Source organism: Homarus americanus, unplaced genomic scaffold (assembly GCF_018991925.1).
Source record: "Homarus americanus isolate GMGI-L3 unplaced genomic scaffold, GMGI_Hamer_2.0 scaffold32583, whole genome shotgun sequence".
In the NCBI taxonomy this organism is placed as follows: Eukaryota; Metazoa; Arthropoda; class Malacostraca; order Decapoda; family Nephropidae; genus Homarus; species Homarus americanus.
This window is the reverse complement of record NW_024713129.1, coordinates 21,255,478-21,516,180: the sequence shown is the minus strand read 5'-3', so window position 1 is coordinate 21,516,180 and position 260,703 is coordinate 21,255,478. Positions and strand designations below refer to the sequence as shown.

At 38.5% G+C, this 260,703-nt stretch overlaps 7 protein-coding genes and 1 long non-coding RNA gene across 14 annotated transcripts; 5 read left to right on the top strand and 3 right to left on the bottom strand.

Annotated features, from left to right (window-relative positions):
- Positions 1-10,456: 10,456 nt before the first annotated feature.
- Positions 10,457-23,733, bottom strand: LOC121869310 (transcription factor A, mitochondrial-like). The gene is made up of 6 exons (XM_042370567.1): positions 23,499-23,733; positions 21,404-21,549; positions 18,978-19,080; positions 17,249-17,456; positions 15,003-15,127; positions 10,457-10,654 (listed from the first exon to the last, which is right to left on the bottom strand). Exons 1-6 carry the CDS (start codon positions 23,573-23,575, stop codon positions 10,462-10,464), a joined length of 852 nt encoding a protein of 283 aa, XP_042226501.1. The 5' UTR covers positions 23,576-23,733; the 3' UTR covers positions 10,457-10,461.
- A 523-nt stretch (positions 23,734-24,256) lies between these two features.
- Positions 24,257-38,184, top strand: LOC121869290 (T-cell activation inhibitor, mitochondrial-like). 2 transcript variants are annotated; one of them, XM_042370546.1, is made up of 5 exons: positions 24,257-24,386; positions 33,057-33,321; positions 36,884-36,998; positions 37,318-37,537; positions 38,027-38,184. In XM_042370546.1, the coding sequence occupies exons 1-4, from the start codon at positions 24,345-24,347 to the stop codon at positions 37,331-37,333; spliced, it is 438 nt and encodes a 145-aa protein (XP_042226480.1). In that variant the 5' UTR covers positions 24,257-24,344; the 3' UTR covers positions 37,334-37,537; positions 38,027-38,184. The 2 variants fall into 2 exon arrangements, with proteins under 2 accessions (XP_042226480.1, XP_042226472.1); XM_042370538.1 differs by having other exon boundaries at positions 36,773-36,998.
- Positions 26,676-30,481, bottom strand: LOC121869305. Its single transcript, XR_006089522.1, has 3 exons — positions 29,073-30,481; positions 27,605-27,891; positions 26,676-27,285 (listed from the first exon to the last, which is right to left on the bottom strand). It is a non-coding gene; the product is annotated as an uncharacterized LOC121869305 (long non-coding RNA).
- A 12,004-nt stretch (positions 38,185-50,188) lies between the features above and the next one.
- On the bottom strand, positions 50,189-97,148 carry LOC121869279 (integrator complex subunit 4-like). Its single transcript, XM_042370528.1, has 13 exons — positions 96,998-97,148; positions 88,772-88,924; positions 85,761-85,889; positions 81,382-81,558; positions 77,105-77,239; positions 76,577-76,690; positions 74,773-74,991; positions 72,348-72,522; positions 70,445-70,578; positions 61,649-61,843; positions 58,300-58,446; positions 55,883-56,005; positions 50,189-51,635 (listed from the first exon to the last, which is right to left on the bottom strand). Exons 1-13 carry the CDS (start codon positions 97,049-97,051, stop codon positions 50,538-50,540), a joined length of 2,853 nt encoding a protein of 950 aa, XP_042226462.1. The 5' UTR covers positions 97,052-97,148; the 3' UTR covers positions 50,189-50,537.
- A 206-nt stretch (positions 97,149-97,354) lies between these two features.
- Positions 97,355-114,736, top strand: LOC121869253 (putative mediator of RNA polymerase II transcription subunit 12). Of its 4 annotated transcripts, none has more exons than XR_006089520.1 (6): positions 97,355-97,505; positions 108,393-108,644; positions 111,421-111,529; positions 111,655-112,094; positions 112,726-112,891; positions 114,058-114,196. XR_006089520.1 is itself a non-coding variant. In XM_042370510.1 (6 exons), exons 3-6 carry the CDS (start codon positions 108,412-108,414, stop codon positions 114,404-114,406), a joined length of 1,131 nt encoding a protein of 376 aa, XP_042226444.1. In that variant the 5' UTR covers positions 97,383-97,505; positions 105,512-105,554; positions 108,393-108,411; the 3' UTR covers positions 114,407-114,736. The 4 variants fall into 4 exon arrangements, 3 of the variants coding, with proteins under 3 accessions (XP_042226438.1, XP_042226444.1, XP_042226450.1); XM_042370510.1 differs by lacking the exon at positions 112,726-112,891 and adding an exon at positions 105,512-105,554 and having other exon boundaries at positions 97,383-97,505; positions 114,058-114,736; XM_042370516.1 differs by lacking the exon at positions 112,726-112,891 and adding an exon at positions 105,512-105,566 and having other exon boundaries at positions 97,383-97,505; positions 114,058-114,736.
- Positions 114,737-126,670: 11,934 nt separating this feature from the next.
- Positions 126,671-144,687, top strand: LOC121870425. Its single transcript, XM_042372260.1, has 8 exons — positions 126,671-126,843; positions 128,343-128,470; positions 131,644-131,748; positions 132,522-132,658; positions 136,039-136,178; positions 139,255-139,392; positions 143,269-143,375; positions 144,596-144,687. Exons 1-8 carry the CDS (start codon positions 126,671-126,673, stop codon positions 144,685-144,687), a joined length of 1,020 nt encoding a protein of 339 aa, XP_042228194.1.
- A 4,122-nt stretch (positions 144,688-148,809) lies between these two features.
- LOC121869233 lies at positions 148,810-208,138 on the top strand. Of its 3 annotated transcripts, none has more exons than XM_042370491.1 (20): positions 148,810-150,316; positions 151,018-151,166; positions 151,817-152,069; positions 153,634-153,736; positions 155,128-155,237; positions 156,680-156,786; positions 157,237-157,423; positions 161,308-161,457; positions 165,416-165,436; positions 170,416-170,513; positions 172,073-172,390; positions 176,155-176,368; positions 177,437-177,553; positions 179,294-179,356; positions 181,577-181,716; positions 192,092-192,258; positions 195,758-195,889; positions 197,051-199,026; positions 204,648-204,779; positions 206,357-208,138. In XM_042370491.1, the coding sequence occupies exons 1-20, from the start codon at positions 150,148-150,150 to the stop codon at positions 206,515-206,517; spliced, it is 4,767 nt and encodes a 1,588-aa protein (XP_042226425.1). In that variant the 5' UTR covers positions 148,810-150,147; the 3' UTR covers positions 206,518-208,138. The 3 variants fall into 3 exon arrangements, with proteins under 3 accessions (XP_042226425.1, XP_042226410.1, XP_042226418.1); XM_042370476.1 differs by having other exon boundaries at positions 157,237-157,528; XM_042370484.1 differs by lacking the exon at positions 165,416-165,436 and having other exon boundaries at positions 157,237-157,528.
- A 14,484-nt stretch (positions 208,139-222,622) lies between these two features.
- On the top strand, positions 222,623-247,058 carry LOC121870413 (putative uncharacterized protein DDB_G0294196). The gene is made up of 2 exons (XM_042372258.1): positions 222,623-222,894; positions 246,032-247,058. The coding sequence occupies exon 2, from the start codon at positions 246,528-246,530 to the stop codon at positions 247,056-247,058; it is 531 nt and encodes a 176-aa protein (XP_042228192.1). The 5' UTR covers positions 222,623-222,894; positions 246,032-246,527.
- Positions 247,059-260,703: the final 13,645 nt, after the last annotated feature.

Genomic DNA, 260,703 nt, shown 5'->3' with positions numbered 1-260,703 from the left:
TGCACCATGCTCCGATACTTCCGCACGTTTTCCCACGTGTTGCTTAGGTAACGTGCGAGCTTTTTTAATATTTTGCTGCCGTCGTACAAGGTTGTTCCCTTGCTTGCTGCTGTTTTTTCATACAATTTGTGTTCTGCCGTATTGTACATTACTGTGCCAGGACAAAAGCAGCAATACAGTGTTAAGACGTAATAAGTGGTTAGTTACGTATACTGTTCATACATTCAGCAAAATGGACAGTGTATGCCTACTGTAGTGAACCTGGGTTCGATCCCTGGGCAGGGTGAAACTATGGGCACGTTTCTTTACACCATTTGCCTCTGTCTACCCAGCAGTAATTGGGGACCTGGATGTTAATTGATTTGTGGATCGTGTTCCGGGGTAATGGTTAGCCAGTGCTGTTGGCGAGTTGTCTAGTCTTCTCGGATTGTTCCTTGACACTGGGTCATGGAACTCGTTAACTTAGAGCGTGGTTGTTGTGTTGGTGACAGCTTCTACACCTTAAACAAATACACTCCTAGGTGGCCCTAGGACCTGCCATACTCGATCTCAAGGGGCATCCATTATTATTACTGTATGCAAGTGACAGTAATACCTGCTAAAATAGATGGTACAGGACAAAGGCAGGCCATTCTGTATCATCATAACACCATTTGGCTTTCCTGCATCACAAGTGCAAGTTGACAGCATCTGGTGGTGAGTACTGTACAGTTGTCCCTCGGTTAACGAACGCCTCGGTTAACGAAATTTCGGTTAACGAATTACCTCCCATAAGATCTTCAATTCGGTTAACAAACAAAAATTCGATTAACGAAATTCAAACGAAAATCACGTTTTGTTGTGAGCAATAGCTGGTCAACTGATGACCCAGTCTGCCAATTCAGTAATCTGTTCTGTTTAAATTCATTTCCAATTGAGTAAATATAATTTAAGTTGAGCTTTTTAATATTTGTTAATGTTTTATGTTATAATTATTGTATTAGTAATTTTAATATTAAATATTGATAATATATGCAGTACTGTAGAGGGAACTAACATACCAGTTTGGTGTTGTGAGAAATCAGCAGAGGGGGTACAGTACTCGGCCAATTCTATGTTTAAATTCATTTCCATTTTAGTAAATATAATTTAAGTTGAGCTTTTTAATATTTTTGAATGTTTTATATTAAAATCATTAGTCATTTTAACATTTATTTAACATATTGACAATACATGTATTATCTGGACATTATATGAATCATATCCCTGTACCCTCTCACTCTCAGTCTGCCTTGTTTAATGAAAGAGAGCAGCCGTTTTGTTGGTGTCTTGAATAATTTTGCATTTTTCATTGAAATTATTGGTCATTCTGAATTTTAGTTAACATATTGATAATATGTAGCGTATTGCAGTGTTGATTTAAAGAAAATAATCTTGAATTACACCTAGTGAACTTAAAATTTTATGGGTGAAATGATGGCATCAAGCATGGGTCCCCTGAAAGGTGATTTCTCCTCCATCCCCACTTCCTTCTCTTCTCCCTTCTCCTCCACCCCCACTTCTAATTCCCATCACCATCATCAACCAGGAGCTTTCTACATGCACACCTCAAAGTAAGTGTACTTTACTGCATTTGTTTTTACTTTGTATGTATTTTTCTGTGAGCTGGAACCAATTACCCAATATCCCATTGAAACAATGGTTTCGGTTAACGAACAACCTTCTGGAACGAATTGTGTTCGTTAACCTGTAAGAGTGCACAACACAAGCTGCCACCCTTTAAGGGCTTGGCACTCTTACAACAACTTACGTTGATACTCTGACCTGGTAGCGTGATGTGAGAGGAAGGCCCATGGGTACATGTAATTATAGTATCGAGTATTAGGGAAAGAACAACGGTGAATACTATAGGTGAATCATAGACCCACATACAAATACATTGCTCATTAAACACAAAAATGGTTACAGAAAAGACGTTATATGCATCCAAAAAGGAACTCCTGGTACCATGCCCTCAGGCTCAATTTACTTGCACCACTACCGAGTGTACACACACCATAACACACATAAACTCTTACAGCACCGTAGCACATTAAAACCAGTGGCACTTGCCAGTACAACACTCCATACCCCAGGGGCAATACTCCAGCGGCCGCCATGGGAGTCTCATCACCAAGTGACACCTTCCAACAAACTCCGATAATTCCGGTGGAATAACACCACCACACCAACAGCCCCACCGAGTCATGTACTGTACTCATCCACCAATGATGGGGCTGGCAGTTGTTTGTGGGGCTTGACGATCCGGGTTCACCACGTGGGCATAGCGTTAGGGGAATACTGGCCAGCTATGGGGCCCATAGGTGGTAGTGGAGCTTCTGACGGGCGAGGTTCATGGGGATAACCGATTCTACTGGACCTCAGACATCTCCCCAGACTAGTGGATGCGTCATCCACGCTACGGACACGGCCTATGCTGAAATAGGGACCTGTGGGTGAGGAGCGAGACGGCTTTCTGGTTTGAAAAACGAACCGCCGCCTTCCACCCATGCTAAAGTCACGGATTCCACCTACTTAACCATTTTACTGAATTACGTTGCTGTACACCCTGACGTTTGAAACTGAGACTACGAACTTGGTTTCATTCCCTACTATTATCTTTACAAACAATGCTCTGACTGAGCTATCAAAAGCAAGAATTAAATTGATCACAAAAGGTTGGATGGCAATCCCGTCCCAACACGCAGCGCCTTGCCACAAACCCGAGGAGCAGATTTAAAAGTTCCCTTCAGGAATATTAACTAATTCCTTAGTTAACCTCCCTACCACAATTTCACTATGATTATCAGTCTCTGATATTTATAGGTGAAAAAAAGGTTTACAGGGTCTCGGTAGCAGAAAGAGTTTACAACTTCGGTCAACAAACACACGACAACTCGATGACGTCATCAAAGAAACAGAGAACGGAGGACATTTCCACTGGGAGACTCAGAAGGTTTTGTGGACGTGTAAGCGTAATATGAATCATTAGGTTTCAACAGGCTAGCCGTCATTACGATCATGACAAACCGAGGGACCACTGTACAGTACAGGGGATCCCCGACTTACAAAGGATTGACTTACGATTGCCTCTGATAAGAACGAGGTCCAATATGGTTAATCATTTAAAGAATCCGACATACTGTAAGTACAACTGGTTCTTAGTTTTTACGTACGAGTACTAGTTTGCTTGGCATAGACGGGAGGCGGTGCATGGGGAGTGATAAGTCGCACCCAGCCACTCTCCTTGAGGGAGCTTCAGTACTCTTTACCCTCACTGCCTTATGTGCATGATCAAGCGCAAACTGTTGTTTTTTGCTTATTAACTCATTTTTTGGCCCTCATCATGGCTCATACCTGATGCAAGGGATAGTAGTGCATCCAAGAAAAGGAAAACAATTACAATGGAAGTGAAAGTTATTAAACGTTCTGAAAAAGGTGAAACACACTCAGTGATTGGTAAAGCATTGAGTTTCAGTCGGTCAACAATCGGAACAATTTTGAAAGACAGACAATTCTTGAACATGTTGAAGAATCTACACCATGCACTCAACTGTGATAAAAAACCCAAAGAAGTGGATTATTAATTGAAATGGAAAGATTGTATGTGTTATGGGTGGAAGATCAAAATCAACAGCATCTGCCTCTCAGTCTAGCCTTGATGCAGGAAAAAGTGAGAAGCTTGCACACTGACTTGAAGGCTAAACATGGTAGTGAAAGTGATGGGGAAGATTTGTTGCTAGTAGGGGCTGGTTTAACTGGTTCAAAGCAAGGGCAAACTTACATAACATTAAAGAGCAAGGTGAAGCAGCTAGTGCAGATGAAGTTGCAGCAAGTGAATTTCCTGCTGCTTTAGCTAAAATAATTGAAGAAGGGGGTTATTGTGCTGAACTAGTCTTTAATATTGATGAGACTGGTTTATTTTGGAAATGTGTGCCCAAACACATGTACCTTTCAAAACATGAAAAAATAGCACCAGGGCATAAAGCTGCCAAGGAGAAGCTGACCCTACTGCTGAGGACTACAAAGTAAAACCTTTGATAGTCTACCAGTCAGAAAATCCTAGAGCTTTGAAGGCAGCACTTAGAGTTATCTGGAAATCTAATAAGAAGGCTTGGGTGACATTGACCCTTTTTGGAGACTGGTACCTTAATTATTTTTTGTTTGAAGTGTTGTGATACTGTATTTCAAAGTCAATGCCTTTTAAAATTCTGTTGGTTCTTGACATTGCACCTGGCCATCCTGCATTTTTAGATGATGGTTCATCCAAACATTAAGGTTGTGTGTACCTATCTTCAAACATAACATTTGTTTTACAACCGATGGACCTGGGAGTTATTGCTTCATTTGAAGCATATTACCAGAGAAGGACATTTGCTCATGGTATCAGGGCAACAGAACGAAAAGGAATTTTGGAAGTCGTACAACATTTTTAATGCGAAAAACATTGCAGATTCATGGGCTGAGGTAAAAGAAACCAACATGAATGGAGTTTGGAAAAAACTCTGCTCACAGTTTGTCCACGATTTCAGGAGTTTTAAAAATGTTGGGAAAGTGACACAGACCTTGGGAACCAAATCCAACTTGATATTCAAGAGGATGATGTCACACAGTTGCTTGAATCTCATGCTGAAAAATTAAGCAATGAGGACCTGATTGAACTGGAGAAGTACATTTTGTCAGAGGATGTAGAGAAAGTTGAAACTCCAGAACCAAAGAGATTCATTACAAAAGACATGGCAGAAGGTTTGATGCTTATTGGAGATTTATGAGGAAAAGAAGAAAGTTTCGGTTCAACAAACCCTTGAAGTTTTTTAAGAAAGTCAAAAGGGCAGCCAAATCCAGTCCCATCAACCTCTGCAGCATCTACAGAACCAGTCCCATCAACCTCTGCAGCATCTACAGAACCAGTCCCATCAACCTCTGCAGCATCTACAGAACCAGTCCCAGTCAACCTCTGCAGCATCTACAGAACCAGTCCCATCAACCTCTGCAGCATCTACAGAACCAGTCCCATCAACCTCTGCAGCATCTACAGAACCAGTCCCATCAACCTCTGCAGCATCTACAGAACCAGTCCCATCAAATCTACAGAACCAGTCCCATCAACCTCTGCAGCATCTACAGAACCAGTCCCATCAACTGCATCCTAGAACCAGTCCCATCAATCTACAGAACCAGTCCCATCAACTTCTGCAGCATCTACAGAACCATTCCCGTCAACCTGCAGCATCTGCAGCAGAATCTACAGAACCAGCATCCCATCCATCAACCTCTGCAGCATCTACAGAACCAATCCCATCATCCTCTGCAGCATCGAGATAACCAGTCCCATCAACCTCTGCAACATCTACAGAACCAATCCCATCAACCTCTGCAGCATCTACAGAACCAGTCCCACCAACCTCTGCAACATCTACAGAACCAATCCCATAAACCTCTACAGCATATACAGAACCAGTCCCATCAACCTCTGCAGCATCTACAGAACCAGTCTCATCAACCTCTGCAGCATCTACGGAAAAAGTCCCATGAACCTGTGCAGCATCTACAGACCTAGTCCCATTAACCTCTGCAGCATCTACAGAACCAGTTCCATCAAACTCTGCAGCATCTACAGAACCAGTTCCATCAACCTCTGCCGCATCTACAGAACCAGTCTCATCAACCTCTGCAGCATCTACAGAACCAGTCCCATGAACCTGTGCAGCATCTACAGACCCAGTCCCATTAAACTCTGCAGCATCTACAGACCCAGTTCCATCAACCTCTGCACCATCTACAGAACCAGTTCCATCAACCTCTGCAGCACATGCAGCTTCTACAGGGCAGTCCCATCAACTTCATCATCTACAGAACCAGTCCCATCAACTTCTGCAGCATCACAGAATCAGTCCATCAACTTCTGCAGCATCTGCACAGAACCAGTCCCATCAACCTCTGTGGCATCTACAGAACCAGTCCCTGGCCTCTGCAGCATCTGCAGAACCAGTCCACCAGCTTGCTCTGCAGCATCTGCAGAACCAGTCCATCAACTGCTGCAGCATCCTGCAGAACCAGTCCTGCAACACTCTTGCTTAGCATCTACAGAACCAGTCCCATCAGCCTCTGCAGCATCTACAGAACCCAGTCCCATCCAACTTCTGCAGCATCTACGAACCAGTCCCATCAACTTCTGCAGCATCTACAGAACCAATTCCCATCAATCTCTTCAGCATCTACAGAACCAGTCCCACCAACCTCTGCAGCATCTACAGGATCAGTCCCATCAACCTCTTCAGCATCTACAGAACCAGTCCCATCAACCTCTGCAGCTTCTACAAAACCAGTCCCATCAACCTCTTCAGCATCTACAGAACCAGTACCATCAACCTCTGCAGCATCTACAGAACCAGTCCCATCAACCTCTGCAGCATTTACAGAACCAGTCCCATCAACCTCTGCAGCATCTACAGAACCAGTCCCATCAACCTCTGCAGCATCTACAGAACCAGTCCCATCAACCTCTGCAGCATCTACAGAACCAGTCCCATCAACCTCTGCAGCATCTACAGAACCAGTCCCATCAACCTCTGCAGCATCTACAGAACCAGTCCCATCAACCTCTGCAGCATCTCCAGAACCAGCCCCATCAACCTCTGCAGCATCAACAGAGCAACTCCCAGTAACTCCAGAACTAGTTCGTTCTACCTCACCAGATTCTCCAGAACCAATCCTGTTAACATCTACATCAACATTACCATCTTCAGTTTCATCCCAATAAAACCTGTCACTCCTACAACTGCCTATCTCTACATGCAAGCCAGTCCCAGGTTTCCTTATAAGTGTTAAACTTTAATTTTTACTTTTCTTTACCTTATTTTGTCATTCAATTTCTAATTTTTCTCTTAAATTAAGTGATTCGAGATGTATAAAAGGAATTGGGCTATGATATAGTGCACATAAGGTATGTGTTCTGACTTGCGTACATTTCCAACTTAAGAACGTCCTCAGGAACGGAACCCGTTCATGACCCAGGGACCCCCCTGTAGTATACTTTATTTACAATATACAGTGGTCCCTTGGTTAACGAACACAATTCGTTCCAGAAGGTTGCTCGTTAACCGAAAATTTTGTTAATCGAAACCATTGTTTCAATGGGATTTTGGGTAATTGGTTCCAGCTCACCGAAAATTACACACAAACTAAAAATAAATGCAGTAAAGTACGCTTACTTTGAGGTGTGCATGTAGAAGGCTCCTGGTTGATGATGGTGATGATGGGAATTAGAATGGGGGTGGAGGAGAAGGGAGAAGAGAAGGCAGTGGGGTGGAAGAGAAATCACCCCATGCTTCATGCCTCCATTTCACCCATAAAATTTTAAGTTCACTAGGTGTAATTCAAGATTATTTTCTTGAAATCAACACTGCACTGCACTATATATTGTCAATATGTAAAATAAATTTCAGAATGACCAATAATTGTACTGTAAAAACGTAAAAATAGTTTATGTTCAAGAGAGCCTCAAGCAAGATGTTTCCTCCACTGAGCAGATACACAAACTGACGCCATTCTGGGTGAGTCAAGTGGCTGTTTGGCGCGCTAAAAACTAGTTCCCTGTACTTCAATTATGTTAAATAATTGTTAAAATGACTAAAAATTTTAATACTGTATAAGACTTGGAATATTATTGAATAGTACAACCTTTTTGATATTTACTCAAATGGTAACTAATTTAAGCCCTAAAACCGATTACTGTATTGGCGGACTAATACTACAGCTTGTGAGCAGGCGAAAGCAGGTGAAAACATGTTGGGAAAAAATTTGTAACCGAATTTTTTTCGTTAACCGAATTGAATATTCTTATGGAAGGTAATTCGTTAACCGAAATTTCATTAACCGAGGCGTTCGTTAACCGAGGGATCACTGTATTGTATGTGTACAGTGGTGTTTGCGTAAATAAGTAGTACAGCTTTGTGTCTGTCTGTGCGAGATGCGTAGTTACTCTCAGAAAACTTTTCCCAGCACCCAGAAACATTCTGGGGATATGCGATAGTGTCTGTCCCTGTGAGATGTGTAGTTTAGACTCTCGGAAAACTTACTCCAGTACCCAGAAAAATTCCGGGGATGAGAATTTCGTCTCATACTTGGAAATCTCTCATTCCCAGATGAGCTCTGCTCCAATTATTCCGGCTCACGGGGATATCACTACAGCATGTGCATTACATCTAGAAACAAGAAATTAATATTATGCATTTCACTAGTGTAAAAATCATTACAAAATGTAATACAGTGTACAGTAGAGTTTGTCTCGTTACCAGAGTATTATAATAGCCTTGTGGTACAGGTTGTACCTCTTTAGTCCGGCATTCTGTGGTCCGGAAACTCCCGTGGTCCGGAACGATTTTAGTTTGTCCAGTAGGTAGATAGGCAGCTTTTTTTTTTTTTTTACTTATTTGAATTATTATTATTATTATTACAGGAGTATTAAATTTTTGCCCCTCAGGCCCCAATGTGGGTCAGTGACCTATACCCGGGTGGGCTAATCCCCGTAAAAAAACAACAACAAAACCGCGAGAAATTAAGGTTTGTTTACATCCGGCAGTTCGGCTGCTCTCTCTCTCTCTGCTTGTCTATACAGAGTACAACATTTAACCCTTCAATATATGAGCAGTAAATAAGTGTTGCTTTCATATTCTTATGTAGAGTAATGACGATATGTTTTCACATGTGCTCACTTACATACACGCAGTCTCACTTTTTTTTTACCATTAATGGTTAGCTACTTATATTGTTCCATTTATTAACATTAAATAACATTACAGGTACTTCAAACAACCATATTAATTTCTTTTACATTAATTTTACTACAGCTACAATCAGGGTCTTATTTTCTTCAGTTTTGTATGTAGAACCAATCAGTCACTGGTTTTGTAAGCTTTAACATAAACAATGCCAGCAGCCGTCTCGTCTTGTGTGTTTTAATATTCCACGTATTATTAATAAATTGTATTGTTAATTTCGCACACACAAACATTAATTTAATAAAAAAAAAATCAGAAACATTAATTAAAATATATATGAACAGTAAATAAGTGTTGCTTTCATATTCTTATGTAAAGTAATGACGATATGTTTTCACGTGTGCGCACTTACATACGCGATCTCTCTTTTTTCTTTAACTTTATCGTTAGCTTCTTCTATTGTTCCATTTATTAACATTAAATAACCATATTAATTTTACTACAGCTACAACCAAGGTCTTATTTTCTTCAGTTTTATATGTAGAACCAGTCAGTCACTGGTTTTGTAATCAACGAAAACAATGTTGTGTCATTTCCTCGTGTGTTTTAATATTCTACGTATTATTAATGAATTGTATTGCTCATTTTGCACACATAAACATTAATTCAATAAAAAAGACATTCAGTAATAAACAGTAATGAATATTTTGTACATAAGAGAAATGATGCTGTTTGCACGATTATGCACGTCGTCTGCATGTTGGCGGGCTGTTCAAACCTGTCGAAATTCAAGTTTCTGCCGTCAAAATTTTTATTTATTTTTTTTGGTGTGTTCTCCAATAAAATACGTTGAATTAAAAACTCGCGAATTTTGAGTAGCTACTATACGACAATTAACCCTTCAATATGTCTTCAAAGAGACCATGATGCACAGAAAGTGGTGCTAGTGCTTCTAAGCATAAGCACAAGTCACTATCTATCCAGGAAAAGGGTGAATTTCCATGGTCCGGCACCGGTCAGGTCCCGAAGTTGCCGGACTGGAGAGGTACAACCTGTACTTGTTTTAGTAAATAAAAGTAATGTCCTGCTTTGGTGCAGTGTAGCCAGGCAAAAGCAATCCTGATTCTTATCATTTTAATACTTAATGAGTTACTCCACCCCCATGAGATTATGTTAAGTCAACTGTAGGGCGAGTGGACATTGAAGACCCAATGCTTCACTCTATCCAGGAATTGAATCCAAGACCATCTGTGAGTAATGCAAATACTGTACTCTATCACTGAGTCATGGAGTTGACAGTAACCATATGTGTGAGGTAATAGGAACAAATCTGCCAATGCTGTAACCTAGCTTCCTTGTTGCTTCCAACCTGGCTTGGGCTTGCCCTACCTTGTGTATGTAATGTTTCACTGTTAATTGTATCATGCATGATGGCATTCCTTTGCTTGAAATCCATCACTTGTCTTCAATAAAGGCATTCCACTATTTGACATCAGTCTTGTGTCATGGATAGCATCCCTCAGTTTATCATCAATCAGGTATCTTTTTAAGACACGAGAAATTGTGTTTCCAACTTTTGGTTTTGCAATTCTTGCAAATGTTGACTTTGTTTGAAATTTACTCTCCTGTGTTTCCAATAAAACTATTAATATTATATTAATGATCAAGAAGCTGGTTATAAGAATACGCAGTATGCTTAAAAGAAAATGTCCAAGATAATTCAAGTACGTTTTATTATAACTATGCGTCGAAATCTTTTATTTGTATCACTGGAGACAGCTGCCTTGGCTGGTTTGGGGGCCGTGGGCTTCACCTGCACCTCGGTACTGCCATTATTCGGGGTTGTAGAAGCCTTTAGCTGAACCCACTGCTGGTGATTGTGTATCAGATCTTCTCTGCCAATTAATCTCATGCTGAAATGTAAATAATATTTAGTGAACTACTGTACCTCAAATGGTACAAAATATACTAGCAAAGACCCTGACCTTTAATTTTGTTGTCCCTAAAGTCAACAAGCTTCTCTTTATCCTTAAGGGAAACTTCCTCATAGACTCTGTTGAGAGAACAATGTACTGTATAGAACAAAACTAATCCTACATGGACAGAAAAATACTTTGATAACATTATGTGTTCCATAAAGCAGAAGTATAATAAAATTTTGCAGAAGTCTTTAACTATATAAGATTTCATTGTGATAATGCTTTAATTGGAGAATGTGAACGAAGATACAATTCTTAAAAACACATTTGAAGACTCTAAAAGCATAGAGACCTACTATATTCCAATAATCTGATGTAGCAAGGATATTTTAATGTCTGGAACAAAGAGTAAATAAGTTTTCCTTGCAGAAAAATTTATGTTTATAGTCTAGCACATTGTACACAGGTGCTATAAGAGGTGCTACATGAGGTGTTACATGAGGTACTTCATGAAGTGTTACATGAAGTGGTATAAGAGGTGTTTACATGAGGTACTGTACTTCATGAAGTGGTACTACAGAGGTGCTATAAGAGGTACTGTATAAGGTGTTACATGGGCTAAGTCAAGTTGTTAGATCACAATAGTGTGCATCACTACACATCATCCCCAAGTTTTCTTTTGTAAATCTCCATTAAATATGTTGCAAAATGATAGTAAGAGTGCAGGACTATGAAAGAAGAAAACTACTGCCACTCTCCCATGTGAACTCAATATCACTACCTCAACTGTACACATGACTGTGAAGGACAGGGGTCGTATAAAAGAACACGTGTAAGGTTCGATGCCTTTACAATCTACTGTGATAATGAAGTACGTAGTAACCATGTGTTACGTATTTGTGAGATGATTTTTTTTCTTTCTTCCTCATCTAGCAATTAAGTCCATCTTCCAAAACCAAAACTCCACCTTCTCATGAGCAAATCAGCACCAGGATTTTAGGTAAATGGATTTACTGTACTGTACAGTGGTCCCTCGGTTAACGAACACAATTCGTTCCAGAGGGTCGTTCATTAACCGAAAATTTCGTTAACCAAATCCATTGTTTCAATGGGATATTAGGTAATTGGTTCCAACTCACCGAAAAGTACATACAAAGTAAAAAAAAAAAAAAAAAAAAAAAAATGCAGTAAGGTACACTTACTTTGAGGTGTGTATGTAGAAGGTTCCTGGTTGATGATGATGATGGGAATTAGAAGTGGGGGTGGAGGAGAAGGGAGAAGAGAAGGAAGTGGGGATGGAGGAGAAATCACCTTTCAGTGGACCCATGCTTGATGCCGTCATTTCACCCATAAAATTTTAAGTTCACTAGGTGTAATTCAAGATTATTTTATTTAAATCAACACTGCACTGCGCTATATATTAGCAATATGTTAACTAAATTTCAGAGATGACCAATAATTTCAGTGAAAACTGCAAAATATTCAAGACACCAACAAAATACATGTTCACTCCACTGTCAACAAAGCCCAACTGACGCCTGTTGGCGGAGTCAAGCGTCTGATGGGCGCACAAAAAACTAGTTCCCTGTACTGCATATATTATCAATATGTTAAATAAATGTTAAAATAACTAATAATTTTAATATAAAAAAATGTAAAATATTAAAGTGCACAACTTTCTTGATATTTACTCCACTGGAAACGAATGTAAACATAGAACACATTACTGAATGGCAGACTAGCCCATCAGCTGATGCTCACAACAAAACGTGATGTTCGTAAGGATTTCGTTAATCAAAGTTTTGTTCGTTAACCGAATTGAAGATCCTTATGGGAGATAATTCGTTAACCGAGGGACCACTGTACTATATGTACCTTTGTGTACAGTACTTATCTTTCTTTCCTCCACTTCAGCTGATACTTTTTAATTAAAAAAAAAAGTATTACCTTGAATGTATCGTAATTGTACATGCAGTACTGTACAGTGCACTAGGCATACAGTACTACATGTGTTCAATGATGACAGTACTGTTCTTATGGCAAGGTCACTTTTGGTTTACGGTTAATTCAGCTTAAAGAGCCTCCAGGAATAGATCCCATCCATAACCACATGTATAAAAAAGTGTGAAAAATAAACAGATACATCAGCAATGTATAATGAATGAATTACAAACACTACCCAGTAAATCACACTATTTTGCACTCGGAATCTTCTGGGATAAAATGCTACACATTGCCAGTCTTACCGCATCTCATGGGACATGCGATATGGTAATGAAGGAGAGAGAAGCGAGAGTGATAAGGACTAGTGGCCAGTTATGTAGTAAGAATATGAGGGTCAGTGTGTGTGTACTGCAGTGAGCAGACTAAGTTGTCTATTACTTTGTCTGGAGATAACTTCTAGCTATTTTCAAGCAACTGTGCATCAGTGACCTAACTCAAACATACTGTGATAGTCTGTGGAAACAACAGAGTTCAGTGTACGGTGATAACTCACCCCTAATCGCCTGCCATTGTACTCACGCATGTTATACCAACAGACCCGTCACAAGTGAGTGTTGAACAATTGTATTCAGAATTAAGTCAACTTGGAAGGTTAATCATGTGATTGTTATTATCACATGTGTGTGATAATACAATTGATAGTGGGACATGTATTTCCAAGTACAGTAGGTTCTCAAATTTCGTGAGTTTTTAATTCGACGTTTTGTATTTGAACACAAAAAAACACTACACAATTTCAAATTTCGATGGCGGAAACTCGAATTTTGACGGGTTTGAGTGTGCAAAATGAACAATGCAATTCAGTAATAATACGTAGAATATTAAAACACATGAGGAGACGAGACGGCATTGTTTTCGTTAATGTTTACAAAACCAGTGACTGACTGGTTCTAATATAAAAAAAAGGAAAATAAGACCCTGGTTGTAGCTGTAGTAAAATTAACGTAATAAACTTAATATGGTTGCTTTAAGTAATGTTATTTAATGTTAATAAATGGAAAAATATAAGTAGCTAACCATTGATGATAAAGAATAAAAAGTGAGATCAAGTACGTACGTTCGCACGCACATGTGAAAACATATCGTCATCACTCTTCATAAGAATATGAAAGCAACTCTTATTTTCTGTTCATATATGTTTTAATTAATGTTTCTGGATTTAAAAAAATTCTACTCACCAGTGGTGGTAAAGTTGTAAACATTAGGACAGAGACCATGTTGTGTGTGTGTTTTTACTCGGATGACGAAGTTGCCAAGTCATCAGGTTCAACTCTAGCTGAAGCTGTAGAACATAAAAACTTTTTCTGTGTTGTTTTTAGTTTTTAATTAACTTTATCTGTGTTATTTTCATTGGTTTATTAGGATGTTGCTTTATTACATGTAGTAATTCGCCAAAAAAGTAGGGTAAATAAAGCAAAATTTAGCCAAACATTGAAAGTACCAGACTCAAATTAATTTTCTCCATAGGAAGTTCTATTTCAATTCGGACGATTTGAATTTTGCGAGGTATTTACAGTCTAAATAGGTATCCAAATATGAGAGCCTACCGTACAGTATAGTCTGGATTTACGCGGTTTTTGTTTACGCGTTTGATCATTTACGCGGTGCCTTGCCAGAATGAAATGTTTTAATTACGCGGTAAATTTCATCATTTACGCGGGAAGCGGTGCAGGCAGGATGCGCACAAGGTCGCCCAGTCATCAAAACATTACCAAGTTCTTCATCCGCCACCCACCACAGCCTGCCCAAGTCAGTGATAGTGAGGATATGGACTTTGAGGGGTTTGACAAAGAGGCCTTGCAAGCCTCTGTGGTGGATAGTGATACAATTGATACAAGTGATACAGGCGAGGGCCAATACTCTGCCCTCTGCCTCGGAACCAATCCCCCATCCCCGTGTGCCCAGCCATCTTTTCTACTAACGTAAGTGTTAAAAAACCTAATATTATTCATATTTCTCTTAAATATTAATTGTGTGTGCATACCATCATAAATTAAGATGTTATTTTGACTACAACGTATGTATTGTGTCGGAAAAAGTGGAGTTTGGGAGTCGACCCAGTCTCTATTTCAATTAATCCCATATGTTATGTTATTTCATTAACGCGTTTCTCGTTTTACGCGGACCTCCACGGGTTCAATTGACCGCGTAAATGCAGACTATACTGTACTGTATGACCGAATAAACATTGTCGTGTACTACTGGATGGATCTCATTACCCCACACTCTCACCCTGGTCTGGCCGTTAGCGGCTACAGCCCGGTTTTTTATTATAGGTTATCACTCACCAGAGGAATACATTAAGTGTGATATAAAATGTAAAAAAAATGGTACTCACTTCTTCTCCCACTTTGAGAGTTCACTTTGATACTGGTCTTCAAGAACCTTTGCTTGCTTATGATACATGTTCTTTTCCTTATCTGGCAGTGTATTCCATTTGGTGGATGCTGCAAACATGAAGTCCTGAAAGACAAATTCTAACTACTAATTTATTATGCACATAGTATTAATTGCACTAAATACTGTACAAGGAACTGTTATTAGCTATCCCAACCTCCAATGGGCTGATAATATTAAGAAGTTTGGAGGTGTACAATTCTAACCTAACCGCATGATCTAACCATTTGTATGGAAAGGGAATGCAGAAATATCATTTACCTTTTAATATTTTTTTTTTCACATAGACTACTATCATCTAATAATTTTTTCTAAACATTTTCTAAGCAATCAATTTTGTGCATACAAAGTATGGGGTCTGGGATATTGATTTTGAAACAGTTTATTTGGCCAGAAAAATACAGATACAGAGAGGAATATCAATATTGACATGGCTGAGCCAATTGAGTCTGTGAGCTTACTTAACTTGATAACTGCGACAGACATTCTCAAATGATAAGTGGAGGAGTGCGACATATATTCTGGAATTCAAAGCGTATCGAATGCAGCATGAAAAATTCATATCTTGTGGGGTCAAGTATGGGACAAGTGTGTACAGTGAAAGACAAAAGTCTGGTTCCAGTTTTGTCCAATTATTATTACATACATCTAGCAAAACATAATGACAGCCTTCCCACAACTACATCATGGCAGTTGAAAAGTCTGAATCCAAAGAAGCCTCATATGTGTTGTTGGGCCAATAAATGTTTGACTAATGCCATGCAATTTTACAAGCCCATATCATTGACCCTTGAGTTTCGTATCTAACTATCGTAGATGATGGAATATGGGAACATATTCTGTCAGCCCACGATGACATAGTCATTTCAACATACACGCATGACCACAAAACACCAAGAATATCATAGTATGGAGAGAGCAAGCAGGCTGCACCAAGGATATGAGAGAAGCTATAATCTCTCTGTATAGAAGAGGACAGCCACCAGAGATTATAGCAGAGAGAGTCAGTGTATGTGTTAGGCTCAAAGAATGAATTCACTCAATGAGTGGGAAAAAAAATTAACACAACGCCTTGTGGAACCAAAAAATAACCAAAAGTTAAATTTTGCTATAAGTTAAGTTAGATTAGGTTTGTTTAGGTTAAGTTAGGTTTGGTTAGATTAGTCTAGGTTAAGCTAGATTATGTCAGGTTAAGTTCAATTAGGTTTGGTTAGTTTAGATTAGATTATGGTAGATTAGGTTTGGTTATGTTAAGCTAGGTTTGAGGAATTTCAAGACTGTCAAAAATGCATTGTGGCTCTTGAGAAAACCCACAACACAAAATTTCGCTTTCTGGTTATTTTGAAGATGTCCAGAACACAGTGGGCATTTTTTTGCTCAGTGAGTGAATTCATTCTTTGAGCCTAACATACAGTATGCATCAAGTAGCGCAATAAAACAATGATCTATCCTCAGTTTCAGTGGTCTCCACATTCATGTGTTATTTGATAAGTAATTATTTCCATCTATGATGCAACTACAGTGGGCTAATGAAATTTTTAACTACCCGGTATAATGTCAAGAACTTTGGGTCGGTATTTGAACCAGTATTTGAATAAACGAATAATATTTTGTGACCTGAAGTGACATTTAATTATTTAACTTTGATGTTTTGTTGCATTTTCTATTACTGTACCATAACTATGACACATTAAACACTTGACAATATTTCATTAGCAAGACATGCATGCAATATACAAGATGACATGAGCACAGTAACATACCCGGTATTTTAAATTTAAGAACAACGAACCTGAAAGACAGGGTTACATTGGATTACAAGTATGTTACAGAGGGAGAAAAGGGGGGAGCTTGTATAGAATATAAACAAAGAAGCAACTGGCAACTCATTTCAGGGCTCTCAGACCTATCAACTGTTTGTATGATACCAGGGACCACGCGCTCAAATGTTCGCTGTTCACCAGATGATTAAGTCAAATTCAAGGATCACAATTTTCTCTTTCACTGTACAGGCTATTTATGACAGGGAAGGGTAATGAAAGAATGGAATGGCAAAGATTGTGGACAGTTCACTTGTCTAAAGAGAATGGTGATAAGAATGAATGTGGAAGACTTGATAACCAAACATAAACTACAAGGTCTCAAAGGAAGACTACAGGCAATACATGAGAAAATAAAATACTGTACCCTTAACTTGGTGTTTCCTTGGTCTAATGTCCTCAAGTACATCGTGAAGGCATTGCCGGGAGACTTGGGTTTTTCAACGGAACAATTTTTCTTTTTTTTTCGAGACACCAGCTGTGAATAAACCTTTTTCTTCAATTGGTGCTGCTTTTTGAGGTACTTCATGCATTCAATGTGTTCGGGGCCAACGGTTTCCAAATAATTTCTATACCTGAGAGAAAACGTTATACAGTACTGTACCGTATATATATATATATATATATATATATATATATATATATATATATATATATATATATATATATATATATATATATATATATATATATATATATATATATATATATATATATATATATAAATATATATATATATATATATAGTCTCGATTTACGCGGATTTCCTTTACACGTTTGGTCATTTACGCGGCACCTGGGCAGACCGGCAATTATTAGTTACGCGGTACATTCCATCATTTACGCAGGAAGCGGCGCGGGCAGGGTGCGCGCTAGGTCACCCAGTCAACAAAACATTACCGAGTTCTTCACCCGCCACCCACCACAGCCAGCCCAAGTCAGTGATAGTGAGGATATGGACTTTGAGGGGTTTGACAAAGAGGCCCTGCAAGCCTCTGTGGTGGATAGTGATACAGGTGAGGGCCAATAATTGCCCTCTGCCTTGGAACCAACCCCCCATCCCCGTGTGCCCAGCCATCTCTTCTACTAACGTAAGTGTTAAAAAACCTAATATTATTGTAACCGCCGTCCGGGCAGTTAAAGGTTGAATGAGACTCCTTACGTTGTACACGAACATTACAATTTGGTCAAACCTGTTAAATGCAATTCATTTAGTATTTCAAATAAGTCATACATAGGCACTCCTACAAAAATGTTTAATCCAATATATATTTACATAACAATCATGGCTATGTAATTAGTCTAAGCTTAACATTTACAATGAGTACTCAATTTGCCATATTTCTATATTGTCACACTGATAAATGATGCAATGGACACAGACTACCTGTGTACACAATAAGTACAAGTTAAACTTACGTGTTTAAAGTCTAGAGAGAAGCCAGGGTAGGTGTTGACTCTAAGATATGGGAAGCTATACTGAAATGCCCACCCTACAGCCTGGCCCCCTGGCTGGTCAGCTATGGCTGAGTCAGGTGATTATAATTATACATAAACAAACTCCCTTCACACGCTCCAACCTCCTTCTGGGCCTCTCATCTCCACCATCTCAACACTCTATATACTGTATACGGGCAGGCACACCCAATAAACATGACATGACTTACCGCCTAACATAATGTTTGTTTATGTGTCATCCTACTCATTACTGCTTGCGGTAACAATTATTGATATTTCTCTTAAATATTAATTGTGTGTGTATACCATCATAAAATTAAGATGTTATTTTTACTACAACGTAAGTATTGTGTCGGAAAAAGGGTAGTCTGGGGGTCGGCCCAGTCTCTTTTTCAATTAATCCCATATGTTCTGTTATTTCGTTTACGCGTTTCTCTTTTTACGCGGACCTCCATGGGTTTAATTGACTGCGTAAACCGAGACTATACTGTATTTATATACTGTACTGCACTTAAAAATAAATACCCAGTGAATGGTTTCAGGTAATTATTTTATTTCACATAATTTTTAGAGAGAAATTAAATGAATTCCACATGTACAAAATAATGTACTGTACTGTACACAGTACATAGACTTACCTGACCTGATAAGCCATCTTTTGCCTCTCATACTCCAGCACCCATTTGTTCTTTTCATCAAAACTGAGTTCCGACCACATGTGTCCAAGTTTCATGAGTATTTCTGTAAATCACAAATAATTTTCAAGAGAAAACTTTCAAATTTAAAATCATATACAGTAATACCCCGCTTTACGCGTTCTTTTTTTACTCGTTTCTACAGTTACGCGGTACCCTGCCAGAACCGGAATTCCCACTTTACGCGGTGCATCTACTCATATACGCTGGTGAAGTATAATTTTTTTATGTAGCTCATAAAATTCATACAAATTACCCGGCCAGAATATAATTTACATTGCTGGAATTCTTACAATATGATGATCATTTTGAATATAAACATCATAGATTTTGCATTAGACATACAAATTTTAGATCTAATGTAAGAATTTTGTTTACTCAGAACAAATATGTTATCTTTTGTGCAAAATATATGATGTGTATATTCAAAATATTCCTGGTCTTGCAAGGAATCCAGCAATGCCAATTATATTATCCTAACTTTAGTCTGACGTATTATTTATTACTAAAAATGTAAATACTGTATACTGTTTTAATCCAAACATTTCTCTGGTAGGGAGGGAGGGACCCAGCGAGCGTGGGAAGAGGGGGGGAGCCAGAGGTGGGGTATTTTGATTGACAGATAGTGTCTGGGTGAAGTATAATTATTTTTATTTTCTGAAGATATTTGTTTTAGCTCATAAAATTCATACAAATTACCCGGCCAGAATACAATTTCCATTGCTGGAATTCTTACAATTTGATGATCATTTTGAATATAAACATCATAGATTTTGCATTAGACATACAAATTTTAGATCTAATGTAAGAATTTTGTTTACTCAGAGCAAATATGTTATCTTTTGTGCAAAATATATGACGTGTAGATTAAAAATATTCCTGGTCTTGCAAGGAATCCAGCAATGTCAATTATATTATCCTAACTTTAGTTTGAGGTATTATTTATTACTATACCTTAAAATCTAGTGTTTTCACCCAAACATTTCTCAGAGACGGAGGAGCCAGCGAGCGTGGGAAAAGGAGGAGGGGGGAGTTGAGTCCATTATTTGAATGGACATTAACCTGGCGACTGTATTTCTCTTAAATATTAATTGTGTGTGCGTACCATCCTAAAATTAAGATGTTATTTTTACTAGAACATAGGTATTGTGTCGGAAAAAGTGGAGTTTGGAAGTCGGCCCAGTCTCTATTTCAATTAATCCCATATGTTCTGTTATTCCATTTACGCGTTTCTCGTTTTACACGGACCTCTGTGGGTTCAATTGACCGCGTAAATCGGGGTGTTACTGTACTATAGGTACAGCACTATACATTACAATTCCTAAAATCCAGACCCCACAAACCCTTGCTGAATTAGCCTGGATTGGATAGGTGTAAAGTGTACATGAAACTAATATATACAGCTCCTCCCCGACTTACGACCTACTTACGACTTACAAAGAGATTTGTACAGTTGAAGGAGTATTTTCCTATCTTTGTATATTCTCACTGCTGCCCCCACTTGTTGTACCGCCTTCAGTGAATGATCTATCACAACGTCTAGATCTTTTGCCTTATCGACAGTATCCAGGAAAGAGTTATTAACAGATTAGTTGTGATTAGGGTTTTTGTATAATACATGTAGGGTCTTGCATTTCGTAAAGTTAACTGCTATCATCGTCTTCATGCTATCGTAATCTTATGATGATTAGCATTTGGCACCATGAATTTAAAACCGATTGCCAAAAATCATACTGAGAATGGAAAGTTGCTGATTGGTAGACACTAAGTAAAACACAATGTTCCTGAAGCCCCAATCAACTTGCTATCATCATCTTGGAATTATTTTTACTGTACTGTACGTCATCATCCTCCTTCCCCTTCCCCCACCTCCTGTCCCCAGTGATTCCTCACCCACACCTAAAATGACACAGCCTGGCTCACCACCTATGTATGACGTTACCACCCACTTTGCACTCACTTCATACACTCTTAACTCGATGTACTGTACTGTATGTATGTTGTGTTGTCAAAGTAAGACAAACAATTGAGACCCTGCAATTGTGTGTAAATGAGGCATAAAGTCAGATCAGCAACCTGGGACTTGGTTGCAATTTTTGTGATACCATATGGCAGCAGGATCTACCATTAGACAACACATTATGCTTCCAATATCTTCCCAGGCGGTAGTACCTCCCTGTTTTATTTCACACAAAGCCTGTGGTTGTAGTAGCATTTTACAAATTCCAGCTAATAAACACGAGGCTACATATATATCTCAACAGTCCATACACACAGTGGTATTCCTATCTCTCTGACAAAACAAACTGATAGAACCTTGGTGGTTTGTTAAATATACTTTGCCCCCATTGTTTGTGTGTATATCATACCAGGATATGACAGTTTAGGGAATCTTGTTTGGATGTCTTGTTTATGGCTCATCATAAAGCTCCAGAAAGGTCTCTTGGGCCCTTTAGGGGGTTCAGGAATACCCAGCTGCTCAGCGACCGTCCTCTTGCAGGAAACCAACAGCATGCTGCAAAAAGAGCAATAGATATTGTCTTACTATCAAAAAGTACAGGCAAACAGAAATATAGGTACTGTACCTACTTTTATGATACAAGGTTAACAGTAAACACGTGCATATACAGAATGGTATATACCTTCCTGTTACCTATAAGTTAGGTTAGCATTAAGATGTTTGATCATCATTAAAAAAAAAATCAAAGTTACAGTTCCAACGTTGGAACAAAAGACATCACATTCAGGACCAATTTCCTAAGGTGAAGTATACAACATAACATGCCTAATAAGAATTAGACAAGAGGAAACTGTAATCGATTACAGTTTTTGAAGTAATCAGCTCGATTACATCCTTATTTTTGGCAGAGTAATTATAATTGTAATCAATTACATTCAAAATGTAATTGTAATCACACTTACTTTCACGATTACAATCGTAAGTACATACAGGTTGACAACCCTTTATCTGAAATCCAAAAGTTTTTTGAGGCTTTTTTTTTTTTTTTTACAGTGATTAGCCCATCCGGGCATAGATCACTGACCCACAGCAGGGCCTGGGGGGGGGAATGTAATAGTAATAGTAATAATAATTATAATAATATTAATTATTCATAGTAAATACAATTTTTAATAAAAATACACCAAAATAAAATAATAATAATAATAATAAAATTTATAATAACAACAATAATACTGTAATAATAAAATAATAATAATAAAGAAATACAAGAATGAAAAAAGATCAAAAGCGAGAAACACGACCTAGACCTATGAATTATTACTGTATTATTATTATTATTATTATTATTATTATAATTTTTATTATATTTTCGCCCCCCAAGCCCTGATGTGGGTCAGTGATCTGGGTCTGGGTGGGCTAATACAAAAAAAAAAAAAAAAAAACCCTAACCATTCTGAAAACCGAAAATTCCAAAATCCGACATGCCTCTGGTCCCAAGGATTTCGGATAAGGGATTGTCAACCTGTATTGGTACTTCATTTCCTTTTTTTACAACAGTGAGTTCATGATTTTCAATACTGTCATCTAAAATCGGTCCTTTATGACTCGGCAAACATTCACCATCCGTAATATTCTAGCAGCAAGTAACAAAATATCAAGTCAGTAAGATTTAAACATTCTTTTACTTTTACTTTTTACTTTTGTCCTCTTCGCCACTGATCGGCTTGTTAGCCGCTTGGGCGATTGGTCACGTCTCTGATTACTTTTCCTTTTCATTTATCTTCTTCACCAAAAGATCAGCTCGCTAGCCGCCCGGGCGATTGGTCACGTCTCTGTCACGCACTGTTGGCAAATACTGGGCATGCACCGGCTCCTGAATGTACCTGAACCCACTCCAGTGTTGGTCAAGTCTTGTCTTGAAAGAGCTCACACTCGGTGCCGTCACAACACTCTCTGGTAGATTGTTCCAAGAGTTTACAACCCTCACTCTGAAAAAGTTTGCCCTCTCGGTTTTCTGGACTTGTGCAGGAATGCCAACATGGTTTTATGCCAGGGTGCTCCTGCTTAGCACAATTGCTCAAGGTATTTGATATTTGGACCCTACTCAGTCGAGCGTTCTTACTTGGAGCTGGCGGATGCTCGCCCCACAAGGGGTCAAGCTTAAGATTGAAGACGCAGCAAAGTTGTTTCGTAGATGTTCCACCGCGGCATCTCTGATAATACTCTCAAGTACTTTACATACTATGCTGGTCAAGCTCACCGGTCTATAGTCTATAGTTGTTCGTGGAGTGACCACAGAACAGGATCTTCAGTGGCTTGGCAAGCTCGTTACACAGCTCTCTCTGCTCTGTTACCAAACATCACAGGTTTCCCGGTCCCTGGTTTTCTCCTATACTAACACTTGATAGAGCACCCAAACGGCTAGTTTGCTGATAAGTGGCGAAAATTATTAATACAAAAATAACTATAATAATAACATAGAGTAAGGTAATGATACTCGCCACGGTGTGTTGTACAGTGTCTTCAACAGTCCTCCAGTTAAAGAAAGCTGAGGCCACAGTATACGTGTCAGTATCATCGTTTGATACCCTCACAACTATTGCTGCATCTTGTGGCATATAATGTCTCGATCAACACATACAAACACTTATGGAGGGACAACAATAAGACCTACAGGTACAGTCTCAACGGTAAATACACTTGGCACACGGTATAAGACACGAACTGTGTTAAGAGTTTACTACGGACAATATTAACCATTTATATTGCAAGCCAAATGAGTCAATAAGCCTATCCTAAAACTTTAAAATACTATATAATTATATTATTGAGTACAAATTTAACTTAAGTTAACGTTTTATATCTTAAATTACACATATAAATAGTTTAGCGCTTTTTTCGTGGAATATAATTAACATTAAGTATCTTATCTGGTGATGTGTGGTGTTCGACTTATCTTAAAAACAAAAAATATATTCAGAACATAAAGAAGCTTATTTAGTATGATATAAACTATCAAATGTCTAAAATATACATAAATTTACATTTAAAATTGTAAAATTGTTATTGTCTCTTTTACCAATAGTCATATTAATGATTGTGTATAAAAAAAGCTGGAGTCAGCGTCATAACAAAGCTTTGGAACAGTCAGCTGTAGCAGGTGTAAACACTGCAGCTGCCGGTGTGTACAGTGGCGCCTGGGTCAAACACTCTCCCAGCCACCTGATCCTCACTGGTGGAATGTGCGTGTATATTTTTCTAATTTAAATAAAATATTTGAGAAATTTAAATTAAATATCTGAAAAGATTAGAGATGTCACTTTGGAAACAGCGGGCAGCATACCTTCATGCTAACTATAATGAAGACCAATTACTGTTTACTTATACAGGTACTGCAGCGGCCCCATATTATGGAGCCCGCAAGGGTTTATTAAAAAATAAATAATTGGGAATCTCTAGTCAGAGTGAAAATAATGAAAATATGTAATAGCTTGACACACTTTTAGAGAGAGAGAGGAACCCTGTGATGTACAGGACGTGTATATTTGCCGTAGGCAATTGAGGAATGCAATTTTTGGGTCGAAAATTGGTATCCCACAAACAACTGTTTCAAAAAATTGGAAAAAGTGATTTTTCTCAAAATATCATTATGGTTTGTTGTTGAAATGCTGAATCAGGATCTGCTGTGGAAAATTTGATAATTAATTGCCCTAATTGTCCCTGGAGTATGAAGTTTTGATAACTCTAAGTTACTAGAGGAACACTTATTTTTCAGAATTCTAACTTTTTGGCCACAGATCCTTCATCTGTGCATCGCGAAATGTCCATACTGCCCATATTATGAAACAACATATTCCCTCTCCGACGAAGATTCTTTTCGAAGGGATTGTTCTTTCAAGTGATATTTTCAAATGCTCGAACCTCTTCCACTTCGTGCGGGATGAGTTTTTAGGTCTGATAATACTCTCCACTTCGCTGATGAATTATGGTCGTCTTTTCGCTGTTGCATTATTAGTTGTCTTACTGTGTGTTTGTTTACCTTCGTTGGCACTAAAATTAGGAGTATTCTGTGCTCTCATCATGGACTTTTGTTCCTCCAAACCACCTTTTGGCAAGTCCTATATCGCAAAGAGAACGTGATTTATTAGTCCATTTGATTGGAGAGGAGAAGAGTTTACAAAATAAAAGTACTTGTGAAAAGCCTGTTGCTTTAAAGAAGCAACCATGGTTGCGAATAGCAACATGTTTCAGTGCTGAGGGATATAGGCATCGGCGATCAGAAGAACAATTAAAGAAGATTTGCGAGCACATTAAAATAAAGTAAAAATTTTAATATATTTTGTTGCGAAGTAGGTTACATTAAAGAGGGTGCAGATGACTACTGTCTCTGAGACAACTAACTTAATTCAGTTATATGGGAGGTAGAGACTTCTAATTTAGTTCCCTGCTCACAAATTACATAATATACCAAATTATATTTGTTTCAGTATTTTCGTCTCATTTTATGATTTTAAGTTTAGGTTATGTTGGGTTATGGTTAGGTTAGGTTGAAATTATGTTTTTCTGGTGGTTTTCGAGGTAAATTTGCATAAGTGCACCACGCTGTTAGAAAGTAAAAAATATATTTTTCTAGTGTATTTGTGTGTTTAGACCGAATATGACCTTCATTTCCGGTGGAACTTGGCCTTTTTTTATCGATTTTTTTTTTTCGTGGGACTTTTCCGAAAAAAAAAATAATGGCGAAGCGAATAAAAAATACACCAAAAAACACTAGAAAAACAAACACAAAACCTAACCTAACCGACTCTCACCATATGATGGAATCACCTATTTCTTACCTTATTGCCGTCTCTTCTTTGTCTTTGGGATAAGGGACGAGTTTGGACAATGCTACATATGTTGGTTTTTGCGATATTTACATTCAGTCTTGCACTTACGACACTTTACTAAGGTTGGGAGAACACCATGCAATCGAAAAAATGCTACATTATTTTTTTTCGGAAACGTCCCATGAAAAAAAAAACTAAAAAAAAAACTGCCAATTTCTGCCGGAAATGAAGGTAATATTCGGTCTAAACACACAAATACACTAGAAAAATATATTTTTTACTTTCTAACAGTGTGGTGCACTTATGCAAATTTACCGTTTTTGGTGTATTTTTATTTTATTTATTTTTTCAAATACTCCCGTGGTTGGATGACTGAAACTATAATTTAACCTTTTTAGTTGCACTAAGTGAATAGTGCAAGAGAAAATTGTGAAACAAGTAAATTTAATAGTACAGTATTGCTCAAAGCCCACTCACACAAAGAAACTTGTGGTGGAAGTAGCTTTACTAAATGTGGCTCTTATTTCATAAACATTGTTGAGGATATTCAGTCGAATTTCATGTGAGTCTTAGTAACAACAAATTCTTTTGTATTGTATAATGTGAAACTTATTTTTATGTTGTACTGTATTAATATTTATTACCACCCAATTGGTTACGAATTTTTTGTTCTGTATAGCATTAATTGAATGAATATATAGGTTAGTTATAGACTTTGTAATGTCAAATTTCCTGTTTTATTTTTTATAAATTTACTATACTGTATTACATATTTACATTGTTGCAGACTCCTGATTATAATTATTGTTTGAGTTAAGAAAAGTGTGATATGTAAAAAATAAATACATTTTACAGAGAAATATTTTTGTTATCTTAAAATATAAAAAATGCCATCATTTTTGACAAGTATGAATTTTAAATATATGCTTGTTGAATGTTTATTGAAAATGTGATTGTTTTACAATTATTTCAAATTACTGTACATATGTGACATAATAAAATAAATAACTGTGTATAAATATACAGTATATACAGGTACCTCTGTATACAGTATTTCCTTATGGACCATAACATCAATATATAAAATATAGGTCAGTTTAAAAGACAACACATTAAAAAAATCAACTCCTGTCTTTATATCATGAGTGTAACTACAAGTACAGTATTACAAACAGCCCAAACCTGGTACTGTAGCTCTATACAGTACCTATGGATCCATTGACTCCCAGCATTCTTGCAATATTGTAAAAGGCCTGTACTGTTTTGTGCAAATCATTGCCAGCAGGAAATTTTATAAACTGTTCACTAAGGCTGGCTATTGCTCTCGAAACCCTTGGAAGATACAGACTGACACAGGCTTGAGACACATCATAACAGTCTCCAAATGATAGTTGGCGGCTTCCAGTCACCATGCAAAGTATTGCTAATAGGACATGTAGGTTTGGAGGAACAGCACAACCTGTAAAGAAATCATCGAATGATAAATGAAGTAATGACAAACTCATCAGGCCCACATTCTCCTAATTTCTAAACTATAGTATCCCAATCTTCCTCTTTCAATGGCTTAACCCATATGGAAAAGTGGAAGGCCGAGGTGTGTAAGAAGAAGCAAGTAGCAACATGAAATAATGTAAGCATTGATTATATCATCGTAATAATAACGTAGCTTTATTACAGTATTATTTAATTTGACCTGGATAGGCCATGGTTTAAACCATACACATTCGGTAGAAATAACCTGTACTGTAATATGGTACTTTAAGGAAGGCTTTGTTTACCTCTTATAATTGGCAACAGGAGGCAGATCCTGACTTTCTTTGATGATTATGCGAACCAATTCCTTTCTGAGCCTAAACTGGTCAACAAATTCATCATCGCTAATTGCTGTGAATGGGTTCATGCGGTCAGCTACAATTCTTCGGAGTCGTCTTCTGTGCCGTCGTCTGTGGTCTTCCTCCAACCTTGCCTGTGCCTCTTGTCTATATTGGTCTCCCAAGTTATTCCAAAATTCTAGACCCAATCTTGCCGATTCATTTTTCTAAAAGTTTTCTCTGGCCAATTCAACCTGTGAGTTACAAACACCGGGGAAATAAAAATTTTCACGTTTCCAATGTAATTTAAAAAAAAATAATGTACAGTAATGCATAAAATAATAGGAAATGGCTTTTAAGTGCTGATATGCCCTTATTATATTGTCATGGGATAAAAATTGTGGTTTTCTGAGAAAACAAATTTATAAACGCAGCAATTTCAATATGTTTTTTAGTGAGACGATCGTATCTATGGCAAATACAGCTCCTCCCCGACTTACGACCTAATTGACTTACGACCACCCGCACTTACGACCTGCCTCAGTCGTACTAAAATTTTGTCAAATTACGTATTTTCGAGTCCCAACTTCAGTACACAGACAAAATTTTCATTTGTAATTCACTTTAAAATAGCTGGCAAGCTTAAAAGTGAGAGTTTTGTGGTGCTGGGAAGAAAAAGAGACATCCATTTTAGATTTTGTATGTATTATTTAAGCATTTTCGACTTACGACCTGGATTTGGGTCCCTGACCCCGTCGTAAGTCGGGGAGGAGCTGTATTTTAAAAAGTTTTATTTATAAGTTAAAGTTAATTTAACCTAACCTAACACATGCCATAGGCGAACTTAATATTACTGAGACGGGGAAGCTGCTGTGAAGTCCTCTATATTAGCCAAATTACTGTATCATATATGCTTAAGTCACATTATCATTAAATAATGAAACTCCATCTCCCAGTGAACTTCTTTTATTATGCACCTAATTCAGCCAAATGGAAATTTACCAAAACGAAATACTGTACTGTAATTGGTGATGAAAATTTAGAGCCTGCGGTATTTCACATATTATATCATGAACCACTGTTTCAAAGGTGTTTTTGTATGTAATGTTACCATCCTTGTAACAATGCCCTTACATTGAAATTTGCCTCTACCCGGTACCCATTTTAATATTTTTAGGCAAGAACGTCACTAGTTTATATTTTCCAGATAGAAACTCGCTTATAAAACTGCTAAAAAGTTGCATTAAGTAACTTAAATGTACTTACTTTATTAACATATGCAGCATAAAGTTTGGAAACGATTTTCCCCCAGTGAAATTTGCCTCTATCCATTTTAATATTTCTAGGCAAGAATGTCTCCAGTTTATATTTTACAGACAGAAACTCACTTATGAAACTGCTAAAAAGTTTAATAAATTACCGTAAATGTTCTTACCTGATTAGTACTAGCGTTAGTAAGATGAGATGACTCCCGCAGCTTGCATTTGGCAATAACGGAAAGTTATGTACTATTAGTTCGTTTTCATGCCACCACACTCATTCGTGCGCTGCAGTAAAAGGTTCTTCGCATTTAAAAATACAGCTTTTGACATGAAATTCTTCAAGGGAAGATGTTCATTAATACGGGCGTTATTGTTTAACTCGTGTTTCCAATAAAGAGGTGTAGACAGTAGACAACACATGCTGATGCTTATCATACTCCAAGTACCTAGAGTTGCTGAGTAACAAGTGTTTGTAATACAAGTGCTCAGCTGTTGAAATATTAATATTAATTCATGAATTTAAAAAAGTACTGTACTGAACAAATAATGATTTAATTTGCAATTTTTCGTCTGATCATTGGTAAACATAATGTAGTAGATGTTGAATAACTATAACAGGCAACTGTGGTACTGGAGGCCGAGCGAGAAGTTTGTTTACTGTTACAGCTGACTTATGTGGAAATTTTACTGAATAAATATCTACCTGTTAATCTAATAATATATGAGAAAAGACCTGCAAGTTTGGGTAAAATTGCAGTTTTAGCCCCAACTACTGTTCTGCCATAAATTTGTGTTTTTCCCATGGTATTTGGTCTGATTCGTACAAATTCGACTTTCATTTCCATTGCAAATGAGTGGTTACTGAGTTATCAGTAAAATGCTCTTAACTGAGTTGGGGCTGAAACTACAATAACACCTAAGTTTTAGTGCTGGAAATGTGACAGATGTGTTAAGTAAAAGCATCACTTTAGATGTTAAAATGCAAGTGTTAAGGTGGGTCAAAGCAGGAGCTATGACCAGCATTAACCCTTTAAGGAGTAGTGTTGCACCTAGGTATTGTGTTCAGCTGAGAGAAACTTCTGCCACTCTAGAAGCTAACAAAGTGTTGAAGGTCATTAGTTATTTTTCAAACGTAATTTTATTAAAGTGTTTATTTGACCGGGATTCCTGGTCAAATAACCATCGGCTATTTGACCGGGACCCACAGGGATTGTGTATGATTTCATTATGATTTTAATGAGATTCTTGTCAGGATGCAGGCGGGGGGCTCTGGACCCCCTTTTCATCACAAAATTACAATACTTTTTCTTGAATGCAGTATTGTACTCAGGCATTTTTGTATAGTAAAAAGTAATTGCTATTGACATCAGAAATATCTCCTAGTATCAAATACACATGGCTTCAAAATGCAACCCAGCTGGGTGGGCTTGCCGCACTCGCCATGTTCCCCCATCCGCAGCTGGATCCGCCCCTGAGTTGGCTGTGGGTATTACACTGTGGGGTACGGGATATTGGTTCACACTCAGGATGGGATGGAGAAAGGAAACTCACAATGTGCTCCCTGTATACATATTATATTGGATGTACAATGCAGCTTGGTGGCTGGTGCTGGGAGGAGGCAGCGTGGTTAAAAGCGTGAGTAGGGAGAGCTGGTTGGTGAGGGTGCTCAGAGGAGGACCAGCTTGTGGGTCGTCATGCTCGCCAGTGGGAGCGAGGGCCGCCAGGCAGGAGCGGTGGAGGTGGTGTTACTTGAGGACTGGCTGTAGGTAGAAAGAGAGGTAGGTAACCACGAGGTCAGGTCTTATATAGCGGGGGTAGGCGTGGCTTAATAGTTGACCTCAGTCATATAAGGCGGCGCTGGTTGCTGACGTAGACCACGAGGCATACACTGGGGAATTCGTGGGGTCGGCTAGCCAACGACAAACAGCTTTTATAGGGGAGGAATCCACTACAATACTTCCCCTTCCCTCCAGGCTGTGTAGGAGTCTTGTTGTCTGCAGAGTTGCATGGCACATGTGAGAGGCAGAACGGGCGGTGCATGCCACATGTTAGACATGACGGCGAGGGCGTGTATAAGCCGGCTGCTAGTGGAGACAACCTTGTCTAGATACACGAGATCTGTGGGAGGAGAGAGGGAGAAGGAGGGTTGTGGAGGCGATGAATTTTTTTGCTTCCCTTGCGGCAGGTACAGAGTCCTCAGATGCGCCTGTTGGGGTGTGTGGGTCTGGGTCAGGAGCAGGGGCTGCATCAGGAAGAGGGTCTATGACAGCAGCAGGGTGCAGGACAGTAGCAGGGAGTACCTGAGGGAAAAAAAAAAAGGGTGTGTGGGGCCGCACTCAGGCGCATGGGCTGCGTCGGGAGCAGGGGCTGCCAGGCAGGAGCGGAGGAGGGTCCGCGTCAGGAGGAGGGTCCAGGACAGTGGCAGTGGTACTGCTGGGCCGGGGGCGGCGTCTGAGGCAGGACGGGTGTGCTGGGGTCGATAGGAAGTGGTGCTTGGGGCAGGAAGAGGAGCTGGTGTCTGCTTAGAGAAGCAGTGCTGCTCTAGGGTGTCTAACCTGCGGTGTAGAGACAGTAGCTGTAGAGCCGATGAGAGCTGCCTCTGTGGGGATAAGCCAGTCTTCCATGTTGCTTGAAGACTGGGAGAGTGATCGGTTTCTCCTCCATCCTGTGTGAGTGCGAATCTCCGGGGTCACCATTTGTGGGGTACGGGATATTGGTTCACGTTCAGGATGGGATGGAGAAAGGAAACTCACAATGTGCTCTCTGTATACATATTATATTGGATGTACAATGCAGCTTGGTGGCTGGTGCTGGGAGGAGGCAGCGTGGTTACAAGCGTGAGTAGGGAGAGCTGGTTGGTGAGGGTGCTCAGAGGAGGACCAGCTTGTGGGGCATCATGCTCGCCAGCGGGAGCGAGGGCCGCCAGGCAGGAGCGGTGGAGGTGGTGTTACTTGAGAACTGGCTGTAGGTAGAAAGAGAGGTAGGTCACCACGAGGTCAGGTCTTATATAGCGGGGGTAGGAGTAGCTTAATAGTTGACCTCAGTCATGTAAGGCGGCGCTGGTTGCTGACCTAGACCACGAGGCATACACTGGGGAATTCGAGGGTCGGCTAGCCAGCGACAAACAGCGTTTGTAGGGGAGGAATCCACTACAACACCATTATGTAAATGTTGAATGCCTTATCACTGTCTTCCTTAATCATTTTATGATACTCCGAGGTGTCCCACTTCTCTCCTGGACATATATAATGTAGGTTAGGTTAAGTTAGTTTAGGTCAGACCAACAGTTTCTGAGGTTTACACCTGATACCTAAACAGTATTATAACGTTTAAATGTTCAGGTGTCGGTTTTCTTAACAAATTGATTAGAATTTAATCTGATTTCATCTTCCTTGTACTGTATCCTTAATTTTGCATGTACAGTATTATTTCTATATGATAATTTTTGTAATAGTTTGAAATTGTCAATACAGTACTATATAAAATAATATGTAGAATTTTCTATGACCAGAAGGACTTAGATTTTATTTAAATCCCGGTCAAACAACCAGTGGTTATTCAGCCGGATACCGTCAAATATCTCCTGCCTAATTTTATAGTAAAGAAGAATTGATGTCATTGAGCATTAAATGTCACCTTATTGTTATTGTAAGATCATTCTTGCAACCTTTAGAAACTCGTACTGTTTTCCTGCACATATTTATTTATTTTTACTGAAGAATGCAGCAAGCCATTGTATTTTACAATATACTGTACCACACCCCATACGTATATACAGTACTTTATCTTCTTCGTCACTGATCGGCTCGTTAGCCTCTTTGGCAGTCGATCACATCTCTGTTATGCACTGTTGGCAAGTACTGGGCATGTACCAGCTCGAGAATGTATCTGTACCTGCGTCAGTGTTGGTCAATTCTGGTCTTGAATGAGATCACACTTGTGGCCTCATACCATCATACTATCATACTGTATATTCTGCATTTGGTGTGACAAAATATGTTCAAAAAACAGTAAATGATTTCTAAAGACATTTGCTTGATGAATTGGTTTTGTATAATGAGGTTTTCAGTACAGTATTGTGTTGTATAATGATTATACTGTACAGTGAAGGAAGAATTGCTGTTACAGTACTCTATACCAGTATGAATTTATTTCAGGCATATCATAACTTCCAGAGCTCGAGACAACTCCTCTATGAGGTTAAGAATTCTTGCTGGAACTTATCTTCTGCTCAAGTGACAACAGCATTGCGGCCATTCTACTTCCTCGTCCACCCAGATCTCTTTGGTCAACACCCAAGAGCTCAACATGTTAATGATGCTTTCCTTACGTTGCTGAACAGTCACCTTGATTCTCTCATCAATCATGAGAAACCAAGGCCTCTTAGTCTACAGTTCTATATAAAAAATAAGAAAATGCAAGGTAGGAAAGTTTTCAAACGCTTAACTTTTATTCTTGACAGTATGGATAAGATTTTTAAACTTTGGACAGCTTATGGTGTGTCTTCCTCTATTGTCCTTGTAAGAGGTTCCTTCAGTCATTACTAATGATCTCTGTGGCATCTGTTATGCTGTTGGTGAATCTCTTACAAACTGTTGGGGGTTCTTTAATCTTTCTAAATTAAAGTGACTTAGTAATATATGTATTCTCTATCACAGTAATTTTTATATCTTGGACACATATAATTTTCTGATATCATAATGTGGTGCTTCACAAGGGACATAACAATGGGTCTTCTTGGGTGCCTTCATGAGACTGTTGGTTCAGGTTGTTGGTAGTTTTTTTCCGTCTTTTCCACAGTATGAAAGTAGGCAAGTGGCACAGTGCTATCAACATTCTCATTAATTTTAATAATATTTTAGAATCACTAAGGGAAGCCTTTAAGTGTCTTGACTGTATTGTTCACTGTCTGCCTCACATTTAACTCACAATAACCTGCCTTCTCAGTACAGTTAACCCTCACTTTACGCTGTTAATGTAACCCGGAGGGTCCCGCGTGAAGTGAGAAACGCGTAAAGTGAATAACATAACATATGGGATTAATTGAAATGGAGTCCGGGCCGATCCCCAAACTCCACTTTTTGACGACACACAACTATGTTGTAGTAAAAATTTTATCTTAACTTTATGATCGTATGAAAAAACAAGTAATATAGAAGAGGTTAGGTTAGGAAAAATAAAGGTTAACATAGGAAAAATAAAAGTTAGGTTAGAAAAACTAAAAGTTAGGTGGAACACTTACGGTAGTAGAAGAGATGGGTCGGCATACGGGGATGGAGGCTGGTTCCGAGGCAGAGGGCAGATTACTGGCCCTCAGGTGAATCACCATTACTAGGTGAATCACCATCACTGTCACTTACAGTTGTCAGGGCTTCCCTGACAAATCCCTCAAAGTCATCTTCACTGTCACTATCACTGGCTTGGGCTGGCTGTGGTGGGTTGCGGGCGAAGAACTCGGTTATGCTTTTTTGACGGCTGGTGTTTATGTTGTCGTGATACACCGTGATGTACGGCTCCATAGCCTGCACCAGCCGGGTATGGAAGACTTCATAGCGGTCATCGTCATTGTCGCGGGAAAGGAAGGACTTCATTTTCTCTGCACACTCCATGGCACCCTTAATATCACTATGAGTTAAACTGTGTTCTTCGGAGAATGACGCACCTTCTTCCTCCTCTTCACTGACGTGATCTTCTTCCAACATCTCGTCGGCAGTCACTTCAGGATCTCTGATCACCTCCAGGATGTCGTCGTTGGTGGTCTCGGAGAAGCCTGGAACTGTAACAGTCTGCGCAGCTTCTCTGGCAAGGTCCACTGCTACTGCAACATTCTGAACCTCACCAGTCACAGATTGACTCCTCCTCTCACCTGGTATTCCATGCAACACATGTCTCCATGCGTGACGAATTGTAGCAATAGACAGCTGATCCCATGACTCCACCAAGAAGTCCACAGCTTTCTTGATGTTAAATACTCTCCAGAATTGTTTGAAGAGTATTTTTTGCTGTTCCAACTGTTGATCCTCATCTTCTTCGCTCTTGCTATCGGTGGTGGTGTCACTCAGGTTACGCAACTCTTCCCTGGTGTTGGTGTAGTCGTTCAGGAGCTGGAATTTTTTTGTTGAGAATGCAGCTTTTACATTACAGATTAACTCTTGGTCCATGGGCTGTAATATAGACGTAGTGTTGGGAGGAAGGAAGACCACTTTTACGTTGGGGTGACGATCTAACAGTAGGGGCGAGTGTCCTGGTGCGTTGTCCAGCAGCAACAAAATATTGAATGGCACATTCTGTCGCTCACAGAATTTCTTTACATCGGGAACAAAACAGTCATCAAACCAGGAGAGGGACAGTGTAGAGAACATCCACGCCTTACGTGCGGTCAGCCAGTGGACATTTAGCTTGGTCATGTCCATGGTTTTGTAGGCGTGCGGCTTGCGTGCTGTGTGGATCACCGATAACTTGAGCTTACAGGTACCGGAGGCATTGGTGGTAAACAGGACGGTGATGCGTTCCTTCTGCATCTTCCGGCCCCGAATCCTGCTGGCATTCTTTACAACGAAGGACTTGGAAGGTAGCTTTTTCCAGAAAAGACCAGATTCGTCCATGTTAAACACCTGGTCGTCACTGTACTGTCCTTCCTCCATAATCTCACGTAAAAACGGAGGAAATTCCCTAGCCGCAGCACGGTCAGCACTCGCTTCTTCACCACCAATGTTTATATTGGTGATCTTGTTCCGGATCTTAAACCTCTGTAACCACCCAGAGGAAGCATTAAAGGGTTTGGGCTCTGTAATTCCCATCTTTCGTGCCACTGCGATGTACAGTTCACGTGCGTAGTCCTTAACAGAGCGCGTGTCGACCGCCATGTTCCGTCGCGCCTGACGCACCAAGTACCTCACAAGTAATTTTTCTGTCTTGAGAAGCACCTGGTTGTGAAAATACTTGATCATAGAAGCACCTGTAGACTTTGTGATCTTCATGTGCTCCTTTATCTTGGCTGCATCCTTCTTTATTGTTCGAATCGTAGATTCATTCACACCATGCTGGCGCGCCAAATCAACCTGCCTTGTTCCTTTCTCCAACTCTTGGATGATGGTATACTTCACCTCGTAGCTTAAGGAACGTCGTGTCTTCTTTGGCTTAGTGCCGCTGGGTCCAGGTAAGGAAAGGTTTCTCTCTGGGGGTGGTGGTCCGGCGGAAGCCATTTTACGGAACAATGGATGCACGTTTACACGGTGTGGCCTTGAGGGATGAAACTGCCGCGGCTAGGTCAAGCGTCGTCTTTCCTCCCTCCCTCCCTCCCTCCCCCGGGTGGACACGTCATAATACTTTAAGCCAATTACAGCTAGCAGCAGAGGGGGGTAGGGATGCATGGCCAATCACAGTCCGATACGTCATATGACGTCAGTGATAACGCAACAAAGACACACACTGCGCAACCTTACCGCGCCGCTTGCCCAAGCGGAGGGAGGAGGAGGGAGAGGTGAGGAGCACAGGCAGGCAGGCGGGCGGGTGGCGGGTGGGGCGAATCTAAAAATAGCGTCGCGCCGGACACTCTCCGCGTAATGGGGTTCACGTACCGCATAATGTGAGCACGTGAGGTTCTGGCAAGGCACCGCGTAAACGTGGAAACGCGGAATGCGGGACCGCGTAAAGTGAGGGTTAACTGTATAGTTCACTGTTGTCTCTTGAGTCACATTACCAAGCTTGACCGAAGAGTAGCGTGGCACTTAACACGTGTGTTCACTTATTTAGAACATCAGCTGTCAGACCTCCAACAGACCCCTCCATAATAGCCAGCAACCTTTTGATAATTTTTAGGGAAACTTCTCACCAAGTATTCTTTGATATTTTTAATTCATTTAAATTACAGGTAGCCTTAACACAGTAGCATTGAAGTTGAATAAACCTTCAGCTCGAGACACCGTGCACCGTATTCTCAATGAATTTGACCTTCCCACTAAATATGTGGACAATCTTCCAGAGTCACTGCACGAACCAGATAGGAAGATAAAGTGGCATCAACCATTTCATGGTGGCTCAAGCACCTTTAACCCTGAGGACGAGCTGTATTCAGCCAGACTGAGGGAAAATCTGAAGTAAGAATTTTTTTTATTCAACGACTGTATTGCATAATATTAGTTACGAACCCCACTTAGTGAGAAATGTCAGTTTATGATTGAATAAATCATTGTATACAGTGTAAGAGGTATACTGCATGAAAATTAGTGATACTATAGAAGGGAATTTTCAATAATTTCCCCTTCATTTTTTAAATACAGTATTTCTTACTAGGAGTGTACTGTATTAGGGGTTTTACAATCATCAGGTGAAATAAGTTAGGGGTGTCTGATCTTCACATAATCCCAAAACAAAGTCAGAATGTCTTTTAACTGAACTGTTGACTTATTGCTACAGCTCATGGCTGATCTAGAACATGGGGAGGCCGAGAGAAGATAAGCCGTCAGTGAGCCTATTCGCCAAGATATTGTGAGACTCCGCCACAGTTTGATGGAGGAGCTGAATCTGAGTCAGCTCTCTTGGCAGCGAGGTCTTGGCACGACACACTTGCGAGGCTGCCTTCAGGGTCTCAAGGCACTCACCATGCACCATCAGGTGATTAAGGAAATTTTGTAAGGTGAGTGAAGAGTTTCTGACATATGCTAAGGAGTCTTAAGTTAAAGAGGCTGATCAGTGGTGAAGAGTCTGAGTTAAGAAGCTAATGCCCAGAGTTTTAATCACCCTTTGACAGGGGGGTGTGGTGGTAAAAGTAACTATTTCCATTATTATAAGTTAATTTTACTGCCACACCTCTCTGTCAAACACAGTGTCCTTCGTGACTCAAATATTTAAAAGTCTGGTTGTATACACAATGACCCCCGTCACCGGAAGAGGGTGATTAAAACTCTGGGTGTAAGATGCTGATTAGTGGTGAAGGGTTTGAGCTAAGAGACTGAGAGGCTGATTTGTGGTAAAGAGTTTGGGTAAAGACACTGATCAGTGGTGAAGAGTATAAAGTAAAAACAAATTTTTGATATACAGTAACTGATTCTCTGCATCAATAGAAGTGTATTCAGCAGGAGATATATACAGTATAAAATAAACTAAAGGCTGTAATTATCACCAGGTCGGGCTGTCCATTTTGGGAATGAGACGGGTGTGAGTTTGGAAGGACATGTCGTTCTTAGTACGGCTCCTCCCCGACTTACGACTGGGTTAGGGACCCAAATCCAGGTCGTAAGTCGAAATGGTTGTAAGTCAAAAATGCTTAAATAATACTTAGAAAATCTAAAATGGGTTTCTTTTTCTTCTTAGCACCACAAAACTCTCACTTTTAAGCTTGCCAGCCATTTTAAAGTGAATTACAAAAGAAAATTTTGTCTGTGTACTGATGTTGGGACTCGAAAATATGTAATTTGACAACATTTTGGTACGACCGAGGCAGGTCGTAAGTGCGGGTGGTCGTAAGTCGAGTAGGTTGTAAGTCGGGGAGGAGCTGTACCCCAGAAGTCCGTAACCAGTGGCTGAAGGTTGGTCATTTAACCCTTAGGCCCCGGGTGACGTTCCAGAACGCCCTCCTATTTTCCAGCCAATTTTTTTTATTTATTTTTATTAATTTTATATATTTGGAAAAGTTGATTTTTTTCTCAATTTATCCCCGTGGGTGGGGGAGGGGTTTCCTGCCAGCAGCACCCTAACCCGAGGCTTAAGGATAATACTGTACTGAAATTAATTTTTTCCCCTAATCTGTGTGACGGTATAGTTAGGTTAGAATACCTCTTATGGGAAACATAGGAATAGGTTTGAACAAGCATGTCTATATGCTATGCTTTGTAAAATTTTCTAGGTGTGCTGTAAGTCTGATCTGTTCTCACAATACGGGGTGCTTACTAGGGGACTAACTTTTAATTTTGTCCCTTCTTTCTGGACAAGTTGCCTTCTTCACCAGGCACACTTACAGTACCTGGTATGCAGCTGGTGGTGTTAATGTCTATATTTGCTGTGTGGATATACCTGTACTGTACGTGAATCCACATATAAATTTTATTCCCTATGGTTCAATGTTTTGCTTGTATGATATGCCTTACTCCTTATAGTATGAAGCACTGTTGTGGGGTTTAGTGTATACAGTACAGTAATCTGTTTTTAGTTATGATAATAAACATAATAATATGTTAAACAAATTAGAATTTCAGGAAACTTCCATTTTGGAGGTCGAAGGAGGTAAACAATAATTATTATCCCACCTTTGGAGTGGTTGAATCTGCATGAAGTACTGTATTTCATGATAAATTTTCATGAATACAGTATTGGATTATCAAAGGGAATTTGACTGTCAGTTAGCTTTAGACTAGATATTTCACTGGAGGCGGTGAAGTCATTACAGCTGCTCCCCGACTTACGACGGGGTTAGGGACCCAAATCCAGGTTGTAAGTCGAAATAGCCGTAAGTCGAAAATGCAAAAAATAATACATAGAAAATTTTAAATGAAATACAGTACAGTAAAAGTAATCAATAATGAAGAATGGATACAGTGTTACTGTGCACTTACCTTTAATGTAGTCAGCTGAATGCACATGGGGCCCCCATAATTTTCTAATCATACATGGAGACTACATTAAGTGGATGAAGCAGAGAAGACAGGACTGGGTGGGTCATCAATGTCACTTTCTTCAGACAGGTTAATATACAGGGGAAACTTGCTGGTTGAAGGTATTGGATCATCTTTAGGGAGTGAAGAGGCAGCAATGGTGGGGCGTGAGGAGACAGCAGTGGGGGACTTCTTAAAATATATGTCCAATTTAGACTGCACACTGAAAATATATGTCCAATTTAGACTGCACAGTTTGTGTTTTCTTTTCATTATAAATCTCCCTGTAGCAAGCAAGTGCATCATGGACCATTCTGTCAACTTTGGCAAAACGCTCAACATTTTGATCCATTCCGTCAAACATTTGCATCCCCTTATTAATTGTAGTAAATGCCTCTGCCATTTGCTTCACTGTAAAAATTTTGGGGGGTGCAGGTTCTTCTTCTACATTCAGACTCTCTTCTTCCTCTGCATTTTTCTGTGCTTCTAGTTCAGTAAAATCCTCGTTAGTACTTAGCTCTTCTGCTACTCTTTCAACCAACTGCTCAACATCTTCATTATCAATTTCTAACCCAAGCTGTTTACCCAACTCCACTATCTTGTTACTAATCTCAGAAATTACTTCATCTTTATTAAATCCTCTGAAACTGTTCACATATATTTTCAGGACTTTCTTCCATATTCCATTCATGCACTGACCTGCAACCTCATCCCATGCTGCATCTATGTTCTTTATACATTTCAAAATGTTGTTCTTCCAAAACTCTCTGAGCGTTTTCTCACCTTCAGTAGCAGCAACAGCCTGAGCGAAGGTCGTACGTAAATAATTCGCTTTAAAAGCTGCAATAGCACCTTGATCCATGGGTTGGATGATAGAGGTAGTGTTAGGTGAAATGTAGACTACCTTCACATCAGGTTGCATGTCGTCCAGGTGTGGTGGGTGTCCCGTAGCATTACCCAAAATTTAAAAAATCTTGAATGCAATCCCTTGTTGCAGACAATACTCCTTGACTTGTGGAATGAAACAAGTCATGAACCAATCCTCATACAATACTAGGGTCATCCATGCTTTCTTGTTAATGTGATAAAACATGGCAGTGTGTGCTTGCTGACATGTTTAAAAGCCCTTGGTTTTCTGAATGATATATCATGAAGCGCTTTATCTTGAAACCAGTTACATTCCCCCAACAAAAGTGTGATTCGGTCCTTGAATGCCTTGAATCCCGGCATTGTTTTCGCCTCTTTGTGGATGTATGCGCTTCCATAATAAGCCAGTTTCATCCACATTAAATATTTGTTCAGGAAAATAATTTCCCTCCACGATGACATGATCTAGCTCCTTAAAAGCTTCGGCAGCACCCACATCAGCGCTTGCTGCCTCTCCACTCACCTTTACACTATGCAAACTGCAACGGTTCTTAAACTTTTGGAACCACCCATGACTTAGATATGGTCGAGTGCGAGAAGCCAAGGTCGAGTGAAATGGTTGCTACTGTTTTTCCATTTTCATACTGCATTATTATCTTCATTTCCATCTCAAAAGTAATTGAATGTCTCCTTTTCTTCTGAGCACCACCAGCACTCTCACTTCTACGCTTGCCAGTCATTCTAAAGTGAATTAGATACGAAAATAATGTCGGTACACAGCGCGATTGCTATCGACAACGACAGCCAAATACCAACTACCAGTAAGTGCTTTACGCCGTGGGTGCTGTAGCCACGAGGCGGCTCAACCCAGCCCACGCGACGCTCTCGTACGGGATGGAAACGTTTCGGTCAAGAAAATACGCACATTATTTGAAAAATTTTTGGTACCGACTGTGGCTGTCATATGCACAGGTGGTTTTACCGATTGAGGCAGGTCGTGCGTGCGGGTGGTTGTAGGTCGAATGTGTCTTAATTCGAGGAGTAGCTGTAATCTGTTTCTTCAAGGAGTCTCGGCTACCTCACTGCTTATTTCAGTAATTCTCCGACTATTCGTTTCCCTGGTGATTAGTTGGCGTTTTTATGTTCTTCTGGATGTACTGAAATTAATCTGACCAAATTTCAAGTCTTTGAGAAAATCACATTTGGGTGAAAAAACACGTAAGGGTCCTCCCTTACAAAATTTTTCACTGCCGAGACAAATTTGAGATTTTGTTCAAAATCTCAGTATAGGTACTCCTGAGCATGCCGATTCCGAATCTATCATCGACAGTTCGATTGCGGAATGATTAGTGGTCGTAATGGTGCTTGGAATATTTTAATGACAGTTTTTCTCGATGCTTATTTCAGTACTTGCCAACTATTGGTTTCTAAGGTGATTGGTTGGTTTTATGTTCTTTTGGATGTACTTAATTACTGAAATTAATCCCACCAAATTTCAAGTCTGAGAGAAAATCATATTTGGGTGAAAAATCGCGTTAGGGTCCCCCCTTACGTGTTTTTTCCAGGGTCGAGACAAAATGCGATATACAGTCAACCCTCACTTTACGCGGTTAATGTAACCCACAGGGTACCGCGGAAAGTGAGAAACGCGTAAAGTGAATAACATAACATATGGGATTAAATGAAATAGAGACCAGCTGACCCCCAAACTCCACTTTTTCCAACACAATACCTATGTTCTAGTAAAAATAACATCTTAATTTTATGATGGTACATGCACACAATTAGTACTTAAGAGAAATAGAGAAATACAGTCGCCAAGTTAATGTTCATTCAAATAATGGACTCCACTCCCTCCCCCTCTTCTCACAGTACACTCGCTGGCTCTTCCCTCTGAGAAATTTTGGGGGGAAAACCAGGTATAGTAATAAATAATACCTCAAACTAAAGTTAGGATAATATAATTGACATTGCTGGATTCCTTGTTAGACCTGGAATATTTTGAATATAAATGTCATATATTTTTCACAAAAGATAACATATTTACTTAGAGTAAACATTACATCTAAAATTTGTATGTCTAATGCAAAATCTATGATGTTTATATTCAAAATGATCATCAAATTGTAAGAATTCCAGCAATGTAAATTATATTCTGGCCAGGTAATTTGTATGAATTTTATGAGCTAAAAGAAATATCTTCAGTTAATAAAAAAAAAATATTCTTCATGACACTATCTGTCAATCAAAGTACCCCACCTTGCCTCCCCCCTCTTCCAACGAGCCAGATGGTCAGTCCGTCCCAACCCTCCCCCCCACCTCCCACCAACCCTCCCTTCAAGAGAAAGAGTGGGTGAAAAAACTAGATTTTAACATTTAGTATTAAATAATACCTCAGATTAAGGTTAGGATAATATAATTGACATTGCTGGATTCCTTGTAAGACCAGGAATATTTTGAATATAAATGTCATATATTTTGCACAAAAGATAACATATTTACTCAGAGTAAACATTATATCTAAAAATTTTATGTCTAATGCAAAATATATGATGTTTATATTCAAAATGATCATCAAATTGTAAGAATTCCAGCAATGTAAATTATATTCTGGCCGGGTAATTTGTATAAATTTTATGAGCTAAAATAAAAATCTTCAGTTAATAAAAAGAAAAAATATTCTTCACACATGCCAGGTGGTCGGTCGCCGGTCCCTCTCTCCCCCACCCCCCACCAACCGTCCCTACTAGATAAATGTGCGGGAATACCAGACTGTTTTCCTTTTTAGTAATAAATAATAAATCAGACTAAAGTTAGGATAATATAATTGACATTGCTGGATTCCTTGTAAGACCAGGAATATTTTGAATATAAATGTCATATATTTTGCACAAAAGATAACATATTTACTCAGAATAAACATATCTAAAATTTGTATGTCTAATGCAAAATCTGTGATGTTTATATTCAAAATGATCATCAAATTGTAAGAATTCCAGCAATGTAAATTATATTCTGGCCGGATAATTTGTATGAATTTTATGAGCTAAATAAAAAAATTATACTTCACCCGTGTAAAGGGGTACACCCACCGCGGAATGTGAGCATCCTGGGTTCTGGCAGGGCACTGCGTAAACGTGGAAAAGCGGAATGTGGGACCGCGTAAAGTGAGGGTTGACTGTATACCAGGTAAGTACTGCTGAGCATGCCGATTCCGAATCAATCATCGACAGTTCGATTGCAGAATAATTAGTGGTCGTAATGGTGCTTAGAAAATTTAATGACTTTTTCAATGCCAATTACTCACTAATTATGGATTTGTGAGGTGCAATTTTGGTATTAATGTATTATTCTGGAAGTACTTAATTAGTTAAACCTCTTAACTTTCAATTCTGAGGGAAAAGTAAATTTTGGTCGGAAAATTAGTAAGGCATAAGGCTTACGTTTTCAGCAGTTTTGGCCAAAAATTAGATTTAGTTGAAAATCATATTTAAATGTAGGTACTCCTGAGCATGCTGATTTTGAATATATGGTCCACGATTCGATTGCGTGGTAATTAGAGGTTGTAATGATGCTTGGAAAATTTAATGACATTTTTCAGTGCTAATTACTTGCAACTATGGGTCTCCAAAGTGCGATTTTGGTGTTAATGTGACATTCTGGAAGTACTTAATTAGTTAAATCCCTTAAATTTCTGTTCTGAGAGAAAAGTATATTTTTGTCGAAACTTAGTAAGGCATAAGGCTTACGTTTTCTACAGTTTTGGCCCGAAATTAGATTTCGATGAAAATCACAGTATAGGTAACCCTGAGCATCCTGATTTCGAATATATGGTCCACGATTCGATTGCTTGGTAATTAGAGGTTGTAATGATGCTTGGAAAATTTAATCACATTTTTCAATGCTAATTGCGCGCTAACTATGGGTTTCTGAGGTGCTATTTTGGTGTTAATGTATTATGCTGGAAGAACTTAATTAGTTAAACCTCTTAAATTTCAATTCTGGGGGAAAAGTATATTTTTGCCAAAAAATGAGTAAGGCATAAGGCTTACGTTTTCAACATTTTTGGCCAAAAATTAGATTTTGTTGAAAATCACATTACAGGTACTCCTGAACATGCTGATTTTGAATATATGGCCCACGATTCGATTGCAGGGTAATTAGTGGTTGTAATGATGCTTGAAATTTTTAATGACATTTTTCAGTGCTAATTGCTCGCCAACTATGGGTTTCCAAAGTGCAATTTTGGTGTTAATGTGACATTCTGGGAGTACTGTACTTAAATAGTTAAACCCTTTAAATTTCTCTTCTAAGAGAAAAGTATATTTTGGTCGAAAAATTAGTAAGGAATAAGGCTTATATTTTCACCAGTTTTGGCCAAACATTAGATTTCGTTGAAAATCACATTACAGTATTACCCCGCCTAACGCGGTTTCACTTAACGCGTTTTATCATATACGCGGTGCCTCGCCAGAGCTGAACTTTCACTTAACACGGAATTTTTCCACATATACGCGGTGAGTGTCCGGCTCGAGACGCTATTTTTAGATTTGCCCCACCCGCCACCCTGCCTGACTGCCTGTTTTAGCTCATAAAATTCATACAAATTACCCGGCCAGAATATAATTTACATTGCTGGAATTCTTATAATTTGGTGATCATTTTGAATATAAACATCATATATTTTGCATTAGACATACAAATTTTAGATAAAAATTTTTCTCTGAGTAACTATGTTATCTTTTGTGCAAAATATATGACATTTATATTCAAAATATTCCTGGTCTTACAAGGAATCCAGCAATGTCAATTATATTATCCTAACTTTAGTTTGAGGTATTATTTATTACAAAAAAGTTAAGTATTCTGGTTTTCCCACACATCTCCTTGGGACGGTTGGTGGGGGGTGGGGGGGAGGGAGGGACCGACCGACCATCTGTTACCCTGTGAAGAATATTTTTTTTTTTTTATTAACTGAAGATATTTGTTTTAGCTCATAAAATTCATACAAATTACCCGGTCAGAATATAATTTACATTGCTGGAATTCTTATAATTTGGTGATCATTTTGAATATAAACATCATATATTTTGCATTAGACATACAAATTTTAGATAAAATTTTTTCTCTGGGTAACTATGTTATCTTTTGTGCAAAATATATGACATTTATATTCAAAATATTCCTGGTCTAACAAGGAATCCAGCAATGTCAATTATATTATCCTAACTTTAATCTGAGGTATTATTTAATACAAAATGTTAAAATTTATTTTTTTCACCCCACATCTCTTGAAGGGAGGATTGGTGGGGGGTGGGGGGGAGGGTTGGGACTGACGCGTGGTTGGAAGAGGGGAGGAGGCAAGGTGGGGTACTTTGATTGACAGATAGTGTTGTGAAGATTATTTTTTTTTTATTAACTGAAGACATTTGTTTTAGCTCATAAAATTCATACAAATTACCCGGTCAGAATATAATTTACATTGCTGGAATTCTTATAATTTGGTGATCATTTTGAATATAAACATCATATATTTTGCATTAGACATACAAATTTTAGATAAAATTTTTTCTCTGGGTAACTATGTTATCTTTTGTGCAAAATATATGACATTTATATTCAAAATATTCCTGGTCTTACAAGGAATCCAGCAATGTCAATTGTATTATCCTAACTTTAGTTTGAGGTATTATTTATTAAAATCTAGTGGTTTTCCCCCAAAAATTTCTCAGAGAGGGAAGAGCCGGCAGTGTAGTGTGAGAGGGGGAGGGAGTTGAGTCCATTATTTGAATGGACATTAACTTGGCGACTGTATTTCTCTATTTCTCTTAAGTATTAATTGTGTGCATGTGTCTTCAAAAAGTGGAGTTTGGGGGTCGGGCCGGTTTCTATTGGAATTAATCCCATATGTTCTGTTGTTCACTTAACGCGGATTTCACTTAACACGGGACCCTCTGGGTTCTATTGACCGCGTTAAGTGGGGTACAACTGTATAGGTACTCCTGAGCATGCTGATTTCTAATATATGGTCCACGATTTGAGTATGCTTGGGACAAGTCTAACTTGGTGATAATGGTTACACCTGTTAGTGCAGCACACAAATCTTGAGACGTGGGTAAGGGATATTGCTCACACTCTAATTTACCTTCTGTGTTCAAAATCTCTCCTGAGTCTTCTAAAGGCACATCGCAAATAGCTTCTCATACATATCTCTACTCATTACGGAGAAATCAGCTGCAGTATCCACTTCCATGGTTACAGTTGTGTCATTGATGCTTAAGTCCACATTATACCTATATTTATCTTTCTCTTCATGACTGGTGTAAATAGTAAACACATGGGCACTCTCATCATTATCAGGTTCAAAGTTACTAACACTCTTATGAATACTGTTTTTCTTTTCCTTCTCATCACCTTCAACGACAGGAGCAATATGTCCAATGCGCTTACAATTGTAACATCTTGAATTTTTTAACTTACACTGAAAACTTTCATGTTTCCCTCGGCACCTCTTACATTTTAAATCAACATGTGTTCCTTGTTTTGTGGCATAATTCTTCCTTTTAGCTACAGTTACTTTACACAGAGCCACTACTGCCAACTGTTTCACTACCGGCATTAGGAACAAATTATCTGGTGTTTTCTCTGCTAATTCCATGCTTGTAGCTATCTGACATGCTTTTTCAAAAGTTAAGTTAGTGGGTAGCCATAATTACCTGATGGCAGCTCCCCATACTGCATGACTTCTTGCAGCATCTCTTGACAGGTTCTTAGCTCTGATGTCATTTCTTACAACCTCTCCTCATGCTATTTTTTACTTGCCCCTGGCTCTCCTCCCTTCCACATAGAATCAAGCTCCTTTTGACCCAATTGGTCTCTTCTATTCTCTTAACATGTCCAAACCATCTCAGCCTACTTCTATGCAAAACTTTGCCAACAGTTGAAGGGTTTAATGACTTTTCGTCCCTTTTTTCATTCCTCACCTTCAAATTTTCTCTCTAGGACAATGAGTTCTATACAGTGATCCCTCGGTTAACGAGATTTAGGTTAACGATTTACCTTCCATAAGATTCTTAACTTCGGTTAACGAGCAATCCCTCGATTAACGAGTTTTTTACGAGCCGACCTCAACATGTTTTCGCTTGCATTTGGCGGTCCACCAGCTGCAGCATTAGTCCGCCAATACAGTAATCAGTTTTAGGGCTTAAATTCCGTACTATTTTAGTAAATATCAAGAAGTTTATACTATTCAATAATTTTAAATGTTTAATATTAACTTTTTTAGTAATTTTAACAATTATTGAACATAAGTGAAGGTAAAGAAACTAGTTTCTGGCTCACCATCCAGCCTGTTAACACACCAAACAGGCGTTAGTCTCTTTCTCTTTTCAGTGGAGGTAACATCTAGCTTGACTCTCTCTTCAACTAAATGCTTTTTTTCTGTGTTTGCATGCAAATTATTGGTCATTTTTAAATTTATTTTACATATTGACAATATATAATGCAGTGAAGTGTTGATTTAAAGAAAATAATCTTGAATTACACCAAGAGAACTAAAATTTTATGGGTGAAATGGTATCATGCGGTGACTTCTCTTCCACCCCAATGCCTTCTCTTCTCCCTTCTCCTCCACCACAATGCCTTCTCTCCTCCCTTCTCCTCCACCCCCATTCTAATTCCCATCATCATCATCATTATCCAGGAACCTTCTACATACACACCTCAAAGTAAGTGTACTTTTTTACCTTTTTTGTTGAACTTAGGCAATTTTCGGTGAGCTGGAACGAATTACCCAAAAACCCAATGAAACAATGGTTTCGGTCAACTGAGTTTTTCGGTTAATGAGCAACCTGCTGGAACGGATTGTGCTCGTTAACCGAGGGACCACTGTATTGAATCAATGTTCTAAGAGGTAATGCTGAGGTATGAATAACATATAATAAGTGCAATTTTCACAAAAATTTTAAATACAGTATACCTGTAGTCTGGATTTACGCGGTTTTTGTTTATGCGTTTGGTCATTTACGCGGTGCCTTGCCAGAATGAAATGTTTTAATTACGCGGTAAATTTCATCATTTACGCGGCGAGCGGCTGGAGAGGTCCAGACCGCTGCGCCATTTTTTACTCGCAGTCCATTCTTGTCCATACGCGGGAAGCGGCGTGGTGCACATTAGGCCGCTCTTACGTTATCACTGACGTCATATGACATATCGGACTGTGATTGGGCCACGCATCCTTACCACCCACGCATTCCCTCCACCGCTAGCTGTGATTGGTCTAATGTACCATGACGTCCCCTGCCACCAGACGGTAGAAGTCGCTGACCTAGCCAAGCCTGTCTCATTGTTCTCAGTTCTCCGCGTATACAGTTCTCTCTCGTGCCCGCTATTCCCCTCACAATGGCCTCCGCTGGACCCCCACCACCCCAGAAAAACCTTGAACCTGGACCAAGCCATGATAATGTGAAAGAAATCATCGAGTTGGGGGAGAAAATTAAGCTCATCCTTAACAACGACCCAGACAAGCATCGGTATGAAGTGTCTAATAACCTTCTGTCGAACGTTATGGAGCCGTATATCCAGATCTATCTCGACAACATCAATGCTAGTTGTCAACGTAGTATTGAGGACTTCCTCGCCCGCAACCCACCACAACCACAGCCAGCCCAAGTCAGTGATAGTGAGGATATGGACTTTGAGGGGTTTGTCTGGGAGGCCCTGCAAACCTCTGCGAGTAGTGAGTGATTCACCGGAGGGCAACTAATCTGCTCTCTGCCTCAGAACCAGCCGCCATCCCCGTGTGCCGACCCAGCTATTCTACTAACGTAAGTGTTAAAAAACCTAATATTATTGATATTTCTCTTAATTATTAATTGTGTGTGCATACCATCATAAAATTAAGATGATATTTTTACTACAACGTACGTATTGTGTCGGAAAAAGTGGTTTGGGGGTCGGCCCAGTCTCTATTTCAATTAATCCCATATGTTCTGTTATTACATTTACGCGTTTCTCGTTTTATGTGGACCTCCACGGGTTCAATTGACCGCGTAAATCCAGACTATACTGTACTTAAAATACATACGGTATTGTCGTCTCACAAAAAATAAAGATTTGAACGGAGGTTAATGGGAACATAAATAAAAAATAACGTAACTTTGCCGTGATGAAGAATTGAATGCCATCTTTGTGGTGGCTCAGACCATATGTACAGCTTAAGAAGAAAAAATCTTAAAGATAAAACATACTAGCATCTTATAAAAAATGAAGGTACAGTATGAATGCATGCTAACGGGAAACAAAATATATATAATTTATCTTGTTTGGTTTAGCCATGGTGAAGAGCTGAAGGTAGTCTTAGCGGTGACTCGGGCAGACAGTACAGTACAGTGGAGGGTGTAAACATGAGATGAGATGGCAGGCATAGTCACTAACACTTTCTCTTTCAGTAAAGAATTACATGTCTTTTCTTGGCACTAAATTTTATTCGAGCATCTCCTGAACTGCACAAAGTGGGTCACTAGGAGAAGGAGACAAATGTACTTCCTCCATGATGACTGCATGTGTACTGCGGCATGACTTGGAATGCAGGGCTGGTGTAGGGGTACCTAAAGGCCTATGAGACAGTCTATAAATGCATCACTTGGAGTGCAATTAAAAATCTGATGCCGAAATCTTGGTAGCCTGCACTAGCCTTCACTGAGGACCACTCTCAGGTTTGTCACATCTAAAATGTTAAAGAAATCCATCTAATGCTTCATCTTTCAAACTTATCTGACTACAAAGATACATCTTCAATTTTTTTTACCAAGAAAGAATAAAAAACAATATTATTGTAATGTTTTATACTTTAAAAAAAGTGCTTGTACATGTACTCCAAATTTACATAAAAATTATGAGAGCAAATGTTAACTTAAAATTGTTTTTTATTAAAAAAATATACATATACAATATATACATTAGAAACCAACAATCACAATTTTCTGGCAAAATGGCACGTGTGTGATTTGGTGGAATCAACATGATCTGCGCCAATTTGTAAATCCTCAGTCAATAAACTTGTGGTGTTTCATTGTTTATGTTTCATATTATAATTAAATGATTTATCAAACATAAAATAATTTAATTAAATAGAACATTACTAACTACAAAGCATTTTCAACTGCACAGAAGAAACACTTAGATTCCTTTTCTAATAGCTTTAGGCCAGACAAGAACCTTCACTGGTTTGACAAGTTGTATAATGGTAGCCGAGTCATCAGCTTTAACAACAGAATGTCTCCTGGCAGCCAGGACCTCTTGGTCACTGAGGTCCAACACTAATGACAGTCCTACCTGACAAGCCTCTGACCAGGAAACTTGTGCAGACACTAATACTGTAGTCAGAAGTCTATATGTGCCAGGACTTACTAAACGAAGATGACTTTTTGGAGGAACTACAAGGTGAGTGGAGTGATCTGGGTAGGCCACACGTATGCGTAATGTAGAGGGATCTGGGATGTGAGATATTTCAGCATCAAGAGGTACCCCAACCACCAATCCTGCACTCAATTTATGAATTGCTTCACTGTCTGGTTGAGGTTCAATAATTTCTGCAGAACACATGCAAACCTGGGCAGGGTTAAGTACAGGGGCTAAAGCATGAACTGGATGGGTAAGAAGAAGTGGTTGCAGAATGCGAGCAACTGCTCCAGGACGAGGCTCTTCCAACTGGCTTAGCTCTTCAAACACTGCTTCCAGAAAAGAATCTGCACTCAATTTTTCATCAGTAAGATACCTATGAAGGGCTTCAGTGTGTTCAAGGAAATTATCACATAGACCTAAAGCTGAGCCAGTCGAGCCATGTACCACGTATACTAACTGAAGGGCTAAAGTACGCACTCGAAGATTTCTGATACTAGCCTCTTCAACAGGACTTAAGTTTGTGAATGCGTGGCGCAGTCGAAAGGTGTTCTTTAATAGTTGATCAACATTACTCTTAAGGGCCCCACTCTGCTGCATTGAGAGTGAGGATGGTGTGAGCCAATTTCTTGTTGACAGTATCTTGCTGAATAACAACATACATTGCGTGTATAAGGCAGCAAAGTTAGCAGCTGGTGACAGTGCTGGATCAATATTTGCAAGCTTGACTAAGTCAGAGTGGACCGTCTGATAAACAGTCAAGCGAAGCTGTGTAGAGGATCGGTCCACATGTGCAACCTTTTCCATGGATTCTTTGAGAAATCGAAGTGTATTTGTGGGGACAGCTTCTCCTTTTGGCTGCCATTCTTCTCCAAGCTGCAAAATTATGATATAGAGTAAATAAGTTGCTCCATATTTAACATTTACTTTTATACTAAATAAAGAATTTTGGAAGACAGCTGATTATTTTTCTATATTTAATACATAAATTGGTGGCAAAGAATGGTGATTAGTGTTGAGATGTGTGATGTTTATTAGAGGATATGGTGAAGCACAGAGGTCGGCAAACTGCGGATCTTTCAGGAGAGTCGTGCACCTTCTGGCACCTGATCAAAAATTTATAAATCACCGCCAATTAATTAAATACAGTATAGTCTCGATTTACGCGGATTTCCTTTACGCGGCACCTGGCCAGACTGGCAGTTATTAGTTACGCGGTACATTCCATCATTTACGCGGGAAGTGGCGCGGACAGGGTGCGCGCTAGGTCGCCCAGTCAACAAAACATTACCACCCACCACAGTCAGCCCAAGTCAGTGATAGTGAGGATATGGACTTTGTGGGGTTTGACAAAGAGGCCCTGCAATCCTCTGTGGTGGATAGTGATACAGATGAGGGTTAATAATCTGCCCTCTGCCTGGAACCAACCCCCCATCCCCGTGTGCCTAGCCATCTCTTCTACTAACGTAAGTGTTAACCGAAATGGACGTTGTCCGATCATCACATAAACTTTGTATTTATACTTACGTGTATGTGGAATACTATATACGTACATATACACTTTTACTCTCAAATCACTACTGTAATGTGATACAGGTGATTAATTTTTATCTATTGTGCAAAATATATGACGTTTATATTCAAATTATTCGCTGTCCTACAAGGATTCCAGCAATTCAAATTATATTCTCCTAACTTTAGTCTGTGATATTATATAAGATAAAAACTGTAAGCCTAAAACCCTGGCTGGGCAGACGGGGGAGAGGGAGGGAGCGAGCGAGAGAGCGTGGGGGGGAGGGAGGGAGATGAGGTGGTACATTTGACAGTTGGCGCCCAAGGTCTGACTCGTGTTTATTTATCAATCCTTAAGTGACTAAGCTTCTCTCTTATAAAAAGCCAGTGAAATGACCTGGGTGAATATAATTTACATTGCTGGGATTCTTGTAAGATAGTGATTAATTTGAATATAAACAAGCTATAATTTGCACTAGAAGTAACAATTTTAGTACCGTAATCAATTTAGTACATGTACACTACAGCTTTGCACTAAGGTCATTTATTTCTTTTACGTTTCTTTTAGTATGGTGTGTGCATGTAAATGGATGAAAATAAATGAAGAAATTTATGTAAATCTACCCAAAAATATAGTTGAAAAACTTTATATTATAAAATGTACTACAGTAATAGTGACCGTTAACTAACTCAATCCGTTAGAAGGTCGTTCGTTAACCGAAAAGTTCGTTAACCGAAACCATTGTTTCAATGGGTTTTTGGGTAATTGGTTCCAGCTCACCGAAAATTTCCTAAATTCAACAAAAATGGTAGAAAATTTCACTTACTTTGAGGTGTGTATGTAGAAGGCTCCTGATGATGATGATGATGATGATGGGAATTACAATGGGGGTGGAGGAGAAGGAAGAAGAGAAGGCATTGGGGTGGAAGAGAAGTCACCCCATGGCACCATTTCACCCATAAAATTTTAGTTCTCTTGGTGTATTTCAAGATTATTTTCTTTAAATCAACACTGTACTGCATTATATATTGTCAATATGTAAAATATATTTCAAAATGACCAATAATTTGCTTGGAAACACAGAAAAAAAGCGTTTAGTTGAAGAGAGTCTCAAGCAAGATGTTACCTCCAGTGAAAACAGAGAGACTAACGCCTGTTTGCTGTGTTAAGAGGCTGGATGCTGCGCATTAAACTAGTCACTTTACCTTCAATTATGTTCAATAATTGTTAAAATGACTAAAAAATTGAATATTAAACTTTTAAAATTATTGAATAGTATAAACTTCTTGATATTTACTAAAATAGTTAGGAATTTAAGCCCTAGAACCGATTAATGTATTGGTGGACTGATACTAAAGCTGGTTGCCCGGCCAGTGCAAGCGAAAACATGTTGAGGTCGGTTCGTAAGAAATTCGTTAACCGAATTTTTGTTCGTTAACCGAATTGAAGATCCTTATGGAAGGCAGTTCGTTAACCGAAATTTCGTTAACCGAGGCGTTCGTTAAACGAGGGTCACTGTACTGTACACTAATGTACAAATTTTTTTATCTCTTGAGCAAAATATATGATGTTTATATTCAAATTATTCGCTGTCTTGCAAGGATTCCAGCAATTTAAATTATATTCTCCTAACTTTAGTCTGAGATATTATATAAGATAAACACTTTAAACCCTAACAAACCACCAAACTTTTGTCTGGGAAGGCAGGGGTAGGGAGGGAGGGAGGGTGGGAAGAGGGGGGGAGCGGGAGGTGAGGTATTTTGATTGACAGGTAGTGTCTGGTGAAGTATAATTTGTTTATTTACTCGAGACTTTTGTTTTTAGCTCATAAAATTCATAAAAATTACCCAGCCAGAATGTAATTTACATTGCTGGAATTCTTATAAGATAGTGATTAATTTGAATATAAACAAGCTATAATTTGCATTAGACATACAAATTTTAGATCTAATTTAAGAATTTTATTAGAGAGAGCAAAAATTGTATCTTTTGTGCAAAATATATGATGTTTATATTCAAATTATTCTCTGTCTTGCAAGGATTCCATTAATGCCAATTATATTCTCCTAACTTTAGTCTGTGATATTATATGAAAAACTTAAAGCCTAAAACCCTGGCTGGGCAGATGGGGGAGAGCATGGGGGGGTGGAGTGGAGCGGGAGGTGAGGAGATATGTTTTGACAGTTGGCGCTGAAGGTCCGTGTGTTTATTTATCAATTCTTAAGAGTGACTAAGCTTTTCTCTTATAATTTGCCGCCCAAACAACCTGGGAGAATATAATTTACATTGCTGGGATTCTTGTAAGATAGTGATTAATTTGAATATAAACAAGCTATATTTGCAATAGACGTAAAAATTTTAGTACCGTAATCATTGAGTACATGTACAGTACAGGTTTGCACTTAGGTCATTTATTTCTTTTACATTTCTTTTAGTATGGTGTGTGCATGTAAATGAATGAAAATATATGAAGTGGTCCTTTGTTAACCGAGGGACCACTGTATTGCAGTGTACTTGTACTGTACAATATTCACTAGATAACGTACACAACTAATGAAACACAGAGGTTAGGAAGGCTAATAAAATACTGTAACATAATGTCTACGAGATGCAAACGTGACTGCGCCCGCTCTAAGGCCACTTACGTTCGCTATGTCCCATTATTTGAATGGACATTAACCGGCGCATGACTGTATTTCTCTTACATATTAATTGTGTGCATACCAAAATAAAATTAAGATGTTATTTTTACTACAACGTACATATTGTGTTGGAAAAAGGGTAGTCTGGGGATCGGCCCAGTCTCTATTTCAATTAATCCCATATGTTCTGTTATTTCGTTTACGCGTTTCTCGTTTTACACGGACCTCCATGGGTTTATTGACCGCGTAAACCGAGACTATACTGTATGTGGAAGCTGGCAGAGTGAATGTAAAGAGAAGATGAATAAAGAAAATAAAAAAATAAATGGATGAAATGTTTTGTAGTCATACAAAACTCTTAGAGTGCTTCCTTCATGTCTTAATTGTAATGAGGAATTGTTCCAACAACAAAAACTCAAATTTCTAAAAACATTTTCAGAGGAAGCAAAGTGCCTTCACTGATAAGTATTCAGCTGGAGATGCCAGAAGGAAAGCTGTGGAGGAACTTCACTATAAAGCAGAGCAAACAAAGGGGGATGGTTCAGGGAAACCATCCTGATCTAGTTATCTCTGTCTTGGATGATAACACATTTCCTCTAAAAACCTGTTTCTTTAGAAAATAGAAATCCCACTAAATAATTAAGCTACTTTTATAGTCCCCCAAACCTCTAAAGTGACACATCACATGATGAGATGTCACCATTAATTTAATTAATTATTTCCTCACAGGGTGAGGAAATAATTAAATCAAAAGCACCAAATTTAGGTGGAAAGACAGTGAGAGAACTTAAACGTGAAGCAGAGGTTATTATTTTTTTTTTTTGTCGTGTTTAAAATATTGTATTGAACCATCCTCGCAGATATCAGTACATAAGATACATATACAGAAAGAATAACAATAATGTGTATAGAATTATTCAGGAAAAATAATTACAAATGAAGTTAAATAGATACAACAGAATTCTTACCTTTAAAACTGGCACCAACTGGGGCATAGTATCACGAAGATAGGCATAATGGCGAAGGGTGTGCTGTTCCAGGAGAGGCAGAATGGTAGGGCAATGCACAGCTGCATTAAGCACCAGTATAAGCTGGGGAAATTAATGCTGAATTACTATTCTAGTGAACACTTTTTTTTGACAATATATCACTTTACAGTTAGGTAGTTTTTTTTTTAGGTTAAATCCTTTCTCTTTCTTATGAACCCTTGTACTACTGTGTCATATAAAAATTGAGCTCATGATGCTGTATTTCACTGAATTCTAAATTTTCTTAAGGCCAAGGTGTGGAAACCTATGTACTGGAGGCAAAGCTGTAGGGTTAGAGACTGGTGGCTACTTCACAGGTAACATAATGCAAAATATTAAACATTCTATTCCTACCTCCCCCATTCAGAGAGGAAGAAAGCATATAAAATTATATAGTAATGTATCTCTTTAATTCTAAATATAATGGGGACCTAACTTAGTGTAGCCATAGATCTAGATGATGTGTTCCTGGGGTAAGAGCACAAAGTGAAAATTTGCCCTTATTTCTTAGACTTGCTACACAACTCAGAAGATACTCATAATACCTACACATTTAACATATCACCATCATCATTACCATTTTATGGGTATTTTCTGCACTTGCATGAGTTGGTTGTGATTACCTGATGGCAGCTCTCCAAGCTGCATGGTCTCTTGTACAGTAGCCTTTCCTCAGGATTTTACTGTATCTCTGAGATGGTTTTGCAAAATGTCTCCCTTTATCATTCTTGGCATATTGCTAGCTCTCCTCCCCTCCACATTAAATCTCAGGCATCTCTTGACCCAACTGGTCTCCTCCATTCTCTGCACATGCCCAAACCAACTCAGTTTACCTCTACAGATAACCTTGCCAATACTCTCAATACTCAATTGTCCTATTACTGTAACTCCAAACAGGGCTTCCTATCTCTCAAAGTCACATTATACATCTATATCACCACTGTCCCTTCACTTTGCTCAAACCAATGCACCAGGTAGTTATTATTCACTGTAAATGACCTACAAAAATACATAAACTTTAACCCCTTAAAAAAGTATTGTGTGTAAAGTTCAACCCCCTACTTTTTGCATACAAATTTTATCATAAAAATTTGAACTATACACCAGCATTGTATGCATGGTACATCTGGTACCGAATATTTTTTATATTACCTAAAAATAACCAGCTACATCAATCTTATTTAATCTAACCTCTCTTGTTATCATCCATAAAATCTCATGATAAGCTGAGTCTGGTTCCCCGCCCTTGATCACTACATGTATCTCTGGTTGAGGAAACTGAGACACCACGGCACACTAACTTGTCCATGTGAAATGACCCGATCATTGTGTAATTACATGGGATTATTAAATTAATTACAGAACCAAAAAAAACACTGGTTAAGTCAATTGAGATGAATTTCTCATAGTTCCAACAAAATCTCCACTAAATACAGCTCTTAACATTCATTTATCATTTCCTATCACATGAAAATACTTTGGTCCATCAGCTCGAGGACATATGTTTGTACCAACAGCCACCAACTATTAATTTCTTATTTGATTCCTGAAAATAAATAGTCATAAAATGTGGATTTACAATATCATGTACAGTGGTCCCTCAATTAATGCGCACAATTGGTTCCACAGAGTCAGTCATTAACTGAATCTATTATTTCAATGGGATATTGGGTAATTGGTTCTAACTCACAGAAAAATTACATTCAAAGTACTGTATACCGGGAATAGAATTAACAAGACATTAAATATAAACTAAATACAGTACTGTACTGTACAGTATACTGTACAATAAAAAATAAAAAATAATAGAATACTGTATTTTAACTTACTTTGAGGTGTGTATATCGTATTCCCGGCAGCTTTGTTTACATAGCAAACAGCCGATTGTCGAGGCAGTTGATGATGACATGTCATATTCTTTAAAGAGTGCATTGGTTCTAATGCCTTCTTCGTGTTTCATAATAATTTCTACACTGTATATTACTGTATCAACAAATTAACTAAATTTCAGAATGACCAATAATTAATTTTAAAGTAAAAATGCAAAAATATTCAAGAACATAACTTTCTTGATATTTACTTCACTGGAAACAAATGTAAACATAGAACCGATTACTGTATTGGCAGACTAGCCGATCAGCTGATGCTCACACCAAGGCATGTTTCTCGTAAGGCTGTCGTTAATAGAAGTTGTACTTGTTAATAGAACTGAAAATCCTTATGGGAGCTAATTCGTTAACCGAAATCTTGTAAATTGAACCGCTTGTTAATGGAGGGACCACGGTATTCATTTATAATAAATTAAACAAAATTAGTGACACCATTATAGAAACCAAACATAAGAGGTGAATATTTACCTTACAAATATATTCACCGTCCTGCACGCTGGGCTCAACACCATCAAAGTAAGGATGGATGACAAGTAGTTGTGGTACTAAAGCCTGTACTAAGATGGGATGGTTTGATCCTAGGCGACGTAAACAACGATGAATACTGCGTCGGTCCTAAAAATTTAAATACACACTAGTGAAACATTATTCGAAAAAATATTATTTCCTATTGGTGACTTACTGTAATTTGAATACCTGTTATCATTATTTTCTTGCCAGATTTAACACTGCATAACACTCCTTAAAAAAAAATAGAATATTGTACAGCACAGAACATTTACACTGTGCAATGTCTATAAACCTCAATAAACATAAAGGCTTAATCTATGTTCCCTCTCTGGAGATAAATTTTCTTGGGCAGAATTTCAGTGGCATACCATATTTCCTGCCATACAGTATAAGGTGCAATGCCATGATAGCTGCACTCTTAACCTACCAGAGAATATCTATAGGGTGTTTCGGAAATACGTTTCATAATTCTGGGGGTGTATTCCTGAGGTATACATAAGGATGACTGACATCATGACCATAGTGTCAATATCCCATAATTTTGGAGTTATAACACATGACAGTTAAGGTTGGATGTGATAAAATTTATGGAGTACAAATGAAATAATCTAGTGTTGCAAGTACGTACAATTTATTTACAATCATATGCAATCTAATAGAGATTTTATAGTCAGTCCAAAGTTCTGGCACTCTTCTTGTATGTAGGGTTCAGCCTATCGCAAAAATGAATGTCAGTCATGTTCGAGGACTCCAATGGTGTTACAAATACTTGCACTTGGTGTCACATTTTCTTACTAGATGATCGCTCAATCTAAATCCCCTTGACTTGTACTTATGGGGTCATGTTAAAAGCGTGAGGAATTGTGGCAACGAGTTTAAGACAATGTCACAAGCATTCACAACACCCCTGGAGTCTTTGAACGTGTATACGATAATCACTTTTATGACGGGCTGAAGCCTTCATTCAGGAAGTGGGCTGGAACTTTGAAAATTTACTGTAAAATCCATATCAGATTGCACCTGATTTCTGTTCAAGTGGTTTATTTCAACTCCTGGCATCTTTTCCTTCCCCACATTGATCCTTCCCTCCACCAGTAGCAATTCCAGTAACATGTCTGGAGAAAAGACCCCTCACTGCAGTAGTGCTACTTTCACACCCAGAAAAATAAGTAAAATATATAATGGAAATCAGAGCATGAGGGTGAGACTTAGGAACTGGTAGATTCACTCAGTAAACTTAGAAATGATAACTTGTGTGTGAGTTTCAGCAAACATCATCATAAAAGATGTGCTTAGAGACCACATACCAAGAGGAAAGTGAGGTACAAGTGTGGTACATATACCAGATAGGAATGCATCACCAACATGTGTAGGAGGTGTTTGTAGTGCAGGAGATTGCAGTAGTGGCAATGATTTGGACTGCAAAATTATCATGGGAAAATGATGGTATGACACCATCATGAATGAAATTTTGTTCGTTTTCACCCCTATCATGTTGATGTCCCATGTCCATTAACCTGTTCTTTAAGATTACTGAAAGACATACAGCATGACCATATGAGAACACCTGTGTTGGGAAGTACATGGACAGGAATAGGTACCAGCAGCATTGTCATGATTTAAATCCATATTCCTTGTAAGCCCAGCCCTATAAAGTCTCAGTCTCCATTATTATAAAATAAAAACAATAGAAATCTATATGATTATTTTTATCTTGATGCCTTTAATTTATATTTCTCATCATAATAAATAGTTTCGATGATATTAAAATTTTTCATTAGCCTGAAACATTGCAGGATGGAGAGAGAGGATGAGGGGGTGAGGTATGAGAAATCTCCTGATACAGCTTAACCTATTATTCTCAGGTCAAATTAAATAGTTAAAGGACTAAATGGAGAGGAAAATCCATTTTACCAATGGTCCACTATACTGTAAGTGAAACCCCCATCTAATGAATTATATAGATATGAAAGTCCATTCTGTTGAGGGTCCATTAGATGTGAAAACCTCCATCTAACGAATTACATGTTATATGGAGGTCTCACTGTAATATATTTTTTCTATTTTTTACAATGAGTCGTACACCATATGAGGCTGATCATACGAGACTAATAATGAATCCACAATAAAAGCTAGTCCAAACCTGGTCACGTACATGGTATCTTCCCACCAATTGTTTGTGGCTCTTGTCAGGTGTACTGGAAATCTGATTACACCAGTGCATTCTGTAGCAAAACTTGCCCTTCTCATAAGAAAACTTCAAAATTTTACCCATTTTTTAAAACCATCAGAGCCACTGGTCTACATGAAAGGGTTAATGTTATGAATGGGTTCCATTCCTGAGGACGTTCTCAAGTCGAAAATGTACATAAGTCCGAACACATGCTATGTGCATACCGTACATACAGGAAAATGTTTAAAATCCCACTATATCATAGCCTAAGTCCTTCTATACATCTAAAATAACTTAATTTAAGACAAAAGAAGAAATAGAATAACAAAATACTGTACAGTAAATGAAAGTAAAAAAAAATAAGTTATCAGGTAAATAAAATACTATAAATTTAAAATTTAACCTCGTTCGTATCGGCGGGCGTTCATAAGTCGGGGATCCCCTGTATTTACAGAAATATCTCCATTAGACGGAATCCCTCAAACCTAGAACTCCTACAGCCAGAATTGAAATTTTCTTGAAAATCGTTCAAAAAGCTAGAATTAAAAAAAAAATCCTCCTTTGAGAATGAGTTTCCAAGGGGCACATTTTTCGGAAAATTTTGAGAAAATTTTTCCGTAACTCAGAAAATTCTGGGAATGAGAGATTTCTGGGTAACGACTCGGAATTTCCAGAAAAGGTGCCCGATTTTCATCTCTCAAACCCGAAAGAAAACTCCCCCATCCCAAGAATTTTCTGGGTAGCGGGAAAATTTGCTCGGAATTTTACGGTAAATGTGCCCCTCGGAAAATCGTTCCCAAAGCCGGAATTTTCTGGAAAATTCCGGCTTTGGGAACGATATTCAAAGAAAATTTTAATTCTGGTTACAGGGGATATTAATGTATAATATACTGACCACCCATGGTTGGGATAATTCTCTAGTCCAGCTCTGGTCTGACCCCGAGGGTGCCCAATTGGAGAGGTTCAACCTGAATCAAATTTTCCCCATACTGTACAGTATTTTACATAATATAAAATGTTCCCTACATTTGTAACTGGGGAAAGTATTTGGAGTGAAGTGATTGTTGTTAATAGGAATTAGGATAAAGGATATGATAATATTAATTTGGCAAACTTTTAAGAATAATAACTCACCTGTTGATATCTGCGGAGATTATCAAGAAGACCTGTGACACACAACTTGACACAAGATATAGTTGAGAGAATAGTGGTGCCTAAGAAGGTGTGAAGACACTCACGAATATCTAATGACATATCTTTCAAGGCATGGAGTATCTCTTCCAGCTGATCGGCTCGAAGAGTGATATGGTGAGCAACCTGCTGCAAGACCTGCATGAAAAAATAGCCTTGTGAAAAATCTGCTGACAATATGAGAGACAAACTTATCAAATGCTGAATTTAAGATTGCGGCTTATTTGTGGCACTTTGTGGCTACCGATCAAATATTTATACTATACAATCGAGCATCGGGAATCTAAAATGTTTGACCAAGATGCTATTGGAAAATAGGTAATTTTAGAGATCTGATTTATCTACCCCAGAAACCATCACATATATGTAGTCATTTTCTGTTAAACTTATACAGCAAATATAACCATCAGTTTTCAGGCATTTTCGAAAATCCGGCACTCCTCAGGTCCCGAGGTTGCCGAATTTTTGATAGGCCACCTGTAGTAACATATCTTTACTAATTAATAAATAACAAATAAACAATATTGTGTCTTCGATTTATAGTAGAAATGACAGAGGCGGGAGTGGGAGATGAACTTTTTTGGGGGTGAGCATTCAGTTCCCCCCCTCCTCCACCACCACCAGCACCACTCTCCTTACTCCATACTGTATTTTAAAATGTTATGTAATGTTATGTTAAAAGTGTTATATAATTTATATAATGATAAGAACATCTGAGATGAAATTAGTGAAATCGAACAACTCCTTCTGGTGGTAGCGGTTTCCTCCTAAATTACCGACGAATTAATTATGGGAATAGAATATGAATTATATCAAGATACTGTACAAAACTACGTTTGGTGTATAGCTGGGGAGAGGAGGTGGGGAGGAAGGAGGGAAGACAACTCACCATCTCCAGCTCAGCAGCCCACAATCCTTTAATAACAACAGTATGCAATTCACCATAATTCCCATATTATTAAGGTCCATTTGGAGCCAGGTTAACCCCTACGTGGTTTGGGGGGTAGATTAACGTCCATTAAGGAAAGGGACACCCAGGTCTAGGGCGTATATCAATGTCCTTGAAAATTTTAACTTCCCGCTAATCTCTATGGACCCGAGAGCTATAAATAAACATCTTGAGTTGTCTGGCATACACCCCGACAGGCAATCACATCACTAGGCCTCGAGTTTCATGGCAACATGCCAGTACCAGTACCCTTGCCTGTCCCACTCTGTAAGGATGTTGTCACTTCGTGCTATCGGTGATGCCAAAATAAATTGTATTTTCTTTGATGAGGATGATCCTAGTGATGCTGAGGAGCCATTAGGAGCAGACAGTGATTTGAGTGATTCTGATGATGTCAATGACCCTGATTACCCACATAATGACAAAGAGAGTGAGAGTGATGTTGGTGACCCTGACACCAAACTCACAACTCCATCACCAAATGCATCACTCCATCACCCACAACGTTGACCCCAAGACCAGGATGAAGCTATACAAGTCACACTGTGTCCTCGACTACACCTCCAACATGCGTCTGGTTGAACAAGTCTGACAGAATGATCTCCAGTATAGATTGTGTAAGTAAGACTATGAAATGGTAAAAAACTATTCTTCCATCTTTTGGACATGTCCCTTCTGAACGTGCACAATCTTTATCTTGTGAAGACAGGTAAAAACCTACACTCCATGAGTTTTCATTGAATGTGGTAAGGCAGCTTTTGGAGACCAATGCAGTACCTCATCAGAGACCTGGAGGTCGTCGCGCAGCTGGCGGTGAACTCCATTTGTGACCAATTGCTCGACACTTCCCTTCAGTGTTTCCTACCACTGGGGCAAAGCAACATTCCCAGAAAAAATGTTGCGTGAACCTTACGAGTGAAATCCATGCCAAAGTACGCAAAGACACTCCCATCAGTGTACACAGTGTGATGTTGCTCCGTGCCCGAATCCATGCTTCCAACAATACCACACCCTTCAAAAGTACTAAAACACAGGATACACTTTCGTAAATAGTATAAATACGTATACAGTATATAATTTTTCATTACTTTAGGTTATTAGCACAACATGATGTGGTGGTGGCATTGTGACAGCATATTGGTGGTAAAACTGTACCGTATAAATTTGTGCCTTATCCGACAGCATATGTTCTATATCGACTCCTAAAAAGTGCCTCGGTGAATAATATCTTCATATTTGAGTACAATAAATAGTAAAATAAATGTAGAATTAAGTAAATGTAAGTTTTTTTATGTAAGTGATGTCTGTAACTCACGGCAGCATGTTTGCCGTGGAGCATAGGCCTCTCTCTAAGTTGCATTCCATTTAGAATTGCCACATGTATGTAAATAAAATAAAAATTATGTTTGAATTCCATTTTTCTATTCACCTACCTGTCCAGTACTTTATTATATAATCATAATTCTAGTAAAAAAAAAAAAAAAAAGTGGAAATAACAAAATACTGATATAAAATAAATTCTGAGTGATATGTCTCCCAAGTCATGCAGAGATCATGATAACGTTGGAATTAAAACACTGGGGCTGGTTTCCACAGAAACAGAGATGCTAGACAATAATTTCTATGATTCAGCCAACATGTGACTCGAGTTACCACTTTCTAACCATTTCACATGATTTTAGACATCATTATCTAGTTTTTCCAGCAAAAAAATGAAATTACCTTTTTGGTAACCAAGGGGAGATATCTAGGTTTACTTTATGGAATCCATGCAGGGGTTAATAAAACATTATAATTTTTTTTATAATTTTTCCCCAAATTCTCACTCAAACTCTGATGAGCGATTACTCTGTAGTACTGTACCGATATTCTCAGTCTCTTGTTTACAAAGAGGTAAGAACTGACTTCGCTCTCCCTAATAATGTAACCAGCACTCACCGTCTCTCAATCACCCTTGTTGTCACTGCTCAAGAAAATGGTGCTTACAACAGGATCTGTCTTTAAGCACTTACCGTATATCACGGCCTATAAGACGAAATTTGAACATTAAAAAAATCTGCCCAAAGTTAGGGGGTCGTCTAAACCACCAAGTTTAAAATTCTTACCTCTTAAATATTGTGGTTTAGTGTGTCAAGAGTGGTGATGAAAACATCGTAAGCCACTCACAAGGTCTTACCACTAATTATTTTATACTGAAACTTACGTTTGGCAAGCTGGATTCAAATTAAGATTACCGGTATATTAAAATAATAAAAATGTATTATAAACCTGTCTAACATACCGTAAAAGAGATTTATACCCCTGTAATAAACACAGCTATCATCACACACCCCTCCCCACGCCCCCCCCCCCCATTTGCCAGTGAGGAGACAAGAAAGGGAAAGTGACCACGAGATTGGGCTATTTTTAGCCGTGGAGGTGGTCAGTAATGCATACCGGTATCGGTATATTTACTCATAATAATATTTATCTCCTATAAATAATTGATTTAGATTTTATTTTTTTACAAAGAATATTCAGTAAATGACCCTCTGAGTGCATTAATTCTTGAAACTATCGACGGTTAATTACAGACGCTCAAGTGACGTCACTAGTGTTTACACTACACCAGCTGGTAATATTTGATGCCATTACTTGAAGTGAATTGGCCTTATTTTAAGTAACTAACTTTATAGTTACAAAAATTAAAAAAAAAGATCAAAACTGAGAAATAATATACTGTATGTATGTTGTGTTGTCAAAGTAAGAGAAACAATTGAGACCCTGCAATTGTGTAAATGAGGCAGAAAGTCAGGTCAGCAACCTGGGACTTGGTCACAATTTTCGTGATGCCATATGGCAGCAGGGTCTACTATTAGACAACACATTATGCTTCCAATATCTTCCCAGGCAGTAGTACCTCCCTGTTTGGTAGCTGCCTACTACCTACACAATTTCTAGTAATATTAATTTGATACATGATAAATTAGACAAACTGAAAATAAACATCAAATTTAATTACCAACACGCTTCCCATTGGCAGCTGTAAGAGGGGGAGATGGGCTATTTTTATCCCGTCTTTGTGTCTGAAGTGGCCAGTAATACCATATATTTATTGATCATAATACGTTTCTCCTATAAATAATTAATTTAACATTTATTTTTTTACATAGAATATTCAATAAATGACTTTTAATTCTTTTAACTACCGACAGTGGTAAATTTAGCATGACAATGATGAAGAAGAAGGCAGGTCATCTGATTCGGAGTTTGATTCTTAATGATTACCATATATGTGTAAGGTGACCACGTCAGGTCATGTGTAAGGTGACCCCTTCTCTCATTTGCCTTGTCCAGTTGTTGAGTTATCACTCCATAAGCAATAGCACTCTCTCCGTGTGAACACTACGGTATATTAATACTGTATCCAGCTACCACAAAACCTCACCATGGCTCCAATTGTTAAACGCAGGAGATATGAAGCTTGTTTTAAGCTGAAAGTGATAGCATATGCCCAGTCACACAACAATTGTGCTGCTTCAAGAGAATACGGTGTAACTGAGAAGATGGTGCGGGATTGGAGATCAAAGGAACACTTACTACGAAGTATGCCCAGGAATAAATGTGCAATGAGAAGAGGCACTGCACACTGGCCGATTCTAGAGAAGCACGCAGTAGACATGGTCCATGAGCAGCGTCAAAATGGGTATATTGTATCAAGAAACATGATACGTATGTGGGCACTTAAGTGGGCTAAACAAAATCAAGAGCACAGCAAAGACTTCAAAGCCACGACTTCATGGTGTAGCCGTTTTATGGAAAGAAGCAATCTGGTACTGAGGCAGAAGACAAAAATAGCACAAAAATTACCAGCAGATCTTAACTGTAAAATTGTTAATTTCCATCGCTACATAATACAACAACGTAAGAAACATTGTTATCCATTAAGCAACATCGGGAACATGGATGAAACACCTATGAACTTCGACATGGTCGGTAATCATACTGTCGATACAAAGGGTGCAAAAACAGTGTTAGTGAAAACAACAGGACACGAAAAGACACGGTTTACAGTAGTACTTTCATGCATGGCAGACGGAACCAAGTTGAACCCAATGCTAATTCTCAAGAGGAAAACAATGCCCAAAATCAAGTTCCCGGCTGGAGTTTTTGTTCACGTCAACGAGAAAGGGTGGATGGACGAACAAGGAATAAAGTTATGGATTGATCATATATGGTGTAGGCGACCTGGTGGCTTTCGAAAACAGCGTAGCCTGTTAGTATGGGATATGTTCGCGAGTCATTTAACAGAGGGAACAAAAACCAACATGGCGAGGAACAACAGTGACATTGCAGTTATTCCTGGTGGATTAACTTCAGTTTTACAACCACTTGATGTTTGTCTAAACAAACCATTCAAGGACCGCGTTCGTGAACAATGGAACAAATGGATGAACAGCGGCAAAAAGTCTTACACGAAAGGTGGGAATATGCGTGCTCCCGAACTGGATGTACTATGTGATTTTGTTATCAAGGCATGGAATGATATTAATGTGGAGACAGTTATCAAGTCTTTTAAAAAGTGCGGAATATCTAATTCAATGGATGGCATGGAGGATGACATGTTGTGGGAGGACGAGGATGAAACAGAAGCCGAAGCCACGTCATCTGATTTGGAATTTGATCCTTATGATGAAGCAGCCATAAATGTATCTCAGGATGTACTTGAAGAACTTATGATGTCAGATGTTGATGATGTGGATTTTGAAGGTTTTTAATACATGATGACGTCAGTAATAATCATGTGCTAATAACATTTTTAACTTGTCGGGTAATTTGCTTTTAAAATATTGTGACTTAGTAAATTAAATGTGTGCATGTGTATGTATGTATACATACAGTATATATAAATATGTTTGTGTAATAAATGTATGTAGTAAGTACGTAATATTTTTTCACTCAAATCCTAATGAAACACTACTGGAGAACATTCCTTTGTCGCAAAACAGTTTATAAATTAAAGAAAATAATTACAGTGTGTTTAATATATTACAGTATATTATAAATAAATAAATAAAACAAATAATTCGGTAAATCTATTTAAAGTAAATGGAAAATAAGCAAACATGTTATTTACCAAGACCCTTCCGTCTGGCTCAGGGTGAGATGTAGGGGAGATAAAGAAGGCTATTTATAGCCCATCAGAAGTGACCAGTACCCTAATGCACCATAAATAATTCATTGAACATTCATTTTTTGTATATATATATATATATATATATATATATATATATATATATATATATATATATATATATATATATATATATATATATATATATATATATATATATATATATATATATATATATATTTGTGTAATAAATGTATGTAGTAAGTACATACTGGTAACCTTTTTCACTCAAATCCTAATGAAACACCACAATTAGAATACGGTGGTTGCTGTTGAACTACATGTTGTATAAATAGTCGGAACACAGCCACACCACCGAGACGAGGGAACACTCCCACCACCGATCGTCTCGTGTGAAGCAAGCGTATAAATGAAAGAAAATACTTGCAGTGTGTTTAATATGTTACAGTATATTATAAATAAATAAATAAGTAAACAAATAAATCGGTAAATCCATTTCAAGTAAATGGAAAAATTTTACTCGATACCGACATTAGTTCCAGTTATCGGTAAATAGCAGACGCTTCAGTGACGTCACTAGTGTTTACACTACACCAGCGGGTATAATTTGATGACATTACTTGAAGTGAATTGGCCTTATTTTAAAAAATCAAGGATGGTTGGTAAAGGACTACTGAGTCCGTGGTTAAGTGTCACATTTGGGGTACTGGTCTTATACAGCAAATAGAGCTCAAAAGCTACTTTTTAAATGGAAAATTGGGGGGGGCGTCTTATGCACCCCGCCGCCTTATAGGCCGTGATATACGTAGTAGTAATATTGTAGCTTATTTTTCAGAACTTAATAAATATTAGTGACGTGTATAATGCATCTCCATATGCCCTGGTTTATTCATTAATCAGTTGTCTAAGTGCAAAAGTAGCCAAATCGACCATCGTGTACCAATTAAATTTAAAATAGAAATTACAAATTAAAATGTTATAAGACAATGGTTTAGTAGTGCTGTTAATGTTTGTGCTGTTTAATGGTTTAGCAGTGCTGTGTAAGTGTCTTGGCAAGTACCTCACCTAATGCCTCATCACCTCACCCTTCGCCTCATCAGCTCAGCTCGGAATTATATTTATTTATTCCTGTATTATTTTACTTTGTTAGTTTTTATGTACATTTAAAGAAATATTTATGTCTGACAATTAAGTTACCGAACTCATGCTACAGGTGCCGGTACATACCTTACCGAGGATGAGCGCTGTGGCCCTCTTCAAAGTATTCTCCTTGCGACGCTATACACGAATGCCAGCATTTGTTCCACCCCTGGAAACATTTCTGGAACACACTTTCTGGAATAGCTTTATAGCTGCCGTTGTGCTACTCTGAATGTCATCCACATCTTGAAAATGCACCTCCTTGATGTGTTTCTTCAGCAAATGAAATAGAAAAAGTCACGGGGCCAGATCAGGTGAACTAGGAAGGTGTTCCACTAAGGTAATTTGTTTCTCGGCCAAAAACTCCCGCACATTCAATGCTGTGTGCGCTGGGGCATTGTCACGATGCAATATCCACTTGTTTCCAGCGAAAAGTTCTGGTTGTTTTCGTCTAACCTTTTTTCCCCGAGTCTTTTAAGCACGTCGAGATAGTAAAACTGGTTCACACCCTGCCCCGGAGGAACAAATTCTTTGAGTTTTCCTCAGTCCTGTTCGTTGTTGGTCGTCCTTCTCTGTCACGTCTTCTCTTCCCTCAGAAAATCGCTTTATCCACTTGTAAACTGATGTTTTCTTTAGTGCATTATCCCTATAAACATGTCCCAAATTTCATGCCCAGTTTTCCCAAGTTTCACGAGAAACTTGATGTTCGTTCCTTGTTCTAAAACAATATCTGTCATTATTGCAACCAAACCAGAAAACACTCTAATACAACTGAGGTAGTAAGAGAAGGGATCAAGGTCACATGCACGATCACTCACACTCGTTACAGTGCTGCCGTCTGTTGAGCCACACGGCAAGTTCGCGAACTTAATTGTCAGAGGTTGTATGTAAAGTAAGAAACAATATACAGTTTTTATTGTGTTGTCAAAGAAAGAGAAATAATTGAGACCCTGCAATTGTGTGTAAATGTGGCAGAATGTCAGTCATATCAGCAACCTGGGATTTGGTCAAAAATTTTTTGATGCCATATGGCAGCAGGGTCTACCATTAAACAACACATTATGCTTCCAATATCTTCCTAGCTTATATCAAATAAATAAGAGGGTTACAGTACAGTATATACATTTATGCTTGCTAACAAAAGCTACTCCCTTTTCACCCTATTTTAGGATACCATCATGTGAAATGGTATCCCTATGGCATCCAGTAAAAAAAAAAAATCATTATGTTTCTAGATGAACTCTGGGAGCCTTTAGGGCTTCTGGCTGTACATATATGCTCAGTCCCAATGGTCGTTTATAGAACCACTTAGCTGCAAAACCTCATGTAGCTGTAATACCCCACACATCAAATGTAGTGCCTCAGAAAGGTGTTACTGTATACTAGTATAGTACTTAGAAACACAGAAATTTGCAGAAAATTTAAAAGGCAATGATTATAAGACAAAATATGCACCCAGTTAAAAAAGAACAATACCTGTATGTAAATTTTCTGCTATGAACAATTAAATTCATACCTGTATGGCTTTCAGACGAACTTCCTCAATTTCATCATTAAACATATCAACGAGGAAATCAAGTGAGTGATTTGCGAACTGCTCATTGTTAAGAGCTAGAGCACATATAGAGTCAAGGGCTGCATTACGAACCTCTGAAATAAAAAAAATATTAGTTTAATGAGGGTGATGCTCATTCCCAACCAGCAGTCTTATCCAAAGTGGATTGTTTGTAAACAGTAAATAACTCTTATAAACATTCAAATAATTAATGAAATAAAGTACAGTTTAAAGCCTCCATATTTTGTAACTCCATAATTCGTAATTTATTATAATTCAGCTTTTTTCAGAAATTTCTAACCTCAAAGTTTGCAAAGGCAAAATCACATAAATGGAACATCTACAAAAATGTAAAAAAATTGGGATGCTTTCCACAACTAATACTGTGGCGCCCCAGACCCACTTTTACCACCACATCACTTCAATATACAGTATATATATATATATATATATATATATATATATATATATATATATATATATATATATATATATATATATATATATATATATATATATATATATATATATATATATATATATATATATATATATATATATATATATATATATATATATATATATATATATATATATATCTATATAGTATATATATATATCTATCTATCTATATAGTATATATATATCTATCTATATAGTATATATATATATCTATCTATATAGTATATATATATCTATCTATATAGTATATATATATATCTATCTATATAGTATATATCTATCTATCTATATAGTATATATATATATCTATCTATATAGTATATATCTATCTATCTATCTATCTATCTATCTATCTATCTATCTATATATATATATATATATATATATATATATATATATATATATATATATATATATATATATATATATATATATATATATATACAGTGACCCCTCGTTTAACGAACACCTCGGTTAACGAAATTTCGGTTAACGAACTGCCTTCCATAAGGATCTTCAATTCGGTTAACGAACAAAAATTCGGTTAACGAATTTCTTACGAACCGACCTCAACATGTTTCGCTTGCACTGACCAGGCAACCAGCTTTAGTATCAGTCCGCCAATACGTTAATCGGTTCTAGGGCTTAAATTCCTTACTATTTTAGTAAATACTATCAAGAAGTTTATACTATACAATAATCTTAAAAGTTTAATATTCAATTTTTTAGTCATTTTAACGATTATTGAACATAATTGAAGGTAAAGTGACTAGTTTAATGCGCGGCATCCAGCCTCTTAACACAGCAAACAGGCGTTAGTCTCTCTCTGTTTTCACTGGAGATAACATCTTGCTTGAGACTCTCTTCAACTAAAAACTTTTTTTCTGTGTTTCCAAGCAAATTATTGGTCATTTTGAAATATATTTTACATATTGACAATATATAATGCAGTGCAGTGTTGATTTAAAGAAAATAATCTTGAATTACACCAAGAGAGCTAAAATTTTATGGGTGAAATGGCGCCATGGGGTGACTTCTCTTCCACCCCAATGCCTTCTCTTCTTCCTTCTTCTCCACCCCCATTCTAAATCCCATCATCATCATCATCATCATCCAGGAGCCTTCTACAAACACACCTCAAAGTAAGTGAACTTTTCTACCATTTTTGCTGAATTTAGGAAATTTTCGGTGAGCTGGAACCAATTACCCAAAAACACATTGAAACAATGGTTTCGGTTAACGAACTTTTCGGTTAACGAACGACCTTCTGGAACGGATTGAGTTCGTTAACCGAGGGGTCACTGTATATATATTAAAAAAATCACCTAATAAAACAAAAAAATAAATATTATATCAAATAAAACACTACAATACCTGTAGTTGAAAAACTGCTTAATCTTACCAAGGAATTCATCTTCTAAACCATGTACAAATGCTCCACAAGCACCGGTATTAATAATGCACACAGAATCTGCTTCTACATGCTCTTTAGGGGAATCATCAGACCATCGTTTGCCAGTTGACCACTCTCCTGAAGAGACCATGGCCCGGGCACGCTCATGAGCAGACCGTTTTCTCTGTAAGATTTGGTATACCATTATATATATATATATAATGGTATATATATATATATATATATATATATATATATATATATATATATATATATATATATATATATATATATATATATATATATATATATATATATATATATATATATATATATATATATATATATATATATATATATATATTATATATATATATACTGTACACTGTCTAATTAAAACACTCGCTGTTCTGCAAGAAAAAAAAATATGAAGCAGATCAGAAGTGTATGCAACTAGCAACCCTCAACTCTTTCAACCACTGAAAATGATGTACCAATTAGCCAATCAGTGCCCACCTCTATGCCAATTTTGAACACTCCACACTCCTGGAGATGCGTGTTTACTCTACTGTGATACCAACTTTCTTTTTTAAACTATAAATGACCCATAATATCTATAAAAAAGGCCTGCAAGTGATAGTGTGGGTAATGCATATTATAAGATGTGTGGAGGTGAGTTGATATTAGTCATAGAATGCATTAGTCTGTATTAACCATCAGAACTATTCTCAAGAAAGCAGACAAGATAATGGATTACTACCCAATCAATCACTTCATTAACAGTCACTAATGAACTTATTCATTGAGCATTTCTTACCAATGCTATGTAGGAGGAGAAGGTCAATCTTACACAAGTCTGACCAAATGCTCTAGTACAGTATAATTAGTAGTACCATTAATAATATCCAATGAAGCCCTCAAATATCACTCAAATATTAGGAAAAGTGCCACCATGCACATATCCCTATTGGAACCATTTTATACAGGGGTTTCTTTTAAGCTCAGTTTTCCAGGAACATATCTTAAGAGTGCTATAAGAGGTATGCCTGTATAGATTACATTAAGTTACCAATGTTACCTTAGTTGAGGGGAAAATTTATAAGGTTAAAAGGAAACTTGTCTTAATTTTGTTCAAAAACATTGCAGTACAGTACAATATTCTTAACTTGTATTGGCCTTCTCATACTAGAGGTCACAACTTCAAGATGAAGAAGTTCAGAAGTACAGAAAACTCTCAGATTTAACTTTTTTGGAACAAGCAATAAAACATAAGTTATCAAACAGACTTCAGGTGTGGGAAATGAAAGATCTATAGCTATTGACATGTACAGTACAGTACTGTACACACTATGTAGATGATACTGCTCTTATCATCTTTAGTAAAAAGGCATAAAAAAAACTGGTAAACAGTTCAGTGGGAAATGGTAAAGAATATGGTTTAAGAGTTAATGCTGTGAAGACGAAATTAATAGTTGTTTCTAAATTGGAAATAAAGCCAAACATAAGAATTATGGTAGGCAACAGGGAACTTAAACAAGTGGAATTTTTTTGCATATTTGGGAAGTAACATTAACTGTGGTAGTAGACATGCAAAAGAAATCATAACTAGAATAAGTCAAGGAAAATTAGCATTTAATAATCCAAAAGACTTAACAAAAAGGGACAATAACTTTAATTTAAGAAAAGGCTGCTGAGAGGCTATATACTGTATGGTCAGAAACGTTGTATGCTTTGCATAAAACAAGCACTCACATTAACACAATATTTCTTTTCGTTGTCAATGTCTTTTATTTTAAAATAATAATTATCTAACCTATCACTTAAGCCTTGATCAAACAAAGAAGTCAAACTTGAATTCAAATAACCCAGAATGAGCATGGATTGAGAGGCTCATGTACTTGCATCAACAAGCTTGTGTGTTCAAACCAAAAAATTCCAAGGAAATCTTCATTTATGCAACTGGGCTATACTGCACTTCAGAAATCCAATGAAATAAAACTAAAAACTACTGTAGTGATAGGCTCTCTCTCCAAATTAAAATACAACCATTACCAGTGGAATCTCCCCAATTTTCAGTGTATTTTCTTATGCTTTAAATAAGGATTAGGTAATTTAAATACACACACACAGGCAACAAACACAGGGATGTCAATTTTCTATATATGAAAAAAAAAGAAGACTAAGCATATGACCAAACACACAGCATGATCCATGTAAACTTGGACACACAATGCATGTCTCTAAAATTACACAATATATCAAGAAAACTTAACCAAAACATACATACTAAACTGGTGAAATTACAAACAATTTATCTAAATCATTCTCACAGCATACAGTCAATAATGTATCAATATCATGATAAGAAAAACATATCAAAATAATTACTGTATGTACAGTGCAATATATAGAAAAAAAAATAAAATTAACTTACTCTCATGTTGGACATAAGCTTCTTGTCAAGGGTCTGTTGTAAGAATCTCTCAGAAACACTTGTCATATTCCCCAAGAGTGAGGCAGCTTGAGTCCTCACTCTTACACTGATGTCATTAACAACATTACAAATTTGTGAGAAGGCATGGTCAATCAGGCGTACATGGTGATCGCTGTCTAAGATGGGCACTAAACGTTCAGGGTCACTATCTGCTGCTACCTGCAAAAGATTGTGGTTTGTCAACACTTACTGTAACCTCTAATTACAAAGTTGGTCTGCACTGTTGCAACTCTGGAACAAATGTAGACATGAGCAATGGTGGTGTATAATAGCTCTCCCAGCTTCAAAGAGGCAAGAGAAGAATTAATACTGCATACAACAAAATATTCGTACAATATTATAATTGCCAACACAAAACATATTACAATAGAATTCCAATTTAACAATCAATTCTACAATTTTGATGTAACATGTACTGTATGCCCTAAATTGCAATGTAAGCCCAGATCATAAAAATATATACAGTGTATATATATCTGAACTGGGTGTTAAATGTACACATAAACTCTGAAAGAAGCTTTATGAGATTGTTTATAAAAAAAGAAAAAAGTCAGAAACAATGTGAGACATCCAAAAATGCCAAAATTCACTTTGAAAAATGGTGGTTTAGGGAGGGAGGGATTTGGAGCTGTGAGCAAGGGTCATACAAGGAAGTTGGTATGTGTCACATCAACACATTGGGAGTTCACACACAACAACCTCTGGCCCAGGTGTGAGTGAGGGTTACTGAGTAGTTTATTAGTGTGTTTGTCATACATACAAATTGGAACAAGAACAAGAGGCTCAATATCATGCAAAAATACTCAAGAGGATGTTCAGCTACATAACCTGCTCTTTATTTTATTTCCTTTAAAATAAGGGGGTGGGGTAATTTCTCATAATATTCTAGCAACTGCTTTTTTATATATATATATATATATATATATATATATATATATATATATATATATATATATATATATATATATATATATATATATATATATATATATATATATATATATATATATATATATATATATATATATATATATATATATATATATATATATATATAGTATTTTTTTTTTTATAACACACGGGGAGGAAATATCTTATTCAAGACTCAAGCAGCCTATCTTTCCCTGCAGATTTTTATCATATTTATTTTATTCACGTTAATATTGTGATTTACATGAAATATATATATATATATATATATATATATATATATATATATGGCATATACATACATATATATATATATATTTCATGCAACCAATAAATGACAACGTGATAAGATAGTCTTTTGATAATGATGGAAGATGGGAAACAACGAGTCTCAAATGTTATCTAAAGCCAAGGTACCCGTTGCTCTAATTCGTGATCTTTATAAAAAAAAAAAATAAAGAAATATATATATATATATATATATATATATATATATATATATATATATATATATATATATATATATATATATATATACATACCAGTATATATATTTCTTTATTTATTTATTTTGGGGAGGGGGGATGAAATTCTGTAACCTGTATTTCCTACTGAAATATATAGGTACTGTACAGGTAAATCAATATAACTTACACTTTTGAGAAACAAAAGACAAGCTATTATTATTATTTAATATTCATATCAAATACTGTAGAGCCCACCATAGCAAATTAAAAGCAAAAGTTTTCCCTGCCCTGGTGTCTGCTCCATGCATTAGTTCATACACATTACAGTATATTAAGACATACAGTACCTTGACAAGAAGAAGAGCTGCTTCTCGAACACATTGATAGTCATCACTGAGGGCCAGGCAAGCACTATCATAAACTTCTGGGAGGAGTTTTACTCCTTTCTCCTGCACAACAAGCTGTTGGAAAAGGTTACTAACAAACTGAAATGCATCCAAATATCAATTTATAACATTTATTAATTCTCAAGATACATATTATTACATCTGTCTGCAACACTTTCTTGGGATTACTAATACCTGTACTGTATTCACAATAAAGGTCTAGATCAGTGATGCAATATTTAAACTTTTTTATTCTGTGCTCCCGTATGACTTGATCTCAGACCCTCACCCCGTCTTATATTCAATTGTAATGTCAAATATTACACTTCATTACATTATTAAGTTTGAGAGTAAAAGTGAAGCACTGAAATCTTCCATTTACAACTTTATTTCCTATGACACATTATACACATAATTCAATAAGAGCATGACTATAACTGCACCCAGGAAATACTTGACTCAAAAAGAAAGACACCATTAATTACTAACAAGAGAATTGAAGGCTGCAGTCCTAACTCTGTTGTCTTGGTGTGACGTATGTTCAATTAGAGTTGTCATTATGGCTGACTGCATGCGCCCAGCTTCAACAGGGCACAAGCTTCCAACTGCTTCTAATGCCCGCACCTATAAAAACAAGTGTCTGTATAATATTTCTTTACACTTCAAATGACAGAAACTTTTGCACAGAGTATAATTTTTTTTTTTCCATATAGACCACTGGTATCTCTTGTTACACATCTCCAAGACCTGGCCAGTCTGATATACACACATACAGTGCATACCGAGGTGATTTTCAAGAAACTAGGTGTACACTCATACACACACAAATATACGTAAGGCTTTCTCCCTAAAGTGAGTGTAGTCATGTTACTGAGCCATGTTTGTATGGCCTTCCTGAGTGGGTAATAACCACACATCTGCCAAGTCCTACTACAGTATAAACAATTAGGCATGCACACAGTCATATATAAACACTTCTATAATTCTATGCTATTTTCCATATAAATTATATAGCAATTAGAAGGATTGGAGTGTGTTTAATTTTAATTCTGGAGGAAAAAATATTGTGATAATTTAATGATGTGGTGAGCAGATATCAGTATACTGTAGTGGGGCGAGCAACATTTTCCCGAGGGACCCCTCTATATGAACATGTGCTCACTACATTAGTTATTTATTACAATGTTCCTTTCACTTTAAGGTTAACACACAGCACATTTTGTAATTATATGTATCCTTGATAGTCGCGTAGGTTAGGTTCCAGAAAACTACCGTGATAAGCAAAACCGTATACAGTATATTGAAACATACAACATATGGGAAAAATTGGTTTCATCCCACAACCCCAAAGATGCATCCCCTAACTGACCCAAATTTACTACCAAAAATGTGTAGATACACTTAAAGATGTAATACTAGTAACATATCCTTACTAATTAATGAATAACAATTAAACAATGTACAGTACTGTACAATACAGGGGTCCCCGACTTATGAACACCCGCCGATACAAATGGGGTTAAACTTGAAATTTACAGTACAGTACTGTATTTTATTAACCTGATGACTTATATTTTACTTTCATTTACTGTATTTTGTCATTCTATTTCTTCTTTTGGCTTAAATTAAGTGATTTTAGATGTATATAAGGACTTAGGCTATGATATAGTGGGATCTTAAACATTGTCCTGTAAGTACAGTATGCACATAGCATGTGTTCCGACTTACGTACAAATTCGATTTAAGAACGTCCTCAGGAATGGAACCCGTTTGTAATCCAGGGACCCCCTGTATCGTATCATGAATGAGTCATAGTAGAATGAGTGAGAGAGGCAGTGTCGGTGAGATGCAGTGGGTGGGAAGCAGTGGGTATCATACTGATCTGCTCTGACTAAAACAAATCCATCTCTCCATCACTGAAATTATGATTTAGGTGGCGATGTTGGTGGTGTTACGAATATCCGCCATTAGTCTCTGTTCTTTGTATAAAATTCGTTGTTTCGGATGGTGTGTGGGTGTCTCGGGCAGCTTCGCTCACTACTCGCCCACACCAACTGAGCCCTTATTCAAATATTAACTTTGTTTATTACACTGTATTATGTTTTATTGTATTGTTTTATTACATTAGGTTTGTAAATAGGTTAGATATGTGGAAGTAATGTCAGTAGGGTAATTTAAATGTAGTTTTATGTTTTAGCCAATCGGGATATGTTACGTCAGTATTTGGCGGTAGAAAGGTGACGTCGGTGACCAACTGGTAGTCGGTAGTCAGTCTAGGCACAGCTGTCTTTAAGTTAAGTAATATACACTCTCTCTCATGTTTTGGGAGTTGGCATTTGACTATTGTGATTTGTTTTGCTTGATATTGATATTGTGTGATCATGTTGGACCTTCAGTCATACTCAGCCACTTCCAAACATCTTGTCGTATTATTATTGTTTTAGTGTTTGTTTGTTTATATAAATTCTGTAATTAAATCTAATTCATGAATTTCAATATACCCCATAGTAATGAGGTGATGAGTTTGGTGGGATCTATTCTTTGGACCTATAGTACAAAGAGAAATTGAATTTGTGCGTTGTTACAACCTAAGAGGCCAAGGGTCGTAACAGTGGTGATCATGGTGGTGAAGGGGAAGATTGCACTAAGTGGTGAGGAGATGCGTCAGTCAGTTTATTAGGTAACACTGGCTGCAGCACTGCCAGACACAATTGAACAGCTGATGTCTCCCCACAAAACTGAGTGTAAGTATAAATGAACAACGTTGTATTCCTTCCATATTACGATACATAAATTTTAAATTATGGAGTGAGAAAGCAGAAAGGTGGAGTGGAATGAAGTGGTAACATGTAATGGGTGTATTGCCAAATGCATGCTTATCCTTGTCGGGAACATCAGAACATACAACCAGAGAATACACGGTACATATACTGTACAGTATACAGGCAGTCCTTGTTTTATGAAGGTATGGTTTACAAAAATTCAAAGTTACAAGAAAAAAATTTTGTCCCATGATTTATTTTATGAGCAAATAATAATAATAATAAAAAATAGATTTCTGGTCATTCTTGCAATTTTTCCTTAGTACAGTAATAATGAAAATATGTTAAATACTGTATTGTAGTTACCTTATTTGCTTATTTATTTATTGCACTCTTATTTTATTAAGCTCTACAAATAAGCTTTAACCTTGTCACCATTTTCCTACAATCTCCAATTCTTATTCCTCAAACTCAGTGTGATCAAGTAGACTTGTCTCCACATCAGCACACACACAGTCACTCAGCCAGTTGCCTCATTGAACAATTTCTCCTCATTTACTCTTATGTACCATATGTCAAATTAAATAAAAGATTATCACTATGTGTTCTTAAATTTCTTATGCTAATTTGAAAGTGAAGAGAAGTTTGGAGGTGTTGATATTGCTGACAACACAACAGAGAGGAAGAGTATAGCATCAGCTGATTGATGGCAGTATTCACACTATGTAAACAAACCAGAGGTAATTTTAGGATGATACAATACAGGTACTGTACTGTATCCCTTGCTATACCAACATTTTCCCTATGAATACAGTAATATTTCCGTTAGCCCAAACAATTGGTGCAGCGAGTTTCCAGGTATTGAGACGAATTCTTTTATCCCCAGAAAAAATCGCACATCTACAGAATTTTCCGGGCAATGGTGAATGTTTCAAAAACTAAGCTACCTATCTTTCACAAAGCATCATTACTATGGGGATTTAACTGCAGTCAGACAGACAGAGTGGTATTTATTCAAACAATACTGTACATGTACAGTATATTGCACATAAACAATATATACTACAGCTGCACTGTATACACTATACTGTACTCATCACCAGATGGTTTCGTCTTGACCAGGCAGGCCAAATGGTGATATGATGATATAGAATGGCCTGCCTTTGTCCTGTACCATCTCTTGTTGCACTAGCATACACAAGTGGAAGAGATAGGCTGCAAGATATTCAGCCAATCATAGGCATCCCATGCAGCCACATAACAGTAGTAGCCAATCATAGCTCATGAGCATTCTGAGCCTAGCCACCCATGCGCCTAGCATGTGTCCCCATGTTGGAAACATTATGCTATCGCTCAGAAATTCGTTCCCTTGCTCGAAATGGAGAGATTTTCTCAGAATTTTCCGAAAATACACATGATTCCATCCTAGGAAATTCGTTACCATGTTTGGAATGTAGAGATTTTTCCCGGGATTTCTTGAAAGGCTAATTCTTTTCAGTTATTTGAGAGTTCCGGGAATCGTATATTCCACGTAATGGGGAAATTACTGTAGCTAAATTGCAATGAAAACTCTATAAATTCTATACCTCTCCTTTTTTTCTTCCCCTAAAAGAGAAAAAACAATGAATTTGAATATACAGTACAGTAGATGTGGGCCACCCTGACACCCTCAGCTGGCCAGAAGTGCCCAAGAGCCAAGTTTTCCACCCCTGCTCTACTGTCTGAGAGGGAAAAGCTTGCTTTCAAGTACCTATTTTCTGAGCTACAGTTGCAATAGCACAAGTTTATTAATAATATTCATTAATCCAAGCCACTAATGTCAAGTTTCCTGGAACTAGTCTAGTGGCTTAGTGACCACATTATACTTGAACCATCTAGTAAAGTCTAGTTGGTCAGATAGAACTTTTCAGTTTAGTGTATTGTTTTTAAGAAAACTTCTAAAGCACTAGAAAACATCTAAATTCTAAATATAACAAAATATGTTTAATATTACATAGTACTCACCTTTATAATAAAAGTTGAGCTGACAAACTGTGAAAGGGCCAACTGGATGACCTGGTCCTGCATTTTTGAGTCTGGAGGAACACACTGAGACAAGGCACAAGCTGTATGAATCCCCTGTGCAATCACTTTCTGAGATTTGCTCCTATGGGTCACACTCACCACTTCTTCAAATATAATCTAAAATAGGAAATAAAGAACTTTTAGTGTCTAGGTACAGTAGTAATGTATTAATTACTTAAATACAGTACAGTATACCAAACTTTACAAATGCAGAAGAGATACTTTGTAATATCACAAATGGTTATGCATCACTTGTAATGCTGTGACTAACATTACATCTGGATGGTCTGGTGTTAATTCACAGTATAATGATCACTGTACGTTCAGCAACAAAATAAATACAATAGACGCTAGATATATATGGTATTGTGAAAAACGGACCAAGAATTTTTGAACAATGTCTAGTCAAGTTATATCATGTTTGTATTACACCGGAACATATATCATAAAGATCTGCAGCCTCAAGTAAGGATAAGTTATATTCATGTTTTATTGCAAATTTATTGACAAACGACTTACAAACAGGGTCCAGGAACATAACCTGTTCCTAACGCAGTGACTCGCAGTATTTGCTTATTGTAAATGTCACAGTGAGTTATGTGAATTATGTTTTCATTTGCTTACTGGTATGGTTTTGTCATAAATTTTCAATATTTTATATCTATATTTTCAACTACATTTAATACTATTATACATAAATTGTGAACAGTACATGTTTAATCTGTAATGTATTGTATGTCATGCTAAGGTTAATACACTATAAATGACAATGACTGAAATGTTTATTCATCTAGCCTATATTTTCTTCTTCATAATTCTACAACACATCTATGCCTTTCACTATCTATTCACTATAATATTATACAGATGTATGATATCTAAGGAGATGGTGGTGGTGGGTTGATGATCGGCTGTGAGGAGAATACAATGCAAATGCTGTCAATACAGTAGACTGAGTAGACCCTCGCCAAGTACGGATTTCTCATCCGCAGATTCTGGGTATCCTTGGTTTTTACTCTGTACTGTATACCAGTTCACCAACCACGGCATTTAATTTTGACTATCCACGGATTAGCGTGGCATCTTTATCCCTCTGCGGTCTAACATATTCCTCCGTAAATGTGAGGAATTAAAATAATACAAATAAATAAAATAAAAAATACTGCATTGCCATTTGGCAATTGTTTCACTAAGGACTCAGGAGCGTGCTCCCCTTCCCACGATCATGGGCTAACTCTCACGGACCTAAGATATGTTTATTCCCCTTAGGTTTTTGACCTTATGATAATCATTTCTTTTATTTTTTTTACACATTTTGTATGAACGATCACCGTACATGTGCAGGTAACATTAAAAACAAATAAATAAATTAATAAAATTACATATACAATACTGTATCTGCCCCAAAAATATGAGTTGAAAAATAATATAATAACAGTTTGGACTGGTAGGGGGGAGAGCTAGGGAGACGTAGTTACAGGGATTTGGCAACCTGCCAAGTCTACACACACATTCACACGTTCACTTCACACATACCCACCCATGCTCTTCATTTTTATTACTATTTAATTTATATTAACCTATTTTATATGTATGACTCAACTTAAAAAAATGTACAATACAGGTATTGTTTAGTGAAGGAAAAGGCAACTTAGTTAGGCCTTGGTGAGTGTTATCTGCAACCATGGAGCCTAACCCCTTATTTCCCAAAAGCCTTTTGTATTGCCAACTGCAGATTAGCCAACCATATGGTTTTTCAGGAACCTAACTCCCACGGTTGGCGAGGGACTACAGTATATTGTAAATCATTCCTTACCATAATTTATGTAATGTACAAAACAGTATTCTTGTGTACTCTACTGATGTGACACCATTTTGTCTGAATGCCACAATTCTTTAGTAAAAAGTGACATAATATGTGTGGTAGGTGGCAAAGGTTAAGTTTTTGAAGTCCAGGACCAGAACCTAACTCCCCATTCCCAAAAGAATTTAAATTTGATAAACTATGATTCACAAAATCATTAAAATTTCCAGGAACCTAATACAGTATCAGTAAAAGTGCATTGCATTTCATTTTGGGGTCATCTGGGGATCTCATCCACCAGCCTTCAGCATATGTTCCAAAATTTGGATAATTCTCAAATTTTGTTAGTTTCTCATCCCAAGCTTGCCAAATAATTAATGTATGTACTAACTGTAAAACAGTGAAAGCAATATACTGTTATGGGATGTGTGGATATAGCCCAGATTTATGAGAGAAACAGGGCTTAGCTGTGTTCCCCAATTCCTCCATGGATACAAATTATGATAGGTAGCTAATAAGGTCCTCCTTTCAATCTGTCAGAGTACCATCCTCATACCTGAGGGTTGGCAGCCACAGTCCTCCACTCTAAATATTCTTGGGCTGTTTTTATAGGGATCTAAATGTTCTACACTACAGAACATAGTCCTATGAATAATCTCAACTAACTTCCCAGGCTGGAATCTCAGCAATGAACAACCTGGAATGAAGTGAATCAAACTATACTGCCCACACTATGTCATAAAACTACTTCACAACATGAGGTGGATCTCCCAATACATGAGATACTGTACAATGTATCAAAAACTTCATTAATACACACAGGATCAGTTCATGCACTGTATTCACATTGCAATTTGTACCATGGCTGGATGAGATGATGACTCCTATTTTCTACACCAGTTAAAGCCTTATTATTATTGTATATTGTTATTATTATTATTATTATTATTTATTTATTTTTTTTTTTTTTACGGGCATTAGCCCACCCGGGCACAGGTCAATGACCCACATCAGGGCCTGGGGGACGAAAATATAATTATTATTATTATAATAATAATAATAATAATTATAATTAATAAAAAATAATAACAAAATAAAATTTAAAATAATAATAATAATAATAATAATAATAATAATAATAATAATAATAATAATAATGATAATAACCATGAATAAACACAAAAAGAAAAAAATAAATAAAGAGTGAGAAACAATATATAGTGCATTATGTGTTGTGCTGTCAAAGCAAGAGAAACAATTGAAACCCCACAATTGTGTGTAAATGAGGCAGAAAGTCAGATCAGCAACCTGGGACTTGGGCAAATTTTTTGTGATGCCATATGGCAGCAGGGTCTACCATTAGACAATACATTATGCTTCCAATATCTTCCCAGGCAGTAGTACAGGTACCTCCCTGTTTGCTAGCTGCCTATTACATACTACAGTATTACCCCGCCTAACGCGGTTTCACTTAGCGCGTTTTACCGTATACGCGGTGTCTCCGTGCCTCGCCAGAGCTGAACTTTCACTTAACGCGGGTTTTTTCCACATATAAGCGGTGAGTGTCCAGCTCGAGAGCTATTTTTAGATTTGCCCCACCCGCCACCCTGCCTGACTGCCTGTTTTAGCTCATAAAATTCATACAAATTACCCGGCCAGAATATAATTTACATTGCTGGAATTCTTACAATTTGGTGATCATTTTGAATATAAACATCATATATTTTGCATTAGACATACAAATTTTAGATAAAATGTTTACTCTGAGTAAATATGTTATCTTTTGTGCAAAATATATGACATTTATATTCAAAATATTCCTGGTCTTACAAGGAATCCAGCAATGTCAATTGTATTATCCTAACTTTAGTTTGAGGTATTATTTATTAAAATTTAGTGGTTTTCCCCCAAAAATTTCTCAGAGAGGGAAGAGCCAGCAGTGTAGTGTGAGAAGAGGGGAAGGGAGATGAGTCCATTATTTGAATGGACATTAACTTGGCGACAGTATTTCTCTATTTCTCTTAAGTATTAATTGTGTGCATGTACCATCATAAAATTAAGATGTTATTTTTACTACAACATAGTTATGTGTCGTCAAAAAGTGGAGTTTGGGGGTCGGGCCGGTTTCTATTGGAATTAATCCCATATGTTCTGTTGTTCACTTAACGCGGTTTTCACTTAACACGGTACCCTCTGGGTTATATTGACCGCGTTAAGTGGGGTACAACTGTACATTAAAACACTTGCAAAATGGAAGATGATGAATCGCTATTACCCTGACAGCAACATCTGGAACTACATAACTCCATCTAATAAAAGCCACAAGTTGACAAAGAGATGAGTACACCACTTCTCTTTCCAATAAACAAATACTGTAGAGACTGAGGGTCTTTTATCTGGGAATAAGCTGGACAAGTAAAAAATTTGAGTAACTATTCTAGACACAGTACTGTACATTCAGAAATACCTGTACTGTATACCAGATACTGTACAAAATTCTAGGGTCTGTCAGAACCTGTGCTTGTGAGTGCGTGGTGATCATGTGGGCCAGGAGTGTCAGCACCTTGGTGATGACGATGGGAGGATGGGAGTCATCTGTCACCAACTTCATCAACCCCGGCACTAATTCACTCTCTGCTTCACCCTGAAAGTTGAAATAAGTGAAGAAGTTTATATTACACAATACTGTATATGCTGATAACCACATACGAAAAAAGAAAACACAAAGTTCCCAAGTGCTTTTGTGTAATTCTCATCTTCAAGAGTGAGGACACAGACAATATATGAAATTTTTTACACTGTTTTACATGGTTACAATAAAACTGTAAAATACAGTACAGTCATCCACTTAAGTCCTGTTGCCTCTCCTCCTGAACCGGAAACCACAAGATTCAGACTCTTGAATCCGAAGCATTTAGACAGAATAATGCATCAGTTTCTACAGGCTCAGGTTCACACATCTGAATCTTGGGGATCGTGGAACAGCAGGAGAGGTGACAGGACTCATGTGGGTGACTGAACACAGAACCCACTCTAAGGAGTATGGAGTGGTTGTTTTAAGTCGTACGGACCTTCATTGGAGAAGAAAAAGTAAATGTGCAGGAGTTACAAACACAGGAAAAGGGAATAAGACAGAGGCAGGTCTTGCTGGAAATTTTAATAGACATGAACAAAAAGATGATTATACACAATGGAGACCTTCTCTGAGCCTAAGTTCACAGTTCCAATTCTTGCACCAATATCTCTCTCATTATGGGTCCTAATACATGCACAAGGACAAGATCCATAAGTTACAATAGTCAATCCGAGACAGAATAAGTGAAAATAATAGTGTCACAAGATGCTGTCTATCCAAAAATTGTTTAACAGCAAACAGTATACTTTAGTAGAGATTTTGAATATGAAAGTTGCAACTCTTAACTCCTGAATTTATATACTCTTTAAAATTCAGTTTTGAGTCAAGTACACTCCAAGATTATGAATAAAATCAACAGGAATGAACTGTACTTCCCCAAAGTTTAAATAACCAAAATCATCTGTGTTCTGACCCTCTTATTTCCTCAGATGACAATGAATCTCAGTTTTGCCACCATTCAGCTTAAGTTTTCTCATAGTCACCCAAATTTTAAAATGAGACATCAAGGATTTCATCATCTCCTCCATGGCAGCTCTCCATGCTGCATGGTCTCTTGCGGTCTCCTTTGTCAGGTTCTTAACAGACTCTAATGTTAACATCTTCCTAATTCTTTCACCTTCACTGTTGCTATACAGTACAGTGTGGTACATCTTCAATATAAAAAAATAAATAAAATACATGTGCAGCACATTATTGCCCTCACATTCTATACTGTACAGTACTCTCCATAATCATTGTTAAGTTAATATTGTTTCACATTTTTTAATTTTTATTTTCTTTAAAAAGGTAGTAGGCAGCTACCAAACAGGGAGGTACTACCGCCTGGGAAGATATTACAAGCATAAAGTGTTGTCTAATGGTAGACCCTGCTGCCATATGGCATCACAAAAATTGTGACCAAGTCCCAGGTTACTGATCTGACTTTCTACCTCATTTACACACAATTGCAGGGTCTCAGTTGTTTCTCTTACTTTGACAGCACAACATACATAATGTATATCGTTTCTCACTCTATTTTTTTCATTTTTTTATTGATTATTATTTTATAGTAATTACCTGTACTACTATTATTATAATTATTATTATTATAATATATTCGCCCTCCTAAGGCCCTGATGTGGGTCAATAACCTGTGCCTAGGTGGACTAATGCCACCCCACCCCCCCCCAAAAAAAATAAAGATGTAGAAGTTTAAAACTTTTTAGTCTTATTGTATCATAAATACCAAATAATAGAGACAGTTCATCCAGGAAAACACACCTAGTGTAGTACAGTACAGTATTGTACAGTACCATAGGTTATTTTGCTCATTCCAAGCCACAACAAACCTCATGTTGACCTCAGCTCAGCTCGGCTAGATGTGGAAGAAACTTTATAGGTAGCTACTCTATCAGTAGTTTAAGGAAGCTAACAGGCAGGAGCAGCAAAGGTCAAAGTGCTGCCATCTGTTTGTGGGAATGTTTACAAAATTTTTTGGGTAAAAACAAAAAACAAACAAGCATTTTTTAAAACTAAAAAGTAATTACTATTGACCTCAGAATATCACCCAATATCAAGTGCACATGACCTCAAAATCCCCATGGTATTAGTCAGTTTTCAAGTAAGCCCCCAAAAAAAAACTGGGTGGGCTTATGATGCTCCCACGCTCCCCCACCCATAACTTGAACCCCCCCCCCCTTTGATATTCCTAAATCTGCCCCCATACCGTAGGGTTAAATATGAGCATTATACAGTCTCTCCTCGACTTACGACTGGGTTCCGACGACCAGTTTGTAAGTCGATTTGGTCGCAAGTCGAAAAGGTGAAAATAATACATAGATTCTAAAATGGGTGTCTCTTTTTCTTCTCAGCACCACGAGAACTCGCACTTTTATGCTTGCCAGCCATTTTAAAGGGAAATACAAAAGAAAATTTTGTCAGTACACAGGGCGATCACTAATTTCGGGACTCGAAAATACGTAAGGTGAAAAATATTTTATACGACCATGACCGTCGTATGTCCGGGTTGTTGTAAGTCGAGGAGAGACTGTATTAGATACATAAGGTCCCCGACGTACGAACGAGGTTAAACTTGAGATTTACAGTACTGTATTTTATTTACCTAATGACTTACTTTTTTACTTTTATTTATTGTATTTTGTCATTCTATTTCCTCTTTTGTCATAAATTAAGTGATTTTAAATGTATACAAGGACTTAGGCTATGATATAGTGGGATTTTAATCATTGTTCTGTAAGTATACAGTATGCACATAGCATGTTTTCCTATTTACGTACAAATATAACTTAAGAACATTCCAGGAACGGAACCCGTTCGTACGCCCGGGGAACCCTGTACTGTACATAGCTATGAAAAATATATTTGTAAATTAATAAAAATGCACAACTTACAGAAATGGGGAGAGCATGATGAAGGTTCACTAATATTGGGAGGAGCTGCAGTGGATCTGTAGTCTCTAAAGATGACACATTGAACTCACTATGGTCGACTGTACGGGGCCGTCGTACCAACTGCAACCTCTTAGCTGGTTTTGGGGCTTCTTCCTAGATAAAAACAGAATTCATTATTTAAAAAATGTGACACTAACAATACATCATGACAAAGCCACTATATAACTATCTGTGATGCTTAAACTTTGTTATCTTTCCAACTACTGTATATCTTAATCAAATAATTCCCAGAGGGAAAAGCATCCCCCTAACATATGGTGTAACCACACAGTGCAAAAGAAACAGAAGGGCTTTTAAATAGTTGCCCTGACCAATCATACTAATGGCAAAGACATTTCTGGAATCAACTAGCCTTCAGGACTCCCATCATGAAGGATCCATACACTGTTGTTCCTTCAATTATAAATAAAGGGTTGTTACTGAAATCCTACTTTTTAGGTAAGCCTGTAACCAGGCAGCTCTACTAATGATCAAACTGTTTTGGAAGGTCAGGGGATTTAAAATGCAACCTTTAACTGAAGATGGAGGTCTGATCATATGAACATTCTTCATTTTCTCCCCCAAAATAGTTCATTTAATGCAAAAATTACCCTCTACAGGCAGGAGATTCTAAGAGTCAGCAGTGTTTACCAAGCCAATGCATATACAGTGGAGCTACCAACTATGGACATCAGTCACTAGAACCTAAATTAGGAAATCTACTGTCAAAGAAACAAACTCATTAAAGGGAAACATGAGAGTATCTATTCCCCATAATAATTTTTATGGATATGGAGAGAATAATGTTCCAACCTACTGATTTTAGCATATCATATTGCCATCACAGGCGTCCCTTGTAAACAATGTCAATACCATCCTCTAATTTACTGATACTGTACAGTACTGTATTTTCATTAACCGAAAGAAGTTTTTTTTTTAACAGTAGGCACTACATTTCAGTGATCAGTAACTCATTTTTTTCCCCAGAAATTAGTTGCATTCACAAATTACTTGAGAGTACTGTATATTTTTTTTTTTTTTTACAGGAATTAGCCCACCCGGGCACAAGTCAAACGACCCACAACAGAGCCTGGGGGCAAAAAAAAAAAAGACGGAAAGAAATTGTAAATATAGAAAAAAAAAGGTTATACTGTATTAATCTACACCATGAAGATGCTGGAAAATCAGCCTTTTAAAGCGAGACAGATTGTAAGAGCATGGAAACACAGAAGAAGGCAGAGCATTCCACAGTTTGGCTGTGTGAGGAAAGGAGGTACTATAACGGGTTATTCTCGTGTGACCGACATCCACAGAGAAACGGTGGGCACCGCGGGCAAGACGTGTGTTATGAACCCACGGCCTTGCCGGCGGTACACAGGATGCCAAATTCACCGAACATTGACCGTTAAGGTACCTGTAAAAGCAACATTGCGGCGAAGAGAAAGGGAAGAGAGATTGTCGACTAAAGGAGTAGAGTTAATAAGACGAAATGCCTTTGATTCCACCCTATCTAATAGTTGGACAGAAGAAGAGCCACCCCAGATATGAGAGCAGTACTCCAAGTTAGGACGAATGAATCCCTTATATACTTGGAGCAACTGCTCAGGAGTGAAGTAGCTGCGGCATCTGTACAGCAAAGGATACTAAAATTTTTACCTTAAGATATATGTTTTGATGACTAAGGAGAGGAATACGTTACTCATAATCATTAATGTTTTAAGGCCATTTTCCATGTTTGCATGGGTTAGTTTTGAAAAAGTTCACATTTGGTGCCGTCACAGCGCTCTCTGGCAGATTGATCCAAGAGTTCACAACTCTCACTCCAAGAAAGTTTGTCCTGCCAATTTTCTGAACTTGTAGTCATTCCTCTGACCACTCCTGAAGCTAACAGAGACCTTTCTGTAGCTCTTCACAGTCTGCTTGGTTCTTAATTTCCCTGAATAACTTGGCATCGTCCACAAACATTTGTATGGAGGAGTGTATAGCTTCTAACATGTAATTTATGAAACAAACAAACAGTAATAGGGTCAGTACACTGCCCTGTGGTACTCTGCTTGTCACTGCTACGCATGATGATATCATGCCACTAATCGCCACACAATGCTTGCAGTAATGAAGAAAGTTTCTGATCCAGGGAAAGGCAGAGACCAGGATGGATGAATGAAATTAAAAGCTGGGTCCCTAGAGAGACACAAAATCTTGGAGGATTTGTAAAAATAGGCAAAAATGTTTTGAGTTTTCAACTGACCTCTCTCAAAGTAAGGTCACGGCAAATTATCTCCTGGGGATTGACTAGTGGTGGTTACCATGTTCAGTGTTAGCTGGGAGTGTCTCTGTGCCACATTGAAGGCTGAACTTGTTAAGGTAAAAGGTGATAATGAGAGGCTGAAGAAAGATGTGAAACTGAGGGAGTCTGTGGAAGACAAAGACACTGACCAGTTGAAAGTAATGAAGAGAGGGGTGACTAGGCTGGTGGTGAAGAAGAGAAATGTATCAGCTAAGTGTTCCAACTTATTTAGCCCTCTGGAGGACGAAATGGATGGCAAGAAAGTCAAGGATAAGGCAGAGTTTGAAGGTAAGAAAATTTAATTGTTGGAGATTCGCAGGTAAGGTATATGGATTGTGCCTTCTGTGGCAGAGACAGGAGTAAGAGGATGAAGGTGTGTTTGACAGAAGCTGTGGAGGATGACATAGTAGACAGGCTGTACAATATATTGTGTGGAAATTGGAACAAACCCATTATCTGGCTCTGTGCAGGAGACAGTGATATTGGTAGGTTAGGAGTGCAGAGCTCCTTGATAAGTTCAAGGCAGCTACTGACCAGGTTAGGATGAAGGGAGGTATCCCTATCCTCTGTGGTGTCCTGCCTAAAAGGGAGGGTTAGCAATGAATGGTTGTCAAGGGCAGATGGTGTCGACAACTATCTTGACAGATACAGTATTGCAAGTCAACATCAGTTCCATTCAATGACAACTGGGACAGCTTCTACAGCAGAGACCTGTATGCAAAGGATGGGGTGCATTTATCTAGGGAGGAGCTGGAAATGCTAGCTAGCTCTCTTAAGAGGGCAGTTGAAAAGATGCCCAGGTCTTTAAACTGCTAAGCAAACATAAGAGCCTGAGGGTCGAGGAGACTGCAGTGGGCTTGGGGTTACATATTGAAAAGGCTCCTTGATTTTGTGCCAAGAATGACAAAAAAAAAATTAAATAGGGAATTAAAACCAAATCGTAGGGGAGAGAAGACTTAGATCACGACTAACTTAAATATATTCTGGCGGCTATTGTACTCTGCGAACAGTAGAAGTATGAAAAACAAGATGGAAGAAATCAGAATTCTGGTGTGCACTGAAGAAATTTATATACCGGTAATACTGTACCCTGTATTAGCATTCACTGAAACCTGGATTAATGAAGACATGCATGAGTTACCAGTACCTATCAAATAGCAAATTAAAGGATATACTACAGTAATTATTTCATTCTGATAGGAAGATCAGGAAAGGAGGCAGGACAGTAATCTATGTCAGGGATAATATGAAGTGTGGAATCAAAAAATAAAATAAAACCCAATTGGATACAGAAAGTGTGGATATATTTGACAAATGGTATGGAAAAATTAATCATAGGAAAGGCTTGAAGGACAATTTATTTGGTATGAAATATGATGAGAATTCAGACATGGTAGCTAAAGCTGTTATTGTAGGGAACTTTAACTTTAGCCAAATAGATTGGACTGACTTTACGGGCAACCCCGAATCTGAGGAGTTCCTCAAAACAGGAGTGAACATCTAGAAATGGTTTTAAATTCGACAAATTTAGATTTAGGCGTGAGATATGAAATCAATGATTAGGGAATAGAGTTGAGGATGAGTGGAACAAGTTACCGAACACCATCATTAACCTTTAGGCCCCGGGTGACGTTCCACAACGTCCGACCAACGCGCCCCGGGTGACGTTCTAGAACGTCCGCCTATTCCTGCCATTTTTTTTATTTTTATTTTTAGAAAGGTTGATTTTTTCTTGATTTATCCCCACGCGAGGGGGGGAGGGGTAGTACTGCCAGCAGCACCTGAACCCGGGGCTTAAGGATTAACATGAACTCACTGAGAAGTTTCCCATTCTTCCTATTTAATATGGACAGATATACGAGCAATATGGGTTGGGTGTAAACGGGACTGCTGAGTATGGGCCAAAAGGCCCACTGCAATTTCCTTCATTCTCATACTTTTACTTTCATCCTCTTCACCACTGATCGGCTCGTTAGCCGCTTGGGCGATCGATTACGTCTCTGTTATGCACTGTTGGCAAGTACTGGGCATGCACCGGCTCCTGAATGTATCTGAACCTGCTCCAGTGTTGGTCAAGTTTGGTCTAGAAAGAGCTCACACTCGGTGCCGTCACAACACTCTCTGGCAGATTGTTCCAAGAGTTCACAACTCTCACTCCGAAAAAGTTACCCCTAACAGTATTCCGGACTTGCGGCTTCTTTAACCTTGAGCTGTGTCCCCTTGTGAAGCGAGTGTTCTCCAGCTCCAGGTAAGGACACTCGACTGAGTAGTGCCCTTTGAGATGCTTGTACACCTCAATCAGATCTCCCATTGCCCGTCTGTAGTATAAGCTTGGCAAGTTCAGGTGCTCCAATCTCTCCGGGTAGCTGAGGTGCTGCAGTGCAGGCACCAGTCAGGTGGTCCTCCTTTGGACATTTTCAATAAGTTGACAGTCCCTGGCATATCTTTGGGACCAGACGGGGTGACAGTACTCCAGGCAGGGAAGCACTTCACTCTTGAAGATCATTACGAGGGACCATGTAGATATCTGAACGACCTTCTTATAAGACCTAATACATTAATTGCCTGATTTACCTTCTTCTTGCAATGGCCCGAGAACTTCAGTTCATTGTCAATGTACACACCTAGGTCCTTTTCACATTCTGCCTCATTTAATGCAGTTTCTTCGTCACGTTGGGACATATGATATGCCTCCCAACCGTTGGCACGCCCCAGGTGCATCCTCTTACACTTCGTGACATTGAATCTCAGCAACCATTTCTGCGACCATTCTTGAAGCTCACAGAGATCCTTCTGCTGTTCTTATGACAGTGGTTGCCAACCCTCAGATATGAGGATGGTACTCTGATTGATTGAGGTTGAATTAGGCTTGGTTAAGTTAGATTTGAAAAATTACTTTTTTATTTCATGAAAAATAAATTAAATATTGAACTGGGTACCGGTAGCTGCATCTGAACCAAACATAACTGTAAAACCAGCCTACAATTGATAATAGAAAGTAAACATGATGGAGCGGCAGCTCCTACAGAGATAAAAATACTGTAGGTTATTATTCTCTATTAAAGTACAGTACAGGGTATTCCCTACTTGCTTTGGATCATTTTTTTTCTAGTGTTTTCACTTGTGATATGTTTAAACTAGCCTTCAACAATCGCCTCAACACTCCAGCATAAGTTATGCCATAAGATAAATTCACAGGGGTAGCTAGGAAACATGGCTCTAGGTCTAAGATAGGTTAGATTAGTCTAGCACATGTCAATGAATATGGAAAATGTTTTCCTTCCCCCTCAAAACCCCAGATTCACCCGAAAGAGTTGACACGAAAACATATGTTTCTGGTGTACATTGTATTTTCTTCGATTCCCACCTTCGTTTTCTTGTGAAAATCGTCATTTCTCCATTTTCTAAAAAAATGCCGATTTTCCAATGAAATGAAGTAAGATTCTAAGAAAACACACCAGAAAAATACCTGTATGTTTTCATGTCAAAATCGAGTAGGGAATAATAATTGATATTCAGTCAATTTGGTAAATATTTACTTTAAGACATGAGTTCCTAGGGACTGACCAATATGTTTTTCCAGTGTACAATTTTTTGGTGTGTTTTAAACGAATCTGACCTTCATTTTTGGCGGAAATTGCCACCCCCCCCCCCTCCCACAATAATGGGGGAGAGCCTGGGAAATCGGGGTTTTTGGGTGGAGGAAAAAACGAATACGAGTCATCTAACCTGACAAAACCTAACCTAATTTCTAGCCGGGGGCTCTGCCCCCGGGACGGCCTCGCTTAAACTACCCTAAATTTTTCAGTAGTTAAAAACTTTGGGGCGTGCCATGTCCAAAAGCACAATACCTTAATTAGAAGTGGAAGGACCAGGGATACGTAAGAATTGGATAGAATAATCGTCTTTATAGTAAAACTCAGCAATACTTCAAATCATCGTAGGAGCACAAACGACAACCAACCTCCACCACGGCCATTGTGAGACTGGTCAATGAAATTACCCAGGCTGCTTCCTTTGGAAAAAATCAATTGTGATTGGTCGAAAAAATTTGCTTGATGATATCGATACATCATTGGTCACGACTGGATGATGTCAGTCAATATTGCGCATAAGTGATGTGTCGTTAACATCTCACAGACGAAGACTGAAAACTACGTAAAATCAATTAAATTCAATTGTGTCGCTCATCTATTTCCGCCTGGTATATATATATGGGGCGGTACAACGAATTACCCAAAAGTACCCAAATGTACCCAAAAGTATATTAAATCAGGGTAAAATCTTAACGAATATATGTTTTACATCAATAAAACCTGATTAATAATGTTTTCATTGAAATGTAATCAAAATAATGAAATAATAAACAGCGAAAGATGCTAAATTCCAAAGAGGCACCTTTCCAAATTGGAGATATAATTACCGATGTTTCTGTTACTTCGGGGTATTTAACATAGCCGTAGGATTTACTTTATGTTAGGTTAGGTTAGGTTAGCGAAGTGCATCACGATGGATCTGAGTTATCTCCCTTGTTCACGAACTCTTTGGAATTTAGCGCTCGCCAATACTGAAAGTTTTTCGCTGTTTATTATTTCATCTTACAAATTATTTTTACAAAATTACACTAAAAATATTATTAAACATGTTTTGTGTATGTATAACAGATATTCATTAAGATTTTACCCTTATTTGCTATACTTTTGGGTACATTTGGGTAATTCGTGGCTCCCTATATGGGGTTCCAAATGCTCAGAATAGCGAGATGTAAATGTTTCAGTAGTTTATAACTTTCGGGTGTGCTATGTCCGAAAGTAAAATAATACCGTCAATTTGACCAAGGACAACTGACAAAGCCATTAGAGGCTTAGGGTCAGGCGGTCAGCCACCCAAGTACTGTGGTAACCAGACCCGATGATCGACAAGAAGTGGGGTTTCCAAACTTAGTACGACTATCAAAAAATTACCCTAAACGAAAAAAAAATAAAATTAAACTATGCAAAATGCTTTCCTCCTGCATTTTTTGTCAGTTTCTTGAGGAAAGAAAGCTTATATAAGTAAAGATCTTATTCTCTACGATGGAGAAATTTCATCAAGTTGGTGCTGAGTCCAGACCACACTTGTCATGTGTTACCAAGACTGGTTTTGTCATTCTCATTTTCTCTATAATTATTAAATGAAGAGCTTGACTGGGCTAGGAGTCACTTCCTATAGATGGCCCAATTTCTACATCTGTTAATCATGGTAAACCTATATTTTAGATTTAGCCAGGCCTAAAAATTATAATAATACATACTCGAGACAAAACAATATAAATTATTTTGTTGCATTTGCTGCCTAATTAAACTATCTAGAACATTGCATAACCTCTCCTCCCAATAACAAATGATTCTTATGTCTTAGATCAGTGGGGATGAATGGGACATGTAATCAACAGTGGAGATAATACAAATTCATGATACAATTTGCAAATATTCAGTAAATAATTTGTCTGTGGTACAAACTTAATCAATTAATAGCAACACAGGAAAGTAAAATTCTGACATGAAAAATGTGAAAATCATAATCATACACTTTTTGTTTAGAAACGTTTAAAATACTTATTACAAATACCAAGTAGCCAAGAAAGGTTATATACAGTAGTTATCATTTACCAAGTAGCCATGAAAGGTTATATACAGTAGTTATCATTTACCAAGTAGCCATGAAAGGTTATATACAGTAGTTATCATTTACCAAGTAGCCATGAAAGGTTTATATACAGTAGTTATCATTTACCAAGTAGCCATGAAAGGTTTATATACAGTAGTTATCATTTACCAAGTAGCAATGAAAGGTTATATACAGTAGTTATCATTTACCAAGTAGCCAAGAAAGGTTTATATACAGTAGTTATCATTTACCACAATAGTCTGACAGTACTCCGCTAAAGCTCTCTTCTTCAGTAACGCTGCCATGATGATTTTTATTTATATTTCATTTAATATTTTCCTTCTCAAGTTGAACAAATTATCATAGATGTTTACCACCACTCGTTAGTACAGGATCATAAGACAGTTTGTTTTATTACTAAGTATTGAGATCCTCCTTGTCTTCAAAACCCTTTTAACTTATTTACAGTAAATATTAATAAAATCTACAAATTATATGAGTATTTACCCCTATTAATTCATGATAAATAGACTGAATTTACTTATTTTAAAATGATATATATAGTATAAATGTTGTGGTTTATATATATTGTTAGTGTGGTAGAGGTGCGCACGGCCTCCCTCACTTGGCATGGAGCTCAGGTTAAGTCCTCCTCTATAGTTGTGTGTTGATATGGCGTGCACGAGGCAATAGAAACTAAACAGCAAAATGGAGTAAATAACAAGAAAATCACCATTCAACACACAACTATTAAGCAAGGTATGATCGTTAAGGTCTATTGTGTGGTTTGTGGTATTTTATGGTTAGATGTAATATGTACTTTTTGTGGGAATTGTGTTTGAATAAGGGGCATGGCTTCCTTAGTGAACGAACGGTGGGGGGAGTCTTGTTTGTTTCCTTGGCTGGGAATCGGTTTACTTACAGAATATATTGTTGAGTTTGAACTGATGATTATATATGACCTTCCTAGAGGTGAAAAATAGGTATGGTAGTTTACTCACTAATGGGTAATGAATTATGATAACTTTGGTAATGGTAGAAACATGAGAAAATACAATTGGTCCCAAGTTATGACCTTGAACTTGAACGATGAATTGTGGTAGATTTCTCTTAAGAGGCGTGGGGAGAAGTTTATCAAAGTGAATCCATAGGAAATACAATGTAACCGTAATGTTTCAATAATGTCTTCTGTTTGTCATGTCCAAATAGGTATATTTTTTGTACCGAACTCTTATAGTGTGCCATTGATGGTTGGAAAGGTAATTTGCTTTCACCTGTGACCATGTGCATGTGGGGCCCTGCAGGGTGGGAGGCTCATGAACCACATGCACTTAACAACAAATATACTCTTAATTACATTTAGAGTTGTTAATGATGTACAGTACCTTAATTCCATATGAAAATATTAGGAAAACAATAGACATTGTGGGGTGAAAGTTTGCCATTGATGAATTTGTTCCTTCAAAAGAAAAGTCGTTTATAAACTATTTATTATACAGTATCAAATGTCTTAAAATTTGGTAAAGTGTTGGTAAAAAGTATTAGAAAACAACAAACAGGCCTAACCTATGTAACAATTCCTCGTGATCTTAGAATTGATTTTGTTAAGTGTTAGATTTGGTTTCATGTTTCTTAAATTCAGTAAACAATCAGATTATAAGTGTTAATAATGGGCGTCACTATTTTTATTGGTAAATCATTTAACATGTTGACTTAATGAAAACTGGTGGACAACATACCAGTAGAAGTGGTCATTTTATAGGAGAGGACATACAGATACACTAATTAGATTTGGGGAGGGGGGGGGGGCGTGTTAATGATAATTTCAGACAAAAACAAGAAAAACTGTATTATTTTACTTGCAGTCATAGTGCGCCCGAAAATTATAAACTCCTGAAACATTTAAGTCTCGCTATTCAGAGCATTTTGAACCCCATATATACCTGGCGGAAATGGATAATAGCGGCACAATTCAATTTTATTTTATTTTTTGTTTACAATTTACATAAATACATAGATATTACATTTTAACATATTTGTCCGTGAAATATTTGGATGACCTTTCTTTTAAAATACACTTGATTTTATGTAGTTTTCAGTCTTCATCTGTGAGGAGATGTTACCTGCGCATCACGCATGCGCAATGTTGACTGACGTTATCCAGTCGTGACCAATGAGGTATCGGTCTTCACAAAAAAATTTTCCGACCAATCACATTTGATTTTTATTTATTTTTTCAAAGGAAGCAGCCTGGGTAATTTTATTGACCAGTCTCGCAATAGCCGTGGTGGAGGTTGGTTGTCGCTTGTGCTTCTACGATGAATTTAAGTTTATTGCCGAGTTTTACGAGAACATGATTATTCTATCCAATTCTTACGTATCCCTGGTCCTTCCACTTCTAACTACGTATTGTACTTTAGGACATGGTGCGCCCCAAAGTTTTTAACTACTGAAACATTTCGGTTAGTTTAAGCTAGGCCTACCGAGATCTGTGCCCCGGCTAGGGGTCAGGTTTGGTCTACCGGGGTCCAGCTAGGCGTTAGGTTAGGTTTTGTTAGGTCAGATGACTCTTTTTGTTTTCTCTTCACCCAAAAACTCCAATTTCCCAGGCTCTTCCCCATAATTGCTGGAGAGAGGGGGGGTGCAAAAACTAGCAATTTCCGCCAAAAATGAAGGTCAGATTCGTTCAAAATACACTGGAAAAACATATTGGTCAGTTCCTAGGGACTCATGTCCTAAAGTAAAAATTTACCCAAAATTCATCTATGCTTTTCTTGAATTTTATCTGTAACCAAGATATGAGTTAAATATGAGAAAACTAGAAAAATAATACTGTAAGCAGTGGCAAGGGTATTGTTTTTTTTGTTGCCACCAACTAAATCTTGGGAATTTTGTCTTTGCAATCAATAGTTTAAACAATTTTTAGACACTTCTATGCCGTATCCCTCGTAAATGACCTTGAACTGAGATATTACTTTTTTTTTCGTTCATTTGTTGACTAATTTGGCAATGAGCCGAAGATCTAGATAGGGATGTGCTTAAGTGTCAACCAATCCGAGTTTGTTACTGTGCATGGATGGGACCAGGTATCAAAGTAAGTTCTTTCTGTGCTTAATATGTGGAGGGGACGGGGGTAGAGTGCCTCAGTTAGCAAGTTAGGTTGGTTAGGATAACTTAATTAGTAATATGTGGTTGGTAGCACCACCCTAACCAACTGCCTACCTAAACCTTTCCCAACCCAGGAGCTCTGCCCCCATGCACAATAACAAGCTCTGGTTGGTTGAAAAAAAAAGCATATCCTCCCCATTTAGACCACCCACACAATATGTAATACCCTCACCATTGCTTAAAAAATTGGCTTTCCAGTTTCAGCCACATCCCGGTTAGAGCAATTTTGTGTTTACCATTATTTATATCTTGTCTTTTTTCTAATACCACAAACGTCGCAAATGGATATTAACCAAGAAAGTAAATTCACTTAAGAAATTAACAAATCTGCAGTCACTGCGTGTCGTCTGTTTGTTTACACTCGACGCGTTCGATCAGAACGTACTCTCACGTCCACAAAAAACGTAAAATTACACCTTGATGCTTCAACAAAGTTGCTTTCATTGGCACCATATATCAAAATAAGTACTTTCTGTTTAATATAGCGGGGGCGGCTAGGAAGTTAGGTAGGGTTCTTTGGTTGTTGGGGTGGGGGGGGAAGCCCAAAACGACTTATTACCGACGGAAATGATAGTCAAATTAGATTGAAAAACAAAGATTTATGGGCGAATAGTAGTTTTGGGTGACATTGTAAATTTCCCCCCAAAATTTCTAGTTTTCTGATTTTAAACTCACGAAATCAGTTAGGTAAAATATGAGAAAAAAGTGTTGCATAAGGACTTTATCTTGTTTTAGTCTAAAATTACCATTACCCCCCACCCCCCCAAAATAAAAAAAATCATAAATATAATTGTCATCTACTATAAATTGCACATGGAATTACATTGTGTAATTTTTTTTGTATTACTGCCTACTCAATTTTGACATGAAAATATTTTTCTGGTCTATTTGGGTGTTTTCTTCAAATCTGACCATTTTTTTTTTTTTTTTTTATATATAGATGAAGATATGATGGTCGTTTAAAGAAACTGAAAGTAAGAAAGAAAATATACCATGAAAATATGTTTTTGTGTTGACAATTTAGGAGAGCATGGGGGTTGAAAACATTTAGTTAATATTTGTTGACACTTACTAGACTAACCTAACCAATCTTAAACCTAGAGCCATGTTTCCTAGCTACCCCTGTGAATTTATCTTATGGCATAACTTATGCTGGAGAGTTGAGGTGATGGTACAAATTGATGGCAGTAAGCAGGAAATGATGCTGGGGCTCAGGAAACTCTGATAAATAAGTATCTTGCCAAATACAGTACAGTAATTAGGATAGGTTGGGACGTCTATTCCCATGACCTAATGACAAGGAAGAATGCCATGAGCTTTAAATCCTTCTGCAGCAGCTTTTTTGTCTCGATAAACATCCTTGAGGAGTTGATAATAGTCAATAGCACTTCTGTCACATGCCATTTTTAAATTGGTCAGTTCATACTTGCCACGTGGTGATTGGTCGACTGCTGGGGGGATCAGTAATTTATATTTTCATTAATTTTTATTTTCGTCGTTTCCTCCCGAAACAATGACTCAATGAATGTTGAAGGTTAGTTTAAACATATCCCAAGTGAAAACAAGCAGAAAAAAGACTATTTATGTTTGAAACGAGTAGGTAGTAATAACGAATAATAACCTTACATTGTACAAGTAAGATTTTAGAGTAGTGTACAGCACTGTACTGACATCTTAAAATGTAAAACATCAGCAAGTGGCTTCTGATACAGTAATGTATCACAGGTAGGAATTTAATAGAAATAGATGTTAGTAGCTGAGTGATATATCTATACCACAACTCCAACTCCTTCCTTTAACTTTATTTTATTTATTTATTTTTTAATTTCGTTTTCCTACACCCTTCGATCATAAATCTTACCTGTAGTTGGCAGGGCATGAAGAGGGACACCATGGTGAAAAGCTGATCATATGGCAGTAATAAAATGTCTGTTTTGTAGGTGAAGAAATAAATGATTTACCGCAAATATGGTGGTGTCAGTGGCGACCATCGTGCTCGTCCACTCTTAAGATATAAGGGAGTGAATCCAGTCTTGTCAACATGTTCAAGACAGGATCAGTTTTATATGGTTGAGATTGAATTCCATAATAGGGCATTGGATACCTTACGTTTAATTTTGAATTGCATTGGAATTGAAGTCGACTATGTTCCTATTATTATTGTTCTTCCACACGGAGAGTCGTAGATGCATTCCCTCGTGAATGAAATTGTGGCGTCATCTACTAGAAAATCCATAAGTTATAGCAAGTCGTCTGTGCTTATTGAGGATTATGACTTTGACATATTATGTGATCATGGACTTCTTGGAAGGCCATGCAAGTGTCCAAAATGCGCCGCTGGAAAGTGACATTCAACCATGATTTGTTTCTGTAATGTGGGATGTCACTACAGTATTAAAGTTAAATCTTTTTGCTTTCAAGGGGTCTAGTAGTACAGGGGCATAGCCAAACAATTGCGCATTTTATGATGAAAGCATTAAAAACTTTGTCACAGATATAGAGTAATACATGGTGAATATTTTCAGATATGGAACCACTAGAAACTCAACCTCTGTGGGCGCCATATTGAATTTCAAGGTGGCCGCCGTTCGGGATACGCTAAACTATGTATTTCTGTTTTTACGGTTGCATATTTCATTCCGATGCATCAGTATACATAATCCGGGTTACGAAAATCATTTGTGATAGTTTTCGAAGTTTATTACAATGAAAAAGTCGAGTAAAAGCATTACACTGGAAAATTAACATACAAATTTTCCGAACTCCCAAAACTTAAAAAAAAAAAATTCTGAACATTCGGCTATTGAGGCCGAATCTCTGTAGATATTTGGCCTTAACAGCCACCTTCACATGCACAAAGTCCAGTGCATTTAAGTGCAGCTTTTTTGCACCTACACTTGCCACCGCAGTGTTTTCTGCATCCGCAAGAGATGAGCTCGTGGCATGACTTTGACACTCTTTGTCCACCTCGTCACGAGCAAAGTTTCTCTGCAGTGAAACTTCAAATGGTGTGTGTGTGTGTGTGTGTGTGTGTTGGGGGTGGGGTCCCAGTTTGGTTAGGTTAGGTTCTGTGTATTATTGTATCGATTTTCATGCAAATATCATCTCTAGAAATATTGGTGCAATTCCATAAGTTCCTTTACCAGCTGGGCAGACTGGAGGCACTAATTAGGTTTTGTTCCTAGGTTCTTTTGGTTTTTCATTTTTGTTTGTTAAGTTGGTAAAAATCAATTCCTCTTATCAAATTTGGGGAGGCTCTAGAGAAATTGAAGAAGTTTTCTTCTATTAAAAAGTTTCATAATGTTGCTTGTTAACCTGTGCACCTCTTTTAAGAGGTTCCTTAATATAGTACTGGGTAACTTTTTAACCTTTTTTCTTGTAGTCAGGTTAGCTTGGTAGTTGTAAGACGTAAAAAAGTGGACACGACCTGGCACCGACGGTACTCACATAAACCTAAGGAACCAAACCTAACTTGTCTTTATCAACATAACTTAAAATCCTGGCTATGTAGTCTCCAGTCTGCCCAGCCATTTACAATTTATTTTCTTACCCTAACTAATATAATTGTGAATTTATAAGAGAAATTATATTTATTACTTTTAAATTTGATTAAATTATAAATGCCAGATGAAGAAAAATACTATTTAATGCATCAGTTTTAGATGTAATACTGTACTGTACTTTGCAACAGAAGTGTGTGTTAATCAGCAACTTTAGAAAAAATTTGTTATGGAGATAACTCCGAAGCTATCTCAGGAATAGCTGTTAATACTCGAGGACACAAACCCCAGTAACTAGCAACTTTATATATGAGAGGCCTGTTTCCTGTCGAGTCCTAATGCCAGCAGCATCTGGTGTTCGTAAGGCCAGGCAGCCACCCATCCAAGTACTAACCAGACCCAATGTTGCTTAACTTTGCTGATCGGACAAGAAGCAGTGTTTCCAACGTGGTACTACTGACACATATACAGTACAGTACAGTATAGAAGAAAACTTGTTTCTTATCTTAACAATAACCAAAATCAGGCAAAGGAATTTCAACTTTCTTTCATATAAATGGCAATTTTCCTGGATTTTTTTATTGGTAAACAGATTCTGTACCCATGGATGCCACGCCACTACTGTACTATGCATCAGATTTTACAAACACTTCCCAACAACCTTTCCAAATCTAACCTAACCTTAGATGGGCAGTCTTTTATTTAGCTGGCAGAAATATCATGAGTACCATTATTGACATTCAGCGAGACCGGGAACTATCCAAAGCAACAGACCCTGCTGCTTTATATGCCCTGCTCCAGTAATTTGTCATTTATTAATAACCAAGCTGACCTTCCTGTACTTACCTGCCTACCCAAATTTGAACTTCACCTAAACTTTATTATATTAATTAGGTTAGGTTTGGCAGGGTAATTCGGTTCATTTTATGAATGGCTTCTTATGTAATACAGCAGTTTGTGATACTTTTAAATGTTTCAAGCCTCGTCTAATGTTAGCAATGGCTCTTGTGACTATGCCCATTAAATGCATGGTTATCATAAAGTAATATACTGTACAGTTCTTTCATTGTATGATAAGTAAGTTTTGTTGATTTGTCTTATCTGTGACAAATCATATAATTATACAGGTCGATATGGCATTGTCGGGAGCTACTTCAGCAACAATGTTTTGTGTTTATTACAGAAAATACTGCACTTGCAGAAAGGGTATTATGAAAATTGCAAATCCTCTTCTTGGTGGTTATAGTAATTCTTAACCCATTGAGTGATAGGGGTTTCCCTTAGCTGAACGAATTGTTTGACATTAGCCAGAATAAAATACTTAGCCTAAGTGTGACGGCTAACAATACTCCTTAAATGGTTAAGGCAAGAAATAAGTTTTCTTCCAGAGGAAAGTTTAGTTAAGTTGCTAGTTATTGGGGACAGTGTCCTCGAGTATTAGCAATTATCCAAAAACAAGTGAGGATTTGAAACTTTTGTAATATACAATATAGTAGTTAATTTTTGTTTATTATTACAGTATATTTTTTCAGCTGAACACCAATCTGTCGATGCACTACCTCCTAACGATGCCATATTGACCGTTTACAAGACTGTAAAACATTTCATAGACTGGAATACATTAGCTTCTCAGCAACTTTCATATAAATGAATACTTTCAGCAGCTCACACTTTACAGTACATGGACGTGTATTGTAGATAAGACGAACCAACTAAGCCTACTTATCCTGGTATGGATATACAGTACATTATTGTACATATTGTATATTATTTTATTTTAGGTTAGGTAGATTCCATTAGCTAACTTATGGAACTTCATTGGAACATTTCAATTACTTAATGTTGTGAAGTATTTGTCAACAGTTGAAGCACATACTTAGCGTCCTCAGGTGGGCAGAGTGTATATATTTACAATAAGAACTGGGTAAACAAAAGTACGACAATTACAAATCCTTTACGTGTGATGGGATATTCTTAAGGTAAGAGTTGTAGTCAAAAGAAAATATTTCTAAAGTTACTGGTTAACCTGAACCCCTGTTCCAGAGTACAGTACTGGACAGTACAGGTACTGTATTACCATTTTAAAATAAATTACAGGAACTGTTGGTGAGCGCTGCCCACTATTTTCCAGTATCATAAGGTGACGTTTGAGGTAGTATGCGTTTTATTTGATATCTTTTTCATTAGTTTTTTTAACATGTATTTCTCAGTTTTTGTATAGTTGACAGTGATGACAATCTTTGATAATGCAGTTTTGTGATAACTGTTATTTACTGGCCTATTCATTGTTAATTTTAATTAATATAATATAATTTTTTTAGTAAAATTTTATTACTTTTTGTCTTGTTACCCAAATCTGTAAGGTAGTACAAAAGAGAAGGTCTGTTCTCTGTGGGTTGCCTTTAAATCAGACAGTGACACTGAGCCATTTATTAATGACATGAACCTACTAAACCTAACCTAACAATCTTAGGATACTTTATAGCCAAATTTGTCTGATATTGGTAGGTTCTTTTTAGCAGATTTTTATCCTATTACCTCAAGGGGGCCTTGTGTTTGTTGAGCACGTGGAAAGCAAAACAATATTTTTCTTACTAATGCTGTACAGGTATCCCTCGCTACATGAACGTTCACTCTGTGAATATTCGCTAATACAAATATTCAATTCTTTACCTCTTTCTCACTATAGCTACAAAAGCTATGGTCCCTTAAGGTACCTGTTACTGTACTGGTAATGTACCAAATTTATATTTAATTAATTTCTTAATGTACACAGTACTAAATTACAGTACAGCTACTAAATTACACTACAGTACTTAGGTGCTAATTTACAGTAATTAGGTAGGTTTTTGCTGATTGTAATTTTTTGTGTGTGTACATTGCAGGTTTTCTTGTAGTTAGTTACTAAACTATTGTAGTCAAGTACAGTACTAATTTACAGTAGTTAGGTACTGGTAGGATTTTTTTTTTGCTTGTGAATCTATTTAATTTTTCTAGTTATAACATTGAAATTTTCTTGTCATTGGGGAGTATGTTATATTATTTGATATACTGTATGAATATTCACTTAATGAATGACTTTAAAAAACCTAACCCATTCATATAGCAAGGGATACCTGTAGATTAAAAGAGTTAAAATATGGTGGTAATTAACAATATGTAGGTCAGTGATGATGGGGTTTACAAGTTATATGCTTTGCAATAGTAATGACCTAGGATCTCTGGCTTTTAAGGTCAGGGTTAACAATAGCCATTTGTTGGAGGGTCACAACAAAGTTTGTACTGAAAGTAGAAAGTCGATATTATGTTAGACGGGCCTTCCTGAGGACAGTAACTGTTTATCTAAATGTCAAGTCCCCCTAGAAGACACTAGCCAGTTGGCTGATGGTCTCACAAGAAACATGTAAAGCACCACTCCCAAGGGCTGGAGTTAGGCAATATACAGTACACCCAATTACTGGCACGGTACTTTGACACTAGTTGGATTGTATAAGTCACTGATTGGGAGGAAACTTGAAACCAATAGGAAGTTTTCCCAGTTTCCTGTTATGCTATGCCTACCAGTAGGCTACAAGGTTTGCTTCCACAAACTCAGTTGACCATTTGTTTTACTTCTTGAATATCAAAATAAAGAAAAACATTCTGTATGCATTCTTTAGATGAAAAACAAATATATTATATAGCCTTTAGAAGTTGAGAGTTCCATAGGTAGTACATACTTCCCAGCAGCTTCTCATGAGTCCTGAGACATTTACAAGATGTAAGAGTTCATAAATGATTTATTGTTTGATTAAGTATATATCCTAATACTTAAGTATAAAAGCATACTGTATAGAGAAATAATAATAATACTTGTATACCTATACTGTTATGCTATCTACCTGTATTTCACAAGATATTTAGAAAGGGTGGGTTATTGTCACCCTAAATTCTTGCTGCTCAGTTTGCATGGCACAAATGATATGGTCACATGCTTGAACGAGGATGATGTTGGTTTAAGCATCAGGCCACATGTGCTCTATACTCTATGTTTAATGTGGATTTTATATTGCTTTCACCATGGCCTCAAACAAACACAAATGTGATATAACTGAGTTTAACAGTGTTAAAAGAAATGTTAAGTGCTAACTGTTAAAAAGGGGGGGAAGGAATTCTGCAAAAAAATGAACCAACATCCGTCTTGGAGGAACTGTGATTTCACTGTGGGCTGACTTCAAATGTTTAAAGAGCAGTGCCTTAAAGCCAATGGAGGGAAACTGTCAGAACACAGAAACTTGAATAGTACTGTACACCAGCCAACATATCAGTCATCAGCAGACTCTGCCATTCTTCACACCTCCAAATATTTACTCACTTCCCAATTGCACACTTTCTTTTATAACTCCTCACATTAATTGCTCATAATTATGATATGAAATTAAGAATACTAAATAATTTTATTATTTAATTTTCCATACTGGGCATACTATATGAGTAAATGTTATTTACTCTTATGTAGTGAGGATAAATCTGACAATTGGGAACTGGTTAAGTGACTACTTCGTGGAGATGAGTCTACTTGTTGTCAGTGAGTGAAGGAGAAATTATAGGGTAATTGTGAGAGATTGATGACACATTGAAAGCTTATTTGTAAGCTTAATAACATTGTGAGTATCAAGAGAATAATGAAATAGATAAACATAACTAATGACTGGTACAGTATTTTAAAAATGCAGTAATAGAATGTTTCAAAATTACTTAGGAAAATTTTTATATTTGTAAGTGTTGCACAGTATTCAGAAATCATGGAGAATGTCCAGTCTGTCATTAATAGACTTGAACATCTGACTGATGAACTTAAAAAGAACTTTAATTTGTTATGCTTTGCTCCTATTAATAATGTTAACTACTCTGACTTTACTCAATAGAAACATTACATCTTATTATTTCTTTTCCATATGTACAATATTTGTATTAAATATTTCCTCTTATGACTCAGGGGTGTGGAGGCTGCGGCGATGCTCAAAGTGGGCAGCAAGTTCTACACATTTGATGAGTTAAGCAGACGGTTGGAGGAATTTCAAGAATTAGAACAAGTACAACTTTGGGTGCGCGATTCCAGGACTGTTGTTGCTGCTGCTAAGAGGGCGCGCCGCAAGTCCCTCAACCCAGCTCTCAAATATGCCGAGCTGACCTATTCATGTGTCTTCGGTGGGCGGAGACCCTCGGACCAAACAAAGATACACAATCAGTATGTATTACAATGTAGCCTCCATGTTTTTTAGGCCTTCATTGTTTTACTATGTTGAGTAGCTGATCATTAATTATTTAAAGTTCTGTCTTTGGCATTTATTTCTTTGGTAGAGGCATTATATATGTGTCCTCAATTCTTATTGAAAAAAAAAAGGAAACAGGAATGTGTACCTTAAATTTTAACTGCTGTCTTCCAAAAATATATAAATGAAGAATGAAAATGAGTACTAGAATAAAATAAACTAGACATACCAGTGGTGTTGAAGAGGTATACTGTACTGCACCGCACCTGTACAGTAATTACATGTAAGAGCTTTTAGTTATTCTGATAACTGGCCACAAATTATCTGTGTTAGGGAATGGTGTCATTGGGCTATATGGATGTTTAGTGAACTGGCAGTGCTTGGTATAGTGCAGTGGTTCCCAAACCCGGGCATCGTAGGGGTCGCACAGAGGTCATAGGGTCGATGGGTCCCATAAAGCAGGTGTCAAGGACTGAAGGACGTGGCCGACAGGTATTGTCTCCATAATTCGGGACCATAAATTATGGTCAAGGGAATAATGCAGTTACTCTCCTTGTGTCTAGTCAGGTCAGTCCAGGGAAGGCAAACGCTGATGACACGTTATACTGCAGAAAATTCACATTTCTCCTTTGAATTGTTCTCAGCTCAATGCACTCTGTACTTCCCATGGATGCTGACAAAAATGGCAGCAAATTTCAATGCTAGATTCCTTGCTTTGCTTACTGAATTGTTTGATTTTGTTCACTTTCTGTTTAAGACAGATGTAAAACAGTGTTGCTCATTTGTCCTCGAAATACTGTAGCTGAATTACAGGCTGGCAACGAGGCAAGGATGATTTTTGCCATCTATGATGACATTAGTGTTTTGGGTTATTTATCAAATTGACATTCAGCTGTTAAAAATCAAGCTATTAAGGTTCTGATATGATTTGGAAGTCTGTGAGGCAGCTTTCTCATCAATGGTATTTATAAAATAATTATCATACCCTCAGTTAACAGAAAATTTATTAAATGATAATGCACACACGTTACATATGAATTATGACTAATGTACTGTAACTTATAATGAAAATTATTTTTATGATGATGCACACAAGTCACATACAAAATACGTACAGTATGACAGAGATGTAGCTAAGAAAATTGTATGTTGTGTTACTTAACAATGTAATTATATCCCCCACTTATAGGGTGTTAAATGGTCATATAATGTCACATATTAAACATTGCAGAGTTGTAGCCTGTTTCTGCCAGTGTATTGTACACTTTTAGACCTCAAGTTGTAATACATTTTCCTTACTTGTTTTTACAGTTAAATATGACCGTATTTACTCTTAGGATCTTCATATATACAACATAGTGTATGTAATGACTTGGGGTCAAACTGGATAGGCAACAGTACTAGATGGGGTCGCACTGAAAAATGCTTGAGAACCCCTGGTATACCCTGTAGGGGTTGACTGATATTACATTTGTTCAACTCTCACCAGGCAATTGTAATTAGCTACAGCACCTGGTGAGTACCATAGTTATGGAGAAAAATTCTAAAAATAATTTTAACTTCCCATGAACAGCTATAGTCTTCATAGTACAATATGCATGAAACTGCTGGTATTGTAAATATACCTATCATATTTCCCATCTGCACTTTAAACATCCTATGTGCTGATGTCGTACTTATACTGCAGTGTAAGCATAGGCAGACCACAGACATTCTTCTCTTTTGACTGGTTTTGATAGTTATGAAGCTCAATATGGTGGAGTTATTATTCTGCTTTTGCCTTTCTGTCTAGGCAGGTTTTAGTTTCCTCTTCTGCTTCAGCTTTCTTTGAAACATGTTTTTTCCTCTCCATTGATTTGTGAGAGTAGAGGTGGATGTGACTTTCTTAAGTATTATAACCACTGTATGTTTGACCATGTCTCGGTTATATTTTAGTCTACACAGAGTTTTAGTTTGTGTTACACTGCTTTGTGGGGTTTTGGGGTTTTTATAGGATTCGGAGTTCCTTTTTGAATTTTGTCTTTTCTTCATAGATGTGTTCTTTGTTTTCATCTGTCCTGGATGACATTGGCTAATAATCTTGGAACTGGTTTCATGAACTTGTTAAAAGTGTGTTATACACCAATACTACAAAAGGATTTGGACATTGATTGATCACATTGAAGAAATGTGTAATGAAGAGGAGTTACACGGCCAATAAATTTTTTGTCAATCTCCCCTTTATTAAATGGGACAATGCCTCTTTTGGTATGGATGCCTGCCTGGCCCTTGAAGCTTTTGTATTGCTGCCACCACCACGTACCACTTTTATAGCTGGCTGCAAATATGAGTCCTGTCCGACAGAATGCAACAGATCATAAATAGAAATATTGTCCTTGTCATCCCTTTTTCTTTTGATCAAGTCCATAGCCAGGGAGCTCAGGTACCGTCCACACTAATCAATGGTAAATGGGTAACTAGTGGGAAAGTGAACATGGCAGCCCAGTTAGCTGTGGTGTGTATGCCAGGTAGATAGACTTACTTTCAGAGAGCATGTCGCTAGAGGATAACCTTCCTATCCAGTATTTAAAATGGCAGCAGTTGCAAAGGGGAAAGAGAATTACTACAAAACTCCCTAGCTACCATTGACTGGGACTACAGTGTTTGATCCAGCAGGCTTTTCATATAATTCAATTGGTTATTGATAAAATGATTTATTACCTTCAGTTTTTGATACCTTTTTAAACCAATAAAATTATTTTGCATTTTTAGAACATCAGCAGGAGGTTGCCCATTCAAGGTCCGTTTGTCGACATCTAATGATGGCCAAGCTCTTGTTGTAAAGGAGATTTGTCATGAACACAATCATGAACCAGGCAAAGTAAGATGTATATGTTTTTGTGTGAATGTGTATGTAATATTGTAAAAACTGAAGAAGAAAAAACAAGCGGTCATTTCCATATTAATTTAAATGAATTAGATCAGTATTAAGTTTCTTTTTTCCAGAAATTACATGAAGAGCCTAGGCGCTTGTACAAAAAGACTCAAAATCGCACAACTGTGCGAAAGCCCGTCCGTTACATTGTGAACAAACGTGTGACCAGTAGTACTAACAACAAGACAAAGAGTCGTCTGGACCACACAGAGTCTCATGTTCAGTTGGGACAGTCTCCGTTCCATCACCTGCACCTCCACCAACAACAGTATCAACAACAGCAGCAGCAACTGAAGCTGCAGCTGCAACAACACTTGCAGCAGCAGCAACAGCAGCAGCAGCAGTTGCGGCAGAAGCAAGCAGAGGTGATTCAGTTGGATTCCCCTGATCACTTAGATACACCTGACCATCTGAGCTCTCCCGATCTCTCCACCAACTTTGATCAGCTGGGTTCACTCAATAACTCCGTCGATCAGTACTCGTACCTGCCACCCTCACCCATCTCTCCGAGGTAGGCCATCACCTGTGTATGGCATAACACTTATGAAGGCTTGCTCTGACTCTAACTTGAAGAACTGCATATTGTTTGTTTATTTATTTATTTTTTATGCAATTTTCATAACATTGAATGTTAGAGAAAGCAAGCCAGAATATCTCATTAATGTCTTAAGTTTAATTACACTTGAATCATAGCAAATAGTTAATATCCAACAAGAGGAGAGAGTTTGCAATGCTTCATGTGTATTAATATTAAGGTATGCTTACCACTGCTCTGATTTGCATTGCAATAGATTTAACGATAGTGTAGTGAGAGTACTGTAATGTTACTTTTAAGGTACAGTAGTCTCTCCCAGTCTGCAAGCATCAAGCACATAGTAATAGATGATCGTTCCCAAGTGATCATGGAGAGGCATTTTAATAAGGGCATTAAAACCCCCTTGTGAGATGACCAGCTAATATGAGCCCAAATTATTAAAATGAAGTCTAACTTTGCTTCAAAGAAAAATTATAACACATGGACTCAACTGATGGAGCTTATATTTCTGTTCCCCTCACTTGTGACCGTGTCGGAGCACAGCAGTTTCATGGCAGTTCTCTTCCTGCTCATGCAACCATACCTATGCCAAAATTCCCAATTTCAGAAATCTTGGCTGTAGCCGGTTGTCGGAGTGGCGACAACGGGGCTAGCGAACTTGTGGGTCGCTTCATCTCATTGTCGACTGATCCATCACTAGTTTGAACCTTTGACATCTAACTCGACATCAACCCAATACCCATTGCACGTTCCTAAACCACATTCATGTAGATGTACGTTCACTTTTCTTTGGTGACTTTATTTTAACTTTTCTGAGTTTAGTGAAACGTTTTAGAATTTTCATACATAGATGTAATTACCTTGATTGTTAAATAATTTCGAATGTTATTGCCGAAGTTCTTCTAAATAGGTATGAAACTTCTTGCATACCGCTTTTGGATAGAAAATGACCAGTCATTTATTTTCAGGTATTAATGCATGGGTAGGTGTCCAGAAAATGGTCATCTTATAGTGGTACATTAAGTTAATGATTGTAAAGTATTATTTTAAGATCAGTGTATGAACTAGTTCTTAGTTGAGCAGTATCAGAGCAGGCAGAAATTGGCCAAAGCCAACACCAATGATCAAGCTTTTTGTCCAGCTGATATTGGTTTGACATAGAGCCAACAGTTTAATTAGCATGTGATAATGGAATCTGATTTCCATTTTGCAAGGTTGGGATGAAACTTTGGCAGTAATAGTGCTTAATTTTTAAAGTGGTTTATCACTGATGTAAATAACTTAGTACTAGTCAGCTGCGCTTCATCCTCCTCAATGGAAATTGGATTTATTTCACAAGCTATACCGTAAGAGAACAGCTTTTTCTGAGGTTTATGTACTAGACTTACACCTGCTTGTTAGATTTTTCTTGCTCACCAGACCAGATGACTCATGATCAGGTTAACAGAACTCATTAAGAGGTAGGGTCTGATATATTAATCCTTTTTTAATGCTGTTCTTGTCCTCGCAACTAAAGTGGCTTTTAATTTTAAGTGTTAATTTAAAATTAGGGTTCTTTGCTGCTGTGAGTTGCTTTTCAATTAGTCAGTAAAATGCATTTTGGTAAAGTGCAACAGAGTTTGTAATATTAGTAAATGTTATCCAGCCCAGGAAATTTTTTTTTAGTTTTTTGACTAGTTTATAACAATGTCGTCTTGTCAACCATCTTATATTGTGGAGAGTAAGTTGAATGTATTCATTGTTAAATACTGACATATATTTTATGAAAAAAAAGTACAAAGGTTTCATTATAGTATTCAGTATAGAATAGAGATAATGTATTGAGCTGATTTTCCATTTCCAAACTAATTACTACTCTCTCTTATTTTACTGACTCAGAAATGAAGTTTGTCCATGTCTTAAATATCAAGAAACCATTTTAAGCATCATCGTCTTTCAGCTTGTCTAGCGGCTGTCCGGTTGACTTCGAGGAGGACGAACGCTTAGAGCCCATCTTGGACCTAGAGGAGGCCCTAGAGGAAGCCCTGGGTGATCTAGATAGCGTAGGCAGTATGGAGGTAGATGCAAACCTTCGGCTGACCTCGGTAGGGTGTACCACCCCTACCTTGGTCTCGCACGCGGAGGCAGTGTATGCTGATGACCATACAGGTCCACCTCCAGCCAAAAGGCAACGTGGACGTCCCAGGAAACAGTCATTTACAGGAAGTACGTTTGATAGTAGTGTGGACATTCCAGATCTTGATTTCAGTCTGAGCGACTTGATGGACTTTGACGTCTACCTGTTTTAGCCCAGGGACGGTGGTGAGAGGAAATATCACCCGTAGCTACAAAGTCTAAGTTCAAACTTGTACAGCTGCCTCTTGTATGAACTGGACTTCATAATAGTTGATCAAAGCGTAGTAAACTACTGTACCTTTTCTTTTGTAAATCTTCCTTTCTTTTTCTGTTTTATATCAGTTTGTATGGAACTGAGCTTGAGTTAACAAGGTTTCACTCTAGGGTCATGGCTATATTTTTAGTTCTGGTTCCGTGGTAGTAATTTACTCATAAATAACTGTCACATGTAAAATTGCACTTTAAAATGAGCTGGTTACAAAAAATACAACCACAAAGCTTTACCTATATGTGTTTTATTACTCCTTAGGGTGGAAAGTCAAGCCAAGATATGGCAGCACAGTGAAACCTCGTCAATTCTTCCTCAGGTTCTGTGCTTTTGCCTGAAGGTTTACTCTGTTTAATTTTTTAGTTTCAAGAGATTTCTGACTCCTTGACAAAGTGAAGGGAGTTAAGAGACTTATTAAAATGCCTTAGTATGGGGTAAATTATTGGTGCTAGCACATTAAGGCTATAGCTTTTCATTTTTTACCCATTGAGTTATCGAGGTTTCACTTAGCTTGTGTATTTAGCAAGATCTTGGCATCACAGCTGTCTCCTTCATAGACCTGCCTCAATATGAGTTTACCATCATCTAAAAATATTACAGCACTCAATTTTGCATGTTATGTTTTTCCTGTCATTTCACAAGTGAAATTATGATATTAAAGCAATAAGTGAGCTAATGTTTAGAAATTAGGTCGACTTATGATGAGAAACAGGAAAATTTGTCATATCACAGTTCACAAACATATTCAAATGCTCACCTTTATTCAAGTTCATACAGGGTATAGGGTATTGTATTGATATGTGTATGCACATAAGCAAACCTGCAGTTAAGCAAACAATTGAATAAATGTTGAGGTTGAACTTCAATGCTCTGGAACACTTAGAACTTAGCCCTTGATGATTTACAAAACTTGCCAAATTTTCTTATTGGATACTCTTCTGGAAGACAGTGATGATAACCGAGAAGTAATAACACTAGGGTGTCCACCAGGTACAACTAAATGACATTGGCAACAGTAAATTATTCCCAGATACTTTCTGGTTTTTCAAGAGAATTCTGGTTGTATGAAAGAAGGGTTTTCAAATAAAATAATAACTAGTTTTCAAGGAGAGCCAAATTGTTGCATTTATACATGTAGTCCATCTTACATCACAGTATACATGATTAGTTGATGTGAACATTCGAAAAGGTTTGATACGATCACCCAGATGATTGATGTCAATTTTCAGAAACTCGGTCAGAAAGTGGTGTCTGGAAACTACCAGACTATTTTTGCTTTTATTTTATGTGGAACACAATTTTGTGAAATGCAGGAATACCTCGCTCTTTGCAACCCTGCTTATCCACAATTGATATTCAAAAATCCCTATTCGATATTTGCAAAGCATTCCCTGGTTGTTCGCTAGCCGTAGCTTTCATATTTTGTCGAGAGTTGTGTTATTATTTTCAGCTTTTACTTTTGAGTATTACTTATGCACAATTGTTCATACATAATGTGCCAAAAAAATTATCATATGGTCAAAAACATAAGCATAAACATCATATCCACAGTAGTTAGTGTGCTGTCTTGGGAGGGGAAGGTGGTGGGTGCCAGTGGTATGAGTTAAATAATAAACGGTTAAATGAAAAAAGTTCAGAAGGTTGAAAATATACGGTTGATAGAAATTACTTATTTCATACATTGACATGACGCAAGCACAGACACACCTGGCATATTTATTGTTATTTATGATAAACATGACACCATAATAAGCTGATCATACAACACTACACTTTAATAATGAATAAATAAACTTGGGATCATGGCAATGGCCAGTCCCCCCACCTCCAGCATGATAATTGATCAAGTGTCATCTGGTACCAATTAGCTCTCGTTAGGCCTATATCAACTCTTGAGATTTGACCACTGTACAGTACAGTATCCCCATTAAAGACAACACGATGCAGTAAATATTCTAATAATATGGTAATATATTTTATAAAAATGAAGTATTTTTTAATGAACTGTCATTATACCATTGCATATAAGGAGATGCATTCCTGATGATTTATGTGAAGGGTACAGGTATTAATAACTACAGTTTATTACAGTAATGTATATTTACTAATTAATGAATAACAAATAAATGCTGTACTGCACAATTTTGTATATGAATGACAGTCATAGAAGAATGAATGAGGTGGGGGGGCAAACAGGCCGTGTAGTCACCTCCCCTATCACCTGCTGTTCTAATTGTGTTAGAGATAAATTTGACATCATAATGATCCTGACTAAATTATATCATTAATGACAGTCGATTTTATTAATAGTAGTGACGATTGTAGTTTGAGACGCAGTGCGCGGATGGGAAGGGAGGATATGTGTGTGGGTGGTGGTAAGCAGTGGTGAAGTGACCCACATGGTGGGAGTAGGTTATTGTTATTTTTCAACTCTTATTTTCGGGTAGATGTATGTATGTACAGTATGTTCTTTTTTTGTGTGTGCTCAATCTTCATACAGAATGCCAAGAAAAATTAGGCATGATTATCATAAGGTCAAAAACATAAAAACGGATAACACCTGGCTCCAATCTCCTGTGCATAGTGAAACTACATTGTGATATCTCCGTTAGCTGGAACACTTCTGGGAATGAGAGATTTCCGGGTAACGAAACAATTCTCTCAAAACCGGAAAAAAAATTCCTCTTCCCCGGAATTTTCCGGGTGACAAAAATGTTCTTGGAAGTTCCAGAATGATGCATTACTTCATCTCTCAAAGCCAGAAAAAATATATAATTTCTGGAATTTCCGGGTAACAAAAATATTCTTGGAGTTCCAGAAATTGCACATTACAGTTGTACCCCGCTTAACCGGTTTCACTTAACGCGATTTCTCATATACGCGGTGCCTCGCCAGAACCAACTTTCACTTAACGGGGTTCATCTACTCATATACGCAGTGAAGTATAATTTTTTTTTTTTCATTTAGCTCATAAAATTCATACAAATTACCCGGCCAGAATATAATTTACATTGCTGGAATTCTTACAATATGATGATCATTTTGAATATAAACATCATAGATTTTGCATTAGACATACAAATTTTAGATATAATGTTTACTCTGAGTAAATATGTTATCTTTTGTGCAAAATATATGACATTTATATTCAAAATATTCCTGGTCTTACAAGGAATCCAGCAATGTCAATTATATTATCCTAACTTTAATCTGAGTTATTATTTATTACTAAAAATTTAATTTACTATTTTCTCCCAAAGCTTCTCTGGTAGGGAGGGTTGGTGGGGGGGAGGGTTGGGACTGACCGACCATCTGGCCCTTGTTGGAAGAGGGGGGGAGGCAAGGTGGGGTACTTTGATTGACAGATAGTGTCGTGAAGAATATTTTTTTTTTTATTAACTGAAGATATTTGTTTTAGCTCATAAAATTCATACAAATTACCTGGCCAGAATGTAATTTACATTGCTGGAATTTTTACAATTTGATGATCATTTTGAATATAAACATCATAGATTTTGTATTACATACAAATTTTAGATATAATGTTTACTCTTGAGTAAATATGTTATCTTTTGTGCAAAATATATGACATTTATATTCAAAATATTCCTGGTCTTACAAGGAATCCAGCAATGTCAATTATATTATCCTAACTTTAGTTTAAGGTATTATTTATTAAAATCTAGTGGTTTTCCCAAAAAAATTTCTCAGAGAGGGAAGAGCCAGCGAGTGTAGTGTGAGAAGAAGGGGAGGGAGTTGAGTCCATTATTTGAATGGACATTAACTTGGCGACTGTATTTCTCTTAAGTATTAATTGTGTGCATGTACCATCATAAAATTAAGATGTAATTTTTACTAGAACATAATTGTGTGTCGTCAAAAAGTGGAGTTTGGGGGGTCGGGCCAGTCTTTATTGGAATTAATCCCATATGTTCTGTTATTCACTTAACGCGGTACCCTGTGGGTTCAATTGACCTCGTTAAGCAGGGTACAACTGTACATTATCTCCGAACCGGAAAAATGTCCCCTCCCCCCCCATCCCCGGAATTTTCCAGGTATCAGAAAATTTTCACGGCATTTCCAGAAAATTACCCTAATTTTCATTTCTCAAACCTGAAATAAAAATGCCCATCATTTTTCGGATACCGGGAAAATTGTTCCTAAGGCTGGAATTTTCAGGTAAATTCCGGCTTTGGGAGCGATTTTCCGAGAAAATTTCAATTCCAGCTATTGGAGAGTTCCGGGTTTGGGGGATTCTGGCAAACGAAGATACAGTAAAGCTTCAAGTAAGGACGGTAAGGTGTCCTCCAATATTGAAGTGTAAGTTGAATCATCCTATCGCGAATCATTAATTTCAGTGGTCCCTCGGTTAACGAACGCCTCGGTTAACGAATTTCTTACGAACTGACCTCAACATGTTTTCGCTTGCACTGGCCGGTCAACCAGCTTTACTATTTGTCCGCCAATACATTAATCGGTTCTAGGGCTTAAATTCCTTACTATTTTAGTAAATATCAAGAAGTTTATACTATTCAATAATTTTAAAAGTTTAATATTCAATTTTTTAGTTATTTTAACAATTATTGAACATAATTGAAGGTAAAGTGACTAATTTAATGCGCGGCATCCAGCCTCTTAACACAGCAAACAGGCGTTAGTCTCTCTGTTTTCACTGGAGGTAACATCTTGCTTGAGACTCTCTTCAACTAAATGCTTTTTTTCTGTGTTTCCAAGCAAATTATTGGTCATTTTGAAATTTATTTTACATATTGACAATATGTAGCGCAGTGCAGTGTTATTTTAAAGAAAATATTCTTTATTTACAACAAGTTTAACTTTGAAAAACATGTGTTGACATTGTTTGAATCCAGCATGGGGCCTAAGAGATCAAAAAAAGCTATTTCAATCCAAACCAAGCAGGAAATCATAAAAAAACATGAACAAGGCATTAAATCAAATGTGCTTAGCAAAGAATATGGCATGTCGGCATCAACTGTGTCGACAATTCTTGCACAGAAAGACAAATTTAAAGAAGTGAAAGTGAGAGAGAAATCTACAAGTGTGTTTAAAAGTAGATCCCTAATTGCAGAAACTGAGAGGTTACTTATCATCTGGATTAGGGAAAAACAGATGAAAGGTGATTCAGTTTCTACTGAATTCATTTGTGAAAGAGCCAGGGAGATTTATGAACATTTAAAGGCAGATCAACCTGGTTCTTCAGGCACAGAATTTGAAGATTTTCGGGCCAGCAAAGGCTGGTTCGAAAAATTTAAGAAAAGTGACATTTTCAGTGTTGTTAGGCATGGTGAAGCTGCTAGTGCTGATAAAGAAGGGGCAGCAAAGTTTTTAGTTGCATTTAAAAAACTGATGGAAGAAGAAAATTATCTTCCACAGCAAGTGTTCAATGTGGACGAAACTGGGCTGTTCTGGAAAAAGATGCCCAAAAGAACATTCATCACCAAAGATGAAGCCTCTTTACCTGGGCATAAACCCATGAAAGACCGTCTGAAGGGGATTTCCGACTGAAGCCTATGCTTGTCTACCACTCTGAAAACCCCAGGGTGTTCAAGCAACAGAAAGTGGTAAGAACAAAGCTTGGAGTTTATTGGAAGTCCAACCGTAAGGCATGGGTGACAAGACAGCTCTTTAATGAATGGGTTGTTGATGTGTTTTGCCCTTCTGTCAAGAGCTACCTAACCACCAATAAACTCCCTTTAAAGGTTCTTCTCCTCATGGATAATGCTCCTGGTCATGACCCTGACCTTGCCAGCAATTTGGAGTATCAATTTGACTTTGTGAAAGTGTTGTTTTTGCCTCCAAACACTACATCAATCATACAGCCAATGGACCAGAATGTGATCAGCAGCAACAAGAAGTTGTACATGAAGAAAATGTTTAGGAGGTGTCATCAGGCAACTTCCAATGATCCTGAACTAACACTGAAACAGTTCTGGAAGACACAATTCAACGTCCTGGAGGCTGTAAAATTGATTGTGTCATCATGGCAAGAAGTCTCCACTAGATCCCTCAATTCTTCATGGAAAGCACTGTGGCCATCAGTAGTCCATGATTTTGAGGGATTTGAGGAAGAAACAGAGTTGGACAAGGAGATTGTGTCCATTGGTCAGTCATTGGGCCTTGAAGTGGAGGAGGAGGATGTGGAAGAGCTTGTGATGTCTCATGAGGAGGAACTTACTCCTGATGACTTGAAGCAACTGGATGAGATGTTACAGGTAGAGGCTGACAGTGGTGAGGAGGAAATTGAAAGTGATGACCATATGTCAGCTAAACAGTTGAAAGATGTGATTTACTACTGGGAGAAGTTCAGGGAACTGGCTTCAAAGCACCCAGAAGTGGAAAAAACTGAACTAACTTTGTGTCATGTTGAGGACTCATTGGTCTCCTTTAAACATAAGTTAATGGTGAGGAGGACAGATGCCCCACAGACCACAATTGACACTTTCTTCAGTAAAAGGCAGAGGGAACAAGATGCTATCCCTCAGCCTTCCACTTCAAGAAGGAGAGAGGATGTTCTTGGTGGAGAATCTGTCAGTCCAGAGGTTCCTGACATTTTCATGGTAGGTGACTCACCTTCCAAGAAGCAATAAAATGCTTCTCCTCCACCTCCGCTTCCTTCTCTTCTCCCTTCTCCTCCTCCACCTCCCACTTCAAATGCACATCATCATCATCATCATCATCCAGGAGCCTTCTACATAAACACCTCAAAGTAAGTGAACTTTTTTACCATTTTTGTTGAATTTAGGCAATTTTCGGTGAGCTGGAACCAATTACCCAAAAACCCATTGAAACAATGGTTTCGGTTAACGAATTTTTCGGTTAACGAACAACCTGCTGGAACGGATTGTGTTCGTTAACCGAGGGACCACTGTACCATTAAAACAAAGCAATAATAATGAGACGTGTTCACAAATGTGACCTTTTCATATCTTTTGTGTGGCTTTTTACCCTCTTTTTCCCCCAAAAATAATACAATGGAAATTGCAAACTATATTCTTTAAATAATGTTTCTGAATGCACCTTATACAATATAAATTAATAATAATATGGTCACACAAGAGGAAATGGGACGCCATTGTTTTCGTTTGTGTTTACAGCCGGGAATCCGGGACGATAGTTCGACACTAGAAAATGAAGAAAATATGACCCTGGTTGTAGCTGTAGAAAAATTAATGTAAAAAAATTAATATATATGTTTTAAGTAATGTTATTTAATGTTAATAAATGGAACAATAGAAGTAGCTAACCACTAATGGTAAAGAAAAAAAGTGAGATGGATTGGGAACGCCAACATATACTTGCGCATTTAAGGATACCGCTTCATTTATCTTTTTAAGAATACTGTATGTACAAAAGACTCATTATTTTGTTTATTACTGAATATGTATTGGATTGAATTCATCTTTATATATGCGAAATGAACAATACAATTCATTTATAATACGTAAAATATTAAAACACACGAGGATAAGAGACCTGAAATGGAAGGAAATAAGACACTGGTTGTTGTGTAGTAAATTTAATTGAAAAAAATATGTATGTTTTAATTAATGTTATTTAATGTACAACAGAAGTAACCACTGATATTAAAGAAAAAAGTGAGATTGATAGTGGAACGCCCATGTACAGGTATACGGTACTTGCGCACTCAAGGAAACATAGTCATATATCTTAAGAATGTGTACAAAAGATTCATTATTGTTTATTACTGAATATGTATTTGATTGAATTAATGTTTATATATGTGAAATGAGCAATGCAATTCATTAATAATACGTAGAATATTAAAACACACAAGGAGACAAGACGGCATTGTTTTCGTGAGTGTTGATGGTTCTACATAAGAAACTGAAGAAAATAAGAACCTGGTTGAAGCTGTAGTGAATTGAATGTCTTTATGTATGTTTTAAGTAATGTTATTTAATGTTAATAAATGGAACACTATAAGTAGCTAACCACTAATGGTAAAGAAATAAAGCGAGATGATTGGGAACGCCAACGTATGTGCAGTAAGTGCGTACATGTGAAAACATATCGTCATTTCTCTACATTTGAATATGAAAGCAACACTAATTTACTGTTCAAATATGTTTTAAAGAATATTTACGAATGTAAGAAAAATTTTTGCCAATGGTGGTAAAGTCTAAAACATAAGGACAGCCAATGAATATTGTGTGAGTTTTTACTCAGATTACGAAGTCATCAGGTTCAACTCTGGCTGAAGCTGTAGCTTTCCATAAAGCTGTTGCTGAAACTTACTGAACCTGAAGTTGTTGTTGAAGCTGCTTATGATGCTGAATTTGATGGTCAAGCTGAAGTTGATGGTTTAGGCCTTTGAATAATAAGGCTGTTGAAAGAACCTTGCACAGCTGCTTTCTTTTCTCATTATACATCTTTATGGAGAGGTCATTTGCATTTATTTAAAATTTAATGCTTTGTTCAGTTAATGGATCCACTTCAGAAAATATGTTTATTGCTTGCTCCAAATAATAGCCACAGACCTCTCACTTTTTTCATATCGTTTTAACACATCTAGTTTCTCGGCTAAGCTTATGCACTTTCTATTAGCTTTTGAAACAACACTACCATCACTTGCTCTCTTGCTCATGTTGAATTGGGATGCAAAAATGCTGTAAGAAACTTGAGTAAGTTTTTCTCCTTTTTCTGTTCAGATGCGTGAAAACAAAGGGCCCGCCAGCTGCGATTATTTACTAGTAATGCTGGCATCACCACTAACAAGCCCGACAGCCTCCGTGCGCAAAGCATTTTTTTTTTATATAATACAGTGGTCCCTCGGTTAACGAACACAATTCGTTCCAGAAGGTCATTCGTTAACTGAAACCTTTGTTTTAATGGGTTTTGGGGTAATTGGTTCCAGCTCACTGAAAATTACCGAAAGTAAAAAAAAAAATGCAGTAAAGTACACTTACTTTGAGGTGTGCAAGTAGAAGGCTCCTGGTTGATGATGATGATGGGAATTAGAAGTGGGGTGGAGGAGAAGGGAGAAGAGAAGGCAGTGGGGTGGAAGAGAAGTCACCCCATGCTGCCATTTCACCCATAAAATTCTAAGTTCACTTGGTGTAATTCAAGATTATTTTCTTTAAATCAACACTGCACTGCACTATATATTGTCAATATGTAAAATAAATTTCAGAATGACCAATAATTGTACTGTAAAAACATAAAATTAATTTGTTAAAGAGAGTCTCAAGCAAGATGCTTCCTCCACTGAGCAGAGACACAAACTGACGCCATTCTGGGGAAGTCAATTGGCTGTTTGGCTAAAAACTAGTTCCCTGTACTTCAATTATGTTAAATAATTGTTAAAATGACTAAAAATTTAATATAAGACTTGGAAAATTATTGAATAGTACAACCTTCTTGATATTTACTCAAATGGTAACGAATTTAAGCCCTAAAACCGATTACTGTATTGGCGGACTAATACTACAGCTGGTGAGCAGGCGAAAACATGTTGGGAAAAATTCGTAAGGAATTCGTTAACCAAATTTTTTTCGTTAACTGAATTGAATATTCTTATGGAAGGTAATTCGTCAACCGAGGGATCACTGTATCAGGATTTAATTATTATTTATACAAAAATATAATATATATTTTTAAATTTTGTCTTAAATACGAAGAAAAGAATGGCGTGAATTGAATTGGGTCCTAAATTAACCTGGGTCTTAGATATGAATCTTCGTTAGTTGAACCATCGTTATTGGAGGCTTTACTGTATTACCATGTATTGCCAATGTATTTTATTTTTATTTATTAGTATAATTTTATTTATTTCTCGCATTTACTGGTACTACAGTATACATGCAATCCTGGTACCGAATAGCCTTGGATAATGAGGAGTATATTGTATATCAAAAGATTTGTGGTGAAAGTTGCCGGCTGGGAACTCATCCCTCCCATTTACATTAATTCTTATGGGGAAAATTGCCCCAATATGCACAATGACATATAGGAACGCATTCCTTGCAATAACCGGGGTATTCCTGTAGTAACAAATTAATTGTTAAATTCTAAAGCAGTTTTTCATAAGAACTGTGGGGTTAGGTTAGGTTCCATGGATAACACATGTCAAAGCCAAGCTTAAGTTACCTGTACCTTGCCAGAGCCATTGGGCAAATTAGTTAATATCAGAATGCACAAAAACGGGGGGGTTTAAGTGTATGAAAGAAGGTATAGATGCCATTTGTCGGAAAAGGGGGAAGCTCCAGGCCTCATCCTCCTTGCATCCACCCTTGAGTTCCTATATAAAGGGAATATTAGTAAGAATGAATACATAGAATATAGATGATTTAAGTCCTGAGGCTGCTGGAAAGATGTACTGTATAGGGCAGTCCTTAATAAAGGAGTTGTTGCAAACTAACCAACCCTTAGTCTACACTACACACGTGTACAGTATACACACACACACCTCCATATGCGTGTATGTTACAGTCAAAGTGTGTAATTAGTCATTTCGTGAAATGACTAGCCATCTTGTGGAATGTAAACTAACTTAATCTAATTTTAACCTATCCAAACCTAATTTATCCTCTTCTTACCTGACCTAGCATAACTTAACCTAACATTTGATTGGTTAGGTTGGGCAAAACCAGTTTTGGTTAGGTTAAATTAGGTATCCTAATGAAACCTACCAAACCTATTCTAACCTGACCATGACTAACTTAACTAATCTAATGTTCAGTTAAGTTATGGTAAGCTAGGCTTGATAAAGCTAGTATACAATTGGTTTTGCAGGTTAAATTAGATTAAAATTGTTTGCATTACACAAGTTGACTAGTCATTACACGAAATGACTGATTACACACTTTGACTGTAACATATATATGGGCAGATGCAAGGGGGGGTCCTCGGGGTCCGGACTCCCCCTTGTCATCAGAAAATTTCAATGCTTTTTCTTAATACAGCATTGTACTCGGGCATTTTTGTATAGTAAAAAGTAATCACTATTGACCTCACAATATCTCCTAATATCAAGTGCACATGGCTTCAAAATACCCATAATAATGGTCAGATTTCTAAAAATGTGCTGGGGGGGGGGGCCTACAGCATCCCCCCCCCCACACCAAAAAAGCCCCCAGTTGGGTGGGGTCGTCAAGTTCTCTCATCCACAACTTCTTGGACCCCCCCCCCAACTTTTGATATTTCTGGATCTGCCCCTGATATGTGCTAGGGTTCTGCTGCTTGATTGTCATGCAGCAAGCTAGAAATAGCATTTATGGCTGAAAATGACTATATCTTTCTCACCGTCTCAGAGTACTGTACACATTGGAAACAAATATTCTTATTCATTACTTTTATCCACTGGAATATAATTTTCTACTTCTTATAAAGGTAATAAAAATTTACTTACAACTTGATAAACATAAATTTTGTAGGTGACCATAAAATCTGTGTGTTGTACACAAGGGAGAAATTAGGGGAAGAGGATGTATGGATCAGGTGTTTGTATTGAGGATTGTTAGTGGAAAAAAATTGGTTTGGGAGAAGAATGTTTGTGGTTTTTTTGGCTTATGCTACATATGGGTGGCATCCATAATTTTGTGTTAACTCTTTAAAGACGATTACCACAATTGTTGTATTACACCTGCCATGGTGATTCTTACAATTATGCCTTGACTTTTCCCATTTAATTTTTAATGTTTAGGCACTATTTTATGGGTCCCTCGCCAGCCTGGTAACTCTGTGTCTGACAGTGGTTGTACATTTAAAATTGTTTAACAAGTATAGTGTTGTGAGTGAAAAATTATCAGTCATCAGAATTATGCTGAAGATAATTATAGTAACCCCTTCACACATAAGCATTCTCTCACATCAAATACAGTACTGTATATTTAGTTAGACTAGTAACTGCTAAAAAATTAAGCTCAGTAAGATGGACAAATATAATGACATGACTCACAACAACGTAATGAATAAACAGAAGACCCCCACCACCTCCATGGATCACTACTGTACTTGAATGTGGTTTTCTCACCCAAAACTTGCATAGTGGTCCCATGGTGAGGGATGTAAAAGTTATAAAGTAGAAGAGAAAGAATGTGCATTACAGCACAGATTGCTTGTGTGTGACTTGTTATTTTAAATATACAGGGAAAGGGAAAAGGTGTATGTTCTGAGAAGGAGAATATGGATGTTGAAGGAACAGAATGTCAGGGAAGTATTTTATGCTGAAGTGAGAAGAGAGGAATCAGACAGCGACAGTGTGAGGGGTAGTGTGGCAAGACACGGGGGCAAAATAAAGGATGTTCTGCAAAGTGCAGCTGATGAGATGTGTGGCTCGACAAAGGGCCAGCTCGGCGTATAGTAACTGGGCGATAAAATGATGAAGTGGACCAAGTGATAAAGGAGAAAAGATGATTGTATAATGCCTAGAGGATGAAGATGGGTAGTGGCAAGGGGGAATATTTAAGGCCACATGCAGGGCCACTTGAGAGGTTTACAAGGCTCAAGTGTTAACAAGATGCATTTGCAGATATGCTTCATGGTGTGACTGCAAGAGGTGAGGTATACAGAATATTACTAGGTCAAACACAGGGCAGTATTGGTGAGCAGTGCATGAGAAATGACCATGTAATATAGTTGTTGATAATGACGAAATGAAGGAAACCTGGGGAAAGTAATACAATTGGCTGCTGAATGAGGAGTACTCCTCAGCTAAGCCATGACATATGGCTTTAATATCATAGTGACACACCAACAGTAAGTCTACTGCACTGTACATACAGTACTGCATATACATTTGAGGTGCTTTGCTTTTACAAGATTTGATTTTTGATGAAGTTTTAACTGGAGAAGAAATGGTAAACTCGTCAATTTAACCTTTTAATCTTTCCACTGACATCAGATCAAATTCAAAGATACTAAACGCATCAGCGCTCCCAGTCACATTACCTTGAATCAGCATCTTTGCACTGCTTCACCTAGTAATCCTGTGACCCATGATAACTAGAACTCCACATTTATTTTACTTAACTTAATTAACCACTCTTAATGCAATACAATACCGTATGTTGTTTTCAGTCTAATTGTCTTTATAAACTAATGAGATCTGGTACAGGAAGCCATGAGATGCCTGTGTCAGCACCTTATTACCTTCCAAAACTGTAAAAACTACAAAAAAGCAAAATTTTATTCATAACTTCGGATTTGTCTTAATTATTTCAAAACCTGGGACTTTATTTTTTTTTATTTTTAGGGTAACCTAGGATTATTGTAAACCAGATCTTAGTAAATTAGGGACTACCTTTACACAAAATAAAAACTATTAGCCTCTTCTTTACTGAAATCTTACTTCAGTATTTGGTACAGTTTCACCCAAAAGTTCGTTAACTCTCCCAGCCAGTTATTGCTGCAGTGCCTGCTTCAGATGTTTGAAACTGTCTCAGTACCAACCAGAACATGAAACTACGATGAATCTATAAGGTTCAAAGTAACAGACTCAAGTTCATACATCTGAAGCAAGCAGTGCATCAATAGCTGGCTGGGAGAGATAACAAACTTTTGGGTGAGGCTGTACATGTGCACTGCGTGCACAATTGTCCAAATCATACCTTGACAGCTGATCGTGAGCACATGTAACACATTAAGCCTTATTTTTACACCACGTGGTGGCAACACTTCTGCTACGTCAACAAAGTCTCGGGACAAACACTGACAAAATGAAATGTTGCGAATATCATCCAATGACCACCTACATCCATTTTTCACGCTGTCTCCTCGACCAATTATAATTGTTTTGAAAATTTATGAAATAATAACCCTACTTAGAGGTTTGATTATGTAGCTAGTTGATGCCATGCTAGTGGCCAGTATTCTCTTGTGTTTTATGCTGATGAGATGTCATTAGACACCTCGGATAATAAAGAGGAATTTTTACTGGAATGCAACGGTGATTATGATCCTGAAAAAGAGATAGATCTCAGTGAAGACAGTAGTAGTGGCAGCACCTCTGCCAGCAGTTGCCCACCACCCCCCTCCTCAAACCCCTCCTTCTCCACTCCTCATTTCTTGCTCGTATCAGACCCTTACAGATAAAAGACCAGATATTTTTTGCAAAACCTTGACATCACTCATATGATAAATAAACGTAACATTACTTTGTATGCTATAATTTTCATACATATTTATCCATTTCCCAGTACTAGTATATACAGGGGTAGTGAAAACTTACAAAAAAATTACTTTCCGGGGGGGGGGGGGTTGTATTACAATAAATATGTGGTGCCCACTTCCTGATTGCTTTGATTGTTCAGTAATCCCTTCACTACGATGTCTCTTTATCTATTTTATTCTGTCTGCTGCCAGACAATTTTGTTTAACTGGTGAAGTTCTATCTTGTAGACAAGGGATTAAACAAAATTTTCTTGATCTACAAGATGTAGATTCAAACATATCCATAATCTATTTGCTTATAAATGCCACCTTTTGCAAAGTAATACCTTACTTAGAACATGAATTCATCCCTTTCTCATCCTATTGTAACTAATATTTTCATTTGGCTAGCTCTAGACAACTACACTCAGCAGAGGAAACCCCATTGGTATTGTCAAAATGTTATCCTGCATTGTAATCTCTCCCAACTGATATACACTTTTCCTCCTCACCTCCAGTTCCCCATCTCCCATCCACAGAAAGGCACACCTCCTCCCCTCTCCCTCCCGATCACTAGTGAATGCTCCAAATTCACTCTTCAAAGTTCATACCTCAGGGAGAGAGAGAGAGGATTGGCAACGCTAAGTGGTAAACACGGGAGTGGAGCCAATTGTACATTGTACTGTAGAGTACAGCCAGCTGGCCTACCTGCTGCTGTCAACATGCATCTTAATCTGTAACCTACAAACTTCTGTGTTGACACTAATCACTGCTAAGTATTTAGTTATGATATTGAAATATATCTGAATAAAATCTTATATATTGAGAAAATGTCCTAAATATTTTACAAAGCAGGCAACAAGTGTACGAGTATGTGGAGAGAAGCTGTGGTGTTAGTGACTGAGAGAATGTCATTGCCACAATTTATAAATGATTTTCTACAGTGCTCTGTTAGTGCATCAGGCAAAACATTCCTGAAACATAGAGGATTGAATTAAAATTACCCAAGCAAAATTATGTTTACTGTAAGAATATTATCATCCTGTACTGTACTGGGATTTACTGAACAATAACCTTTTGAAACCGGTGGGTGTCTGATGTTGTGATGGATTTAATCTAATGTGACCAAATTAAAATGATATAATAGGTTCTGTTCAAAGAAATCATGTCTGTAGGATGTAGTAGGTATACTGAAGAGCTTATGGTATTGAAGGGGGAGTAAGGCAGTGATATACTGTATGGGGATGGAATTCAAAGGAGAGTAGAATTCGAATACAGTAATACCTTGGTTTACGCGGTTCTCGTTTACGCATTTCCACATTTACACGGTCCCTGCCAGAACCGGAATGCCCAATTTACGTGGTGCATCTACTCATATACGCGGGTGAAATATACATTTTTTATTTAGCTCATAAAATTCATACAAATTACCCGGCCAGAATATAATTTACATTGCTGGAATTCTTACAATATGATGATCATTTTAAATATAAACATCATGGATTTTGCATTAGACATACAAATTTTACATCTAATGAAAGAATTTTGTTTACACAGAGCAAATATGTTATCTTTTGTGTAAAATATATGACGTGTATATTCAAAATATTCCTGGTCTTGCAAGGAATCCAGCAATGTCAATTATATTATCCTAACTTTAGTCTGAGGTAATATTTATTACTAAACATTAAAATCTATTGTTTCACCCAAACATTTCTCAGAGAGGGAGGAGCCAGCGAGCGTGGGAAGAGGGGGTGAGTTGAGTCCATTATTTGATTGGACATTAACCTGGCGACTGTATTTCTCTTAAATATTAATTGTGTGTGCATACCATCATAAAATTAAGATGTTATTTTTACTACAACATAGGTATTGTGTCGGAAAAAGTGGAGTTTGGGAATCTGCCCAGTCTCTATTTCAATTAATCCCATATGTTCTGTTATTCCATTTACGTGTTTCTCGTTTTACGTGGACCGCGGGTTCAATTGACCGCGTAAATCCATAAATCGGGGTATTACTGTACAGAAAACACAAAGAAAATAGTAGTCTGGGCACCATAACTAAACCTATATGGTACTGGATTGAGTAACAGAATTAATACTTAAGGTGATGATTGCAGAGTAACAGAATTGATACTCAAATTATTTATGAACTTGGAAAAATAAAGTTACTTGTAGTGAGTATAGACTTTCTGAAGGCATTTGATAAAAGTGAACTTGAATACTTTCTGGGTAATGCTAAAATTATACACTTAAGACGAAAGATAAATATTGCAACGTCATTCTTCAATTGTAGAAAAGCATGTGATGTAGGATCAGTGGTCTCCAACCTTTGGTAGGCTCTGGGCCACATTTGTCATTGTATATATAGTGGAGGGCGCCAAAACTTTGGATCTTCATTCAAGAAAAAAGTCAAATATACTGTGCAGTTATTTGCAGTTTTACACATCTAACTGTTACCAGTTACATACTTTTTACATTTACTCTTTAACAGGACGTGTGTATTTATCCCAGTGAGAAGGCTGGCTCTCTCTGGGTCTGGTCTGGGGTAAATACGCACATCCTGTACACGATAGACTCTGAACAAACACGCAGCTCCTCTCTCTCTCTTTCTCTCTCAAACTATAAAGTTGTACCAGTTATTATGTACATATTTTCATTAATTTCACTCTTACAAAGAATCCCGAAAAATTCCAAATTTTCTAATAAAGCCTTGTGGGTTCCATAATACGGTTCTGTGAGCGACCACTGATGTAGACAGTAAACTAAGCGAAAATTTGGTTGTTGGAGTGGAACATTAATGGTTTTTGGCTTTCTAGTACAGTACATGTGAAGCTGTGATGAGAGATGAAAGCATACATTATTTAATCAGAGTGAGAGAAAAGATGGCATTTGAAAGAAGGTCTTGATATTTACTTAGTGTTCTTTTTGTTGATGATTTTTTTTTATTACTGACAAAAATGAAGAGAAGGTGTATTCGATGGTAAAAGATTTTGATATATTGATATAACAGATAGTAATTGTGAATATAGCAAACAGGTTTTTGATAAAATCAAACTTACATACCCAAAGAAAGCTAGACTACCTATTTGGGTTCAGTGCCAACTCATATTGGAGAGTAAGTTGTGACCTTACATTTTACTTTTATCCTTTTTGCCACTAATTGGCTCATTGGCCATTTGGGTGATTGGTTATGTCTCTGTTACACACTGTTGGCAAGTACTGTACTGTACTGGGCATGTACTGGCTCTAGAATGTACTGTATCTGTCTGTACTGTACTTGGTCCAGTGTTGGTCAAGTTTGGTCTCGAATGAGCTCACACTTGTGACTTCCTCAACCTTAAGCTGTGACCCTTAGTGGGGCAGGCATCCGCCAGTTCCAGATATGAACACATGACTGAGTAATGCCCTTTGAGATGTTTATAAACTTCAATTAAGTCATCCTCTGCCCATCTATAGTATAACGTAGGCAGTTGCAGGCATTCTAATTTCTCTGGGTAACTGAGGTGCCATAGTGCAGGCACTAGTCTGGTAGCCTTTTTGGACATTTTCAATCAATTGACAGTCTCTAGCACATCTCAAGGCCCACGTGGGGATGCAATCCTCTAAGCTATGTATTTGTAGCACTTATTTAATAGAACAATTTAATTATGTGCAAATCTCTCTTTAACTCCAAATATCCATAGTTCTGTAATCATTAAAAATTGATCCCATGCTCCTTGAACATTTTTAACTGGAAATGGCCTAAGAAGAAAATGGATAAACTTTTGAAGAATTTATATAAAGTCTTGGGACACCCTGTACATAAATGCATAAGAGAATAGAACACTAAATGGTAAGGGTCTGAACAAAATGAATGGGGTTACTGTAGATAACAAATAGATCAGTAAGAATATTATGTACACATCATTGCAGGTCCTCCTAAAGGTGAGAAGGCAGAGAGAGATCATTCAGGAGAACCAAAAGATGGAGAGTCTTCAACAAAACATGAGGAAGATTTCTTGGGATTTTCTCCATCTGCAGACAAAGTAAGCTCTTTTTTTCAGTCATGTAATTATAAATTCTTTCAGAAAAAATTGCATAGAAATAGGCTGAGCCTATTTCTCTATTTTCTGGTAAATTTGGAAAATTTTGAGCAATGTTACTTCTACAAAAAACTTTTTACAAGGTACAGATTAATAAAAGTGATGTTTGAATCATATCACAGAAAGTGATGATCATAATTGAAGGATATTAGTCGAATGAGGACAGTTAATGAAAAATAGTGACTACAGTTATGGCCAGGTTCTCCTCAGTAAAGATAAGAAGCAACAAAGTACCAAAGAATGTTTCAAGAGAGAGAGAAACAGCTGAAATCTCATTCTATAACCTAAGTCAGAATCTTCCAACTCTGTGTATTCATCGATTCTAAAAGGTCATGCAGTATACATCCTCAGATCCCAGGGCCCAAACTTGTGACTGTGATCTTAACCACAAGTACTGTACAGTACATTTATATAAATTATTCTTCACCTTTATTCTGGAGCCCTGAAGGATATCCACTTTCATGAAAATGACTTAACCACTCGTGTACATGATCCCTTCTGTGCTGAATAAAATCATCTGGCATTATTCAAATTAAATATTAAAAGTGGCATCCCCTTAGTGAAGGAATTTAAAGTGGAGAAGGCTTGAGAGGTTTGTTGTTAACCGAATGGAAGAAGTTTCAATCTGTTCATTTCTTGGCAGGCTACAAAGTGCTCAGACCTCTTCAAGTACCTCAGACACCAGTCCCCCCCCCCCCTTTACGCAGTCAGGATGTTTTGTTCCTGCTCTGACTCTATGGATACTAAATGTTTTCTTTGTGATATTTAACACTTACATATGGTGTTTTATAACCATTTGGTCTTGGGGACTATGTTGATGTTTAAATTGTCTTGCAAAAATGTGTACAGGTATAGGACCATTTATCAGGTATGCTTGGGACCTGGGGGCTTCCAGATAGGGTTATTTCTGGAATTTGGAGTGCCAGGCCAAAATGTACAGTAAACCCTCTGTAACTGACTGTGAAGCCTGTTCAGATTACTTGATTCACCCCTATAATTAGCTATACCTGTACACTAACATTAAAGCTTATAATTATAGGCATATAAACAGCAAAAACAAAAGCATACAAAAAGCAGTAATGTAAGTATAAACAGAGCAAAAATTATGCAAGTCAGTATACAGTACACACTGTATCACAGTTCTCGGGGATGCTGACAGCCTCGATGCTCACCTTTGTAACCAGCCTAGTTGGCTTTCCTAGCAACAGTGCTTTGCACCGTGGACCCTCTGACCTCCTCACTCTTTTCACACTGCTTCACAGTGGATACTCGTATACCTTATTATAATTAATTACTTATTATATTTATTATAGCTTTGCACTTTCTGTATGTAGGATTGTGTGTGCATGTAGGTGTGTAGGTGAGTAAAAAAAATAAAAATAAAATTATATACAGTACGCCCTGATAATTCACGGATTTTTATTTCGCGGTTGTCTATTAATTGCGGATGACACCCTGGATGTACCCAAGAATGTCTGTGGGTAGTTTTAAAAAAATAAAAATAAAATTATATACAGTACGCCCTGATAATTCACGGATTTTTATTTCGCGGTTGTCTATTAATTGCGGATGACACCCTGGATGTACCCAAGAATGTCTGTGGGTAGTTTTAAAGTTGCCGGCTTTTTCGCGGCTGGGACAGGGAGTCATTCGTTCAAGAGACAGTAATTTCCTTTACCTGTATTGTATATTTGTGTGTGTGTGTGTGTAAACACACGCACATACAAAACACATACAAATAGATAATAATGGGAAATTCCTCTCACAAATAATCAGAAACAAATGTAGTATTAAAAATGTTGAGTCTACCCTCAAGTCTATTCCGTGCTTTGTTATTAATAAAGCATAGAGTGGACTTGAGGGTAGAATAAACATTTTTTAATACTACATTTGTTTCTGATTATTTGTGAGAGGATTTTCCCATTATTATTTATTTGTATGTGTTTTGTGTGTGTATGTGTGTGTCTACATACACACACATATATACAATACAGGTAAATATAGGTAAAAGAAATAATTGCCCTAAGGGGGAATATACATTTTACATTTCTTTGTACACAAGGAAAAATGTTACCCCCCCCCCTGGTCAGGAAATGTTATTCGCTGATTTGGCGATTCGTGGCCATTTTGAGAACCTAACCCTGGCAAATTTGAAGGGCATGCTGTACTATATTGCATTCCCCAGCCTCACCTCTGTCTCCTGGATAAGTCTGATAAGTCCTCTGAAATGACTATTGTATGTCTCACATTCCTACCTGAGTATTTTCCTCCATTTTCTATTTTGGCACATAGGAGATTATGGTCCTAAGCTCCTCATATCTACTTGAACTTACGAGTTGAAAAATAACCCCAACACAACATAAAGGTCACTGGTGGAAAAATAGTTGGAAATTTCCCTGCTCAGCCTGGGAATTACTTGATGCTCATTTTAAATAACTAATTCTAGAACATAGCCAGTTTATGTAGCGTTCCAGATACCGGGACACCGAATAAATTGTCCCATACCTGCACTGTGTTCTAGACTCAAGTGTTCTGCTACTGGATGAGTTGGTTTGGGGATAACAACTCTCAGCATTAATTGTGATAAACACTTTAATGTATAATTCAGCCTATTTATTTGGTAATTGTGTAGTAGATGAGAGTCTGGCCCAAAACTTCTAAAAGGTGATCCTGGTTTGTTTTGGTGCAGGATATCAGTAAAGTTCCACATTAGATGATGTTGTTGGGTATCCCATTTTGAGGATATTAAATCATGCAGTAGTCTGTGTACTCTTATTTTAGGACTTAGTGTTTTCTCCTTTGTGTTTAATATGTTGCAAGATAGATTTGATAGTCAGCTGATTGAAATTGGGAATTCAGTCAAAGTAAGATTAGGTTGTAACATGAAATTTATAGCTTCGTCACTATCTGTTCAAGCATAGCATAATGAAATGTAAGTTTTATACAGTGATCTCTCCATTAGCCTGAATTCCCGATCCCCGGAACTCACCAATAACCGGAATTGAAATCGGCCCAGAAATTTCCAGAAAAATTCTCTAATTTTTTTTTAAATTCTGAGAAAATCTTTCCCAACTTCTCTGTTCTGGACCTGAGAGTCTATGAAATTGATCTTACAGGAAAACCATTAGGAGAAATGGCTTCATATTTGCTCTTTCCACAGTATTTCTTTCATTAGGCACCAAGACCCATCTGTTTATGATTATAAGCTACCGTGAAATTAACCTTCGTATGTTATGTGTGAACCCATCTTTTCTTACCTGTTTATGTTGTCACTGTAATATAAATGCACTTTGCTTGCAAGCTTATGTGAGATCTTTTTGCAGAGTAAGGCAGATGTGCTGATCAGTCGAGCAGATATAGCACAGGCCAATGCTATGGCTCGTCAGCTTCATGTGTTCAAACCCGGAATAGATTTTGTTCCTGGATCAAGATTAGAAGTGCTGGAGTCTCGGGATAATAATTGGTAAACTCTCTTAATAAGGCATATTGATCAATATCTAGAATGTATTTAATATTATTCCCAAGGTTGCTTTAATTCATACAGTATTAGGCAAAATAAGTATTTACAGTAAATTCTGCCTATTCCATGGGATTATATTTCTATAGATTCTGCAGAATTATAGTACTGCTCTTCATGTAGCAACATAAACAAATAATCTAGGGGCATGGTAGGCAAGCCCTGAATAAAGGAGTTTACTGTTAAGGTTAGCGTACTGTAAGCATGTACTGTGCCCACGGAAAGGAATGAGTTTTAATCCCCCCAAAATATTATGTGAACTGTATAGAGTTCAACCCCCTATTTTTTTTGCATAAAATTTGATCATAAAAGCTCTAACTATACTTGAGTGTACTGTGTAGTATATGATAACCCAATATATAGTCCTCCTGATAATCTGAATGCCTTGGCAAAAACAGTGCCGAGTGTGATTTCATAGTGGTGATTTCACGACAGGATGCTGTCCTGTAATGAGGAAATTAATGAATTTGGAAAACGTTCATACTGGTGCAACTCTTAAAAATTCTTTAATCAATGTGAAAATTTACATGAGAGTACAGTAGTTATATTCAAAAGGAATATATAGAACTTACAAAGAAGAAAAGAAATACAGCTTTGATTTTTACTGGATGTGCTTGGACAACTCTTAATATACTGTACATGTTATATTTCACAAAGTGGAACATAAGCCCAAATATTTTACTATTTGCTTTTAACATATGAGGCGCTCAGCGACACCCCTGCCAAAATGCATTTTCTGATGGATATCACTATTTTCACCCTTCCTCTACATGTTGGCATTGGATGAAACCCCCTAGCTAGAATAGAAATATGGTTGAAAGTCATTAAAAAATAAGGTGTGATTTTGCCTCGGGCCTGGAGCTATGTATCTGGCTGTGCGCTCAGTTCCAGAAAGTGGCAACATCCCGCTCAGAGCGAGAGGAGCACGCGCCAATGACAGTACGCCTCCCTCGGACCATACCCGCCAAGGCAGCCAATCACAATGGATTTCCTCTTGCTATGTCACAGCTCCTTGGCCAGTCCGTGCACCCAGATGCTGCCTCTTTAGTTTTGGCGTGTATTTTAGCATCAGAAGGTTCAGTGTACGTTCTGCTATTTTTGATAACTTTTCGGCGTAACATTGACATTATTCATGTTCCACGGGTGTGAGAAGTGCTGTGCAATATCTGCCCGATATTAGAGCAAGATTCAAGTGAGGCCAGGCCTTCTGGTGTGGGTTCAGGAGCCCATTATTCCTGAGCGTGTGTTTGACGCCAGTGCTCACGTGGACACCCCAGTAATGCTCGGTGATAGTGATTTTGGTGGTGAATTTAGTGTTGATTATGGTGATACAATTGCTACTGGTGATGGTGCAGGTAATGTGCATGATTGCAGAAAAAACCATACATCACGTTATGAACCATCGGAAGATCTTTTTAGAGACTGTGATGACCTACCTGTCGACAATAAAAGTGACTCACAGCATGATGAAAGTGATTATCATAATGACAATAACACTGAACGAACAGAGTAACTTTTTAGCGTGCTACAGAGCATCCGAAGAGCTTTTTGCCGACTTTGTGGTATGCATTGACGATGATAATGACGGTAAAAGTTAGCTTGAAATAGATGAAACTGAGTACTCATAATACAAAAAGTGACTGCTATGCATCACAAGACCTTTTTGCAGACTGTGATCCGGTACAGAATTACGTGACATGCACTGACGACAATAATGACGATGAAAGTGAAGATGAAAACGATGAAAGCGAGTCTAATGGTAACACAAACAGTGACACTAATGTATCACAACAAGAACATACAGACTGTGAGGAGGTAGAAGTGGACAGTGATGAGACATGCATTGACTTTGATAGTGATGAAAGTGAGCCTGACCCAACAAATGCTAGTGAAAGTGAGCCCATGCCTCAGTCTTATAATGAAACTGAACTGTTGCCGGCATCAATAATCAACGATTTAGTTGATGAAGAATCTATGTGGCAATTTTTAGAGAAGACAGAGAAAGACTTTGATCAGTACGTGATTGATTATGATGAGACCATTAAAGTTATACGCACTCCTCAGGATTTACGTAACTTCAACGATCTTCAAGGATAATGAAACAAAGGAACTAAGCAAAGTAAGATTGTAATACTATTATCATAATATTGTTTTTACCAAAGATTATGTAAACTTTCTCCACCTTTGCATTCAAATGTTGGGGGGGGGGGGTTGTAGGATTGGCAAATGAGTTTTTTATTGTTATTTCTTTTTTTTTCTTTTTTTTTAGGAGGGGGTGTAAGACGAGTGCTGTTTTCTGTGATTATTAACTTGTTTTACAGTATTAGCCCAAAATAATAAGAAAATTTTGCAGAAAAACACAATTATTGTTGGTTTGAAGATCAAACAACTGTACATCACGGGTAGTTATTCTCATTCAACTCGCGATAAAATAATAACTATTTACAGAACTAACTTCCAGTTTTTATTGTTCACTAGGAGAGGGATTGAGCTGCACAATAAAAAAAAATAACTCTAGCTTTAAAAACAAAAAAGTTATGGTGTTTGAACTTCGAAAAACTTTAAACGCGTTTTTCTCATTTTTTTTAATTTGGCGCTTCACCCCCTTCTGACGCAGAGCACCTCATATACTGTACCATATACTGTATATATATATATATATATATATATATATATATATATATATATATATATATATATATATATATATATATATATATATATATATATATATATATATATATATATATATATATATATATGTATGTATGTATGTATATATATATATATATATATATATATATATATATATATATATATATATATATATATATATATATATATATATATATATATATATATATATATATATATATATATATATATATATATATATATATATATATATATATATATATATATATATATATATATATATATATATATATATATATATATATATATATATATATATATATATATATATAAGTAGTACTGTAATACATGACCTCACTATTTTCAGGTACCAATGCAAAATTGTAGAAGTGGACTGGGGGGAACTAGACATCCTGGTTCACTATGAACGCTGGTCTAATCGGTTTGATGAATGGCTCAAAATGGACTCCACTAGAATTAGGCCAATGATTCGCAGTTCACTAAGGTGCTGTAACATTTATATTGCATAATAATGCATTATTGTAAATATGTGAAGATGATGTATATGTCCCAATTATTTTCTTTTTCCATGGAAGAAAGTAAGGTTCAGCTATAGTGAAACCCATTTTAAATAGTGGAAAACAGTTTTTACCTCATAATGTGTCTTGGGTGTTTGAGCATCTTGCATCATTACGATAATAATCCAACCTAAATCATTGAAGGGAATTTTTAATCATCTGGCTGTTCCTCCAGGGTGTATCAGTCAGGCATGTACCCAGATGTTTCAGAAAGAGTAGTCACAGAATTTAAAGCTCCTTATAGTCAGTTTATTTTAGGTTAGTCTGTCCTTAGTTATGTCCAAGACATCAGGTTGGGATTTAGTTGCAGAGTTTTATAATGATGATGATGATGATGATGAGATAACATCATCAATTTTTTAATGATTTTTTTATTACAAGTACAGGTACTTATACGGGCCAAATTTGTGGGGGTTAGGTTCTCAAAATGGCTGCAAATAACATTTGCAGACCGGGGGGGGGGGACATTTTTACTTGCGTACAAAGAAATGTATACATATTCCCTCTATGTGTTTGCCCTTAGGACAATTATTTCCTTTACCAGTAGTATTGTATGTGTGTGTGTGTGTAGGGCAGGGTGAAACTATGGGCAAGTTTCTTTACACCATTTGTCTCTGTCTACCCAGCAGTAATTGGGAACCTGGATGTTAATCGATTTGCGGACCGTATTCCGGGGTAACGGTTAGCCAGTGCAGTTGGCGAGCTGTCCCCTCTTCTCGGACTATTCCGTGACACTGGGTCATGCAGCTCATTAACTTAGGGTGTGGTTGTTGTGTAGGCGACAGCTTCTACACCTTAACAAATTCACGCCTAGGAGGCCCTTGGGCCGGTCATCCTCGATTTCGAGGGGCATCCATTAGATACACACATACATAAAACACATACATACAAATAAATAAAAATTGGAAAATTCTCTCACAAATACAGCTCCTCCCCGACTTACGACCTACTCTACTTACGGCCACCCGCACTTACGACCTGCCTCAGTCATACCAAAGTTTGGTCAAATTACGTATTTCGAGTCCCAAAGTCAGTACACAGACAAAATTTTCATTTGTAATTCACTTTAAAATGGCTGGCAAGCTTAAAAGTGAGTGTTTTGTGGTGCTGAGAAGAAAAAGAGACATCCATTTTAGATTTTCTGTGTACTGTACTGTATTATTTAAGCATTTCCGACTTACGACCATTTCGACTTACGACCTGGATTTGGGTCCCTAACCCCGTCGTAAGTCGAGGAGGAGCTGTAATCAGAAAAAAATTTATTAAAAATGTGAGTCTACCCTCAAGTCCATTTTCTATTACAGTACTTTATTAATAAAGCACGGACTTTAGGGTAGGCTGTCACATTTTTAATAAATTTGTTTCTGATTATTTGTTATAGGATTTTCAAATTATTATTTATTTGTATGTGTTTTGTGTGTGTGTCTGCACACACACACACACACACACACACATATTTACATTACAGGTAAAGGGAATTACTGTCTCTAGAATGAATGGCTCCCTGTTCCGGCCGCGAAAATGCCGGCAACTTTAAAACTACCCACGGACATTCTTGGGTACATCCAGGGTGTCATCCGTGAATAACCGAGAACCGCGAATTAAAATCCGCAAACTTGGGGGGCCCCCTGCACTGAGGACTAACTGCAAAATTTATGAGGTGATGTGAATGGTAAAAAGGCTGAGTATTGGTTAAAATGGCTATTAACTAATACTTCAACAAACTTACTGCAGTACTTTATTGACACGAACAATGTTTTACTTGAGAATCTATAAGGCTGGTTTTCTTACTGTTACCAGTGTTGGATTCTGTAGTGTGGCTTTAACCCATTTACTAAGAGGGACAGATAAGCCTACCTGTCTCATACATGAGAAACCTTGGTAAAGGGCAAGAGAAAGGATTGAGAGTGAAAGAAAAGACGTAAATAATGGAGAGGATGGAAATAGAAAACTGAAACGGGAAGAAAGAGGTCATGACATGGAGGACAGGGGAGGGTGTAATGTGGGGGTATAGGCAGATGAAGCAGTTACCATATAGGAGTGAGGGAGTGTGCACAGGAAGGTTATAAAATGTTTGATGAAGGTCAAGAGAAAGGGATAGGATATTGAGTGAGAGAAAGGATAGAAACAATGGAAATGATGTAAAATGGATACCACCTGTTGGAATACTTAAGAAAAAATGGATGAGTTTAGATGTGTGGGGGGGGGGATTAAGCAAACAGTTGTCTGTTGCAGGTAAATACATGCACACACATGCACAAGCATACTCGCTGGTATGTCAGTGTGAAGAAGTAAGATGAGAGATAGAAAGATTGATTTAATATGTTTATTATGAAGCAATCAGGCAGAAAGATCCCTGGGTACATAGATAAATCAGAAAGTTAGAGAAAGAGAGATAGAGAAAAATATCTAGTCTAGCTTTATATATGAGGTTTAAATTATATGAGTCGACAACATAAATAACGTTTGTGGCTCTAAGTAAGAGTTGAGATGGTTATGACGTAAAGGTGGTTTGTCATTAACAATTGCACGCAGTAAACCATGACATCGACAGGTGTGTCATTGTTGTGAATGATTTAAGTTTGGTGAAGTGCTGCATTAGTGCTTGGAGCTCATTGAGACCTTGTACTTCCCTGTATTAGCTGGCTTATGTATAAGTTACCTGAGATCAGCTCTAAGTTAGAAATTAAGTATTATACCTGAAATCGGAGAAGCATCTTGACCCTAGGCTGCATTTAGTGGTGGGATGTGACCCTCCTCACCCAACTGGTGTTGCTGGCTGGTGAATTATTGCAATATGTGTTGGTGGTTACAAAAAAAAAAGGTGAGGCTGCACCTACATCTGGTGTAGCTCATCCTCTTTTTGGGTCTTTGATAAACCACAGGGGCTCCTTGTTCGGTGGCTTCTGCTGGTGTAGGGACATTGTTCACTTGTCTGGCATCTACCACTTGTTGCATGTCAGAGTCCAGATGTGTCTACTGGACCATGTTCACTTGTCTGGCATCTACCACTTGTTGCATATCAGAGTCCAGATGTGTCTACTGGGCCACTGTTCCTCTGCACCACATGTATGTTTGATGATATGGAAAGTGGATACAGCGCTCGCCTCTTGTCCTTAGGGACATTCTATTGTTTCCGGGGTGTTCGTAGTCCACCTAGCTGTAAAGGGATACCTAACCATACAAGTTGGGGAAATAAAAGAGGTTAAATACAGAGCCAGCCATGTGTAATGAATGCTTAGTATACAGTGTGCTGTATCCACACTGTTCCTAATGGGCAGTCATACTTATTGAACCTTCTTTTTTCTTCTTTCTGAGTTCAGATGACTCAAATTCCATCCTTCCTCTCATTGGGGTGGCAGAGTGAACTGGAACCGAGACTTATGGTCTTGCTTTGTTGGTTTTTAACAGAGCCAAAATGGAATAGTATCAAGGAGCATGCATGCTTATGTGGCATTGGAGACTCAACCTTCTCCATTTAGGGGGAACTGCCATACTGTCTACCTATTGAGGAACCTGGTATGGTTAGAAAGGTTTATCTAATTTTTAAATTACTTTCTTGATTTTCAGAACTTCAGTCTTAAGATTCATATCCCTAGAAACCTGGTTTCACCCAATAGACCTGCTGACTATCTTGAGTTGCCTGACCTCAACAGAATGAGAAAATTAAATTTTTAGTCAAATCTTTCATATTCCTCTTGAACTTCAAGGTTTTCATCTTCATATGTTTATTTATATTTAATAAAAAAATTCATATATTTCTGTTTTTACTTTCTCAAAATTTTAATTTGTTATCACTTCAGGAAAGATAGGAGGAGCAGTCATTTTCGTGTTGGAGATAAAGTAACTGCACGTTGGGCTGCTGATGGCAAACGCTACCACGCTCGAATTACTAAATCATTAGGAGATGGTAAGTGACTCTTTCTGCGGAGTGATACTGGTGTAAAAAAATCATAACTAGTGAAACCATTTTCAGATTATCAGCTTTATAAATCTTTTCCCTAATTACATGTCCAGTTTTCACGAGTGTTTGGTAAATCCGAACAAACTATTACCTGGGCAACATTAATATCAGGTAAGCTACACGTTCATTAAAAAACACTACTGTATATACAATATACCATTTTCATTAATAGTGGATGAAATGCAGGTATGCCTCACTCTACAAATGTTTGTTATATGAAAATTTGCTTATTCAAAATTTTTATTCTTTGCACCTCTTTCTTACTATCTGAAAGAGATATTTGCTTGTGGAAAATGGTCCAATCGAAAATTAAAATCACACCCGCCAGACTCGGTCTGGGAGTCAGCTGAGTCACCCCCCTCCTCCGACATCCCCCTCAGCTTGCATCATCTCACACACCATTTACTTAGTGTTCAGTAGAAGTGAAATGATCTCTTTCTCTGTCTGTATTCGTGCCATCTTTTAATGTCTGTACACAATGGCATTACAGCAAGAGACTCCACAAACCTGTCATAAATGAAACCAAACTTCCTGAAAGAAGTTGAGCATATAGCTAAATTTGATCCCATTTTGAAACAACACATTCAACAGATTGAGAGTGGAGTAAGAACCCACACCACCAATCTTGGCAAAACAATTCAAAATGAGCTCATTGAATCAATCAGTGGGAAAATCATAGAAGGAATTGTGACAGGTAAGAAAATCAGGGTGCTACTCACTTATATTGAACTGCATGCCTGATATCAGTCACCAAGAACAGATGTCAGTCATCTTAAAGACTAAAAGATACCCCACAAGGTGGGAACAGCTGGCAAGGCAAGGTCGAAACTTCCTGAGGTAGTAAACAAAGACTACCTGCCTGATCTTATACTTGCACACCCTTTAATGATATGATTCATTACTTATCTTCCTGAAGCAACTGAGCTCAGTGGATGCATTCAAAAGCAACTAAAGCCCCTTTTTTAAGGGCTGTAGTGTCAGTGGTCTTTTGAACTACATGCTGCTGCTATATTTGTACTGTATTGCTTTTGTTGATCTCTTGGATATTTCTATATACTGAGTACAGTACTAGTGTACTTTTTCCTTAAAAAAATAAAAAATGAAACAACTAATATAATTTCTTAATCGGTTAAAACAGTAAGTGACATTTCTATGGATAATTACAGATCAGTATGAGGTCCTGTTTTTTGATGGAGTGGCAAAAATTCTTCGCTCTGGAGCACTTACAAAAGTCATTTTGCTTTATTCTTGTAAATAATTTACTTTTGTTTCATCATTACTAATTTTATGTATACTAGCTACTTTTTTATTTGTATTTATGAAAAAAAATTACTTTTAAGTATCAGACATCTGCACATCCAGACTGTCACAAAAGGGGGGTTTCTTTCAATTCATCTATCCAACTACTGTTAACCAATTAGTAGGGAAGGCGTTGTAATTATATTTAATTTTCTCCTTTCTTTCTACCTTCATCTCTTCTTTTTGTTATTTCTTTAATTGGTTTTGCTTTATTTTCCTCTTCAAACTTTCTTTCTTTCAATTTCTTACTTTATTAATTCTTTATGTTAACTATTTCTGAGTTACTTTTCTTCTCATAGATTCAGAGGGCCCCCCAAATTCGTGGGGGTTAGGTTCTGAAAATGGCCGCGAATCGGCAAATTGTGAATAACATTTGCTGATGGGGGGCGGGGGGGTGCATACATTTTTACTTGTGTACAAAGAAATGTATATGCCCTTTATGTGTAGACACACAGACACAAAACACATACAAATAACTAATAATGGGAAAATCCTCTCACAAATAATCAGAAACAAATGTAGTATTAAAAATGTTTAGTCTACGCTCAAGTCCACTACAGGTACAACATGCCCTTAAAATTCGTAGGAGTTTGGGTCTCAAAATGCCCACAAATTTACAAATCTGTGAATATCATTTGCTGACCCGAGGGGGTTACATTTTCATACAGTGAACCCTCACTTTACGCGGTTAATTCAACCCACGGCGGCGTAAAGTGAGCAACATAACATATGGGATTAATTGAAATAGAGACCGGGCCGACCCCCAAACTCCACTTTTTCAGACACAATACCTACGTTGTAGTAAAAATAACTTCTTAATTTTATGATGGTATGCACACACAATTAATAATTAAAGAGAAATATCAATAATATTAGGTTTTTTAACACTTACATTAGTAGAAAAGATGGCTGGGCACACGGGGATGGGGGGTTGGTTCCGAGGCAGAGGGCAGATTATTGGCCCTCACTTGTATCACTTGTATCAATTGTATCACTATCCACCACAGAGGCTTGCAGGGCCTCTTTGTCAAACCCCTCAAAGTCCATATAAGTCCATATCCTCACTATCATTATCACTATCACTGACTTGGGCCGGCTGTGGTGGGTGGCGGGTGAAGAACTCGGAAATGTTTTGATGACTGGGCGACCTTGTGCGCACCCTGCTCGCGCCGCTCTCCGCGTAAAAGGGTACACACACCGCGGAAAGTGAGCGTTCCGGTTTCGGCAGGGTACCGCGTAAACGTGGAAACGCGTAAAGTGGGACCGCGTAAAGCGAGGGTTGACTGTACATAAAAAAATCTGAATTTTCATTCATTATTTTAAATATACAGTCATGCGCCGGTTAACGTCCTAGATACGTTCTTGGAAACATGACGTTAACCGAAATGGACGTTGTCCGATCATCACGTAAACTTTTTATTTATACTTACGTGTATGTGGAATACTATATACGTACATATACACTTTTACTCTTAAATCACTACTGTAATGTGATACAGGTGATTAATTTTTATCTCTTGTGCAAAATACATGACGTTTATATTAAAATTATTCACTGTTTTACAAGGATTCCAGCAACGCCAAGCAGATGGGGGAGAGAGAGGGTGGGAGCGAGCGAGGGGGCGTGGGGGGAGGGGAGGTAGTACGTTTGACAGTTGGCACAGGCCCAGGTCTAACGCATGTATATTTATCAGTTCTTAAGTGACTAAGCTTCTCTCTTATAAAAAGCCAGTGAAATGACCTGGGTGAATATAATTAACATAGCTGGGATTCTTGTAACATACTGATTAATTTGAATATAAACATGCTATAATTTGCACTAGACAAAACAATTTTAGTACCGTAATCAAATTAGTACATGTGCACTCCAGCTTTGCACTAAGGTCATTTATTTCTATTACGTTTCTTTTAGTATGGTGTGTGCATGTAAATGGATGAAAATAAATGAAGAAATCTATGTAAATCTACCCAAAAATACAGTTGAAAACTTTTTTATAAAATGTACTACAGTACTGTACACTAATGTACAACAATTTTTATCTCTTGAGCAAAATATATGACGTTTATATTCATATTATTGGCTGCCTTGCAAGGATTCCAGCAATGCAAATTATAATCTCCTAACTTTAGTCTGAGATATTATATAAGATAAAAACTGTAAGCCTGAAAGCCTGGCTGGAGGGGGGGGGGGGACTGACGGCTCCACCACCCAGCGAGGGGCTGGGGGGGGGCGTGGTGGGGGGGTTGAGGTGATAAGTTTGAGGCGAAGGTCTCTGTGTGTTTATTTAACAGTCCTACTAAGCTTCTCTCATTTTAAAATGCCAGTGATATGACCTAGGAGAATATAATTAACATTGCTGGGATTCTTGTAAGATACTGATTTATTTGAATATAAACATGTTGTAATTCGCACTAGATATAACAATTTTAGTACCGTAATCAAATTAGTACATGTGCACTCCAGCTTTGCACTAAGGTCATTTATTTATTTTACATTTCTTTTAGTATGGTGTGCGCATGTAAATGGATGAAAATAAATGAAGAAATTTATGCAATTCTACCCAAAAATACAGTTGAAAAACTTTTTATATAATGTACTACAGTATTGTACACTAATGTACTACATTTTTTATATCTTGAGCAAAATATATGACGCTTATATTCAAATTAATCTCTGTCTTGCAAGGATTTCAGCAATGCAAATTATATTATCCTAACTTAAGTCTGAGATATTATATAAAATAAACATAAAGAAATCACTAATCTTTTGTCTGGGAACACAGGAGGGTGGGAAGAGGGGGGGGGAGGGGGCGGGAGGTGAGGTGACAGAATGTCTGGCGTTTGTTTGTTTATTTATTTGAGATAAGATTTGACAGTTGGCGCTGAAGGCCTGCCTACGTGTTTATTTATCATTACTTAAGAGTGACTAAGCTCTTCTCATAATTTGCCACCCAAACGACCTGGGTGAATATAACTTACATTGGAGGGATTCTTGTAAGATAGTAATTTATTTGAATACCTGTATAAACAAGCTATATTTGCAATAGACATAACAATTTTAGTACCGTAATCATTTAGTACATGTACAATACAGGTTTGCACTTAGGTCCATTGTTACTGCACAATATTGACTAAATTCACTAGATAACGTATGCCTGGCCACACAATCTATAAGAATACGCGATGCATATGTGACTGTGCCCGCTCTAGGTCCATTTCGGTTCGCTAGGTCCCATTATTTGAATGTTTTTTTTTCAATTTAAATTTGAATTGTTTATTCCTTGATAGAGGAAGCGGGATCCTAGTGCTGTCACTTGGTACCCCTGTACCATAACACCAGAAGCAACTGGCCAGTGTCACAAGTATATACAGTACAGTACAATCATCCCTTGGTTATCCCGCCTAATTGGGACCCCGCCGATAACGAAAATACAGAACCTATGGGATTTATTCTAATTGGTTCCAGGCACCCAAGACCCAACCCCAAGTTTCCCATTTTACGACCATTTAGACCCACTAAATATATATATATAATGTTATGGTAAATATCATAAACACACATAGGCATGGCTAGGTTTATTACAAAGTGATGAAAAGGGTACGCTTAATACTGTAGTCAAACATGTAGCTATGCTTTTTTTATTTGGTCCCCCGTCATACGAGTCCGTTTTCTCTCACATCTGGACGCCTGAGTCCTCCGTTTTCTCTCTGAGTGCACCAGAAACTTTACTATTTTTAGTAATGCCACAGAATTTGAAATTGCAACCCTAATTGCAACTGGGGTTGCAATTATTGAGGCAACTAGATATGTCTGATTACAGCAAATGTGTTATTGTCAATTTGTAGGTGAAAGATTTTATCCTCAATAGATGTAGGTTAACATTTCACCTGTAGACAAATGCTTAAAAAAAGCCTAAGTAAGGAAGCATATTCCTTTAACACATAATATCTGACCAGCATGGGGAGGATCATCGTGTCTCCGTCAGGGGGTCGTGGAGTGGTGGTCCAGCAGGCGTCACTTTTTTTTGGGGGGGGGGGCACGGACGTATATGCGATCGGACGTTGTTCGGTTGGACGTTAACCGGCGCATGACTGTATATAAAAATAGAGTAACACTAATCATTCTGTGCTGGCTATGTGTGTAGAGCCTGTCCCTCTCTCCCCTGCCACTGATGAATATCATGATGAAAATGATAAATATGATGATGAAGTTTAAGGCAGTGTAGTTACAAGTGCTCCTCATCTGCCTTATCGGCATTGTAAACCTGCTCGGACTTGTAGCGCTTCTCCCGGATAATCTCAACAAAGATCACAGGATACTCCCTTATTGCTACATTGTTCGCTGAGGCTGAATCACCAGTGATGCTCGAATTGTGCAGGTTGTAGCGCTTCTTGAAGTTCTCAAACTACCCCTTACTGGCATTAAAACCTTTCTTTGTAGTATCACCAGAACCACCGGCACAAGAACCATATTCACCATTCACTTCACATTCACCATTCACTTCACCTTCACCATCTTCCTCAGCATGGAATCAGTCATACAGGACCTTGGCTTTGTCACAGATAAACTTTTGGCTGAGAAGGATGTGGCAGTAGTTAAAGTCCTCAATCTAGATGTTAAAAGCTTTCTCCATCTTCGCCATAGCTGTGTCCCTCACATTAGCAGCTACCTTGGCAAAAGAGGGAGCACTTAAGGCAACGGCATTATGATGTAGCAGACAGTTGACTCATTGATGCCAAACTCGTGGCCACATGCAGCAAAACTCTGGCCACTCCTATGTTTGTCCAGCAGTTGTATCTTCTCCACAAGGGTCATGACCTTCATTTCTCTCTTCGCTTTTTTTGACACCTTCCCGCGGCTTGATAAAGGTGGTTGAAGGCATTTGGGAGCCATCACAAGCATGAGGAGCACAGTTATTAAGAGAGCAGAGAAGCACAAACATGAGACGGACAAGTGTTTATCCCCAACTGTGGTGGAGTGTGTGCATGGCCCAGCCGCCTGGGACAACAGAGACACCTTGCGGGACACCACAAAACTCGCATGTTCCCTGTCCTCGGCCACGAATATGCTGCCAACTTTAAAAGTACCTGCACATATTCTTGGGTACATCCAGGGTGTCATCTGTGAATAATCGAAGGCCGCGATTTAAAATCCCGCAAATTGTTAGGGCATGCTGTACTTTATAACTTGTAATAAGAGGAATGTAATAGAGGATGTGAAAGCCTGCAGCATATGATGTATCTTCCTAGTATAACTTATTAATATTTCTTTTATCAACATCAGACTATTTATTGTGTTTTTGCAATGCCAGACTTTTATATCCAATAGTATATACAGTATCGAATTTGTTTTAAGGTTTTAAGTTTTGGTACATAGAACTAAAATAGTATTTAACAGTTTTCCCGAGGCACAAATGAGATGGGTGGAGAAACAGAGAGTCCCAGTACTAGTAGTAGTCCCAGCAAGCAGTTTGGACTAGATGATGAGGAGATGATGCTACTGTCACCTGCGGCTACCACTGCCAGCTCCACAGATTCACGTTCATCGAGTCCAGAGCCAGACCAACACTCAGCAGATACCATTAAAGGTTTGTTGTGATGACTACGTACATTATTATTATTTTTTATACATACAGTATTGCAATGGACTAGGGGAGGTACACAAGTCAGTTTGCCCTCTGAAAGCGAGACTCCTGATAAACGTGGCTTACTATAACAAGAATAAGAAAAATTTAAATAAGTGTTTGGCTGTGTAAGAAGACAAGAGATGGCATGTTCAAAGAGCTTTAGCTTATATGTTAAGTTAGATCAGCTTAGGTTAGTCGCAAGATGCGAGCAAGAAGAAAATTTTATGGTTATGAAATAATGAGGAGTGACGGACAAGATTGAAATGAGGTGCAGTTAAAGGAAATTCACATAGAATAGGGATAGCTGCAATGGATTTAAAAGGGGGTAGATGATGACACAGTGACTGGAAATAAGGTAGAAAACAAAAAGTGAACAGATGAATTATTATCTAATACAGAGGGAAGATATGGAGGAAGTGAGAGGACTGATTACTGTTGAGAAAATTTGCTTTGGATTGTAATTTGTCTAAGTCATGGATAGGATACTGAAGTGCCACCCTATATATGAAAGCCTTAGTCAATGTGCAGAGAGACATGCTTATTGTAATGGTTAAGTTATTCAGGTATAGAGTACAGGGAAGCTGATAAGAGGATATCTGTTTTTTAATAATGTTTAGTGTATAGTTTGGCATTAAGTTATTGTGGATAATTTATTTTACTAGAAGAGGAACTGTCAGAAGTAGAAGCAGTGACAGCACCCATAAAGAAGAGTATCTTTGAGGTAGAAATCATTGATCAGAAGAGAAAACCCAAAAGAAAAGCAGCTGTTGAGGAACTCTTTCAGTCTCTGAAGAAGAAACGAAAATATGAGGTAAGAAAAATTTGAATCAATTGTAACAAATCATTGTATCCTTTACTGTATATGGTAAACTCTCCTTGAACTGCATTAATCCCCTACCTCCTACCTGGTCATATGTGCAGCATTTTCCCTCCCAATTTTATTTCTCTCTTTAAACATACAGAGAATATGATTACAGCTGTGTATTCAGTGAACAAATCTTCTCCATTTCATAAGAACATTTTAAGATTTACACATTTTTAAAACCCATATATCTCCCTGTCAAGACAGACAATTTACATAAAGAGCCAACCATCAATTAAGGGTTGAGATAGATACAGTATTATCAGATCTTTGCTTAAAAATCAAAGTTCTGTAATTTATATTTCCTTTTTATGGACCTCTTTGTCACAAAGTGTTTTACCCTGTGAATGTATTTGACCAAGATACTCGTGTGATCTCTCCTTGTGATTTTTTTTTACCAAAAATCATCAGTTGATAATTACTCAGGCTAACAGAGCAACACTCCCATTACAGAATCCAAGTATAATATTTATTAATGCCAACAGTACAGCCTGCTTAAAAATTATATCAATATTGAAAGTGGTATAGGTTATGATGTCTGTCACAAGGACACTTCCTGCTGTTAACTATTATTGTATATATTTTTCTTTATTTTCCAGTTTCATGGAAAGAAAGAAGATGTTCCAGTGTCTCCAAAATATCCACACACTTCCCGCAGTGCTACATCATCACCAAGATACCAGCATGCAGTTCGTTCCACCCAAGCAAGGAAGACTTTAACCTCTAAGAAGAGGAATCGTGATTCTATATGTGGCATTGAGGAAGAAGGACCATCAATGAAGCAAGCTGAGGGTTCATTCTCCGGTGATGTTCCAGAAAGTGCTACCTGTGATAGCCCCTTACCACCCCAGTGTGAGTATTTAATATAATGTGTGAAAAGCATGAGTTATTAACTGATACAGTGGAGAAAATTAGATTTTTTCTGTACTGTAAACCCTCAGCATAACAGACTACGGTAACTGGTGGGACACCATGGTCGCTAAAGCCACAGTTCTGTTAAAACTGATGTCTGATAATGTCCAATAATCCCAATAAACATTTTGTTAACCAGAGAGAAAGTATGATAGGCCGCTCCGCATATTGCTTTGAACGCGTGGCCAGTGCTGTAAACATCACCTCCATTGTGCTCCATCGTGTGTTCACAAATTGCTGCAATATATAATACAGTTTAAGTGTACTGTACAGTATACTTAAGTGTGGTATATAAATGTAACAGTGAGTGTACAATACTGTGATTTAATAAGTGTGTGCAATTGTACTGTAAGTACAGTATTTACAATCACACCCTTCAACCAGTCAGTTAAAACAATACTTCCAGTATTATTACATTATTCAATTTGGTTACCATCATTATACCAACATCATCTGATAATTTCAACATTTCTGTAACTATTCCAAAACTACCAGCAACCATTCCAATCTATTCTGTTAATAGTTTTCTTTGCCCATTCTCTTATTATCCTTGGATATGTTTCTTGTACTGATTCTGCTACTCCGAGGCTGACCCTATCCAATTAAATTTTTCGTTCAACAGACAATAGTACTGTTTTCTCCAAGCATTCTTAATTTTCTCTTATTCAACAACCATATTTCCATAGTCATTTCTCATATACAGGTTGACAATCCCTTATCCGAAATCCTTGGGTTCCAGAGGCATTTTGGATTTCGGAATTTTTCGGTTTTCAGAATTTTTTTTTTTTTTTGTATTAGCCTACCGAAGCATAGATCACTGACCCACATCGGGGCCTGGGGGGTGAAAATATAATAATAATAATAATAATAATAATAATAATACGTAATAATAATAATAATTCTTAGGTTTAGGTCGCGTTTCTCACTTTTGACCTTTTTTTCATTCTTGTATTTCTTTATTATTATTATTAATTTTGTTATTATATTTTATTATTATTATTATTATTATTATTGTTATCATTATTAATTTATTTTGGTGTACAGTATTTTAATTACAAATCTTATTTACTATGAATAATTATTATTATTATAATTATTATTACGATTACATTTTTGCCCACCAGGCCCCGATGTGAGTCAGTGATCTATGCCCGGATGGGCTAATCCCGGTTTAAAAAAAAAAGAAAAAAAAAAAAGCCCCACAAAAAAAACTTTCGGTTTTCGGAATTTCGGATAAAGGGTTGTCAACCTGTACTGCTCACCACCTACATCTTTGGTTCTACTCACTATTTGCCTTGCTATTCTTTATACCTCATCTTTAGCAGCTACACTATTCACTTTATCCACAGATGCATTCTGTTCATACTTCTTGACCTTGTAAATCTCTTTCTTGACCTTGTACTTGGCTTCCAGGTAAACTTCCTTATCACCTCCCATCTTCAAGGTCTTATGCAATCTTCTTTTCTGCTTAACATATGTATTTATATCAATGTGTATTTTGCAGCAACTAACCTTGTGACTGTAGAACTAGAAGATGGCTGGAAGAAGTGCTGCACTCGGCGCACCCATGGGACAACTGCGGGCAAGTGGGACATGTTCTATGTTGCGTAAGTTTCAAACACTGTGCAGTACAGTAGTTCTTAAAAAGAAGATACTGCGATATTAAATTAATCAGAGCCTTCAGGTCCACCATTTTTCAGTAGAAATTCAAACTGTAAATCTGAATTGAAGTGATTAGGACTTAACCCACAGTCATATAAGCCTTAATTTGATTTTGAATGGAAACGAGTGAAGTGAGACACTTAGTTTACAAAAAAAAAAAAGACTAAACTCTGATCTAAACCAATTTTGCTTAAGAAATATTGAGGAAACATTGATTAGTCTCTGAAAGATTCATACCGGCTCAATACAGTGGCATAGTTCTCTCTAGATGAGCAAGTCTCACATGATTTAACATTCTATAATCAATTTAACCCTTTAATAACAGTTATCACACTTTCTGCATTTTTACAATTGTCGGTAATTGCCCTTAGGTCTACATCTGTAATCTGCATGCCAAAATTCTAAACCACCTATTTTTAATTGGGAACTCCCAGTGAGTCCAAACATCTAAGAAAAAAACACACACACACACACACACACACACACACACACACACACACACACACACACACACACACACACACACACACACACACACACACACACACACACACACACACACACACACACACACACACACTCACACACACCTCAAAGTGGCAAGTAAGTGGCACCATTATTAGATATGATACTGCTCCCAATGGGGTACAGTATTAGCTAAAACAGTCCACCACAATTCCAACTGTTACCTGCACCATTAAGGTTAGTTTGTGTTTACAGCTCTCTCTGATCAAGGGGAACAATTCCTTGGCAAGACCATGATTGAGGAATCTATGATTGGTAAACTCATTACTGTATAACATGATGGAATTAGAGATGTATTCCTGGACCATCTAAACCTTACCCCAGAAGTCCTATACTGTACTGTATTCACAGACCTGTTCACCTACGAGCTACATAAAGTTTTTAATACAGATCAGACTGGCTTGATTTAGAAACACATGCCTAATTGAACTGGTAATAATCAAAATTAATTGTCTGTATACAAAGAGAAAAGAGAGTACCCTTACCTCACAAATCAATTTATTTTTCTGATATAAGGATACAGTATAATGAGGGTATCTTCTCTACCCTATTCCAGAAGAAAAATTTGCTTTACTGTCGCTCAGTTGTGGCTTAAGTAATAAGATGAATCTAAATATTTAGCATGTGGTAGAGAGCATGTACCACTCCATTAACTCCTGTAATAACAAAACATGAATTTATCTTATTTCCTTAAAGACATTGTTTCTAACCATGTTGTGGCAAGTACTGTATCACCAAAATTAGATCACGGTAGTATGAACTGTTAATTTTGGGTTTCATGATTATATAATGATTCTTTTCTTTCGTCCAGGCCAGAGGGGAAAAAGATCCGCTGTAAAAATGATCTCCATCGGTACTGTGAAGAGTTAGGACTTCCTTTTGAGATAGAAAAGTTTGACTTTTCTGTAAAAAATATGAAAGGTAGGTCATGCAGATGATGTATTACGAGTTATTTGATGTGATTTTGCTAATAACTGTTCACCCTTAATTTGAAGTGATTTTATGACCTATTGTTTTTCACAATTGACCAGTGAGAAGATATTTTAAAAAGGGCCCATACTTTTACCCCTTGTGTACAGGATCCCCTCTGAGCTGATTGAAATCATCTGGCATCAGCCATATAAAATTAAAAGTGGTGTCCCCATAGTGAAGGGGTTAATAAGACATGCATTCTCCAAACTGACAATTTAGCAGAGGACTCTTTTTCACACAATTTATTCAGGGTCAGTTAGATCCCATTGAACTTGCAGTTAATTCAAAGTCCAGTCGAAAGTTCTGTATGGTACTAACATAGCAAATACAGTACGACTATGGTTGGCCTAATCTAGTATCAAAGTCATTACTTCATGATTGATGCTAACTTTAAAAACAATATTTAATTCCACTATATCTCAAGGCTAAAAAATCCAAAATTCAAAAATCATAACACTCAAGAATCCACATGGATTCAGATTTAATGGATGTGCATAATTTTGTGAGTTTCACAGCTCTAAACTTTGTGCATGCCCACCATCTATTTAGTCACTTTCTCATGGCCTTTAGCATCATTGTGAAGGGGACGTGACTATCATAATTATTTTTAAATTCAGAAATTTTACCTTAACAATGGCTTCCAAGAAGGGATCAATACCGGGTAATTTGTAAAACTTGCAATAGTGTGGCCAGGAAGCATTATACTTTTGATTTCATGCAAAAAGCTAAACATTACAAAAACTAGACAGGAGTGTCTTAGCATGCAAAATTGCTGAACATCATGGTGTTGGGAATCAAAAGGCAGGGTGACAAGATTTTAAAATTGTGTTAACAGTGTAGATAGGTGGATAAACTTTGATCAGCTCAGAGAGTTGCAACCCTGCCTTACCAGCTAAGAGTGAGCTTAGAAGTCCTATGCTATAATGCCTAGCTCTCACTTTGTTAAAATAGGTTGACAGCAGGAAACTAAGAATGGCATTCACTTGTAAAACTTGCTTCAAATTTGCCAGATGACAACTAGGACACCATGCCATTAGGTAATCATGGCTAACCCAGGCAAGCATGGAAAATAGCCATAGCACAGTGATGATGATGATGATTATGATGTTGATGATTTAATCCTATCATATCCCTCTCAAAATCATTTACTGTAATTGTTTAATTTTTTTAATCTTGTGTTTACATCATAAATAAAAAGTTATATACAGTATACTGTACTTAGTTACATGTCATATATATGATAAATCTAAACATGCATTAAATAAAACAGGTGCCTTAATGGTATATTATTTTACACTCAGAAGATAAATATACTGTACAGTAGTTGCATACAATATGTTAAATACATCCCTCTCTTTATGTACTTTTAACTCTCATCATTGAAATTGCAGATGCTATTGAAGCTTACCTTAAAGAAGCAGACTCTAAGGTGACTACTAAGACTCACCAGCCTGCTAAAGACCAAAAGGAGCTCTCTAAAGATGTGGGACTTGTTGAGGTATGAGTGTAGATAAACACATCCTTCAGTTGTGAAATTTTTCATATTTTAATTTTCATATCTTATTTAATAGATGTATGCGAGTCTGTATGTACGTGTGGATGTGTGTATGTATTAATGTGAGTGAGAGTGTTTTTGTGTTTGTGTGTCTGTGTATGTGTTTATATGTGTGTGCATATATGTAAATGGGTCTTTTTAGGGATGTTTATAAGAGGGTGTGTTTGTGTGAGGGGTTGTGTTATTGAGGAAGTTGGACTTAGGTGGCGAGAGGGGTGCTGTACAGATATCCCCCAATATTATTAAAAGAAAATTAACATCTTTCTGTGCTATTTCTCAGGTATAAAGTAAAGGTAGCAAAATCCATTAATCCCTTCCCTTAATATTACAGTGTTTGATGATATCCTTTTGGTTGATGAATATGAAGATTCTTGTAAGTTATAATCTTTATAGGTTAAAGAAGAGAAAATTGAACATGAAGACAAAACAGCCATCTCAGATCCAGGAGAGAGCAGCAAAATTCATATGGTAAAAAGATCTGAAGTGAAGAAACCAGAGGTAAAGCGACTTGATGTTAAGCTGAGTGACCCCCCAAGAATGAAAATAGAGATCCCCATTATACCAAAGACAGAGAATATAGGTATGTTAGCCTCGCCACTGATAAGTCCCTCAGCAAGCCCTTGGTCTCCCACTCTTACCTCTGCACTACCCCGATCCTTGCCTGCCTCTGCAATTGTTCATTCAGGTATTAGTTTTTTGCATTTTGTTATTATTTTTGTTATTCTGTAATAATTTTAGTTACCTTGTTTCAGTTATTTTGTGGCTTTTTATAATGCTATACATGTTTTAGAGCAAGACACCATATTCTCACTAACACACTATGACCTTGATTACCACCACAACAGCTGATGCTAGGAACAGTGTTCCCAATTCTGAAATCTTACCAGAGTTATGAATTCCTATCTATAAATTTCATTAGATTTATCCCTAAAAGTAGCTTTAACTGTACACTGTAACATCAAAACTTAAAAATGTAGGCAGTTAAACAGCAATAATGAAAGCATAAAAAAAGCAAAAATGATAAAAGCTAATGTACACACTGTGTCGATACTTGCCCTAGCAACTCAGTTATGCTGCCTCTACCTACTCTTAGCAACAGTGTTCCCACACTACCCCCCTCCCCACAAGCACATACAGTGGGGTATGCTATAACGAATCTAATTGGTTCTAGAACCTTGTTCGTTATAGGATTAATCCGTTCCAGGCCCCCAAATACAACCACTTAACACTGAAAAATATAATATAAAATTGCAAAATTTGTAAAAAAGTGCATAAATATGCATCTAAACCCCTGAAATAAAGAATATCATTAATATTTGTAATAAAAAAACAATAAATTAGTAAAAAAAAAAAAAAAAAAAATTTTTTTTTTTTTTTTTAAATAATGTTCGTTGTAGGAGTTTCGTTCGTTATAGCATTCTCAATTTTATAGGTAAAGCCGTTCGTTATAGGAATATTCGTAGTAGGATCCGTTCGTTATAGCATACCCCACTGTACTTTACTGGGTAGCTATTGTCCATCATAAATGATTCATGAAAATGCATGAATTTTAACCCCTCAAAAATATTACGCAGACAGTATATAGTCTGACCCTCTATTTTGTGCGTAAAAATTTGATCATAAAAATTTGGACTAGAGTATACAGTATATGGTACCTGAATTGTAGGAGGGATGGCTACATAGGCCACCTCCCCACCCCAACCCAATTAGAGGAAGGGATGTATCCCCCCCCCCAGAGCATATACCCATAATGAGATGAAAGATTGGAAAAAAAATTATAACTACAATAGCATACTCGTAATTTAAATAAGATTGATTGATTGCTTGATTGGGTAAAATATCTGACATTGCAGCCTGTGGTTATTTGATGCTGAAAATTGAAATCATAAGTAACTTAAAATTGTGATATACATAAAATAAAATCCTATTAAATTTAAATATCAAAATTAAAATACAATAAAGTACTGATACTGTACTCATTTTAAAATCACAAGCGGTTAAGTAACCCTTTTGCAATTAAAATTTTAAAAGGCCACCATCAGGTGTTGAACTTTTCCCGCTGAGCACCTTTGAGATGGAGAAGGAACCACCCCCCCCTAATGGCACTTAACCAGTCAATAACTCCCCAAGTCCACATGACTAGGGACACTCTATCAGCAAGTGTCGGATTTAACTGAGACTATTTAAAAAAAATTATTGAAGATAAAATGGTGATTGTAGTTCACCTAAAAATTATTGATAAAAGAAGAAGGAAAAGGTGATAAGATTACAGTTTTCTTTGTCAATTCTATCACCAATGTCTTGAAATTACCTCTATGAGTAACACATGAAACTCTTGTGTTATATACAGTTGCCGCCACACACACATAACTTTACCTTCCTTTGTGTTATTGTTTTCAGTCATTTATTCCTAACTACAAAGCTCATTTTATTGGTGAAATTTCCCTGTGTTACTTCTGTTTTGTTCACTAATACACAAAACATGATAATAATTCATATCATAATTTTTTTTATAATTTACGTTTAATTTCTTGTTGTAGAAGCTTTAGTATTCAAGTTACTGTCGCTTTTCTTTGTTGAGCTACCATACAAGTATGATTACTGTAACTTGAACACCATTTTTCCATTGACTTCCATTATATAATTAGAGATGCATTTCTAGAGAAACTTTTTCAGAAAAAGTAGTAATACAAGCACACGTATGAATGAAAATACAAATTTTTAAACACATACATTGATTATTTTATGATATAATATGATACTACAGTAAATACATTAAACAAAACTCTTGAATTAAACTCACCACAAACAATGTTGAGTGCTGCATGAGGTGATGTGGTGCAATGGGAGTTCTTGCAAGACGTAGCAAGCCCTAATGTTTTTGTAATCTGGCTAAGTTTTCTTCCGCATCAAACCTTCATAAAACATCAAGTTTTATATTCAACATAATTCCTTTACGGGCTCTTTTAGCACCACTGCTTTCACCTACACTTAATGGCCTCTTTACACTCACCATGAATAATATACAGCTAGACCCCGACTTACGACTGCTTGGACTTACAACCGTCGGGACTTACGACCGCCGCAGTTGTGACCTTTATTTTTTTTTCCAAATGACACACGCATTTTCTATACCGAAACGTTTCCAGTTAATGTAGTCTCCATGTATAATTAGAAAATTATGGGGGCCCCATGTGCATTCAGCTTACTACATTAAAGGTAAGTGCTCAGTCACACTGTATCCATTCCTCATTATTTATTACTTTCACTGTACTGTATCCATTCCTCATTATTTATTACTTTCACTGTACTGTATCCATTCCTCATTATTTATTACTTTTACTGTACTGTATTTCATTGTAGATTTTTTATTAATTTTTTTTATTTTTTTTTATCTATGTCGGACTTACGACCATTCGGACTTACGACCTGAATTTGGGTCCCTAACCCCGTCGTAAGTCGGGGTCTAGCTGTACTGTATGTATATAAGTGTTAAATCCAAGAGCTTGTGTCGAGACATCAAGCATGCATTCTAGGGAGATATAAACAAACTAAGTCCAGTGGCGTGGGTGCACTGCATACCCAGACTTGGTGGCAGCAAACACCAGGAAATCCACACCAAATAATGTATAATGTCAGTGAAATATTTTTATTTCTATATTATGATTTTTGTGAATACAATTTTGAAAATTTACCCCATTTCCGTAAGGTTGAATTTACAGACTGTTTCCTGTATTTAGTGGTCATAATTTACAATTTTCGAATGGGCGAATTTCCATAATGCGGGGGGGGGGGGCCTGTATTAGCTGGAGAGTATATTTTGCTACTCCTTTAAAGCAATGAGCCAAATAATACAATACACTACTGGAGTTTTTTATACTGTACAGTAGACCCTTGCTACTCGCGAGGGATAGGTTCCAAGAAATGGCGCGAATTGGCAAAATCATGAATTGCAACTTATACTACCTTAGTGCACTACTGTATACCTATACCAAACAACTGACCAGCCATGGCAGCACTCATCCCCTCTTTTAACATATCTAATAATAAAACTTTCATTGTCAGGGTCATCACTGACTTCTGCCTTTTACATTTCACTCCATTAGCATCACTAGCACTGACACTAGGCAGTGTTTTAGGGGCCATTTCACACAGAAACACTAATGTTTTGAGACTACAACACGAGATGCTGTGTGGGATAACTCGTTGTGCTGAGGAAAAAGTCTTGCAAGCTAGCTACCACTGCCACCATCTGCTTCCCGCAAATTGTCGAAATCACAAATCGCAAACTTGCGAATATCAAGGGTCTACTGTAGAGTTTGATTTTCTTCACTCTCATAAGCCAAGGCAAATGTAGGAAAGTAAATATTGTTCAGTACAATACAGTACTAGTAAATTGTGTATGACTCATATGACATTTAGATATAAGATTTTTTCTTCTTGATATATAAAATGTGCTTATAGATGAAGCAGTAAAAGAAGAACCACCACCACCACCACCACCACCACCAGCAGAAGATACAGCAGTAGGATCAGATTTAACAGAAGAGACACCGAAATTTGGAGCAACACCTCCTGCACGTCAAAAGAATATCTTGAAAAAGGAGCCAGTCCGTAAGTACACTGTTGTAACATGAAAAACGGTTCTCAGAGGATATTTTGTATGGATTTGGGGGGGGGGGGAAATATCTTCACAGTGTTTAGAAAAATTCTTTCAGAGATAATTTTGAAACCTGTTGGAGTCAGATGATTTTATATTAAATAAATTATATTCCAAAGACGAATACCAGTAAAGTTTTAGTGATGTAGGTGAACCAAAAGTGGGTGACAGCACTGAGTGTGGGATCACTCTGATTGAGTAATTCAACACTAATACATAATGAAGAACAGTGATTGTATTAGCTTCTTGTTGTGGAGAGACACCCGGAAGGAGTTTGGCTTAACAAATTGAATGTCAAGTGCAGTACAGTATATTGCCATTGTGTGTAATGGTACAAAACAGTTTTATGACAGGACAAAGTCTCAGTGAAACAATAATAATTCCATTATTATTGCAAGTGTTAATCATTATGTCATAGTACATAACAGTTTTGCAAAAGCATTTGATTAAATTTTTCAAATAAAATTTTTCCTTTTTTGAAAACCCTACATTGGTAGGCAACCTCTAAATCACCTTCAATCTTGCTGAAATTTTGACAGTAATAATCTCTCATCAGAAGAAAACTTAATTTTTTTTTGACACCCTAGTTTGTACTCTTACAAAATGTTCTGTACAGTATTTAAAAAATATCTTGACTTTCAGTTATTGTATGTACACTCGCAACAAAAAATATCGGTGCATACTGTAGTGTGAACAATTTGAGACCAGTGGCGATAGGTATTGGGAAAGGCGAGTTGTTCCAGCCATATGTTGGCAGCCCTGATTGTCGGCCATATGGCAACACCTAGTGGAGGGGGGGGGGGTTATGAGGATACACTTACCAACCTTCCCGACATATCACAGTGTACACGTATCATTTCGGAACTCGTCGATCTCACCCTGCACGGATACTTTTTGGTGTGAGTGCATGTAAGTAAATAAAACCTGTTATTTTAACCCTCTCGTGCACGAGATAAGTTTTAAGTTTTCCAGTTCCAAGATCACATCTCTGAGGCCCCCAGTCAGGCGAGACAGTGCACGGTGAATATATTTTTTGCTTTATCAATTTCTCCCCCAAAACTTTTTTTAATGGCATAAACCATATACTGTATCTTTGGCCTTGTAACTGATTGCTCTGCGACTTAGCCAAAAAAAGAATAATACAAGTATATTGCTATTTTTCATCACTTCCAATAAACATGAGAGAAAAAATACAGACCAATACGTTCACAACCTCCTAGCTCAAAATTTTCTGAGTCAACTGTTTAAGTACTGTACACTGCTAGAAGCGGAAGTTTATAAGCTTTCCAATGCAGTCATCAATTTTCTGATATGAACAAAAGTTTTTGAGAAAATAGCAAAAAAAAAAAAAAGATTCTCAAATGGTAAAAAATTTTTTTTTGTCTTTTTTGATAATTTGTGTCCCTGTGTTTTATATTGATATAAATTATATTTCAACTTGTTGCCAACACTATAATAAAGAGAATGGTTCTAATAAAATTCATGTAAGTCTAGAAAATCATCCTCTTTCGGAGACTCTTTTCGAAACATTGTCACTATAACGAGGTTGTATAGCTGATACGGTAACAACTTTTGTAAACTAAACACTTTCTCTGTAAATATGAAAACAATATTACATTACACAACCATCACTTCACTTTCTAAAACTAAAAAGAAATTATTTCAGGGAGTATGGTAAGCACTGTAATCCAGGAGTTGAGGCAGCCCACACACAGTTATGGAAATTTAAATGGACACGGCTCACACTCACTGTCTGACTGCTGAGATAACACTGCGTATTTATCTTTCTGATCTTTCCTTCCTATGGGCCTCGAGAGTCGCTAATTAGTTTATTTGATATAACTTACCTTTTACTATAACGCATTAAAATTTGACACAATTGTGTTGAAAACTTAATTTTGGGCAAACTTTTAAAAGTTTGGTGACTCGATTTGCATCACCTTGAAGTTGGTCTTATCACGAGTCATCAGGCACAAGAGGGTTAATGAACTGTTTATTATTTTATACAAACATATGATCAGTTGGCAAGTACAGTAGTGGATATTTTTCTAATTGATAATTTTTTCATTCTTTTGAGTGTAGATTATTGAAGACTGTTAAGGTTATGAAGTGCCTGACTTTAAAGGAACATTATGAAAGGAAGTTATTATATCATGAGTGGAATCTGAAACAAAAAACTTTCATAAAACTCAAGCCTGCAGAAGATATTTTCTTTTTAATTATTTTGTTATCTGAAACAGTAAAAAAAAATATCAAAATTTCTTTTGGGTATATTAATATTGGGACACCCTGTAGGTGTAAGACCAGTTTAACTGTACAGTAAAAGCCCCATTATTTGAAATAATAGGGGCTCTAGCCCTTACAAAATATGACGGACACCTCCAGAAGGAAAACAAAAATTAATGGTTACTTTTCCGTTATGTCCTGAGCAAAATTAAAAAAATTCTAGGTACAGAACTGTACCAAAATTAGGGTTATCAGACATAATGTCTCAAATACTGGGCAATGATGTAAAAACAAGTGGGAAAAGCTTGCACAGTAGATCATAAATGTGCACTCCATAACTGACCAACATGAATCGACAGTGACCGACATGAGTAACGCGTATAATACCTGTACTTTGTTTACACTGAGACAGGCCGTCGGCATTCGCATCCCATGGCAACATGTGCATCATATATATATTCATAAATGTCTCATACTTCAAAATTTTACCAAATATTATTAAAATTTTAATATACAGTTGAGTCTGGATTTACGCGGTTTTGGTTTACGCATTTGGTCATTTACGCGGTGCCTTGCCAGAATTGAAATGCTTGATTTACGCGGGAAGCGGCGCGGGCAGGGTGCGCACAAGGTCGCCCAGTCATCAAAACATTACCAGGTTCTTCACCCGCCACCCACCACAGCCGGTCCAAGTCAGTGATAATGATAGTGAGGATATGGACTTTGAGGGGTTTGACAAAGAGGCCCTGCAAGCCTATGTGGTGGATAGTGATACAATTGATACAAGTGATACAGGTGAGGGCCAATTATCTGTCCTCTGCCTCGGAACCAATCCCCCACCCCCGTGTGCCCAGCCATCTTTTCTACTCACGTAATTGTTAAACAACCTAATATTATTTATATTTCTCTTAATTATTAATTGAGTGTGCATACCATCATAAAATTAAGATGTTATTTTGACTACAAGGTACGTATTGTGTCGGGAAAAGTGGAGCTTGGGAGTCGGCCCAGTCTCTATTTCAATTAATCCCATATGTTCTGTTATTTCATTTACGCGTTTCTCATTTTACTCGGTACTCTGCGGGTTCAATTGACCATGTAAATGAAGACCCAACTGTAGTGTACTGTATATATGTTGTAATATTTCAAAACGTCTCTCATATTAAATATTTAACCCCAAATTACAAAAAATTTAATATACCGGTAGTATACAGTACAGTATTTCGTTACAGCAAAGCATTACAAATTATGAGCTATTTCGAATTACAGAAGTACAAATTATGGGTTTTTTACTGTACATTGCATTAGTGTACAGTCCATGTACTGTATTAACATTAAATGTTTGTCAACATGCTCATAGACATACTACTATTGGGTTTACTTTATGTGAAATATATATTCTGTAGTTTACAGAAGGATAAAGTTTTCACATTCTCCAACAAGTATCTATTAGGAGGATGTGTGGTTATACTGTACTGTACTGCGTGGGGGAGTGTAAAGCTCTGGGCCATCCTTTGTGATAATTAGACCAGTAAAATGATTTACTACTGTATAGTTAATGGTAGTAAATGTACTAATGTTTTCAATTTATAAAAAAATCTCTTATCATACTACTAATGAATACATCTGTATAACATTAATGTAAATATTTAACCTAAACTGACTTCGTTTTTCTTTTTCTACAAGGTGACAAACCATCTGGATATGGTAAGAATTTTACTCTCTTGATATTTGTATTTTCTGGGTATTTCTCTCTCTCTCTTAATATGAACAGTGCATCCTCAGCATATATATATATATATATATATATATATATATATATATATATATATATATATATATATATATATATATATATATATATATATATATATATATATATATATATATATATATATATATATATATATATATATATATATATATATATATATATATATATATATATATATATATATATATATATATACACACACAGTGACCCCTCGTTTAACGAACACCTCGGTTAACGTAATTTCGATTAACGAACTGCCTTCCATAAGGATCTTCAATTCGGTTAACGAAAAAAAATTCGCTTAACGAACTTCTTACGAACCGACCTCAACATGTTTTCGCTTGCACTGACCGGGCAACCAGCTTTAGTATCAGTCCGCCAATACATTAATCGGTTCTAGGGCTTAAATTCCTTACTATTTTTGTAAATATCAAGAAGTTTATACTATTCAATAATTTTAAAAGTTTAATATTCAATTTTTTAGTCATTTTAACAATTATTGAACAAAATTGAAGGTAAAGTGACTAGTTTAATGCGCGGCATCCAGCCTCTTAACACAGCAAACAGGCGTCAGTCTCTCTCTGTTTTCACTGGAGGTAACATCTTGCTTGAGACTCTCTTCAACTAAACGCTTTTTTTCTGTGTTTCCAAGCAAATTATTGGTCATTTTGAAATATATTTTATATATTGACAATATATAATGCAGTGCAGCGTTGATTTAAAGAAAATAATCTTGAATAAACCAGAGAGCTAAAATTTTATGGGTGAAATGGCACCATGGGTTGACTTCTCTTCCACCCCAATGCCTTCTCTTCTTCCTTCTCCTCCACCCCCATTCTAAATCCCATCATCATCATCATCATCCAGGAGCCTTCTACATACACACCTCAAAGTAAGTGAACTTTTCTACCATTTTTGTTGAATTTAGGAAATTTTCGGTGAGGTGGAACCAATTACCCAAAACCCATTGAAACAATGGTTTCAGTTAACAAACTTTTCGGTTAACGAACGACCTTCTGGAACGGATTGAGTTCGTTAACCGAGGGGTCACTGTATATATATATATATATATATATATATATATATATATATATATATATATATATATATATATATATATATATATATATATATATATATATATATATATATATATATATATATATATATATATATATATATATATATATATATATATATATATATATATATATATATATATATATATATATATATATATATTTGATATGTCTCATATGTGGTTGTAATAATCCAGGATTCACTCAAATAGAGTCACATATAATTTTGTTGAGACAAAACATTGAGAAAGTGAACCAGCCTGGATAATTGAGGTATTGGAGTAATTAAATTTAATATTTTCTGGATGTTAATTGCCATTACTGCATTAAATGCTTGTTAGCTTTTCATGTTGGTTCCATATCCATATAGTAGTCTTAACCTGATCAAAGAACATGTTCATGTGCTCAGGTTATGGTAGGAGTAAGTGTAAAATGTATAATAGCCAGTAATCTCCCCATTAGCCAGAACAATTGGTGCAGAGCTCTTCTGGGAATAAGAAATTTCTGGGTATTGAGATGAATCTCTCAAACCCGGAAAAATCCCACATTCCTAGAATTTTCTGGGTACAGTACTGGGAAAAGTTTCCGAGAGTCTAAACTATGCATCTCGCACGGACAGACACTATCCCACATCCCTGGATTATTTTTGGGTGCTGGGGAAAGTCTTCTGAGTCTAAAAGAATCTAAAATATACATCTCATGATCTCATTTCGCATAGACAAACACTCCCATTACATCTAGACCGCAGGCATGAGTGAAAATATTTATACCTAGTGAAAAAGTATATAAACTTTAATTCACAGCTTCTGTCCTAATTGTGTTAGAGAGATGAATCTGGTACCATAATGATCTTGAATAAATTCTCTACAAGACATTTCAATAAAAGATCCTAAAACAAAATATTTTGACACAATATAATGATGACTCAGTTTTTTATGAAAAAATTTAAGAAATATTTGTACTGGATTCTATAAAATTGGTTCCAATAAGTTAACACCAATTTTTTTACTAAAATAATTCTAAATACTTTATCTAAAAAAAATCAATTAAATTATATAAAAACAACAATATAATATGTGCGTGCGGAGCATGAATAGAGCTGTGTCCAGCCAAGACTTAAATTTTCCACTCTGTATTGGGGAAGTTTTCCCCGAGTCTAGACGACTCATCTTGCATGGAGCATGATTTATTCATGCAAACACCTGTGTATACATACAATATATTGTAAATACGGTAAATAAAATTTTGCATACTACTACTGCACTGTACTGTACTCACCGGCAGATATTGTCATCTTGAGCCTAAAGTAGACATACACTGTCCATTTTGCTGAATGTACAGTACAGTACAGTATAGTATATGTAACTTTAATCACTTTTTATATCGTCACACTTGTGATGGAGGTGGGGTGGGGGATTAGTGTGTCTCATGTTACAGACCTGACCTGATGCAATGTCAGGTCACTTTTTGTCAGGGTGGGGGATTAGTGGGTCTCATGACCTGAAGATGTCTTTACCTGTACATATGGTACATTTACACTTATTGATTGTACAGTACAGTATATGTAACTGTAATTGCTTTTTACATCTTAACACTGTACCTGAATTCTTGACTTATTGTGTCCTGCTACAATAATGTACAGTACCTGCACTTCACAACAAAAAATTTTTACAAAAAAGCAGCTAGCTATGGAATAACCTTTTACTACAATGGCAGCAGAATATGAATTAAATGCGCAAGTTACTGAAGCAGCTAGCCCACCCACACGCCTCGCACGTGGAGCCACGGAAAAGCATGATGCAATATCTCGGAACACCCTGAAAATTTCTTCCTAGGCCCAGAACAGAGTGGTTTGGAAAGATTTTCTGGGGATTTTTCCAGAAAATGATCCTGATTTTCACCCACCAGAAACTCGTTCACAGACCTGAAATTGAGAGAATTTTTCCAGAAAACTTCCGGGCCGATTTCCATTCTGGCTATTGGAGAGTTTCGGGGACCAAGGATTCCAGCTAACGGGGATATTACAAGAATTCTTGCTTAATACAATAGTTTTCTGTTCATTATTGTTTGACTTCATCATTAATAACTTTGCTAGTTGTTGATCTCAACTATATTTTTTGACAGCTGTTATATCAAGTGTTTGTATTTGGCTTTGCATTACACTGTATCCTGTCATACTATTGACACTTCATATTTTAATTAACTATTTTGTTTTTGAGTATCAAAATCTGCTTAACCTTTATTTGTATGATGAGTCAAGTTATTATTTAAGTCTCATCATGTCTAAATAAAGTACAGGTACACCACTGATTTTCCGGGAACTGATGGACCGGCACCTCCTTTAGTCCGGACAAAATTATGAGGGGGCACTTAACTTCCCTCCCTCCCTCCCTCCCAGCCAGGGTGAAGGTAGTTTTAGGCTTAAAGTTTTTATCTTATAAAATGTAGCTGACTAGACTTAGCAGAATATAAATTTCATTGCTGGAATCCTTGTAAGATATTGATTAATTTGAGTATAAATATCACATAGTTTGTACAAGAGATAAAAAATTTAGTCTAGTTTAGTACATTTGAGTACAAGTTTTTAAAAAAAATTTAAGATATACGTAACTTTCTTCATTTATTTTTACTCTTTTACATGCACTCACCATCCTAAATATATATTGTGAAAAAAGTACAATAAAAGAAATAATTGTTCTAAGGGCAAACCTGTACTCAAATGTACTAAGTTAATTACTAAAAAATTTATATCTAGTTCAAACTATGGGATATTTGTATTTAAATTCATCACTATCTTACAAGAATTACACCAATGCAGGTTATATACTGCCAAGTCAGTTCAGTGACATTTTATAAGGGAAAACTTAAACCCGCTCCATTTGATAACTACACACTTTGTTATCTCCCCTCCCTGACAGTTGTCAACACCTCAAAAAACAAAACAAAAAAAAACCTCCCCCTCAGTCAGGGTGATTTTTTTTTATCCTCTTCAATTTTAGGCTTAAAGTTTTTATCATATAAAATGTAGCTGACTAAGCATAGTCCATTGTAGTACATTTAGCCATTTTTTTTCTAAAAACTAGTTTTTGTGATACAGTTCAGAATGTGACGTCTAACTTTATACCTAGATACAGTAAATGCCAAGCATTAACTCACCAGGCCAACATACAGGCAATTAAAACATCTAATAATTACTTAAATATGAAATATTAGGACACGTCGCTACCTGGCATTTAATTGCAATTCTCTCGTGGCACTTAATATTTCAGCTATTACAACACAAATTAGCGGAGCTTTCCTTGTGCGCGTTTACAGCTGATTCGCCAGGCAAGAAGATGACGGTAGCAATGCGTGTGATGGAGGGGGTTTTGAGAATTGCAATTAAATGCCAGGTAGCGATTTGTCCTCCTAATATTACGTATTTAAGTAATTATTAGATGTTTTAATTGCCTGTATGTTGGCCTGGCGAGCTAATGCTAGGCATTTACGTACCGAGGTATAAAGCTAGAGCTAGACGTTGCATTCTGGACTATACTGTATTACAAAAACTGGGTTTTTTTTAGAAAAAAATGCCTTTTTTCCACACATAATTTACATTTAATATTTGTTTAATTTAAGTTTCTAGCAGTCCATGGTGCTTTAGAGACACAAGAGGTGTATAATTAGTGGGTCGGAGGTGTATTGTTGAATTATTATTACCTGACCTCGGTTGGTCCGGCAAAACGGATAATCCGGCAAGGCTTTGGAACCAAGGGTGCTGGAAAATCGGTGGTGGACCTGTAATAGGAACGTGTGAGAACATGTCCATAATATCACCTATATTTTCAATACAGTGGCCCCCAATGAGTTTGTAGTGAGGGCAGAGCACAATGAACACCAGTGTCCAAAAGATGGCTGTGGTAAAGGTTTCCGCAAAGAAAACCTCCTGCAGGTGAATAACATGTGGACGTTTGAACATCTAGAGCAGTGGTCCCCAACCTGTAGTTTGTGGGTGCTGGAACCATATTATGTAGCTCACAAGGGTTTATTAGATAATTGTGAATTATTTGGGATTCTTTGTAAGAGTGAAATTAATGAAAAGGTGTATTAACTTGATACAACTTAATAAAGAGAGAGAGAGGAGCTGCGCATTAATTCAGAGTCTATCGTGTACAGAATGTGTGTATTTACCCCAGACCAGACCCAGAGAGGGCCAGCCATCTCACTGGGGTACATACACACGTCCTGTCCAAGAGTAAACGTAAAAAGTATGTAACTGGTAACAGTTAGATGTGTAAAACTGCAAATAACTGTACAGTATATATGGGATTTTTTTCTTGAATGTAGATGCAAAGTTTTGGCGCCCTCCACTATATTTACAATGACAAAAGTGGCCCAGAGCCTACCAAAGGTTGGAGACCACTGATCTAGAAATTTCTTTAAACCCCTTTTTTTTTAGCCTTTCAGTATACGTATACAGTAATGGTATCTTTTTAATAAATATTATCTCCATGGATTATCAGCATTTTCAGAGGAGTAATAATAAAAGGAAAGTAAGGGTGACAGAAGAGTACTTATGGGAGGTGAGTCAGCTGTGTTTTTATAGATGACACTGCTCTAGTAGGCAGTTGATATAAAAGCTTAGAGATGTTGGTGAATTAGCTTGGAAGTGTTTGGTAAGAAAAAATAGTAGTAAAAGTGAGGAGAAAATAATCCTATTAATAAGTTGTTTGAGAATACTGTGGTGGGACAGAATTGCACTAAAACAGACCTCCCCACATCCCTAGAGACCAACTTTCATTCCACTTAGACCCCCTCGTAGCTGTTAAGACCATACTTAATCTCCATAAATCCCAGAAGACCACGAGTCATCCACCTGGATCCTCCACTTTATTCCAAGACCTTTCCCTTCCCCCAAGACCACATTCATTCTTCTGGACCCACTACTTTATTCTAGGGCTTCCTTCATGTCCCCGGACCACACTACAATACCTCAGACTACTATTCAGTCTATGAGAGAAGTGCTGTGTTGGTAAAGTGGGTAAGGCGATTATGAATTGCTTTTGTGTGAGTGATTATGGAAAGGCAGAAGGATAGTCAGAGAGTAGTGGTAGTGTGGATGGTAGTGGGAGCACTTGGGCATTTACATAGATGTATTAATCTTTACTATTTTCATGACTGCATAGTTGATTTCTATTTTATATTAAATTAAGTCAAATTTGGGAACATTGATTTACACTTCCCTGTGTAGACATTTCAGTGATGACTAAATTCTCATGGACTTGTTACTTTTTTGTAATTGTAATTTTTTTCCACTTCTAAAATTGTAAACTACCAAATATTTGATAATGTATTATTGGTGAATGAGTGTAAGAAGAATGTATTAATCTATTACGTCAAAATGATTAGAAGGTTTTTGCTTTACCTTTCATTTTTCCAATAAAATATTCATGATAATCATTGTTAATTAATCCTTCCCTACTGATTTGACTTACATATCTTACTTTACAGATGCATATCAAACATTATCATCCAGAAATCCTTAAGAAAGGCAGCAGCTGGGCACCAAATGTTGCCGACCTGGCATATGCTCGTACTGTTGGTGATCATCTAGACTTGAATGCATCTCCTACTCCTGCCTCACCTCCTCTAGATAAAGCACTCAAGCAAGAAACTTTATCAAAGAAGATTTCACGTGGAGTGGTGTCTGGCAGTTCCACTGATGCTCGAAACAAAACAGGAGAAAAGAAAGGCCAAGGACCACTGAAAGGGGCAAATACTTCCAGAGAAATTAAAAAGAAGGATTCCCTTAAATCAGAAACTGAAATGGTAAGAAAGCAGGAACAGAATGCATCTTTTCCTGGCCTATGGGTTATTACTTAATGACAAAAGATTTTGTACTATCTCATATACAGATGGCATCAGTCTTCCTGGTTTTAAATTAGACCTATTTAAATTTAGGCTTTAGATAGGTAAACTTTGGTTTGGAATTAGAGTAGTGGATAAATGGAACAAGTTACCAAACATCATCATTAACTCAAACACACTGGGAGGCTTCAAATATAGGTGGGACAAATATATGAGTGATGTGGGTTGGGAGTAAACAGGTCTGCCAATTGAGGCCCACTGCAGTTTCCTCCATTCTTATGTTCTTATGTCTTTACCGTCTTCCTACAGACGGCCTTCACTCTCATTTCTTGGAAATGCAAACCTTGCAACATTTATTATTTCTGAAACATGCATAAACCATCACATTTAACAATGATATATTCCACCCATTTTTTCCCCTTTGAAGCCCTGCCTAACACTTTTTGTTAGCTGAAATAAAACGATTTGTTATTCAATCATCAAAATAAAGAATTTGAGTAATATAACACCTACCCGGAGCTTGGGGGAGTTTTTGAGGTGCTTGGTGTGATGATTGTTCCGAGGCTGGGGCATGAAGGCTACTGCGTCGAACCTCCGCCCACATCCCTGGCCCCATCTCCGTTCCCACGCTGGCTTCTCGCACCCAGTTCACCCACTTCCGCTAACACTTCATCAAACCCTGCAAAGTCAAAATCTTCAGGCATTTCCCCAATGTCATCAATGTCTTCATCAACTTCAATCTCTCTCTGTTGGTCTTCCTCGGCTGGCCGGCATTGTGAAAGAAAGCGAGTGATCAGTGACTGCTGCCGGGCATTCACTCGCTCGATGTACTGCTTCTGGTATTTTCTTGAAATAGATTCTATAACTCCAATCACTTGCTCCCTTTCACCTGATTCACTCTCAATGTCTTGGATCATCTCTTGAAGGCTGGTAAAGACACCCAATAAGAGTGACAGCTTCTGTGTCGTCACTTTCCTCTGCTTGGTCTCCCCTGCATCACTTGCTGCATCACCACTCTCACCACCTTCTTCATCCTCCAGGAGATTCTCGACGTCATTTGTGTTACCTTTTTGCATTAGTTCTTCTAAATCTTCCCGAGTCACTTCTTGAAATCCTGGGGCTGGCATACTGCGGACAGTTTCCAACACTTGGTTCATTAGCTCTGCTGGCTGCTGTCTCTTCGTTTCGGCAGACTTGAGTTGTGGCAGGAGTGCCGACTAGGCATGCCTAACGGTTGCTTTCGTAGTGTTTCCCCAGGCTTTTACAAAGAAATTGACTGCCTGGCGAATGTTATAATTTTTCCAGAAGGCAGTAGCAGTCATTGTGGAGATTGAAGGTACGCCAGGTGGAGCAGGGGTGGCGGGGGGTTGCAGGTGAGCCTGGAGGCGGAGGCTGTGAGTGAGCCAGGCGGAGCAGCGGAGGCGGAGGGTGTGAGTGAGTCAGGCGGAGCAGCGGAGGCGGAGGGTGTGAGTGAGCCAGGCGGAGCAGCGGAGGCGGCGAGGGGAGGATCATCCTCCTCCTCCTCCTCGCTACTGCTCACAGTTTCAGCAATTTCCTTCACTTCTTCTTGCTTATCAGTTTCCTTCCTCATCTTGTCATGGACATATTTGTAGTACATCAACTTTACATTCGCTATGATTTCTTGGTCTAGTGGCCGTATTTTGGAGGTTGTATTTGGTGGTAGAAACACAACCTCAACGCTAGGGTGACGTCCTACTAGAAATCGTGCATGACTGGGGGCATTGTCTAGAAAGAGCTCCACTTTGAAGACTACATTCTTCTTCCAGCAGTATTCTTTGGCATCCTTACAAAACAATCATCAAACCACTTCTTTGATAACTCCGTGGACATGTAGCCTTTATTTGTCTTTTCCCAGTAGACATTGAGTTTGGACATATCACATCCCTTGTAAGATCTTGGTCTTTTATATTTGTAGATCACCAGAGGCTTCATGAGGCAGTCACCTGAAGCATTACAGGTTAGGAGGACACTAAAGCGATCCTTTGCCATTTTCACACCGTTTGCCTGTTTTTCTTTCTTAGAGATAAATGTTGCTTTAGGGGATTTTTTCCAAAACAACCCGGTCTCGTCACAGTTAAAAATCTGATCCAGGGTATAACCTCCCTCTTGAATGATTTGATTGGCAATTTCAGGGAAAGAATCTGCAGCCACTAAGTCAGCAGACAAAGCCTCACCCTGATACTTTGCATACTTTGTGCCACTTCTAATCTTAAACTTATGCAGCCACCCTACTGAGGCATTAAAAGGAGGGGGAGACTTAATGTTTTTCTTTTGAGCTACAGCAGCATACAATACCCTTGCTTGATCTCGTATCTGAGGGCCACTAACGCTTGCACTGTCTTTCATTCTACAAGCTTACCATTTCACAAGAAAATGCTCTGTTATCACTAACAACCTGTTTCTATCACTTTTATCATTCATAGCTCGCCTCACATTTCCATCACTACCGAAATATTTCTTAGCCAGCGCAATACTCTTCTTGGTCTCCTCTAAGTTCCTCTTAATATTTCGCACTGTGGACTCAGGACAGCTCAATTTCCTCACAATATCAATGTTCCGTGCATCACTTTCAATGAGCTCAACAATCTGTTCTTTATCCTTAACCGAGTAGGCACGCTTCTTGTGGCTTTGTCTCTTAGCTTTGGGGTCTTTTTTTCTCATTCACTTTAAAAGTTCTCGGGTATTCAGGCGGTAAATCACTCCCTCCACCACCTCCCCTAGCCCTCACAGGCAAAAACGCGGAAGCCATTGTTGATCACCGATCCTAGCAACCACTGGTTATAGAGGCGAAAATCTCACACGTGGGCACAGCGCTGTATTCCACGGAGCGTGTGTGAGAGTGAGAATGACTCGGGAGTGAGGCGGAGCGGACAAGATATCGGCAAACAAACGCTATCATTGATGCGCTCGGACGCTTCCTGCGAAATCACCGTTATTCAAGAGAATCCAGACGTTATTATTGAATATGGGTATCTATTGTAACTTACCGTTATTGTCGAAAACGTTATTGTGGAAGTCGTTATTGGCGAGAGCCTACTTTATTAGCGTTTCCCCCTCCATCACCTGTGTCACCTACCATTACCCTGAGTTACCTACCATACCTCTGTGTTACCTACCATACCTCTGTGTTACCTACCATTGCCTCTCACCTACTACAATGCTTCATTCTTTGCCTCCAGTGCTGTTAAGTGTTATTTTTTTTTAAATTAGTAAGTACATGCATACATACTGTATATGGGTCAATAATTTTTTTTTTTGTATTTTTGTAGGAGGTGCTTTGATAAGTCAGAATTTGGGACAATTCGGCTAGACCAGAGCCCTATACATTCCAAGTTATCAAGGTTTTACTGTAATAAGAAATTGTGTTTACAAAGTATAACTCACAATGTATATCAAAATCAAGACAAGAGCTTGGGTGTAGGTCACTTGGATCCAGTCAGGTTAGCTGGGTAGTGCTCATGCAGGTTTGTCACAGGCTCATCACTTGAACATACAGTACAACATGGCACAGTGAAAGTGTACAGTTTTCTCATATTACTGATCTCTTTGAAACCATATTTTGCACATGGAATTTGTACTCAGGTAAAAATGGCCAGAATTTGGGGACACAAATACAGTTATTGATACAAAAGCCATATTTCAGAAGATGTATATATCGTAATTTTTTTCACTTGCTCAATGTTTCCCTTGTACAATTCAAACAGACAAAATCCATGTCTGAAGATGAAATTGAACCCAAAGAAGAATTAGATGACTACATGGATGATCTTGAAGAAGAAACACCAGTGCTTCGAGACATTGTTCGTGCTGAGGACCCAGATTATGTACCCTGTGAGGTGGATCCATTACTAAAGAAGAAAGATAAGAAGGAGAGGAAGCGAACACGAAGTGAAGCAAAGGGAAAGAAAAGGAAGTCAGGTTAGTTGTTAGACCTTCTTAATAAAAATATAAAAAATTCAATTTTTTACAGACATGTGCTCCAGTGAAATGGGAAAGTCAGAGAGATCTGTGGTATAATGAAATATACTGATGTACAGTAATTTATGTACCTTGCATGAATTTATATCATGAAATGTGTCACTCAGAACATAATTCTTGCAAATTATATTAACATACTGGCTGGGATACTCTGCATTGCTGAAGATTGTTTTTGATGAAGTAAAGTTAACCAAAATGTGTATGTGTGTGTGTGTGTGCGTGCATGCATGGGTGTGTGAAGTAAAACCCACATTGGTGAAATAAAGGGTGAATTCTTGAATCTGGTATATTTCGGTCCAAAAACTGGGACCCTTTTCAGCCCACTAACAGATCAAGCAGGGGAAAAGGAGTATTTGAGTGAATCCGTGTTGCTAAGCGAGGGGCCAGTGTACAGTGAGTTACAACGCCACCCTCAACAGCTGACTGCATCTCCCTCATCTTTCTCCAGAGGCTGAACTCACCCTAAATATATTTTTCTAAATATCTTAATTCATGCAACATACAGTATGTTTGATATTTTGTTTTACATACCTTAAATTCATATTATATTGTTTATTTTACATTACAGTTTCAATACCATATGCTGCAGCTCACACCCAGCTTCTTGTACCTGACACAGCCACACTCCCACCAATAAAACAATACCAGTACAGATATATGTATAGTATTTGTTTTATTGTTAAACATATCAATAAAATATATTCTGTCCCATCATTCATTCTTTCTGTGTGTTTTCAAACAAAATTGTAGGAGGACAGACTTAGTTTTACAGGAGCTTCTTTCTTGGAGGTATGCCTGTACAGTACAATATATGCTTGGCCATTTATCTTGAAATCTAAAAAATCTTAAAATTTGAAATCATTAGGTCTCAGGTATTTTAGTTTTGTGCTTGAATACCTGTATTAGAATAAGCAAACAAACAAGTTAAGTCTAACACTTTAACACTTCCCTGTTGTGAAGATAGAAATACAATAGCTGTTGTTTTCTAATTCAGTTTATTTTCCACAGTTCCTTCAGAAAGTATGAGTGAGGATGACCAGCAGGAAACTAGAGCAGTTACCAAGTACCGATACAGCAAACGCAAGGGATCTGCACCACCCAAAACCAATGTTTCAGCCACCAGTGGTATGATAGAAGTAATCTGTTCACTGCCATCTTGCTCATTCTTGGCCACATTGTCTGCTTCAATTATTTTCTCAGTGATATTATGTGGTACACTATAAAAGTTTAAATATTGTTTTGTTAAAGGGATTTCATAAGTTTACTTTATTGTAATTTTATGTACAGTACATATCAGTTCTATCATCCCAGTAGGGGATATCAGACATAGACAGTGAGATTGTTATTTCCTCCAGTGGATGGTACCTGTACAGTATAGCCATCTAAATAGTGGGGACAGGAATGTTGACATTTTCAATCAACCACACCAACTTGGTTAACAATAGGGATATGCCAGGTATCTGGCAGATATCCAGTATCTGGCTTTTCTTTCCACTTTATCCTCCAGCTGGATATCATCTTACTGTCGGACATGGTTGCCGGATATTTATAAAATTTTGGAAAGATGGTACAATAACATTGTCTGGTGCTGATTCTACTCATGACAATCAGTTAGAATAATGTTTCATTTCTAGGTTCTCATACATTAGTATGAAAAACAATTCCATTATTGTGTGCACAATGATGGATCTAAGCATAAAGTTAGTTTCCTTATTTTATCTGTCATATTAGACACTACACGTACTCCTCGACTTACGACAACCTGGACATACGACCGCCGTGGTTGTATAAAATATTTTTCAAATTACGTACGTATTTTCTGGTACCGACTTTAGTGATCGCGCTGTGTACTGACAAAATTTTTGTTTGTAACTCCCTTTAAAATGGCTGGCATTCATCAAAGTGAGAATTCTCGTGGTGCTGAGAAGAAAAAGGGACACCCATTTTAGAATTTCTATGTTATTTTCGCCTTTTTGACTTATGACCTGGTCATCGGGACGGAACCCCGTCGTAAGTCGAGGAGAGATTGTATACTGTATCTCTCTTTATTGTCCTGCAATACTGTAAAAGTACAATAGACCCTTGATACAGTATATCACAGTATGATACCATGTACTTCCCTTTTATCATTTTGTAGCACTAAATTATTCCCATTTTTAGCACTATTACACAGTCAAACACCTTTATTTCACAGTGTAAGACATGAAAAATTTAATTACAGTAAATGGATCACTGTGTTCATTTTCTTTCTTTGGTCTCCCTGATGCTGTAATTTCCAGGATTTCCTCCATTTTCTCCACCTACCACATCCGTGCAGTAATGGATGAGCTACCTCAAGGTTTAATTCTTCCTCTTATCATCTTTTCACTAAATTTAAATTATCTACTTATCATTCCTACCATCACCACACACTTCTCTACTGATGACGACAACCCACAGCAAGTTTTATTCTTCCTCTCTAATGCCAGTGCCTGCTTGTCTTCCATTTGATTGTCTCAATGCCACACTTGCACTGAATACAGATTTTAAGTTCAAAGCACAGTGGGCATAAATAACCTTGATATATTTAATGTCACTAAAGCACAGTCTTAGTACAGTATACATGCAAAGAAGACCATTTCTAGCCTCCACTTTCATTTGGTTTGTAAAGGAATACTATACAGTATCTAGTATGTGTAAGTTCCCTCTTAATCTTTCACTGCTAATTCACTGCAGATGAATATGAATTGTGCCAATTTTTTCAGAAATTTAGTTTTTCTGCGCAATGAGAATTTTTTCAGAAAGCTCCTGTAATTGAATATTATGTGCATGAACATAATGTACATATCATATATGCATCTTCACCTTTATTTTAAATTCTTGCAGATCCTTTTTCCTCTGAAGCCAATTTATCAACTTCACCAGTGAAGAAGGTTCAGTGTGCAGAAGGTAAGACAAATATTGTAACTAGTTTAGGATTGCTTTATTCTTTATACTTACTGTATTTTAAACTAATAGTAACTGCAGTACAATTATTTTAGAAGAGATTGATAACTTTTTTCATCTTGTAGTACAGGTTGTACCTCTCTAGTCCGGCGACCACGGGACCTGACCAGTGCCGGACCATGGAAATTTCTGAACCATGGAAATTCACCCTTTTCCTGGACAGATAGTGACTTGCGTTTATGTTAGCACCACTTTCACTGCTTCGTGGTCTCTTTGAAGACATATTGAAGAGTTAAATGTCGTACAGTAGCTTCTCAAATTTCGCGAGTTTTTAATTCAACGTTTTTTATTTGGACACAAAAAAAAACTGCATAATATAAAATTTTGACGGCGGAAACTCGAATTTCGACGGGTTTGAGCGGTCCGCCAACGTTTAGACTTGCACAATCGTGTAAACAGTGTCATTTCTCTCATGTACAAAAGATTCATTATTGTTTATTACTGAATGTCTTTTTTATTGAATTAATGTTTATGTGTGCAAAATGAGCAATACAATTCATTAATAATACGTAGAATATTAAAGCACACGAGGAAATGAGACAGCATTGTTTTCGTTGATTACAAAACCAGTGACTGAGTGGTTCTACATATAAAACAAGAAAATAAGACCCTGGTTGTAGCTGAAGTAAAATTAGTGTAATGTTAAAAATTAATATGGTTGTGTTAAGTAATGTTATCTAATGTTAATAAATAGAACAATAAAAGTAGCAAACCATTTATGTTAAAGAAAAAAAAGTGAGATTGCGCGTTTGTAAGTGCGCACATGTGAAAAACATATCGTCATTACTCTACATTAGAATATGAAAGCAACACTTATTTACTCTTTATGTATGTTTAATTTATGTTTCTGATTTTTTTATTGAATTATTGTTTGTGTGTGCAAAATGAACAATACAATTCATTAATAATTCGTGGAATATTAAAACACACGAGGAGACGAGACGGCTGCCGGCATTGTTTTCGTTAACATTTACAAAACCAGTGACTGATTGGTTCTACAAAAAAAACAAGAAAATAAGACCCTGGTTGTAGCTGTAGTAAAAGTACAGTCAGTTCTGCTATAAAGCGATAGTTGTGTTCTTGTAAAACATCGTGTTATAGAAATTCGCGAAATAGAAATAACAGGGCTTATGGAGAAAATAGGTGTTAGGTGCAGATTACTACTCGAAATCGAAAAAAATTTAGTAGTTAGCCTAACACAAAGGATAGCACAGTCTAAATAAATGTTACATTCATATATAATAATGAAATCATACAGTAAATGTAACACTTTACCTTGAAAAAATATGAATATAACTTGATGGGGGAGAAGGGTGATTTTGAGGTAGATAACATCGAGCTTCTCTTCAAGGGTTATAGCCTTTCTTTTACGATCATCACAGGGAATGCGATCACCAGAACGCTTCTTGGAGATATTCTTCTTTACCATATTCACAGTTAATACCACAAAATTGGAGAAATAGTAAGCCAAAATCGCGTTACAGCAAACAAGTGTTCACGTTATACAAATATCGTTCCTCTATTCATGAATCGCTTAAGAGCCAATTCGCGTTGTCAAAACACGCGTTATAGCAGAACTCACTGTAATGCAAAAATTAATATGGTTGTTTGAAGTAATGTTATTTAATGTTAATAAATGGAACACTATAAGTAGCTAACCATTAATGTTAAAGAAAAAAGTGAGATCTCGTATGTAAGTGTGCACATGTGAAAACATATCGTCATTACTCTACATAAGAATATGAAAGCAGCACTTATTTACTGTTCATATATATTGAAGGGTTAAATGTTGTACTCTGTATAGACAAACAGAGAGAGAGAGCCGAACTGCCGGATGTAAACAAACCTTAATTTCCCGCGGCTTTGTTGTTTTTTGTTTTTTACGGGGATTAGCCAATCCGGGCACAGGTCACTGACCCACATTGGAGCCTGAGAGCCGAAAATGTGATACTCCTGTAATAATAATAATAATTCAGATATGTAAACAAAAATAAATAAATAAAGAAAAAATAATAAAAAAAAAAATAGCTGTCTATCTACCTATTGGACAAACTAAAATCGTTCCGGACCACGGGAGTTTCCGGACCACAGAATGCCGGATTAGAGAGGTACAATCTGTAGTAAACTTTACTTGAAATTTAATAATTTTTTTTTTTTGCACAGAACCTACAAACTTAGAAGTTGAAGAGGACACGACTGACACCTGGGTTGAAGGAGCAGAGAATGTATCTGTTCAAGAAACCTCAGCTGAAATTATAAACTGTGGATGTGGATCTACAGAGGAGGAGGGACTTATGTTACAGGTTTGTTCTCATTTACCATGATTCTTACTAATTTGATTAGACTTCATATGAAAATGATTTTATAGAGCTCTTGTAAGTTTATGCATTAAAAATAATACCTTATGTAATTATTAATAATGGTATTCAGCATTCATAATTTATAATAAAAACCCTGAGTACCAGACTAATTAAGCCCATGATAAATCCTACAATGCACAGTGCTACAGGCTGACCTCCCGTATTCATGTTTCAGAAAAAAGATTTCTTCAACAGTTATTCCACTCTTTGTAAACAATGTGGCTTAGAAATAAAGAAAATATAATATAAAACTATAAAATAAGAAAAATGAAGAACACGGGTGTGTATATGTGGGAAGTGGATGTGTGTGGAGGTTGTGGGTTACTGGGCTATAACTTCGTGGCCGCACTCCCTCCCGATGTAAAGTTACAGCCTACACACAGCGCAGCACTGCAGCCACACATCTGTGAGTCAACTGGGTGACTGCCTGAACTGTGTCATGTGTTCCAGAGGATGGGCTGAGTGTGGAAGGAGCTATTTTTTTAAACATAAAATATGTGCTACCCTGTATATTATTTTATGATATGCTATGTATCGACTTTATTGTTAATTATATCAATAAATATGGCCACTCGTCCCCATTACGCGTGATATTCAAACTTACGAGTCTAGCCGATTTTGGAGGAATTTTTACTTTTATTAATATTTCATTTTGGTGCCGGTTAGTGAATCTACCAGTTGCCTGGATACCTGATAACTGTGATTCTACTGTGTCCAGCTCCAAATTTCTCCATTATCTCGGGAACACAGCGTTTATTGTTGACCATGGCTAGCACTTCAAGTTTATCCTTTATGGTAAGGTGCTTTCAGCTCTTTGGAGCCTTAGCTGAGCATACTTGCTTGGGCAGTGTTCTCACTATGTGTGTTATTTATATGTATTGAGAAACAGGCCTGCACTGAGTAATAGCTACTCATAGACTGAGTACAGCCTGGCTGTGTTGTTGTGATGCAGGCGAACCACACACTGCACGCTGTGTCGCTTCACAACAATAAAAATGACACATGATACTTTTCAGGTTTAAAAAAAAAATTCCAAGATTCACGTCATTATTCAAATGTGTCATTACTCAGGTGGTCCAATCCTCAGGATCTTTACTCTACTTTAAAAAGTTTTTATGACCTTCAGGTCAATGAGTAACTTACAAATTCCATGCTGCTAAATTACCCTCAGTAGAACTTGTCTTTCCTGGAGGGCTAATATTTTTGTTGCATGCAATCTTCTCTGCCAGTGGGACCAAGGTTGAAGATTTGATCCGATTTCATCTGATGATTTTCTCTAGGAGTTTCTTGTTAAGGTTCAAAGCTCACTTCATATTAATACATTTCAAACCCTTCCAGCCATATAAGGAAGTTCATATTCCTACCTTCTTAGTTCCTATGATGGCACCAAAGTGACAAAAGCTACTCCTGGTCTTAGTTACTTTGTTATGCTGCCAGTTATTTCACATGGATCAACTCTAGGAGGCTAAGCATTAAGTATAGCCTTTACTCTACAGTGTGCTCCTGTTTGATGAGTAATATGTGTTCGGTGATTCTCATTCAGCAGGGCTCATTTTCCCAAAGGATCCCATGTTAAAAGCTGAGATGTGTTCCAGCCCCCCAAAAATTTCACCCTAAAACCCCAAGGTATAAGCTTAAATTGGTGGAGGGGACATAAGCATTCAGTTTTGTTTCTGAGGTGATGGCCTTCCTCATCATCCTTGGAGTGGTACTGCTCATTGTGCGAGCTGTCTTCTATGGACTCCACATTGTTGGAATTAATCATAAAAATAAGCCGTTTTTTCTAAAAACCAGTTTTTGTGATATAGCTCGAATGCGACGATCAGCAATGCTACCTAGGTATGTTAATTCCTAGCCAATTCACCAGGCCAACATACAGGCAATTAAAACATCTAATAATTACTTAATAAGTAATATTAGGGTACTGCTCATTGTGCTAGCTGTCTTCTTTGGACTCCACATTGTTGGAATTAATCATAAAAATAATGATAAATTTACGCACTTGATTTCAACATATTGCCAGAGGAATCTCTATAAGACTAGATATGTTTTGTATGTCAGGGGTTCCCAACCTTTTTCATAATAATAATAATAATAATAATAATAATAATAATAATAATAATAATAATAATAATAATAATAATAATATTTATTCAGTAAAGTTGTCATGCAAGTTTACAATTATTGGATTAGCACGTTTATAAACTATGCAGTTATGCAGTTCAGCATGAATATAGACAATGTAGGGAAAGGGTGCACATAAGCCAGGGGAGTACTGTATACAGTTTCCTTTATACCGAGACACTGCAATTAAATGAATGGTCAACAGTTGGCAACTTGACCAAGTATAGCCGACAAAGCTGTCAGGTTCTTATTTCTAGAAGGCTCCTTTGCTTAGGTTGGTCTTTAATCAGTAATAGAATGTCTACAGGAGTATTAGTGAAGTTTATTTGCTAGAATTCAATAAGCAATACATTGCGCTTGGACTAACCGAGGCTGGCTGATCACTACCACGTCAGTGGAGACTGAGGCGCATTTTATACAGTATAATTGTTGTTTTTGTACCTACATGTTTCATTTTTAAATGTAGCACCAGGCCTAAAACATACAAGGTATACAGTAAACCCTCTTAACTGGCTGTGAAGCCTTTGTTCATATCACTAGATTCATTCCTAAAAGTATATTTTAAATGTACACTATAACATTAATAATATTAAAACTTAAAATTGTATGCATGTCCAGGTAAACAGTAATAACAAAAGCATACAGAGAGAAATAATGAAAGCAAAAAAAAAAAGAGCAAAATTGCACACACTGTGTTTTAATGTCCACTGATGCTCGCCTAAGCAACTCAGCAGTGTCCCTAGCAACTTTGCTCCAAATCGCAAACCCTCTGACCTCCACACACTCGCCACATGGCTTCGTGGTAGAAACCCCTGGGTACAGTTGACCCCTCACCAACCACAGATTTCCCATCCGCAGATTCCAGGTACAATATCCATGGTTTTTACTCTGTACAGTACAGTGGTCCCTCGGTTAACGAGCACAATTCGTTCCAGAAGGTTGCTCGTTAACCGAAACCATTGTTTCAATGGGTTTTTGGGTAATTGGTTCCAGCTCACCGAAAATTACATACAAACGAAAAATAAATGCATTAAAGTACACTTACTTTGAGGTGTGCATGTAGAAGGCTCCTGGTTGATGATGATGATGATGTGAATTAGAATGGGGGTGGAGGAGAAGGGAGAAGAGAAGGCATTGGGGTGGAAGAGAAGTCACCCCATGCTGCCATTTCACCCATAAAATTATAGTTCACTTGGTGTAATTCAAGATTATTTTCTTTAAATCAACACTGCACTGTGCTATATATTATCAATATGTAAAATATATTTCAAAATGACCAATAATTTGACTGGAAACAGAAAAAAAGCGTTTATGTTGAAGAGTCTCAAACAAGATGTTCCTTCCTCTGAACCTGTAAACAAACTGACGCCAAGCTTGGTGTGTTGAGTGGCTGTTTGACACGCATAAAACTAGTTTCCTGTACTTCAGTTATGTTCAATAATTGTTAAAATGACAAACAAATTTAATATAAAACTTATAAAATGATTGAATAGTACAACCTTCTTGATATTTACTAAAATGGTAAGGAATTTATGTCCTAGAACCGATTACTGTATTGGCGGAATCATACGACAGCTAGTGAGCAAGCGAAAACATGTTGAGGGGCGCTCATAAGGAATTCGTTAATCGAGGGATTGCTCATTAACTGAAGTGAAGAATCTTATGGAAGGTAATTTGTTAACCGAAATTTTCGTTAACCGAGGCACTCGTTAACCGAGGGATCACTGTATATCATTTCACCAACCACAGCATTGGATTTTGAGTATCCGCTGATTAGTGTGGCGTCTTTATCCCTCCACGGTCTAATGTATTACTCTGTAATTGTGAGGAATGAATAAAAATAATACTAAGACATAAAAGAAAAGAAAAAATACTGCATTGCCATTTGACAATCGTTTCACTAAGGACATGGGAGACAGGAGTATGCTCCCCCCTCTTGCTTCCACGATCATGGGCTAACTCCTGTGGATGTAAGAAATGTATATTGTTATGCCATAACTTAGCAACTTAAATTACGTTAAATATGAATCTAATAATGAGGGCACAGATGGTACAACCAAAAAACAAATTGGCAACTCAGCCCAACTTAGTCCTTAATATTTATCACTAAAATTAATGTTACTGCAATACACAGCAAACAATGTTAAATGCAAAAATTACAAACACAAATAAGGATGAAATTGTACATCATGCGTTCAATCACAGCCCTCTTACTTTAGCACAACAGTTCAGGAGTGAAGGCTTAAGATTATACACGGCACAAAAATTTTAAATAAAATTTAATTACAAAAGTTTAAAAAATAAATGTGCAGGTTAACTAGTGGATGGATAAATTATTTCAAAAGACTAAGTAACATAACTTTGGAAGTTTTTAGCATTGGGCAAACCATCATAGGAAATGACTCCTTACAAAATTAAACTGTACTTGGTTTTCCATCCTTAATAAACAATTAAAATGTTCAGTGTATGTAAATAATTGATTGTACTATACACACAATACAGAATATTAGAGCAGCACTGAATGTATAATACTTAATTAAACCTTATTAGAGAAGGTGTCCACCACTCGCTGATCCATACGTCCTGTCAACACCCAGCCATGACTAACCCAAACACACTGGTGCACCGGTGAACTCCAATCCTGAACAGCACTAATTTAAAGCAACTACTACATTAAGCTGCAAAAATAGTTCAAACATACATACATTTTAGGACACAATTTTAGGTATCAATTACCAGTTTTGCTCACAAATAATTAAATACAATATTTTACATACAGTCCACCTTGACACATAGTCATCCCGACACCAATGCCACCACCACACGTAAGGGGAGGGTAACGAGCATTTCCCCAAACTAGTGTAGGGAAATGCTTGTTAACTACACAAGTAAAATATTTTGCTATGCATTACGTAATGCATTACTGTACATTACGCTATGCATAACAATATTCTCTTTATGTTTTTGACCTTATGATAATCTTTTTTTTCTTGCACATTCTGTATGAATGATGTATGTGTGTGTAACATATTCATTTCACACATACCCACCCATGCTCTTCATTTTTATTACTATTTAATTTATCATAACCTATTTTATATGTATGACTCAACTTAAATAAATGTACAATACAGGTATTGTTTAGTGAAGGAAAAGGCAACTTAGTTAGGCTTTGGTGAGTGTTATCTGCAACCATGGAGCCTAACCCCTGATTTCCCAAAAGCCTTTTGTGTTGCCAACTGCAGATTAGCTAACCTCAGGTTTTTTCCACGAACCTAACCCCTTCTGTTGGGGAGGGACTACTGTAGTTAAAACTTTAAACGTCATTATAATTATTTATTTTATTTATTTTTACACTGTCTGTGTGGAGGCTTGTGTGTACGGTAGAACGTCGATTTAAAGCGATTCAGTTTAAGATTATTGATTTAAAGCGATTCAGTTTAAGATTATTGATTTAAAGCGACACCCACAATTAAGGACAATGTTTTAATTTAAAGCGAATCTCTCCTATTTTGCGCTAGTCAATCTGGTGCATGACATTTTAAAAGTCGCCCTTAATGTTTCTTTGGGCACGCTACACTGTCCTAAGGACAAAGCTGTACTGCACATGTACTCAAAATAATCAACTAAATGATTACTAAAATTTTTGTCTAGTGCAAACTATAGCATGTTTATATTCAAATTAATCACTATCTTATAAGAATTCCGGCAATGTAAATTATATTCTCCCCAGTCACTTGTGACATTTTATAAACAAAAAACAAAAACTCAATCTAAAGGACATAAATAAACAAATAAATACTTCACTAGTAGACCTTGGCGCCAACTGTTAAACATGTCACTGTCACCTCCCTCCTCCCCCAATCTTCCCAGCCAGGGTTTGGTGGTTATTGACTTACAGTTTCTATCTTATATAATATCACAAACTAAAGTTATGAGAATATAATTTGCATTGCTAGAATCCTTGCAAGACAGCGAATAATTTGAATATAAACATCATATATTTTGCACAAGAGATAAAAAATTTAGCCCTTTGTAATACTGTACAGTAAAATTAATTAGAACATGTCAGTTCAGTGACATTTTATAAGAGAAAAACTTAAAGTCACTCTTAAGAACAGATAAATAAATAAGCACTAGACCTTGGCATCAACTGTCAAACATATCACCTCACCCCCCCCACCCCATCTTCACATCAGCTGATCGCCAGTAAACAGACCATTTCACATCCCTTAATTTTAGCTTTGTTGCTTAGTGAGTGTTTGTTTTAACATAATACAGTCAACCCTCACTTTACGCAGTCCCACATTCCGAGTTTCCACGGTACCCTGCCAACATTCTGCGGTGCGTGTACCCCTTTACGCGGGTGAAGTATAATTTTTTTATTTAGCTCATAAAATTCATACAAATTATCCGGCCAGAATATAATTTACATTGCTGGAATTCTTACAATTTGATGATCATTTTGAATATAAGCATCATAGATTTTGCATTAGACATACAAATTTTAGATCTAATGCAAGTATTTTGTTTACTCAGAGCAAATATGTTATCTTTTGTGCAAAATATATGAAGTGTATATTCAAAATATTCCTGGTCTTGCAAGGAATCCAGCAATGTCAGTTATATTATCCTAACTTTAGTCTGAGGTATTATTTATTACTAAAAGTTAAAATCTAGTTTTTTCACCCAACATTTCTCTGGTACGGAGGGAAGGTGGGGGGTGGGGGGGAGGGTTGGGACCGACCGACTATCTGGCGCGGTTGGAAGAGGGGGGGGAGGCAAGGTGGGGTACTTTGATTGACAGATAGTGTTGTGAAGAATATTTTTTTTTTTATTAACTGAAGATATTTGTTTTAGCTCATAAAATTCATACAAATTACCCGGCCAGAATATAATTTACTTTGCTGGAATTCTTACAATTTGATGATCATTTAGAATATAAACATCATAGATTTTGCATTAGACATACAAATTTTAGATCGAATGTAAGTATTTTGTTTACTCTGAGTAAATATGTTATCTTTTGTGCAAAATATATGACATTTATATTCAAAATATTCCTGGTCTTACAAGGAATCCAGCAATGTCACTTATATTATCCTAACTTTAGTTTGAGGTATTATTTATTACTATACCTTAAAATCTAGTGATTTTCCCCCAAAAATTTCTCAGAGAGGGATGAGCCAGCGAGTGTAGTGTGAGAAGAGGGGGAGGGAGTTGAGTCCATTATTTGAATGGACATTAACTTGGCGACTGTATTTCTCTATTTCTCTTAAGTATTAATTGTGTGCATGTACCATCATAAAATTAAGATGTTATTTTTACTAGAACATAGGTATTGTGTCGGAAAAAGTGGGGTTTGGGGGTCAGCCGGTCTCTATTTCATTTAATCCCATATGTTATGTTGTTCACTTTACGCGTTTCTCGCTTTACTGGGGCTACGGGGGCCTCCGTGGGTTCAATTGACCGTGTAAAGTGAGGGTTCACTGCTACAAAAAACAATGTTTTGTTTATTCTAGGAGACGGGCTGAGGTGCATCTGGGTAGACTCTCAGTCTTTTCAGTATTTTGTGTTTCTCTCAAGTACCAAACTAAATTATTCCATTGAAACAACACTTCGATTTAGTGCGATGTCATGGTTTTGGTATGAATCGGTGGTAGTAGGAGTGGATTATATTATATAAAGATAATAATATGTCGTATTTCTTATTTCTTACCGTAGAGTCCGATACCTTCACACTGATTACTTACAGGAGATTATGGCGTATCTACGTAGAAGTTCACTCCACCACTCGACATTCCATGATTTATACTTGATAAATGATGATTTAATGAATTCATTTAATTTTCAACATCCATCTAAGTTACTGGTTATACTATGTCATAACCAATCAGTCATTACCTTTAGTAATAATAAGATAGGATCACAGATACGGGCAGATAATTGCACTTACATTTATTTGTCAAGCTTCCATACAATGATTTACAATTTGCATGGATATATGATTTACTCACGTTCACGCTGTAATAAAATTAATCTTCTAAACAGGGAATTTTCAACTTGGGGACACATGTGGTTACTCTACTATGGGTGTGACTTAACAGAGCCTTAATTCTTCAAGCGATACATTTACTGCCAGCCTGGGTTGCTTTTGTTGCAACCAGGCTTCATCACAAGAACTTCTTCCCACGGCCATAACAACAAAAGGTACTCTTGGGTTACCACACATTGTCTCGCGTCACTGACAGTCACTGTGGACGGTTGTCGCGGCAAGTAGAACTGGTAAGCGTGACTTGAATTAACCATTAGGTGCAATAGACCAGCCTGGATTGCTTTTGTCGCAACCAGGCTTCCACACGTGATATTTCCACTGGGATAACAAACCTAGGTTAACACACGTAGTCTCGTGTCGATCACGGTCACGGTAGACGGGTGTCGTGCAGGAGAACTCTGTAAGCGTGAATTAATTAACCATTTACTGTAAGTTTGATAGGCCAGCCTGGATTGCTCTTGTCGCAACCAGGCATCCACACGTGATATTTCCACGGGGATAACAAACCTAGGTTAACACGCTTAGTCTCGTGTCGACGACGGTTCACAGGACGGAGTGCGGTGGAGGACTCTGTGTGGTGTGGTGCCCCGCTCCCTTTCAGGAGGGAGAGAGTCAAGACGACTTCTTAACTAACCCATGGCTCAGGGGATACTACTCAAAATGAGGTTTTTGGGTGTGAAGCGATGAACAGTACAACACTGTTTCACTGCCCACCCCCCTAAAGGCTGGCTAACATACACTAATGGAAAAATACATGTCCCAGGTATGCCTCGCCGGGCGTCTTATCTCTGGTAAAACAAACTTTGGAGTTGGTTGCGTGGGTAATCCTAACGCAACCCATGACATGCGAATTCAGTTTAAAGCGACCTCTCTTGGAACATATTTCGTGTTAAATCTACGTTTTACTGTACACATATATGAGTAAAAGCAAAATTTGTTAAATTTATGTTTACCCAAAATTATGAGTTTAAAAAATACTTTATACTTTATGATAATTGTTTATTTTATTATTTTTGCACATTCTCTACTGTATGTAGGATTGTGTGTGAATGTAACAGAATTAAAAGAAAAATGCATCTTCCTTAAACTACAAGTTGAAATATAACCTGGGAATTACTTGGTGCTCATTTTAAATAATTTGTTCAAGAACATAACTTGTTTTGGGGGGTTCCAGATACCGGGATGCCGAATAATGGTCCCATACCTGTGTATAATGTAAATATTCACAAAAAATAAGAAATAAAAGGAACAATAAAATAGTAAGCATAATAGGATAATATAACAAAGAAATTAATCATTCTAAGCTGAGTACAGGTAATATATGGTACAGTTCCTCTATTTGGCTCTAGGAAGTAATTAAAGGTGATTACTCTTCAGTTGGGGTACTGTTAGTAGTTGTATTGACACAAGACCTCATCCACCCCATTTTTGGTTAGTTTAGAACCTTGCAGGCCCATAACAAAAGACTTACAGTCATAAACAAAGGATTAAGGAATGAAATTCCATTTTGTAACTAATTTATGAGGAGTTCCAGACCATCACCTGCTAAGTGCCATATATCGCTGAAACGTGTTATGTATTGCATTGTATTCCCCAACTTCTCACTTCTCTGACACCTGGGTAATTCAGAGAGCCAATTGGGAACATGTACATGTGAGTGAGAGTATGTACTCTGGAAAGACTATTGTATGTCATACATTTCCAGCTGAGTATTTTCCTTCATTTTCTATTTTGGCACTTAGCAGATTATGGTCCAGAGCTCCTGATATGGTTTCCTTCCTTTCTTTCTTAGTGGGGTTGGAAATCAAGAGCACAGAGGGCAGGAGTATGATCTTTTTATGTGCAAAAGAGTATGATTCCTTCAAAGGTGTTCTTGAGACAACTGTTGGGTCAAATACCCTGTAGAAATGATTCTTTGACCATGGGTCAACTGAGTGAAAAGACTGGTTGTCCCAAATATACTGTTGTGTATCCGACTATAAAACAATAAAAGGTTCTGAATGGGAATAATTTTGCCATATAGATCTCTTAATCTATTACAGTTCACCCATTTCTTCCCCACAATCATAAAATTTGTTTATTTCAGGTTTTCATTTTCATTTATATAATGTTCACAAATCTGTGTATATAACCTTCTAGTGTGATGTGTGCCTTTGCTGGCAACATGGTGCTTGCTACAATATAGTTGGAGAAGACCAGGTGCCAGATAAATACATCTGTTCACTTTGTGACCATCCAAGACTGGAACGATCCTCACACAAATTCAGGCACCACCAAGACTGGCTAAAGGAAGGACGCCTACCAAGGTAAAACTATGAACACTAAGTAAATAAAGTAAAACCAATAAGATTATTAAGAAATAAAAAACAGTACGTACTTTTGATTTACTTAGTTTTTTAATTCATTAAGTATTAGCTGATTCAATCTAAAATTTTTTACTATAGCCATCTAGGAATAAAAATATTTTTAATTAAGAGCATTGTGGAGACTCTTAGTATGAACACTTGGTAAACCCTTGTGATAGAGCCCACATTGCCATGTCAGGATATAGTGTACAGAGGCTGTCAAAACTGCCACTCGTATATCTGTTACTAAATGGGTCCTCCTGCCAAATGACCATCATCTCAAATTTTCAATTCCGGCTGTCGGAGAGTTCCGGGTTTGAGGGATTCCGGCTAACGGAGATATTACTGTATATATACACACAGTAAACCCTTGATAACTCGGCAAATATGGGGCTCTGGCCTTGCCAAGTTATCCCTAATTCCGACTTGTTGAGGCACTTCCCCCTCCTACAAAAATACAATAATAAAATTTTTTCGACCCATATACAGTATGTGTACATGCAATTACTAAATGTAAAATAGTAACACTTACCAGCACTGCAGGTGAAGATGAAGCATCATAGTAGGAGACTTAGATGCATGCTAGGTGACACAGAGGCATGATAGGTGACACAGAGGCATGGTAGGTGATGCAGGTGGCCAGATATAGCGAAATTTTCCCAGATAATTTTATATACTGTACAGGTATCTCGGCATTTCCCGAGTTATACTTATACATTCCAAGACCATATCCGTGCCGAGTTATATGAAATTCTGAGTTATCAAATGCCAAGTTATCGAGGGTTTGGTCAGTAAAACCTCGATAACTCGGACTTCAATATATCGGAATTCGCTTTTCTCGGACTCTGGGATACTCTGGCCATAAAAAAAAAATAATAATAAGAAATGGCAAAGATTAATTACAAAATATCATTGAATGAACAACACTTACTGAATATTGTACAGTAGTCTAATCAGATTTGCTTTAGGCCTACTGATCAGGTATTGCCACCTTCATCTGGTTTATTTATTTATTGATTCAGTGTTGTATTCTCATATGATTGGTCTCTTATGGTTTATGGTTCATCATGATTAATACAGTAATATCTTCGTTTGCCGGAAACCCTCAAACCCGGAAATCTGCGATAGCCGGAATTTAAATTTGCTCGGAAAATCATTCCCAAAGCCGGAATTTTCCAAAAATTTCCGGCTTTAGGAACAAATTTTCCAAGGTTGAAAATCGAAAGAATTTTCTGAACATGTCTTGAATAAAGATGAGAGTTAAAGTATTTTTTGGGGGGACCTGACCTGACCTGATTCAATGTCAGGTGTAGTTAGGGTGGGGGATTAGTGGTCTCATATTACTGACCTTCTGATGGATTGTCAGGTCACTCTTTCTTGGGTGGGGTGATTAGTTGTTCTCATGACCTGAAGATGTCTTGAATAAACACAAAACCTAAAGTATTTTTAGGGAAATTGTGATAACTATAAGTATAAATGAGCAAAGTTGTATCCCTTTAACATTACATTACATAACATTTTAAAATATGGAGTGAGAAAGCAGAAAGGTGTGGGTAATTAGAGAGATGGAGTGGAAAGGAGTGGTAACATGCACCAGTGTTGGCAAGCGATAAGCTCCTCAACAGCTGATCTTTTAATTCGCTTCCATGCAGTCAACACAACAGGACCCTCTCTGGATGCTTCTTGTCTTAATTCCCTTGTGTGTGTGTGTGTTTTGAGCTTGCCAAGCACATTGTAGGATTTGAAGAAGTTAATGAATAGTTTGTTCAGTAGTCAGGTGGTGAGGTGACATGCCAAGACACTTACACAGCACACACATTAACAGCACCACTAAACCATTGTCTTATAACATTTTACAGTATAATTTCTATTTTAAAATTAATTGATACATGTTAGCTCGACAGGGCTACTTTTGCACTTAGACAACTGTTCAATGAATAAATCAGGGCATGAGACTCATTTTACACTAATGATGTCACAAAGCTTTGAAACTGCAACCACAACTTTTGAGCAACCACATAAATTATCACAGCCTGTACTCAAATGTACTAAGTTAATTACTAAAATTATTATGTCTGGTGCAAACTAAGGGATGTTTATACTCAAATTAGTCACTATCTTGCAATAATTCCAGCAATGCAAGTTATAAAATCCCCCTCAATTTGTCGCTGCCATTCTTGGGGACTGGGAACAGGCGAGACATGAAACACTTCTATGACTGCAACAGTTCTATCACACCTCTGTTTAACAGTTGAATTACTAATTCTGTGAGTAAGGGGGTTGGTTTCTGACCCTTTTTTGGTAACACTAGCGGAGGGCGCCTCAACCAAGTCCATGTGAGGCCCCCCTTTTATTTCCTTGTACGCCCATATGGAAGAAGTCCACTTGTTTTCCCAACCCCCTAGATGACCCAACTGTCTGGCTTTATTGGAAGGGAGTGGTCGCTGATGTGGTGGAATAAGGTCTCCTTCCACTTCTGAACAAGAGCCACCCCTACTACGTCTTGAATTGTTTCCTCCTCTAAAGTTTCCTCTAGGTTGATAACTGAACCTAGCAGTTGGTCCTGTTCCCCTGTTAGACCTTCCTTTTTTAAATTTCCAAAAGGTCTTAGATCTCCTGGGAACAGTAATATGAATAGCTTGCTCAACAGCTGATCTATACTTAACTAATGTTTGTTCATCAAACAAAGCAGGAGAAAGAGGGGAAGAACGTAGCCACTTGAAGCATTATTAGTGGCTTGCTTCCTTAGTTGGGCTTTTAGTTTTAAGGCTTTCAGCATCATTTCCCAAAATGAGTTGTACAGTGATAATGGAATCCCTTGTATAGCAGCAGCAAAGCATCTGTCTACTTCTGAACTGTCCTCATAGACCAGCATAAACTTAGTCAATAACTGACACATCATGATTGCAGACCAAATATCCGCTGCCAACTTCCTAAATTTTAACTCTTCAAGCAAAAGTGCGGAAGCAACTGGTTTCAAATTTATTTCATAACTTTTGTCAGCATATTTTGGAGCCGACAAATACTGGGAAAGTTCATATAAGGAACCCTGGCTACAGTAGGAAAATACGCACAATTTTTTTTCCTAAATACCTATACTCCCTGCAAAAAAATATGGTACAGGTAGTGTAATTTTGGTTTTACTGTATATTAACACAAAGCTTCTATATAAATGATGATTGTGCATGTGACGCCACATTGAAGGAAGGAGGGAGGGTTGCAGGTGTTACGATGTGGGCACTGTTGCAAAGCATTGGCAATCCTCGAAACCTTGAGTCATTGATGGTACTACTGTACTCCTCTTTCCTCCCAGCCATAAATTCATCATTACAATTCTGTTATTCAGTCTTCTAAATTTGGATAATATGTCCTGTTTAAATTGGTAATTGTATGTACTGTATGAGTTATTTTTTTTTAACAGATTCTGAAAATATACTTACTCGAGGCATTTTATTTTCAGATTTTCATTTTCCCGTACCCGTGGCGATGCTCGACTGGAGGCTTGTGTACGACGAGGTCATGAGATGACAGCCAATGTCCTGCAGTTGTCACAAGTTCTACATTCTCTCAGACTCAAGTTACACATTGCTAAGTATGGTTATGATGCATTTAGTGAAGCTGTTTTAAAAAATTCCTAGCTTCAAAGTTTGTATGAGCTAAAGTCACATAAAACTCTTTAAATTACAAAATAGTGTTGCATTCCACAACATATGCCGTACCACCCTAGATCTACATTACAGTATTTTTACCACGGTCTCATGATATTCAAATAATGGTAGCCTAATACAGTATAATGAAATTGTAATATAAAATAATGATAGATTAAAACAACATTTGAAATAAAGACTTAGTAAAGATTTGCCTCGCTATTCATCAGATATGTCTTCCGGAAAAATGCGACATTAAATGATACATGTTGAGCACGAGTTTACCGTAGTCCTAATGATATAAATAAGGTTACTGTACTTTCCTTGGGGACATTTGTGTTAAAAAATTCTCACCAAAGTATTAATTTTTATACCTAAATTATTCAGGAAGGTTTGGTTTACAAAAATCCAGTCACAAAAAAGTACAAAATAATAAAATGTCCTATGATTTGATTTAAGAAAATCTGAAGTTGTGATTCTGTTTTGCCATTTTTGTAATATTTTCCAAATTAATAATGAAAATGTGCTAAAATAATACAGCTTTTACTACAGTACCAGGATGCTTACTCATTGTTCTCTAACACTCACATTGTTATGAAAATCTACAAATAAGCTTCAATATGTCATCATTTTCCTACTGTCACCTTATAAATTAATGTTCCTCAACCTCATTGAAGACAAGTACAGTAGACTCGTCTCCACCAGCACAGTCACTCAGCTAGTTGCCTGCTTGTTCATTTTCTCCTCATTTACTCGCATGTAATACACTATGTAACAAATTAAATTTTAAAAAATTATACTCTATTCTTAAATTTCATATGCTTATTATGCACAGTAAAGACATTGAGATCTGTGCAGTTAAATATGTGGTGTTTATGATACCTTATCCATACCTGTTTATTAAACAATAATAATAATAGAAAAATATAATAAAACCATAGTTTACTTATTAGGACTACAGAACTGTCATAATTTTATAAGTTACATATAGTGGACAGTACTTGATTGACATTATTTTCTTAATATTATTGCAAGTGATATTTTTTGGTCAAAATCAAAGCCTTAAATATACCATGTGTTTATACTTTTTGTTTCATTTGTTACAGGGAAGCAGATCACCCCAAGTTTGTCATGTGGCATAAAAAGTGGGATGAGAGAGAAGAGGACAGTGATCAGAGCAAAGCAGCTACTTTAGCAAATACAGATACAGTAGCTCCTCTCCATGAATTAATGAACATAGTGGAACAAGATGGTTCTGATCTCAGTCCAGCACTTACTAACCCATTGATGGCAGAACCAGGTCTCATGACTACTGGGATGAGCAGTTCAGATGAGCCAGGTGCAACACATGCCACTTCTCCAGTAGAGCAAGATGAGAAACCTAACCCTTCAGGGGTTTGGGATATAACTGGACAATTAATTAATGTAGAAAATTTCTCTACAAATAGTGATGCACAGAAACCTGGTAGTGCTGATGTGCTCCAGAAGGAACCTGCTGACAAGAAAAAAATCAAAGAAGGGGATGCAATAGATAGTATTAAAGGAAATAGTAATTTATCTGTACCATCCATTATGTCAGGCATGCCTGATGCTGAAAAAAAGGAGAGTGGTGAAGGTAACAAAATACACCCAGTTACTAAGTTTGATGATGCAGAACAATCTCCAGTTAGTGAAGATAAGGATGGATCCACAGATTCTCAGGACCAATCCAAAATCATTAGTGATAAGTCTGAGGGAGAAATAACACTACAGACAAAGGCAAATTTGACATTATCAGAGGGAAGTAGTAAAATTTATGATCCACAAAAAGAGAGCTTAGATGCATCAGAAGCAGAAAGAGATCTCATTGAAAATAGTAGCACTTTGCAGACTACCCCAGATTCAACAGAACTAGAGCTTGGAAATCAGACTGGGTTGAAGCCACCAAGTAAACAGGACAATTTAGAGGATAAGAAAACTGAGGATAGTAAGAGAATTGATGTAGTTAAGGGGAGTGCAGAATCAAATAAAGAAATCTCAATGGACATAACAGAAGAATCAACTCATAAAGATATATCCCCAATAAAGTGTTCACCTCAGTGTCAAAAACTAGAATCTTTAAAAAGTGCAAAGCTTAGAGAAACATCCCAGCAAGAGTCACCAAGCAGTGATAATGTTCATCCAGAAGACTGTATTTGTGAGGAAATTAAATTACAAGCAGAAGAGAAGAAAATGGAAGCTTTTATCAAGGAAGAAAGTACAGATGGTTCAGATTCTTCTTTAAAAGATAATTTTAAATCAGGCATTGTACCAGAAGACGTTGAGATGCAGTCAACTGAGAATGAAGGGAAGACTGAATCAAATAAAAAAGAAAGTAATGTTAAAACAAGTGTATCTAAAGAATTGATTACTACGATAATAAATGAAGCAAATACACCTAAGAGTGAAGTTGAAATCAAACCAACTCTCAAAGAAGAGAAGACTGAGGCAGATGTTAGTGTTTTAAGTGAAGCTAAAGCTCCTGAAAATTATATAGCTGAAGGCAAAATCACCAAAAGAGAAGATGGAGATGATACAGAAATTGCCTTTGAGAATCTTGATGAGATGAAGAGTGATGCCTCAAAAGATCATTGTATCTCAAAAGATAATGAAGATAACAAAATGACAGATATTGAAACAAAAGATAAAAGTAAGCCTTCTCTTGAAAGAGATGAAGGGGAGACTGAAGAACACAAGTTAAGTGAAGTGGAAATGTCTGCTGTTCAGGAACCTAGTGATATAAATGAAAAAGAGGGAAAGCAATCTAAAGATCTTGAAGGCATAGAGCTGCCTCAGTCATCAGTTATTGATGCAGCAGATATTTCCCAGCCACAAGACATAGAAGGAACAGAAGACACCCTGGATGATGATGACACTCAACTGGATGATGGTGATGATCTTGCTCTTGACCTGGGAGGGTTGGGAGCAGCAGGGGAGGGAGGTATGCCAGGTGGTAGTGACCTTGCGGCCCTTCTGTCTTCACAAACTGAGCTGGAACAGTTGGTAACTCAAGCTAGTTCAGCTCTTGCTCCTCATGTGCCAACAGCTGGTATTGTTCAGTCAGGTATGATGGTTTTTAGTTGAAATTATGAATGGTAGTACTGTAGCAATTTTTGTTTGTGCATGTGTTTAACCCTTTTGATGTGAAAATGCCAGAGGTGAGATAAAAACAAGGATGTACAGTAATTGTAAATGTGGTTCTTGATAATGAGGAAATTAAGGCTGTTTGGAGATTATAGTATAGTATGATCATCTGCTGAATGAGGAGTTTGAATGGGTTGGACAACTTATAAATGGCAGAGCCAATACAGGGACAGACCATATCCAAGAATCGAAAGGGAGTGATGAAGAAACTGATTAACAAATTGAAGAATGGAAAGGCTATGGGTAGTTCTGGAATAGTTGCGGATGTGTTGAAAGCATCAGACGATGCTGTTGTGACAATGGTGAGCAAGTTGTCTAATGTAGTTATGGTGGAAAGTATTGTTCCAAAAGACTGGATGAAGAGCACGAGTATAAATTCTTAGAAGAAAAAAGTGATACCCCTGAATGTGGAAACTACAGGGGCCTAAAGCTGTAAGATCAGGTTATGAAAGATGTGGAAAGAATAGTTCAGAAATGATTTACAGAGAGAGTGGACATTAATGAAATGCTCTTTGTGTTCAAATCAAATAGGGGGACTAAAGAGGCAATATTTTGGCCAGGCAATGACAAAAGAAATATCTTGTTAAGGAGAGAAGGCAGTAGTTTGTAGGCTTAGAGAATGCATTGGACAGGGTGCAATGTGAGGTAGTACAGAGAGTTAGGGATCAAGTGATGATGACATTGTATTGAGGGCTATAGAACTTCTGTTAGAGTAAATGGTAAGGAAAGTAAGGGTTCTCCAAGGGTCTGTTTTGAGCCCTTCTGTTTATCGTTGTGGTAGAGGTAATATTATGAGATTTTATGTCTGATCTACCCTGGGAGTTGAATGCAAATGGCTTAGTGTTGATAGTAAATAGTATTGAAAAGGTAGTGGAGAAATTTTAGAAATGGAAGGTTGGAATAGAGTGAATCTGACAAATAGATAAACTCAAAAATGAGGATATTTCCCTTGACTGTGTTGATGAGCTCTGTTACCTTGGTGACGTGATCCAGGCCAGTGGGGTTGCTGTAGCCTGCTCAGTTACAAGAGTCAGAAGTGATTGGAGGAAGTTTGGGGAGTTACCGTTACTGTCTTTGTTGATGGCAAGAGGCTCTTCCTTCTGCATGAAAGGAAGAATGTATGTGGCTGGCATGAGAAGTGTAATGTTATGTTGCAGTGAAACATGGGCAGTTAAAGTGGATAACATAACCAGGCTTCAGCAAGCTGAATGGTGAGATGGATGTGTCATGTGATACTAAAAGACAGGAAGCCCAGTTCAGATCTAAGAGGGCGGCTGGGTATTTAGTGTACATATTGGTAAAGTCTTATGTAGAAGTAGGCTGAGATGGTTTGAGCATGTGGAGAGATAGATGAGACGAATTGGGAAGAGGTAAGAAATGATATTAGAACTAAGAACCTGACAAGACTTACTGCAGCATCGAGAGCTGCCATCAGGTAATCATGGCTAACCCACATAAGAATGGAAAATTGCCATAAAATGTTGGTGATGGTGTACAGGATATGTAGGTAATCATGTGGCCTTAGCAGGATAGAAAAAGTTCAAAATTGGGGATGTATTCCTGGACTGTGTTGAGTTCTTCTGACTGGGTGATGGTGTGGAATCTAGCTCAGTTGCAAGAGTCAGATGTGGCTGGAAGAAGTTTAGGCATGTTGCCTTTATTGTTGGTGAAATAACCTTCTCTTTGCTAGAAAAGAAAATTTTATGCAGCCAGATTAAGAATTGTGTTGTTGTATGAAAAAAAAACATAAACATAGGTAGGTAAAGAGGATAACATAGATCGACATGAATAAACTGAAATGAGTTTGGTAAGATTGATTTGTAGTGATTTTGAGAGATAGGAAATCATGCTAAGAGGGTTGCTGGACATTGAGAGTACAGTACAGTACTGTACAGTATTAGCAAGGCTTTACTTTGAGGTAGGCTGAGATGGTTCAGGGATGGGAAGAGAATGGAGACCAACTGGGTCAAGAGATGCATAAGTTTGAATGTGGTGGGTAGGAGAACTAGGGGTAGGCCATGAATAATGTGGGGAGATGCTGTGAGATAAGAACCTGATGAGAGAGGCTGTCAGAGATCATGTAGCTCAGAGAGTTGAAATCAGGTAATCACACCAAACTCATGAAAGCATGAAAAATGGCTATGGAAAGATGATAATGATGATTAATGTGTGGAAACTACTTTGGGTAACATTCGTAATAATACACAGCACTCATCACTGCCACATACCCTTGTCTCATTGTTAATATCTACACCTTTCTGGTTAAGGCTCAGTTGTGTTTTGAGCATCTATTTTAAGTTTAACATGTTAAACCTTAGCAAAGTACAGGTATTGTAAACACAACATTGATAAATTCCAAAGGTAACACTGTTACGACCCTCCTCTTTTCACCGCTTACCCAGCTTCCACCACTGGTTACTAGCAGCTAGGGTCGTATGTACAGAGCAGTAGATATCTCACAAGAGTTGTTGAATTACCACTGGCTGTCCCGCCAGTCTCCGGTAATTCCCCGACTGTTGGTATCAGTGTACAGACAAACAACAGGCAGGTAGATTTCCACCAGGTCACAGAAATACACTTGTGCACTGTAGTCTTCTTTAATAAACAGTAATTCTTCACAACTGTTAACAGGGTAATGTCTTCACAGCTTAACTCCACACTTTGAATATATAGTCAGCACACTACCAGTTTACAATTCCTTAGTTTTCCCACTTTATATTAATCACAACAATTCCACAATACTTGCAAAACAATTTTTTTCAGTTGTTCTGCTAGGCTTAGTCTTTACACTAGGAACAGAGGTGAGCGACTCACTCCTAGGCAGTCAGCTTCCGCTTATATACGGGTCGTCAGACACCTAGAGCATTCTAGCAGTGTCCAGATGCGAGAGGTCGGCTCACAACACACCTGGAGAATTCTAGAATGATCTAAGCGTACAACAAGAAGTAAATCAGAACAAAAATTATGCAATACGTTCTAGAATATTCTTGCGTAATTAATACCATCAATATTATCAATAAATACACAAAAATTTAACTGAATTTGCCAAAATAACTGCTGCATGAGACAGAAAACAATCAAAACACCTAGTTCACAAAATTATAATAAGAAATTATGCCTCGGCATAACAATACTACAGTATTCTGCAATTTGATATGATTAAGGTATCAGGACCAACATATTCACCAGGGTCACTGTTTCCAACAACTGCACCAAAGATTTGTACATTATCCATTCCTCAATGTACTACAGTTAATTTTTCCTGCAAAACATAGCCAGGTCTCTCAAGACAAAAATTATTATTACAGTACTGTAGTTATAAATTCAATAACATACGTATTTACTTAACTCTAATATTGCTATTCCAAAATCATATTGGTGAGATATATCAGTAAACAGATTTGGTGCTAAAAAGACTACAGTAAATCATTACCTGTCAGTGGTGTTGGCAAGGTTGCTGCCAACTCCTGTTGTTAAAACTAATTTTCTATGTGGAGGATAAGTTTCTGCAGAGCAAGACTTTCTACCTCTGCCTTATAGTTTATGGTAAAAATTCAAATGTTAAAGATAGATGAGGTGCATGAGCATTGAGTCTTCAATGTGACTTTAGTAAAACCAGAGTTGTAAAGTTACTAAATAAATTTACTTGAGTACTGTACTCATAACATTTTTGGGTATTTAATTTTTAAAAAGTACTGTACTCAAATTTTATAGTACAGTATACTCTTACTTTTACTTAAGTTTGGTTTCCTAATACTTTTACTCCAATACAATTGAAAAAACAAAAATCGTTACTCTTTGTATGCAAACAAATAATATATTTTTAATTAATTAATTAATTATTAACCATAGTAAAAGACGTGGGTGAGTGGAGGGTATGGTGTTGGCGGAATCGTAACGGGTACGGTGTGGGTGTGGGAAGACACCACGAAGTCACATACCTGGAGGTCTCGTGAAGTAAGGTGGTGTCAGGTCAGGTCAGGTTGCAGTAGCCATAAGAGTAGACTTTCCCTTTGATCTTCTTGTGTCCATTAGCACCCATCCTCTCTCTTCTTCCCCACCTTTCCCTCAGGGGCTTACCCTTCCCATTAGATGTCATTTGCTCTTTGCAGATATCTGTACCTAAAATTAATTTCAAAGAGGCTATGATTCTAAAATGCTTTACAGAATTCTGTCTTAGATATAAAGCCTGTATCTATACATATGTGTGTGATTGAGTGTATTTAAAATTATGCTTAAATAATCAAGTACAATACCACTGCCCTCCCAGCACCCGCCAGATGTTACATGGTGTAAAAAATTCAGCCACTCTTCACTTAGAATCGAAACATGACATCACCACAGCCACACCCCAATTAGAGGGACAGTTCACAGTGAGTCTTAGTTAGACTCAGTCACTATGGAGGCAAATTTCACCTACAAACTCTTCAACTGAAGGAGCTTGATAGCTACTTGTCATACCCAGGGGATGGAATGAGGCTACTGTACTGAGGTCTTTCCTGACATTATGCGACTTATCACCTCAAGTTTAACATCCCGCTACCTCCATATGCTGCTTGTGAGCATCTGTCTAGTCATGCTGGGCTTATTATTTATTGTTTAATTAATTTATTACACCCCAAGAGGCAACAAGCCTAGTCACAAGACTATGCGGTCAGACACTAATACATTGGTACAAGTACTTGTGTCTTGCAGGACATGCTATGACTTGTGATATGGAGACAATATTGGTATGATTTAAGGACAATTGGAGTTAGCACCCAACAAAGTGCAGGTAGCGTACAGGAATTAAATCTAAATTATTATGAATAAGTAGGTGGAGACATGTAGGTAGTGGTTAGTGATTCATCCTGTGGCAGGAGGTCCCTGACAGTGGGACAGTCAAGGCAATAGTGTTGAAGACAGTTCCAGAGTTTACAGGAAGAGAAGTGTGAGTCATCCCCCACCTGAGATACTTGCCAGACAGGTCTGTATCCTAACCTAATGTGAGCAGAGACAACATTATTCTGCGGACTATAAGTCCACGTAGATGATACTTGTGTGGATAAGGAAGAAGGTGATCATATATTTTCAGCCTATTCATTATCCCTGCGATGGATTGTAGGGAGAAGAGCGGCTGAATGTATTCTTTTCTGGTTGGTCATGGTGCTTATATTTTAGCCAAAAAGGTCCTGATTGGACAGCCATAATATCGAGAATCAGTTATTGATTACCGGGTAATCTCAATAGAAAGATTTGCAAATACAGTATTGTACTCTGTATACATATGTAATACTATGTGTCTTTTATTTTTATCTTCAGTTAATTTTTTTTTTCTGTGGATATATTTTAATATTTGAGACAAAAAAAAAATAACAAAACAAGAGACAAATAATTTTTTTTCTCTCTGAATTTTAACATTGTGTGGTACACTTAGGACAAGATTATGTTCCATTTTTATTTTATGGTATTGTTTCCATAGGTAGGTGGGCAAGCCAGATTATTATTTATATTCCTGTACTGTACTTAAAAAATATTATGATTAGAAAATTCTTGTTCCAGTGCCTGCCCCTATCATTCCTGAAGCAGAGAGGATTGAGCCAGTCAACTGTAAGCTAAATCTATTGGAACATGTGCAAGTTGTACAGAGCAACATTACCAAGCGCTTTGATCAGATTGAAAAGCAGCTTGAAGGTTAGTCTATCCAGGATTTAACCCTGATATATGTAGATAGATGTATAGAAGATACAGTAGTATTTGAATTTATAAACTATATGCTAACTTCAATTCATACAAAATGTGGTATAAAGTAAGTTCCACTTGTCACTGCAGTGTTAAATATGGTATAAAATACAATACTAGGAATAACCTTTCAATTAGTCTGTCTTTTCCAAGTGTAATTAATCACCATGAAAGTGACAGCAGAAGCAAAGGTTCTTCCTTCAGTAATCTAGAAGAATAAGAGCTGATAAACACAACACCTTATAAGTTAGTGATCACCTCGTCCTTGTTCTCAGGTCAACCACAAATTGTTTTCAAGCATCAACCAAAATTTATTCCTTTTTGCACACACACACAAAAGTAGGTGGTCCCACTGATTCCTCCATACTTCTGTTGGTAAATGTTCTGTTTGAAGGTGCTTTGGCCAAGTAACTCAGTTCTAAGTGTTAGTATTTAGAGGGAAAAAAAAAATTTTCATGTTATAAATATTGATGTGGTTTGTTTACAATCCAATCTGGCCTCACCAGGTGGCTTAGCTGTGGGAATCTAATGTCACCTGTTGTAATTTTTGTGTGTCATTCAGTAACACTTTGAGTCATATAGCCTGTGGTTTGACAATACTGATTTTCTGGCTAACTGGGGTTGATTCCTGGAGTAAATAGTAAATTTTCTAGTGTGAATTGAATAGAGATTACAGAGGTTTCTATTTTAGAGATGGCGGTTCAGTGAGATTAATGCCTAGGGTTTTACAGATCTGAATGTGATAATTTCTCTTAAAATTATATTAATTTCTCTTTTTTGTTCCGATTAAAAATTAGATGAACCATACACGGAATCTGTTGAGTCAGTTGGTGACAATGGCCCTTTACCTCCCCACAGCCTCCAACCCAGAATTTTATCCATGAAAAACTTTATCATTATACAGTATCCTTATCCCTAATTATGTGGATAAAGTATTTAATATACAGTATCTTATTTCCTAACCCTGCTCTGAGGGGGTTGTCTCTAAAGAATTACTTGCATTATTATGATGATGTAGCAAGGTCTATAGGAGTGTTAGAATATAATATTATAATGTTATACATACAGTACAATGTCTCTATAACAAGGCTGTTCCATCATCAAGCATATAATACTGCACCCAGCTTTAGTTCCATGTCATGCATGGAAGGGTGTCCCTGAACCTGGTCATTGCAGGCAAGATGGATACAGCCTTCCACACCTTAGAAAACCTACAGTATACCAAATCTGGATACAGCTGTATGCAGCAAAACATTATCTGGATGGATAATTTACATACCATGGAGTCTCCTGGGTTCTATCAGGCTCTGCCTAGGTCCTCATAGTGGCATCTCTCCTTTCTTCATCCATCAAATGGGATTCCACCCAAGTGTGGAAAATGGCCATAAAAGGATAATTATGAGTCTTTGATATAGTTTGTTTCTTTGTGCACAGTATTCAGTCTTTCAGATACTGTACTAGTGTGCCATTTTTTGTTATTTATCCCCCCCCCTGTACTAATAAACCATGTTTTGTTTTAATATTTTCAGTGCTTGAAGCAGAAATGGGGCTGTCAGCTGACACTGCAGATGAGGAGTGTGAGGAAGACAGTGAGGAACGTGATCCAGCTACTCTCCAGGCTCGAGCCCTTATTAAGCTTATTCTTAATGATGTCAATGTTGTAAAAAAGATAGCAGAATTCACTCATTAATTAACTTTATTATTTAATGTTCAAGTTAACTGAAATATGCTTATTGCACTGCAAGGCACGATGATAATGAAATAGTCTAGCAGAGTAAGTTGATGTAAGACTCACATTATTGCTGAATAATTTGAATGCAGCTCAGAAGTTTTTCAGACTATATCTTCAGAACTGATGATTCTAGTTTTCGTAACACCTCACTTCATTTAACCCAAAGTGGAATTTTGAGAGTAACTGTAATGAAGTATTATGACAAAAACACAGTTGAAAAATAATGGCCTGAAGAGATACAGTATTTTATTGTGACTGATGACCAGAAGTAATGCCTTGACATACACACTGGAGTTTATAGACACTCTACAACTCCAGTGTGACTGTGCTGTGGAACACTGTGAAATGAGACTATAGTGTAGCAAGAAGGATTGGTGTGCCAAGATATTTGAAACTGGAAATATTGTGCAACAAACACATGGTAAGTCATGTTTTACATTATGCCACAAAGAGCATAGTTTTTGTGACCAGTGGCTCCTAGTGCATTTTCTATATAGTGATGTTGTTTGTAAAGAAATAAATTATGCAAAGTGAAACTAACAAAAGAGATCAGCTATAGAAAGATATTCTCATTAAGGAACCAGTTGTTACTGTGTTTGAAATTTCCACTGGAAAATGGAAGTACTTCTTGGGTGAAAGGCAAATTATTACCTGTCTTGGTGGATTTCATACAGACAGACAATGAGAGAGAAAATTGACACTGACAATATAGAGTTTATACAAAAGACAGACCAGTGCCTCTTTTTGTGGGAGAATATGAACATAAGACTCTGACATGAGTGCAGTGAGATATTCTCGATTGTTTAGTTGGAAATATTTAGCCAACAACACAGAATTTGCCATAGTTGCTGATAGACATTGTACAAAAATATATCCAGACTGTAAATAAAGTTGCATTATCAAAGTGTTGTAGAGCAAGTGCTGGGTGTTAAATGAATATTGATTATCATGTTGAATGAAAAGACATTACAATTAAATTGAAAAGGAAACTGATCCTCTTGTTTATTTAGTTATTTTGTGTAGAATTTAATGATTTTAGAAATAAGAATCACTCCTCATCTGGCTTCAAAAAAACAGGTACCCAGTAGATACTGTACAGTAATTCCTCGCCAGACACGGGTTGGCTAACTATCAGTGGTTTTAGGTATCCATATTTTATATATTGTACACTGTTTTACCAATGCCAGTATCCAGTTTTGAACATCCGCGGGTTTCCACAGCCAAAGTGGGAGATTTCTAGTCCATCATGCGGGAATGTTTCATCTTGTTTGCTTCATCCTACAGCACATTATATGTTCCTCAAAGGACAGTTTGTTATCATGTACCATGCCCTGGTCCTCTTCCTTCTCTAATCTCTTTAAATCAATTTGCTTGATTTGGATTTTCATATAATACATTACTGTACAGTATTTGGCTTTCTACTGTCCTGGCAATATTCATCACTTAACACTCCCAGGGTTGGAGGGTGGGAATGGCAGTCACACCCATTGTGGTCCAGGTGTAGCCACTCACTGAGTTATTATTATGCATTATTAATCATTATATATGAAAATTTTTAATGAATACAATATAAAATGTTTTGAAGACTTTTCATGTTTCTTCGCATCAAAATTTTCCATTATAATAATGTACAGTATTGTACTGTATAAACATCAATGGAAGTACAAAAATATAATTTACAATATAAAACAAAATACAGTAAGTCCTCGCCTAACGTCGGGGTTACGTTCCTAAAAACACAACGTTAAGCGGATCAATTTTCCCCATAAGACATAGATAAAATGCAGGAGTTACGTTCCTGAGCCTCCCTTTGCCCCATGAAATACATTACATATGAAGAAAATCATTGCCATTTCTATCGAAAATAATGCATACACATACAACTACTAAGTTTATATTGGTACTCACAGATGGGTGGAGGTGGTAGAGCGAGTGTGTGGTGGGTAGTGAAGCAGAGAAGGAGTATGGCGGGAGCGTAGGAGGAGGGTGGGAGCAGAGGAGGGCGGGAGAGGAGGAGGGTGGTGAGTCACTGAGACTCTGCGCCAAGCCGAGAGAGCATAGCGCTACCAGACGAGAGCGGGTGATGCACCGTAAAATGTAGTCTGTGACGATGCAAAACGATGTAGTATCGGATTTCCCCGTTAAACAAATTTTTGGTCTTTAAAGTTTAGCGACGTAGCACCAAAACAATGTTAAGCGGGACTTCATTCTTGAAGATCGTTACGAGGGACAGACCGTCTAGATATCTGAATGACTTTCTTATAAGACCCAATAATTTATTTGTCTGACTTACCTTCTCGCAGTGGCCCGAGAACTTCAGCTCATTGTCAACAACACACCGAGGTCCTTCTCACATTCAGTCTCAAATAGTGCAGTTTCTTCATCCCGTTGGGACATATGATACGCCTCCTTACCGTTGGCACTCGCACTACATCCACGAGTGTTCTTGATCTGGGATAAGCGAGAAATGTGGATGCCAGATGTACAAAGCAGATACGAACCTACTCTGTTCGGCGCAGCTCCTTTGCATATGTTGTCATTCCTTAGGTGTGTGGTCTCATGGCAGAAAAAATTTGCTGTAGAGTATTTTGAAATATTTTGTTCATACACACAGTTGCATAAGAAAATGTTTTAGGGTACAAAACATCATACACATACTGCGCAATTTTTGCATTGCCGGGGAGAGCGTCGAGGCCTGATGTACCGTATTTATTTATAACTTTTGACTTGTCTTTAGGCATGTATCTCTGGGGTCATATTCCCTCGCTCTTATTTCCCATTAGACCATCCCCTGCCAACCATGGGAGAATTCTAGATTATAATCCTTGTGGTTGGCGAAGGATTACTGTACTGTATTGAGAATTTTATCCTTTTGCTGTTGGTGTCCAACTTAAGTTGTGTTGTACATATAGGTTGACTAGATCCACTGTGTACATGTGCCTGTGGTCCCCATATACTGTACCACTATGTCTGTAAACTAGTATACTGTACTGAACATTCCAGTTACAGTAGGAGCTATTTCCTGTCATTTTCATGACATAGATAATAATCGGAGTTGTTGTACAAGTTTAGAATTTGAGATCACAGCATACTATCTTGTGGTTTAATATCACATAAAAGTCATTGTATCTAGTAAGAAAAATTGGTTACGTAGAAGATGGAAATCATTCTTTTAATTTGACTTTGCAATATGAATTTCATTTTCTGTGTAGAGTACCGGGTATTGCTCATTTTGTTGCCAACAACTGTAAAATAGTTTAACAAGTCTGTAGCTTTAAGGAATAATTCCAAAGAATTTTTTGTGCATTGAAAATGCACTTAATATAGTACAGTACAGTATATATGTATTTACAGTATTTACACTATGTTATAGGAGGCAGAATATTGGATAAAAACTTACAATTTTCCATGTAATTCAAACCTCTTAAGTGAAAGTTTTAATTCCACTAAGGTTCTGAATGACATTCACTTAAAGGATGACTAAGTTTCAGAGTAATTTTTATTTCTTTTCTCTCATGTAAAAACTAAACTGCAGTACAGTACTTCGTGTGACTGTTACACAATTTGCATTTTGGAAGATTTTTTTGTCAGTTAAAATCAACTTTATGTCTAAATATAGAAAAACTTGCAATTTCTGTATTTAGACTTAAAGTTGACTTTAACCGACAAAAAATCTTCCAAAATACAAATTGTGTAACAGTCACAAGAATAAGCAGTATACTGTACAGTAATTAATACTTTAACTCACTCTTATATTAGAGTTATTCACTGTACTTAAATGTTATCATTTAAAGAACTGTCTTTAAAAAATATTATTTCTGTATACAGTACTGAAGATAAGGTTAAGAAGGAAACATAATTTAAGCATAACCAAATTATATTGTATTCTTTTGTTGTACTGTATACAATATTTAATTTACATGTATTAAGTTCATTTGGAATTTAAGGACATTTTTTTCTAATAATTATGTATGATGTTTGAAGAAAATACTTAATTTGTATACGTATGTAGTATGGTAGAGTGACTGCCCTAACTAGTCCTTAATGAATGAAAGGTTACCCAGTCATCAGGGAGGAAAGCAAGATTGATTAGAATTGATGTGATTAGTAAGTGCACCACCCAGGCAATGCAGAAGTCTTGGATTCAAATTCGAAGCTGTTCAAACTTTAGCCTGATTTTGTATTACAAACAAATCTTATGTAGTAAGTATGTAGAGATTTGAGTATGTGTTTATGTAGTAGCATTAGTTATAAATAATACTTTGAAAGCACCCTAAGTAAAATAATTTATATTCCATTTAATTGCTGACAGATAGTTTTTCTTTTTATTTTATAAGTTACTGTATGTGTGCATTTATAATTAAGATTGTTCATAAAGTATTGTGATTATTATAACCCACTAAATTTCCAAAGGAGAGTTGCCTTATTATGCTGCAGAGATACAAGTGGAGTTGTTGTTGACACAGTAACTCTTCCACACAAGCACGGAAAATGGCTACAAAATGGCGATAATGATGATGATGATGATGATTAGCATTACACTTCTTACTGTACCTAGATCTTTTAATTCTAAAAGAAAAAAAATACAGTACTCTCTTCATATGGATGATGTCATTCAAATATTTCCAGGCAAATCCTCTCCGCTTGTTTGCTTTTGTAGAAAACAGAACTTCAGTAAACACAATTAGTTACAATGCTTCCTTTGTAATGCTCAGATACACCACAGGCCTCTTATTGCCTCAGAAAGAAGCCAACCTCACTCAATCAAAGCGATATCGCAAACAAATACTGCACACTGTATAAGTATGAGCATAAACATCCACAAATGCAACATACATTTTGGATATTTTTTTAAAGGATACATTGAATCACATCACAGTCCCATTGAATATCATCAGATTTAGAGTTTAACTAAACATTCTTCATTTAAATTGGCATAATAGGGGATGAAGATTTATCAGTAGGGATCTCAGTGTTCTGTACTTCAATAAAATGGTTATGTATTTCCAAACTGATGTTGAGTCCAGCGTGCTGCTGTTTCTGAAGTTTAATATTGTCTCAAACTAGGTTCCATTTGTTTACTTTACTTGGAATATTTATGTTTCAGGTACTGTATTGCTTTGATTGAAAAGTGACCTGGTGTGTTGACAATGGTAAATCAAGTAAATTAGCTAGATGATCCGTCCTTCACAATGCTCTTCAAAGGTGAGGTGCTTCCCTGTTTGGAGTACTGTCACTCTGTCTGGTCCCTGAGATATGGTAGAGATTGTCAGTTGATTGAGAACATCCAAGAGAGGGCCACCAGACTGGTGCCTGCACACTGCCACTTCAGGTATCTAAAGAGATTAGATCATCTGCAGTTGCCTAGCTTATACTATACTGTGGAAGGGTAAGGTGTGACTTAATAGAAGTCTATTAGCACCTCATAGTTCATTACTCAGTTGAGTGTTCATACCTGAAACTAGCAGATACCCACCCCAGTAACAGCTTCTGGTTAAAGACACCACATGTTCAGAAAATTGTCAGGGTTAGGTTCCAACTGACTCTATAGATTGTGAATTTTGCCTGTTATAAAAATTATACTATTTTTCTGTCCCCAAATACTACTGTACAGATATTCACTTAACCCCCAAGACAAATGTTATTTTTTGCTTGGAATGTTCACTAAACCTTCCTAAAAAAAAAATTACAATTAACATAAAAGAATGACTCAAAACACCCGTAAAAGATGCCAGGCAAGGAAAAACAGGGAGCCAGAGAAAGAGTGGGATGGAAGCGGGGTGGTGGTGGGATGGGTGTAAATTTCAGTATTTCTATAATGTTCCATCATATTGATACTGTATACCAGGACTATTTAGTACGTACTGTTTATCAATACACTTGGGCACCAATGAGTCAGTGAACTTGTTTATAAGAAAGAACTTGATTCATTTAAAAGATAAATGTCTTCATGGAGATGAGGTTGTGTGAGATTGTGAAATGGAGTACTATCGTCTATCGTACGATATGTTTTCCCATATGTTGAGGTGGGAGCTTGTCTGTGGCAGCGCCCAGTTGCCAGTCACCATCTGACGCTAGAGTAGTAAAGTCTGCGAGGAACCTGGTCTATTATTCAAACCTCTCACATGGCACACTGAGTAGGATGCCAGGGCCCAACACCCCATAACAGCACCTGACAAGAGCGGCAACATGGCCCCCACACGTCCACGATTCTCGACGCCCTCAAAGGGACGCCAAGGCATCTCTACACCGGCGGGGAACACCAGGCGCGCTCAGCAACAGACCATGAGTGCATTGATGGCTCAGGTGGCGTCTCTATCTACTGGTGGCCACGGTCATGCTCCCATGCCGGTCATGAAGCCCTCAGCAGCAGTCGCTCCAGAGAAGTGTGAGGCAGAAATGCCAGCAGCGGCGTTTAGGACATGGAGTCGTGGGTGCTGTTGAACGGATGGTCACAACTGGTGGCCACTCTCCACATTCGCCTGAACTGCGTCCCTGCACTCCAAAGGGTGATTGACTTGAGATATCCCAGCGGTCAGTGGGAGCAGCTCTCGCCCAAGGAAGCCCTGGATGCCATCAGTGGAGTGGTTCTTCAATCGTCAAACCAAGCTGTGAAATGGAACGAGTTTTTCAACAGCAAACAAGGCCCATGAAAAGGTATTTTCAACAATGCTTCGCAGAGGCAGTGGAGTGTGAATTTAAATGTCCCACCTGTGATAACGACCTCTCTGAGTACATGCTATTACGTAAAGTTATGGTGGACCTGAGTAACCCATTGTTGAAAAGGGAAATTTTCCAGGGGTACTCGAGTTATAAGAGTGTTGAAGTGCTTAGAAACAAGTGTATGTTATTTGAGGCAGCAGTGAGAGATGCTGGTGTATTGTGTCGTACGTCTGGCCAGGCAGTGGTGGGAACAGCCGCGGAGGCAGCGGTGGTTGGTGATGATGTGACAGATGAGTCTGAGGTAGCTGCCGCCCGAACTGGACACCCCAGTCGTGGGCACTGTGGGAACTGCGGCATGACACATGCCTCCGGGAAAAGCAACTGCCCTGCAAGTGGGGCCACATGTCGCAATTGCTCTAAGGTTGGTTACATCAAAAGGTGTTGTAGGAGTAAGACAGCCCTAAGTGCTTCTGTGGATGTGTCAGGTGCTGTCACAGTGGCAACAGCCCAGATATCCCGCCACCCCAGGTTACAAGTGTTCGTGACCCAGGCTGGGGGCAATTTCCCCGCCACCCCTGTGCTGGCTGTGGCTGACATGGGTGCTATGGTGTGTGTGGGGCAGGGGCATCCCTGCTCCGGGACATCGGTTTGTGTCCGGGGCAACTTCAGGCCCGTAATGGCCTGAGGGACATGGCGAACAAACAGCTCAAGTGTCTGGGGTCTGCCCCCTGCAGCCTCAGTGTGGGTGAGGGGTCCACCGTCCAGGAGGTCTACTTTGTGCAGACAGCCAAGGCCCTCTACCTGTCATTGGAGGTCTGCAAGTGCCTCAACTTAGTGCCTGTCGACTTCCCGCTCCATAGGCATGCTGTGGCTGCCGTGGGCGATGGAGGGGGGCAGCACACTGCCGACAACCTACCCCCGAACCCTTTACCTGAGAGCAGTCATGTCCCTCCTAGGCCAGTTGAGATACCCTTGCCTCCTTTGGAGGAGAATGTGGCCAGGTTGGAGGCATGGCTGCTCACGCACTTTCCATCGACCGCATTCAACACCAGCAGGTCCCCACTGCCAGTCATGACTGGTCCCCCTCACCGTATCCACCTGACGCCCGGCACGACCCCCTACGCTTGTCACACACCTGCTCCCATTCCGAAACACTGGGAAGTGGAGGTGAAGGCCCAGTTGGAGGAGGACCTCAGGAGAGGCGTCATCCAGCCAGTGCCTGCTGGTGAGGCTACGGAGTGGTGCGCCAGGATGGTCGTGGTGGCCAAGAAAAACGGTCAGCCCAGGCACACTGTAGACTTCCAACGCCTCAATGCAAGCTGTCTGAGGGAGACGCACCACACACCTGCACCATTCGACATGGTGTCCAGGGTGCCAGTGCACTCGTTCAAAACCGTCGCCAACGCCTTCTGGGGATTTCATCAGGTGGAGTTGGAGGAGGAGAGTAGACGCCTGACCACATTCATCACACCGTGGGGCCGTTTTCGATACTGCAGGACGCCCATGGGACATTGTTCAGTTTCAGATGCCTACACCAAGAGGTTTGACGACGCTATTCAGGATGTGCCCCGCAAGTACAAGTGCGTGGATGACACTCTCCTGTATGACTCCAGTGTGAAGGGGGCGTTCTGACACACCTACGATTTTCTGGAGACCTGCGCTCGCACAGGTATCACACTGAAACCAGAAAAGTTCTTGTTCTGCAGGAGAGAAGTCGAGTTTGTGGGTTTCCTCCTGGGGTGGGACCTCTACCAGCCCACTGCCCAACGTCTGTCAGCCATCAAGGACTTCCCCATGCCTGATCAGCCATCAATCACTGACATCAGGTTCTGGCATGGCCTGGTTAACCAGTTGGCTCCCTTCCTTGCCACTGCACCTGTGATGGAGCCCTTCCGTGAGCTCCTCAAGAAGCCAGTGGGCAAGCGGGTGTATTGGAACGACCAGCAGCTGCTCAAGTTTCGCCAGGCCCAGGACACCATCTGTCAGTTGGCCAGGGACGGCTTGGTGTACTACGACAAATCCAGGCCTACGGCAGCTGTCACGGATTGGAGCAGGGAGGGCATTGGCTTCGTCGTCCTTCAACAATACTGTGCCTGTGCCTCTCCAGAGACGCCCTTCTGCTGCAGGGGAGGGTGGCGGTTGGCTCTGTGCGGTTTACCGGCATCTGAGCATGGCCGAGGCCGGCTACGCTGCAGTAGAAGGGGAGGCCCTGGCTGTGGTATGGTGCCTGCGCAAGGCCAGGCTGTTCCTCCTTGGCTACCCGAACCTCATTCTGGTGACGGACCACCGCCCCTTAGTTGGCTTGCTAGGGGACAGAGCCCTCACGGATGTGGCGAATCCGCGCCTGTTCAGGCTCAAGGAGAAGACCCTGCAGTACCGGTTCACGGTCAAGTACTTGCCAGGGAAGCGGAACTGTACAGCTGACGCCCTATCCCGCTTCCCCTCCCTCAGGGCGGCGCCCGATGCGGAGGACAGACCAAGAGGAGGACCTGTTCGCTGCAGTGTGTGCAGTCACAATCACAGCATTGGATCAGGATGGGTGCATCACTATGGACGAAGACACAGTGTGCAAAGCGGCTGCGGACGACCCAGTATACCAGATTCTAGTGTCGAGGGTGCTGGCGGGCGACTGCCGCCCCCACAAGTCACAGGAGGTGGCCTGCCTGCGCCCGTACTTCTCGGTGAGGGACAGGTTGGCTGTGGTCAGGGGTTTGGTCACCTTCACCTTTGACCAGGGCTGCGTGCGCTTTGTCATCCCCGACTCCGTCCGCCACCGGGTCGCAGTTAACCTGCACGTGGGGCACCAGGGCCTCGACTCAATGATCAGGCGGGCCCGGCAGTCTGTCTATTGGCCTGGCATGGAGGGTGACCTGCAGTATCATCGGTCCCGGTGTGCTGCTTGTGAGACCCACACCCCTTCCCAGACTCCGGAGTCATTGGTCTTGACCCCAGCGCCAGACTATCCCTTTCAACAAGTGGTAGCCGATTTGTTCCACCTGCAGGGCCACACGTACCTAGCATATGCTGACCGACTCACAGGTTGGCTGGAGATCGCCCACTTCCCCAACGAGGCCACCACGATCCTTGAGATGACAGATTTCCTCAAGTCATGGGGGTCGAGGTGCGCCTCTCGTCGGCCCACTTCCCCCAGTCCAATGGCAGGGCATAGGCTGGGGTCAAGGCGGCCAAGAGGCTCCTCAGGGATAACACTGGCCCCGGGGGTAGCCTGGACTGCGATAGGACATCCCAGGCCCTCCTCCAGTACCTGAACACGCCTCTGCAGGGGGTGAACAAGTCGCCCGCCCAACTTGCCACCGGCCGCCAGCTCCGTGACGAAGTTCCTGTGGCCAGACAGCACTATAAGGTGGACCATCACTGGCGGCGGGCACTTCGTATGAGGGAGGTGCACTTGGCCGAAACCCAGGACAGGGTCCTTCTGTCGCGGGGGGAGGTGTTCCGCCAGCTGACTCCCCTAGCCGTGGGCACGCAGGTGCGTGTGCAGAACGCAGCTACCAAGCTCTGGGACAGGACAGGCATAGTGGTAGAAGCCCGCCCTCACAGGCAGTATGCCGTCAGGTTGATTGGCAGTGGCAGGGTGTCCATCCGCAACAGACGCCACCTGGGAAGCGGCGCCACGCCTGTACCTACCACTCCGGTGGTGCATCAAGCTATGCCCCCTGGACCCCCTTCTGCGGTGCCCTCCGTACCCGCGCCCTCGCTCGCACCCCCGGCCCCTTCCCAGTCGGGCGTGGCCAGGCCCGGGAGAGGCCGCAGGCCCCCGGGTTGGTTGGCTTACTACGTGGTGTAGTGTATGTGGTGTGAAATTAGTTTAAGAGTTTTTTTTTTTCCTTTGTGTCTCCTTGTTTGACTTGTTTTTTCTTGCATTATTGTTTTTTATGAATGCATTGTTTTCCTTTTGTTAGCTCAAATGTGCATTGTCATTTCCTTTTAACTTGGGGGGAGATGTGAGATTGTGAAATGGAGTAATATCGTACGATATGTTTTCCCATGTGTTGAGGTGGGAGCTTGTCTGTGGCAGCGCCCGGTTGCCAGTCACCATCTGACGCTAGAGTACTAAAGTCTGCAAGGAACCTGGTCTATTATTCAAACCTCTTACAGGTTGTCAGAGGATTTGTTGACCGCATGCAGTTGATGAGCTGTCCAGTGTTATTAGATTATTACTTGATAGTTGGTCATACAGCTCATTAACTCAGGGTGTGGTTGTTGTTTTGGTGACAGCTTATACGCTAAACAAATTCACACCTAGGTGACTGTAGGGCCGACCAGCCTCAAACATGAGGAGCAACCATTATTATCATTTCATAGAGGTGTAGGGTGTAGTGGTAATGTATTAAGGTGTAATGATAGTGTACAGGTATTCGTAAGGGTGTAGGGGAACTGTGGTGTATTAGAATATAATTGCAATATGTTAATAAGGGGTAGTAGTAGTGTATTAAGGTGTAATAGTAGTGTATTAGTGAGATTGTAGTGGATTCCTCCCCTACAAACGCTGTTTGTCGCTGGGTAGCTGACCCCGCGAATTCCCCAGTGTATGCCTCGTGGTCTAGGTCAACCAGCGCTGCCTTACATGACGGAGGTCAACTACTAAGCCACGCCTACCTCCGCTATTTAAGACCTGACCTCGTGGTTACCACCCTCATTCTACCTACACCAACCAGCCAGCAACACCACCTCCTCCGCCACTGCCTGGCGGCTCTCGCTCCCGCCGGCGAGCATGGCGACCCACAAGCTGTCCTCCTCTGAGCATCCTCACCAACCAGCTCTCTCTACATCACGCTTGTAACCACGCTGCCTTCCCAGCACCAAGCTGCATTGTACATCCAATACAACATGTATACAGAGAGCACATTGTGAGTTTCCTTTCTCCATCCCATTCTGAGTGTGAACCAAACATCCCATACCCCACAGGGTGTAGTGGTAGTGTATTAGTGAGGGTGTGGTATAAAGTTGTCTCAATGTGAACATTGGCAGTAATGATACGGTATTCACATTCCATATAATTTGTAAGTTTATTATACCAAAAGGAAATAAACAGTGATAATTATTATTAAGCCCTCATCATATAATGTGCTATAATATGGTATACATTTTTGTTTGTTTGTTTGTTTCATTAATGACATGCCAGAAGCTATACACCCCCCCATACAAATGTTCGCAGACGATGCCAAGTTATTCAGGGGAATTAAGAACCAAAGACTGTGAGGAGCTACAGAAAGATCTCTGTCAGCTTCAGGAGTGGACAAAGGAATGGCTGTTAAGATTCAGCATCATGAAATGCAAGAGGATGCACCTCGGTCATAACAATAGTAAGGAGGCGTATCAAATGTCCCAACGGGATGAAGAAACAGCATAAACGGAGACCAAATGTGTGAAAAGACAGGTCTGGCCCTTGAGAGAATTGCGTTTTTGGCGGGTTCGCCTAAGTACCCAAAAAAGACAGGTTTGGCCCTTGCGAGAATTGCACCACTTTACCAATATTAATATTTTCCCCCAGATTATGACCTGTGCCCCGACCGAATCATAAAAATGGGATATTGCACCTCCTTACCAATATTGATTTTTTTCAGGCTACTCTTCACTTCCCTCCCCACCACCCTTCAATTCCCTCCCCACCATCCCTCACTTCCCTCCCCACCATCCCTCACTTCCCTCCCCACCATCCCTCACTTCCCTCCCCACCACCCCTCACTTCCCTCCACACCACCCTTCACTTGCCTCCCCCACCACACTTCACTTTCCTCCCCACCACCCTTCACTTCCCCCCACCACCCCTGACTTCCCTCCCACTTCCCTTCCCCTCCCCACCATCCTTCACTCCCACCACCCTCCCCCCACCCCCCCTCACTTCCTCCCACCCCCTCACTTCCCTCCCACCACCCCTCACTTCTCCTCCCTTCACCACCCTTCACTTCCCTCCCCCCCCACCTTCCTCCCCACCACTCTTTCACTCCCTCCCCACCACACTTCCACTTCCATCCTCACCACCTCCACCTCCCTCCTCACCACCCCCACTCCCTCCTCATCACACCTCACTCCCTCCTCCATCACACCTCTCCCTCCCACCACTTTCACTTCCCTCCCCACCACCCCTCACTTCCTTCCCACCACTCTTCACTTCCCTCCACCACCCTTCTCTCCTCATCACCCTCACTTCCCTCCCACCCCCTCCTTCCCTCCCCACCACCCTTCACTTCCCTCACCCTCCCACCACCCCCTGCCTCCCTCCCCCACCACTTTCACCTTCCTCACTCCTCCCCACCACACCTTCCCTCCCCACCACCTTCCTTCCTCCCACCACACCACCCCTCCCCTACCTCCTTCCTCCCCACCACACTTCCTTCCCCCCCACCACCTTCTCCCTCCTCACCACACTTCTCCTCCCCACCACACTTCACTCCTCCCTCCTCACCCACACCCCACTCCCTCCCTCACCACACTTTACTCCTCCTCACCACACCACCTCCCTCCCCACCACACCCCACTTCCCCCACCACACTTCACTTCCCTCCACACTCCCACCTCCCTCCCCCTCACGTCACCTCCTCACCACACCTCCCACCCTCCACCACACCCTTCCCTCTTCCCTCCTCACCACACTCCCCACTCTCCCACCACTCACCTCACTTCCTCCCCACTCCACCTACACTTACTTCCTCCTCACCACCTTCACTTCCCTCCCCACCACACTTCACTTCCCTCCCCACTACTTCTTCCTCCTCACCACACTTCACTCCTCTCCCTCCCCACACCCCCACTTCTTCCTCCCCACCACACTTCACTCCTCCCACCACACTTCACCCCCCACCACACCTCCACCTCCCTCCTCCCACCCACCCCCACTTCTCCTCCTCACCCACCACTTTCACCTCCTCTTCACCCTTCACTTCCTCTCCTCACCACACCCCCACTTCCCTCCCACCTGCTTTTCCTCACCACCTCACCTCACCACACTTCACTTCCCCCCCCCACACTTCACTTCCCTCCCCACCACACTTTACTTCCCTCCTCACCACACTTCACTTCCCTCCCCACCACACTTCACTTACCTCCTCACCACCCCTCACTTCCTTGGTGATGTATGATAGTGTGTGATGAGCGGTGGTGCAAAACAAAGCTAAAACATGTCAGGTATCACAAGCAATTAATTTTTTAATGAGATGGCTGGTACTGGCTCTTTCACCCACAAGTCTTGCTATATTTCGTGGTGTCTGGCAGGGTGCACATCGAAGACTGCTCTCCACATCAAGCTTAGTTCGCTGAAAATCTTTCCTCACACAAATGCGTCAATGAAAAGGGAACTGTGACTTAAAGGGCATCACTGGTGTACTTTGTGTTACACTGTTACGTATTTCACCCAAAAGGGCCAAAACTCCCGCAAGGCAAGATTTTTAAAGTCATCCTTTGATACAGAATGAAACTTTCCATTGGCGCCTTGCCCACCCCCCAGTTTAAGAAGTACTGGCTCGTGGCCTAATTGAAACACAGCTAGTGAATTGATTAAATTATTTTTTTACGACAAATCAATATTTTACCTACATAAAGGCTAATATTTTCGTGTAATTGTCGTTTTATACGAACATATCTTCTGAGTGCTCAATTCATTATTAAACTTGTGATGCTAATGAATACCAGTTTTATGTTTGTTATCAAAACTGGTGTTACTTTGCTAAGATGAAGAATTATTGCCTTAAATAATTTGGTACTTTTCTGTTATACAGTAGGCCTTCTCTCACAAAGTTTCTTGTCATGAATTAGTTTATCAACTTTATGTCAACAATATTTCTGTAGCTGTAAGGGAGTTGCTACCCTTCCTTACCAGCTAAAAGGGAGCTTTGAAGCCCAACATATAATGCCTAGCTCCCAGTTTGTAAAAGTGGGTTGGCGAAAGGAAATGCATCCAGCCGTAAAACTTGCTTTAACCCTTTAGAGGGCAGGGGCTCCCCTCAGCTGAATAAAATCGTCTGGCGTTAGTCAGAATAAAATACCGAAGTGATACTTTGCTTCTAAAGGGTTAAATATGACTGAGGCGAGTGGGACACCACTCGGGTAGTGTCCTGAAACGCTGCTCTATCATCAAGAGCATAATGCCGCGGTCAACTTTAGTGTCACTCTGCCATGTGCATTGCAAGGAAGGCGAAGGGTGTCCTTGAAGCTGGTCGTGGTGGGTCACCCCGAAGCTACTGGGCTGCTTTTGCTACGGCATCGCAGGTTTGCTCGCGCGTCAATAACTGGGTTTGTGATGAACAGCTGGGAGGCAGCGGTGACATCTTGCACTGGTCGACACCCATCTCCAAGCATTACCTAAATATGACAGTACACCCCAAGATCGTTAGTAACCTGTAATACATACATCAAATACGCACTATATGGTCCGGAAAGAGAACTGTAGATGAGTAGAAAAGTTGTTAAATAATATAATTATTAATCTGGGAAACTGACAGGATGCTCGTGGGTTTGTTAGATACACACGTGAATATTGGCTTGAGCCCATAGACGTACTGCAGTGCTCTTTAATCGTATTTTCTTATAATCCCACTTCTGGTGCTGCTTTTCCCTTCCTTTCCTTTACATTAAAATCACCAAATATAAACATACATCCATTGAACTTGACAGTTTTCATTCGTATCTTTAAATCTTCGTAAAACTTCTAAGAACTCAGTCTCATAAAGCTATAATGATATTTGAACTTGAATTATTGCCAGAACTTAGTTTAACACTGCCCTCTATCCCTTTACGGCGCAACTATCCAACTTCTACCTTAAAAAAAACCCACCAACATGAGCCTTCTGTTACTACTATTTGAACTTGTCCATCTTACTTCACTTAATACCCAAAATTTCCCTCTGCAATAAACACACATACTTCCTGCTGTCATGCCATGCCCTTATGTTCATAGTTCTTATTTGACTTTCTCCTCGCTCATTTTTTAGTTATACTGTAATATACTGGACATCCAGGTTGGGGAATATCCACTCACATATCGGTACCATATGATTTACAAATCCACAAAATTTGAAGGTTTATTCAGAAAGTATACAATTGTATAAATGAAACAAGGAATCTATGTTGAAGCATGGTGTTTAATTATATGTAAAATATTACTGTATTTTTATAGATTTGCTGAAAATGTTGACCCATGGGCCCCTATACAGTATATAAAAAAAGAAAAAAAATAGACTCCTTCACAAAAAAAGAATACACCATTGTTTATACCCACCAGGAACGTTTATAGATCGTGCACGTGTTTGTTCCGCTGCCCATACATGACATCCCCAGTGTGAGTGAACCTGCTCTCCCTTCGCCCCTGCGCTGTAAGGGTGGTTGGCGGGCGGCAGGGCTGCCACAACACCCCAGACCCCAGCCCAGTTGTGTATCTGCCGCGGCTGAGTCAGGTCACCCCACACGCTTCACGTCCTCACACTCGATTCCCCTCGTGCTTATGTTGACAGACCGTTAGTTTTTTTTTTTTTTTGTACTGACTAAATATAACTGTGTGTCCGAACCACGACAGAGCCTTAGTATCTTGAGTTATTTATCAAAAAATAAAGTATTATAAAACACCAAGTTAAGGAACCATGGAACAACATTGAAAGAAAGAAATTTATTTGAGAAGAATCTGTGACTTCTACACCCCAAGAAACTGAACGCACAGTAAGTGTGACTTCTTGTTCCGCATCATCTTATCAGTTCTGCTTGTTGCTTTCAGTGAAATGCTGGTTCATTGCCCCGCCACAGTTGTGACCTCACTCTCTAACTTTGAGGTAATAAGTCAATATCTTACATATTCGTTAGTCTCTTGTGCTGGACCACTTCTAGTGACGTCACAATAAAGGACTCGTGTGTGTGTGTGTGTGTGTGTGTGTGTGTGTGTGTGTGTGTGTGTGTAATAATGATAATAATAATAATAATAATAATAATAATAATTAACGGTTTATTGAAAGAGCATGGCAGCCGGAAGGCTGTGTGTCTGTGTGTGGATTGCATTCCACTTGGACGATCGTCTGTTTTATGTTATTTAGCTTAACGTAACATAAGGTAACGTCACCTAACCTAACCTAACCTAACCTGATCATTTAACTAAGAAAGTAAAAATTGCATAAAACAGACGATCGTTCAAGTGGGATGACACCCTGTCGTGACCCGCCATGACCAGCACGTCACCTGAGAGTTACTGTAGATAATGACAGTTTGGTGTATCATTTGTGTATATATTTTTTTGTTTTAATATGTTTAGTTTGTATTGTACATATGTTTCTTTGTTGGGGATTTTTTGTGTTTGTTGTTCATATAAAAGGAAGTAGCGTGTATGTGTATTGGGTTACTCGGTTACCTCACAGATGAGCGTTATGCTACACACAGGTACACGACTCCAACAAGGAGCATGGCGCCTCGTCTGCTACACACCGTAACCAACACCCGGTTACACTGCTTTCCACTTCACCTTTCACCCTACCTACACCACCTTTAGATGACAACCTCCCACAAGCAAGAAGTTTTACCTGTCACAGTTTAACACTTTACCTGCCAATGAGCTGTGCCATCCACCTGTCTCCAACTTGTCATCTCAGTAACTTCACTCACCTTCACTATTAACGCCAAGTGTGTCATAAGTATCACCACACTTATACCTCCGTCCTTACTATCAACACCACCAACCGGATATGTCACTTAACCATATAGTGGGTTTTGCTGTTTATTTTGCTTTACGCCTAAAATGTGATGGACTGTGAAACACGGGAGGCGGAGATGAAGCAGTGGGAGGTGTCCACAGCGTTTGTTGTTTTGTTCTCTGTTAAGGTGCTTTTCAGTGTTTTTTCTCTGCTAAATCTTTCCCAAGTTGTTATTTAACAGTTCTCTACAACGGTTCTATTTAGCTGTTTTTTTTTAAGGGAATAAGTAATTCTCCACGAGGCTGTTTTTCAATCAGTCTTCTACAGAGGTGTTCTGCAATAATTCTCTACAGGGATATATGCTTTAGTTTTCTACAGGAATTTTCTCCATGGGTTTTCTTCGAGCTTGTTCTCCATTTGGTCGCTACAGGAGCGTTCTCCAATAGTTCTACATTAACACTCTACGATGGTGTCTTGCATTAGTTTTCTGCGTGGTTGTTCTCCATTAGTTCTTTACGGGGAGGGGTTTCCAGTAGTGGTCTGAGATGAATCTACCTCCTCTGACTCCACAACAACGTAACATTATCTACACTACCGCCCAGTTCTACGCCTGTGTGTACATGCTACATACCTGCTAGCCAGACTACACCCTTTTCGGTCTTTTACAAAACCTAACCCGAAAACCTCTTAATCTGCCTTAAAAAACACACTTAACGTCTCCAGGAACTATGTCTTGTGTACTCATTAATAATTACCATCATTCGGTTATTGTGATAAAACTATTAGATGTTTTGAACTTATGCTTTGCGAGCATTAACCCCATCACTACAGGGACGCCAGACGATTTTATTCTTTTACTTTTATCCTCTTCGCCACTGATCGGCTTGTTAGCCGCTTGGGCGATCGGTCACGACTCTTTTCCTTTATATTCTTCACCAAAAGGTCGGCTCGCTAGCCGCCCGGGCGATCGGTCACGTCTCTGTCACGCACTGTTGGCAAATACTGGGCATGCACCGGCTCCTGAATGTACCTGAACCCGCTCCAGTGTTGGTCAAGTCTTCTCTTGAAAGAGCTCACACTCGGTGCCGTCACAACACTTTCTGGTAGATTGTTCCAAGAGTTTACAACCCTCACTCCGAAAAAGTTTGCCCTCACGGTTTTCCGGACTTGCGGCTTCTTCAATCTTGAGCTATGACCCCTTGTGGGGCGAGCGTCCGCCAGCTCCAAGTAAGGACACTCAACTGAGTAGTGCCCCCTGAGATGCTTATAAACCTCAACTAGGTCCCCCCTTGCCCGTCTGTAGTATAAGCTAGGCAAGTTCAGGCGCTCCAATCTCGCAGGGTAGCTGAGATGCCGAAGTGCAGGCACCAGCTTGGTGGCCCTCCTTTGAACATTTTCAACCAACTGACAGTCCCTAGCATATCTCGGGGACCAGATGGGGTGACAGTACTCCAGATGGGGAAGCACTTCACTCCTGAAGATCGTCACGAGGGACGGACCGTCTAGATATCTGAACGACCTTCTTATAAGACCCAATAATTTATTTGCCTGATTTACCTTCTTCTCACAATGGCCCGAGAACTTCAGCTCATTGTCAACATACACACCTAGGTCCTTCTCACACACAGTCTCAACTAGTACATTTTCTTCATCCCGTTGGGACATATGGTACGCCTCCTTACCGTTGGTACGCCCCAGGTGCATCCTCTTACACTTCGTGACATTGAATCTCAGCAGCCATTCCTTCGACCATTCCTGGAGCCCACAGAGGTCCTTCTGCAGCTCTTCACAGTCCGCTTGGTTCTTAATTTCCCGAAATAACTTGGCGTCATCGGCAAACATTTGTATGGAGGAGTGTACAACGTCAGGCATATCATTTATGAAACAAACAAACAACAGCGGGCCCAATACACTACCCTGCGGTACCCCACTTGTTACAGGTACAGATGACGATTTCGTGCCATTAATCACCACACATTGCTTGCGGTCATGTAGAAAGTCTTCTATCCACGCTAGGACATTTCCCCGAATTCCGTACCCTTCCAGTTTGATTTTCAGCCTTTCGTGGGGTACACTGTCGAAAGCCTTGGCAAAATCTAGGTAAATATTGTCGATATTACCACCCCGTTCTAGAATATGGGTCCAAATATCCAATACCTTGAGCAATTGTGTCAAGCAAGAGCGCCCCGGCATAAAACCGTGTTGGCAATCTTTTACAAGGTTGTTTCGTAGTAGATGTTCCATCGCTGCATCTCTGATAATACTCTCAAGTACTTTACATATTATGCTGGTCAGGCTCACCGGTCTATAGTTGTTCGTGGAGTGACTATCGCCCTTCTTGAAGATAGGACTCACATAAGCCACTTTCCATTCACTGGGGACCATTTGTTCATCCAGGCATTTACAAAACAGAATCTTCAGGGGCTCTGCAAGCTCGTTGCACAGCTCCCTTAGCACTCTAGGATGCACCATGTCAGGTCCAGGACTCTTATGGACCTTTAGCCTGGACAGTTTATTTCTAATACCCTCTTCTGTGAACACAATGTGGGTCAGTGCTGTGTCGAACCGTCTGTCCTCAAACGCAGGAAGGTTAGTTGCATCCTCTCTTGTGAACACTGAGGAAAAGAAGCTGTTCAATGCCTCAGCTTTATCCTGGTCAGAATCTGCGTAACTACCATCTTCAAGCCTCAGGTCTGATACTCCTACTCGCGTTTTCAATTTCGACTTTGCATAGCGGTAAAACGCCTTTGGGTTTGACTTGACCTCGCGTGCAACCAGCCTTTGGAACTCCTTTTCAGCCCTCCTACACTCTATCTTTGCTTGGTTTCTGGCTCTTGCATACATCCTCCTGTCTTGCTCATCGTTTGACCCAACCCACGTCTTGAATTTCTGGGTTTTCTTCTTAATTTTGTCGACCGCCGCATGGTTCATGTGTAGGGATCCCCTCGTATTCCTAGAAGCACTGGGTTTGGTCTTGGGTATATATTTATCGATCAAATGGGTCATTTTACTAGTTATGATATTCAGCGTAGTGTCTGCGTTCTTGTACCTTAATAAGTCAGGCCAGTTGATACCCCTCATCTCTTCCCTCATCCCATTGTAATTTCCCTTGTAATATTTGCACCTTGGCCTGGCCTTATCTTGAACTAGGTAACAGTTAAATCTGAATGACAACACTGTATGGTGACTGGTGCCAACTGGGGCAAGGTGTTCCAGTTTGGCCACCATACCCTCCTCGTTTGTTATGATGAGGTCAAGTGGCTTGGGTGTTTGCTCCCCTCTGTAATGTGTCGGGTCTCTCACATGTTGGAACAGAAAATTATCTCTCAGAGTTTCTACAAAAAGAGTAGCAGGATTATTCAAGTCATTCGGGGTTGACTCGTTTCTCCAGTCGATGTCGCCATAGTTAAAGTCCCCCATGATAAGGAGGTGGCTGGGGTTGAGCATCGCCGCATTGTTTATTAAGGTTCTTAAGTTCCTTTGATTTAGTGGGCCACAGTTCGGGGATCTGTAGATACACCCGACGATAAGTAAGTCCCCTCCCTTTAATTTAATTTTACACCACTTGGACTCTTCAAAGACATCCTCTCCCTGTACCCTCGCCTGGCTGGCTCTAAGGTCTTGCCTAGCGTAGATAACCACACCCCTCCTGCAGGATTCTTGAGTTAGGTTCGTAAATGAGTCATATCCAGCAATACTGAACTCACATTCCTCTGGGTCGATTCTCCTGTTCTTGTACAACAGTTCTACAACTCCTACAATATCTGGTTGGTGTACTCTTAGTAGTGTTTCAAACTCCTCCCTCTTATCAAGGAACGTGTCGGTATTAGTGTACATGACATTCAAGCCAGAATTTGTTCTCGGTAACGTCTCTGCTCTTAGTAATAAACCCGCTCCACCCACATTCTCAGAAGCTGCAGCATTTGCTAAGTACACTGTATTTTGCAGGGTGTGGTTAAAAATTTCAGCTTAGAGGGGACCCCGCACACAAGTGGTTAAAACTGAAATAGACCCGCGCTACACACCTTAATCACAAGCAAAATTCGAGTGTCAGTAATCAGTATAAGGGTCTGTCGACGTGATATTATTTCTTAGGGAAAGTTGTTTGGCTTAGTGCTGCACGTGACTTGTTTAGTATCATATTATATTAAATAAAGCAAGGAGGCTATCGCTGGCCGTGTGCTCATCAAACACCATAATATTATGTATGAGAGACTCAGTGATGTCTCCCTACATCTCCTTAGTTATGGGCAGAGACGATTATGGTTCCGCCTCCCATACTCCTTCGTGTCAGAAAACTTACTACTGCCTAGGAAATAGACGAATTATTTTCTTTATAATAAAATTTGCGTTATAATCACATTTGTCAGGTTTTTATACTGAATTATTCTTTATAATGTGTGTTGGGAGGATGAACTGTGGTGAGTGTAAGGTGAGGTTGATGAGGGAGTCTCCTCCTCCTCCTGCAGAGGGGATGGCCGCACTGGGGAGGGATATGTGCCACATTTAAACAGTTAGATTCACACAAACGGTCGTGCTCATTAACGTACACAAAAATATTTTAATGCATGTAAGCTCGTCCATAAATCACATCTGCTTACACATATCCAGCAATAAACACACACACACAAACTCAGGGCACCTTCATTCGTGATCCTCTGATTTAGTTTCAATATTAATGTTGAAGATGTGCTTCAGAATAACATGAAACTGATATGTACGTCACTGCATAAAGGTATTACAGCTCATGAATCATGTTTTTACAATAGGTCTTACGGACTGACTGGTGTTCACAGTATACCGGATCTCAAGATTGTTTACATTCTCGGCCGCGTGACGTGGTAAAGTCCCACTTGCTTTTGAGGCGCCACTTAGACCAAAACATCCGTGAGATACTAACAAAGATATATAGAGAGTCAGATGAACAGGGACACGAATGAAACGGAATAAACCCATCACATAACACAGGGAAACAAGGAAGTAGAGCCACGATAAAGAAGGGAAAGGTAAACATAAGAGCATTTAGACCGTAATGATACCACACACAGGTGTTGAAGGTAAACGTCAGCACCCACCAACAACATAACGCTGCCAAGATACACAAAAGCTGGCAATTCTAGTCTCATTCTCTTCTCTCAACAAACATTTATTCCCTTAAACCAGAGCGTCAAATGGCGCAAATAATTTAATCGACTGTGGAGGTTTTAGATGCCTGCTGTGCTGAAAAGAAAGTTCACCGTCAGGTTATGATTGTCGAGCGTTTGGTAATACTGTTGAGTACTGTGCGAAGTTCAGCAGAAAATATAGTCAATAAATACTTATACCTTTGTCTTTAAAGATTATTATTATATTATTTTCCTGGTTAACTTGATTGGTATTTACTTTTGCTTGTATGGGTCTTTTCTGTTTTGTTGATATCTTTTCTAGACGAATGACTGTTAATGGGTAACTCTCTCTCTCTCTCTCTCTCTCTCTCGGCCACACACAGTGGACGAGGAACGTGCAACTTTAGGACCTGCTGGTCACTGTGCAGGTTAACGCTTCATAAAGTCGACCCTCCGAACAAGCCAGAGAGAGACCACATACACATGGGTTGTTATAACACTACTTTTTTTTTTAGCTTTTGTTCAATTTTAGAGGATTAACGCCTTTGAGGTCTGTTACAACATTCCTCCCGGGATGAAAATTGGAAGTTAAAAAAAATGTTATGGGAATAATGATAATAATAAAATCATAAAAGTGATGATGTTAATGATAATAATAAGGTTTATTATTATCATCATCATTATTGTTATTATTATTATTATTATTATTATTATTATTATTATTATTATTATAAAGGAGCAACAATAATAATTACAAAAGCTTTTAGACCACGTTGCATGTGCTCATCTCAGACAGCAAGGGAAGCTACCTTGGTCCGCCGCCCTCGGAGAAAAATAGAAAATGGAAGTAGATTAGAAACACAAAAAAGATAAAGCAATAGAGAGAGAGCGAGAGAGAAATTCACACATTCATATTGCCAGAAGCAGCAGACTGTACAATAGCTGTGCCTTCACCTCACCACTCACAGCAGCAGACTGTATAACAGCTGTGCCTTTACCTCACCACTCACAGCAGCAGACTGTACAACAGCTGTGCCTTCACCTCACCATTCACAGCAGCAGACTGTACAACATCTGTGCATTCACCTCACCACTCACAGCAGCAGACTGTACAACAGCTGTGCCTTCACCTCACCACTCATATTTCTCCCTGGGTAACTGTCACAAACCCCAGAGTGTGAAACTTCCAGTACACTCTCCTCCCCTTGAAGAGACAAGATTCACATTACCTGATGTTCTCTACTCACACACACACACACACACACACACACAGCGACCTATGGAGCAACGGTCGGCTTACTCGCTTTGCAAGTATGTGAACCAGCGTTCGATCCCGCTCAAGGTGAAACTATGGGTCCTCAGGCCGGCCATCCTCGGATATGAGGGGCAACCTTTATATATATATATATATATATTGATAAAATCACATAGGAAAAGGGAAAGGAAAACTAAGGTGCTCCATTGTTTCCCTTTTCCCTGTGTGATTTTATCAGTATATATATATATATATATATATATATATATATATATATATATATATATATATATATATATATATATATATATATATATATATATATATATATATATATATATATGTGTGTGTGTGTGTGTGTGTGTGTGTTTGGATAACTTTGAAATTTTTTTGAGTTGTCCTGCAATGTCGTGACAGCGAGTACACCACGTCAGTGTCTCACTAATTCAAGAGAGATCATTCCTTATCATGTACAGCCTGGTAGTAGGCTAGGCTACACGTGACCACGCACACACCACAAGTAAACCAAGGTTGAGAAATGAATTATCTGGCTTGAGGTCTCACTCCAGAACGCCTGTATGATTATACTGATGTAACACGCTTATGGTTAACAGGCTGTAATACGGCCTAATGTATCATATGTTTTGAAGAAAAAAAATCTGATTGTTTTTAGATATTTTGCAGCGCTAAACTGACATAGCTTTTTCTTTAACATAAAATGTTTAGTGAGGGGACAGTTCTCAGCTACTGGTAAATTTGAACCTTTTTGCTGTGGTGCGTCGAAAGTCATCTAAGTTTTCGGTTTGGTGTTCTGTGTGTGACAAGATACTTTCAAAATCCATGTTAGAGAAAATAATCACTTTGGTCAAGTTCCTTTACATGTTGATTATAGAGACAGGGTGGAGTCATGGCCGTCTGCTCGTGTCGCATATTCTTGAGGTGGCCTGGCCAGCTGGGTCCTCTCTCTCCCGTGTTGTTTAGTAAGCTATTCCGTAAATCACTCTTGGCAAGGCGATAGGATTGTTCCCACATCAGTTTTGATGACAGCATCAGAAATTGACTGTTTGACTTTTTCTTGTCATGTTAGAGAGGCAGGACAGATGCGACTTCCTCTTCAACACGCCAGTTTGTGTCTCTTGGCATGGAAGTCGCTCTGCTGATGACCACGACACGTCCTTCAAATAATGTTATATATATATATATATATATATATATATATATATATATATATATATATATATATATATATAAATTGTAAAAAGATCTATATGGAGTTAACGGCCAATAAAGATAGAACATGAAACACGAGAAACAAGCTAGTTGTATCTTGCAAAAGCACTTTGAGTCAGAACCCACACAATACTGTACCTACGGCGGCAATCCTCACTTAAAATCTCATTTGTTAGTGTTTGGGAATGTGAGAGGACTGGCTAGGTGGCGGATGTGTGGTGGAGCAGCAGGGCTCTGGGAAGGTCATTAAGGAGGACCGTGAGGTTGTTCCTGCAGGAGGGAGGGCACAGGAGGCGAGGCGGGGACCAGGTTGGGCACAGAGTTCTCTTGGTTTGTTTAAAAAAAAAGAAGTTTTTGGACTCCTGCAGGAGGGTGGGAGGCGGTGGGGGGAGGCAGGGTGGGGTATCATGCTGGGGGCTCATGATCACAAGAGTCCTGCTGTTGAAGTAAAAAATAGCTTGGTGGCTAGTGCTACATTGAGTTGAGTGGTAAGAATAAATGCACTGTCCTCAGTGTACAGTAACTATAATTCGGTAAAACAAGTGTTGTCAGAGAGAGAAAACTTCCTGGAGTGAACAAACTTATAGTAATAAATTTATTTTAAATAAATTGGTCGAGGAAGTTTCTGAATTATGACTGACAAGAAAAATGTACAAGGTTGTCCTTTATTAACGCCGACAACGACGCTGCCAGTATTTCGTCTGCATGTCATACAAGCGATCGGAAAAGCTTCTGTTAAAACATAATGTTTTACTATTATTACTTCATCACCTTATCAATATCATGAAACTACAGCAATTATTTACTAGATGAATGTGTTCAAGTATTTTATAAGTGGTAAGAAGTTGGAGCGCATCTGTTTTGTATCTCAGACTGATGGAAGGTCGATGATTGAACTTAATATATTGTATTGTTTATAATTATCAATTGCAACACGCAGTACTGTCTTTTTGGCGGTACGCTATTTAGGGGATTTAATTCAACTAAATATTTGTAAAGTGTGAAAGGTTTCAATTGAAAATGTTACGATTTGAATAAAATCTATAAAATAATATAAGTAAAATGAGCATTGCTGAACCAGATATATGATGGTGTGTGTGTGTGTGTGTGTGTGTGTGTGTGTAGCAGTCGCAACAATAGAAGCAGCAGTTACAGCAGCAGTAACAACAGCAATTGCAGCAGCAGCAGCAGCAGCAGCAGAAACAGTAGCAACAGCAGTATCATCATCATCATCATCATCATCATCATCATCATCAGCAGCAGCAGCAGCAGCAGCAGCAGCAGCAGCAGCAGCAGCAGCAATAGTATGAGACTCACGGATCTGTGGTACAGATCGTCTTGACCGATGTCTTTAACAAGCGTGAATAAAGCAGCAGTCAATGTACAATAGATCCGCTCCCCTGACCTCCTCACCTTCACCCTCATCTCTCTCTCTCTCTCTCTCTCTCTCTCTCTCTCTCTCTCTCTCTCTCTCTCTCTCTCTCTCTTTGTAGTGGTAATCAACCTTGAGTGTGCAGTAACCACGAACAACATTTCTCTATTTCCTCCCCCTCTTCCCCTCTCTCTCCCTCTTCTTCTCCTCTTCTTCCCCTGCACTTCCTCTTCCCCTCTCTCCCTCCATCCCTCCCCTCCCATCCTCTCCCCTCCCTCCCCATCCCGCACTTACCTCTTTTCATGTCTCCCTCTTCCCCTCCCACCCACCCAAAGCTAACAGAGCATTTCGTGAACTCAAAGGTCAGGTGAGAAACACCTATTGCAGTGGTTCTCAACCTTGTTTGCCCCATGCACCCCTTTCACCATATGTCAGAATGTCATTCCCCCCTCCTTTCCAAGATTGTCTGCCTCAAAAAATGCATTCCAAATAATATGCATATAATACTGAAAATCCTTTAATTTTTCCATATTAGTATCAGTTTCTCCCCCCCCCCCTGAAAACCTGAGGGGGGAAATTCCCCCCTGGTTGAGAACCCCTGACCTATTGGGAACAATTCTTACAGGGGATTAATAGATCAACCACTCTAGCAGAAGTGTGGAGCAAAATTAGAGCCATTACCAAGTCACCCACCCCAGTCCAACTTCATCACAGCCCTGCAGAATATGCTGACATGCTATTAGACCAATGGTCTAGTGTGTCACAAATCACTTCCCTGCCTCCTGACATACAACAATATCTTAAAACCACACACATTACTAGGGGGTTTCAATATTGAAATAGCCTGTTCCTCACCAGACCTTACTGACCAGTTTCCTATAACGCACCACGAACTAAGAACAGCACTAATAAAAGGTGAGTCATCCTGAGGATGGCATAACCTATAACACCCTGAGATTGTTAAATGAGATCCCTAACCATCCACTGCTTGACCTATATCAAATGAGCCTCACACAGGGTATTCTGCCTAAGACATGGACTCATGGAAACAGTACCAATCCCTAAAGCTAACTCTCCAAGCTTCAGGCTCATTTCACTCACATCCTGTATATGTAAAGTCCTTGAAAGAGTTGTTCTCAACCGTCTCATGTTTCAAGTCAAAGACAAACTGGCCCCTAATCTGTATGGGTTCATGCCCGGGCGCAGCACACAGACATGCTTTGCAGAATATCTTGTTCACTCAAAAGATAACACACAAACAGCCTTCATAGACCTTAAATCGGCCTCTGATGTAGCTAATAGAGACATTATACTTGAGCAACTTGCTAATTTGGCAACCAAGGTAACCTCCTGGCATGGATAAAGGGTTATCTGTCCAACAGGTATGCCAGTGTTCTGTTTAGGGGAGTCAAAAGTGCCAGAATGAGGTCATTTGAGCTTGGCACGCCTCAGGGAGGAGTGTTAAGTCCTGTGCTCTTTAATATACTGATGCACAAGCTTATTGATGATATTCCAGTTCAGCCAAACGAGGCTGTAATATGCTATGCTGATGATATCTACATTATGACACAGACCAAGCTCAGGCTCCAAGTCTTGCTGTATGTATTTGCTCGGAGAACTGTGAAATGTGGTCTCATAATATCTGTTGACAAGACGAGGGTCCTCAATCCTCGTCCTGCTCACCCTCTGCCTCTTGACTTTAACATTAACAGCATGCCCTCAGAACTATGTAGCTCTTATAAATACCTTGGAATTTGTGTGAATGAGGCAAACTTTGTCCGCAACCTTCGTGCCAAACTAATGCAGTGCATTAAACCCCTCAAAACCCTTGTTGGCAAGGGCTATGGAATTAACATCACCTATGCTCGTACTTTCTATCTTCACTTCATTCGTTCTGTAGTTGACTATCATGCTCTCCATCTTGTGACTATTCCGCCTAAGCAACTTAACAGCCTTGAGGTAGTGACAAAATGAAGCCAACCATCCACAAAAGACTCTCTTTAGGGCGTGGTTTCATAAAAGTGTTGCAGATCTCTTGAAACTGAATGTCGCAATCACCCCAGACGAACCTATTAATGCCATTCCTCCTTGGCTGGATATATCAGTTCCTATTAATTACATTCCTGTTGGTACAGTAGGAAGCAAATGTTAAACACCGATGTGATGAGATGTGTCACACTAGAAACTATTAACAGACACATAGAGAGTATTAAATCAAGTGAATGTTGTGCTTTTACTGATGGTTCTGTGCAGACAAACACAGGTAGAACAGGCTGTGCAATTGTAATATATAAAGAAAAAGAGATGATAGTGTCAAACAAGCAAAGGCTGAACAACTGGGCCAGTACAACACAAACTGAACTAACTAGAATCTACTTAGCTACAGACTACCTTAAAGAAAATGGAGGTGGGGTAATATTCTGTGACTCTCAAAGTGCTTTGAAATCAATGAACAGCCCGTCAGGTTCTATGTCTAAAGTTGTATGTGATATTAAAAGAAATGTGATAACTGCCAATGAGAACAACTCTCGTATCGAATTTAGGTGGATTCCGTCCCATGTTGGAATTAGGTATCATGACCGTGCTGATAGACTGGCCAATGAGGCATGTAAGAAAGAAAATGTTGGCCCTGACCTTGGCTTGTCCAATGCTGTACTTAAAAACATTCAAGTCAGAATCTTGAACTCTGATCTAGAAGAACTGAGAAATGCAGAGAGACCTGGCAGTTGTAGCATTAGTAAATATGATAAATTTTGTGACAAAAGGTACCGGTAGGGCCAGCATAAGGACAGAACCAGACAATGTGATGATGTAGTAGGGGCCACAATTAGGCTAGGATACAGACACGTCTGTACCCATACCGGAACACTCAGCATCTAAACTTTGTGATAAACCTTTAAAGCATACACTTGAACACTATATTATTGAATGTGACACTGTCAAAGACTTTCAGGCCACTTGGCTTATTGTATCATGAACTTTTCAATTACTATATTGAATCGGGGGTGCTTGGGGACATTCTTGCTGTTTATCCCAAATTTGCTAGCCCACACTGATTAGTCTTCAATTAGAATATGGCGTCCAATGTATATGAACCACTGTCTTGCATGGCAGCGAACAGGGCATCACCCACATGACTCTGACCTATATATACTGCTAATGAATATGATGCATTTCTTTGTGTACGAACCTCTGTCCTGGATGGTAGTGAACAGTGACATCACCCACATGAATCTGATATATATATATATATATGTATATATATATATATATATATATATATATATATATATATATATATATATATATATATATATATATATATATATATATATATATATATATATATATATATATATATATACATACTGTTAATTAATGTGATGTATTTCTTTGTGTATGAACCTCTGTCCTGCGTGGCAATGAGAAGTGATACTACCCTCAGTGTCAAAACCTGACTGAATTACTCAGAATAAGCAAACTGTACTCCAAGCTTTATCAATAAATTTGTTAAACTGAAAAATTAACTCACCTAGCTTACTCCCACCTTTCTACCTTCACTCCTACCCCTTCCTCTCCCTCTCCCTTCCCCTCCCACCATTCCCCTCCTTCCTTCTACAGTAAACTCTTCTCCTCCTTCCCTCCACCCTAGTCTCTTTTCTTCCCTCCCCCTACCAACACTTCTCCCCCTCCCACCAACACTTCTCCCTCCTCCCCTCCCACACTTCCCCCCTCCCCAACCCTTCTTCTCCTCCCTCCCCCTCAACCTTCCCCCTCCCCTTCCTCCTCCCTCCTTTCTTCCTCTACCCCCTCCCCCTTCCTTCTTCCTCCCTCCCCCTCCACCAACACTTCCTCTCCCCCTCCCCCCAATCCCTCTCCCTCCCCCTCCCCAATAATTCTTCCTCTCCTCCCCTTTCCCCTCCCTCTCCCTTCCCTCTATGTTTGCCTTTGATACCCCCAAAATGTTCTACACTACTGAGGGTATACACAAACACTTGTTATCTTAAAAATAGGTTCTTATTCTCGTACGGGAGATGTACAGGGGAACTAATAAGACAGAGCACTTCCACACCATAAGGACTGGTGGTCTCCACTCTTTGTATCACTGCGCGCTGGCATGTACAGATGCCAGCATTCACAAGCTGAATACATAAAATGTAAATATGATAATTCATATACATAACATGGTGCATAATAAATGGAAATATTACATAGAATTAATACATGTTCTGTAATACTTTACTATACATAATTAATAGAGTAATATAGGAATACACAGCTTAAGGTACCACTTCGTGTCCATATTATACATTCCCCAATACTTCTTCCCCTCCTTCCCCCTTCCTCAACACTTCTTCCCCCACCCCTTCCCCCGCCCCCAATACTTCTTCCCCCTCGCTTCCCCTCCCCCTCTCCCTGCCCCGCCACACTAGGGTATGAGTATAACATGGCCAAGTGTAAAAATTGGTTCATCCTGGTGCTGAGTACTCTCATACTAGTGCTCAGTACTCACTCTTACTCGTGCTCAGTACACACTCACACTAGTGCTCAGTACACACTCTTACTAGTGCTCAATACTCACTCTTACTAGTGCTTAGTACTCTCATACTAGTGCTCAGTACTAGTGCTCAGTAGTGCTCAGTCACTCATACTAGTGCTCAGTACTTAATTCATACTAGTGCTCAGTCCACACTCACTAGTGCTAGTGCTCAGTACTCACTCTTACTGCTCAGTAGTGCTCAGTACACTACTCATACTATTGCTCAGTACACTAGTGCTTCTTACTAGTGCTCAGTACTTACTAGTGCTCAGTACACACTCTTACTAGTGCTCAGTACACACTCATACTAGTGCTCAGTACACACTCATACTAGTGCTCAGTACACACTCATACTAGTGCTCAGTACACACTCATACTAGTGCTCAGTACACACTCATACTAGTGCTCAGTACACACTCATACTAATGCTCAGTACACACTCATACTAATGCTCAGTACACACTCATACTAGTGCTCAGTACACACTCATACTAGTGCTCAGTACTCACTCATTCCATCAATAACATTCGGTGCTGCTTGATGCTTTTACACTTCAACGCTGACACCGTCCTTGTCGCCCCCAGCCACTTAATACTCACTAATCCTGTGATACAGTGCTCGCTTACACCGACACTCTCTACCCTTGTTGCTGTTTACCTGTATATGAACTGGGTCCGTAACGCGGGCACGTTGGCGTATCTTATTATAGTAATCTCAGGGGAATTTCGAAACTATTTTAGCCGCCATCTTTGTTGCGTTGATTAAATACGTCTACACGACTTGAGTGACCGGGGAATATAACGTAGTGAACTATGAGAACTACGGCCCTTGGCTGTGTTGGGTAGGATGGTGAGAGTCCTCGGCATGGAAGAACATTCTATATGTTACTCTAGTAATTTTACTGGACTAGACGACAGTGACGGTGTAATGATATTTGTGGAGTCCTGGAGGCTACACTGCTTGTTCCCGAGGCAATGAGCGAAGATATGAAGCCTGTGAAACTACAGGTATATCTTGGACTAACAAGATTCCAGGCACTGGTTTACTTGTAGAATAATGCTGCAAGACCTGTCCGTCCGTGGTGTGGTGGTGACGTATTATCGTGGTAGTGAGGTCGACAGCAGCTGTGGGTCCAATATGGAGGTCGAGGGAGGTCTGGATCTGTCTTACTTAATAATGAACTCACAACGGAGGTCGAGGGACGACTGTGTCTGTCCTGTTTAATTATAAACTTTGAGCCAGGCCATTCGTACATCCAGGGATCCGGGTCCGTGGCGTACGATTTTATGCTATCATGCACTGAAGTTAAGACCGGGCGTCCGGTGAAGTGCGTGGAAATTTGCCAGGAGTCCGGCCATCCAACTAGAATACTATATGTTGGATAAATGCAGCGAAGTGTACAATTTCCCTGACTATATAATTAATGTTATTTTACCACGGAACTTTCGCCGGTGACGAACTATACTACCGACTCAATGGAAAATCAAAAAGGCTACCACCACAGGTCTTTTGTGGTCCTGTATAGAGCAACGACAACCATCAAGGCTAACACTGTTGCGTGTGGTGAGGCAGGTCGTGTGAAGTCAACAGAAGGTGTTCAGTCATCAGTAATGGTCGAGGCGGGGTTGTGCCATAGGAACACATGACTGAGTAACAACGTTAACATCATTTTAATGAACTCTTCCTTGTGTTGGACTTGAGTTAGAGGAATTTATTTCAGATACTATAGTAAGGTCGAGATTAGTGTAATACATTTATTTGGGTAATATATTTATATATTCTAAATATTTATTTTACCAAGCCGTCACGGCTCCTTGACTCTTCCAGTTGAACTCTAAAGAATTTGGTGAGATTTCTGGGATTTTTAACCCGAGGGTTATCGACTCTGCACGTAGTAGACCAGCAAGTACCACATGCAACAGAGGTCAAAGGTCGGGGGGAGGCTGGCTGTGACCTAATTAAATAATGCAATCACACTGGGGTCACACATACCACCTCAACCTGAATATCTTGAAGTTATCATATAAACAGGACTGATGTTCGCTGCTGTGATAAACTTAACACTGCAGCAACTGTGTCAGGTCAGATAATGTTGTATTAGATAAACAGATTATTTGTTACCTGCCTGATCTGGGAACATCTATTGTGGTAGTATGACTTGGGCTCATTCTCCAATGTTGACCTTTGTTTAGTGTTAACTTTATGAAAGTAATGTCACTGAGTGTTGGAGACCAAAGAAACACACAAATGACTTGTGGTTGAAACAGATTAATCTCTCTCAGAGAAAATTTAATCTTAATAATTCACTCACATCAGCTTTTAAAACACCTGAAGCCGTCCTGGTGTCCACACCATCAAGAAGTCAATCCCATAATTAATTTTCTCAGAAAGGAAGTTCTCAGTGTTGCAAAAACGAACATGACATAATAATAATCTGTCATTGTCCACCATCCACCTCAGCCAGTACAGTGCAGCATCTAAACTAACAATATTATCTCTGACACAAAAGTGAAGAGCAACACAATACTTGGTTATTTTCCGGATATTCTGCTGGAAATATATAACTTCCTCTCCCCTAATACCTGGCTGCCTGGTGAGTTTTGTTCACGGAATAGATCCACCACTGTCAACCTCGTGTTTTCCTCAAATCTCTCTCTTTATTTTCCGTTTGGGATGTTCTCTTTTTCTTGTTTGCCTCGGTGACATTTTGATGTTTAAAAGAACAATGCCAGGAAAATAATTCTTCTCCAATGATGCCCGTAGGTTTCAGGTGAAATAATAATAAAATATTCACAAACAAACACGGCAATCAGAGGTTATGCCTCGCCCCAGCCTCGCTATTGTCAATGGGACGTTAGTTCACTCTTCGCTTGTGTTTTTACTCAATGAACTGATGAAGTTCTTACCAAGATCCTCCACACTAAACAAATTAAAAGTTTTATCGGGTAGTTTCTGAGATGTGATGCTTGGAAACAGTTAACATTCCTTGGTCACTGTAACCTTGACCTCTGCCTATTAAGTTAATTTTCTTATATGTGGATCTCCACAGGCCAATGACTAACATCACTCACTCTAGACATGAGCAGTAAGACGCCTTAGTACTTGTCTCTTCTATAATTTATTCTTCAGTGGAACTGAAATTGTCTATATCAATAACAACTCATCCTCCTAGAGTAACCATGCCTCAGCCAGTGGACAAGCTGTCACAGAGGCCATGAACAAGGCCAATACAAATGGCATCGAAATATGAATTATATAAAGTTACACAACAAAATGTTAGCCATGTAATGTATAGTGAAATATGTGTACCCGCCAGTGTTACCAAGGGGTGTAGTAAGTGTACCCCCAGTGCCAGTAAGTGTACCAAGTGGGTGTGTAAGTAAGTGTACCCGCCAGTGTTGCCAAGTGTACCGGGTGAAAGTGTACCCGCCAGTGTTGCCAAGGGGTGAAATAAGTGTACCGGCCAGTGTTGCCAAGGGGTGAAGTAAGTGTACCCGCCAGTGTTGCCAAGGTTCCTCTTCTCAACAGCGTTTTATAAATGGTGAGGACTGAGGAGTAGTTGGTGGCAATGGAGTTGTAGGTCTGAGAGGCCTTGGGTAGTGTTGCTCTTACCCTGGGAAAGGAAAATAAGGATAATCAAGACCATAAATAATACACAATGCTCTCTCTCTCTCTCTCTCTCTCTCTCTCTCTCTCTCAGCTCACAGTATTACCACAGTACCAGTGTGTTCAGACAGGCCCGCTACCTGGATACTATTCTTATTTGTATGTTATCGGGATAATTTTTCAAGATAAATTAACACAGCTGCTGGCAGTTATTCGCCCACTTAAATGATTAATTCCAAAATTTGAATAAAAATATAATCTAAAGGCTAAAGCCATTATAAATAATACATTTCTGAATCTTTTTGCTTTTTAAATGTGTTCTGACACGGGCTCAGAACTGCTGTAGTTCATTGGTGGGCGATAGTACAGATTCAGGAACTGAATTCTAGCTGAGAACTGTCGAATGGAAAAGAATGGAGAACGTCTGTATTCTACTCTTGTGAAGTACACTATGTACAGTTTAAATTGGAACTAAGAAGCCTTTCCGGTGGTTATGGGTCAGTCCGAATGTTATGGTACACATGGTGAAAATTCTGTTGAACATCGACCAGAGTATTAGTGAGTGAAGAGAAGAGATGAAAATATGCATTGAAGAAAAATGAAAGAGGCTTACAGTTTTTATGACTGGTCAGAATACAAGACTTAATACCTGTACTCCGAATTCTTCTTTATCTTTACTATCATCTGTGTGGTTTTGCCAGCCAGATCCACCAGCGATATACTGGTCTATGTCTCGAGCTGCTATCATCACTTCTTGAATCACTCATAGAGGTACACTTGATATCAGCAAATCCTTTGATAAGGATCAGTACAAAGGCGTACTATCCAAACTGCCTGTGTTTGACATTAACCCAACGCTGATCTGTCAGTCATTGTACACCGGCCTCTCCAGGTGCTGTGAGGAGCTAAGGCTGGTACTCTTGTGTCAGTGTTTGTCACGATGGTTGGTTGTTGTCCAGACGGTATATTATCTCAGGCGATTTTTGAGCTAGGAAGCTGAAATTTGGACCGAATAATGACGATGTTTACTTTAACAATATCGAATATTATTTATTTATTTATTTATTTATTTATTTACGCTCTCTTATTCCGTCTCAGGTCTCCCTTTAACCTTGTTTATCCTTTCCATCAACAACCTCTTGTCTATCACAAGTAAACTAAACTCATGCACTCTTTTGGCGATGACCACTCTCTTTACTCCTTAATTCAGTTCAAATGACAGCCTGTCTCCTCTCTGTCACTTGCTGCACAGTTTACCGTTCAGTAAATTCTGACATGGGATACTCATCAATGTTCCACCTCTTTCCAAATATGGCAGTAACTCAGCCAATCCGCAGCCATTTAGTGCAAACTGTAATATCCTCTAACTACTTGTAACATTCGCACAGGAACAAAGATATATTTTATAGTAAGTCAGCTCTCCCTTATACAAATCTCAGTTAAAATCTGAGACTGATTATTGTTCTTAAGTCTGGGGGTTGTGCCCTGTGTTCTAGTTCAGATATTCTAGGCTGCCTCCACACCACAGCCGTCAAGTTTATTGATGGCAGCTCACTCACTGCCAGCCTTCTAGCCCCTGGGCCACCAGCGTGTCGTGTCTTCCGTCCCCTTTTTCTACAATTACTGTGGCTGATGTTAGGCAGAAACACCCAGCGTTGTTAGTCCTAAATTAGTCAACCTTAAATAATCTTGCCTGGTTTTCGGTGTTGTCACTGTGATAATTATATTCCGTCACCATATAAAGAAAACCTTAGGTCAAAATTAATATGTGACGCTACTTATGTCGTCATAGATGAATTCAACATTTTTGTGTCAGTGTTTGCTTCATACATCGGAGGATTGGTCTAGAGCAGGCTTGTTCAATATGCTCGCCACTCGCCTTGTGACAAAGTGGTGACAGGCTTATGGCGAACCAAAGGTATACAATGTATAATGTGTAAAAACGTGCATAACCCACTTTAGAAGCGGCGTGCTGTCATAGTCTAGAGTCTAGACACATACACAATCATATTTTCACATTTGATTTACTTTATGCTTTTCAAAACACTGATTCAGTATTTAAATGGGAGTTCACTGGAGGTTCAAAGTCATTATACACATACACACACACACGCAAACACACACACACACACACACTTGTCCTATTGGACAAGTTTATTCTAGATGTTAACATAATTATGTTTGGATGGAGTCAGGGGGTACGTCTGTACATTAACACACGCACCCAAACTAAGCTTAGCCAGTTGGTAGTAAGGTGCAGGTCAACTATTACCTCCCTCTCCACCCCTTCAACTTCCACACTGTTATCTACCCATTCCCCTCTAACCTTCTCTCTCACATTCTCTCTTTTTGGTGAGGAGGGGGAAGGGGGGGGGGAGATAATAAAAAGATGTTTTTCATCAGCATATCCAGGACTTAGAGAAGGGGAAAAGGCAATAGGACGGAACTCAGGATTCTTTAAAGGAGACGGACCTTTCAATATTGTTCATTGGGAAGTCATGAGACGGTGAGAAGGTGGAGCCTCCTGGTCACTGTTTGGGGAGGGGGGAGGGGGAGGGAGATATACGGACGCAAAAGTAGGTTCATTCAGAATTGTTTGTTTAAGCCTAAGATAATTGCAATTTGTGACAAGAATAATGATGATTTTTGACAAAATTTTCCCCTTAGGTCCGGTTTTTTTTTTGGGGGGGGGGGGTTGATGGGGAGCGTCAGGGGCGAGTTACCAGTATTTCAGACAAGATAATTAGCAATAAGGAGACGATATTATTGTACTGAATATCCATCACTGAAGCTGTGAAATAACGCTGCAGTTTTCAAAAGCAAAATTGGATCACGTGAAAATTATGCACCCCAGCTTATTTCACTTGATGATTAAACACTCTAACGGTACCTGGAGGGTTTAGGTTAGGTTAGGTTGGGTTGGGCTAGGCTATGTCAAATTATGTAACGTTAGGTTAGGTCAAAGTATGTTAGCTTAGGTTAGGTTAGGCTAGGTTAATCGTAGGTCAAATTATGTTACTTTATATACTCTACGTTATGTTATGTTATGTTTAGCGTGAGGTGCCAAATCTTCCTCTGATCTCATTTTTTTCTTTCTAATTTGTCAACACGGCTGTCATGAACCCTGCAAGCTTATAGGGAATGTTTATTGAAATTGCTATTGAAACAGTTTATTTAGCCAGAAGAGCACAGGTACAGAGTGGATAAAAATCATAATATTATCATGGCTGAGCCAGTTGAGAGCCTGAGCTATCTTGTAGGCACCTGATATATGCTATACATATATCTAAAGGAAGTATTATGTAACATTTAGCATCATCTGGAATAGTACACATAGTATGGTGGTAATAAGAACATATCCGAATGTTACCGCGGTGGAATTTATATACATAAATATGATAAGGAGGGAAGCAGTACAACTTGGGTTGTATTAAAGTGGAACAAGAGGACAGAGCTGTCAGTATTATGTCTAGTTGGCAAATATTTTTATTGCAATGGTAATGTCTATCTATCTACATGATAATTTCTGACAAAACGATTTTGGTAGTACAATAAAAGCAGGAATATAGAGTAGGTATTGCAAAAAAAATATTTATACTTAGACAATAGAAATTTTTTAAGAGATGATTTAAAAGAAGGGAGCGTAGTCTTTGCTCGAATGGGTGGGGGTAAGTTGTTCCACACCTTCACACCGTGATATTTTATGGAGGTCTAGGACTGAGAGGAGCGCATGGGGGGTGGTCTTAGTAGCTCTGGGTGCCTTAAGTTGTATCTCTGTTTATTCCGGAACTGGAAATAATTGTTGTCAAGCAAGTGATTGACAGATTTGTAAACAAATGGGGCACAGCAGTAGGTGTAAATATCCTGGAATCTTAAAATTTTTCATTTAGCAAATTATTCGTTTGTGTGATCATTTTTTTCAAGTAGGTCATTGTCCTCACAACTCTACTTTTGCAGTAACCAAGGGTTGTGTTTTTGAAGAGCCAGAGGTCCCCCGTAGTGTGTGACAGTGTATCAAGTGTTGGTAAACAAGATCATAATAGATTTCTTTCATTGCTGCAAGAGTGAGTGACTGACAAGTGTGATACAGGATACCGCACTGTTTATTGACTCTACTGTGAATGGCTTGTATGTGGTTTCTCCAACTAAGTTTCTCATCAACAACAACCTCAAGGAATTTAGTATTTTGTCCATGTTTGAGGACTGTATTACCAAGGTATTAGAACATTGTTGATCAATATACATAAATTAAATAAAGGTTAACAAACTTTTTCTGGTTAACAACAAGTAGTAATTATTTTAGTTAAGTGTATCACTCATGACGAAATAATTTATTTAATGAGCATTTTCTTTTTAATTTGTCTGTTCATGTGTACACTTGTTGCTAATATTATTTTTCCTTTATCTACCCAAAAAAAGAAAAAAATATACCAACAAAAAAAACATCATTTTTTTCTGGTATAAAGATACGAGACAAAACACCTGCAGTGATCCTCCGGGCTGGGTAACATTGTCCTCTGATGATAAAATAACATTGTATACCCCTAAACCCTCGAGATAAAGACAATCTAAATACTACAACTTAGGTGATGTGATGGTGCTGAATTTTCTTATCATGTCATGTTTTTTTATCTCGAATTTATGGAAACAATATTTTATGACTAGAAAAAAAAAATACCCCAAACGTGAATGACCTTACTTATAACCCCCAAGTAAGTCTGACCTTCATTATGACCTTATCGTAAACGAACAGTGACCATATAGCTACAGAATGACTCCTTCATCCGTAATGAGGTCACTGTCAATTATCAAAAAATTTTCTCATAACACGAACACTAAGAATTTTACCGACCCTATCCTATCCTACCCTACCCGACCCTACCCTACCCTATCCTACCCTACCCTACCCTACCCTACCCTACCCTACCCTACCCTACCCTACCTTACATAAATACACTGGATCTCATTCAGGATTACATAATAACAACCTTATCTTACTCATTACTAAATTTTACATGTGTTTGAATATATGTAGTTCCATGTGTTATAATAATATGTGTTGTGTTGCAGGTTGTTGTGGTGACCTGTTGTGACCACCGTGGCCGAGTGTGGGTACTGCTGCCAGGGAGGCCGCCACAGCACTCACACCCACCACTACCTCACTCTCCTGAACCCCCCCCCGCCCCGCCTGACGTAGAAAATAAGTTATATATAATGTGGATGACGTGAAGAACAGACTCACGTTATGTGTTAATGTTCTGTGTTGTTTAAAGTAATATACTGCGGTATACAGTCAGGTGATTATGGGAGATGGACCGTTTGCCTCGTTCACATAAATACAAAACTAACAAGAATATGAGATTCTTTCCATTCGTGTATTGTTTAGGGTTGAGAAATCAATACGTCATTTTATTGTGAGTTAGTGAAGTCAAGATACTGGACTAAAGTGTGTGTGTGTGTGTGTGTGTGCGTGCGTGTGTATCTGGAGGGAAGGTTTACTGGAGGAGGCCATGAAGGTGTGAACAACGTGTCGTCGTATAAGAAGGACTCAACCATCTCATCCAAAATGTCTGAGTACGACAATGTCCCCATCCTGCCCAGCAACTACCACAACCACCTGGATCATGACGACCTCGTCTCTCCCTCACTCATCCCGAGCTTCCCTCTGGATGATCCTCCTCCGGTCCCTCCCCACCAGATGTCCCTGGCTGTCCCCAGCTTCCCTCTCCAGATACCTCTGTCTTCCCCTACCTTCTCCTACCACCACAACCATCAACACCAACAACCGTCGCCGCCACTACAGCGACTACTACAGTTCCCGACAGAGAAGAACGTGCTGGGTCAGGATCTACTGCACGACCAGCAGCAGGTGGAGCAGGAATACGAGAGTCTGGACCACCGACTGGTTATTCAGCACCAGAAAGTGCACATGAAACAGCCGCAACAGCAGGTTCAGCAGCTACCACAGCAGGAACAGCAGCCACAGCAACAGCCACAGCAGCAGCCACAGCAGGAGCCACAGCAGGAGCAGCAGCCACAGCAGGTGGCACCGTCTCCGCCTCCCACCATTAAGACTTCGCCAGTCAAACCAGAGTGAGTACAGATAACTCTTACTGTATGACAGATTGCCAATGTCACTCTGTAAAGTTACCTCAATGTTCACTTTTAACTAATATATATATATAATGCACAGTGTTTGTTATTTCTGTGAATGTTCACGATCTACGGCTACAGTTTTGATAATGAAGAGTTGAAATTTGTCATGAAGATGCACATGCAGCCCAAAGGTGTAACGCTGGTGGAATTTTTGGAGTTGACAAGTTGGGGAAAGGGAGAAACAGTTTAGTTAGGGGGAGAGCCTGAGTTAGTATACAGTATGAGCAGAGAGACGCACGCTGTGGGGTAGGGGCAGTGAGAGCAATTGAAGAAGCAGAAATGACACCAGAAGTAAAGTGTTTAATGCAATAAACCTCAGTGTGTGTGTGTGTGTGTGTATAGTCTCGTCCGTCTAACTCTAACCTGAGGACTGTTCCTTTAACTTTATAAATAATTTCAAGGACACTTAAAAAATATATACAAAACTCAACAAGTGAATGTAAGGAATATAAGGAGATTTACTTAGCAGCACAAACATATCCACATCACTCTTGGGCACAACATCCAAACCATTAGTTATGAGGGCAGTCTCCTAGTCCACGTGGAGTGAGAATTTCATGGTCCTGTGTTTGTTGTGTGATTATTGCCGTGTACTGACATTAGGGACACCACAATTGGTTAAAATAAATAGTTAATTTTTTTCTTCTTCTGTTGAAATGCATAAGATAGAATTGTGTCTCATTGTTACGTAAGGGAGACAAGATGAGGAGGTAGTATAGTATTGGGACACTGGGGGGTGGGAATGAAGGAATAGGACATCCTGAGGAAATACAGTATGACATGGGCTAATGCTACCATATATGAACGATTTATTTAATATTATAGTTTATAATCAAGAAATGAACTTATTTCATCATAAATTAATTAAATTAACGATTACCAGAGTGTAGGGGCTCTGCTGGCTGGATGTAACGTTAGAAGCAGGTTGTAGTTTTGATCACTGATTTGCCAACCATGAAGCTTTGTGCAAGTTTTCATTTCATTTAATATTTATTTCGTTACAGCAGATCACATATTAATAATTTTGTCATATGATTTATGGTATAATGTATATTCACACAATCTAAAAATATGTATATGTTTACATCCTATATATAAAAATGTATTTATATATAACATGAACAAGGTAAGGGATTCACCTAATTGAATACTGCAGCCAGTTTTGGTACGATATTCATTACATGTCAGTTAAAATCTACTGCATATTTGGGTGCAGGCCTTCAGGAGCTGGGATGTGCTTCTGCTGCTCTCGTCGAACTCATCCCAGAGGTCGAAGAGGCGGCTGTGAATTTTCTTAAACATCTTTATCTGGTAGCGACGTAACTTTTGCTCCGTGATGAGTCGGACCTGTTGATGGACGCTGTGTGCTTCCTCATAGAGGGGTTGTGAGTTGAGACTATAGTCATCTCTGTCCCCGTCGCCACTCGTCTGTCGCCATAGGACTTTTGAGGATATAGGGGTTTTGATGATGATAAGAGGTATGATGAGCTGGATGATGGCTGCATGGGAGTTCATTTAGGTGGTGAGGCAGGAGCGCAGGCTGCAACCACATATCTTGGCTCTCCCTTTTCCTGATCCAGTGGTGCAGGTAGCTGCAGCAACTGGGGAGAAGGAGAGTTCCAATGGACTGACGCCTTAGCAGACTGTTTATCGTGCATTGCCTTCATCAGCCGGTGTAGTCGTTGGGTTCCCACGTTGGTCACTTCCGCCTGTACCGCCGTTGGGGTCTTACTGGAGCCCTGTGTCTGCCTGATGGGGAGCTCCACCGCAGATTTTTCGTTCGGGGTTTACTCCTAAAGCCTTATACCTACAAAGGTTAATCCACAAGGCAGCGGGGCAGTGGTTGATAGGTGCCAGGGGTTGTCTACATGCTGGTGGGCCTATACGCCGTCCCTCTGAGGCCCACTGCTGCTCCGAAATCCTCTGCTGGTCTAGCCTGGGGCCGCGAGGCACCCAGTTACTGTGTGTTGCCACGAGGAGACACAGCAGGAGTCTTGAAGGTGAAGAGACTGTACACACACTCACACTCACACACACACACACACACAACAACAAAAAAAGAAAAAGAAAAAAGACAACAAAACAAAACTACCTTCCATCCATACGATATTTCTTCCCCCTCCCCAATTAAGGATCTCCCCCCACCACCACCTCAGAGATAGGCTGTAATGAACATAGGTCAGGTGAGTCACAAAGGTTCAGGTAGGTGGCGCTGAAAACAAACTATCGCAGGTAAATTAGTAGGAAGGTGAACATCAATACAGTACTTGTCTTCAATAATATACATATTCCTTACCAACACTGAGTTACTCTTGGTGGATCGATTTTTTTTGCTGAGGTCATAATATATCTGGTTTACTTCTCGTTCAAGGTTGGGTTAAATGTAGGTTAAGTTGTGTTAAATATATTATTATTATTGTTTTTTTATTATTATCATTATTATTATTATTTATAATATTTATTATAATCATTATTTATATTATTTATTATTATTAATATTATTCATTATTATTTATTATACTTATTCATTATTATTTGTGGAAGCGGCTAGCCAAGGAGTGGGATACCCTGAGGCCTCCCAAGTACGGGCCCGCCATGACTGGCCAGGAAGCGAGTGGCCAAGTAGAGTAAGGATTTACCTGATGCCTCTCCCGCTGTGAACCAACCATGTGAGAGTGGCCAAGCAAGGTGGACCACTCCGAGGCTGAACCGCTTTGGTGTGTCTCAAGCTGAGGCCCGACACAACTATACCGTACTTATAGCTCGTCAGGCCGCGGTGAGACAAGACATGAGGGTAATTTTGGAAGTTGTATTTACTGCATGATCCATATAACATATTTATGGTTAATTCACCTGTTATTTAGTGTCTGTGTGTGTGTGTGTGTGTGTGTGGCAATAAAAAATGAAACTATTAAAATAAAAAATAAAATAAAACACCATAGTATCCCCTCCAAACCACGATAATATTTTTAGTTTTCTGTACTGAAAACTGTGGGTGAGAGCGAGTGAGTGAAGAGCAGTAAACAGAGAAATTACTCTTACTTTTTCTTTTTTTAACATTTATCCTCTTCATCACTGATTGGCTCGTTAGCCGCTTGGGCAATCAGTCACGTCTCTGTTACTCACTGTTGGCAAGTATTGGGCATGTACTGGCTCCTGAATGTATCTGAACCTGCTCCAGTGTTGGTCAAGTCTGGTCATTGTCTTTACATAGACTACAAGTCTATACAGCAGCAGTTCAAAACAAATTGGCGAAGGTGATAAGAAAATATAGGACTTGTTGAAGAGCAAATGACAAAATTCCTCAAATGTTATACAAAAAACTAAAATGTATATGTTCACTAATGCACATTTAATCAGGAAAAAGTTTAATATTTGTGAAAATTTACTACGGAGACTATTTTTGATGACGGCCACCGACACTACACCTATATTATCTATAATGATAAAAATACATTCTAATATCCAAATACTGCATTTCAGTCTTACATGAGTTCGGTGGTTCAGAAAACAGAAGTGTTAGTAGAATTTAAACTTTCAAAATCCTCGGATATTACTGGGTACCGGATTTAAGATTTATGCATTTTTTTTTTGCAGCGACAAAACCACGTTGTTTTCATCACTAGTTTTGCGATCACTTCTATCATTGTTTAGAAAATCAGTCAGTCAAATGTGGTCGTCATCACTGTTGTGTATATATAAACAACGAGTTACCAGTGTAAACAGTGGTAGGAGGGTAGAGGCAGGTCCGCCGGGAGGGTTTTTACAATGTTCATGTCTTGTTCCGCTCGCCCACCTGGTGCTGGCCACACCCACCTCGCCTCATGTTTGTTTCACACTATTTTTTTTTCTTAAGAATTTTTCAGTATTTCTTTTGTTTTCCATGCTACAAATAAACAGATGTTAAAGAGTATTAAAGTAAAGTGAATAAATCGATTATGATGAAGAACTTGAGCTTTATTACAGGTATAACTTAATGTTATATCCTTTATAAGTGACGACAATCTCAGCCATTTTGTTTCCCGCTATATATAGAAGTGAGTTCCTCCCCTTACGTTATACGACCCCCCCACCCCCCCTGTGTCCCTCAGTTAGAAAAACAATGATTCATTAATATTCCGATACGTCTCATACAGTCGGCCAGACGCCCAGTATCCTCCCAAGACTATCTAAACCAAAGTTGTTTCGACCCTTGTATCTTTATACCTCCATCTGTGGTTCAGCTCACAAACTACATCACCAGATTATGGACGTTTGTTGTGAGTCCTTTATCTTTCCTTTCTGTGTCTGTTGCTGATCTTATGATCTGATTGAACTCAACGGTCTGATGGTACAGATCACAGTTCACCTCAGTTTGTTGTTGACCAGTGTTAATCGTGGAGATATCTTGTCTTTTGCTAGTGCTGAGCTTATGATCTCGGTATGTTGCTGCCCAACGATTTACCTTGTCTGTTGCCGCTGATCAACGCTGCTGGCAGTCTACTCTGAAGTCGTAAGTAAAGACATTATGTTTTTATTATCATTATAGTATAAATAAATTTCTTATAAAATTTGTAAAATGGTGGAAATGATAAGGTATTCAACCATCGAAAAGGAGGCCTTGTCACTAGTCTTGGTCCTACGGTGATTTGAATGTTACCTCCACCAGAACCCGGAACAAACCACAGTCTACACTGACCACAAACCATTAACATTCATCTCCACCATGCATAACCACAACCAACGTATCCTTCGGTGGGCGCTACAAGTACAACCATACAATCACCTTATCCGACACATAAGAGGCAGTGAGAACATCTTGGCTGACACCTTCTCCAGTAGGGTTGCCATATCTGAACATTCAAAAAAGAGGACGGTCCTGAAGACATCCTCCCCCCCCCCAGGCACACACAGGCTAATATACAACATACATGGTATAGAAATCTAAAAAAAAAAAATACCTTTGCTTAAGGCTGAACATCTTCATTCCCTTAGCTGCAGTCTTCTTCCCCCACTGTGTATGTGACTTGATGTGCCCATGCATACTTTTCTGTAGATCGGATCTTTTTCAGTATTGGCTGATTGCTCTTTAGAAAGGTATAGAAGTCACTGCAAGGTGTTTCTCGGAAGTTGTACTGTACAGTCAGAATGCCTTTCATTGTTTCAACACTCAATTTGTTCCTTTCCTTTGTCCATTGACTTTGCATTAGTGAAAAAACTCTTTCTACATTTGCATTGAGATGATATAGCAAAGAAGAATTGTGCAACTCTTAGCAATTCTGAGTGGCATTCAATGTTCTTTGATTTTTCAAAGTATCTGGTCCACTTTTTATGTGTTGGCAGATTACTAAATTCTTCATCACTTGTAATTTTCCACAAACTGCTTCAGGTTACTAACTTGGTCAAAACACTTCATCAACTTCTACCCCCTTATCAATCAAATATTTGACAGCTAAGTTGACAACACCGTACAGGCGTACAAGTGACTTATCAGCTGACGAAAACTGAAAGAGATCTCTACGGTTTCCACCTTCCCTCTCTCTTTCTCTCCCGTCATTACAGTTTCATGTTTTTTTCCGTGGAGAAAATGATGGAAGCTGAAATTCCGGACTTTTGAAGAATTTTAAAAATTCCTTCCGGATGAAGATTTCGAGACCTAAATGGAGGACATGTCCGGGAAAATACGGACGTATGGCAACCCTACTCTCCAGAGAACCTACCGAGGCTTCGGGTTGATCAACGGCGGCTGTCCTCCTTTGTCAAGCCCGGAGGACTTGGGGGGGGTTGCGGTCACGTACCTCCGCCTGGGTCATCGCCACCTAGGCCAATTGCAAGAACACTCGTGGGGTGTACGACGACATTTACGATGACCTTCTTGCCCTGATCTTGTTTCAGGAATACCACCCCTTTGAAGCTCTGGAGAAATCTCGAAGTTTCGATATTTTGAGTACAGCACTAGCTAATAACTCCCATCAGGAAACTTGTTTCGAGACTCCTTCAAAGCTTCGAAAAGTACAGAATTCCATGTGTTAAAGGCGATATTGCTGAAAAAAGACCAGGGCAAGAAGGTCATCGTAAATGGCGCCGTACACCCCAAAACCGTTCTTGCAATTGGCCCTACAGTGTACAGCACCACCTTGCCGCCTGGGTCAATGCCATCTTGTGGTCGGCAATTAACAACACTTCCTTGCCGTATCACGACGTTGGAGCAAGAGTCGTCAGCCCAATAATATCATTGACACGTCTCCCTAGCCTCTACCGCAACACTCTTGCCTCTCCCGTGAGCCATCAAGGCGACGAAGGACCTGAATCTCGCCCTGAAAAGCAGTTCACTCTCATCCTCTGTCCTAGAATAGTGGCTCGCCCTTAGGACCTCTACCTTCCCCGGGTTCCTGCGCGCGCTTCAAGTGACCACCTTATTCATCCAACGTACAGTAACATTCGTCGCAGAGAGAAGTAGATGGCTCCAGTTTTTCTCTGGCTCCTCTTAGCTCTTGTCCCCCATGTTTTAGTTTGTATCTAATTAGGATATTTATATGTTTAGTTAGGTCACTGGTGTAGGGTTAGCGGTAAGGATTTGTCTTTATTATTAACTAAATATTAAAAACTTCGTCACTGGTGGAGGGCTAGCGGTTAAGATTTGTCTTTAGAATTAGTCATTATTGTTATTAAATATTAAAAACTCCTCCTTTGGTATTGTTACCGCCACAGTAAGATAAACTAGAAGAGAGAGAAAGAAAGAGAGGGATAGCCACAGTAAGGTAAACTAGACGAGAGAGAGAGGGTGAGAGGAGAGACGGAGTGTAGATTTTTTTAGTTTAACAAATTTATTGGCAAAGCTTGTAGTACAGTTTGCCTATTCTGAGTAATTCAGTCAGGTCTTGACACTGAGGGTGGTATCACTTTTCACACAAAGAAATACATCATATTCATTAATAGCTATATTTGTATAGAGGTCAGATTCATGTGGGTAATGTCACTCTTCACTGCCATACAGGACAGAGGTTCGTACACAAAGAAGGAAATGCATCATATTCATTGACACTATATATAGGTCAGATTTATGTGGGTAATGCCACTGTTCACTGCCATGCAGGACAGAGGTTCGTACACAAAGAAGGAAATACATCATATTCATTAGCAGTATATATAAGTCAGTGGATCACATACATTGGAGTCATATTCTAATTGAAGACTAATCAGTGTGGGCTAGCAAATTTGGGATAAACAGCAAGAATGTCCTCAAGCACCCCTGATTCAATGTAGTAATTACATAGTTCAAGATACAATAAGTCAGGTGGCCTGAAGTCTTTGACAGTGTCGCATTCAATGATATAATGTTCAAGTGTATGCTTTAGAGGTTTATCACAAAGTTTACATGCTGAGTGTTTAGGTATGGGTACAGCGCTACTAACTTGCCAGATGTGTCTGTATCCTAGCCCAGTGTTTTTCAAATTTTTTTACTGCGACCCACAGCCAGAACAGCAATTTGAATTGCGACCCATTAAACCTAATTGTAATGATATGAAATGCGCAAAACGGATGACATGAGAGGTAAAGAAAGAATCAGGAAACGCTCTCCTTGCAGTCGCTTCCTAGACTGTGGAGTGTACATTACAATAACCAAGCCTAAATTATGGTGCATTTATTTTTATTTTCTTATTTATTTTGCGACCCAATTTATTTATTTCGCGACCCACTGAAGGGTCGGGACCCATAGTTTGAAAACCCCTGTCCTAGCCTAATTCTGGCCACGACTTCATCACATTGTCTGGTTCTGTCCTTATGCTGGCCATACCAGTACCTCTTGTCACAAAATTTGTCATATTTACTAATGCTACAACTACCAGGTCTCTCTGCATTTCTCACTTCTTACGAACTTTGCTGAGGTGTTAAATGGGCGCGTCGGCCACATGTTACTAAGCGAAATATAGCAGCTGTGTGACTGTCTGAGGGACAGTCTATCGCCTTCTACTGTAGAGACAACATCTACCAGGAGGATATTATATTTGTTCTCGTTGGTTAAACCCTAGACCCCAAAACGTGAGTGTGATTGTGAACTATTAAATCCTCAAAGAGCTCTAAATAACTTTGATAAGTGTATTTATGTACTGTATATTGATCGAACTATTCAAACTGTGTGTCCTGATATACCAGCATTTGTTATACGTGAATTGTTCTTTAACAGGTTTTGACCGAATTATGCTCATCGCATCAACGAGAAGGGTCTTATTCTCCTGCACAAACCAAAATCGCTCCTATGAGCGGTTAGAGGTATAATGTCCACCCTTTTCACCTGGAATCTTTCTTAAATTACCTTACTTTTGTTACGAGTTGGCCTCTACGGGTGGACCCGACATTAATTTAACTCTCTAACTTGTAACACGTTGTTTCAAACAAATCTGACCTTCATCTTCATCTCAGTCGCAAATGAGCCCATATGGAGACATAATCCCCCCGAATTACCAACAATAATGGTTGTTAAAAGTGGGCAGGGCTTTGAAGAAGAGGGAAATTGTGGGGTAAAATAATAAAAAAAACACCAAACAAACCTTTGTAAACCTTATCTAACCTTTCCTAATCTATAAAAATCCTGAAACTATAAAATGCTTCCTTATTCATGTTTTCGGGATTTACTATGTGAAACATTAGGTAGGGTTTTCAAAGGTTTGTTTGGTGTTCTTTTTAGTATTTTACCTCACAATTTCCCTCTTCTTCAAAAAGTCCTGCTCACCCTGTGGAGGTTAAGATCGTTTCGGTTGGGATGGTTCAGTGGCTTCATTATTGTGTTAATGAAAATTAATTTTTTTATTTTTACAAACGACAATACTGTACTTACTCGTGGTCGTAACATTAAGATTGATTGGGTTACATTTCCAAGTATTGTTGCTTGCAAAAATGGTTAATATTCACCAAAACAATGATTCTGCTGACAAATCATTTTTATGTGTGGAAGTCGGGGCAAGGCACTGCTTAGGTGACGCAACGTGAGGTAAACTAGGGAGAATATTTCGGAGCAGGAGTTAGTTTATTCTGGTAGAGTGGTAGTGGGTGTAAGCCTACGGTGAGCACCACAAGAGGAGGATGTTTTATTAGACAGGAACACTTGGTCACAACTCTAGTTGTGTCATCCTGGATCCATATTTTCAAAGATCAGCTAATTATTATTTTTCTTTATACTGTACTGTACACATAAAAGGAAATACGTTTAGTTACGGTAGTCTCCAAGGAGTTTAGATGCCACTTTGGGCTTTAAATTTGTGCTGAAAGCTTAAGTGAGCCAGTTAGATGTGTCTTTATATGTCGAACTTTAAAGAAAATGTAATGTCCGACCTTTGAGAAGACCGGAAGAGGATGCAGTGTACGCTGAGAGACTGTAACACTAGGTAGTGCAGCAGACAGACTTGTGGCCACCACTGTCACTTGTAAAGCATAAAGGCAGTTATGAGTCATAACTCGTGACTAGTGGCGGTGCTGTTTTGTAAAAACTTGCAACAATTAATGAGTACTTCACTGAAGATCAATTTCCCTGCCATCGCGCAAGACAGGGAGTGTGGTGACCGTGGAGTTGGTGTGTTGAAGATAAAGGTGGTCTCTTCAGCAACTCGCGTGTAGCCTCAGTCCTCAAGGCCAATTGCAAGAACAGTCGTTGGGTGTACGACGCTGTTTACGATGACCTTCATGCCCTGATCTTGTTTCAGGAATACCACCCCTTTGAAGCTCTGGAGAAATCTCGAAGTTTCGATATTTTGAGTACAGCACTAGCTAATAATTCCCAACAGGAAACTTGTTTCAAGACTCCTCCAAAGCTTCGAAAAGTGCAGAATTCCATGTGTTAAAGGCGATATTGCTGAAAAAGACCAGGGCAAGAAGGTCATCGTAAATGGCGTCGTACACCCCATAACCGTTCTTGCAATTGGCCCTCACTACTGTACTGTGTTCGTCTCTCCTGACATACTTCACCACATCACCACCTGTTTTTAGTTTTTTTTTTCTTCAAATTAATGAAAATTTAATACAGGTTATATATATATATATATATATATATATATATATATATATATATATATATATATATATATATATATATATATATATATATATATATATATATATATATAACCACAAGGAAAAAGAAAACACAGTTATATTATGTGATATATATATATATATATATATATATATATATATATATATATATATATATATATATATATATATATATATATATATGTGTGTGTGTGTGTGTGTGTGTGTGTGTGTGTGTTTACTAATAGGGCTAATTGTTTAATGAGGTTTAGAGTGTAGGTCTCTACTAACGTTAGTGTAAAACCATTGTCCATTCTTGTAGAATTTACATTTTTAAGCATAACCTGATCTAACCTAACTTGAACTAACCTTAGTATTTAATCTATTATGTCTTCTTATTATCTTTCTGTGCAAACTAATAATACTTAGTAACTGAGGTAACAACTCTGTTAATCTTGGTCACTTGACGATATGCCACCTGCTGCTGTCACGTATACGTGTGTGTGTGTGTGTGTCTTGTCATTAGTTTGATAATTACAAAGTACTGTACACCTCCTTTGATCTCTGATTAACTTGTGATGAGTTTTATTGCAAGTGAATAACATTTGTTCATAATTCCATCAGTATAAAAACTCTTTCATCTTTCATTTATATAATAATGTCTGTTGTTCTGCTGATAATTGTTAATTCTGACAAGCAGGAGTTCATTCATTAGTTCTTACTGATATAATTTATTGGGTAAAATTTGTTATTCAATTTATCCTTCACATATACTGAGAGAAATATATCGTCCACATTTACATTGATATCGTACGTGATGTGCCGTATGTATTTGGAATGTGTCCACTGTTATTATTCATGAACTTGAAACACATTTATATCACGATTTCTAGGGATTATCCTTCAACTAAACCTAAAATGGCAACTGATGTGGGATTATTTTTGTTGTTGCTATAACATAATGGAAGTGAACTTAAAAGTGGTAAATTTACTCTGATTTGTTTATGGTAGTCGTTTAATATATTAGAGTAACCAAACTCTACCTGAATTTGGTTAGGTTAGGTTAGGTTAGATCATATTTATGTAGTTTGCATTATAATTATTTCCATGATTGTGTTTGTGTACGAAAGCTTTTGAAAAATCGCAAGGGAATATAATAAAATTTTGCAATAATCTCCAAATCGTATGACAGCCAAAAACACACGCACAGTAACAGAGAGACACGCAGAAACAGAGACACGCAGAAACAGAGAGACACGCAGAAACAGAGAGACACGCAGAAACAGAGAGACACGCAGAAACAGAGAGACACGCAGAAACAGAGAGACACGCAGAAACAGAGACACGCAGAAACAGAGAGACACGCAGAAACAGAGAGACACGCAGCGCTAGAGACACGCAGAAGGACGCACACGCAGAAACGCGCAGAGACACGCAGAAGCACAAACACAGAACCCCCCCACGCACGCGCACACGCACACACACACGCACGCAGTGTCCACCAGGGAGCCGCCCTAATGTTAACACTAAACCATCTAGGGTTCGGAGAGCCTCAAGGCAGTGAAGCAGTAGTCCACACAGTGAGGGCCTTGATCAACAGCACCACCGAAGACCAAGTGGTAATCACATTGGAGTTCAAAAAAGTCTTCAACCAGAACTAGGAGGAATTAGGTTATCAAAGCCGTCCATCACAGCCGTCCATCACAGCCGTCCATCACCGCCGTCCATCACCCCCGTCCATCACCGCCGTCCATCACCCCGTCCACTCCCCGTCCATCACCTCTGTCCATCACCCTCCGTCCATCACCCCCCGTCCATCACCCCGTCCATCACACCCCCGTCCATCACCTCCGTCCATCACCCCCTCCCCCGTCCATCACCTCCGTCCATCACCGCCGTCCATCACAGCCGTCCATCACCCCGTCCATCACCCCTGTCCATCACCCCCCTGTCCATCACCCCCGTCCATCACCCCTGTCCATGTCCATCATCCATCCCCCGTCCATCACCCCCGTCCATCACCCCCGTCCATCACCGCCGTCCATCACCTCTTCCGCAAAGATTCAGCATGGCACCTAACCCTTCTCTTCTCTCCGGCGGTGACAACATTAACGAAATATATGACAAGAAAGAGTGGGTGAAATACTGTGTGTGATACTGTACATGACATCTTCCTATACTCAGTGTCTGTCCCTCTGCCAAACGTGATCAAATGTGTCTATGTTCAATCTTCATGAGGAAGCTGCCAACATCTCTCTAAGACGAACGCAGTTTCCTAAGATGGTTGTCATAATACAACTCACGTATTCCAACTTTTCTAGAAGTTAATTTATGTGTTTTAGATAATTATACAGAAACGGACGATGAAAATAGTAAATATATTAAAAAAACGTAAATAAATGGACCAACACTTTTTTAACTTTCTCCAAAGAAATTACAAATTCAGAGACAGTTGACATGTGGTCGTCTTCCATAAGAACATGTAAGGGACACCAGGATCAAGTTTACGAGAATATTTCAAATTCTCCTGATGTATAATGTTGTGTTTGTTGAGGTAAGCTGAGCGTGGGGTGAGGACCGCCCACTTCACCACGTGCCAGCTGCAACACACCCTTAATTATATGCACAATTCAAGGTCAAGCCCGTTGTTTGTGCCCACATTTCGTTTCATGACTAATAATAATTATTTTCTTCATGCACCGATAATGCCACTTGAAGTGTGTTGTTACTTTTGTGTGTGTGTGTGTGTGTGTGTGTGTGTGTGTGTGTGTGTGTGTGTGTGTGTGTGTGTGTGTTTAAAACCGTTGCCATTATCTTGTGCTCATAACATGTCACGGGGCTAAGTATTATGTCATGTAAGAGTAATTATTATAACAACCATTAACACCTCAACTAAACACAAGCCGTAACTAGCCAGGGAAACACACGATGATAATCACAGTATCGTTCAGCGTATGTGTTGCAACAAGGAAAGTGAGAGTGTGTGGGGCGGGGCAGATGGCCACACACGCCTGCACTCCATAACTTGCAACATGTGTCACCAACATTCTCGCCTCTGGTTTGGCTCACTGGACACACCCACACACCCTGCCTTGCTGCTGCTGTGTCGCCATAATTACCTGCACTTATTTCCTGAAAGGTTATATTATTTGTACAACAATATATAACACTTCAACGGCCATGACCCAATTGACCCATGAGATACGGTCCAGGTGAACCCTACGAACCTCTGAGTGTGGGGAGTGTGATTCGGCTGTCCTCCCTGAAGCTATCACAGAAAACACCTGCACTTGTATTACTTTAGTTATAGCAATGGGTAAGATTATCTGGAAGTATGGCGTGCGGCGGCCCCAGGGTTTTTCACCATCTGTGTACAATATCTCAACGGCGCGGCAGAGTAATAATGTCCAGTCCTGTCTGTCTGTCGGTGTGTCCCCAAAATAACTCGTAAATGGGTCTGCGGTTTTGTACCAAACTTAATAAATTTGCTTAACATGTGACAAAATTAAGACGATAAAATTATAGTGCAAATCGCGCTTAAATTGACCTAGTGTTTGTATAGTAACGGATCGATACCA

Bases quoted from the DNA above. Each gene is read 5' to 3' on its own strand.
- LOC121869310 (XM_042370567.1), bottom strand. From the start codon at position 23,575: ATGATACTGACACGTATACTGTGGCCTCAGCTTTCTTTAACTGGAGGA. The intron at 21,550-23,498 runs GCGAGTATCATT...CTCTTTTTGCAG, and splicing joins ACACTGTACAACACACCGTG to CATGCTGTTGGTTTCCTGCA. The intron at 15,128-17,248 runs GTACAGTATTTT...TTTGTCTTTCAG, and splicing joins AAGGAAACACCAAGTTAAGG to GACTTCATGTTTGCAGCATC.
- LOC121869290 (XM_042370538.1), top strand. From the start codon at position 24,345: ATGCTAACTATAATGAAGACCAATTACTGTTTACTTATACAG. The intron at 24,387-33,056 runs GTACTGCAGCGG...AATTTATTTCAG, and splicing joins ATTACTGTTTACTTATACAG to GCATATCATAACTTCCAGAG. The intron at 33,322-36,772 runs GTAGGAAAGTTT...TTTAAATTACAG, and splicing joins AAAAAATAAGAAAATGCAAG to GTAGCCTTAACACAGTAGCA.
- LOC121869279 (XM_042370528.1), bottom strand. From the start codon at position 97,051: ATGGCAGCGTTACTGAAGAAGAGAGCTTTAGCGGAGTACTGTCAGACT. The intron at 72,523-74,772 runs GTAAGTTAATTT...CAAATCTTACAG, and splicing joins AGCTTATGTCCAACATGAGA to AGAAAACGGTCTGCTCATGA. The intron at 70,579-72,347 runs GTAAGATTAAGC...TTTTTATTTCAG, and splicing joins TTTAGAAGATGAATTCCTTG to AGGTTCGTAATGCAGCCCTT.
- LOC121869253 (XM_042370504.1), top strand. From the start codon at position 108,412: ATGCTCAAAGTGGGCAGCAAGTTCTACACATTTGATGAGTTAAGCAGA. The intron at 108,645-111,420 runs GTATGTATTACA...TTGCATTTTTAG, and splicing joins CAAACAAAGATACACAATCA to AACATCAGCAGGAGGTTGCC. The intron at 112,095-114,057 runs GTAGGCCATCAC...ATCGTCTTTCAG, and splicing joins CCCTCACCCATCTCTCCGAG to CTTGTCTAGCGGCTGTCCGG.
- LOC121870425 (XM_042372260.1), top strand. From the start codon at position 126,671: ATGTTGAAGGAACAGAATGTCAGGGAAGTATTTTATGCTGAAGTGAGA. The intron at 131,749-132,521 runs GTAAGTTGTGAC...TAGATCAGTAAG, and splicing joins GTGCCAACTCATATTGGAGA to AATATTATGTACACATCATT. The intron at 136,179-139,254 runs GTAAACTCTCTT...CACTATTTTCAG, and splicing joins GAGTCTCGGGATAATAATTG to GTACCAATGCAAAATTGTAG.
- LOC121869233 (XM_042370476.1), top strand. From the start codon at position 150,148: ATGGGTGGAGAAACAGAGAGTCCCAGTACTAGTAGTAGTCCCAGCAAG. The intron at 172,391-176,154 runs GTAAGAAAGCAG...CAATTCAAACAG, and splicing joins TTAAATCAGAAACTGAAATG to ACAAAATCCATGTCTGAAGA. The intron at 195,890-197,050 runs GTATGGTTATGA...CATTTGTTACAG, and splicing joins CTCAAGTTACACATTGCTAA to GGAAGCAGATCACCCCAAGT.
- LOC121870413 (XM_042372258.1), top strand. From the start codon at position 246,528: ATGTCTGAGTACGACAATGTCCCCATCCTGCCCAGCAACTACCACAAC.